At 41.0% G+C, this 243,708-nt stretch overlaps 6 protein-coding genes across 15 annotated transcripts; 3 read left to right on the top strand and 3 right to left on the bottom strand.

Annotated features, from left to right (window-relative positions):
- The first annotated feature begins 3,706 nt into the window (after window positions 1-3,706).
- On the top strand, window positions 3,707-7,597 carry slc35d2 (solute carrier family 35 member D2). The gene is made up of 12 exons (XM_070833556.1): window positions 3,707-3,834; window positions 3,971-4,004; window positions 4,092-4,178; window positions 4,280-4,347; window positions 4,449-4,520; window positions 4,744-4,812; window positions 4,918-5,020; window positions 5,662-5,754; window positions 5,855-5,922; window positions 6,069-6,147; window positions 6,609-6,691; window positions 7,156-7,597. The coding sequence occupies exons 1-12, from the start codon at window positions 3,707-3,709 to the stop codon at window positions 7,283-7,285; spliced, it is 1,014 nt and encodes a 337-aa protein (XP_070689657.1). The 3' UTR covers window positions 7,286-7,597.
- znf367 (zinc finger protein 367) lies at window positions 7,486-13,221 on the bottom strand. Its single transcript, XM_070833557.1, has 5 exons — window positions 12,705-13,221; window positions 11,682-11,832; window positions 11,159-11,278; window positions 9,939-10,077; window positions 7,486-9,778 (listed from the first exon to the last, which is right to left on the bottom strand). Exons 1-5 carry the CDS (start codon window positions 12,981-12,983, stop codon window positions 9,508-9,510), a joined length of 960 nt encoding a protein of 319 aa, XP_070689658.1. The 5' UTR covers window positions 12,984-13,221; the 3' UTR covers window positions 7,486-9,507.
- On the top strand, window positions 11,903-19,504 carry LOC139203710 (intracellular hyaluronan-binding protein 4-like). The gene is made up of 9 exons (XM_070833554.1): window positions 11,903-11,943; window positions 16,831-17,065; window positions 17,674-17,815; window positions 17,921-18,067; window positions 18,187-18,258; window positions 18,346-18,426; window positions 18,514-18,685; window positions 18,925-19,116; window positions 19,257-19,504. Exons 2-9 carry the CDS (start codon window positions 16,837-16,839, stop codon window positions 19,320-19,322), a joined length of 1,101 nt encoding a protein of 366 aa, XP_070689655.1. The 5' UTR covers window positions 11,903-11,943; window positions 16,831-16,836; the 3' UTR covers window positions 19,323-19,504.
- Window positions 19,505-19,909: 405 nt separating this feature from the next.
- Window positions 19,910-32,165, bottom strand: cdc14b (cell division cycle 14B). Of its 10 annotated transcripts, none has more exons than XM_070833271.1 (15): window positions 31,938-32,165; window positions 30,661-30,751; window positions 29,862-29,937; window positions 29,266-29,358; window positions 29,092-29,168; window positions 28,837-28,903; window positions 28,601-28,751; window positions 28,257-28,487; window positions 27,943-28,081; window positions 27,377-27,542; window positions 27,184-27,281; window positions 22,791-22,837; window positions 22,572-22,701; window positions 20,740-20,805; window positions 19,910-20,525 (listed from the first exon to the last, which is right to left on the bottom strand). In XM_070833271.1, exons 1-15 carry the CDS (start codon window positions 32,041-32,043, stop codon window positions 20,486-20,488), a joined length of 1,578 nt encoding a protein of 525 aa, XP_070689372.1. In that variant the 5' UTR covers window positions 32,044-32,165; the 3' UTR covers window positions 19,910-20,485. The 10 variants fall into 10 exon arrangements, 9 of the variants coding, with proteins under 9 accessions (XP_070689372.1, XP_070689373.1, XP_070689369.1 ...); XM_070833272.1 differs by having other exon boundaries at window positions 22,572-22,697; window positions 22,790-22,837; window positions 31,938-32,164; XM_070833268.1 differs by lacking the exon at window positions 20,740-20,805 and adding an exon at window positions 22,026-22,194 and having other exon boundaries at window positions 22,572-22,697; window positions 22,790-22,837; window positions 31,938-32,159.
- A 304-nt stretch (window positions 32,166-32,469) lies between these two features.
- Window positions 32,470-35,083, bottom strand: prxl2c (peroxiredoxin like 2C). Its single transcript, XM_070834109.1, has 6 exons — window positions 34,901-35,083; window positions 34,524-34,592; window positions 33,760-33,813; window positions 33,568-33,673; window positions 33,331-33,465; window positions 32,470-33,225 (listed from the first exon to the last, which is right to left on the bottom strand). Exons 1-6 carry the CDS (start codon window positions 35,081-35,083, stop codon window positions 33,095-33,097), a joined length of 678 nt encoding a protein of 225 aa, XP_070690210.1. The 3' UTR covers window positions 32,470-33,094.
- A 1,146-nt stretch (window positions 35,084-36,229) lies between these two features.
- Window positions 36,230-241,835, top strand: fbxl17 (F-box and leucine-rich repeat protein 17). Its single transcript, XM_070833634.1, has 11 exons — window positions 36,230-36,414; window positions 41,567-42,072; window positions 42,927-43,319; window positions 43,544-43,666; window positions 43,964-44,221; window positions 44,361-44,492; window positions 106,748-106,855; window positions 117,624-117,754; window positions 177,989-178,065; window positions 223,247-223,389; window positions 239,604-241,835. Exons 2-11 carry the CDS (start codon window positions 41,587-41,589, stop codon window positions 239,739-239,741), a joined length of 1,989 nt encoding a protein of 662 aa, XP_070689735.1. The 5' UTR covers window positions 36,230-36,414; window positions 41,567-41,586; the 3' UTR covers window positions 239,742-241,835.
- The last annotated feature ends 1,873 nt before the right edge of the window (window positions 241,836-243,708 follow it).

The following is a 243,708-nucleotide window of genomic DNA, read 5'->3' as shown; positions in this document are numbered from 1 at the left end:
CATTTTGGAATCAACACAGCTGCTGTCATGCCAAAGACCAAAGAGCACAGTGAGGACTTGTGAGCAAAGATTATTGATGCCCAAAAGGAAGGAAAAGGATACAAAAAAATGCCAAGCAATTTAAAGTGCCAGTTTCAACTGTGCAAAGTATTGTCAACACTGAAAACTCTCCAAGGACGGGGTCAGAAGGCAACAGTGTCAACTTGGCTTGCCAGAAAGATTCAGCGACAAGTCCAGATTGATCCAAGAATTACTACAAAGGCTCTTCTGGCAGAACTGAGCTCAGAACTGGTGTGAATATATCAAGGCAGACACTCCAGCGGACATTACATCAAGGTGGCCTCCATGGACCAAGAAAGACTCCTCTCCTTCAACCAAGGCATGTGAAAGCGTGCCTAGCCTATGCAAAGGCTCACATAGATAAAGATGAAAGCTTCTGGTCATCTGTTCTTTGGTCAGATGAAACAAAGATTGAGTTATGTGGGCACAGAGATGTCGTTTTCATGTGGCGCAAGAAAAATGAGGCCTACAAATCAAAGAATACCATTCCTACCGTAAAGCATGGGGGCGCAGCCTAATGTTCTGGGGGTGCTTTGCAGTGGTACTGGCAACTTAGTTAAAGTGGAAGGCATAATGAAAAAAGAGCAGTATCTCAAGATTCTCAAAGAAAACATCAAGCAGTCAGCTGAGAATCTGGACCTGGGGGAGTGTTGGACTTATCAACAGGACGACGACCCAAAACATACGGCCAAAGTGGACAATGATGACAATGATGTGAACATTTTGGAATGGCCAAGTCAAAGTCCTGATCCCCATTGAGAACTTAAGGGTGGTACTCAAGAAAAGGGTTGCAGCAAGGAAGCCTTCCAACCTCAAGGATCTTGAAGCTTTTGCCAAGGAAGAGTGGTTCAAACTTCCTATGGACTTTTGTAATAAACTTGTAAGCAATTACAGGAATCGTTTGGAGGCTGTTATTACAAATAGAGGCTTTGCAATTGATTACTGAAACAGGGTATGAATAATTTTGAACACAATGATTTTTTGTTTTTGCGTTGTTAAAAATGTTTGTTTAAGTTGTAATTCCAAAATAAATTGTGTATGGCTGAAGGCCTTCCAACATTTTCTGTCAATGTTGTTTTTGGGGGTGAAGAGCTACTGTATAAAATAGAAAAATCTAAAACTCCTTAAAATTGACAGGGGTATGAATAATTTTGGGCTTAACTGTAGGCGCACTGTAAAGTACCTTTGAAAATGTAACTCCAGATCTTTATACAAATGAAAGTGAAATCGATTTGAACCTTCCTCGTTTGGTCTTGTTTTGGTCTTGTTTTGTCCTCTGGCTAAACTGACTAATCCTGTGACTGACTAATGTCGTGACAAGTTGCTACTTACTGAGCTCACTGAGCTTTATTTGATTTATTTGGTTTCATTCCAGAAAACAGAGATGGAGAAATTAAGCAACCTAATTACATTTCTTCCTGCAACTGTTAGTTTTGCATTTTTGGATATCTTTTTAAGTGTTGTGTTTAAATGCATTTAAAAAAAAAAACATATTTTAAAGACAAAAAAAAACATTTTGTCAACTCTCCGTTGTACAACAAGGTTTCATTCTAGTTTGAGTTTTAACCTTTCAGCCTTTTAAAGTTGTAAAGAAGGTAACTCTTACTCTTTTTGGGTCACAACTTTTTCTTAGTAAAATATCATAAAAGTATATTGGAAGGCAGCCATGAAATGCTGATATTGATTTTAATATTCTACAGCATGTAAAAAAGGCAATGCAGAAAAGTGAAAAAATCATCATCCGCTCAATTTGTACAGATGTACAGGACTCAAAACAGGCTTTTGGACGGAGCAACACATTTCAAGTTTGGCATTTGACCGCAAGAAGCATCTGATGATGCTGTGGTGTTGCGCAGTCTTCCAGGATTCGTTAACATACAGTCAGTTGCTTTTATATGAATTCCTATTTTGAGTCTTGCTGCTACAAGTTGTACAGCACAGCCATTATGCAGTAATTTGGGTGTTAAGTGATGTCTTATCAAAATCAAAGAAATAAATTCATGTGAAATATATGCTGATGACAAGACAAAATAAACTTAAGATGAACAGTAATCCAACAGTTCATCGCCCCACTAACAGCCATTAACGTCTGGCAATTAATCAGGTCAAGTCCAAAGCCTCCGGGCTTTGGAACGGCACAAAACCACCTCCTGCAAGTTACAGTAATCTGCCTTTTCAGTCAGTCAGGCTTTTAAATAATACGTTCTCATGTATGTCTACTCGAGCAGAGCAGGTTCTTCCGGTGCGAGCAGTGAGACAACCTTTAACGGGAAGAGATTTCAACCTCTTGTGCCATTTAACAAAGAGCTTTTATCTTTTACCAAACCAGTAGAAGTTTAATTTCCTTTATCAAGCACTTGAGGTCACATCCAAATAGTTAGAAAAGTCAGTCAGGCTCCATGACATCAGAAATAGTGTAAGAAAAGATGACTGAGAAAACAAACAAGATGGTGTCAGATGAAAGTTACCGTAACACACACAAGAAACATCTGTTTCGTCTGTTATCACACTTCTCCAGGCACTGATTCATCCGCACTGTCTGAAAAGTTTGGCGGTGGCTCATCTTGCCTCAAAGGGCAATATGCTGAAAGGTTGATCAAAAAGGAAAGAACAAAGAAACTGAGTAGAGAAAATTGATAGCTCGAAGCAAGCAAGAAAATAATAGAGTAGACTTGTAAAGACAAACTGTTGAAGGAGAAAGTTGTGCTTGCCTTTAGTTGCCTCAGTTAAAGATGGTTTCTTTTACACCATGAAGACAACACTGGTCTGATGCAGTAGTACCCTCTAGTGGGAAGACTGATAACAAACAGAGAAGGAAACTGGTTTGCCAGGGAAACAGGGCTACCTCACTCCTCAAGTGATTCTTACATTTTATTCTAAACTCCTGCGGTTGACAATCGTCATTGATATACAGAAAATTGCGGTGAATAATCTGACAGAAGTGGTTCTTTTTCAGAGTTTTAGTTTAGTTTGTGCACTTCTAGTTAGGCCTGTAGTTTTGGATTAATATGTTCAAGCATCAAATATGAATCCTGGTTTCCACATATTTAGAACCATGCTGTGTATGATGAGCGTCAGTCTGGTGAACAATATTTTCACTTTATGTAATTAAGCCTAACAGCAAAACTGAGTAATTAGCCATTACAAATAGCTTTAATAGGTCACAGAGTGTATGATCTTATATGGTTATTCAGGTTAAAGTAAAACGTTTATCATTAATGTAACTCATAGCATGTAAATTAACTATTTATGTGTTGCACATTACTAAACTGAAAAACTTAGCAATAAAGCTCAGGTTATACTTTCCATCTGTAACAGGTGTTATTAGGCGGCTGCAAAATCAAGACTGAAACTTTTAGTTATCCTTCAAATAAGTCAAGGAAGTTAGTTTTATTATAGCTGAGTATGAATAAATATAAATAAATAAAGGAGGTCAGAAATGGTGGCAGGAAAAGTCCTTCTGGCCGCAGTTGTGTTTAGTAGCTTGTTTAAATAAAGTTTTTTAATATAATCAAAGAAAATCAAAACAATGATGTCACGTGACTTCCTGGATACGAGTCGCACGAGCGCTCCGCCTCGGAAACGACTAGTAAAGACTTCCAACAGGTGTTTTTTTGTTTTGTTTTTTTTTCTCCTCAATCTGACCATGTCTGCCAAAGCCTGTCAAGAAAGTGTCGATCACCCTCCGCAGCTCAAGTTCCTCTCTGCTGTGTTTTACGCCGCCTGTTCGTTCCTGATCACGGTGGTGAATAAAACCGTGCTGACGAGCTTCAGGTAGGATCTGCGGCGCTTTGTCGCGCTGTCACCATGTCAGCCATACAGCGGCAACACGGGGGATTATAATACCATTATACCATTATTAGCAGTCATGGAGTCACACTTAGCCCGCTCCTTTGTGCCGGTTCTGCAGGTTTCCCTCCTACCTGTGTCTGGGAGTTGGCCAGGTAAGTTGTCCAGGTGTGGGTGTTTGCTTCCCTCCTTGTCTCTGTGTCTGTCTGTCTCACACAGCTCACTTCGTGGTCACTTTCCAGATGATCACCACTCTTATCGTCCTTTATGCCGCCAAAATGAACAAAGTCATCCAGTTTGAAGATTTTGACAGAAGCATTCCCTCAAAAGTAAGAAAATATTCTTCATCTTTCTTTTTTTTTTTTTTTTTTTTAATATTATTATTATTTAATCGTGTTTTATTTGCCAAAATATTTTATTTTCTTGTCAGATTTTCCCTCTTCCTTTGCTGTATTTTGGAAACCATATAACAGGACTGGCAAGCACCAAAAAACTGAGGTTTACCCAGTTAGTCTGTTGTGTAATTTAGTAGAAATTGGTCGTTAACTTTTACAGCTCCCTTCATGTGGTCTTCCCAAAACATGTTGTTTTTCTTACAGTCTACCCATGTTTACAGTACTACGGAAATTCACCATATTGATGACAATGATCATGGAAGTATATATACTGAGGTAGGATCTATCTCTGTATTTTTATATGGTTGTTAGAGCTTTGAAGCTCTTTGTTGCATTTCTGCTGACTTCATCAGAATTCTAACAGAACTGGTCTGAATGTACTGCGTAATCACGCGCTACTCTTACACAGAGAGATCTGTAATCGGTTTAATACGTAGAAATAAACATGATAAGAGCTTCTTTGTTGTTGATCTGATTGTTTCAGTGTTCCTCTTTTCAGAAAAACGTTTCCAAAACGTCTTGTGTACAGCGTTGCAGCTATAGTACTTGGTGCCATGGTCGCTGCAAGGTATTGATTTTTTTTTTTAATAAATGTAGGTTTTTTTTTTACTGATTAGTCACCAGGTGTAGACAGAACACCCATGCTTTCCCTCCATCTTGTCCTGTCCTCTAGTTCTGACCTTGCCTTCGATGTGGAGGGCTATACTTTCATCCTGCTCAACGATGCCTTCACTGCTGCCAGCAGCGTGTACACCAAGAAGAAACTTGGCGCTGAGGTGAAATCTCCTGCACACCCTGTACAGACAGAAACAGTGTGTGTTTTCCTTTTAGTTTCAGAACAGTCTGTGTAGGAATGGTTACCTGCTTTATTTTATATAGAAAAGGTGACAGACAGATTGTACGATGACAAAAGATTTTACAACTGCAGTAAGTTAAACTTGTTTTCTCTGCGCTAAAATGCTGCAGGATTGATTGATTATATTTGTAGTTTTTTTGACTTTTTCAAAGAAACAACAGCTTTGGACAGTTACTAACAGCCTATATGTTGTCAACACATAAGTTAACATGCTATATATAGAATAGTATCAACATTGTCTAATGAAATTGAATGATTATTTCTAACATACTGTCAATGTATCAAGAAAGGCGGTGACTTTGGTTTTGTTCATCCACCCTTTAAGTAAACAGGATGTTGGACGCACCACAGTCACACCATTTCCACAGTAGCATACACAGCGTGCGTACAAACACATAACTATGTATTTTAAATCCGCCACCTTTTTTGACTATCATGATTTTAGTTACTGACAGCTGTTGACTTGTCCGAGACATCAAATATGAAGATTTATTTTTTGCACTTTCAAATGTTGAAATGCGGTAATACGTTATATCTAACATGTTCCTCTTGTTTGTTAAGGGCCTCGGGAAGTACGGCGTCTTATTTTACAATGCACTTATCATTATCATCCCCACTCTCTTGGCAAGTGCATTTACTGGAGATTTATATCAGGTACGTACAGTAGCTGTGGTCTACTTTATTCTCTCCATGTGTCTCCATGTGTCTTCTGCTACTATTCCTGCTTAACCACCTTGTATGTTTTCACCCACAGGCAGTCACATTTGAAGACTGGATTGAAGCCACATTCATATTTTGTTTCTTCATGTCCTGCCTCATGGGGTATGTCACTATGATCCCATTCAAACAGTTCAATTACTGTCACACCTTTGTTGCAGCTCAAAAAACAAACTGAGATCATACATCCATAGCTCTTACATTATAGCCGCAGCCTACGCAAATTTTAAGACTCAGTTCTCCTTTTTCAGGTTTGTGTTGATGTATTCCATAGTCCTGTGTAGCTATTATAACTCAGCACTTACCACCACAGTGGTGGGGGCAATAAAGGTAAGAAGACTGATAACGATACTATTTTTAGACCAGCAAACACACACACAGTGCATACATCTGCTAAGCTTGCCAAACTCTCCAGATTCAATACTGTGATAATAGAAAATGCTTAAAGTTCTAGCCAACATGTGGATCCAGATTCCATGTCACACTATAGAGTGATAGACACAATCACACAACAGAATACATCATCAAAATGGCCTGTTGCAATGTTAAGAACTCTTTGAAAAGTCCCTGAATCCACATGTGGATCTAAACCTGGGTTAGGGTTAGGGTTAAGGTTAGGGTATCACTTGTGTAACTTTCCACTAACATTTTTGAGATGTTCCGCTTCGTAGCAGATAGAAAACTGTACAGTACTGAAAACGTTTTGGTGGAGTTGTCACATTTTTATCTGTCCAATTTCTGCAAACAAGATCATCACTAACTAAATGTTAACATTTTCTTATGTTCTCAAGAATGTTGCAGTAGCCTATATTGGCATCTTTGTGGGTGGAGACTACCTGTTCTCTTGGACCAACTTCCTAGGCCTCAGCATTTGGTAAGAATACATTTTTTTCTACTTTTGTTCTTTTTACACTTGCTCACCAACAGAGAGTTCGATGCGACCAAACGATGAAACATATGAGGCCACAACACTTGTTAATATTATAATATATACATATATATAAATTTGCATTTGTTAATATGTTTATATTTCACGTTTTATAAGAGCAGCATTGTGAGATTTAATTCCATTCTCAAGCTAAAGTCCCATCCAGAGCAAAACAAGTGTGTACAAACTCATAAATTTCTAGATAGATAAGATTAGCCAGTGTGTTATCGGCGCCTAAAAGAAAAAATATGCCTGTAGTGAACAGAAGATGAAGTATGCCGTTGTTGTTTTTGTTACAACAGGAATATTTGAAATACATTTTATGGTCTTGGTACATTGTTAGCCACCATGAGTAACAGCTAAGTGGCATCAATAATTATGTGCCATTGCTTTTGTGTTTTGTTTTGCAGTATGTCAGGCGGACTAGTGTACTCATTTCACACCTTTCACAAAAACCCATCTGGAAACAATGCAGGAGGAGCACAAGTGCTGAAGCTTCACATTACGGAATATTCAACAAGGAAGTACTCTGTAGTCTAAATAGACAATGTTTTAACATTCACCACTTGGTGGCATCGTTCTGCTCCATATTGGAGCATAATATTGCTTTTACACTTTTTTTAAATCTTCATTTAAACATTAATGAATTGCTTTTCCTTGATACAATATCAATGTCATCTATTTAATTTCACCACTAAATCATGACTGGATAGCTTTACAAGAGACACACGAGTCCTGGGCCAGGTTCAGTGAATGTTTATTGAAGACCAACAATTATTTAACAGTGTGGACAGCCTGTCAGAGAAATCTTACCTTTTGAAACGTGTAATAAAATGTCTACCAAGCAAGCAGGATCACTCTATACATGTCACAAACATGAAAACTGTTGAGAGGATGTTAGCAGAGGGGAAAACTGAAACTAAAATTCAACTTCAAAGCTCTGCAAAAATTGTGCACACTCAATAGTCTAAACAAACACAATGTGTATATATTAAATTGCCATACTCTTCTCAAACCAAAAAATAGACTACGGGTTAGAAATGCTTCAAAATATACTATAATTGGGTACAATAAATCATTTGGTGTTTTGATTATTAACAATTCACTTGCCTTCCAGTTTCACCACAACACAACATGGGTAATTTGTAAATCAAACAGATTCAAACACAGCTAGTGACAGAGTGATGGGATGTTGGTGTTGGTTTCCCTAAAATAACCAGAGGCAGGGCAGTTATGAGAGGCTTCATACAGTGTTGAAGGATGTAGTGTGTCTATAAAAAAAAAAACGAGAAACACCCAGCATTACAAAAAAAATCTGTTTCTGAAAAACAGGTCCCATTTTCCTGGACAAATTTAATCTTCAGTGCATTGCAAGCTTAATCCAAGACTTAATAGGGTGTAAGTGCTTAATAAAAATCATTGGGATGCTTGAAGTTTGTGTGACATATTCTTAATCGATTTTACATTTCTTTTTAAACTCTGCAGATTTATGCTGATGCCAGAATATTTCCCTTCATAAATCAAATGATTACAAGACTATCAAACAGTTGAACAAAATGTACAAAAATATCTCATAATTTAACCTTTGAAATGAGATGACACAGATGCACCACGCACTACTGATGCTATCCCTGTATCATAACTGGCCTTCCACCTTTTAATATAAAAGGTGACTGACTTAATCCTTTGCAAAATATCTCCCGTCTGGTTGGAAAACTGTAGGCCTGCAGGTTTTGTCGTGTTTCTTGTGTCTATGAGGAAAACGGCTGTTGAATGGAAATGTGGCACGTCCTAAAAGGTACTCTGGACCTTTACATACAGAATAAAATGTAAAATATTAGTTGTAGTACTCCAGAGGGCATTATAATTGGCTTGAGATGCCGACTCTGGTAATGTCATGCGGATACAATTATGTGTATATAATGAGACGAGTGGTAAAGCTGTAAAAGATTGGATATTTTGTGTCTGGAAGTCTTGCGTCTAACCAGACCTCTGGATTAGGCTTGCAATGATCACCTCTCATGAGCATATAATGATGACCACGTTACATGCCAGACTGATCCAGCTCCCCTAACTTGTTTTGCCTTTCGTCCACCTGTGCACTCTCGGTGCAGGTGAGGCTAAAACCATCTGAAACCATTCTCAGTCCATTTCTACCACCACTGCTGTCTGCAGTGGCGGTGAAATTGTGCTTACGGTGATGGAGATGAAACCTGGGAGCATGATGAGAGGCCATCTGACATTTGGAATGCAACTTAACATTTCCTATGTTTGACCACACCCTGTATCATTGTCCATCTGAGCTTAATCCATATATACACATCAGTCACACATTCTCTGTTACACTCACAACATACTTAAAAAACTCGTTACCATCAAAGTGCAAACAAAACAAATTAAAACATAATTGGTACTCTTTCTTTGTCTTTAGAAGACAAAAGAAATAAAGACATTCTTCATATTGTCAAAACTACATTTATAGCAGCCTAAAAGGATAAAATGGAAGCTGAATAAGGTGCTTTAGCTTGTGCCTTCCTGGTGCTGTGAAGGGGGGGATAGATGATGCTGTGCATAACACTGATCTCAGGCCAATTCAGCTCTCCCTCAAAGTCTGGTTTCACAACTTGATAGAATAAAACTAAACTAGTCGTTGATCTGCATTTATGAACAATTTCTAGCTACAGCACGTACGGCAGGAAGGCAGGGAATGGAGGTATGAGGGGCAGGGAATGAGAGTCCAGGATCAGGGAGTGGATGGGTGTTCAGGCAGACAGGTTGTTGGCCAGCTCAATGAGTGCCAGAGCGCCGTGGAGACGCTCTCGCTGCTCCTGCAGGCGGCGCTTGGCGGCTCCTCCTCCTCCTCCTCCTTGGCTGCCCTTCTCCTCCTCAGCGGCCTCTTCCTCCTCCCCGTTCTCTTCGTCGGACTGGAGAAACTCCATGGGGTCCTGCTGCTCCTGGTCCTCGTTCCTTGCCTTGCCCTGTGGCTTCACCTTGGTGGTTGTAGGGGCACGCTGCTCACGGGTTTGCCAGTACCTGCAAGGACAGAGAATAGTATATTAACATACGATGTAAACAGGGAAATGAGATTAAATGCACAGTATAAGTTCTACTATGCATGCTTATCCTTTTTATAGGTCGGTCCCAGTATACCTATTGAGAGCACTAGCATGTGCAGTCCCTTGCATTCACTTACTTTGCAAGCCATTCTGCCACAGCCTTGTTATCCACAGACTGGGCCTTCCCCAGGCCCTCCTTTGGTTCCTCTCTCTTCAGACGGGAGAAGGGATGCTTGGGACAGTGACGGTTGGCGTGTGTGAACCGATTGCCACATCCTGCAGAGAAAGCAGCAGGTATGAATAAATGCAGTATGCACTTACAGGCCATTTTTCTGTGTGCTAATAGCCAAGACAGAGCCATAACACGCATTGCAAACTCAATAGAACGGGACTCCACTCATCCACTGAATGAACATCTCGCCCCACTGTCCTCAGGGCGCAGGTACAGAGCTCTGAGGTGCAGGAGAGCCCGCTTTGGGAGGAGCCTGATTCCTGCTGTCATAACAGTCCTGAACAACAGACCCCGCTGAGTGTGACTATGGCTGTTTGCTTTGTTGGTGTTTTTCTATGTGTAAAGGTAGTGGGAAGTGTTGTCTTGTGAAGTATTGTTAAGTCTGCTGTTGTTGTGTTGTGTCAGTTTGTCAAGCAGAATCAGTGCTGTGAAAAAGAATTTCCCCCCTGGGACAATAAAGTCTAATAATAATGTGTAATACATGACCCTTTGTGGTTTACTGTTATTACGAGCAGACAGCAGTATAGCAAGGTAGGTAAGAACCAACGAACAGTTGGTAGTATTTTATCCGTAAGGTGAGTAAATCCTGTTGTTGTTAAAGGGATATTTTGCCGATTTTAAACCAGCTTGGTATCATTAAAATGTAGGTCATAAATGCAAATGAACAATGTTTGATTTTGTTTTGCCTGCATCCAGATCTCCCCGCTCGTCATCAACTTTTACCAACTCAAGGGCTGTTTTTGTTTTTTTTTTTACAGTCAAGTTAGTTATTCAATCAAACTGTGAAGCTATCAGCGCAAGTGAGGTGGACAAAAGTTTGTTTATTTGCATATACTACCCACAATGTGATGATACAAACCAGTTTGAAAATTGGCAAATTGGCACTTTGATCATGTTTAACCAGAAACGCCTGGCAGTGAGTTTCATATAGTCGACAGTTACACTGTCAAGTTATGTGTTTATCAGGTACTTTCCAGTTGAAGCTCTCTTCAGTGTCTGAGCCACATTTGGAAAGAACCGAAAAGTTCCTTCAAGTGAAAGGTTTGACTTTGTTGTTTGGTCACCAATGTAAAACCACCCTGTTCAGCTTAATGGTCTTTCTAAAAATCCACATTTAAAACCTACCTTTCTCCGAGCAGACGAAGGGTTTTTCTCCAGTGTGCAGCCGCTGGTGCGTCTTCAGCTGACCACTTTGGACAAACGCCTTGCCGCAGTTTGGGTAGTCACACAGATAGGGCCTCTCTCCTGGGGGGAAATAGGGACATTGTTGAGGCCTAAATATCATCATTGTTATACAATTCCGTTATTATTACAATGGCCTGCTTATACGATACACAAATACAGTACATTATTTTCAAATGTGAACACTAAGGCCTGAAAATTCAGAACAGGTACTGGGAGGTCAGTTGTTTCCTGCTGTAACAGACCAAGCAAGCTGTGCCTCTTCCTGTTCAGCATGCCGCTGTTACATCTGGTCAGACAGGTGTTTACATGACCTTCCCTGCTTCTAACGGTGTAGGAGTGTAGAGCACTGCAGAATCACAGTACATCCACCTTTTTTCTCAAGGCACTTGTCTTAGTGACAATAAGCCTATACATTATAATGCTTTTTCAAATATTCAGTGCAACATCTCCCTGTCCGTCTCACCTGTGTGTGTCCTCTTGTGAGCCTGAAGAGACTTCTCTCTGGGGAACACTCTGTTGCAGATGTTGCAGCGAATGCGGCTGGACGAGGTTTCCCCCTCACTTATGAGCTCCCTGACAGTGTCGGCCCGTGGACGCCCTCTGCGGATACCATCCTGACAGGAAGAATACGCAGAATTTTTTTTTTTACACTGACTAAAGCAACACCTTAAGAACATCTTTTCCTATGGAACAGCAGCCATAATAAGCATGTGGAGCAAAATTTGGTAAGTTGAGTGCAAAACGTTTCCTACTTTTATGATCTAATAAACGCATGAATCATGTTTAAAGAGCATCATTTAAACGTGTACATCATGTTAATACTACATGAGATGCACACGTGCATATGTATATATGTTATAAAGTAATAGTTTAGCCCACAATACTTTTACCAGTGGTTTATTTAGTGTAGTTCTTATAATGCAACATTATATCAATCATAGTTTCCTCAGCTAAGCTCACATGTTACACTGCAGCACAACGCACGTTAGTCCTTTATAATTCATTCACATCCGGTTACATTTTTGGCGCGCGACTAGACGTCATGTATGAGCAGCTGCTCCAGAATCAGGAAGTGACTGGGGTTTAAAATCCATCATGTCACACCCTAATGCGCGGGCGTTTTTTTTTAAATGACTCCTCATCTCGGCCATATTAAGACTGACTCCAAACATAATTTCACCGTTTTAAGTGGTCCCGTTACAAGAAGTGAAGAGTAAACCAATCGATTGAATTAATCTGATATGGCGACACAGTTTGGAGTAGTTTGTGTCTTAAATAGACGTCGATATGCGCTCTTTTCCGCTCAAAGATGGTGTTATTACAAGTAGTTCCATGTTTTAAGTGTTGTTGTAACATACACACGTTGTTAGAAGTGTTGTCAGCAGCCTCAAATTATACATCCATAGTCTTTATATACTACTCAGCCCGTGCAGCTACATCTGTCAGAGCACGCGTTGTGCTCAGTAACAGGATCCCCTGAACCTACCCTGATCTGGTCAGGTGAAGGCGCCGTGTCCGCTTCCCTGGCCGTCTGGGTCCCGGTGGGCGACGAAGCCCCGCTCACTGAACCCGGGCTCAGGCTCACATTGTGGGCGTTCTCCCCCCATTTCCACGGGTAGACCATGAAGTCGCTGAAACCGGGGCTTGTCGGCGTCAGGGCCTCCGCTTTCCTCGGCTTGATCGGTGTGGTTTTGATGACGGACACCAAAACTCTTTTAGGCGAGTCGTTGCAGAAAATGACATGCGGGTGCTTGTTATCGGCCATTGTGTGGATGTCAAAGCTCCGGTGTCAGTCGCAAGAGAAAGCAAAAAAAGGGCAAAATTTGAAATCCAATTGAATATTTTAACAGCACGTAAAAGTAATAAATATTGCGCCTTTTCAATCTGGAGTGAATATGTCCTTCATGTCCAAAGAGGAACAGGGGGAAGAAAAACTCGGACCCGTTGTTCGCTACAAAGTATCCACAAAGTCAGATATGAAGATGATGGTGAGTTTCCTTCTTGTCGCGGCGGCTCGTCTGAACGGACCTGTGTGCGCCCACAGGAGCGTTGTCCCGCGTTGCAAAATCGCGCCTGAGCAGTCGACTGGCCAATCAGCTGCAGGGATCCGATCCCACATGTCAGATTGGACCAATAGCAGCAGCCACACAGACCCAACTACTGATCCCATGGGCCAATGGGCACGACACAGAGCGCTCTCTGCGCACTGATTGGCTGAGACCTTATTGTCCAATGAGATTTAAACACTTCACGCGCGCTCTTGCACGCTGACATCAAGATTGGCCAATGAGGACGAGCAGAGCGCATGTTCGGCCGGGACGGAGCCAATGGGAGTAAAGGGCGGGTAATTTTACAGTGCAGACGAGCAGATGGCGCTTTTCCCGCGCTGAGGAATCTGTTTATGTTGATACATTTTTGGGCAATTTAAAGGGAAAGGAAACGGTGGCCCAGAGGCGCCAAAGTTACGTAATCATAAAGGGCGGAAATACTTGAACAAAGGATACACTGTGTGTGAGAGAGAACGAAATAGAAACTAAGGGTTATTTGAAATTTTGATTGTGTTAAACTGGTGAGATTTAACTCCAACCTGAGCTTCTCTTCATTCCATGTAAAACCAACCTAAAGCAGTCAATATGTTGTTTTTAAAAAGTTCTAGCATAACTTGAAAGTATACTGTATCTACACACATACAAAGACATGAATATGTGATGCAAGCACTTTTCATCCACTTGCATTGTTGGAGATATTACATCAAAATGAGTTTCATTCAAATCCAGGGGCCAGAATAGCTCAAATTGAGCTCATATAAATAACCGTAGCACAGTGTGCACTCACAGTTTCCTATGAGTTGTTCCAATTATTCACTTTGGTGCAACAGAAACTTTTTTGTTTGTCTACATGAGCTTGTCCCACTGCTGTCAGCCTGTCTGCCTGCATCTTTAACTCCTTCACTGTTACCTAAAAAAGGCAGTCAAATAGTTTCTTCTCCAGGATATGATGTCTTTAAAACATATTTGCCCTGACAGGAAAACTGATTTGCTGTCATATGTAGATTATAGCTATTCCTGGTGATTAATAATCAATTTTGGCTCTCCCTTTTTGAATGTCTTGCTATTACATTGTCCAGCAGCAAATATCAATGACTATCCTGTGCAAGTCAGGGTAGAAATAAATCAGCCCATTAATCATTTACGAAACTTTACTGGAGATTTTCTTTTAATAACAGAGATAATTTCCATCGTGAGTTGGTGCTTAAACTTGTGCACTTCATGCAATCTAACAAATGTAACTGAAACTCTAGGATTTAATCTTTTGGAGGCCATACACCTCACTATAATGTTGAGACGGTAGGTTGACACCACAGACTTGTACTTTCTTCTTTGACCACTAGATGAAGCTAAAATTCACCATGTAAAATATATCCTGACTCATCCTGCTTTTGAGAGTGACATAGCTTAATTGGGTTAGAGGTATGTAGATCTAATTTTATTGCCAGGCTACATGGGTCTTAGTATTACAATACATGTACACTCATAAAATAATTTAATAAATATAAGTAGTTGGATGGTCATTTATCTAATGATCAATGAGGGGAAATGTGGTTGTACCTGAACAGGACTTTAACTTATAATTGTACACAGTTTGGTGCTGGTTCTAACATATATAAAGTGCAGGATATCCTTCAGATTGGGTCATGGCATAACAAAGTCTACTTTATCACTGCATTTCCAAACACAGCTGAGTTAAATACTTGAGCATATATAATCTACAATGTAGGCTACTCATAAAGTAGTCTGATGAATAGGTTTTCATGAAGCTACTCAATAGGACTGCAGTAAGCCTGACTTTATAGCTACTATACTTTAACTATTAACTATAACTTACTATATTATATTTACTAATAATAACATGTTGAAAATAATACAATAACTATTCTCAGAGTAAGAGATTATTTTTGTGATGTCTTAGGAAAACGTTGTTTGACCTGAGCAAGTTAAACTGATATATTCTGGGATCTAACTAGCTAGCTAGCTAAACAAGACTGCTGCCATCTACAGACACCTTAAAATACAAATCAAGGAAAAGATGAGCTAAAAAAAAAAGACTTAACCTGTCAGTATACTAACTCTTGAGTGAACTTACCAGAGGACCAAGCAAGCCAGTAACAATCTAGCTATCTATCTTTAGTTAACTAATTAAGGGCTAACCAACTTAGTTAACTGTATCATAATTAAGTAGCTAGTACACAGAACTAAGCTACCTAACTAACCACTGAACTAGACGATTTTTTAAAAGTTAATAATGCAATTTATGTTTTCGTGAACTGTGTGCTGTAACCAAAGTTTGGTTACTTTTTATTTTAATGATTTTAATGTAAAACCGAAATACCAGCATCACCATGGCAACCCCGGACACCAACTAGCCGTTAGTTTTACTCAAACTAAACTAAACACTCAAACTAATGTTAGCTAACTTTTACTGAAACCTCCGACCAAAGGCTCCCTAAGCCTCAAAACTCCCTGATGTCCTCATAATATTCTTATCTGAATATCATTTTCCAGCGGCACCCAGCATTCCTTGATGGTAGCCTATACTCTTTTTCATGTCTTTTTTTATTTCGGGTTTACTAGTTTTTGTAGGAAGTAAACTAATATTTTCTATTATCTAGCGTTAGCTTAATTGCTAGTGATGCATTTTCCTTTTTATTCATTTAACTACATTTACTAGCTGTTAAGCTAGCTCCAAAATTGGAAATGCACCGTTATGGAATATAATGCGTATTTATATAACCTTTACATATACTTGCAAATTCGGGCTACTTTTACTTTAACATTAGTCGAGTTTTTCCATGTTATGTAACTTGTACTTCTACATTTTAGCTTAACTAGCGTCACTTCTCAGAGGTAAATGTACTTTTTACTCCACTGCACTTGTCTGACAGCTAGTTACGCCAGTTTACAAGCTACCCAAATGTACATAAAACCCTCAAACATCAGCGTAACAGCAGTAAAATGCAACATAAACATTAATACACCGGTAATATTAATCCAAAAAGATTACAATGAAAAACTGAGATGGACCAATCATCTCCATAATGAGCCCTTTTACTACCTCTTTTGCACCATTTTTACTTGTGATGTATTTTCAGTCTGGTATTGCTACGCTTTGTTAACCAAAGGATCATCAGTAGAAATGTTTTTACATGGTTTAATCGTTGAATTGTGTGTATTTATTTTTTTGTAATGTAATACATAAAATTCCCTTCAACTACAGTCCCTGTGCCAATTTGGCCAGCACGACCTGACTAAGCAGAGAATGATCCACCGACGCCGGCAGGAGAACGAGCCAAGTCAGTCTATGCAATGAATATTGATTAGCGGATGGCCTATTGATGAGCACAGGGGCGTGGTGTCGCTCGTCTCCACACGTGCAAACATTTAAAAGTGTGGACAAACTGCTGTGAGCTTTTGTTGGATGTTCACTGAGGCAGCAAAGTACCATCCGCAGCTCGTTTCTGTTTGATTTTTGTTTTTGCTGTTTGCTATTCACACAATCTGTGTTCATTTTGAGGAGGGGAATCGGCCTTTGGACTTCCTCTTCATCATACACAGGTTAAAATGCTGCCGGACGCCTACGGGTGCGCTGTGGCGAACAGGTTCGGGGATCTTCTGGATGACGATGCTGATCCATTCGACCTGATCAGCGAAGTGGAAACAGAGAAGGAGAAGCGGAAAAAGAAGAAGCCAGATGGGGATAAGAAAGCCAAGCAGAAAAAACCCGGTCAGAAGGAATCCCAGAAGGAAAGACGCCTCCCCGTCGCGTCGCTTGGTCAAGAGCAGCTTCCAGGTGAGCTAACCGCTTCTCTGTATTATCTTTGCACACCGCAAATCCAAACGATTCTGGCAGCTCCTAGTATTTCTAGATGGGATAGTCCAGCCAAGAGTGGCCAGTCTGCTCAGGCTTTGTCAGCTGCTGACGGTGCAAGGTCAGCGAGGCTGCACAGCACATGTGCATGCTGTCAGGGTGGGTTTCCTCGCTGCTCTTTGTGAGGGTTATCTGAAGCCAAATGACATTCCCCTTGATTTTATAACAATCCAAAACTGCATTTAAATGGATGATTTTACCCACCAGAACCAGCCATCCACCGATTCAGTTTTTAAAAATCTACAAAAAATGTTCTCCTCTCTTCCTGAAAGTAAATCTGACTGGACTCTTGGTCCCCCCTCTTGTTGGATAGAACTTTAAGAGGATGTGAGCAGGAGATAAGCATATGTTTCTATAATCAGGGTTTGGGCACAAAGGAGTACTGAAACATTAAAATATCTAGCCTACACTTTTGTGGTATGTGGGGTTTATATTACAATTAGACTTTTGTGTCATTTGCAAACAAGTAGTAGAAAGATGATGAAATGCAGCGCAAGTGGATTTTTCACCAACCCACTTTCTGTGTGCAGTCCGTAAGCAGCAGGCACGTCCTGGACCAGTGACGGAGAGTGGTGATGGCAAAGAGGAGGCCCAGAGGGGCACGAAGAGGGCTGCTTTTGGGGAGCGCAGGACCAACCAAGACGCGCACCCACAAGAGTTTTCCATTTCTAAGTATGTGTTTCCATACACGGTGAGGCTAAAATTAAACTCTGCATATTGTGTTTTAAAGTCGGCTCATGTTAGGAATAAATGAGTTTTAATCTGATTGGTCCTCAGGCCTTCCTATATTGCAGACACTGACTCCAGGGGCAGAGGGGGAGTCGGAGGTAGGAGGGGAGCAAGAGGAGGGGGAGGTGGATACACAAGGAATTCGGACAGCTTCAACCTGAGGGGCAAGAGAGAGTATGATCGACACAATGGAACGTAAGCCCTCTTGTTCATGTAGCAGTCCATTTAAAAAAAAATTAAAAAAAACGCATGCTCTTGTTTTTTCTTTCATAGCAGTATACTGACTAACTTCTGTTTTTTAACATTCGCTCCAGTGGTATCTCTCCTGAGGAGAAGAGAGGAGGCAGAGGACCCTGGAACTGGGGCAGTGTTGATGAAGCTGCAAGGTAGGTGAATTTCCATTAACATGGGAATGACCACTTTTATACTTGGGCACAAGTGGAGACAAATTTCTTTTGTTGCTTTTTGTGAAGTGAATTAATGGAAATGACCTCTGATGCTCCGGTTAAATCGGAGGAGCCCCAAACACCTGTGGAGGAAGAGAATCAAAATCGGTGAGTAACTCGCACAAGCATCATTCTTAAAAATGACACCAGTGTCTGCAGTGGATTGACAGATGTGGCTCTCCCCAATTACTTAAGTGCATCGGAAGAGGAGGGAGAGATGGTGGTCCAGGTTGCCATAGAGATGACCCTGGATGAGTGGAAGGCCCTGCAGGAGACGAGTCGTCCCAAGGCTGAGTTTAACATCCGCAAACCAGAGGACAAGATTCCCTCCAAAGCAAAGGTCATCCACCAGTCAAAGCACCTGGAGGTGAGAATGTAAAGCACCTCATCTGGCAGTGTAACATACAGACACGGGGACTTCAGGAATGTAAATTATTCAAAGGGTGAATCTAGCTGTGGTTGTCTGTATAGTGACGGGCACCAAAAAAATTGGAAAACCATAATGAGAATTTCAGTTGAGATTGAGAATGTAGATGGTGGCTAATGGAGGTGTGTGAGGTTCAACTGGTTATCGGAGTGTATTTAGCGTTTGCCTCCAATCTTCAGAACCTCAAGGGGACTCCAGAGGAGATTGAAGACGACAGCAACTTCCTCCGGAAATCTGTGAATGACATCACCTCGCTTCTGGACATCAATTTTGGGAGCCTTGGCCGCCCCAGCCGTGGGGGGAGGGGAAGGGGAGCAAGAGGTGGTCTGACTAGCCGCCCAGAGAGGGCCAAACCCATAACGGAGGAGAGGGTATGTTTTTCACTGAGGTTAATGCAAATCAATCTTGGGACATAAGATAGAAGCAGGGGGCATCGACCAGAATATTGGACAGGTCTCTTGAGTTTTATATAACGTATCATTGAATTTCTAATGCTAGTGTTGTTCATCAGGTGGATGATCTGGCCCCTAACCCAGATGACCCTGAGGACTTCCCAGCACTATCAGCAGGGAGATAATTTGAGTTCACTTATCTCCTGTGGGGAATATTGGTTGCACTTGACACTTGCTAAAAAACACTTTTGATGTTTCTGCTGTTCTTAAGGTTTGGGGTTTTATTGTACTTGATTTATTTTGTTCTATTGCACCAAAGGCACCGTTCAGCATTTGACTCCTGAAGAATAAATGCTTTTGCAAGTTTATCTTGGAGCTGTACTGCTTTTTAAGAAACTCTGGGACTATTTGATCAAAACAAGTTGAAATGCAAAGACGTTTGGCTACATGCATATGGACCTGTGGGGCATTTGTAGGTAGTAATGCAACAGCACTCAGCTGAGTAAGACAAGATGGTGTCTTCCCATTAAACTGCTCAGTTCGTCAAAAACCTGTGTGTGCAGGAGCAGACAACTTTTATATGGTGTGAGTGTATTCAAATATTCACAGCCAGAGACATACTTGGAGTACATTTTATTTAAAAAGTGATTTCTATGTCCTTCAAGCAAATGTCTTGAGTGGATTATGAACATGAGTTAGACAAGGCCCCATTAGAGTCAGACCGCTGGCTGATTTCATAGCATGATTCAAACATAGTACAAAATATTTAAAAAATACAAACTGAGTATATCAAATGTTGACATATTTACAGTCTTGAAATACAGTAGCTGAAAACCTTCACAAGTAAATGAAAATAAAAGACAAGCCAGATATTTAGAATGGAGGTACAAATATGCACAGTAATGATTCTTGTGATTATAGACCATGTTTCAACTACATCCAAGGCAAACTGTTGAGCCATGGAGGGCCAAAGAGGTTTTTATTACAATCTCCAGGCCAGCTCAACCACTTCAATTTTTTTCAAACTGAATGTGAATCTCCTGTCCTATAAACCAGAGTATCTGCAGCACAGTGCTCATCTTAGAGGAACGGATTCACATGTCAGTTCAACAGTTGCGGTCCAGTCTGATGTTTGCTACTGCATGCTTCAATATGTAGGAACAACCAGGCAATGATAAACTGTTTCATAATGTTGTGTTAAAAATATATAAACCAAAGTGCCTTGATGGGTAAAATAAATGGTAATCAAACAATCTAATTTTCTAAAACTTAATCTAAAGAGTAGTACAGCTGTATAGAAGGTGGATGTCATGTAAAATTCCTCCTCAGGATGTCCAGATCCACAGGCTCACCGAAGTAGAGGAGCTCTAGCTTTGGGTATGGAGTGACTAAAGAAAACAAACACAACAACAGGATTAACAGGGAGACTGATTTCACTCATTTACATTACATTTATTATCTGTCAACATTTTTTCATGCATGCGATCAATGTTTATGTATATTAATCAGACATGCCTGCAAAAATGCTTCATTTAAGATAAAAAAAAAAATACTATTTCAAATACAGTAAATGTAGCACAGAAAGTGAAAAGGAGATGATACCATAGCCTGGAAAATCGAACTGATTGCAAAGAGCTGCGAGCTTTACGTCCTCTGGAGACAGTGCGTCTGTTGCGTGTAAGAAATCCAAAACAAAGAAAGAGAAAGGAGGGTACAAACAGTACAGATTAGCACCTGTAAAGGCTTCAGACGTGGCTAATAGAGTAGGGATAAGAGGCCAGAGGCAGAGGACAACAGTGAGCAGCAGAGCCCAGAGAAGCTATAGCCAGTCGTCCTCGGAAATCCCCTTCTGAGAGAACATGCAGGAAAAGCTACAGAAAGAGGCAGCAAGGAGACTCAGGCAGGTGGTGTTTCATTTGGCAACCTAGAGTGGTGATAAGTACGGTCAGATTTACCGAGTGTTAGTCCATCTATAATGTTAGTACATTATCTGAGTAAAAGAGAACTGTGGCTGGGTTGCACCATCATGGTTTATTTCCAGATTCCAGACAACCAGTTTAGGTTACTACTTAAATGCATCTGTGTTGGATGATTTAGATGTAACCCTGGTAAGAATAAAGCATTAACTAACAATGCAAATGAGAATTAATATGGAAAATGGCAAACATAAACAACTTAGAATCTAAATCTGATCATGAAATGTTTCATTGGTTTACTCTACCAGCATAAATCCTAAAATAACAGACTAAATTAACATAGACTTTTGTCAAGTTACTGATTTAGCAGGAAATCAATTTAAAAAAAATCAAACTAACTTGAATCAATTGAGCCTTTAAGTTAATGAGACCAGTTAAGTCTGATTCTTATCTTTAAACAACTGTACTTTTCCTCCTAACCACCTCAGAGACACTGCCCTTCAGACGTTACACATCTTTTACTCTCAGATAAAAATGGTTCACTGTGAGCTCAAAATTGAATTTTGTTCATTCCTAACTACATAAAACATCCAGTTGAAAAGAATCGATGGATAAACCACAATTGGATTTAGTTTTAACAGTGAATCCTTGTTGATGCATCCCAGCCAAACTACATTAACTGATGATGACACAACCACTGTCTTGAGCATTAAGAAGAGAGAGAAGAGCGCTGAGCCTCTGGATTTCGACTGGATTCACACAGACACTAGTGAAATGATCTTAAACAGAGATCTGATCATCCCTATGGCTGCTGCAACAGAGGAGGAATCATTTGAATATGACTTTCCCAGTTTGGACAGCATAGGGAACATCTCTTTATAGAAAACTGATCATTGGTGAAAAATGACTCGGTTTGTGTGCAAATGCAGCCCAAGTCTCCATATGGCTCAGAGTGGGTCTGAGGGAGCTTGCCTGCAGGTGGATCTGTGCCATGTTTAAGTTGATGAGGGTGCCTGTGTTGGCTGTGGCACTGGCTGTGTCTCTATGGCTGCCACGTGGCTCACAACGCACTGGGTCTCTGTCGCCAGCCACTACATGCAAGTTGCCTAGGGACCTGGCCAGTCTGGTGTGGCACAGGGAGCTGGCAGAGAGAAGGGAAGCTGTTAATTAAGTCCACAAGGATCCGTGAGTGGCTATAGCCTCTTGGGCGCTTCTCAACTGTGTTTCACTTTCACATAAACCACATCAACACAGAATCTAATGTATCATTGCAGCAGTGCAGCATAGTCATGGGCAATGAAATGTGCAAAATTTGAAGCAAAGACATGTCCAAATTGAGGGCCTAATAACCGATATACAACTCTTCATCAACAAATGGAGCATACTCAGTGTACCAAAGTTCCATTGGAGTCTGGCTGAATAAAAACTGCCCTCTTATTTCTTGTGCTGCTCTCCTTGACAATCCATCTGGGCTATCATTAGGTGAATGAGTACTCAATGTCAAATCCAGCCACTGACCTTCCTCCTATTCCGTTGGCAGGCAGTGAGGTTCTGGTCCTCTTCCTGCTGTCCGAGTGGTCAGACAGAGCCAAGGGGTTGACGCTGGCCTTACAGCCCTGAACACTGGCCTGCAGGATGACCGTGCTGCGGAGAGGACAAACGCCGTTAATTAGTCTGAGCCACGTTTAATGTCAAGTCAGTGTAGGCACACGTGTGTGTTCGCTTGCAGACTTTACCTCAGGGACTGTGATGATGACCTGGTGTGAATCTTATTCTCTTCTTGTCTGTGAAAACACAAGTAACACAACGGCAAGAAGTGGGATTAAACTCTTAAATGTGATATATAGAGAGATCTGAGAGAAAGGTGAGAGGACAGAGTGGAGGAAGGGGAGGAAAAGACTGTATGGAGATGTGCAAGAAGGGTTTTAAAATCTGACAGCATTAGACTTGTGCATAGGTCATTACTGAAGCTTCAGCAGCCAGGTAGGATTAGTAAAGCCAGGTAATTACCAGAAAAAGCCAGGGGGTGGCACTAAATTTCTTCAGAGGGAACTCATTTGCCCTCTGACAAAGTTGTCATTGTCATCAACATGACATAAGTGTCTAATAGGGATTAATTTTAATAGTTGGCACTGCAGTAAACACACTAACCAGCAAAGCATGATGTTTAAAGATGACATGATTATGGGAACAGAAAGATAAAATCATTATGTGCAAAAAATGGTGACATAGACGAGGCAGGAGCCTCTGACATTTCACACTAGTAAAACTGGCTCTGCTCATCAGCTTTAAGTTTACTGTGCTTGCAGAAAGAATAAAGTAACAAGAAGATGATTTTGAACAAATTTCTGATTTGGGTTGGGAATTAAAAAAAAAGAGACCGGGGGCTCACTTACAGCATTCTCAGTTAGAGCTCCAGAAGGGGGGGCAGGACAGGTTTTTTGGGGGCTGACGGGCGGTAGAACTCATTGAAATCCTAACCCGTCTATACAGAAATGCAGGATGGAAGAAGGGAAGCCATACACAATCCACCACAGGGCAAGGCTACACAGGGAGGAGAGCAGCATGGCTACCAGCCATCTGAAAGGAGGACAAATCCAACAACAAGAGCAAACGGAAAAAAGGAAGGAGAGACAAGAGACGTCCAGGCAGGACACAAAGCCTCTGATGTTCTGCTTTTCCACTGGGACTGGATTAGATGAAATACCTTTCAAAGAGCCTTGCATCCAACAGTGCCAGTCAGCAAGTTTTTGTTCTTCACTTGCTCTGATGTGTGAGCATTTTGTTCAGTGTACTTTGAACCCGACTGATGTGGGAATTTTGAAGTAGAGTTTTCAAAAGCTTATAATATACTAGCTCAAAAATGTAAAAATGGAAACATTTTTATATTTTTGACAGTGGTGATAATTTAGGTATTTAACAGAACAAAACTTTACTTGCTGAAATTAACAGTAGATACAAATAACAAATACAACATACTGTAAATACATTATCAAATAGCAAAACTAAAAATTTAAAAAGCTGTAAAAGCATTTATAGACTGCAGCTTCTGGCCAAAATATACAGATAGCTGCATCTGATGAGAAAATAGTGGTTCACACCAGTCTACCAGCATTGGTCCAGCTCTGATGCTTTGCTGATAAAAGCATTTATAAAAATTGTATTCTTTACTCATTACTGAATTTTGTTGCACTTAAACAGACCATTTAAAAAGAAACTGGCAGAAACCTGAAGGAGTAAACAAAGCTCAGATGATACGTGTACACTGATCCAGTCTCAAAAGCAATGGAAAAACAAAAAGGCAATTGACAATGAACCCGGCCCAACATTAACTGCATGTTAGACAAAAAAAAAAAACACAGATTCAACATAGAGGCATGTCCATGCATGCATGTCAAAGGGTTTCATGCCTGTTGCCATGCATGAAAAGGCAGAAAAGATGAAACGCTTTTATATAATTGTCACTCTAATCGTCACTGAAATTCAGCATGCACTTCAGTAGTATTGCATAATAAAACAAACAGTGGAGCCAGATGGTGAAGTTCAGCTGGAAGTTAGAGGTTTAGCAACGCATACACTGATAAGGCATATGGCCCGAAGTGCAAGCAAATCTCCCTTCTGCCTCAGCTCCCTCCTGAGAACAAATGAGAACCCATTTTCATCCCACTACCTCCTGTGAAGCTCACATGATGATGTTTTTATAATCCTTTAGCATTAGGGTGAGGATCAGGAGGAATTTGCCATCCTGACGATGCCATTTAAATCTAATTAAACGCATGAAACGCCACAGCCAAAGATCGCTCTAACAACAAAGTAATATTGGCAATTTCGAAAACCACCTTAACATCAAGTAGCTGAGAAAGTACATTAGTTACTTTACCAAACAATGAGGAAGTACCTACTGCAGATCAGAACAAAGACAAAGTTTCCCTTGCTAACACTTTTTTTTTTCTTGAGTGCGAAGTCAGTAGTGCAAGCCAAGCACTAAACGTTTAATTCAACTAATCCAGATCTAAGGTAAAATCGTGATTAGTTGAAGAACTGGTGCTGTTGTTAACAAGTACAGCAGTCTCAACATGAGAGCTTTACTGTAACTCGGCGGATATCGCGGATAAGCCTTGATATCAAAGCAGAACAACTCGGTGTGTCCATGAGAGGCAGATAATGAAAAGGCGTGTAAATGTATTGCATCCACTAAGTGCATATTCACTTCACACCATAGTCACCCAAAAGAAGAAAAAAAAAAAAAAAAGAAAAGAAACAAAAGAACAACTTTAAGTCAGCCATACCATTCACTGGCATAGCAACCATTTCTACAGGAAGAGGATGTCAGCTAGAAAGGAAGTGACGTGCACTTACCTCCATCATACAAAACCTCACATCCTCTCTCTGTTTTTCCTCTCCCCCACTCTCTCTCTCTCTCTGCCTCTTTCTGCTATCTTTTGAACGGCAGGCAACACATCGGCCACACCGTACCCATGAGGCTGCAGCAGAACACTACCACCTGCCTGACATGGGACAACAAAAGCCAAAGCCATATGGGTACATTGGCACGGGCAAGTTAACCATCTTAAGCCAACACCCAACCTTCCCCAGCTTGATTTACACGGACACAAATGAAGTGGACTTTATTTAGAGAGGGAACGACGGGGAAGCAAAGAGAGCTGGCTAGTCATGCTACACTTGTCCAGGCTCTAGTGTGTGTTCCACACAAAAATATACTAGAAACGAATATCACCAAATTTACAGAGGTATAACATGTTTGTAACGACATGTCTGTGACTTATTGGTAACTACGCTGGAGTTTAACTTGTGGTACTGTTTAATTTCATGCACATTACTGCTTTGTTTGCCACTTTCCAGATAAACCGGTTACAGATTCAACAACTGGCAAGCTGTGAGAGAGCGCACTTCTATCATCGCAGAGCACCGACTTGCAGAAGATAGAGACACTCCCTTGCTTTATGTTTAACCATTGATTTACACGGTCCCACGGCAGGTGTTCAGCGTCAATGAAGTACAAGTTTCGAGTTGCAGTGACTGCTCAGCCATTTGCTTACTGCCTGTTTCTCCTGCCTGGATTCATCGTCCAGAACTGATTTGACACTGTAGCCAGTTCTCTTCCCTACTGTGACACAATGAATGTGTATTTTTCAAATTCTAATATTTAAGTCTAATGCAACATTTTTCATTATTTGTAATTAGTTTCTGTACAACGCTGATTAGATCATTTAAGAACAGAGCTTTGTACGAGTTGCTATAATCATTATAGTCCATCAAAAAAAAAACAACTAAATAGTATCAAAAGAAATGCTAACCAAAACTAACCATGACTATTGACACTGAGCAATACACATGCAAGATCTAAATAAACCGGCGCACAGCTTTCATATTTATTTCCCTCAGCTGTAACTCTCTTTATCTGTTGACTGAAGAAGATAACTTACAGATTACTACCTGTAAACAAATTCATAGATTACATCTTTCACTTCCACATCTTTTGTGCCTTTCTAAATCCAGCCTTCAGATTGAGTATCAGATAACTCCAGTCGGGTCCACCAAACAACTTCCTCACTCACTCCGTGTCTTAATATTTGACCTCCTTGTCATTGATTATTCATTCTCATCAGTCACTGGTTATAGAAAATGGGTTGACTTAAATTACACTTGATCTGCACGTTTTGATATTCAATTCAAATACTGACTGTTATTGAAATATTACAGGATGCTGCCTGGCTCCTTAACTCGTAAATAAGTTATGATATTAGGATGGAATTGCCATGGTATGGGTAAGGGAGAGCAGCCCTAACAGATTAGCCATGCCTAAAATCTGATACAAAAGCCCAGCTGACTACCCTGAATAAACACTGAGGAAAGGAGAAAGCTCATCAAATGAAATGTTAATGTGACGAAAAAAAGAAAAAAAAACCCTACAAGGTCACTTCCTGGTCATTATGGAATCCTACGTTTTCAAATCACAAATTACTCATGATTTGAAAGAAAAAACCCCAAACCACTGTATGTGCGTAATGACCCGAGGAACTGACGAGGAGAGGCATCGTCCATTCTACAGTACTACAACACGTCAGCGTGATGCATGGTGTGACTTGCAGGCTGCCTGGGTACTTACGAAAGTGAACCTGAGGAGGATCTGGCCTGCCTCTTGCTCTTCAGGGCCCGCAGTTTATCTCCCTGCGTCAGGCCATTTCTCTCCTCTTCATCATTGTACTTCAGAACAAGAAAGCGGTGAAAAGACAAAGCGATAAGTCAAAAAATAATGCAGCTAACTGTAACTGGAAGCATAACAAGACCTCAAACCTCACCAGTTCCATTTCCTCTTTCTTGGACGTCCTGTTCTTGTTGCTCCCGTTGATGGTTATGTCGTCCACTCCGGACAGGATCCTGGTCACAGCCATCTTGCCGTTCTCCCGTTCATTTAGCATCTTCTCCCGGAAAACATCTCCTTCTGCCCACAGACTGTTCTGCTTCCTGATGCACAAAATTTCAATCAACTACAAATACACTTGTTTCTTACCCATCCAGCACCACCGTATGTATCTATGATACAGAAGTCTGCTCTATAATATCTTATGCTGAGTGATCAGGTCCAACATTAAGGCACAATTTTCTATCAAAGTTAATGGATTTGCTAATTTCACATTAGGAGATTTCTACATGTTTCACTGGTTTAGTGTGCAGGCCACAGTCTGGAAAATACAATATCAAATATTTCCCACACGGGTCTGATGAAGGAGACACGCAGAGAGAGTTTTTGACTTTGAAATTCTTGATAAATAATACCTAGGGATGTTATTTAACTCCGGTCATGGATATGTAATATGACAACTAAATGCTCCGGATTTGATATCCTGCTTCAGTGAACACTTACTCTTCCACAAAGTTCTGCTGAGGCCCAATGATAGACCCCGGTCTGCAGATCCTGATCCAGGCAATGGCCTCTGCAGCAGTCAGGTGGTAATGTTTCATCATGTAGCAGCCAATCAGAGTGCCAGTCCTCCCCAGACCAGCTAAAAGAGAAAAGAAAGAGATATAGCATTAGATTCATCTTTTATTCATAGCATTAAATATATTTTTTGGTTTATTTTACAAAGCATGCTGAGCAAAGTTTATACAAACGTCTAGCACCAACCACAGTCGGCCATCAACGTTTCCTGCGGTGTGGACGTGGGTTAGAAATCTGACCTTTGCAGTGGACAGCGATGGCTCCCTCTGTGTTCTCACAGATGTTGAGGAACTTCCTGACGATGGAGTCGGTTGGTGTACTGCCGTCCACAAAGAACAGATCGTGGTGCTCAAAGCCGGAGTCTGTGAAACGCCTGGCATCATACATCTTCTTGTTGAGCCTGACGACGGCGGTGATGTTGTGATTCCTGAAGTATGGGATGTAGGCCTCAGGAGCGTGCAAAGGGTACCCTGAAGTGGGAGAGAAAAAACCTTCTTGTGAGTTTAGGAGGAGTTAAATAGAGGTCAGATGTAGATTTAAGGTACAATACAAACTTGAAGTACATTAAAAGGTACACACATACCATTCTCTATTTTGCTCTTTGGATGAGGCCCACTGAACGCAAGGAACTTTCCTGGAATGATCCAGTTTAAGTCTCCATTTTCTGCTCTCTCATAGTGCTCATATTCTTCCACATCAAAGTTAGAGAAATCGAGCCAGCCGTACTGCAGAGCCTGATAGATGGTTGAGAGGGAGTTAATTTCATTAAGGACGTGACACAGCAAGAAAGAAAAATAAATAGATCTTTAAATGACATACCTTGTGAACAGCACGAAGGCAGTCTAGGATGTTCAGGTTGTACATGCAGGTTCCAAACGAAGCATCTCTGAAATGTAAAATAGTCGTTATCAGCACGACATACAAAAGGATCTTTAGTTTCCTGAAAATATTATTCTGACAGGGAGACACACTGCCAAAAAGATACATGCTATGTGACTAAAGCCTAAACTGGAGTCATTCTTAGCCGTTTGAACAAGTTAACGTGAAATAGAAACGGTAATGGTGAATCGTTACCTGAATGGAATATACGTTGAATTCCTTGACAACAGCAGACTGTAGGCCTCCTCTGGCATCATGTTTAGATTCATTACCTTTAAAGACAAATGTCCAGTCAGCAAAGTGCCTCGGGTGTTATATGCCGATAGGATTTGATATGCTGCATGTGACATATGTTTGTACACCACTTACTGCATATGAGCCGATTAGGTAGGCAGCATTGACTTGTTTCTTTTGATCTCCACAAGTATAAAATATGATCTTCTTCCTTGAGAGTGTAATAGACTGTGTGGAGACATTAATAGCAACAGTATGAATCACATGTGTCACCTTATTTATTCATTTATTTGACTCACAAATACATTGGCTACAAAGAAATGTAAAAAACACACATATTCCTTATAGATAAGAACTTTTAACTTGTAAATGAAATAATAACTTAATTACAAAGTTGCCGCATAAGCAAATGCCAATTATTGGAATTTGTTAGCTGAAAAAAGTTTGAGCAATTACTACGTGAGATCATTACGTACAGGAGCTGGTGGGCAGCTGCATCATTTGTGTCCTAACAGCCCAGAATGCAGATAAACTTCCTCAAAGAGGACCCATGGTGACAAAAACCAGGGATGTTAAGGACATGAATTAAAAATTTAACTACAGCAAAAAAATGGTAACCCTACTTTTCTAGTGCCTACCTACTGCAGGCATAAATAGATACTTATTAACCCGGGTTTTGCTTCCCAGTCTCCCTTCCAGGAAATGCAATTAAGAGCAGAGGTTTACTTTACCTTGAGCTTCTTTGTCAGCTTGCAACAGAAGCGATAAAACATGGCCAGGTTAAGGGGACCAAAGTCTGCATAGAAGCTGAGGGAGGGGGGAGAGGGAGAGAGAAGAAGAAAGAGAGTGTCAGAGTGGCTATTTATGCAACCTGCTACGGCCTCTTGGGAAGTTTCACTAGATAGAATCGGCTACCTCAGACCGAAACAGTAGAAACACTGACATAGTAAAGACTATATTTGGAGGCATTCGATGCTACAGTGGGTCAGTCGGAACGGGACAAAAAGCTGCAGAGACAAGAGGTCTTTTTTGTAACACTGGCACTAAAATGTCTCTGAAAAGGTCAGTCATGTCATCCTCTCCTGAGGCAATCCAACAACAGCCCACTGAAACAGCCATGCCTCCTTCTACAAGCCCTGAAACTACTACTATGTCTGCTGTGTGCTTTTATTTGCCTTTCATTTTTAATGCTGTTGTGGTTATTTGGATATCTGCCAACCCGAGTGCACCAAAACTTCCCAATTTAACATCTTGGTGTACCAATTGAGCTACATAAGATTTAATGATAACAATGACCCATCTGAATATGTTGAATAACTTCATAATGGCGAATTCTGCAATCAAAGCTAGATTCATTGTCATTTAAATCACTTCTTCTAATGGGAAGATCTCTTTTGAATTCAATTACAAGACACGGTGCTGTCGGCCTATTCGTGATGTCTTTTATTGCACTCCATGATGAAAGGGCAAATCACAGAAATAACTCACTAATCAGCAAAATGCAAAGGTGGGATGACACTGGACACTTACTTCTCATATGCCAGCTCTTCATCTATGCAGAAACAGTGTCGCTCCCCTGTGCTCTTGATCTTTTGCTTTAGTATGGCAAAATATAGCTGATCTGGAGGAAAGAGGGAGGAGGGGGTAGGGCGACAAAACGAAGAGGCAGTTACTTGCTTTTGTCATGCATACTTAAGCTACTTCTGTTGTCTCTCGTTTCCCTCAAATCAGCTCCTCTTTGTCCACAATTACTTTTTTTTAAAATGTGTTTTCCAGCAACTCACCCTTGATGAACTCAACACATCTTGACGAAACATCGTCCGCGGTCATCTTGCCCACAGTTTTGAACATGACGTTTTGCAGAGAAATCTACGATGTTGATTTTCTTTTTTTTTTTTTTTTTTCCTCACGACGACTTGCGCATACTGGGTAAAAACGTACACGGATGGTGCGCGCGGAGATTAAAAAAGTAAATTAAAAGCGATAATTTAAAATTGTAACCCGTTTCAGCGCTTGCTTTTCAGCTCTCCAAGGCAAGAAAGTTACGAGAAGGGAAGGAGAGTTTCGTGTGCAAGTGCGCACTCTGCTAAAAATGATATCCGCCCGACTCCTCCCCTGCGCTGTTTCACGGGACGCTATTGGCTGCCAGAGATGAAAGACGTGCTGTAATTGGATGAGAGGCCTGTCAGTCAGCCTCTACCCCGCCCACTCCAGTTTAAAGTTCTCCCAATCAGACACGTGATAGGCCTGGGAACGTTGCCCAAGCGGTTGCTAGGACGATCCCTCAGCCAATCAAATTCCTGATTTCCACTTCGACGGCCCTCCTCCTCTCAGATTAGAGCTGCGCAAGGATGCACAAGAACCAGGAAAACGCCAGAAAATTTACAAAAAATAACACTTGACGAGACTGACAGCGGGCTAACTGTGATATATGCGACATCAATACACCATTCTGCCTTTTTGTGCACATATGTAACTCTTACATAGCCCATGAAACATGATGTTGCAGACAAAGCGAAGTTCTGGTGTAATTTATTGCTCGAAAATAAACACTGAATCGCTAATATTGTGCATTTTAGTCACAGGCTGTAAAAGGTAAGTTCACGCAAATCCAGTGCATTAACGATAAAGGGGCAGGCGGTGTCGCCATATTAGGTCAAAAGCTGGAAAAAAAAAAAAAAATCAAAGTCTTTCACACACCCTGGTTTAAAACGCAGAGCCGTGCATGCGCAGCCTGCTGTGTGTGTCCCTACATATTTGCCAACTAGGCTTGAAGTTGACGGGGTTCATTCTGCAGACCCTCTTACCTGTTATCTCAATGTAAATATCGGAGTTTGGCGCCGCCTCTGAGCTGTGAGCTGCACAGCGCTTTTTCCTCGACTCGGCTCGTCTCCTGTCGCTCTTGCGCTTCATTTTTTTCCCTCCTCAGGGCTGCACGGTGGACATTCCTGAGCTGCTGCAACAGATCTCCTCCGCTTTGCAGTGCGGCGGCGGCGCGTCCCCGTTTTCTTGCTGTGTTATTGTAGCATGTCTTTGCTCCTGCGCCGCTGATGGTCTGTGCATCTGCGTATGAGTGTTGTGGATGTGTTGAAGCGAGGCACAGTTGCCCACTCCAGCCTCTCCGGTGGTGGTGACGTCTATGAACAGGGGCAGGTTTCTGCTTTCTGAATCCCCTGCATGTGACGTATCAGGATTATATGTAGTCCTGGGTGCTCAATAGATCCCATTTGGATATGTCCGTGCAGTGAGCGTGTATGTGGGGCAGCGTGACGCAAAACAGATGCATCCAAGACAGAGCGATTCAACTGTATTTACAGTATAACAACAACACTGTGGCTATGGGTATAAAAAGAAAACTGTGACACAGCAAATCAGTGACATCAGTTGTTATAAAGTGTTCATGAATATTAGTATTGGAATATTAGTATGGGAACAGACTTGCAGGTATGATAGAAAAAGGTAGAAAACAGAGAAAATCAAACTTAACCCCTTTACTCACTCAAGACCACAGACTCACAGTTTTGACAAGAGAAGAAAAAAACATACCTCAGGGACGAAACACAAGCTTTTCCCAGAGCTTTCTCATCAAATATAATGCTCTTCGTTAGCAGAACAGATTTGCACACTTCACAGACAAGCTTTATCTAGAGCTTTCACCCTCGTCGGCCCATGAGATGTGGTAGGAAGCTCTGGAAAAGCTGGTACGGAGACCTTGAGTTAAGATTCCTCTTTTGTCTTTCACGCTCAGCATATGATTCAGACATATTTATGGTTTTGGCATGGCAGTGAAGTCACCATCCAGCAAAGTAATTGTAAAACCAAACTCACACATAATGGGAGACAAATATTTGTTACAGGGAATGATGTTGCTGAAACTGCTTTTGTTGCGTTTTGTTGGCGATGCAACTCAATAAGCGACACATGATGTGTGTGGGACGAAGCGCACTTCCAGGCAGCCAGCTGGCTACACATGGATGATCTTTGGCTTATTGCTGAAGTCCACAGTCTGTTGAACTCCGGCGAGCTGCAGGAGCCAGTTAATGGGCATGTGGTCCAGGCGGTTCGTGTCAAAATGGGAAAAATGAACTTGAGAGCCTGCAGAGAGAAGAAAGAATGAGGGAGAAAAAGAGGAAGATTTAGCACAATGGAGTCTGAGACAGACCAGGTGCAGAGATACGAGCGAGCAGAGAGTGAGGCTACCTGGTCCGACAATGATGGCTCCACCTTGCTGATGTAGGTCACCCTGAAAGTCAAATGCAGGGCTGGTCATGGCCCTCCATATACTCCTCATTTGTCCCATAAAGACCCCAGACTTCACATGGGGACTAGGGTGGGCTAAGCACACAAACACACAGTGCACACACAGATGCAGTTCTTCATTAATCACCATCTCAGAATATATGCTGGGTTTATTCCCTTGTGCTGTTACTGCTTTACCTGAGTCTGTAAATATCTCCTCTCTCTTCATCCCGAGCTTTTGATAAATGCACCTCTCTGGGTCCACATACATTTCACAAGGATACCCCGTCAGTGAGCAGAACGGCTGGATGACATCAAAAACTAAATTAGGATAGTAGGAGCAGTTGTGGCGGACTGAAATGATGCATGAGAATCACAGATTTTGATTACCTCTATATGATGGTGAGCAGACTGACCAATCACAACCAGTCTAATGTCAGCATCCTGCAACAACACACATCACATTTTGGAATTTTCAAGAATCATCCATTTAGATTCACACTCATCCAGGGTATTATCTCTGATTTGCACGTCAAATTAGCAGTGGTGCAAGAAATAACACAACCTGAAAATACTCCTCTTTAACTGGAAGTCACTCAAAACCATAAGTAAAGTAGGCCTATGTAAGTATTGTCAGCGAAGTTTAATTTGTGTTTAAAGTTTAAAAAGAAACGCGATGATGTAGAAAAATAGTCCCTCTCAGTATTATCTTACTATATATGATGCTTTTTTAAAATCTAAATTTACTTCTGCATTAATATTTGTTGTTTAAGTTAGTGCTAATTTGAGCTACTGTATATACTGTTGGGTAGTTTATTCTACAGCAATTCATCATATTATATGAAATCTTCGTGTTTGTGGCATCGCTGTTCTGTGAGAACCACAAATCTCTTAAAAAGGAACACTTAATCCTTCAGTTTGTCAGAAAAAAAAAAAAAAAAATCAGAATTCAAACAACTATAGGTAGTGCAGTAAAAGTACAATATTTCCCTCTGAGATGCAGTGGAGCAGTAGTAGCCCAAAAGTTGCACAAGATGAAAATACTCAAGTAAAAGTAAGTTACTTAAATGCAGCACTTGAGTAAATGTTAGTTACATTCCATCACTGCAAATATGCAACTCGTCCCTACCAGCCTGCAGTGCATCATGACTTACCTCCAGGGCTTCTTGAGGAATTTTGCTCAAGTCATCCACATATTCTTTGCAGCTGTAGCACAAGAAGTTCTGCAGGGAAATACAGTGTATGCTACGTTCATGGGCAATAGTAATGTGAGACATTGCATTACTCTAATAAACTCTAATCTTGCACCTAATCAATGTTCCGCCCTCTGTCGTCACCTATGGATGATCTCTCCATTCTTCCACTTCCACAGCCTGGGAAGCTGTTAGGGCATCTGATGCTGGAGCTCACCTGTTGCCTACTTTGTGATGCCCCCCTTTAAAGGCTCCATCTACTTAACTCGAGCCTCTCATGATTTTAACTCCATGTGACTCAGCAGCAAGGTTAAGCCAAACAAAGTTTTTTTTCCTACCCGCACGAAAATTATGACCGATTTCCTGTCTTGATATAATTTCTTGAACGGAATCGAGGCTCCACGCCGGTCGTAAATTAAACAATCTTCGATGTCTTCAAGACGAAAATCGACACAAGTGTTCCCAAATTCCCGATTTTCTGTAGTTACTTGTCGAGTTATTGGTGAAACTCTTTCAGCCATTTTTCTCTCTCCCTGAGACTTCCCCAAGTCGCACTGCTATTTTAGGAGTTTGAGTTCAGGGTGGAGGAGCTGGTGGCTGGAAATTCACGCCCATATTTTGTGTGTGTGTGTGTGTGTGTGTGTGTGAGAGATAGATAGAGAGAGAGAGAGAGAGAGAGAGAGGAGACAAACAATGTCAAAGTCAAAGTAAAGAGAGAGTAAAATAGATATTAATAGATGATAATCATTTCATCATATCCATCATTTGCAGGTTTGCGCATGGCATGCTGACAAAATAATCCCTCTCTGAGTTATGGATGAGTATTGGGACTGGGTATGAGTGTCAAACCATTAAAGGGATATTCTACAGTTTTACCACAGCACTTCCATAAAGTTTGGGCAGTCACAAGAGACAAATTAAAAAGAAAGAAGGAAAAGAAAGGCGGAAATTGAAAATTGAAGAGTGTGATATTCCTGACTCAGGCGTTTGATAACACTTTCCCATATGAAGATACTTTCCATAATGGCTCCTCAGTCACAGCTGCAGCAAAAAATAGTCCTCAGGGGGACTCAGGTCTCTGTGCATTGTGAATATCATGTGGTTTAAGTCCACACATGGTACAGAGCACATTGTAAACTGCAACAGCAGCTTCATTAGGATATATTTTTTACCAAAACCAACCAGTATTAAAGCTGCAGCTGGAAGACAACTCCTTGTGGGATTAGATGAGTGTTGGTGTGTTTGTGGTAACTTCATTTAGAAATGTGCACAATGTAATAGCAACTTAAAGTGAACAATAATACTGGGGACCTAAATAAGACATGTGCAAAATGCAGTTTAAAGTGTGTTACATTGGTGAATAAGCACATTTTGCACTTAATCCAATAACCACAAACTGAATATTCAGGGTCCTGGGGGAAATTTTACTTGCATTTACCTGTGAAGCGTTAGACAGTTAGATTTAGGACGAGAATGTAATAGTCAGTGCAATAAGTGTAAAATGCACAAACTGGAACTAGGGATAAAGTGTATTTAGGTCTATCACTTCACTATCTACACCCCTAAAGCAGGCAAATTCACCCATACAGCTCCGGTGACGAATTACGAATCGCCCTCGTCGGCTTCCTTCCCGCTGCCCTGTCGGAGCGGAAGTGTTGTGCTCAAGAGCAGCAGCAGCCACAGCAGCAGAGCCAAGAGCTGCCACTGTTTGGATAAACACTACGCTAGTTCAGTAGCAGGCTTTCTTGCCTCCGTGTGTCTTCTGTCGGGACCTGTCAGCGCTCACCTCGGCCGGACAGCATAGCAGTATTATGCGAGCACCGCCCGGAGTGTGGGAGCACCGTGTGAAGTGGTGAGAGATGTTTCATGTTGGGTCTGCAGCTAACTTAGCATCCAGGGATGGAGCAAGCTAGCCTGTCAGAGAGCTGAACTGGGTTAGCACCGAAACCGAAGCTTTTTCTCTAAACTAGGATGTGAATATGTTATTAAGTTGGAATAAAGACTAGACATAAACCTGCTGCGACTTCAGCCAAAACACAACCGTCACCGTAGGACTGCTTTTTGTGTGTGTGTACATGCTAAACAAATGACCACCTGTTCACTGTTTACATTTTTTTCATTCAGACGATGCATCGTTGCTGTTTCCTTGCTAACATATAAAGCGATTCTACAGCTCGCTGCTCTATTGCTGAGTGTGTTACTGCAGGTTTGGGCTTTGAAGCAACACAATCTAGTGGCTTTAAACACATCCAAATTGGAGTATTTCATTGTGACACCAGCTAAGACCTCGCTGTGCTTTCTAGTATTGTGTACTACATGGAGAGTGTAATGACAGTGTTGTCTATTTTCAGCACCATATTTGCGCCCAGCTGTTTCAGTATATATAGATGTATCTCCATCGTCCTTGACAGCTTGAGGGTAGGCTGACATTTTTCCAGGTCTATTTTAAGATAACGTAAGTTATTACCTAATTCATCCTGAGGGAAAATATTGTGTAGCAATTGCAGTGCAAATACACAGAGTGCAAATGGAAGCAAATAAACATTATGAGAAAAAGATAGGGAACATCAGTGTCAAAAGACTTCTTCTTTAGGTAGAGGAGATTGGAGCCAGCTTGCAAGTTATAACAAAGTTTAATCTTACATGTAAGAGGAGCGTTTGACAGTGCAACAACATCATGGAGGTTACAGAGTAAAAGGCTCATCTGGTGAGCATATACAGTTAGGTTTTATAATGGGCGTTGTGGGTGTAGTTCTCACACATTGTGTTATCATCTACTGGCGTGAGAATTTCTTCTTGTCCTTGTAGATATGAGGCTTCCCACCGTTGCAGAGCACACCCTCGATTGCCACTCTGTCTGGCAACGTGTGAGCATGTCCTTGGATGGCGATTCTCATAACATTCCCTCCTGTTTGCACTCACAAGAGTGCAACTTTCCACATAACATATAAGAACTTTACCTTACATGTATATCAAAAGCCCATGGAGTGTAAGAGCGAAAAACCTGTCTGGCAGAACAATCAATCTTTCTGGACAGGAAAATTCTCTTACGGTCCCGCTGCCCCGGCGACCGCACTATGGCACTCCCAGAGGGTCACAATAATGTCAAAAATTAACTGCACACAAACGGTACACAATGAGAAAAATAGCTGTTGTCTACTCTGGAAACTTTGAGTATGGGAACATCCGTAAAAGAACAGAAACTGTCCACCTCCAGGCTGGTCATCCCATCGTACCTGTGAAGTGGACCTGCCCCTACTAACTAATCATTATTTCCCTGATAGACGAAAACAAAGTAAAACATGGATGTGAATATGGGAACATATCTATTATCACCAAACAGTATCTTTTTCCTTCAATTTTTGTTTAGTTCTATGAAATCCATACAGACAATTTGAAAATAGTAGGTTACTTCAGGAAATGTACCTTGTCTTGGAGTAGTTTTGATAACCATAGATTGTAAATGTTTTATTTATCACAGATACCATCCCTCCTGTTGAGACATGTGAAATCCCATGGATCAAAAATAGCTGCAAATCTAAAATGATTCTGCTGACTGATCATTGTCATGTTGCCACTCGTCATCCTCCTCATGATCCTCCTCTGTGTTCTGGCCCTCTGTCCAATGTCCAAATTTGCCACAATTGTAGCATCTGCCGTCCCCTCCGTGTCCTCGTCCCCATCCTCGTCCACCTCCTCCTCTTTGATCATTTCCTCGGTAACAAACATCATAATATTCATCAGTGGGAAATTCATCACAGTCATCAACAATAAAAGTGTCATTACTTTTAGCTTTAAGTTTCTTTTTCTTTACATTCATTTGTTCCTCACCATGTTCTGCATGATCTTTGATGGTTTGAATCCCTGCACTCCTCCACCCTACGAGGTGCTTTTTAATGTTATTGCAGATTTGTTGATGCATTCCAAGCAGGAATGCATTTTTTAGCTGTAGGTTGTAATTACTCGTGTCTGCACAGTCTACAGGTATACCACTGTGAGATGCAAAAATCTGACTCAGCCTATTGAAATAGACTAGCACTGTCTCCTCTGGTCCCTGTTTGCACTCTAACACTTTAGAGTAACAAGCCTGTCCTCTGTAGTGTTGGACTATTCTACCATACAGTGCCTCTGTCCTCTCATTGTATTGCACATGTCCGAACGAGATGGGTGCATTATTTTCGAAGGGGTCCCATGTCCCCTTCACCAAACACCAATCCTGTTTCACAACACATCGCAGGACTCTCTCAGTCTCCACTGTGTCCAGCCTGAAACTGTCACACAGTCTCTTTATCTCTGTTAGGAATTCTTCTGAATTTAATTTGGGATGGACGATGCCAGCAGCAGCTTCTTTTACATCTGCATCAGTCCATGGTCTATACACTCTGACAGTGGGGGGTTGATTACTCTGTCCTGCTCTGGGATTTGGCATTTCTATCATAGGAAACATTTCTGCATCTTTAAGTCCTAGATTAGGTACTGGTGGTGGTGTTGGACTGAGGTAATGTAAAGGATTGTATACATTACCGCTTCGGGTCCGGTGTGGTGTGTCCACCCCGGACAGAGATGGTTGTGCAGTCATGGATGATTGAGGCAAGTGGTGGGAGGCAGATGAGGAGGAGGACGGTCCTGGAGGTGAGGACTTTAAAGTGACTTTCCCCAGGAGAGGCCTAGACAGCAGAGGTGGTTGTTGAGGATCCGAGTATGGCGGTAGACTTGGGAAAGGACCCAGGGGTCTGTATTCGTGGTCCTCTCGCTTATCTCGGGCAGAATACAACACAGGATAAAGGTTAGGAATTTTCATGTCCCTTTCTGCTTCCTTCTCCTTTTCTCTCTGTCTCTGCTTTTCCTCCCCCTCTTTTTTTCTCCCTCTGGCGCTGAAGGCCAGCTTGTTTGAGTGCTTTGTTTAACCACACCTGGGCTTCTGTGAGGCCTTCCTTTCTTGCTTTTATCTTACTCCCCTTTGTATTTGTTTCAATCTTTGCCACTAATTCTCTGCAATCTCCTACTTGCAGTTTTCCCTTAAACTCATATTTATTTTGCCATTTTTTCAAATATTTTACATTATTTTTTTTTCCTGTTTCATGCGCTTCGCATCCCCTTCATACTGGACCTCGTCAGGTCCCTGACTCCGATAACAACTGCTGCAGCAATTACCCTTTTTTTTTTTTTCTTTTTTTTTTTTTTTTCTTTTTCTTTTTATTTCTTTTTTAATTTTTTTTATTTTAATTTTATTTATTTTATTATTATTATTATTTTTTTAATTTTAGGGAAAATTTATTTAATAAAAAAAATTCTCTGTGAGTCCCTGACTCCCTGAAGTCCCTGACTTCCCGACGTCTATTATTGTTAACTCAGGCGCTGAGAGATTAGTTTTTTGTCGTCCTTCTAAAGACGCTTTACCGTAAGTCCCTGACTTACCCTAGGTCCCTGACCTATCAGTCTTTCTGAAGACATTTACCGTAAGTCCCTGACTTACCACAAGTCCCTGACTTGCTATAGGTCCCTGACCTATCCTTTTGTTTAACTCACCCCTGTTGTTGAGTCCCGGACTCAGGGTAGCTGGTTCGTCACTCCTCTGCTACACCCCGTCACCATCCCTCTCTCCAGTGGCCCTGGCCTCCCTGTCCAAAACGGGTTTTTAGGAATCCCGCGGTGGAGGTCTTACCTCTGAGTTTTTTCACTCAGCCTTGCGCAAGGTCTGTGGTTTTCACCGGAGGAAGAGAATGGATATTGGGGCCCCACGTTGGGCGCCAAATTGTCAAAAGACTTCTTCTTTAGGTAGAGGAGATTGGAGCCAGCTTGCAAGTTATAACAAAGTTTAATCTTACATGTAAGAGGAGCGTTTGACAGTGCAACAACATCATGGAGGTTACAGAGTAAAAGGCTCATCTGGTGAGCATATACAGTTAGGTTTTATAATGGGCGTTGTGGGTGTAGTTCTCACACATTGTGTTATCATCTACTGGCGTGAGAATTTCTTCTTGTCCTTGTAGATATGAGGCTTCCCACCGTTGCAGAGCACACCCTCGATTGCCACTCTGTCTGGCAACGTGTGAGCATGTCCTTGGATGGCGATTCTGGTGAAAAAACAAAACAAATGTACAGGTAGAAATGTAACAGGCTTTAATACTCACATGTCATTATGTACATGTAGAGTTATTGATCTCTGTAATTGTTCTCCCTGCAAATTCTGGTTGAGGATGGATCTCGTTAATGGTTCTAATGTTAGTGATGGGGGACAATATCCACACTTTTTGTTTAGTGCCAAAAAGGCATTATGAAGTTTAGCTGAAGGTAATATGAGGCCTCAGCAGTGTGAGCCAGATGAGTCAAGTGGTGTACCCTCTAAAGTTACAGTGTTTTCAGTGTTAGAATCACTCTTTCTCTTCTCATCTCTCCAGATCAACAAAATGACTCAAAGAGAGAATCTACTTTGTTACAAGGACAGCAAGGGAGACTGATGAGAAATAATACTTTTGTTGTGTATTTGCATATACAATTTGTCTGTTTTCTTATTCCAGAGGATATTGTTGGCGGACAATTTGATTGTTTCCCCTACTTGTTGATGCAGGTCTCTACCTATAAAGTGATATTTACTTTTGCCAGAATAAAAAAATAGTTGGTGTGAAAACTATTTAAAAAAAGATGTTTTTGTGATATATGAAAGCTGCACTTTTTTTTCCTACCACACTGCTCAGGGGTTAGATGTTAAACCTCAGTACTTGTTGAGTATTGTCAAGAATTGAAAGTTAATTGAATGCTTTGTCAGGTCTTGTGTCCATATTCTTCTTTTCTGTTTATTTAGAATAGATATTTACTGCCTTAAGACATAAGTTTTATACTATTTAATTTTTGGCGAAGTTCTTGTACGTTGCTTGTTTTCTAGATGTTTGGTTAAATGAACATGAAAGTGGTTGGTATTGACACCAATAATGACCGACAATGATACTATAGAATATTGCAAAATAATATATTTACTAATGAACTGACTCCTGTTGTTCTAGAGTTTCCTTGAATCATCTATATGGGCCATCTTCTCTCGAAAAATGGTTACCGCCTGAAGAAGAGGACACGCAAGTTGCATCACAGGAAGAAGAAGAAGAGGAACTGTTTCCTGCAGCTGCCTTGCATGCTCTGCTTCATCGTCCACAGCAACAGCAGTGGTCTTGACGACAGTGACCATTTGGAGGCCGGCGTCAACGGCAGTGGGTGCCGCCACAACAGCATCACTGGAATCGGTGTCCCTGGTGTGGTTGGAGTTGGCATCGGAGCAGCAGCTGCCTCAAAGCTCGCTGAGCGATACGCAACACTCGCCTCTCCTGAGGACTGCTCAAAGTTCTTATTGTCACCTCGGGACCTTGCTATCTGGGAGGGCCAAGGGAGGAGCCTTTTATCAGCCGTCCCTGCCAAACTGATTCCCCCACCGGCGCTGTTCCGAACCGCTGGGGTGTCTGTGACCGTACCCATACCTGTTCCTGTGCCTGGCTGTACCAGCGACTACTCTGAGATGGTAGGGAGCTGGGGAGGTGCTGCACAAACAATACCAAAGATTGTAGCTGGTGAAGATGCAACATGGACCTACAACTGTATAGATGATTTAAACAGCCTTGATTTATCTGTGCGGCTACTACTGGTTAATAGGTCTGTCTTTACTTGAAGAAATTCTAGGTTCACTAATGAGTTACCATAGAAACGCTAGTTAGTCAGTTTAATAGAAGAATGTGCTCCTCCTCACATGAATGCACTCATGCGGAAGAATCGCTTAAAATGTTGTTATGGACAAAAGAAAATTTCTGAAAAAAATTGTGATGCTTTTTATCACTGATGACCATTTCTGGCAATGACTAACCATCCACGAAAATGTGTTTGTTGACCAAGACTGTCGCTGAATAAGGGCAGCTTACAACGGCTTATAATGCTCTGTAACACAAAAGGGACAAATATGAATCAGCTAAAAGGTTTAAAAATAACAACGTCACAAATGTGCAAATTCAGGCACAATAACCATAGCATCTTAACTAGGACCAGAGAAGGCATCTGTTTACAGGCGCCAAAAAAAAAATACATAGTGTCCATCAAAATTCTTAGGTTAACGTTACACAGTGTCTGTTCTGTGTTCTCAAGATGTAATAACAGAATTGTAGGAGTAACGTGTGAAATTTCACACTGAAAGTAACAACGTTCGATGTATTTTGTTCTCACTGGAGATCCAAGGTCAGGGATGGTGATTTGATTTGATGATTCATAATAAGGGTGGTCTAAGGTTGCAGTTGTATTTAAAGTCTTTACAGCTAAAATCTGTCTTGACTTGCATGAAGGCAATCTGGTCCCACCTGGTTGATCTGTGTGTGTCTCTGGGTGCAGGTGTGTAAGAGGAAGTGCTCAGAGGTGCAGAGGTGCACCCCCTGCAAGCAGCCCCGCTGCGCCTTCGCTGCCCCTGACGGAGGGCTGGAGAACGGAGGAGTGGGAGGAGGTGGGGGAGAGGCCGCCTCGAACTCTGAAACTGGCCACTGCCACCTTCCCCTCTGTCCGCTTCCCTCCTCCTCCGCTTCTTCCTCCTCTTCCTCTTCCTCTGCCTCCTCCTCTTCCTCCTCACCTGCTGATGGCTGCTGTGGGTTGGGTCTTCATGCTGATTTGCCGCACAGTTCGGACTCGTCCCCCTGCTGCCTTCATCATTATGACGACTGCCAGGCGAGAAGTTCTGACGCTGCTGATCACTTAAGTATCAACCACCTGCCTTCCTCCATCCTTCTTAAGGTCAGAGTTCATCAAAGAGTCACATTACTGATGTCTGTGCATTGGAAGATGTTAAAGTACTAAGCTAGAGGTTGTCATTGATAGGAAGCATGCTGTGTACCAAGTTTGTTTGACAAATGAGCCACAGGATCGGACCTGTTGTTGAATGGATTTCACTAGACTGGAAATGTGGATTCTGGAATGATTCAGCTTTCTGCATTATATCTTCTTTTGCCTCCTTACAGATACTCTCCCACTTGACAGTGAAGGAGCGCTGTCTCTGTGCCTCTCTGGTTTGTAAGTACTGGAGGGACCTCTGCTTGGACTTCCAGTTCTGGAAGCAAATTGACCTCAGTGGCCTACAACAAGTAAGCACACAGAGAATTGCAAGACACTATCGTCTTCAGGAATTATTCGTTTTCAGTAGGGTTGTACACTTTCTGCCTTTTCAGCTTTTCACTTTTTATATTTTAGACATTTAGTTGACACTCTTGGCTTGAAGTGAGTAAGCGGGAGAGGTCTTAGGGTCTAACAGGATGGACAACTGCTTCTGGGATCAAACCTCTGACTTGTCATTTGTACATTTTCCTCGACCATTATCATTAACAAAAAGTTCTATTGTTTCTTTTGTCTTTCGTCTCTCTTTGTGTTACCCTGTTCCTCAGGTAAACGATGATCTCCTGGTGAAAATCGCCTCTCGGAGGCAGAATGTGACAGAGATAGCCATCTCAGATTGCAGAGGGGTCCATGACCATGGTGTGTCATCGCTGGCCTCACATTGTCCAGGCCTGCAGAAGTATACCGCCTACCGCTGTAAGCAGCTTGGTGACATGTCCCTGTCGGCCTTGGCTACACACTGCCCTCTGCTGGTTAAGGTGCACGTGGGCAACCAGGACAAACTCACGGATGAAGCACTGAAAAAGGTGTGCATTTTGTGCCACAGTGGAGACATATTCCTCTTTTTTTGCCACTTTGTTTGTCTCATTGGATCTTTTTATTCCCAAATGAAAAGTAAATTATTCTTATACTCAATCTTGTGCTAATTGCTCCTTTTGCCTCCAGCTGGGAGAGCACTGCAGTGAGCTGAAGGACATCCACTTGGGTCAGTGCTACAGTATCACAGATGAGGGCATGGTGGCCTTGGCTAGAGGCTGCCGTAAACTGCAGAGACTCTACTTGCAAGAGAACAAACTGGTCAGTCCCACACATCTGGTCTCATATTTGCGCTTTTTCTCCCTGCTTGCGTTGGTGCTGTGCTTTGTTCTCAGGTTGGCTCTCCACAGGTACCTTTCTCAGCTATACAGCTACTACAAATGTTCTGGGGTTATAAGACTACTCAGCACTATAGCTTTTTTACTGTTGGTTACTGCAGTGTTGGAGTTTATGCATGAATACAGCCCAAAGCTGTACCTGATGCACCCTCTTCTCGTAAGTGCGCGACCAGATTGAAGGTTGGCTAGGCAACATCCACATTACTATACAGATTTATTCATTTCTGTTTAGCCTCTCCGTCTTGGAGAACTGGTCGTTCTTCTTCTGTTCTAATCTTCCTCTTGTCCTCTCAGACAAATGCATGCAACTGCCGCAAAAAAATATTCATCCTCATCCTGTTTTGGCCGACACAAAGTCTCGTTAACATAAAGACTGTGCACAACAGAAACTAAATGCAGTCCTTCATCCAAATTTTAAAAGGTTGCTCCATCACTAAATTCAAAACGCAGCATTATAACCCAGTGTTGGTTGAAGAATTAATTCACTTTATTGGTTTCAATTATAATCGGGGGACCAAAACAGCAGCTGATTTTGATGATTATTACTTATGTGTCCCAATCATATGAATACATCCACAGCTTCTCTGTATGATGATCTGATCCTATCATGGAGAGCCTTATAGTTAGTTCATACATTTGAGGTGCTTCGATGCAGTCTTCACCCTGGGAATCACTACCACTGTTTTGTACAGGGATAGCCAAAATTAAGACAAAATGAAAGTTCCATGTAGCTCCTTTAATGACTGATCTCATTATTAGAGCTGGGTTTGATTTGTACATTATGAGCATGGCATAGACACCTGAAGTACTGTTTTCTTTTAATAAAAGCAGCTGGTGCTGAAGACAGTGTCAGACTATTGTAAACCACCACTAGATGCTACTTTGTTTTCCACTTTCTGAAAACAGCCTGCCAGCTGCTTTTGCAAGCCGCGGCTTGTTGATGCTAATGCTGAGTTGTGTGCTTTTCCACCATATTACAATCACATATTTTACTATATTTGTCATTTAGTATTGGATTATGATCCAGAAAGAGAACGTAAATAGCCATTTGGCGTGTCTGTTTTTCACCCCTTTTTTATTTTGATCTTTCCTCTTCTCACTGACGCTCTTGCTCTTTTACCTGCTAATATTTCTTTGCAGTCCATGAGTGATCGTGACCTTGATGAATTAGTCTGCTTTAAGTTGTTAACAATAGCTCAGTTTGTTAAAACCCCATTCATCAACTTAATAGTATATGAAATTAGCAATTACCACTAGGTGAGAGATTAATATTGCTGCTGATAACATTTCAGCACAGCGGTATCAATTTCAGACAGTCATTTTTCAGACATGAGATCGTTGCAATTATTTTAGCTTCCTGTCATTAGACTTGAGAGAAATGGGGTGAGCTTGTTTGGGAATTGTTATGTCTAGGCGCTCTGGTTGCTTGGCCTAAAATTGTCATTAAGTTTGCCAGGAATTAAGACGACCCAGAAACACTTACATTTTTCCACAGAGGCCATTTATTCTCTCTGACAGCTTGAAAGGCTAACTAAGGTTCTCTCCACCAATCTCTCAGGAAGAAGGAACTGATTTTGTTGCTTTGTGGGAGAATGGTTTACAGTCTTGAGTTTGGCTCAATACGTTTGCTCTGTGAGATCCAAAAACTTGATATTTTGCTTTTCATTTAGACTTATATGTTGTGTTGTAGGTATACAAGCTGTTGGCTTTGATGTAATAATCATAAATATCGTATTACACACGAAGAATTAAAAGGTGACTCAACCAATTGAACTCTGAACTTATTTCACCCTGTTTTAGCTGTTTACTAAACTAAAAAGGTTTGAATCAGTGTGGAAAAAGGCTTTTCTAAAAGCTTAATGCAAAAAATGAATGGCTGAACACTTGTGGGACCATATTGTGGGCTGAACCTTTGCTCTCCACATGGATTGATCCAGGAAACCACATTGAGATGGGCTTTTTGGGTTTTAGTGCGCTATAAATCACACAGTCATGGGGCAGTATTGCGCTCCACGGATTCTGTCTCTGTCTCTCCTAATCAATCACAGATGAGGATGAGCCTTTCACTCACTGTGATCCGCCCTCTCTTTCTCTTCTACAAAATTGAATAATTGAATTGCTGCAGGATGTTTCTGTGTGGTCTTTCACTTGCTCTCAGCATTTTTCTTTGTAACATTCACATGTGTACACCCACATGCATTTTTTTCCCTTTCTTTCCTTCCCTCCTTCTTGTCGTAGTTGTGGTTTTGGTTCCATTCTGGAGGGTCTTTTCTCTGTGTTAAGACCACACATACAACTCTGTACATGGCTAAAGAGGGTTAGATTTAGGGAAATCTTGTGCAGCCTTAAGGAAATATTTGGTCAAAACATGCAAATGTTGTTCTGGTTTTTATTTATGCTTTTATCAGTATTCTATAGATTTTAACCACAAAATTCAAAACGTTGGTTTTTAGATAAGTGAGGCATTGTTGAGGAAGGTTTTGCAGACTTTAAGTTTCTTGGTGTTTTGCACAATTATGTAATTTCTCACTGTTAACAGAGTTAAAGGATAGTGCTTAAGTCCTTGTCCTAATTATCATACTGAAGGGCACACAAGTAAATTTTTTTATTAAATGATTGATATTAAATATTGAATGTTGACAATGACAATGCTAAGAAGGTCTCCAGCAGTGACTCGTGTCTCCAAATTTAGTTTACAGTTGACAAATTGATGCTTTCTCTTTCACTGTGTGTTAGCCGTGGGCCAAATCAGCCTGAGGCTAATGATAACCCTGGGCTAAAAGTCTGTTTTGTGAAAGATAGGTGACACTAAGGTCTCTGTGCCCCAATCCTTTTGACATCTACCCTGCATTCTTTATTGCTGTTCATCCAGTATTTATGCCAGAGTTGGTTATATTGCACCAGTTGCCTTTCAAGGCTTGTTTTCATCTTCTGAAGTGTTTTCTTCTCTCCCCTATTCATATTCTGTTCTCTTCCACCACCTCGAAGGGCAAAGGCTCTGAGAATAGCAAATTCCCCCTTTCCTCATCGCACTTCAATTTGCCGTAGGGGGGAAAGGCAGCCCTGAAAGTTTAACTCTGAGTTCAGTAAGTTTCATAGACCAACTGGTGGACGAACTGCAAGCAGCAAGAGCCTCGTGCCACCCATCTTTCCATGTCGGTAACTTTGCTCCCGCGTTCCTTTCAATTAAGTGCACGTCGCAATCTGCAAACAGTTTTGCTGGAGAAGCACTTTTCTGCTCTCTTCCTCTCTCTGAAGAAAAAAAAAACCTTATCTGCTCTCCTGTCTTGTTAAAATCAAAGAGTGTGCACTTAATTTTCCTGCACCGTGATGGGAAGATTCTTCCACTGGCTCATCTCAAAGACATTGTGTCTGCCCACACACACACACACACCATACACACACAGGCTCTGATTATTTACAGTTTTAATTAGTCCAAAATGTGGAAATGTAAGTGGAATTGGAGATGACCTAACATAGATTACCATGTGCCCTCAATTTAGGTGTAATTACCACTCTGCATGTACAATTAGAGCTTCCCTCCCGCATGTTCACCTACTCTTCCAGCTCTCATTTAGGCGTTTGGGATAGAAGGGATGTGTTTGTCTGTGGAACAGCATGAAATGCTGGAAAAGACGAACTGTCAGGGTGAGTGGTTTTTCTTGGCCATCGGTCAATGAAGGAGGCCTCATCTCCTGCTCTGACTGGCAGTCTGTCCAGCTTGTCAGTAGTCTGGTTTTTGGTGGCAGGGGAAATAAAACAGTGAGGCTCCACCGGACCAATCAAACATAATCACGGATTATATTGTATATTGACATTAGCAGATTTAATTAGCCAGATTAGAAGGAGAGCTAAGATAAAGGAAGTGATAATGATAGCTGTCAGTTATTATGGGATAGACCTTTCGACATAAACACACACACACTAAAACACACAGAAGCCCAGTTAAAACACTGAAAGCGACACACACATGGGAGAGGATGAATTGAATCGCTGCCAGCTGCACTGGATTCTGCTCTGGAAACTCCAGTCCAGTTTTTGACTGTAATTAGAGATAAATAGAACCACACACACACATACACACATACACACACATACTCCCCAATCACCCCTCCAGTCTTTATAGACAGGAGTTTAGACTTTTCAGGATGTTGAATGTCAGATGCTGTATGAAGTGTTTAGTCAGTTTAATTGCTAATGGCACTGGATTATGTCTGTCAGAGTGAGGGAAAAGCTCTGCTCTCATCCAAAATTTCCATGCTTTCATGTCATCAAGAAGTCTCTTTTTTTCTCTCCTTGGTTTTTTGTCTTGTGCTCTCTTTGTCTGTCTTTGTCCCTGTGGATTTGGGAGATAGCCTTATGTAGCCTTACTGTACCAACCTGTGGAGAGACGGGGGTGTCTACTGTGCATCTAATTCGCCTAATCAAGAGTCTTAAAGTGTTTTTCCACCTCTTCACTGCTCCTGCTTAGGGTTAGGGTTAGCCTGTGTAAGCCTGAGTAATTTTTGACCACTCGTAGTGCTACAAAGCTGTGTTTTTAGTTAGGTCCCCATTCATGTTGCCATCATTCAAGCCGGTGTGAGACATGGATGTAACCAATGCACGAACCAAATATTTGCTTTGAAAGTGTTTTATGAAGAGGGAAATGCACTCAACAGGTTTGAACTCGAGGGTAAACAGAAAGCATTTTGTCATCTGAATCCTTCTTAGACTTTTCAGTGTTGGCCAGACAAAACAAGCTATTTGAATACATCACTGTGGGTTTTGGAGAATCGAGATGGGCATTTCGTTTTCACTGATTTTATGAGGTCTTAGAGAAAATAATCAGCAGATTAACTGATAATGAAAATACTCGTTAGTTGCAGTCATGTCTTTGTATGACTCCTTTGGATCAGGTTAGTTTGTAAAGTAATGACCCACTTGAATTAGAATCTTTTAAAACTTGTATTTTCACGATAACCACTGCTTACATTCCCAATATGTAGTCTAAGGTAAGAGCACATTCCTCTCTCTGATATCCTCCTCTTCATTGCTCTTTTGAAGTGCCTCTGTATCGATCTGTGTCCCCAAAAAGCTGCTCTGTGTGTGTGTGTGTGTTTGAAGCGGTTGCTGATTGGTCTTTGCCCGAAGAGCAATCAGATGCATTAATGAGCACTGGCTTAAACTCGGATAGCTGGTTGCACTCAGACACAGACATCGTCGATACGCTCCCTTTCGTGTCTGACCATGAACAAAACAAATTTTAAAGAGGGGAGAAAGAAAGGGAAGGCACTTTTGGAAATGCAGCACTGTGAAGTTTGCCTCTAAAGTCAGATTTCACCTTGCTTTAATGTTTTTTTTTTTTTTCCAACATTAGTTGCCCCGGGAAAAGAGTCATTGTCAACATTGGGCATCTTTTACCTGACTCTGTCAATACCAGGTGAAATTCCTTTTTGAAAAAGTAGAAAAAGGCCGTGGGGTGGCAGGTAGCTCTTTTGGATTCCCTGAGTGGCTCATAGAAATGTTAAAAGTATTAAACTGGTGGAAAGAAAACAAAGTCAAGTGAATGACAGACATTATAATTGAGAAGTGGGACAGCCAATACAGCTGGCACTCTATTATTGGACAGTGACGGAAGGCCAAAAATGACAAGGGTTATGCCAGAGTCAAGTATCTTTGTTTGGCAGGATGCAAACGGAGAGCAGTTGAAGTAACGAGGGAGACTTCTGCTGGTGCCTTCATTTCTCTAAGCTGAGAGAACCAGAATTCTTACTTTGCTGTCCTCTTAGACTGACATCAGTGGGAAAAACATGTATAAAGAAAAAGAAAAAGTTAGAGGATCAAGGGAGTAAGGGCTTTAGAGTGGAGCTGTTCAACAGCTTTATAGCCTGGGGGGAAAGTTGGTAGCGGGAACACACATATAAATAGTTTCGTCAATCGTAGTAGCAGTAGTATATTATGGTATTTTCACAGTCAGCCCTGATGTGATGGTGTTTTAAAATCAACTCTTTTGGAGTAGATTAGAGAATATTTATCCAGCTGTCTACCTCCTTTCTCGAAAGTACTTAAATTTTTTGTTTATTTGCTGGTTTGTATGCCTAATTTGGAATCACCGGAACCGAATTTAATGCGTTGTTCACCTCAGCTCTATAATTACTTGCAAAACACAGATCACTCTTGCATAATTTAATATCGAAGTCCTAAAAAGACACTCATGATTATCAAAGCAAACAGAAGGAATATTGGTTTAATTCCAGAAGCCGTGAGATAACGAGATTTACCTTGTGCATACCTTGTCGGAAAGTATTAGAAATGACCTTTTGACATGTACACTTACAAATTTTGCATTTGACATAATGTGCACTTTCATACTTTACATCAAAGTTTGTGTGAATTATTTGTTTTGGGAGCTTTTTGTGTTTGTTTTTTCTTGAGGGAGAAATAATGCACTTAAGTAAAGTAAGTAAAGGCCAGTAACTCTGGGTCACGGCTCAAGTCAAATCGCAGTAATGACCTCCACAATGACTCAGGTTGCACCCGGGCCTCATATCAACATTGTTTTCTGAAGCACTAAATGTATAGAGCATCTGAAATGTGTGCCTGTGTATTTGTACTAGTTCAGGCGCTCTTGGCTGATGTGCTCGGTTTCCACCTGCAGAGGGTGTAGCAGGACTGGATAAGAGCAGTAATACAGCAGAGGGCGAGTGAGAGGGTGAACAGGCGGGCGCATGTGTTCCTCTTCTACTTTGACTGTGCCAGCGACAGGTTGTAGAAAGAAACATCCATAAGAAGTCCCTTTAAAGTTACTTTCATTTGAAAAAGAATGATACTTTATAATCTGTTGATACTACGGCTCTAATATTTTCCTCCAAATATATAAGTGTGTAAAATGGATGGTTGCTGTTTGCACTTTTCATGTCCTCTTGAACGGCATGTAATTTATGTAGGAATTTGAATACTATTGAAATGAAAATCAGCATTTTCTCACCTGTAGCCAGAAACTCTGAATGGCCTTTGCAGTGGTAATACATAATCTCTTAGCAGTGTAGATGTTGTAGCAGCACTCATCTCCATGACGTTATCAAGCATCCGCCCGCAGATATCAGAGTACCAGGAAAAGCACTGAGGAATGTTAATGTGAATGTGACTTCCATTTCCATTCCTTTTCTGTTCAGTTCTTACTCTGGCTGAGCGACTGCAGCCTGAAAAGGGAGATGGAGATTTTTTTTCTCCACTTGAAACATGTTTTACTAGGTGACTAGTGTGCAGGATGTGCAGAATGTTTCCTTCCTTATGGCAAACAATTTGTAAATAAGGAAAAGGGATATTTATGTTGGGTCAAGCTAAATAGATTGATATGAGGGAGTTAAGTAGAGCTCAGGTGGTTAGTTGATTAATCCATTTATTGGATGACAAAATGTATTTATTTTTGTAGCAGGAATGCCAACCATTTGTTGTTCTTCTCAAAGGAAGGATTTGATGTTTTTCTTTGACATATATGACCGTAACCTTAATATCTTTGGGTTTTGGACTGTTTGCCAGATAAATCAAGCAATCTAAATTTGGAAAAATCAATTTTTCCCAATTTCCTACAGATAGAACATTTGATAAGTGATAAATTGTTGTTGAAGTAATTTTTCAAGCATTTATGCCAAACATTGAATGTTCTCAGATGTAAGAATTGCTTTTCCTCGGTCTTATGCTATTGAAAGACATTTAATAGCATTACCTTGTGCTGTGCAATATTATGATTAGCATTTTTCACTGTGTTTTGATGTTTTCTAGACCAATCTCTTCTATTGAGGAAATAATTGTTAGATTTACGATCAATGAAAGTAATCGTCAATTGCAGTCCAAGAGCCTGCGCCTGCTTGCGTACATTTGAAAACCACTGATTTTGCTTTCATATAAAATACAATGACAGCAACTCTGAAATTGATATTTTGCTTGTTGGTCCAACTCTGCCGGCCAGAAGCAAGTTGGAAAAGTTTTGGCAACACAGCAGCCAGTAACTTTTTGATCAATTTAGGTGAAAAGAATTTGGCACTCATTTCAATTCTCCTGAGGGGCCAGTGCCAGGCTCCGACCTGGCCAGTGTTTAAAGAGCATTGCCTTAGAGGCCCTCTGTTTATCCAGCTCCAGACAGCAGTAGCTCCTGACATCCAGCCAGGGATGTCACCATGATTCATGGGCCTTTCCGACACCTCGCTCACGCCTTTACTCTTCTTAATCTCTACGCGTTCTTTCCCTTCCTCTCCCTCTCCCTCTCCCTCTCCCTCTCTCTGATGATGAGTTTTCCTTTTGTTTGCAATGGGCAGAAATGATGTCATCATTTAAAGCAGGGGCCTGAAGCCAGGATGGAGGCCTTTAGCCCAGTGGACTAGTTTGTGTGTGTCATGATGAATGGCCCTCCTTGGGGATTCACATCCGTCCCGGTCTGTGGAGACAGAAATGTTTAACAGGAGCGGAGAAGACTGAGACAGAGATTCTACCTGGCTTTTTCAGCTGATGTGAAACTTTTTTCTTTTTTCTTTTTTTAATCCTCTTTTTATTCTCATGGTCCCGCTACTCGTCCCATCACTCTCCTCCTCTCTCAAACAAGCCATACCCCCCCCCTTGATTCCTTTCTCCCCGTTTGTCACCCTCTCCCCCCCTTGTCTCTGTCTCTTTGTGATTGAGAGGCCAAAGCAGCTCTAATCACTGACCTCATTAGAGATGATTGATAAGAGGCAGAAAGATGTGTGTGTCCGTGTGAACGTCTATAGACGTTGTGTGCCCGTTTGTGCCCGCGACCCATCCCCTCGTCAACGTTTCCCCCAGTCTGCTATCTCACCCACCACCAGACGTCACCCTTCTGCCTCCCCCTGTGATGCATTCGAGGCCGGTGATAGCAGCAGCGGTTCAATACTTGGGGTAATGAATGTGTTTAATAAGCACAGTGGGTCGATGGGCCTAATGAAGGTGTGACAGAGGATGGGCCTGGAGAATGCTGCTGTAACGACACTCTAATGAGCCTCTGGGGTTAACGAGGTCATGATATAATTGGGATTCCCTCGCCTGTACAGTTTCTGCCTGTCTGTGTTTTTGTCCTCTGGTCCAGCTCTCATGCTTGGCCTCTGCCTTCTCTCCAGTGCATTTGTTTGTCCCTCTAAAGGTTTGTCACTTGTCTTTAGGGTGTTTTTTATTCCTGTCCATCTCCTGTTCTGCCTCTATTTGCTCGCTCTACAGCGCATTCCTCTGTCTTCTCATTACATTGTCTTTTTATTTCTGTCCGTCTCTCACATTCGGCTGCCTGTTATATGTTTCGCCGCAGCTTGTCCATCTTTTCAAGGACGACTTGGCTTAGGAATGCTGGCTGGAATGCTCTGGAGTGGTGTGAGCCCTTTTCTCCCTTATAAGAAGCAGTGTTCAAAGAGGCCCGTCCAGCTATTTCTGGAGCCTTGGCGGCTTTATAGCAGCAGGTTCTGATGTCAGGAAAAACGCCTCTGAGACTCACAGCTGCAAATCACTCTTCTCCACTTATGCTGTCTTTCATAAAAGTTTGAATATTGCACATCTTTGTGAGCTAAGTGCAACAACGTTTTTTGTTGACTTTAGTGATTTGCTGCTGTTTGGAAGTGCTGATTGTTTGAATATAAAATGGAAATTTTGCAAATTGACTTGGTTCGTGGTTGACTCATGCCATCTCTAAATATCACACTGTAAAATGTAGAGTTTGCTTTGGGGTTTGTTGCCAATTAGTATATGGGGAATGTTGAGTTCTTATTTAATGTACATTACCATTATGTATGAAGAGGAACGTATAAAACACGTGGAAGTAGAGCAGCTGCAATGTGTAAAACAAAATAAAAAACACTATGTCCATTTTTTTTGTGAGAATGCTGATATCTTTAAGGATATACCCTTAAACAAAGTTCAGTAAACTCAATTTTGTTGGTTTTCCAGTGTGAAATTGGAGCGTGGTCAAAATTGGTCAAAATAGTGGGTAAGTGTGTATGTACATCAAACAACATTTTGCTTTATTTAATATTTTTCAGGTGCTTTTAATAGTAAGGGCATAATTATGTTCTATATCTTCAAGACTAGAAATAACTTGACTGGATTTCTCAGGGAAGTCACAGGAGACGGGATGTGATTTGTTTGTGCTTCCTTCTCAGGTTGCTACAGTTGCTGCCTATAGCACAGAGGGAGGGAGAGAGGGAGGGAGAGAGGGAGGGAGAGAGGGAGGGAGAGAGGGAGGGAGGGAGGGAGGGAGGGAGGGAGAGAGGGAGAGAGAGTTGCTTGTTTGTGCGCTTCTGGTTTTGGTCTGGGAAGAGTTTTATTTTCAGTACAAATTTAACATTAGACTAGCTTGTACCTTTCTTCATTCCTGATGGGTTTACTCCCCTGTTCTGCTGATGGACTTGGAGAAGAGTTGGTTGGGCTGGGAGTGAATTAAGGATTCCTCATCTCTGAAACTGCATGATGTTGTTTCTTCCTACTTCACACTACTGAAGTATATTGAAGGTGGTTTTCAGAAGATTCAGGGTTCTACTTCTCAGTGAGATTGGAAATACATTCTGGCTATTTAAGACATGTTTTCAGTTGATAACTGACTGGTTCTCCATTGTTTAATCAGTTCAGGATATCATTTAGAGCTGCAATGAATCATTTTCTTTATTTTTTTTCATCTTCAAATAGTTTTTCAATTAATCAGTTAATATGATCAGTTATTTACTTCATAACCATTGCCCATGACATATTTCTACATTTTTCTTGCTTACTATTACCAGCGGCTTAAACAAAGGCTTTGTATTCATTCTATGATTTTGAAATGAAAAGGATTACAGGAAGCAAAGGGTCGCCTTTGAGAAGCTGTAACCATGAAAAAAAGAGTTAATTTTGTGTGGCTGTATTTTGTCTTGGCAAATTTAAAGAGCAATGCCCTTCTTAGAATTTTGAAAGCTATTTTTCACAGCCTTGATTTATAATTTAAATGCAAAATGTATCATCTGCAAAAACAAACAAAGAACTTTAAAGCTGTCCGGGATTTTTTGAATATTTTCGTCGCAGCCACATTCATCTTTTTGAATACAAATACAAATACAACACACAAACATGGTGGTAAAATTGATTATTATCGCATCTTTGTCATTATCACATCTTTAGTATGATTCTTGTCAGCGTTTGCACGTGTGTCTACACCGCATTAGCTTGGACAGAAGGTCACCAGTCATATAAAGAGCTAAGTTCATTTTTAATAGGTGAGCAGCATGTCTGTCATATGTTGCCATGTTACCTGATTTGCACCAACAGGAGTTTTTTTCCTTTGTCCAAACACATTTTTAAACCTTCTACTCAAGTCTACCTTTACTTTTATGTTCTCAGACTTTACTTACAATGTTACTGACTCGTCTCTTTAGATTTGATGAATCCATGGGAGATAATGTCATGTGTTTTGGGACTTTTTAATCAGTCATGTCATTAATATGAGAATTCCTAACGCACATAAACCGCAGCGGTACACACTGTTGCAAAGAGACATTTAAGTTCAGCTTAAAAGTCTGTGTTTCTTTGACTGACATAGTTGTGACTTTTAACATATTGGTTCCAGCTAATTTGCAAATTTGTGTTGCTTGTCCAAATTCCATTACTTGTCCTGAGTGTTAATCATCAATTTCAATAAAAAAGTGCAGTGGTTTTCCTCCTCAGTTGCCATTAGTACATCGCACACTCCTGACTTTGAGAAGCAGCCATTAGTCTCTGCTTCCTCTCCCTCCAGCACCAGTATTTCACCAGTGGAAAAGTGTGACTTCTTGAACCTCACATTTCTTCGCCTGGCTTTGCCAGAGTGCAACCGTTATGAGATATAGCATTGAGACAAGCAATCGATTAATGGTGCACTTAGCTGGGCTAATTAACAGCTATGTAGAAATGGAGAAAGCATCAACCAGCATCAAGGAGGTTGTTTCCCAATCGCTGAGACCCCGGATAACCTTTTGAAGCATAGATCACCTTACAGAATGGTTTACATCACGGGTTGCAGGTCCTAGCAGCTTCATAGACACCTTGCCCATTGCTCTGGGTCAACTTTATCACTGGGAGGCACAGCACAGGTCATTGAGGCGAACCGAAGTTCGATTGACATTACTGTTACTATAGTGAAAACGCATTCTGTCTGTGCCTGTTTAGGCTTTTTGTAGTACAATATCAAGTGAACTTTTTCACATTATACAAGATTTATAATTGTTCTTAAGTCTACTTGCTAGCAAATCAATCATATTTCCACCTTGTTTTCCCCACAATTGTTCCCACCTCTCCCTCTCCCCCCTGTCATTCAAGCTATTCCTCTCCTCTGAGAGTGAGAATGACACGAACAGCAGATTTTATTGTCACCTGCCACTCCAAATCCTGCTCTCCCTCTTCTCTCCTTGAATCTTCCTCTCTCCCTCTCTCCTCTTCTCCCCTCGCTCCCATCCTCAGCTCCTAACCGATCTACCTCCAGTGTGAATTTGGCTTAGCTAAATTAGCTCTCAATTAAAAGTGAATTTGGTGAAAATGAGCACACTCCAGAGGGCACAGATAAAAGGGAAGGCAGAGCCGAAGGGCCGCCTGGCTGTCTGTACCCGGCTGCATCGTGTACTTTGGGGCATGCAAAGTAAATTATGTGTGTGTTGTTGAGTGAAGGCAGCTGATTTGCATTTAGATAAATCCCTGTGGATGTGTGGTTGTCATTGAGATTCAGGGGGCTGAATCCAGTGGCCCCCTACCCAGGCACTACTGTCTGCAGGGGAGGATGTGTGTGTGTATGTATGTGTGTGTGTGTGTGTGTGTGTGTGAGAGAGAGAGCTCTTAGTATGCAGTACTACCTGGAGCGTTTGCCCCACTTTTCTAGACATCCGTGAAGGGATGAAAATATAAGCCATTACTGGAAACATAGGTGTTCACATGTGTGTGTGTCTGCACAAAATGAATTTGTAGTTGACCTCTCTATACCTGCACAGGACTAAAATTATGACTAATAAAAACTGACTGCACACAACTGGCAGCCACTGCATCGCATTAGACATACTGTTGATACAGTATGTTAGAAAGCAAAGACCTGCTGAAGGTGGGCTGCTCACTTGTGATATCTGTCCTTCATCACTTGCAATTAAGGGAGACATGTTATGCTAATTTTCTTACTTACTGAAGAGGGCCCTGTTAGAATGTTTTTACATGAGGAATTGTTAAAAAAAACAAACAAATTTTTTTCATATATTGTGCATACGGCATACTGTTCTTTTCACCCTCTTTCTGAATGTTTTAGCTCCTGTCCATTTAAGGTCTCCCTCCTGAAAAGCCCAACATGCACCACCCACCAGCTCCCACGTGAACTAAAACCCACATGATAAATAGAACTGGAAACAGAGTTGGAGGTGGGGCCCTGTTCATTCCTATGAAAGTTGCTCAGTGGCGCATGAAGCCAAAAAAAGTTTGCCTTCCGGGGTATAAAATGACCAGGATGCTCTGCACATGCACGCCCACGCTTCCGCACTGTGAGACTCAAGGAGCATGTGCACTAGCATCTCTGGCAAACCAAGTCAGCCACCTTCTGTTTGGCCCTTTGCTAAATTGATTGAGGAAAAAATTATTCAATCGTGTGGTTCTCCGAGACTTTCCAAATGTTATTGGGCCGAAAGGACTAAATTAGTGACACAAGTCATTTTGCGGGGATTTTGATGCTCTAAAAAGTTTACAGTTGCTTCTTTTCCCATGATTGTGTGACAGTAAAGTGCCTTCTGTGTCCAATGGCATCACATGATGGCCGCAACTGCCACTGTTGTATTGATTGCCCATGATTTTGCCCTTATGTAAAATTTTCTTCAAAGCCCTGTGTCGGTGGGGGCTTGCATTAGCTCAGCCCGTGTTTCTGAAAGGCCAAACCAACATGCTAACACTAAGTTCAACAGACTAGCCTGCTAAATAAACAGTAAAACAACAAAACACGGCGAAACTTACAGCTTCTAAGTCTGAAGTTGGGTCATGGGCAGCTGGTACAGATGCATCCTCTAGCTTGTGCTGTTACTGGCCCTCATTAAGAAAGCTGTCCCTAGTAAAATAATGTTACACACACTTTGCAGTTTTCCATTTGTCACATTTCCACCCAAAATAAAGTAAATCTGCTTGGTCCTCACTTCTTCAGCTGGTAGGAGGCCGTGAAGACTGTTGTGTAGGTTTTTGCAGGCAGCAACCACCTCAGTCTTCGTGCTACGCTCGTAACTTCAACATCTTCATTTTACCAGAGCCAACCTTAGCGACAATGGAGGACAGCGATGTGGATTCAGGTTTTCAGTGGATTGAACATTCAGCCTGCTGAAGAGCTGAAGGAGGTCACTTGTTCAACAGGCCCTGCACTCGACCTCAAATGGGCTGTTTTCACATACGTTTAATGAAAGATGGAGCAGCAGAAAAAGGGAGAGAATAGTTTAAAGGCTGTCTAGTCACACTAGGAAACACATATTTATGTTGAAAAGACATGAAAAAGTGTATTTTGCATAATGCTCCCCCTTTAAAGAAAGACTCTTAATTGCATGGAATTAAACATTAGCCCGTGTAATGTATGCATGGGTGGTATGCAGGAACTGACAGTTTTCAGTAGTTCTTTTTGATTACGTAGCAGCAGCCTATCTGCTATCCAGCTACCTCTATCTCTACAGTTCAGTTAATGTTAAATGCATTTCCATTACTTACTCCTAAATGGTGATGCATGAGGACCAGTTCTGCACTGAGAGTCAGTTTTTACATTGATGGTGATTAGGGTATAGAAATAAGATAGATCAAAAATGGTTAAAACCTAGTTAAAAAGATTTAGGTTCCAAATCATCAAGTTAGTTTTGCATTTGCTGGAAAGCACTTTGTAGGATAAAGTTTGTTCAAACTACTGATCAATACCTTAAGTTTGAGTTTGGTATTAGTTGGGTAAAAAAAAGTAGCATCAAACCATCAAGTGCTGGATCACATTGTCGATGTTGTTGTTGATGTCAGTGTTTGTGCCAGTGGTGTGGTTCAATGCTTTAGGCTTGTTGATGGATTGGCTGAGGGGGAGGCGGCTTGCTGCTGATTGACAGTGTGGCCTGAGTGTGGGCAGATGGGCTGTAGTGGCTGTAAATATGAAGCCTGTGTGACAGGTGAAGGTCAGTGTGGTGGGAGGTAGAGGGGCAGCTGAGCCTGGTAGGATGTCAATGTGCTCTGTTTGTGTATGAGAGTGAGCGATGGAGCAAACTAGCTACCACAAGACTGTGAGTCTTGGTTTTTGTTTGTGTGTTTTCTCCTGCGTGCCACTTATTTCATCTCACATTATTAAAGCTGTTGGCTGCAGCACATTTCAAAACAGAACGTTTTTTTTCTCTGGCCTTGTTCTGCCACCGTGGTCCAATTCAAGGCCTCCGGCTGTGATTGGATTACAGTGCTGTCTCTGCCCCAACCTTCACAGTGTACACTGGAGGTGTAAGCATATGCAAAAATCAAAGTTCAGCATGTACATCATATGTACTGCAGCTAGGTCAGCAGTTACAGGTCAAGATGTGCTTTCTATTCATTTTGAAAAACATTAGTACTAAACTGTTTCATATTGATCACACTTGCTGTGAAGATTAAGATACTTAAACATTTGCACATGATACGATCAGCAATGGAGCCTGACTGATATTTGATTTTTGAGATAATGATAATCATTTTTGATACTTAGAAATATTATTATTTAAGATTTGTGCTAAGCTGGAAATATTCTCCAGTTGTCTCTGGTAGACAAATGGAATATTTATTACTAAGTAATCTAGAAGAAAACAAAAAGTTGCCTACTTGGTTTCAACTTAATAACAAAATCAGCCGTCTTGTCCTGTCTTGTCCTTATGGCTGATTATTGCATATTGACAATATTTGACACTCCTACAGCATTTATTTCTGCTTTTACCTGGTCTGAATCTGCAACAGGGGGTTGCTTGGACCCTGGTGGAGAAGGACTTTTGAGGCATTAAGGGCTACACTGTTTAATGGGTCCTTAATGGGATCAGGTGTGCACAAGAAAAGCTGGTCCTAAACCGTGGGGAACTGATAAGCCATGAAAACTCAACAAAAGTATTAGATTATTAAAATAAAACCACACTAAACCTTTTTCTTCCAATGGAAATGGCCCATTTTTGGTATATAAGAAGTCTCTCAAAATGATACATTACCTTTTTCAAGTAAAGCTCGATTTCACCAAAAAATGTTATAGCTATTTTTTGAACTTTGCATTTTTTAAGATTTACTTTTACTTATAATTTATAGGACGTGGGGTTTTATTCCCTTATTGAGAGCAACTTATGCTAGTGGCTACAGTTTTTCTTTTCTAAAACTGCCGAGCTGTACTGTTCTACTCTGGCCTTATCTGAACTGTATTGATAGAAATGGTAATCGTAAACTGATTACCCCTCTTTAACTTTGTCTATGCAGATACAGGCAAATGGTATTCAGGAAACTCTTTGCTCTTCCTCCCCTTTTCCTGTACCTTCCTCCATTGATCTCTTTCTGTTCCTCTGTAAATTCCTCTCCTCCATGAGTAATCCATTGTGGTGTTCTCATGCCTGCTGGAGCCGTGCCAGAGTAGCATGGGATTACTACGACTGGAGACACACACAAGCACACACACGCACATAAGCACACACAGCCACAGTCCATACGCACACTTCCACTTCCACACTTTCTCCCTTCACTATGTGGGGTGCCACAGGAACGTCCATGTTGACTTTATAGGGCCTCGGGGGACTTCTGTATGGCACTAGGTCAGGGAAGCCTTCTTTCCTCCTCCTACAGGATTGTCTCAAGGGAAGATGATTTAGTGAGAATCCTTGGCCTTCCTAGTCACTTTCTCACACTCCCATTTAAGAGTCTGGCAGCTCTTGCAGAAGAAATAAAGGGATTGTTAAGTCAGGTGAATCAGTTTGGTTTGGAATAAGAAGAAAGGTGGAAGAGTAGAAAACAGCAGAAGGAAGAGAGTTGGGAGTACCTGCTGTTAATGGCAGCGCCTCGGGATGATATTTAGATGTTCTTTCTATATAAACAATTTTGAAAGGTTTATATGTTGCTAGTGTCTTTCAGATAGAAGTCTTTCAAAGATTGCGGATTTATTAGAATCAGCCATTATTAATTGCATGAGTGCCTAATTTCTGCCCCACAGAAGTGCCAGAGTTTTTAAAAATGATCTTGTCCCCACTTTTTTGTGCGGATGAATACATTGCACTGTGGTCCTTGTCACTAACCTGGTTACGCATTATTTAGCCATGTGCATCCTCTCATAACCACGGCGTTGTGCTGTTTTACATGTGCCGAGGGACATGTTGTCCTCTTGATCCTGACAGATCCTATATCCTTTACTTCATTGAAGGCACTTCCATATTATCAACTGCCAAGTCCAATATATTGCGCTTTTAGAAAATATTGATTTCCCTATTCAAAATTGAGACTCATGACAGTGAGGTAAAAGCTACTTACAAGATGGAAACTGGTAATATTTCCAACTTGGTAAACACACTGATGTAGCAAGAACATGGCATAAGTGCTATTCATGGCGCTTTAACACCTGAGAATCAGGCTGAGGAACTAAATAAAGCTTTATTTTAAAGAGCCTCTGAGAGGATTTGTTTGCCCAAATCACCAAAAAAGCATCTTACCAACATAAGTTTGCAGTGGCAACAATTTCTACCAAAAGTAAAATGACAAAATTAACTTTTCCTGAAAGCGTTGACTCCGTAGCCCTCTAACCCCTCACGCCATACAGTAGTGTTATTGTTCAGATCAAAAACAACAATGATCTAACATGACAAAACTATAGCTCTGATATTGCCTGCAGGAAGTAATTATTTCATTTCTTGTAATTCACCTTGTATAATGCATTACATGACTACTGGGCAATATTAAATTGGTAAGCTAAAATGAATGTATGAATGTTAATTATATGTGCCCTGTGGAGTTTTTATTGTAAACAAACACAACTTATTCTCTTCTTGGCACCCATTTACACACTACTTGTATTCTTGATTGGAGCAGCAGAATAAGCAGATCTTTGCCTCATAATGTGAGAGGTATTTGTATGTAGCCATGGGTTGTATATTGTCATACTATAATATTATTTAGTGAGCAGAGGCTCTCTTTCTACTTTGCCAGCTGACAGTATATGAGAAGACAGAGGTGAGGGAGGTTTGCTGACTGTGGGAATTAAAGAGTTCTCTTCTGCTATATGGGATTCAGCAAGATCAGGTAGAGCCAGTCATGGCTCTGTGTGTGTGTGTGAGTGTGTGCAGTCTCATCCTGCCTCCCTATTTTACTTTTTCCTCCTCCCCTCGTCTCTCCTCTCTGTCTTTCTCTCAGTAATAAAGCAGAGTATTTATTTCCCCCTCTTCGGCTCTCAGGTCTCTTAAAGGGAGTCAGGGACTGAGCTGATATTAGACTGTGTGTGTGTGTGTGTACATGCGACAGTGTGTGTGTGTGTGTGTGTGTGTGTGTGTGTGTGTGTGTGTGTGTGTACGGGCGCCGCTGTTCTCGCACTCTCATGCTGTGCTGTCTGCTTGTCTCATCACCCATCCCAAACGTACAGTTGCGTCTTCTTGCGTGCTAACACACCGAGATTGAAAGTTGCTGATTCTGAGCCGCGGGGACTCATAGAGAAGAGGCCTCTGGCGGGGACTGATTGAGCTGTGCTGAGCTGAGGTAGAAAAGTTACAGTAGCATGCTATTACCTGCCAGCACTGATGGAGTTTATTAGCATTGCAGATACACTCTAGCAGAACTCAGTGTAGCCAAGCAAATAATTTTATGACTCTAGTCCACGAGGGAGTTAAAGACTAAAAAGGTTTGTCTCATTCGTGTCAACGAGACTTCAACTTGGGCTGTCTTTGGGTTCATGCCTGCCAGTTTACAAAGAGATGAAAACAGCTTTATATTTTTCTGGTGTATAAATATGCAAGACCCCTTTAATTGTAGATACTTTGGAATCAATGATTCTGACTTACAGTAGCTACAGTTATTAACTCCTGACATACAGCTGAGTGGCTGTGTTGCCGAACTGTTTGACAAACTAATTAGGATGATAATAATGATGATAACTGTAATAGTAGTAAAGGTCTTGTTAGATTAGTGCTGGTTGGGACACTCAATGTACATGAGCCCAAAAAGAACAGTTTTTTGCCGTTCTTTCTCACATGCTAAGGCAGCAGAGCAGAGATCAGCTCGGAGCGTTTCGCTGGTGAATTAGCTCTTCACGGCTTTGGGACTGAGCCTGACAGTTGGCACAGTGAAGATGATTTATGACTGGCCAGGAGAGTCAGAGATGGATGAGGAGAAATAACTTTGATCAAAGTTGTTCTCTAACAACAGAAGAAACCTCCTTCTTAGTCCCTGTTTAATTCTGGCAGTGGCCTGACTTTATTTTCCAGAGGGAAGCAGCAAGAAGCTGTCAGCCTGTTTTATAGGTGTGCAATTGTGCATTACAGAGAGGGCAAATAGTGTACATACAGATACGGGGGGGCACATTTATATGCACAGTCTGAATAAATTAATGAACAAGCTTCCTCACTGACGGGTGGATATTATTACCCAATAACAATTACTGATACCATGTGATCCATAAAAACAGTTATTGCTCACTCCATGCTTATATTAGCTCACTTTGTTACCTCGCTGATATCTGTGTTTTTTTTTAGCTTTAGTTTTTGTATGTGTGCTATCGTACACACATATGCTGTCCCGAATCGTTTTCAGCTCGCACCTTTCTATGGACTACCAATAAGCCTAGTGGAGCCAAGGAATGATGATCATAATAATCAGCAGTTCTGTTGAACTGGTTGTGAATTATTGACACAATATGCTTTGAACTACCTTGAATGTTAAATTAAAAAAATTTGTTCTTCTTGGTAATTTTTCTTCCAGGAGCAGAATTAATTTCCTGTTGGGTCCTAAACTCATATTCAAGCTTTGATAGGTGACAAAGTGGACAGATGCAAATTTCTGAGCAATTAATAGCCGAAATGAGTACTAAAATCTTGAATAAGGGTGTGTCCTAAAAGCTTTGAAATTCAAGGCTCCGATGAATGAACCGCAGCATCCCTGATTCAAGTCCATCTGAGGGCCTTTGTTCTCCCCCCCAGCTCTCTGTCCTCTCATTTCAGTCATTTCACGACTGTCAGTTCTGAAATAAAGTCATAAAATGAGCAAAAAAAGCTGGAGGATAACAGGTGGCATAGCCCACCCTCTTACAAACAGGAGAAAAACACAGCTTAGTAATTGGACACATGCATAGACTCAGATATGTTGGCTTGTGTTGTGGGCTCTTTCAGGGCTTAGATGTTCTGTTGCCAAGACTCCTGTGGCTTTCCAGCTCAGTGTGTGTCCATCCCTGCTCATCTGCTGTCTTTCTACAGGTCTAACCCTAATCCTGTGAAGGGGTTTGGGGCCAGTTGCCCTCAGGAAGGGGTTTACCGTACTTGTCTCATAGAGACTAATCAAGACCAGCTATCTGTTACTGGGGTTCCTATGTCACGAACGTTCGGACGGCAGGTAGAGGTAAAAAAGAAAAAATGAAAGTTTCATGTTGGGAGGCTTCATGACGTCCATTAAAGGCAGATTGAGAAGAAGACCTCCAGCATGGATGGACGAAACACACAGAGACGCAAGTGCATGTACACGCAGAAACAAGCACACACAGTTGAACTAGTGTTTAAATATTTCATTGTGTGTATCCTTGTTTCATCTTTCCCTTTATGCTGCCTGATATTAAAGACATGTTTGGCTGACAAGCTGTCTGTTAGCCATTGTTTTTTTTTTTTTTTTTTTTTTTTTTTTACGTTTGCTGCTTTGCAACGCCCGTGTGACGTTACTCACTAATTCTTCTTTCATTGTTGTAGCAACGGCATTGAAAAAGGTATCGCTCACCTCGATGATACCCTTGATATTTGGAGGATTCATTCCTGCTCAAAATGCAGCTGCCCCACCTCATGAAGGCAGGGTGTAAAACCTCTTTTCAGAACTGTCAGATACCAAATGTTGGCACTGAATGCTTTATCGCGTCTTGTTTATGCTACGTTCTTTAATCTTATTTTGTCACACTTCTTGTATGCCAGCTTATGTTCAGACAACATTGATCTTTGCTGTTGTTTTTTCTCACCAAAACTTGAGCCCAAAAGTTTCTATAAATTCTACATGTCTGGCCTTAATATTAACTCTGTATACTTCTCTTAAATGTCTGTTCCAAACCATTATGTTGAAATATTGGAGAATGTCAGAAAGCGTGTTCAAGATCAGTTTGGAAATAACAAAACATTCAAAGTTAATGTGTAGAGCAGCTGACTGAATGCTTTTGCTAACTTCTCTATCTATCTCTCCCTGTCTCTTTCTCTTCCTGTCTTCCTCCAGACACACTGCTAACCCCTTGAGTGTGTCTGAGCTCTGTGAGAGCCAGTGTTTGATTCTCCCCTCTCTGTTTTTCCTGAGCACAGCCAGCTTCCCAAAAGCCCCAACCATCAAGGTCTCTCTCTCATATCCCATCTTCCCTCTGCCATAAGACCCTGGCTGACCTGGCACGTAGGCACACACTCACCCACAGCTCCCATCCGTCTCCCCAAATCCCCTATTTCCCCCACCCCTCCGAGTCTCCTCTCTCAGCAAGGCCTTGAATCCACCATCCAGCCACCTCTGTTGTCTGGACCTGCAGCACAAGCAGGTCCCTTTGTTCTGACTGATAAAAGGAAGAAAGCAGGGTGAGGGAGGAGGATTAATTTAAGCGCAGGCCAGACGACACATCTGCTTGTTGTGTTCGTGTCTTTCCATTCCCTCCCGTGGTTTCCCTTGCTTTCGTTCTATTATCTTTGGTGAGAGCAGAGGATATTGGGTTGAAATGCATGGTGAACTCTCAGGGCCGTGACACTCCTCTAATCCGCTCTCTGTTCTGTCTTTTGCCCTTTCTGTTTTCCTGCTGTCTCCATCCAGCATTGCCTTCCCTCCCTCCCTGCTTCCTCCTTCCTTTCTTCCTTTCCCCTGGCCTTCAATTCGCCATACTCTCCATCTCTTCTTCCTTGAAGAGGCCATTTTTTACAGGGAGGAAATCATAATTGGAGGAAAGGATGTACCATTATTGGTTATGATTTTATTTCTCACGCAGCCAGTAAAAGTCTTCACACATTTATTAACAAATACCACAGCCAGGTAGACATAATCCATCCCTGTTAGAGTAGCATGCGCCACTCGCTTCCTGTCTTTTAACTTGCATTCTTGCATTTCTCTGTCTTTCCTCTAGACAAAAACTGGGCCACTTTCTTTTTCTGCTTGTGTGCGATTCACCTTGGCTTCCAAGGCATCTCTGTCCTCTGACCAGTTCATTGTCCTGAGGCCTGGGTCATGGTTACTGGTTCTTGTCAGCTTTCTCAGTGGGCGTGTTTGACGGCCTTTCTGCTCTTCTGACAGCTCTCTGGGCCGGCGGAGACAAAGGCGAGGGACGGGAAGGGATTAGTCCTTTATTTATGGTCCGGCTTTTATTCTGCATGCTTGTAGGGAAATTTGCAAACATACAATTATGTTTTAATATGCATGAAAGCATAGTTTTGGGTAATTTTCCCCTGCTGTTCATGTGAACCCGGTGAACCTGTGTTACTTGTATATTCATAAACGTATGTCGGTCAATATGGGAATGCAAAGGGAGTGACCTTTAGCCTTGACAGCGATCTTTGGCACTTAAGGTCGGTCGTGGGCAGTTGGAACAGATCTAAAATGTCTCTGATCAGACAGGACAGGAACTCAGGCCAGCGGGTGAGTCTGCCCATTTCCTTGGCCTCCTGCCCCATCCATTGTCATCCTGCTGGCCCCTGCTCCCCTTTTCTTCCCAGCTTACACTCAACATTCCACGCCTGCCTGGCCAATAGGGAATTACTGTAGGAACAAGAACAAGAGCAAGTCGGAGGAGGCGGACGGGGGCTGTCTTGCTCTGCTCTGTCACTTCATGCTGACACGGTGTGAGGTGGAGTGACACTGAGCTCAACCATAGTGTCTGGAAGCAGTCTGGCCCAGGAAGTCTGACCTCCGTGACCCTTTCCCAGACCAGTGGGATAGACACGGGCTGTCTTTTGTTTGTGTTGTGTAAATGTGTGTGTGCATGTAAGAGAGAAAGCGGGAGAGGAAGGCAGAAAAACTGGGGCTGGGGTCCCTGAGGAGGGACTTCCATCTCCAAAAGGTACAGATCAGCAAAGCTCTGCTGTTTATACAATAGAAGAAAAGTTTTTTTGATGAAATTGCCTGTAAAATGCTGGCTCAGGCATTGCGGTGAATAGTTCACAGTTCTGCCCACTGCTTCTTTTGGGGTCTAGGGCTAAAGCCAAACTGTGGCCATTGCTGAATGTGAAAGAAAAAAACCCTTCAAACTCTAGTTCAAAATGTCCTTGGCTAACGGGGGATATGATACTGGACATATTTAATTTCATCGTCTGTGCGTGGTTCAAATACCGGCTTATGTACTTATTTGTACAATCCTGGTATAGTTACTTTTAGGGCTGGAGTCATTCTGGAGTCACAGCTATTGACTACAATGCCAATAAAAAATTATGACTCAAACACAGGTTAAGACACAAGATATGTTCAGAAGTTACCTTGAGTTGAAGCATAATGCATTTGCTCCACTTAGTGAATGGTCAGATGATAGTGGAAAAAGTGGAAAGTCTGTCCAGTCACTTGTAGTGTACCCATGCTTCAGAGCACCCAGTTCATAAAAACAAAAAGTCAGAGTGACAGAAGTTGTGCAGCTAATTAGGAGAAGCTGAATGCAAACATCATCAAAAATAAAGGATTTCCTTTATAAAGGATTTCCTTTATTTTTTGATGATGTTTGCATTATGGTTATGTGGAAAACAAGAGCATTTTGATTTGGTGAATGCAAATGCTGGATTTGAAAGTGTGGATATGGATCACATCATTCACACACAGACCCACCTTGCAGTAGTTATACAGTATCTCTTGTTGATGATCCCTCAGCCAGGGCCTGGGTGAACCTTTGAATTGTCATTCAAATGGCACATGCATCCCAGCGTATAGAAAACTATTGTATGGCTTATTGTGTAGGGGTACAGTGCCATAATTACTGCACCCAACAATTTGTATCTGGCATTTTTTACCCCTGAAATGTTAAAAAAAAACAAAAACGGTGAGACACTCTTGGAGGGAATGACCTCTCCTAGTCCTCAGGCGAGACTTGGATTGGATTTTCTGCATTGGCCTGAAACCGGCTGCAGCTGGACACTTTTGGACCCCCTGCTGTGGCCCTCCGGGGGACATTTACTGGACTGTGACAACCTTCAGACATCCAGAGAGAACTCACCCTCCAGCGTGCAGGCTGGCCATAACAATGCAATTATCATGCAGCATATACATTCTCGTTGGCACTTTTGTTGCGGCCAACGTAACTCAGACGCTATTGTTGCCCTCTCACCTTTGTCTGAAATTCATTGTCAAACGGCGGTTTCTGTGGAAGCTGCACTGCACTGAAAGCTTGAAATTCAGGGGCACAATGACACTGACACTCAAGTGGCTTTTCCTAACTGTAGCCATTTTGCTCCAGTGAATTAGAAGCTAAAAAAAAGAATCTGATAGGAAGGGTTGTTAGACATGTGAGAAAATGTAAAATGGTTCACGGGAAGAATTGGAAATCTCAAGTCCCTCAAGAAATGCTCCAAAAACTCTTGTTCAGCTTTAAAAGACTTAAATCACATTAAAGTTAAGTACTGTAGAAACAGTGAGACTGACTCAGTTTTTAGGTTTTCCTACTTCCTCTCGTTCCTTTGCCTCCCAGCTCTCACAAGAGCTGCGATTCTTTCTGAAGAGAGCATGGGCATGCTCCAGCTCCATCCATTTCACAAATATACAAGCCTAGTTAGACCACTACACTTACTGTTCTGTGTATAATGATGTGTCCTGCTTCGGCACAAGGTAAGATAAATGGAATATCTCCTCTGTACTTGTTTATGTAAGTCCCTCAGACGATGTAGTGACATTGGAGTTCCAATTACCTGTGCAATATCAATGTGGTGCTTAGAACGGAGACTTGACTCCACTTACAGCTGATAGCTCTGTCTCTAAGGGTCTTTACTCTAGCTCCACATATGTAGTGCAATATAATAGATGAGTTGAGATTCTTAGAGTCTTGGCTTACATGATGCGGGAGCAGACAACAATGCAGCATGGCAGTGCAGAGATGTGATGAGTGCTGCTGTTGTGTGTGTGCTCATGCCCGCAATCTGCTTTGTGATTTAATGACGATTGCTCTACTGCACTGTGGGACTGTCAGCTACCATTAAAAGGACATTTATCCAGATTGGCTTTAGCCTTTAATCTAATCTTTTGATTTTAACATTGAAAACTGCAGTATTGGCTGCTTGAGTTATGGCGTTGTCAGTCATGTAATTCTGACTCGCATGCAATTTTCCTGTTATTCAATTTCTTGGAAGATTTGATTTTCTGATTTTGGCCTTTCAGTAGTAATTTCCTTGTCAGGTACGCTGTTCTCTGCTATTACACAAAAAGCACTGGCGTTCAAAAAAATAACAAAAGGAACTGTGGCATTCAGCAAGAATGTGTGCTCTAATTAGTTGTTGTTTTTTTTGTTGACATTTTCTTGTTCTGATATCTGTAGCATACTGGCAATGTGGTCTTTTCTTCATTGTGCTACTTTCCTTTCTTTCTCCTATCACCATCTACATACACTCGTGTTCCAGTGTACAGAAGTATACTCTTGTCTACCCTCGAGACTGCTGGTATATTCATCTAGTGCTTATTTTCTCCCATCAGAAGAACTAATTTTCTGCCATTCAGTCTTGTACAGTATGAAAACAATTTACACAGACTTGAAAATTGCTTTAGCCAGGTAATCCATCACAGTAAATACGAAACCTTAATTTGTTTTGGTTTCCCAAGTTGTTGCCCAGGATGAGTGTTTTCTTGTCAGTGTGGGTATTATATACTGACAGTCTCATTGTCAATCACCTGACACCCACTGGAAGATATTGAAATCTGTGCGAGGAAATAAGCACTGGTGTCGGATTTAAAGCTAATTTGGGAAATCTTTGGTAGCAGGGGCTGCATGTTTATTTCCAGTCAGGATTAACACAGTAAAGACTGTATTTTAACAGCAATGAAAACTAACATTTTAAAAATGTAATTACTTGTGGAGTTATTGCTGTTAATTCTTGGGGCCTTTGTAACTGGTGACGATGCAGGTGCAATAATTTAACGGTCAAAATACGTACACTCTTTTGTGTAGTTTTCAAAAAAGAGACCTAAACAGCATACATGGCAGCCTTATTGGGGGCTGTGTAAACTGCTTGAAGATGTTACTAAATGGGCTGTAAGTAGAAGCAGTTCTGTGTTCCTTCGGAGTTGAACAAAAGTCAACTGGACTTGTTGAAGGCACTTGAAGACGTTTCGCCTCCCATCCAAGAGGCTTCCTGGCCTCTTGGCCTGGTTCAGGGGACTGCACACTTGTGTACTTTGCTGTGCACGTGCGTGTTTTAGATCCATCTTAAACGCACTCTAGTGTAGCAGTGGAGCACACTCTGCAGTGTGCCATGTTCAGGGTCTGAGTACTCAGTCAGAATGGACAACAGGCCCGGTGCCTCCGCCAGACCAATTAGGCAGCAAAGCAAGACTAATGACTGTGGTTAACTTGGCCTCTGAAGAATGGAGCTGTCCCCGTCGGACTGCCTCGTTATGTGATTGAGTACGGTGTGTATGTGCTTGCGTGTGCCCATGTTTGTTTGTTAATGTGAGCTGGGGTCTAAATGATGACAAGCAGATGCCTGCAGTGGGCGCGTCCACCCATAGCTTGGCCTCTCTTCCTCCTGAGATTACGACACAACACCTCCGTGCCACCTCGCAGGCCCACACCTGGTTACACTGAGGGGGTGTGAGGGAAAATGAATTTCTACGGTTCCCTCCCTTTTTAACAAGCTAATTAAGCACTGTGTGTTGCATCCTTAGGCGATACTGAAATGACTCAGTCACAGTTCAGTAATGTCTCTAATAGATGGAGGAAGAAAGGGAGCTCAGGAGGGAGGGACGATGAAGGAGGGAACTAGAGAGAGATGTGGAATGGCAAAGGGACAAATTGGACAGAGCTGAAACAGTTGTGGGTAACAAGATCCCCACTGTATTCTTCTTAGACAGAAAAAGCTGAGGAGGTGCACAGGCAGACAGGCTGGTCTGGCCTGTACATAGCTGTGGAGCTGCAGATACCATCAGTTTATGTAGCGTCATGGCACCACCAGGGGGCGACGTCCTCAGAATTACAGTGAAATCTTTTGTTTTGTCGCTGCTCTCCCTCGTCTGGACTTCTGGTACAGTTTGGCACATGTCACTAACATATGTTGATGTTTCCTCTCTTTTTTTGTAAACAGTCAAAATCTGTAACAGTCATATTGCTATTTGTCAAAGCTATTTCAGGTTCAATGAAAGCCAGACTCTTCTCCAGAGCAGACCACAGAGTGAAACATGTCTGACTGTAGTTTTTAAAAGCTGAAACAGAACATTGTCCTCATTTAATCAGATATGAAGATAAGCTTTCTACCAAGACGTGAGAATACTGTAGACCAGTCTGTGATTGTGGAGGATTTGTTCTGCTGACAGGCCTTAATATATTTGGATGTTTGCATACATTTTTGTGTGTGTGTTGTGTGCAATGTGTCTATCATTATATGACCAGTCTAGCAGTATTGCAAACCTCTGTTTTCGCTTTTCTCAGCTGTAGATTTCTCCAGAATATCCTGAACTTGGCTCTCTTGGAGACATTAAAACGATACCTGATCCGCCACAGGTTCTTTTAAGCCAGTCACGCATTTCCTATATGTGGCAGATCATTAGCATGCAGGTCTTAAAACGGCAGAGGGAGGATTTTTCAACTGGACACAGATAGATGGATGATAATCATATAATGATAAAAATAATGTACTTTTAAGGAAAAGTCAAAAAATGCAGGTTCTTTTCTAACGGAAAATAGAAAAAGTAGCACACAACGGGGATTAAAAAAAAATGACACTAAGTATGACAGCATAGTTTTATCCAGTTTCAAAGGGAGTGAAGCTGTGCTTTCCAGGGTTTGAATGATAATTATATTCTACCAATAGCTAACATGTTATTGCTATTGCTATGCTATTTATGTATGTAATATTATTATAGTATTTAACCATTTAACCATTCCAAAAACATTTTTTTCCGAACGGGTAGTCTAATTATATTTTATTTTTCATAAAGAATATTTTACTTTTGCTCAAATTATTGTATATTCTTTGTCCTGTCCTGTTTTTTTTATATTTAAGCAACTTTATGTTAACTGTAACATCACAAATTTAATTCTCAATGCATGTTGCTTAAAAAAAAGAAAAACTAATTCACTCTATTGATTTTGCTATATGAATAAAGGTACTGCTAAGTTATTAAATGTACACAAGCATTTATTTGTATATACAGAGATAAAAAAAATTGCCTGGGCCAAAAAATACTTTCATGTCATTTGTCTTGCCTGAAGTTTACTCCTTTGTGGAAGAGGCTTTCTGTTTTCTTTTTCTTCATGTCATGTGAGTCTGATGTCCTGCAGGGGTTTCTTTCCTGACTTCAGTAGAGTGCAGCAGGCGTGCTGCAGCCTCTCTTTCTGTCATAATTGACAAGAGGAAATGCTCAAAATAGAATTGACGAATGCGTTACACAGCACAGAAATCAAAATATGGATACTATCACATGAATAAGCTGTTGCAAATGAAAGGTAGTTTTGTTTGTTTAGAAAAAGAACACATGCATTGTTCACAGCACAATCAAAATGGTTTCCTCTGTACAAATTAAAATTGAAAGTTGTGCAGCTATTTTTGAGTGGGAATTGTTTGCTCTCCAATATTGTTTTGACTTTCTCTGTCTGGCTCGATGAGTCTGTGGGTTGCTTAGGACAAGTTGGCTTGGCACGACCGACAGTCTGTGTTATTGGCCTCAAAACGCCAGACTCGCTTTCTTCTTCCTGGAGAAATATTTTACTGAACCAAAGTGCATATCATTAAAGTGTCAGTAATTAGACACCTTTGTGTTCAGATCCAAATATGAGCGCTTGGGACCTGGTCTGATCCTAATGTAGATTGAGTGTTTTGGTATGTGTTGAAAAGCTGTTCTGGTTTATTTGAGACTCCTCACAGTGAGTGCATTCAGGCTGTAGGAGACTGGCCATGATGTACTACTTTTGGTGTGTTTGGTTTTAGACTCCAACTCCAGCAGGTCTTGATTGCTTGCTGCTGCTCGGATGAATCAAATATGCCACTGACAGAGGTAGAGGTAGTGCAGTAACGGGCTGAGTGGAACTGTCAGCTACCTGCTGTTTATATTTAGTCAAAACAGGCGGAGACCTAATTTCTCTAGGGAGTCACAAATTGGATCGGCCAACTTGTTGCCCTGACCCCTTGCTGATATTTCTACTCACTTTTAGAGGAAGAGTGATGAAAATCCGTGCAGGAAGAAGAAAAAAAAAACTTCAATAGAATTTTAATTTGCTCTATTAATTTATGTAAATGACGCAGAGCAGCTGTTTGAATTGGAGTGTTAAATTGCTTACCCAAGCATCGCCATGTAGGCTGTATGTAAATGCAGGTGTGTGCTAATTGAAATTCAATATCCTTCTCGTCAGCAAGGGTTGCTGGCCGTCTCAACTGAGCTGCCCTCCTCCCCCTCCCCCTGCTCCTCTTCCTCCTCCTCTCTTCCTTTCCTACCACACTTGTTTGCCCTCCAACCTTACCTAAGTGGGTCTTTAATTTAAAAGTAAGAGCATTAACTTTTTCAAACGCGGGCTAGATAAAGTACCTGATGCCAACAAATGAATAAACAGTGACATAAATAACACTGTCTCTCCCTCTCACACACAGACATGCACGCACAAACACACACACACGCGGGAGATCGATAAACAGCGGTATTGAGGCATCTCTTGAGGTCTGTGTCTGGCTCAGTGTGATGGTTGATTTATTTGTTCTTTGCAAGAGGCGGTAAATCAGTGCTTACCCTCAGGCCAGCTTGGCTCTACACAGCCAGGCAACCTACTTAGTGTCAGTCCTCTGGTTCGGGTTTCTGCCCATTCTCTTTGTGTTTATTTTTGCATTTTTGTGTCGGCAACAAAAAATTATGTTTTCAATGTCACTTTTCCTCGCTTTGTTGTGCACTAAAATGCCATTCCAGGCATTCTATTCAAGCAAGATACGTCAAGTTGCAGTATATTGAATGCAGTGACAATGCTTTCTGTTAATATGCATAGATAGCAAGGTGAGGAGCCCGGCTGCCGGCTAACTTCTGCTCAAAGATGAAGAAAGGTGGAGGGGAAGAGGAACTGAGAGGAGGGCTAACCTTCCCCCAGGGCTCTTTCAGGGGTTGACGCTGTGTGTCGCTCTCCTCAGCTCCTCTGCTCCCCTTTGCTCTCATCTGCCCTTCTTCTCTTGCTGTTGCCCTAAGACAGGAAGCCAAGCTGTCCTCGGCATACCGCGGCTCCCACCGTTGAGACAGAAGCCAGCACTACAAAAAAACCTTTGAATTATCTAAGCTTTGTTTCATTTCATCTCACACTTTTTCTTTGTTTATCGACAATAATATATATGACCAGGGGCCAGGTGATAGAGGGCGAACTTGTTTGTTTTGCTTTGTCACACGTTCAAATAGAACTTTTCTTTTGTTGGAAGCTTCTATTAAGATTTAGTGTTTTGACGGATTGCATTCAAAGAAAGGTGATTGGGGACTGGAAGTTAGTTTGTGTAACTTTGTGTAGCTCTTAATAATGGCGAAGCTGCCAAACCGCTAGCCAGGCAAGCAAATTGTCTTTGGCTCCAGCATCATTTGGCTTGAACTTCACGCCTACTGTGAGTACACACAGTAGCAGCTGGTGTCCACATTGCTCATCAGGGGTGCGACATAGCTAAGAGGCATCAACAAACTTGACCTGCTCTTTGCAGAATGCTCTGATTCAGAAGACATTAAGTTTTCGTTAATGTAGTCTTTGTCAAGCTTTAGCACGATGTCATTGTTATGACCAAGCCTTTTAACCACTGCCACCACTGGTGTCAGCATGAAATCTGAGCGTAAGCAGCTGACTGTGTAATGCCTTAAAAGCAATTGGAAGGATTCAGTACTGTTGAAACATTGAAATTCAATATCAAATTTGACAGGAAAGCAGTGTAATGAAGCCAGCACTCAGTTAAGATGGGAATGTTTTGGAGGCTTTGTTAGAAATAGTGTGTCGATGTGTTACGGTGTCTTGGCTTAAACAAGAATACAGAGCATTAAGATGCAAGGAGACAGTCGTATCGGCAAATGTCCAATAACGAATTGCGGCTTTTGTCTGTTGGTAGCAAAAGAGGATATAGTAATGTTGTTATGGAGCCATGATGATAAACATTAATAAAGTATCTCATTGTAACTGAGACTGAGATTATGACGCTACGTTTCCCCAATCATAACCTAGAAATTATTGATCTGTTCCTTTCCCTTGTGCCGAAACCTAACAAAACCTGAACCATATCAGTGGCATATGAGAAAAAAAGTTTTATTTTTGCAACAATGATTTGAAACAATTTTGCCAGGCACTGACAGATAATACGATACAGACGCTGTACATTCTCAAATAGTGGCCTTTATATAACTCCGCAGTGGAAAGCAGTATGAGTATAATGTCCTTTTCCTCAACACTAATTAATTTGTCGCGTTCCACTTTGCCTTTTTCCCCCAAAATGACATTAAGCTACCATGAAAGAACTCAATACTTCCTCCAAAATTTTCACATTAAAGGTCTTGCAGACTTCTTTGTGTTGGTAGGCTTTTAATGTGACATACAACATATTTTTCTGTTTTCAATAGAGAAACTTAGAGCAGCAGAGTGTCTCCATAAAGAAAAAAAACAGAAAGAAAAGGAACTATCCAGCTCATCACCATGCTCCGTTAATATAGTGTTTATTTTATGGGTAAGGATTTGACTTTTTAAGTGTCTTCTAAATTAGAGGCCTAGTTTAACGCCGATTTAATATTCTGTTTAGATGCTCAATTAGATTTGTAATTGCTCCTCAGGCATGATTGCGTTTATATTGGCTAAGTTCATTAATACTGTGGGACCCAGGTCTGTGGTCAGCAACGCAGTAAAAGTGAAATTAAATCCTCAACATGGGGCTAAGGCAGGGTTGGAACAGCATCAGCAGAGCACAAAGATGTGTGACTCCAATGACAGATTTGAGGCTGCTCAAGTGCTGCATTTGGTGGTTAACTTTTTTTAATACAAACTGAAATTGTCGCTATCAGAATTCACAAGGGTTCATCCAGAGTTTTAAACAGATTAAATGTTAACGCTTGCTGAAGTGTGCTGCCTACATATGGTTTAAATTATGTTGGGGGTGATGTGACGAAGCCTATAGGGTTTTTGAAAAGTAGTTTATTATGAGTTTGAGAGGCAAAAGAAAGACTGCATTGACAAGCAGAAGATAGACAGATATAAAAAAAAACAAAAAGATAATACATAGTTCTGCCTGTAGAGGTCCAAATCGGTCTTTCCTTCTTACTTTCCATTCCTTTCCCCTTTGCTTTTCCTCTGTCTGTCACTTTCGTTATTTTTGTCTTTCATCATTGCTTTTTGCCTTACAGTGTGCTTTTACAAAGATGGCTGCTTTCTCTTGAGGCTTAGACCCACAGAGTCCAGTCTGAAAGTCCAAGAAGAGACCCAGATGTCTAGACTGCTCCCTGTATAAATGTAGTCATGCATTCCTTTAAGGTGTTAGACAAACACCTGCATCTGGTGCTCTCACTTTCGTCTGTCATTCACTCCCTGAATCTCTCTTTTCCTCTGGCAGCATGTGCCTCTCTCAGTGTATGGAAGCCCATGTGGTTCAGTCTTACTATTACTGTGTTAATGCACTTTAGCACTCAGAAAGCCTCACGAAAGTAAAAAGGCTTTGTTCACTTCCACTGCTAGATGGATCCAAAAAGAAATTAGAGTAATTGGTGAGCCTGCCAATTCAGTCACACCACCTGAGTGGAATAATGGACACGTTTGGTGTGAAAACCTCAAAGCATTAAACAAAGGAATACATTTATAGCTCACGATTAGTCTTACATTTGCCTGGATCCAAAATGCCTTTCCATCAAGCCATTTAGCCCTCGTTCTTGTGTTTTACTGTGTGTTACTTTACTCTCTCTGGTGGTCGGAGCAACAATGGAGAACCTTTTCATCACTCATACTTGGTTTTTTTCCAAGTTCACTTTGTATTGCGTCTGTCAACATTTTGTTTTCTTGAACTGGCATTTTACCAGACAATGACCTGCTAAACTGTATTGAAGTTTCGAAGTGTGTGTGAGCGCTCCGTATCCTCTATAGCATGCCAAACCTGCGATGACTGCAGAAAATCTCTCTAATAACACAGGCTTTTCTGGCCCCGCCAGATGATTATAGAGCAAGTATAAACAAATAAATTGTATTGAGTAATTCTTTGAAATTTTCTCTTCATCTGTTTGGCTGCCAAGTGCTGTGTGATGCCAGATAGCTTTTGCTCTCTCTCTCTCTCTCTCTCTCTCTCCCAGAAGGGACAAACTGTATGAACTGATGAAGCCACAGTCTACTTCTGATATACGTTTCATGCTGAGTGGGGGGGGAAAGTGGCCTCTTGAACTCTTGTCCTCTTAGTGCTTTAAACTATTACATCAAAAACACATTTGTTTCACGCTTTGATCGCTAGGGGCACATCAGTGCAGAAAAGGGAAAATGACATTTCAAAGTTTAGCCTGATTGTTCTAATATTGTTGATTAGGTTTACATTCTGCTAAGCTTGGAGAAATTGTTGTGGAATTATGTCCTGTACGTCTGTGGTGGAGGAGATCATTTACGTCAAATGCTCTGCTATTGATGTTATTTCTTGGGGCTGAGCCCTCTTTAATATGCATTGTGCTGTTGTGATGGTTTGAACTACATATAAAATCCATTCTTCAGCAGATGCTTTTTTAATGTGTTTAAGATCAGCACAGGGTGCATGCTATAATGAATGCTGTTTTTGAAGTTATGGACAAAAACATTTTTATCAGCTTAGGTCCCATATAGCGTGGACAAGCAACTGTGATGTTTGAATACTTAACTTTCTGATTCCATCTGATGCATATAACGTGCCCTAATGTATGGCAATAAGTGAAGAAATTATTTTGTTAAGATTGAAAAAGGCAAAACCTGAGAGAGAAGTTCTAACCCAGCTTACTTTATCACCTCCACATATGTGGCCAGGCGGCTGTGAGGTGAGGAGTGAGGAGGTTTCAGACACTGTTCAAGTAACTGAAAAGCACTCAGTTTTATGCATACCGCCGCCTTTACTTTCCCTGTTGGTTTTCCTAAAGTCCTGTATTGTAGAAACCTAAACAAAGTGGTCTACAGCTGCTCTTCATAGAGACTCATGTAAGTACGGTATGTAAGTATGAGAAAGCGATGAAAAGTCGAGTAGACACACTTGGCACAAAATAAAGCGAGTGTCACTGTAATAATAATAGGAAAGTCCTGACTTAAAACTTGCAAAATACCAAACAGAACAGTTCTAAGAGGAATGTTTGCTTGAATTGCCGTCAGTGCCAGCTAGGTTGGTCTCCAACTTAGCCCCTGATGTACTGGCACCATGAAAAAAATAATAGTTTCTGAGTGGTGAATGCTTTCTGCTAGAATTCTCAAGAAGGAATTACTGTGTCACCAGTTTGTTGTCATAGTTTATAAAGTGTTTTGCCACAACCCTAAGCCCAGAAAATACCTTATCAAGCCCATTCATGGAAATATTTCTCCAAGAATAAGACACACAGACTGCAGTAATGCCTTCCTGTATTTATTGGGTCTATTTCTGACAGTGCTTGGTGGGATATTACTTTCCAGCTCTCAACATGCTGATGGCTTCCATATTGCTGCTCTGTCAACTGTTTTGCCTACATGAAATGGATTTCATGCGTTGCTCAGATACCAGGGGTCATTGTGTGAACGTTTTTGTGTACATGGCTTTAATTGACTGGGGCTTGTCTGACTCCTGGAGATCTTTGCATGTATTGCTGTTTGAAATAAATAGCCATTTGGAAGTTAATTGGCAGAGGCAAAAAGGTCTCCTTTCTGTCAGAGAAAAGGAAATCATTCAGCCTTTGTGAAGAACCTTTTTACTTGCAGGAGAGAGATATATTATGTTTCCTGATTGACAGACAACTAAATGAAGTCTCCTCATCTCTCACCCAACTCCAGGTCTGTTCTATAAACGTTTCCTTTTATGATTGAGCTCTTATGATGGCCGCAAGCACACACATGCATGCTGACTCTTACATGCATGCATGCATACAGACTCCTTTTTCTTTGAGATTAGATATTGACTTTCCCCTTCGGAGCTTGTTTGCCAAGAAACTTCACTGTCTAAAAGTAGCCTCAAGAAAAGTCAAAAAGCAAGTCACAATTTTAAGATTTTTACAAGCTTTTGGTTGGTGGAAATGATTTCCTAAATGCATTGAATCGAACACCCTGCCAATTTGATGTAGTTCAAGTACAGTCTCTGCCGGACACATTTTGTCTGTTTAATCCAGTGGTTACTAGTAACATCTGCATGTCATCACCTTGTGTGTCTCCCACCACAGTCAACTGTTTATTAACAATTTCTTTGACAATAAAATGCTTGTTCTGAGAAACAGAAACAGAAACAGTGTCTGTAAGAACAGCAGTCCGGAGCTGAAGAAGCAAAATATCTGCTTCAATGTGATGTTTGATGTTGTTACCTGTCAAGCGTTATGAGTTAAATGTCTAGATCAGAGGCTATAAAACAACAAATTTACAGCAGGAAAATGGTTCACTGTAATATGACAGCCACCACATCATAAATCTTACAAGTACAGGCTTATATAGTGTAAAACATTTTTACAGGCTAACTCAACAGATTTTGGCCAGCCCACTTGTCCAGAATTTTCACTGTAAAGGATTGTGTTTTGCTTCTGTTTCTGCACTTATCTATGATTCTACAAGTATATACACAGTGTTTCTCCACACAGAGAGCTACATTTGCAGGGTGGTCAGAGCCCAATGTCAGCACACGGAGTACATTTTAATGCAGCTCAGTTCAGAATGGTTTTATCAAAGCAGAGAGGCCGGTAAACGGTGCACTATTCATCTTACAACAAGATTCCTCCTGCCAAATTTTCTACATTTATACTCTTCTACTCTCTTTCTGTCGAAGGTGGTAGTAAACACGACCCGAACTGTTCAAGCTAAAAAAAAAGCACCAGAAGGCAGAAGGTAGCACTTACAGTACTTAACTTGAAAAAGAAAAGGAGAAAAATACCTTAATTACACCAGATTTTATTTTACCAAAGTAAACAAACCACATTTCAGTCTAGTTTGCTTCCCTCGGGCCTCGACAAATAAGCAGTGTGGTGATTTTAAAGGGCTTCATGTGGTGACTGATTGAGCCATATGGTAAATAGGAGTGACGTGAAGTTTTTGTGCTTTCATGACAATGTTACAGGTGGCTCCCATTTATCATAATGAAACAAGCTGTGTTCTTATATCCATACATGTGATCTTGTGCACTTCTATGATGTTCACACGTCACTGAGTATGTGTGCCCCACATCCCAAAATGCCTATATTCAGTACATTTAACCCACACGCTATGCACCCTTAAGGCTCAATTATACTTCGTACGGTCTCAGTGGCATCTACGGTATTTTCGGTGTCCAGGCTGCGACTGCAGGGTTTGTGTATTTATAGGTTCCCATCCTTTCTGGAATCACCTCCTTGACCTTTTGTGACGACAGTTGCAATCGTGGGATTTCTTGGTCTCCATGGTTTTTTCAGCCAAATTTCCAATTGGGGCTGTCGTGCAGAAGCCAGAGCAGATTCTTTATGAAACCTTTGGGAAACTTTGTTTCATCAAAACAGATCTCAGATCTGCCACATCGTAGATTCTGTGGTGCTGCTGGAACATTATGTAATCTTTACCTTATTTCCACTTCAGGGTGCTGTTTACCACCTCTGTCCTATAAATCATCACTCCTGCAGCAGTAATGTACCTGTAACTTGGTTAGACAACTGGCACAAAATAAGTGAGAAATCACCATTTTAATTCAAAATCGGTGTTAAATCTTGAGTGACCGAGAGCGATGGCATGGTGTCATCAACCGTAGGTGTTCCAAAAGGCTCAGAAAAACACACAAAGAAAATAATTTCATCATCGATTAAAAACATGAAAAACAAGCAGGCACCTGGCTAAATCAATATTCCGTGTTTCCACCACATGATACAGCTGATATTTTTAGCTGATCTTTAATATCTTGACATTTGACCAACACCCAAAAAAGCATAGTTTCTAAATTACTGTGCCTGTTAATTAAAAAAAGAATCTAATAAATAAATATATGAGTAAATAATGGTGATAATATGTATAGTGATAAAACCTGTAGCTGTTAGTGGATTATATTAATATCTTAAGCCTTAATAATATAGTTGGTTAATATTAGCCTTAACCTTTGTATAAATATTTATGTTTCTTATGATGATTAGACTTCAGCACTGTTGAAATATCTGTATTGTTTGGCTGACAGCTTCACTTAGATTCAGGTTCAACCTTGCTGCTCAGGTTCACTTGCCCTCAGAAATCACATCGCAACTATTCTAGTAAACACATTGTTAATGTTAATAATGTTTTCAGTCTTTGTTAATTGTGTGAGATCAGGTTTAAGGTCATGCTCCCACTGTTAAATTACAATTGTTGCTGTCTTCATTTTAATTCAATTTTTTAGAGTTTGGAAAAACACATTGCACAAACACACAGACACAGTGAGACTTTAACAGCTCCTCTAATATCATCCTTAATGCTGAGCCCGTATGCGCTCCTCTCCTCCTCCGCTGTCCTTGCTTTTCAAGCTCTTCTCCATTCCCCTCAGAGTAATTGATTTGGGGATGGAGTTTGCATGGGGAATAAAGGGAATAACACATCGTCTGGTCTCACGCTTTTAATCTAAGCTCCATTTCTCTTCCTTTTCATGTCTATAATTTGGTTGATGTTGAAAAGAAAGAAGAATCTAATTCCGTCGAGGCATCCTCCTTTGCTCTTTGCAGAAGTAGGGACTTGAATGGAGTCTATCTGTTTGCATATTTGCCTTTGCTCTGGTTTGTTTTGGTGTAAATTGCAGGTGCGTGGTTTGAGAAACGTGGCATGGTAAAAAGTTACCTAACTCACCTTTGGATTTTCTGTTTTTACTTGTTTTTTTTCCATCACACCTACCTTCATCTGTTTATTATTCTTCTGTCAAAAACTGACAATCAAGGGTAGAGGATTTTTTTCTGGTGCATCTTTTCACCTCACTCTTCCTCACTCACACTTTCACCACCCCTCCAGCTAGCAGCATTCATTCTCTTACTCTAGCAGTGAAGTTGTGCATGTTATGAAAAAAGTTTTACGAGTGAGGAAAAGACTGCACTCTGTTGCCACGTTAAACTTTAATGTCGCCCATGGCCACGTATACAGCAAGTCGTCTCAATATTTAATACAGCAATTACAAAGGTTATGAGATGCTACTGAGAGCATTTATTACATGCGCATAGTCTTTGTTTTTATTTATCTTGTTTTATGCCCCCTTGCTGTCATCTTTTACATTTTCAATCTATTGCTTTCTAGCAGTTTCTAGCAGTCTTGCTTTCTGATATTTTCAGAGATAATCCGTGATTGTTTCTCATGCTTCAGCTGCTTTCAACACTTTAAAACCACCTCTTTTTTCACGTGTTTTATAAAGTGGTGTTTTAGCTACCTGCATGCCAGCAGAAGTACACACTCAACTGCATTTCCATCTTTATGCTAAAATTGTCTGACCACTAGACTGCACCTACACAGCAGCCCCCAACAGCCTCCCACAACACACACGTACACAGCCAAAAAGGCCTTCCAAGCTGTTTCAAGTTCTATTTGCCCATTCCCCTCAAAATGGGTGGAAAATGGAGGAGCTGGCGCCAAATAGGCCGTTTGCCAAATCACCAAAAACCCCCAAATGGTCTCCATTAAAGTTTCCGGGCTCTTGGCAGAGTGAGGCCACAGTGTTTTGGAGGTCATTTTTAAAAGCCCTGTGGAAAGACCCCCCTTTCAGACATCTCAGGCCATCACCGAGCGTGTGTTTGTTCGTGTGTGTGTAAGTGACTGAGTTCAGGCTTTATTAGGCTTCAGTGGTGTTTGGACAGCCGGAAGAGTAGTACTAATAGGACAGAATGATGCAGAAATGGACAGAAAGCCCCCTTGGAGTTCTTGAAGCTCATTTTCTCTCTCCCTCACTTTTACCCTCTCACTCTATTTCAATCACTCACTCATTTTTCCCCCTTCTCCTCCTCTTTCCGCTCTTCTCTTCATCAGCATCGCTCTGCTTTCTCAGCCTTGGCTGTCATACGGGCCCGGTGTTGCTCCACTAATTTTTCACATCCCTTTATTCCTGCTATTCAGCCTTTTCCCAAAAGCACTTTGAGTCAGCGGGGGGAAGCTTTTAACCACTGATTACTTCTACACGGTAATTTCTCCTTGTTTTGCTCCTCTTTTGGTTTCTTTTCCAAGACTTTCATTCTGTCTTTCAATTTCACTTTTGTTTTTCCCTGGCTGTTTCTTGCTTCTCGCTACTTTTGTTTGTCCTTTGTACTTCTCTGCATCTCTCCCACACTGTCCTTGGTCAGTTTTGCATTTTGTTGTCTCTCCTCTCTTTTATCTATTTAAAAACAACCAAAAATATTGCAACGTGCTGGTCCATTCCTTGTTAAATATGATATACAACATGTGGCTCCAGCTATAGAGCGGGGTGAGATAAAGGATAATTTCAACCATGGTCCATTTCCCTGAGTGCCAAGGCTCCCTCATGACATTCCTATATATTTTTATTTTATTTTTTTGGGTAACCTGTAGCTAGAGGGACCTCAGTAATGGCCTACATTTTACCTATATTTTCTACAAGGTGAAACGTGTCTTTACAGGACAAAAAAAAAAGGAATTTTTTGTTAAGATTAAACTGAAATTATCTTGTGTACCTGTTTAGGCCCCAAAAAACACCTGTAGCTTCCAAAAAGTATTACAACAGTTGCCCCTGTTGTCTATATAAGCCCAGTGAATATGCCAATGTCCTATTTTCTAGCACTGACCGGCGGTCATTGCTCCAAAAAAAGCTGGATTTTTCTTTTTCAGACTTGTTTCCTTGATTAGCACTTCCCGGCTATTGTACATTGACTTCTTCCCACAGGACCCACAGTCCCAGCTTGATAAAGATAATATTGAAGAATATATTTCCTGATATAGCTGGAGAAATTAAGTAGAGCACAGAAAAGACAAAAGAATTGCAAGCAGCTTTCCAAAATCATTTTGCTTTCTGTTACTAATTTTAGTCACCACTATATGTCTGATGTGGGCTAAGCCCATCAAATAATGTACGGCGGCAGTGGTGCGTTTTTAGACTTTATTGAAACTAGTTTCATAAACACAGAAACACCGATCTGATTATGATACCTTAAATTGGCAATTTGCTGATTCTGCTGGTGGACAGCTTGTCTCCGTAATGACCGTGTTACATGTGACTAAGTCCTAACCGCTCTTTTGGGGGAATTCATGGGTTGCTTGGCTTGCGTCCTCCGCCACGGCAGGATACCCAGTGTCTCCCAGTGACTGTGACTCCCTGTTCTGCCTTACTACACCCGTCCTTTACCGCTGTGTGGGAGCGTTGAGGGGTTGAGCGGCCACACCCTTGCCCTCTGCAACAAAACCATTGATCAAGGACATCAAGTCAGATGAGACAACCTGCTGAATTTAAGGACATTAGAGGAGGAGGAAAGTAGAGGACAACAAACTGACCAGCATTGCCACAGTAGTGGCGGATCTCTCTCTGATGGGAAGATGTGGCCAAAAGTGTGGAAGACCGCTTGCCTGGTGTCAATTAGGGTCCTGAGTCCTTCTGATCAAGGCCTGTTATCAGTTGAAGTGAGGTGAAAACCAGTCACTTTTTATCCAGAGGCCTGAAATGGCACACTTCTGTCCCAGGTCACTATTCTGGTGACCTCCCTTTACTCCCTTTGTCTTTGAGTCTTGAGTCTTTGTTTTTCTTTTCTCTCTCTCCTCCTCTCACCCTCTCTTTTTTAGTGCGGTACAAACAGTTTGTGGCTGTTTTTTGTTATTGTCTCTTTTCTGTCCCCCTCTCATCAGTCTCTCTTGTTTTCTCTTTCTTTCTTTTGTCTCTCTCCCTGTCCTCGATAACAATATAGCACACTCCAATTTGCTCTACTGGCAATAAAGACGGATGAAAACACGAGTGAGGAATTGGCTTGTTGGTGCTTCGTCTGCTTCACAACCCTCAACCCTCCCCTGACACTTTTTTTTCTTTTTCTTCCGTATCGCAGACTGTTACCTGGCAATCTGCTCAGCAGAGATGTGATTGTGGAAGCAACTTGAGCAGAAGTAACTCTAAAAGGCTTTTAATCTGTATAAAATCATCCCTTTATCATTTGAACTTGTTTTTTGTAAAAGGAAATTGAACATCCATTATCAGAGAACAGGTTTTTGGTTTTTTTTGTTTGGTAGAGAGCACATGAGGGTGGTGTGTGGATTGTGTTCCTGCATGTATTTTGCATGTGTGTGTGTGTCACAGAGACATTTTGAGTTATGCTTTGCTCTCAGCAATGTCTGTAATTAGCAGTAAAAACCCCAGTGATATGGCCTGGGCTGCTTTTCAAGGTTACTCATTCGGTCTACTAAACTCAACACGCTTTTCTGCCCCAATAAGTCTTGTGTTCAGCAGTCTGAATAAAGTTGTTTTCAGCTTAAGTTTCTTTAGATTGATTGCAAGTATTTGTACATTATGAATTTTGTATTCTTTTTAGATAAACGTTTTAATAATCTGTCCTTCTGCTTGCAGATGTTGCATCCTTGTGTCCGTCTTTGAATGACCTGTGACCTTTCTTCATATTCCCTCTCTCAAATCACCTCAACCACCAGTTGTATTCCATTCATCAAATATTCATCCCTTCAAGAAAATTAATAATTGATTATTACAAATCAGAATCCGACATCAGACAATCACCATGAAATAATAATTTTCCATTTGCTCCTGACACATTGATAATTCATATTTTTTCCACACACTCTTCACTCTCTCCTCTCATTTCCGTACTTCTCCCTGTTTTTGGGTTGTTTTTTTTTTATTCCTGTGATCAGCTCAACACCTGGTGAGGGACCGAGGCTGTGTCGCTGTCTGTCCTGTTACCATGGTGATTAGGAGGTTAGGAGCCCCAGAAGGGCCCCTAATAAGGAGGAAACAGGGTGTGAAATTAAGGTTGTAGGACAAATATCGCATCTGTTTTGTAAGCAAGGCTGTGAGGATGGTGGTTTCATGTAAATTGATAGAAAAAAAAAAAGTAGCAGGTGTTTGTACAGTAGTTGCCCTCAGGTCGACAACATTTGAGTTTGAATGTTTTTTTTCCTATATGTGCAACAACCTAAACAATGCGAAAACGTTATTTTACATTTTCTTACTTTGCTTTAAGTTTCCCCTTAAGCAACTATAAGAGAGACTGGAATACAGATAAGCCCTAATGACTGCTCTTTGTTATTCTCATTGGTGATGGGATAGAATTACAACCTGTATTGTTTTCATGTCTTGGGTCAAAGATTTCATCCCTTAAGAGGCTTGTTGTAGCAACCCCCCCTCAGGATAGGGACATACTTTAGTGTCTCACTAGGAACATTAGTAGCAGACTGAATGTAAATGTCTGTATCAGTGTCACGCTTGATTCTGCTCACAGTGTTCCCCTCAAGGTGAAGAACCACCACAGAAACCTTTTTTTTCTCCTGTAGGACCTCTAATGCACCACTTCGAAAGCCTGTTGCCTCATCTCTGCCTTCTTCCTCTTCTTAATTTTCTATTCTGGACTTTTTCTTTCTACACGTCTTGTCGGCGGCGACTCCTGAGGGACCTCTCTTAACACAGTCATTCTTGTTCAGTTAAAGTACACTGCACCTCTTATCAGGTAACTCGAACCTAATAATGCAATAACATGATTTCAATTTACTCAAAAATATATTCATAAAAGTAATAGGTTTTATGCATTTTAATACAGGCTTTTACTTGATTTAAGCTTCTATTGTGCGGATAGATACAGAAGCTATAAGAGCTCAATGTGATCTCACAAAACACATTTTTGGCCATAACTCAAGAATTCTTACGCTAATTATGACAATTTAATACAAATGTCTAATAAGATAAAATGTTGAACTGATGACATTTTACATCCACACAGTGGAAGGTCAACTTCACTGTGACATCGCAATGTTGTGCAAAGGCACATCATTGGACTGGCCATCATTAAACGCAATTTCATGTTTGGTTTGATACTGAAATCGGTGACACTTATCTTCTGGTCTGGACAGTCATGGATGTAAACTGCAACTTGACAGGATGGCGGACGCATATTTTTGTTTTTCAATTGTAAATTGGCCTGCTGGGCACATATCTTGATTTTTTTAATAATCAAATTTAAGGGATCCCTTAATTTTTTTTTAATGTAATGTATTTATTAAAATAAACAAAAAACATACATTTCTCAGTGTTTGTCCTGTTTATGAGTGAAAGATGCAGGAATTATCAACAGGTGAGAGGATGTTTTCAATGGAGCAATACTAACATTTGTGTTTATTGTGTGCATTATTTGTTTTTTCTTGTTGAGAATAAGCCAGTATGCTTCAGTGCCTTGTATGTTTCAGTCAGAATTGTGGCCAAGGACTTACTGTTGTTTTGGCTGTTTTTGTTCAATGTTTCTTTTTCTTCTTTTTTTTTCTTTTAGAATATCATTATAAATATTGTATCATGGGCTTTTTATTGTGGAGTTACTATACTGGGAGTTTTTAGTATCGTTGCATCCCCAATTTGTTAGACATAAAAAATCAATGAGATGTGCTGATTTAGAGAAAATTCTCATCTAAAGTGAAAACTGCCACTGAGTGTAGCTGCTGTCAGAATTTCCCTTCCACAGGCTTTAATGGTGCTGGACAAGTAAGGGATTGTTAATCATTGGCCTCTGGAGGAAACTGACCCCTGCTGTCTATTTGCTCATCACTGGGTGCTCTGATTCATTTGCTCAATTCCTGGATATCTGTCTTTCCCTGAGGGCAACACCCAGCATGTCCAAGCTCTTTGGCTCGCAAAGGGATTGCCTCAGAACAACAGTCGTTGGGGGAGACGAGGGAAGCAGACCACATGCGTGTGACCGTTTGATGTTTCAGAACTCGGTGTTATGCTGTACGGACAGCTACATTAAGCTCCCTGCACATGTAAAAGACAAACTTTATCTTCTGTGAGTTTGTGTGTGTGTGTGTGTGTGTGTGTGTGTGTGTATTGATATTCGTGTTCGCGTGCTTCTGCTGGTGTGGATTGTTTGAGGATGCTCACAGCAAAATGTGCAGGAGAACGATGGGGGGTATCAAAGTCTTAACCTCACTGCATTAATCATAACCTGCTTATAATCCAAGCCCACTGAGCCACAAACACTGCCTCTTCGGTGTGTGTGTGTGTGTGTGTGTGTGTGTGTGCGTGTGTTTGTGCATGTGTGTTTGTGTGTGTCTGTGTGTTGCACATGTTGATACCATAATCAGCAGGGAGTGCTTGTTAATAATATATGTGCAGCTTTCTATCTGTGGTCTCTTGTTAGTTACTTCTTTCTGGCCTTGAATACTTCACTCACTTTTAGTATCTCTCTTGTTCTTTCTCCCTCCATCATTCAGTCTCTCATTTTTCTCCCCCTCCCTTCCTCCCTCCCTCCTCCCCTGTTCTGCTCTGTTTTGCCTGGAAATGGTCGTAATTGTTGATGGTCAATGGGATGAATTAGCACAGCTTGAATTTTCACAGGTCTGCAGTGCTGCTGCTGTTGTTTTCTTTGATTGAGGCTAAAGATTATTTTTATCATTGTTTAGTCAGACGATTATGTCCTCTATTAACTGTTGTCTGTAACATATCAGAAAATGCTGAATGCCCAGCGTCCGAGGTGATGCCATTCAGGTTGCTTGTTTTGTTCAACTAACAGTCCAACACCTAAAGATAATATATGAAACAGTGAAAAAACAAACTTGTGGAAAGTGGAACCACTACATTTTTGTTAAACGATCGTCAAAATTGTTGTTGATGAAACAGCTAATCATTTTAGCCCTAATTGTGTATATAATTGTGTATATTTGTTAATGTGATACTGTGTTTATGTGTGCTTAATACTGTATATGTCTGAGTGCGCTGCTAATGCACCAAGGACTCGCTGTGCCTCCTACCGTATCACAAAGATTGCCTAAGATAGCAGATCTCTCTGTCAACCCCTGCTGAGCTGACTCTGCAGCAAGCCATACCATAATATCAGATCTTTATGCATCCCTCTGATGCCGCTTGTAAATGTGCCACTCTTTTATCCTTCCCTCTGCTTGCATTTATCACTAGCAGTCCCTAATAGGTGGTAGCCTGGGAAGTAGGCTGCAATAGTTGTGTTTGCTCTTGTGTACATGTGATGATGATTATTGTTCAGTTCCTGATCAAATACTGAAAATAGAAAATACTTACTTTCAATTGATAGAATTGGTAAAATCATCAAGTGTAATCCAGTGTGATTGATTCATTGATGTCTTATAAAGAGTTAATGTAGTCAACATTAATCGAAGACCATCTCTCCGGCTCCACTCACTGCTATAGTGGACTTATTAGGCTGAGGATCCACTGGAGGTGGTTGAAACCACATTTTGTCCACCTCAGCGTTTTAAGAGGAAATCATAACTACACTGCTCAGTGATCTGTGTGAGATGTTTTCAGATCCAGACCTAACCATACATAAATGATCAAATATGTTTGATATGTTTGAAATTACATCTATAGCAACCATGTTGGGATCAGAAACAAATTCCAACAGTCACTGAAGGCAACTGCCATTGCTACTGTGTGGCTGAATTGAGTATAGATGTCTTTTGATGGTTGGACTTCCATGTGAGTTCACATGATTTGAAGTACTGCATCTGCAGTAAGAGCAATGTGTTTTTATTAAAGGAATAATTCATCTTTTTGGGAAACATGCTTATTCACTTTCTGGTGTCAGATGAGAAGATTGTTACCATTTTTATTTAGCAAGTCAAGTCACTGCTCCTGGCCAAGAAAAGTGTGGAACAAAACACAGAGTTTTCAGTTTTTGTGTGCGATCATGCAAAATATGTGTTATTTGGTGAGGTTTAGAGGTGCTGGTAGGTGGATTTTGTTTCCTTTTAACACAACCAGGCCTGCCATTTAAGCTAAGCTAACTGGCTACTGGCAGTAGCTTGATACTTACTTACATACATACACATTCTTTAAATGACTACCATCACCTGAAAAAACAACAGCAAATGCTAGCGTCAACACTACTCTAGTGCTGCTTTATTTATGTTTCCTTTCACAGCATTCTCATTTTTATTTGTCTGTTCATTACTTCAGTCCCCACAAGCTGTTTGTAAGCCAGTGAGTGTGTTAGAACAGAGTGTTGTCCCCAGTGGAGATGTCCTGACTTTTATTTCTTGGATTTACAACGAAACCCCAGGGAGCCACACTGGTATTTTCATACTGGGCTCCAAACAACACACAACCGCTGTTTGGTTTCAAGAGTTCGAGGCCAGTGTAGGTTTTCTCTGCTCTAATGCTCACTTGCCAATTACATTTGCTGCAGTGATTTACTGGATATGTGAGTTTGAGTGTGTGTGGATAATTGCTCATACATGTGGGTGAAATGGTCCAACATACATTGCTCCATGTATCAGAGATGACAGCATGCACTTTGCCTGTAGAAGTTTGCTAGAAACACTATCATATGTTCCTGTCTAGGCAGGTCAGTGGCTCTACTGTCTCTCTCGTTGCTGTTCTTTGTCTATTTTTCTTTTTCTATTTTGATTTCATTCATGCTCTCTTGTGCCGTCACTCCGTCCTTCTCTCCCGTTGCACCTCATGGCACCCAGGGGTACAATGGTTCCCTAACAACCTTTGCAGAAAGCCTGTGGACCTGATGATTGAGCAATGTAAGCCCGGAAAACAACACAAAAGGTCAGTTTTCCATTTCTCTACTGGTCAGCCTCAGGCCTTGTCATAGGCGCATTTATTATGCAAGCCATTCTCCGTGTGACCTGGCTCCTGTAGAATTAGCATTGACGTGGGTAATATGGTCGCGAAGAAAGGTTTAAAAGTGAACCCTTAGACATCTGCAATAGTGTTGAACTAATTAGCTTACCACCGATGTCTCGCCCTCTGTCTGTGACTCTTTTTTTTTCTCTCTGTCTCTCTCTCAGTGTCAGTCATTGTCAGTCAGTCTCACATGCACAAGCACAAACACAGAGTGAACTTCAATAGCTATTAGCCTTTTTAATGGGTCGAGTCGCCGTTAAACTCCTGGACATAAATTGCAAAGTTGAACAGTAATGGGAAAGATAATGGTCTACTTGTCTACAGCTTATTATGTACAGAATAAAGGGAGTGAGAGGCCATGCAGCTGTCATGGTCACTGCTGCTTTTTTTTTTTTTTTATACAAGAGATTGTTGTTTGCAGATATCACACTTCCTCATCTTTATTTTCATTTTGCCTGCTCCTTCCTTTTGTCACTTTTTGTTTTTAGGTTCTGATGCATCCAGTTTTGAATTTAACCGATGGCAACCCTTTCAAATCGACATACTAGAAAGCCAATCTTAATCTGGCCAGTGGAGACATCCCATATCGCCTGAAATAAAGATCACCTCGCCAACATAGCAAGACATTTTTACATGTTATATTTTGAATATATACATTTTAAATATATTAGGCTTATTAAGCTTCAGGGAAAACAAGCAAGGGCTCTCTAACCACACATAAAAAAGTCGGTTTCTAGACAGAACTCTACAGGGATAAATTGCCACAGGACAAGAGGATTTCTTTACATTCAGCTTCTGTGGAGGACGCTTTGTTAGAGGCTGCTCTACTCATAAAATGTATGGAAAAAGTCTTTCCTTTTCCCCTTTGCTCTTATTTGAATCATACCTCCGTCCCTCTGACAGCAGATATCTGTCTTTGCCACGACTCTAGCCATCAGCATGACTACTGCCCTGTGAATGAGCTGCGCGCGGACCAGTAACATGTTACAACCTTCTAATTTCTCTGCCCTGGGCACTGTCACCTACCTGGCCATCATCTGCATAACAGAACACCCTGAACGCTATCGTGTATGTGGCACTGTCTGCACCTCCAGAGTATTCAGGATGTCAACTGTCCCCATAGCGCACCTCCAGCTCTTATCATAAAGCCCAAGCAGGCAGAGGCTACATGCCCAGGGGCCATGAGGGCAGAGGTGGCCGCTACCCTCAGGCCAGCTCCAGGTATCTCTGGCCTACCATGACACTGACAAGGTGGAGAGAATAAAGTATGGAGCTTCGCTGTATAAGGGTTGTGGATGACGAAGGCTTTAGTGAGAGCCTACTGTACTATAGACGGTCTTAGAAACAGTTCAAATCAGGCAATGGTGCCTGAAAATGTTCAACTCCTGGAATATGTTTATGCTCCTACTGAAAAACAAAACTACATCAGCTGTAATGATTTTTTTTTTAGCAAATTTTCATGCAAATGGTTTGAACCGAGAAAGACTACAATTTTTAAATTACTTTTAAATTATTTATTTTATTAAAGTTACATACTCTTCTCCAAAAAGCAAATGCATTCTACGCACCAGGCAGTTTGCTGTCCATCTAGTAAGCCCACTGTGTTCAGGAAACATGTTTCTTTTTAGTCTCTTTCTCTCTCCCCTCGTGTCTCAGCTCCTCTGTCTTCGCGTGCCTGAACTTACTGTGATCACAATGTTAATCTGGACGCTTTCACTTGTGACTAAGAGCTCCGCAGGCAAAGTTGCACCTGTGTCTGACATCCATGCTTTTTTAGGGGGTATGACTTGCAGAAAGTGTATTAAGAGGCCAGTTTAGTTTAGACCAATGCAGCTGGAGCAGCGTAGGTGTTGCAGACAGTGCAGGAGGGCGGCTTTTGTACACGGTGAAATGAAGGGAGAGAAGACAAACAAGCTTACTCGGAAAAAACTAAAGGAACAGCCTGCAGGAGGCCCAGACAGATGAATGAGCTGGATTGTGTTTCAATAAAACCAGCAATGAAACATTTCTCAAAGTACTGAGAGACTGATCTCTGGAATCAATAAAAGGCCACTCCTACACATATTATCAGCTCAACGTTTGTGAGAAATTCTGTAAATTAGCTTTCACTAACGAGGATTATACACTGCATTTAGTCTACAGTGCTTCAACTTGATGAGGTCATTTTCTTCAAGGAGTTAACAGGATCACCTTGGCGCTGGAGAGACATAGTACATTTGAATAAACTATACTCTGTTTTTTGCTGTAACCTGATTTCTTTAGTATTATTTAAATGAGAAACCAGGTTTCCTTCCTTCGTTTTCTTTTCTTCTTTGCTGTGTAAGTGCTTAAATAGATTACAAGTAATTAACCGAGAAGGGAAAGGTGAGGTCCATAGTCAGGAGATCAGAGGTGGGCCATAAACAACTGAAGGAGATAAATGAGCAGGACATTTTTGGGGATTATGCTGTTTTCAGTGTTTTCAGTCGCCCTAAATATTTTGCTGAATTGCTTTGGCACCGGCACTAAGCAGAACACTTGGTGCTTATTTAATTTGTATGGTCTGGTTTTACTGATAACTCAGTGACTAGTTTATTGTTAATTCTACAATACACTTGAATTGGTTATCTTTGAAATTTGAGAAGTAATGGACACCCAGAGTTACAGACGCAAATTATGTCATATTTAGACAGAAGTGGTAGAGAACCTACAGCAAGGCCATGTTGAGATTAAAGATGAAGATTGAGATTAGAAATGTAATAGACAAGAGCTCAGTGCTTGGTCTTCCTATTCTTTGCATAGTTGCATATTTTGTCTTCACAAATTCTTTCTCACATTCACAAACACCACTTGGGCTTCATCATATTTGCTGAATAGCTTATTTAGTGGAGGATTAACATCAAAGAACCACCAACAAGATCAATGTCATCTCAAAGAAACATAAAGGTTCTGAAAACCGCTGTTTTCTCTGAGAGAGGGAGAGGGAGAGGGGGAGAGAGAGGGAGAGAGAGGGAGAGAGAGGGAGAGGGAGGGAGAGGGAGAGAGGGAGAGAGAGAGAGAGAGAGGGGAGAGCAGTGAAGCGTTTTTTTTTTTTTTTTTAGTCCTGTGATTCTCTCAGCTGGTGCCAGCTCCTGCTCCATACCTTTAGTATTGTGTCGATAAGAAGAAGAGGTGGTGGTGCCCTCCATAGACTGCTGAACAGGACAATCCAATATGGGCCATAGCTGTAACGCCAGCCATTGATAGGTACGTCACCACAGCAGCCTGTCATAGTGGCAGAGGTCCATGGTCAAAATGGCCTCTTTAAGTCCCATTTTTCATCATTAGCATGAGACATAAAACTGATCTCTAAGTAAAACTCAAAGTGTTAAAAGCCAATTTCAGGTACACCCTGACAAATTGTCCTGGGCAGTTACCATGGGAACAGTGAAGGGTTAAGAGGTTCAGAGTTGTTCAGACCAAAGTCTCTCGAGGTGGTTTCCAGTTCTTTGTGAAAGGGAGAGACCACCTGGCTGCCGATACTTTAAGGATGGCGATTAAACACAAAACAGTATGTAGTGTACATGTTTTTATCATCGAGTATCGAGTTTGCTTACATTTTATGATCAGGTTGTGTTTTGCGCATGTAAACTACGTATCCTGCTATAAACTTGGATACGCCATCTGGAGTACTCTGGTAGAAACCACAATACTATGGCACGTATAAACACCTTATGCTTATAGGTCAGACCTCAGGTTATTGCATGTTTGTCAGTAAAATTATGAAGACTAACAGCATGGTCTAAATGCTGAAATAAAGAGGAAAGTAGCAGTGGTAAGGTTACTATTAGGCTACTATTGTGCAAAACACATTCAAGCCTTATATAGTTGCAATTTCCACAACAGTGCTAAAAACACAAGTTCAACATCTTCAAAAGTCAGTGCTGGCTTTGAACAGTTGATGCGTGCAGATGTGTGCGCTCGTGTGCGTGTTGTGCTGTTTAGAAACATAAGCTGAAGGGCAAGCTGGAAAATTGATGGCTTGCTGTAGGCAGAGTGAATGGGTTTAGAAGTAGCATTTCCAATAATGTATTTTCTCTGGCTTCCCTGGAAAAGGGTAACGAGAATAGGGAGTTGTTTGTTTTTGTTATGAAATGGTATCTTTTGTGCTTTTTTTTTTGCAAAATAATTATCGAGTTCAAGCTGTTTGTGCTTCTTTTAAATGCTGCATTCTTACTGTACTCTACATACCGATGGACTTTTTTCCTTTCTGAGATGTTTCATTACAACCATCACAGCAACAAAACTAGCTCGCACTTTCTTTCACAGAGCTATAGAACTAATATAGAAAGTTGACATTGAGGATGAGCCCCTCAGTGAATATGTGCTTGGCAAAAAAAAAAAAAACACACTGGGATTTGAAAACTCAAAAGATGTATTCGGGAGCTTTGACAGTGTGGTGTAATGACAGTTACCACTTTGCATTTAAAGGAGTAAAATGTCACTTTTAACTTCCTCCGTAGTACCTTCAGATTTCCGCCTGACATGCGACAGAGAACTATGTTTCTGGGGAAAAGAACACACTGGGATTTGAAACCTCAAGAGAGTTTTGACAATGTGGTGTAATGACTTTCCTTTTAAAGGAGTACGGTATGTCTTTTGGCTTCCTCCGAAGTAGCTTCTGATTCCCATTTGACATGTAACAAAGCATTATCGATCCTTAGGGAAACAGGCCGAACAAAACCTCCTCTGGAGCTCAAGGAAACTGCTATGTAGGGGCAGTAGGGGAAGCCAACACTCACCCACTGCCTGCGCACATGTATGTCCAATTACACACAGCCACCTTGTGATAGAAGACGGCATGTGAAACTCAGGAGGGAACTGAGGGCTTAAGCCACTGAATAAATGACAGGTCATTTTCAGCTGAGACTGGAGCGTACAGACGAGTGAGGCGATCAATCACTTTGGCGATCACCCATGCAGATTTCAGTCCTCGCTGGCATCATCAAGGCCGATGACTACGATAGAGCGAGACAAGATTGCTTGACAAGTGTGGGTGAGAGAGAAGAGAGACAGCCCATTAATTGATTTCCGTTAAAAAAGCATAAAATACCGCTTTTGTTCAGGCTATGGAATCATTCCTGTGAAGTAGGTAGCAGTTACTTTTTTTTTTGAGATATGTGAAAATGATAGGGCAAGTTTTTCATGGATTTTTTTTTTTTTTTTTTCCCAAGTGTGACTGAGATGGCCACAGCTGGAGAAAAGTGGAGCTATTGATCCTGGGAGTTTCATTTTTCAAACATAGTCATCTTTCAGAGCCACCTTCGATTTTTGAAAAATATACAGTGTGCTTTTCAGATAATTTTATGGCATTTTCGTCACAGTGTATGGTGGAGAGATGTGAAGAATCTCTGGGTAGGTAGGAAGTGGTGAAAGTGGATGTCCATACTTTTTTTTTTAACTTGATCTCTTTACTTTCCTTGAATATATGTTTAAATATGGGCAGCAAATATTGGCTATGTGTTTTTTGTTATTTATTATTATTTGATTAGATGTGTTAATTAGTATTTGGATTTATTGTGTAGCTTGTGCAACGTAAGAACATAGTGGATGGTTCTAAGAAGTTCCCAGAGCCCAAGGAGACGCCTCCAAATAGCTTAGCTTGTCCCATTAACAGTCCAAAAGCCAAAGATTTTTCAGTCACAGTCATATAAAAACAAAGAAAAGCAACAAATTCTCTATTTTCAGAAGTTGAAAACAACAAATATTTGGTATTATGCTTGAACATTCAAATATTATTAATATATTATCAAAATTGCCTCACCCATTAAGCGACTAATCTTTTGAGCAACAGTTTAAACCAAATCTGAACTCGCCACTCGTACTCACAGATGGCGACATTGATCCAACAAGGAGAAATACTAAATAAAACCCTTTGTACGCTATAAGGGTATAAAGGTAAAATTAATAAATGAATGTATTTATTTATTTATTTAATCACATTTATAAATGTATTTATTCAAATTAATGTATTCATTGATTGAATACAATTCAATAAATATATTAATGAACCGAAATTATTTAATTTATTTATTTGCAATTCAATAAATCAATTAAGAAATACATGTTACACATTTAAATTTAAACTACTTGATTTGTCAGTCCTTTGATCAACAGATCGAAGCCTTTTTTTTTTTTTAAAGCTTTAAGCAATAAAACAAAAAAACATTTGTTGCTTCTGGGTTATTGGCTAAATTAAACAATTTGAATACTTTGCTGTGGGAAATTTTCCAAATTCCTGGCATTTAACAGAGAAAACAATTAATCAGTTAATGATGAAAATTATCTACAGATTAATTGACAATGATAATAATAATTAGTTGTAGCCCTAGTAAAATTACTACACTCTTTAAATGTACTTGCTTGAGAAGCTGTTTTTTTAAAGACTTGAATCATTGTCACTAAATACCAATTACTTGGTTTGCCTCTGGCTTGCCCTCAGTTAGATGTTTTTCTCCTTAATATTGTGACTTTGTTTTACACACTGGCCTCTACACAGCTGTGCTTTCTTCTACAATACTTCACAGCTCAAAATAATGAGCAGGGAAAAGTTAAGAAAGACAAAAACATGGTGAAAGAGACATTGAGACAGTTTCAGATGTATTGGTTGCTCACAATAAAACCCCAGAGAGAGAGAGAGAGAAAAGTAAAAAGGAACAGACATTTTTACATTTACACAAACAAAATGCCGGCTGCCCACAGCATGGCATCGTGGGTGGTCAAGTGGTCAGGGAGTGGCTGTGCCATCACTGACAGTTGCTGCCCAGCAGCAGGTCACGGTAACACCACAGACACATGCAGACCCCCGCTGGTGGTTAAAAGTCTGCTTGGTGTGAACACTTGACAACACACACAACCACACATGCAAACAGGCACTATGCTACTGCCTATCCCTCTGTTGTGACCTGTTTCGACTTCCACACTAGGACTCTTCTGTGAGGGCATGGGAGGGCGTCAAAGAGCAGCTCCGTCTGTCTCACCCTTAAGTGTGAGTGTAAACAAAAATGACCTCAGACTGTTTTCTGTCTTCTGTTGAGGTTTTTTTTTTGTCATATCCATCCTACCATGTCTGTATATCAAATTACATTGCTGAAAAAGCCCTACACACATGTAACACAGTCAAATTATTACACCAATGGCACTGAGTCACTTTGAGAACTTTATGCTTCATTAAATACAAATGAATTCTTGAGAATAGTATTTCATTCACTTTTAAGACTTGATGGAGACAGAAGAACCTCTAATACGTTTCAGAGGATTTCCTGCAACTGGCAATGAAGCGACTTCGTATGCAAAGCCGCTAGATAGGCATGAAGATGGATTGTTAATAGAATGTGTTGCAGTGTATTCAGTAATCATTATTAATCTGTGTGTCGGCGGATTCTCTCTCAGCTCTGCCCAGTGTTCATAAAGCTCGGTTAATTAGACTGATTGATTAGATGGTAGTGAGCTCTCATCACAGCTCCTCATCCCGTCAGGCCTCTAATAAGATCAGATTGCTCTCATATTCATGTACTCCCCTGCACACACACACACACACACACACACACACACACACACACACACACACACACACACACACACACACACACACACACACACACATGGCTTGTTTGGCCTGTCATACCAACTCTCCATCTTTCTTACTGGCTGTCTGTCCCATCCATATTCAGACAGGATTTACAGGCATGAAAGAAGCAGCCAAGCTTGCCAAAGCAGTACTCTGAAGACTAGAGGTTACATTATGTTAACATGAAAAGATTGCAAATCTCTCATTCCCCCTCTTCCCCTCCTCTCCCTCTTCTTTGTCTCTCACTGCGATCCATCCCGCGTTCCTGTCTCATCACGTCTAATAAATGTGACTTAATAAATGTGTCCCTCTGTTTAGCCAAGGAAAATATCACACCGTATACCTGGAGACCGCAGCCCTCACATCTGTCTAGACTCAACTTTAAACTTGGACTGTGTGTGTGTGCTGCATGTGTCCCTCTGTATGCCTGTGTATTCATTTTTTTTTTTATATATATATGTCTGTATGTGAGAAAGCGTGCCCACATCACATAGCTTTTGTTTTTCTGCAGAGTCAAATGTGAATAAAGCTTTAGTTGCTCATCTCTATGATGCTTTTCTGATCAATGCACATGCACAACTCCAATCAAACCACCCTGCACTTTGCACACAGTGCCTGCTCATCAGCACAGAGAAGGCACAGTAAAGAGACTCTCCCTCACTGTAGTAAAACTTTATGACTTTCCGTGTTGCTTCTGTCTCCAGGCATTGGATATTAGAGGATAAGTATTCATTTAGATTTTTGCCAGATCGCCAGTCCTTCCCGTCAATACAGCCCATCTGAGCTCTTTAAAACGAGACAAAGTTGGGCGGGGGGTGTATGGGTTTATGAGTGTGCACCTGAGCTTGTTTGTGCGTGTGTGTGTGTATTTCAAGGCTGTGATGAACCCACTGCAGAATCACCCCTAAGAGAGTATTTATGGAGAAAATGATTACCTTGGAAAGAACAGAACTTTGATGAAAATCATCCCACTTCAATATGCACCTCGAAGCCCTGCAGTTCGCATCCTTGTTTATGGGTAATATTGGAAATCTGTAAAATTGCACAAAGCACTTCAGTAACAGAGCTTTCATAAATACATCATGATATTCAGCGGGCTTTTGATTGAGGATTTTTGCTGAGTTTAAGCATCTTTGCCACTGAAATAATAAAGTTTTGTACTTCTTTTTGGACTCTGCAACTTGGGTGTTGTTGTGATGGCAAGGTTTTTGTTTTCCTCATTGCAGTAGATCTTAAAGTTACACTTTGAGGCATGTGGGCACAACATATATTTATCAATACAATATCATAGCCACTACCTGCATTTTGTCATAACTCATTTGTTTTTCTCCTGTGCAGTGTACACCTCCAGTGCACTACACACATATATATTGTATGATGGATATATTTCTTATATTATTTACTTCTGTTAGTGACACTTTTTTTCTGCATCTTTTCTGTCTCTGGACTCTCTGCTGTAACAAGTGAATTTCCCCTGTGTGGGATAATGCTGGGTGAGCCTTCTTTTGGAAGCCAAAACTATTAATGTTTCACGATGTTTTGGCCAATCATAACACTCTTCAGTGAGTATCAGGCTGTGCTGTCATAAAGCTACTGAGATGTGACACCATATTCAAAGCCTGACCTAACGTACCTTTTAAACATCCTTTGGAGTTTTGCAGCATCACTCTTATTTCCACTAGTCTTACAAATAAACGCTTATTCGCAACATCTCTTTTTACATGTATGAAACTTTTACATGTATGAATCATGTCACCCTGTTGACTACTGTCAGAAAAGAAAAAAAAGTTTTAATGAACCTGAGTGTTCTTGCAAACAGTGCTCTGTGGAAAAAAAAAATGCAGCCCCATCATTCATTTGAACACAGCTGTGTTGGCTCAACAGGGTTGCTGATAAGCTTTCTAACTCATGCATCTGTTACCCAAACTGGACCTCCTGGATCATATTTAATTGTCTCACCAGCACCTGAAACAACACAACCCTATCATCGCAGCCATGTAAGAAATACAGTGCAAGTGTAAGACTTCAGGAAACCCACCCAAGAACTGCGTTTCGTTGAGTTTGGTCCTGACACTGAGAATGCTTAATACTATGTTTCAGTGTCCAAATAAATGGGACACTGCAATAACTAAAAAATCTTTTAAAATCTAAAAAACATAACTTGACTATGACTTTTGCAGTCCATGCTTGAGTTGCTCATGGTTGCACCCTTGTTGTCTTTGGTCCAGATAACAAAATCGTCCTTGTTGTTGAACGCTGGCAAACTCCTGAGGCATAGCAACGTAACAATGCTGCCTAGTCTTGTTTGAGTGACAAACTGTTGCTGGCAACCAAAGAAATGCAGCTCTCATGGGCTGAGTGCACTCTGAATGAGGTACATTTCTTTCTCTCTCTGGGTTTTTGGCCAGTCACTCGTCAGGCACAGCTGGATGGGAGGTCTAGCAAGGATCGACTACTTCCAATTGGCAATTAGATAAAAGAGTTTAAAGTTCTGCAGTGTTTTACTGTTTTTTGGGACAAGAAAGCATTATTTTTTTCATGCACATGTGTGGGATGAATCATTTCTTGTGTGGGTGTGTTTATGTGATTGTGTATCATTATCAGCATTTCAAACATAGACAAATGACAATGTGCCTGCCCTCCACACACTCCCTGCTATCTCCCTCTCTGATGAAACCGGCTTAACTTGTGTGTGTGCGTTTGTGCGTGCGTGAGGGTAAAATATGTACAAAGAAATAAAAGACAGAAAGAACACAGTTAATGATGTGAAGGAGGGCGTATTCTTGCTGTGTTGTTTTTGTTGGTGAGAATCGGCCAGTTGATGCACTGTTTGGAAACCCTCCTGCATTATGACTAATTCCAAGGGAGGGATGTAAAACTTTAGTGGGAGGGAGGGAGAAAACGATGAACAGCAATCTACTGTGGTCTTTTTTTCTATTTACATCTCTTTTGCCTTTGCACTTGTGAGTCAAATGAGTCGTATGATAGACAATATTGACAACCTTAAATGCCCTTATTGGATGAGAAGTGGCCCCCGGGTGCTGCCCCAGCGTTTCCTAAGAACGGACAGCCAGACAAAAACCACACACTCGCATACAGCATTACCCCTTTTTGCTACCACAGCACTCTCAACAATTACCTTCCAGCTCTTTAAAACACACACACACACAAAAGCTATCTTTATGACTGCAGCATTTCCACCATTCCAGCCCACTTTTTTTTCTTGCTTTCCCTACCTCCTTCACCCAGAGACCATTAAACCAGATCCCTTCTAAAAGGCTTTAAGGCCTCTCTTGGCTAGCCACTTCTTCTCCAAAGCCCTGCCATGGCTCTTTTCGTGTTTTTAAATCAAAGTCCATGAAAGGTTGAGGGGGAGGAGGGGGTAGCAAAGAGAAATTTGGGATGGGTTTTTTGTGTTTGTGGGCTGGAGACAAATCTTAGCTACAAACCCATATGGTCTTACACACCCCCACACACACAGACATGCTCACACTTTATACACAGGCTTAATCTGATACGGTACATGCCCTCTTGGCCTGTTCTGCTCTGGTGGGATTTTATTTTTTTTTCTCCTCTGTCTCCCCTCTCACCTGCTGAGAGTTACCGTAGATGTGTAACCTGCTCTTTCTTTTTGTCTCCTCCACTTTCGCACACAAAAGTATACACTCACAAACACACACGAACTGCACCCACACACTCTTGCAGCACAAACACTGGTCTAAAAGACAGTCTGGTGGTGGCCTCTGCTGTGATTCGTTTGCTTCTCTTGCAGACGGTTCTGATTTAAGGATCTCGGCAGTGTGTAGCTTTTTGATTTTGCTGGTAGTCAACCTGAAAATGTTTTCCTTGATGGTTTTTTGGCAGAGGCCATGTAGGGGGAGCTCCGGCCAGCTCACTTCACCTGCCAGCTGCTCTGCTCAGCCTGGTCCTTCTGGAGCCTTTTTTTCACCCCAAGTTTTATACTCAAAAAGACAACTCCGCTCTACTCTCCCCCCCCCATCTCCACCTGGCCCTGCAGATCAGGTTCCATATGCATCAGTGTCTCAGAGTGGGAACTCTGACTCACCTTCAGTTAATCTTTTCTGACTACAGTGAGTGTTGATGGGTGGTGTGGTAGTCCAAACCGGAGGTGTAGAATTTTAAGGTGCATCCAGTTATTGATTACCCTGGAAAACTGCTCTGTACAAATCTAGCAAGTACAGTGAGCTGTTACAGATTGTACAGACAACTGTGTCCAGGATGAACAGTTCTGTTTTGTGTGATATGTTTTATTCCCTTTTGTTGAAGGCTTAAAATACAGATACTGGAGGGAGGAAGGATAGAGTGCAACTATACACAGCTCCCTCTCAACCTGCTCTTTCCTCAACATGATCCCATTTTAGTTGACTGCCCACACAGCACTACTTTTTTGATATTTAATTCTGATGAACAAGCTAAAATGTTGAAGGCTAATGTCAATTAGGGCAGACAGATACACCACATCATTTGTCAGTTTTGCGATTTACAAAAAACAAAGTACAACTGAGGCTGATGGGAATGCTATTAGTTTGGTAGATATTTGGTCATAAACCAGAATATTGTACAAATTAAAACTTTGACCTGATGGTCTGCTTTTGAACTGCTGATGGTGCTCGAAAAAAGGTAAGGTAGTCATCAAAATCAGTAAGGTTCGTCCTCTTGGGATTATGAAAGCCTGTAAAGAATTTCACGACAGTCCCTCCAATTGTTTTTAAGATATTTCAGTGGAAGACCAACCTCCTAACGCTGCAATCCATAAAGCTGGGCATAGCTAAAACATGGTTCAAAGCCTCATTGCACACCTTTTTTCTTTCAATTCAACTTTTGTTCCTGGTCAGAGGCAGAATTGTAGTACTAACCTAAAACACCTTGCTCATTGCTAAATTATACCTCAAAAGTTTTTGCCACTGCCTCATCTGGGACTGGAAACTCTTTCCTTTGGCTCCTTTCTGATAAGGTGAAAAACCTACCTTTGAGCTTTACTTGAGTTATACGAGGTGTTCTGACCAGATAAGCCATACTGTATGTGGCTTGGTGAAAGATAAATGGACACCTTGTTCTTTCTTTTCGTGACTTCTCTCTTTCCCCTCACTGTCTCTCTGGGTTTTCCATCTCCCTCTGCCTCAACTCAGTAATCTTTAAGGTAGACCTGAAGGCGGGTCCAGGGCAGTGAGACAGGCAGAAAAAGAGAGATGGAGAGGCAACATTAGGGTGTCTGTATATAACATCAAGAAAATGAAGGGTATATGGATAAGTATAGTGATCAGTAAAGAGGAAGACTTACAAGTAGTAGTTTAATCAGCGTTACTAGGTAGGGTGTCAAATGGATCTATGAACACACCAGGCTATGACTCAACAGAAGTGAGGCAGGGGGAATGACTCTGTGTTCCTGGCTGTCTGGTCACAGTGGGACATTGACTGCAGTGACAGTGCGACTCTGTTGCTTGCACCACAAAAGCAGAAACATTTCAACCCGAATATGTAGCTCAAAACAGGGCCAGACTAAAGCATAGCACAATGTAGCTAAATGATATTACATTATGGAATATTGTATCAGTCATTAAGGTGTGCTTAAAAATACAGTACAGTGTTGGTCCTGTAATCATAGTTTTGTAAAGTTTAGACACATTTATTCATGACATGTTGACGTGTTCCTTTGTAAAGATTGGTAGTGAGCAAACAAAATCTCCCCACGCCCATTCCCCAAGTACAAACTAAAATGTAAAGTAGTGATATCATAGATTAGAAAACTATAAAACCCATAAAATGACAGTCTAGCAGCAATTACACTTGTAGGGTTATATCTTGCTCTAATTGCCTGCTATCTGAACATTTCTGTTGTACAGCTGAACTCTACAACTCCATTGGCAAATCACCCCTTTCTGCAGTCTAACTAGCTAATTCATTATGGTGTCAACATGCAATGAAGACAGTGCTTCAGAAGCAGCAGTAGTTGATGCACTCTTTGGAAACCTTTGCACATTATCACTAACACCGACTAATTATCAGACTATGGGAAAACGTTCTTTTCCTCGACATGACATTCCTAGAAGATAATGGCAAGGCCATTGGTTATGCCAAAATAGTTTCTAATTCATTTTAATGTTATTCTCATAAATAGAATAAATAAACATTGCTACGTACCTTTGAAAATCCGCTATTGACCGTCAGTGTTGAGGTAAAGTAGTTGCGTCGTGCAGTATGCATCCTTTACCATGGTGCTGACTGTTTCCTCCAAACTTCACTCCTTTTAGAATTGCACATTGAATGTCTGGCGTACTTTCAATTTAGTTTTGAAAAGATGTCAGACTTGTCAATGGAAGTGCTCTTCGAGAGACTTTTTTCAAATACATTTAAGTTAATAAGGAAAAGTTTGTGTTTGTCTGGATCCATCACTAGTTCACGTGCTTTTTGCATGCATTCAAATGGACTTTTTACCTGACTTGCTTTTTGGTGATTTCAAAACGAAAGATTGCTGATTTTGACAGTGATGCCTAGAAAAGGCGATTTTTGCTCTCTAATGTTCTTTGATGTTTGTTTTTCTTTGTTTTCCCAGTTAATCACAGTGAAGAGTCAATTCTCTCTCTTCTCTCTCTTCTTCTCATCTTATTTTGTCTTTGTGATTGATGAAGAGTTTGAAGAAGCACCGCCGAAGCCCACAGAGAGAACAAACAATCTCCCACATATTGTTGCAGTGTTGAGTGTGATGAGGGAGGTGAAGTAGTTATCAATACCCGTATTGATGACTACAGTGGAAGCTGGTGGAAATGCTCTGCTTCCCTATTGATCTCTGATCCATTATGAGCTGTTAGTAGACGGCTGGGTGAATGATGGGGAATGGTCCATCCATCATAAGTCGACGCTTTTGCTGCTTGGCAGCTATGCTGTTTTAGCTGTTTAGCTTGCCCATTATCCTCCTCCTGCTGCTCTCCTTCTGTGAACCACCTTCTCTCACTCCTTTTCTCTGCTGTTCATCAAACACGAACCAACCCGAAGCGCAGATGGAGTAGGAGTTTAGGCGTAAATCTGACTGCACCTGTGTGCACACACTAGTACTGAAAAATACTCTTAATAGGATTCCCTAACACTTCTGGCAAATTCAGCTTTCCTCTCTACAAACTATCCAATAGAGAAAAACAACGTCTTTCAGATGTCTTTTAACCATGGATATCATATGTTAATCCTCAAAAATGTGAAGAAAAGAAACCTACTCAACTTAGTATAGAGTGAATGAATGTAATAAAATTGGTATGATCAAGAGAAATCATTAACCATTTGAATGAAATAACTATTTTGGCAATGACGTGCAGTGGTTTCTTACCAGAGATACTAATTTAAACCCTCTCTTCTCTTCTCCCTGCTATCCTATTCTGTTCTATTGTCCAGGTCACTGATCGGTCCGTGCGAGCGGTTGCAGAGCATTGTCCTGAGCTGCAGTTTGTTGGCTTCATGGGATGCCCGGTGACCTCTCAGGGAGTCATCCATCTGACTGCAGTAAGTGTCACACACACGTTTGACTTGCACTATCATAGTGGACTGCATTTCGACCCTCCTTGGACCCTCTCAGTTGTGACCTATTCAAGAGCTCGAGTCGTGTGTGTACGTTTGGTGAAAGTGAAGATACCGTAGTCCCTGCTGCGCAGTTAAAAGACGGCTAATTTTTGTCATCGGTTCCACATTTTTGAGGTAATTACTTGTATCAGGAAATACCAACAGAAGTTTTGGCGTGACTAAGTTTTTCGTCTAATCCTGTTACCGTAGGCCAGCTCTCCATGCTGCCGCAGGCCATGCATCGTCTCCAGGGGGGAAAATTAACTTTTGGCGAGTAAACTCAGGACCACACTGTGTGTTTTTATCTAAGACTTAGTTCTGAAGTTATTTCGTGTTAACTTTTAAATCTCATGAAAGCCTAATGAGATGAATCCTAATAATACGCTGCTGTTCTGACTACACCCTGCTGTTTGGATATTACCATGCTAATGAGGAGCGCTCCATGGTTAAAGATGTGCCATGCCATATAAACATGGACACACATGCATTCACAAGGTGATTGCTTGAGTGGAATTTGCCAGGAAATACTGCACCTTGCTTTTCTTTTCATTTATTTCCTTTCCTCAACATAACGTCCGCCCAGAAAGTGTGTGTGCACCTATGTGTGAGTGTGTACGATACCCACGTGTGCTTGTAGAATACAATTCGATTTGTGTTTGATTTACTTGGGTGTACATGCAAGCGTGAACGTACCCTTGGGGGTAGCGTTGGTCCATTCCTCCTCAAATGCAATTACAGTTGTGTTAATAGGACTGAGACACCCGATGCCACGCTGCATTATTAGATTAAACAGCAGATTAATTTGTGCTCACGGTTTTGGCCCCCTATCATCTCTGCAGCCTCCACTGACCTTGGCCAGTGTGTTGTAGACAGACAGTAATGAAGCCAGCCAGTCATAACAGCATTAGCATACCTGGAGGTGGACGCATACACATCCGCCCACACTCACAATCAAGCACACTTCATTATTATTTATTATAGTATTAACCAAGGTGAGGTTTATTCAGAGTTAATAAGTCTGGGAATAGTGATATTTTTGAGAGATGTAGACTTGTCTCAGAAAAAGAACTTTTTCTGTTTTTCTTTACACCAGGAAGTTATGAGCTCTAACAAGACAGATGCCAGAGATGTATATTGTGCAACAATAACACACACACACACAAAATGCAATGACACTACTACACACGCCTAAATATGTGTTGAAATTTGTGTGTGAAGTTTAGGCCAGTGTCTCCAAAGATAAAGTGTCCGTTTTATTAGGTACACATTTACTGTGTACCTGTGCCATAAGGTCTAATTTTATGATGTAGACTTGAATGAAAAATAAGAATCTGTTGTGTTTTTTTAAAGTTAAAGTGCCCCCATCAGTAGAAAAAATTGGTCACAGTTCTTTCAAAAACAAATTTAGAGGGTAACTTCGCATCGGGCTGAAAAAGTTTCACTTCAGCACATACTGAGAATTGCTCACAGTGAGCCACAGTGATGTCACAGTGTACTAGCACACATTGTAGTACACTTCCATGTCACTGCAGGATAGTGGAAAATGGTTAGGTTACTCTTTGAAGGATCAAAAATATTCATGCTGTGTGCATATGTAAATAAATGATGGAGGGCGATATCTCAAATATCAAAATCAGTACTGGCCTCCTTTACTGAGGGAGCATCTTTAAAAATCCTACATTTAATGATAGCATCTTGCTTTTTTTTCTTCTATTGTTCACTTCAGCTGCTAAAGTACAGTGATGGCATGAGAAGTCTACATCAGATCCAATCACCCACCTAAATAGTTTTTTGAAGATGGTCTCTTGCGTAGGTATTGATTGTAATTTATGCATCATGACAGAAACGTTGAGTCAAATCACAGCTCTTTGTTTCTGTCACTTTGACCATCATTTCCGAGTCATCTCGCTCCGTCTCTGTCTCCCTACCTCTCCCTCTGTTCTTCCCTCTATAATCTCTGGCAGTAATTATCTCGTTTAGCAGTTGATTCCTCCTCTCATTCATTCCCACTTGGTCCCATCCAGTGTCAATTGAAAATCATATTCTCGCGTTTAGAATCGTTGCATTTCTGATGACTCCGTGGACCAGCATACGATTCCAGGACTGCAGCACTCTTCTTTTGTTCGATTATCACACACTCCCTCCCACATCTTTTCTTCCTCAATTGCTCTCCCTCTCTGATAATCTTCCCAGCCTCCTCACTTGCTATCCAGCTATCACCAGAAAAAAAAGGGAAGAAAATCCATTACTTTTATTAACTTCTCTCATATGACACACTCGTTTCAGATTGATATATTTTTTCATACGGACTTCTCACAAATTAGGAGGGATGAGCAAATCGATTGAAATCGTATTTTATTAATCAAGTGAGCTGATGGTTGAAAGAGGCCACCCACAGTGCACAGTTCGATGCAAATGGTCTGTAGAGTAACTGCAAAGCTGTGGCATTTATGATCCTCTAATGGTTTTTCAGTGTTTTGGTCCTACTGGAGCTGTGCGGTTCCTCGGTGATGTGTAACAGAACTCAATATTTGTAGCCAGACACTATTTGATAAATCATCTTGTTAGTGACTAAAAAGCAAGATCAAGATTTCTGCTGGCTGTAAGAGTGAAGTCTGCTAATCGAAAACAAGCTTCCAAACGCTTTCCTTACTGGGTAATCAAACATAACGAACAGCTTCAAATGTCAGAACAAAAACTGTGATGATTTTAAAACCAGGCACGTGTCTGATGTGGTCTTTTTGTGTCTCAGTGCCAGGGGTATACTGTAAATTTATATTTATGGTCGGTTTTGAGATCGAAGCTCAAAGCAAACTCTAAGTTCTTGATATTAATAATCGTTTAATTAATGAGGCTTGTCACATACCGTGGCTGTGTAATGGTTACAAAACATCTTGGGATGGAGGCTTTGTGGGTGTCCCAGAGTTTCTCCCTCAGCAACTCATTTGAGAACTTTATATGCGTTTTTTGTGGACCTGCATCAGATTAATCATTCTCCTAATTTAGTTTTAGGGGGTCCAGCCTTTAGTGAAGCCTGTTACAAGCCACAGAGGTGGAAGCACATTATATTTTGTGTGTGTGTATAGGCGTAGGGAGGCATCACTCTGCCAGCTTGAGCGTAACCCCTGCTCTTCAGCTATGTTTGTGTATTTGTCTTTGAGGGAATGGATTTGTGTGATAACATACTGTATTTTCTGTGCTCTGCCTCTGCTTCTCAGGCAGCCTCAGCTACTCTTTGCTGATTTAAAAAAACAAAAAAACAAAAACGCCAACAGAGTCATTATCCGTCGCTTTGAACAGTGTTGTTACCTGTTTGTGTCTCTTCTGCTGTCCAATTTCTCTCTCTGCATTTCATCATTGTCACCCCCTGTATGTATCTCTTTTTTTCTCTCTTTTACTCCAGCACTTTGTGTGTTTTTGTCTGCCTTTCTTTCTCTCTCTCTCTCTCTCTCTCTCACACACACACACACGCTCTCCCACCGTCTCTCCATCTTCCTGTCAAGCGGTGCTCTTTTCTTCTGGTAGTGATTAAGTCCAAGGTCGGCTCTATCAGAGAGCCAGTGTTTGAGAGCAGCTCCGGGTGCCAGAGAGTCTTCATTCCCTGATCCTTAGATGTTCCACTGATGGCTTCCCTTTGCTTGTCATGCCTACCCACAATGCCCCTCCTCATACATCAGCCTATCACTGCCCTAAGTCACTGTGGGCCTCAAAATGCCTCTTTTTGTGTGTGAAAGTTCCCACCCTCAGGAAAGACAGAGGAGGCCAAAGACATAACAAATGGAGAGACTGTTGAAGAATGTGTCAGAGATGAAAAGAGGTATATTTAGAGTCTGTAATAGCTGTGCATTGTCTCTCTGATGTGCAGAAGTTGGATGTTTCTGGTCTTAATTTTGGACCTTGTAGATTAATTCAGCCGTGCCGCACTAGTGGCTTTGTTGTTCTTCTCCAGAGAAAGTTAGTTCTTTTGATAAATGCTCTCTAAATTTGACAGAATTGGACCGTGAGCAATACCTCATTCCCTCTGTGTGTTTATGAGCAAATAAAACAGTCTGGTTTATGACAGGGAAGCTATTTAATTTCATAACCAGAATCATATGTTCTATCCATCCTGGCGGCTTAGCGGAGCTGTATGTACTTGCAACATCCTGAGTTCAAATTTGGCTCACAACCTTTTGAAAAAAAGGAAAAAAACAAGAGAGAATATAAAAGTGAACTTCTTTTCTCAATTTTGTCCAAATTGCCATGAGCACAGGTTGGAAGGGAGGTTTTAAAGTGGTGAAACACAAAAGGTTAAGATACAGGTCTTCACCCACTGTCACCCTCACTTCACCACTCCCTCCCCCCTTATAGGATGAGTGGTGTCGGGGTTTGCTGTAGTCTGCTGGCCCCTTATCTCCTCGCTCTGACTGGAGCACAGAAAATACATAATGACAGTGCCCTGTGTCAAACTGATAACCCCCAACACAAACCAGAGAAGTGCGTGTGTGTGTGTGTGTGTGTGTATCTATGTGCACCTATTGCTGTACACAAATGTGTGTGCGGTTGTGTATTTGTACATGTGCATTGTGTCTCAGGGGTGGTAGAGAGGATAAAGGGGAAAAGAAGCAGCAGAGGGGATTTGGAGGAAGAAAGGTAATTGGGTTGTGGGGGTCGCACAATGAGTCAAAATTGTAATAATAATTTTCTTCACTGCTGTATGGAGGAGATTGGGGGATTTATGAATATAATGAGCGCAGAAGAGCCTAAGGATGATGTGTGTCACTTGCAAGAGTAATTGAAGAATAATTCATTTGGCTCTGAGACTTTTAACCCGGAGACAGACAGAGATAGAGAGGTTTTTGACCTCTGGAGGGGGGATATCATGTCTCATTATTGCCCAAACTAGTGTCACTTTGCTGTGACTGTCATCCCGTGCTGTCGCTGTGGCTCGTGCTTGTGTATGTGCGTGCCTACGTGGTCATTTGGCTTAGTGCGCCGAAGAGAAACCAACACTCTCTATCTCCTCGAGCCTTTCCTCGCCACTGAGTTTGTTATCAACACCAACACATGCAGGATTAGCGACTGAAAGGGAGAAAGAGAGAGAGAAGAAGGGGGAAGGAGAGGGAAAATAAGTGATAGACAGTAGATGGGCACAAGACAGATAAAGAGAGAAGTTAACAACACATATACACACACTGGGATCAGCTCACTCATCCATGACTGATGCAGACAACCTATTTGTGATAGCAGATCCACGGCCTTTCCAGTTTTTGCCGTACTTCTTTTTCAAATATTCATAACACTCTGTCTGCCCCGGCTTTCATGCATTTGTGTGTGTGTGTGTGTGTGTGTGTGTGTTTTTCTGAGAGCGTCTGGAGGGGGGGGGGTTGCGTGTGATTTAGGCTAACCGCAGTGGGATTGTCTCGACACAGCTTTCTCCTGTCTGACAGAACTGTCTGGGATGCTACGATATGGGAAAAAAAAACAGAGTGTGTATGCATGAGTGCGCACTTGTATTCACCTAGTGACACTGCTGCCGTTTGTCTCACCTTTCCGCCCCCACCTCATCCTGTCTCACACAGTCCCCAACACATGCGGACAGCCGAACAAAAATGTGTCAGGGACACAATGCCACCTCCACAACACCCTGTGACTTTGACTTCTTGCTCAGGACTTTGAATATTACTTCAAAGTGACTGTTCAAACTTCTGCCTGTGTTGTTTAGAGGATTTAAACTCGTTTCTTCTTTCCATTGTTAATTTTACTCCTTTTTCTTATACAGTGCATGCACACGTGGTTTTTTGCAAATCTACATGCGTTTCCCACAGTAAGACCATTTTTTCATCGACTAAACTCACATACTAAATCTTGAGGCGGCTATAAATTAACTACAGCAATGAAATAGCAGCTCATATTTTCCAAATCCAACATGTTCGCTATTTATGACTAAAACAATGTGCGCTCTGTCCGTGCTTTTTAAATGTCATCTAGCTGCTTGTCAGCTGGGACACTGAGGTTGATGGACAGTAACAGCCATGAACTCACGCTGCCGTGTGCCAGCGTTCAAACCATGACATCACATCCTCTGCATGGGGTGCACCAGTCTTCAGCTTCCTGCTTGGCATCATGATGCTTGACGTTGTGTAAATAAATTAAGTAATAGCACCAGTAGTTATAGTTCTGCAGTCTGGCAGAGCATACACAGGTACACACACACCCACTGTGCGCCAGTCTGTGACAGACACTAATGTAATAAAGTGTCAAATCAACATCTCCAAATAATGAACTCCAGCAGGATAACGTACCTTTGAAACAACAGTTATTTTTCTTTCATTTAAAGTGGCGTTTTGTGTTTGACCTCTGACTCAGGCTCTCATTTTTCCTGTTTGAGAGAGGTTTTTAATAGAAGCAGGTGGGATCCAAGTTGCCTGGAGCTCACACGTCTCCTCTGGTCATGTGGACTGAATTAAACAACCTCTTTAATACAGAAATGTGGTGCTGCACCGGCTTCTCAGACGAGTGCTGTTTGCTCATCCAGCTCTTGTAAAATCTGAAGTGATTGCTTTTCTCTTATCTTTGCGTAAGGCATTATGTGGTCTATATTTGAATTGATTTGGAGTTGGTCTATAAACTGAGATTCACGTTCAATTTTGTGATTCTGTGAAACTTAATTGGAGTCTGTCATTTTCTGCTCTGGGGTGTTTTTTTTTTTTTAGACAGAATTGAACGCTCAATTTAAGAGATTGATTCTAAGAATTTATAATAGGATAGGTTAATTAATTTACTGTTGGTTTAGAAGTTTTTTAAATTTCACAACTTTTATTTTTATGATTGATTTATCTTACTAGCCAAATTACCACACTGCTTCTCTTACTAGAATTGCTTTCAGTTTTGCTAATAATTTTTTTTTCGTAATGGAAGAAGCATCCAGATAATGTACTTAAGTAAAAGTAACAGTAAAACAGAGTGATAAGACTTGAAAAGTGCAGCATTCGAAATTTTGCTTAACATTACATGTTAAGTATTGACAGCAAAATATACTTAAATTATAAAAAATAGAGAGAATTAGTGTATTAAGATATTTGATTATTATTATTATTGATGCATTTACATGCAAGCGGTATTTGAATATTTTTGGCTGGTCCAAATAGAGCCCTTTATCTGATTCATATACTATGGGGTAGTTAAATTCATAATAAGGCATCATATTTCATAAACTAATTATATGCTTTGTATGTAAACTCTTAATTTGAAGAGCAATAATTATAGCTGTGAAATGAATATTGTGGAGTAAAAAGCAAAATATTCTGACACGTAGTTGAGTCAAGGTATAAACAAGCATAAAATGGAAATACTGAAGTACAGTACAGTACAGTGAAGCACAAGATCCCGAAAAATTGTACTTAAGTTCACCTCTTGGGTTAATGTACACTGACACTTTTCACCAGTTTTTTGTGCATGTGAGCATGTGTGTGTGAAGTCGTTGGAATATTCATATAATTATTGTGCACCTTAATTTCTGTGCCATGAATGTGTGTTCATTGGGCGGGGACGGCACGCTGGCTTCGGAGCAGCTGGATTCTGCAGGTTTCAGTGTTTTTATGAACAGAGTGAATAATTATCCAGGTGTAGCTGCCAACTCAGGAGACGACACAAACTCTGCCTGGCTACAGACTTCAGCCAACGAGGAGAAAAACCTGCCGAACCCCTCACCAAATCCCCCGCTCTCTATTGTGTTGCCTCTCACTTGCTCTCCTCACTCAATTTTTTTTCCCTCTCTCTCTCTTTTCCATCTCTCTTTTTCTCTCTCTGTGCCGCGTGAATCACTTTCTTTGTCTTCCTCTCTGTCACAGGCTTTCATGCTCCCTCCATTTATTTGTCTTTCTTTTATCTCCGTTCGTTCTTGGATCACAAAATTACATGAGCAGAAAATAAGCTATATTATGAGTGGAAGTGATTAAATAAGATTGGAAGCATTAAAACCTGTCACCTATGAGTCACATTATAATAATCTGTCGACTATGTGAAAACAAATATTGGCACTGTGGCCTGTCACATTGTTGAGGTATGACTAATTACTGAGAGTTTTTTTTTTTTATGTGACTTTTCATTTTGTGGGATTTGAAGGATATTTCTCATTTGCCAGATGTCTGCTAAAGTGTGGAATTTATTTTCCTGCGGTGGTTTTTCACAGATGGATTAGCAAAGTTACAGTCTCAGCCGTGACTCTGCCTCTCCCCTTTCATGCAGACATCTGCTAAATTTTCAGATTTTCTTCAACCTAGCTACACAGTCAGCCAATCAAAACTCACACTGGTTGGCCTGATTTCTCATTGGTTATCCACATCAATGAAACAGTTACTATTGGTTATAGTAGAATTTCTATTTAGCAGACATAAGCAGTTTTGAATATTTTGAGAACAAATACTACTTTTGATGTTGGGGGGTTTAAATTTTACTCCGGGCAATAACCATAAATACTGAATGCAAGTAACTGTGTCTGTGTCTGTCTGTGTTTGTGTCTGTCTGTGTGTCTGTCTCTGTCTGTCTGTCTGTCTGTGTGTGTGTCTGTCTGTGTGTCTGTCTGTCTGTCTGTCTGTCTGTCTGTCTGTCTGTCTGTCTGTCTGTCTGTCTGTCTGTCTGTCTGTCTGTCTGTCTGTCTGTCTGTCTGTCTGTGTCTGGGCGGGGGGGTGTGTGTGTGTGTGCTGTTGATGGGAGTTGAATATAACTGGTAGTGGTCATCTTCGTCCACGTTTTATTTTTGCAATGCTGGCACAATGCCACCACACACACACACACACACACACACACACACACACACACACACACACACACACACACACACACACACACACACACACACACACAGAGATCAGCCTTATTCTGCATGAATTATTTAGCACTTCGATCCAACACTGGCCACAGGGGCACATGGCAGTTTTGTGTGTGTCTGTGTATGTGTGTGTGTTCGCGTGTGTTTTTCCGTGCAAGTGTGTGAGCATCTGCTTGTACATTATGCGTGCATACACAGTTAAGGGTTTTCCCTTTCATTAAATACCATTGTTTATCATGTCAGTTTAGCTGTCCCTGGTGATCACTGCTGCATTCTTGACCCGTCTTTGCTCACACAAGCTGTGTAATGTTTATTTCATTAGTATATCTAAGCGCATCTTCACAGTATAGGTGCTGATATGCCACAAACAAAATCTGTTTCATGTTTATTTCATGCCTAAGCAGACCTTTTATCACAAAAGGTGTGGAACCAATTTTCTTTTGGAGGAGTGACAAAAAAAGCCACAGGCTGCATAAGAACAGAAAGACAAATGGAGCAGCTAGAGAGAGGTAAAGGTTTTGAAAGCCTTTTTTTATTACCTTCAGCGCATTGCAGCATCACACTCTCACCGTGTTTGTTTGCGGTGGGTGTGTGTTTTTGATTCTCAGTATGTGGGGACAGGGAAGAGTGTTTACATGAGCACCTACTTCACCCAGAGTGCCTTGGTCCTTATCCATTCCCCCCGTGTGTCTTCACGCTGGTAGGTATATGTCATGCCTATGGAGCCGACAATAGTGCTCAGTGATCTTAACACCAACTGTAAGCTTGTTTTCTCTTTAGCCTTGGCCATGACATTTACCTCCATGCCTCCCTGGCGGCTGGCCGGAATATCATACCTCTATTATCCTTCATCCCTGGTGTGTGTATGAGTGTGTGCACCTGTGCTTTAAATAGTTTTGTCTACATATCAGAGAAAATACACCTGTGCTGTGACTTGAAAAGCATTTGGTAATTGTCAACTAGCAGGAACGCTTGTTGAACAGTGTGTCAGTGTGAGTTTCCGAGAGTGTGTCAGGAAGTAGAGATTTTGACTTGGGGATTCATCTAAACCCCCTCTTATAAGGTATTCAGATCGGAAAGAAGGATTATTGAAAGTCGAAAAGATGAAAGGAAGAGGGAAAGTGAATGCTCATATTCCCTCATAACCCCTCACACCAGGCATGCAGGCACAGAATGATAAACACTAACAGCGTGCAATTTTGTATCATTTATCTGCCTTGTTAGGTTTTATTCTTCATTCATGCTATTTTTTCAGTACATGAAACAGTATACAAGTTCCCACATGCCTTGAGGATATATCAAAACCATCCTTGTAATTCTAGCAGGCCTGTGTACCATCCAGGCCTTCACCAATATTTCTCTTCATGTCGCTTCCATTTTTTTTTTTTGCACTGCTCATAGTAACACATCAATTGCTGGTTCCTCCATGAACAGACAGGAAATTGTATACCTGTTTGTGTGATGGAGATAAAGAGTAAGGGCTGGATTTTCACGAAAAGTCCAACTGAAATTAAATCAAATTTCTAATGCCTGCTACAGCAAACATATACTCTGTAAATCACGTCGTGTTTGTTCTTTTAGACCTTTTTAGACAAAAGGGAGAAACTGATTTTATATTTTTTTGTTTCATGATGGATTCACATTAATACCACTGAACACTGTTACATATCCAACTGCATAGATGGGGACCTTATTTTGATATAATATAACATAACAACATAACAGCCTGCCAGCTGCTGACCGGGATGAAATGGAAACAGCATTTCTGATATTTAATCTATTCTTTTTTCCTTTTATTATATAAAAAAAAATCCTATCAACAATACTGACATTTAGCTGTTTGTGTGAATTCTGACATGATTAAATCATTCAAATGTTTTTCTGTGTTTCCTCTTGTAGCTTCGAAACTTGAATGTCTTGGACCTGCGGCACATCTCAGAGCTCAACAATGAGACGGTGATGGAGGTGGTGAGGAAATGTCGCAACCTCAGTTCCCTAAACCTCTGCCTCAACTGGAGCATCAATGACAGGTATGTCAAGTCAAGAATATTTGTATAGACCAGCACCATGTGGTGTGACAATCAGTGGCTGTCTGGACCCCTGCGCAACAGTCACGAGATGTTGACAAGACAAGAGATGACAGAAAAAAATGTCATCATATGTGTCTAATAGTCTAATAATAAAAGTAATTTGCAGAGAGACTCCCTTCTTGGACAACCACATTTGCAATAGGAGCTTTAGTTAGTAAACAGACAATGACAAAAAACTGTTTGTAAAACTTTGAAGTTTTATAATCCAACAGTGGCACTATGGTGCTAATTTCCACACTAATATTCAAAATAAATCACATAAAAGAAGTCCAGTGCGTTGTGGGACCACCCCATTTCATCTGATAATTTGACTAATGGCTCTGTAAGGTCTAAGTTGGCAAAGAAATCTTTCATTTTCATTTTTTATGGTCTTCTAATGGGGACCGAGCTGTAAATTACTAATGACAAGAAATTGTTGCTTCTCTGAAATCGCAATATTATTCACAAGTATGCCCTTGTCTTTAGGAGCACTAGATTTTGAGATCCATCTGCATTTTTTTTTTTTTTTTACCACCAGCAGCACTGTGGAGCTAGGTCTTTATGACTGTGTCCTTGTTCTGTCTGTAAACACACAAGGATGCTGAAGATGATGATGAAGTGATACACATTACACAATACACACACGATACACAAGAAGAAGACTGCCAACTGATCTCAACATGGATGTAAACAATGGAGGTTTCAAAATATTCTACATTTTTTATGTTGAGGGAAAAGAATTCAACGTTGTTAGGGCTCAAGAATGCACACAATGTGCTTTGGTGAGCAACTGAAATGTGTTTTGGTGAGAGAATATACATAACCTTTTTTGTTCACAAGAAAACTCCACAGGGTACCTCTGATCTGTGTAGGATCGGGAACAATGGGGAACCAGTTTGGATGATTTTTCAATTAAATCAACTAATTGCACAGGTGTTTCAATACTTGAATTTACACACAATGCACACATCCAAATACAAGCATGCAAACACTGGCACAGGGGAAGATGGACATAAGAATTAAGTTGTAAGTTAAAAGCACAACAATAACTTTTTTTTTCTGTCTCTCTGGTCATTTTTCTTGCTGCTCCCTTCTGTTTCCCCCTTTTCTCTCTCAAATGGGAGAGTACCTGTGCAGTATGTGATGGCAAAAGTAAACCATCCCCTCTTTTATTTATTATCTTGTGTTTTATTCATATATATCTATTTAATCTATTGATTTACAGCTAAGGCTGTGGCATCTCTGCTGACTGTACTCCCACTCTGGCTCTGGAGTGTGAATATTGAATTTACCATGGTGCATAGCAACAATGGGTGTGTGTGTGTGTGTATACGTACGTGCATGTGTGTGTGCATGTGTGAAATCATTCTTGCATTATTGAGTTAACAGCAGACATGTGGTGGGAAGGTTATGGTAATACCTTACCCGTCTCCTTTCAATCAAAAAACATGGAGTTTGGTGAAATCCTCACAGGAGCACATGGTGTTATCAGCTTCGTCCCTTTATCTCTCACACACACACACACACACACACACGCACACATGCACACAGGCACTGCCTCGATTGATTCAAGGCTGCATTGATTCCATAATGATATTTACTGCATTGGTTCAGGGGCTGAAGGTGTATGTGTGTCTGACTGGATTTGTCTGGATCACCTGTGGGAATATTGGAATTTAAAATGGTGCACGCTTGTGTGTGTTGGTGACAGTCTGTGTGGGAGATAACACATACAGTAGGTGTAGTGTTGGCTTATAAATGAAGCAGAGACAGTAGTGAGGGGCTGAGGTGGACAGCCATAGCTGAGGAGTCTTACATGCTTGCTGCTCTGATGCTGCATTGCTCCACCCCCAACCCCCAGGGGAGGGGTTTTAAAAATCCAGCAGAAGTAACACTGGGCAGATTGCTCTGTCCTGCCTCCTGGACCTGCAGACCTGTGGGTATACGTGTGTTTCTACATATTGTGTACATGTTTAATGCTGCTGCTCAAGCAAATAAAAGCCTCAAGTCGTAAGCAGCTTTATTATTACATTTTACAGTCGCACAAGAGAGGAGGGGCAGTGGGGGGTTTGGTTAAAGTGAGAAACTGGCTGGGTGGTCATCACAAGATGACGGGGGTGTTTATGTGTGTTTTAAGCTTTTTTCACGGGCCTGGGTCGGTCCGATTTAGCCGCGCCATGCCGGGCCGTGTTGTGATGACATGTGTTTCCACTACAGCCTCACAGCAGGGGGTAGCCGCACTGCAGTGTGGCACTAGCAAGCACACCCACCCCCTAACTCGACAGAGCCATGTCGTCACAGCCAACGGATTGGCTCAAGTGCTGTGTGATCACAGTCACTGGACTAGTCCAAAAAATGTGTTGTCATATATGCTACAAGTGACTAGAGACAGGGGCATTTGAAGAGATGCAACATCACCATATTTGGCAGAAATATACTGTAAATAAATGCCTGCTGTACTTATAGTAGATACCAGATTGAGCTTGTGTTAAAAAAATGTGGCTAAGTGTCAAAAAAAGAAGTAACACAGCAAAATGTAATCTCTGCAAAAATTCATGAACCATTTGCTGCAGCATGAAAAATGCAGCTGTTTTGATGCCCTCAGTTGTGCTCATAATGTCTTGAAAAAACATTACACACATTACACTAGTCACATTATACTTTACAGATGACTGTTTATGAAAAAAATACCAAGAATCTTTTTTGGGTTTTTTTTGCTGTTTCATTCTTTTTACCTGTTTCTTTGGCACTCCAATAATATGACAATAATTAAGATGATCATTTGATAAGACAGAGTCAAGGAGCAGAATCAGAATCAGAACTGATAAAATCTAAATAATAGTTAGCAACTTACATAAACACACACACACCAATGTAAACACCGACAGACATGCATATAACTTTGCAGACATGTGCAGCAGAAGACGCCTGTGGAGTCTAATAGACTGTTTGAAAGTGAGATTTTATTAATGATGCTTTTCTGTTATGTTGGTCTATATTTCCACGGCGACTGAGATAGTTTATTTGACTCAAAGGTCAATGAGTCAGAGGTCATCCGGGTCACTGCTGTTGGGGAAGACAGTACACACACACACACACACACACACACACACACACTAGTTCCTTGCATGTTGTCACAGGGAAGACCAGAATGACTCCCTCACATTTGCTCTGTGAGGGTACAGCAGGGTCATCTTCTGTGTGTGTGTGTTTCGAACTGATGACAGTGTAGTGTGAACAAGTAAACGGGCAGAGGAAATGACCCTTTATTTCCAGGATCAATTTGTCCCCCGACAAGGGGCCACTGGAGAGATAGAGCTCTGTGGGAGGTAAAGTATTTTTCCGTCCCTTCTTCTCTAAATTCTTGTCTCTCATCTTTAAAAAAATAAACACAGTGTCCTCCGGCTCCCCCAATCTTCCTCAGTAATAGCCGAAAACAGCGCCTCAGTGTAAAAAAGCAGAAAATGATGACCAAATATGTACTTCCCGTCGTCACAGTGGACGGCAGATTGTGACCGTAGGACGCCTATTTTTTGGTCTCTGTCATTTCTTGGGGAGAGAGGATGTGATGTGCTGCAGGTGGGCACGGTTGGCCCTGTTATTTCGCTGTATCCTCTATCCAGCGATGATGGGAGACCAAAGTGGGATTGTGTTTTTCAAATGTCACAGCGTTTGAAAAGGGGGAGCGAGTCATGATCAAAGTGGAACGGCAGAGCAAATGGCAGCGCTCACTTTTTAGAACCAAGTTGAGAACACAGTGTCAAAGTTAAACGGTTTTCTTTCATTTTTTGGTGCTTGGTGTCTGGGTTTTTTTTCATCTTGCAGAAACTCCAGGGAGCTTATGTGTTGTGAGCTTAGTGTTGTTGCCTTTTTTAAAATTTTTTTTTTAAACAATTGTGTGTTTGTTTTTGTTGTGTTCGTGTGTGAAGATTCCCTTATATCTACAGAGCCGCTTTTTCCCAGGGGAGACTGTGTTGAAGATAATTTGCCAGTTCTATAATTAGTTTTTATCATACTTTACTTTTTCTGCCAAAAGTGAGGGGATTAACCATGTAATATGTGTGAGTATTTGTGTATGTAATGTTTCTGTTTGTGGGAATGTTGTGCAAGTTTGTGGTGAAGCCTCCTCACTGGTTTTGGTCAAAACAAAGAGTCAGCATCTATTCGGCTAACATTAACCCTGCTGCTGGACACATGGCCTGTGTTGACATTCACACTTATATGTGTCCCCCACTGTGTCCATCTATGCGTGTGTGTGTGTGTGTGCGTGCGTAAGTGTGTGCATGTGCGTTTGTGAGCAGTCTCTGGTCAGTTGGCCAGCAGTTGTTGCTGAAAGCAGATGCATGGAGTAAGTTAGTCATTTCTTTTATGAGATCTGTATTGTCAGAAGTTGGGCATTTCCCAAAAGCCCTAGCATTATTTTCCCTCTCTTTCTCACTCTTTCTTCATCTGTCATACTTTCGGACAGCTTCATTTAAACTGGGGAATCAATATTCATCCCTTTTTCTTTCTTTGCTTTTTTCTTGAGGCCAACATTCTCTGCATATCTCCGTCATTTATGAGCATCACAAATCACAGCCCAAATTGGCTTTTTTACATTTTTGTCCCCTCTCACCGAAATCGGACTATATGAGAGATGACCGGGGGCCCTCTTTGACTTTCAGGAGCTTATTAAGCAGGAAATAATTGGAGAAGCATTCTCCCAGAAACGCACCTTCTCTCGTGCGCTTGTGGATTTGGAGGCATTTGCACTGGAAGCTCATTCCAAATAGCCTCTGTTGCAGCCAGCTGGCAAATCTTACAGTGCCTGGAGAAGTGTTAAACCCCAAAATCGAATGAGTATATGATACATCAGTGTGATCAATGACGTGTCAAATCACAGGTGGTTGCTCCACTTTGCTTGGCCACAGTGAAGGGGACCACCGCCTCCATTTGTCAGAGTTCTGAGAGTTTCAGAGAGCCAACTTAGGAGTCAAAGAAAAGGAAATTCAGAACATTTGCTTTATGATTTGCTCCTTACAGCAAATTCAAGGAGAACCCTTTAGGATCATGCAATAACATGTACATAAATACTTACCCATGAGCCTTAGTCTCTGTTGCCATGGAGAAAAGGCTAGTCAGAGGGGATAATCAGAATGGTAGTGATCAAAATGCTTCGTTGTTACATTGTTTTTTTAAGTTCAGTGATTGGATATTTCCGGCAAAGCAAAGTATTACTACTGAAAAAACTAAAACAACAAACTTTTGGTTTGTGCTGGGTGCAAATTCTCAGACTGACCACTAGCTGCTGAGTTCAGCCATTGAGGTTTGTCTCTGTTAAAGAAAGCCGGAGACTGTGGAAATGTGAGCAAATCCCTCGGATAAGAGGTAATTTGAAGACTGTACATCTATTGTATAACCTTGCTGTGCATAGGTTTCCTCTAGCCAACTATTTTTAGGTTTTCACCTTTTTTCGTTTTCTTTGGATTTTGTTGGATGTTTTCTAAATGCCAGGGAAAATGTCAGCAGAGCCCGAACCAGTGACCGACAGACATTTGTCCTTGTCTTGTTTCTCCACCACCTGTCTCTCCAGATTTGAGGGAAGGTGCTGAGGGGCCTTCCCTTGTCCTTGTCGCTTCGTTTTTTCAGCTCTTATTTTCACACATAAAGCACAAGGATCTACAATTCAACTCTGCTACTACTAAGAATTTCATGCTTCTTATTTGTCTCCTTGCAGCGGGGAACTGGACCTTGCACTACACTCACATGATTTGTAAATTAAAAGCCCAGGCTCTTTTTTTTTATTTGCCCAGGCCTGCCTTGTTGGAGCAGATTGGCTGTCAGCGGAGATTAGAGTCCTGCTTAGCAGAGTGAATACACAAGGAGAGCTAGTGTTGCCCTGTTGTCAGACATGATGGTTAGAAAAGGTGCGGGAAAAACCAACGAGGTGTATTGGAGGCAGAGTGATTAGGCACGGCAGATGCACACGTGTGCATGTAGCAGATTTTCTCCTCGTTTCTCTCTCAGTTATGTCTTTCATCCCATGCTCTTATTGTCTTTGTTGTGTCTCTTTTTCATACTTCATCTCTCCTCAAGTTGTCTGCCTGTGTTTCATCCACTGTCTCTTTCTTACTTCCTTTCTCTCTGTCACGCACACAAACACCGAGGTGATTATTTCTGGCAGGTTGGGTGTGAAAGTGTGCTATGATAAACATGCTGCCGTGGTTATTAATTTTGAGTAATGGCAGCGTCAAACTCCAGTGCCTTGATAAGTATCGGAGATGGAGGAACATTTGTGGCGCGGCACAGAGACACGATGAAGGCAAGCAGCTGGAGCTTATAGGCTGCAACTGTGTGAGAGCTGCTGTTATATTCAGGCACAGATCCAAGGCCAGCAGCGTCCTGCATCTCTCTGTGTAGGCTCTGAAAAGTCAAACCCTTAACTAAGATATGTAACATAAAATATGAAAATAATAAGGTAATTTCTTTGACGTTGTACTGCTCAGAGGGGTTTGAGCCTGACCTCTTCAGATGTCTTCCTGCTCGCCATGCCACCCTGCTGCTCCAGGGTCTTTAGTTTGATTGGATTGCTCTCATTTCTGGAAGTCATAAGATTTGATTTGTGATGCACTGTGAGTGACAACTAAACAGCTGCTGAATTTAAAGAGGCTTTAAGTAATCTTTGACTTTTATCACCCTCTTTCTGTGAGGAGTCACAGCAGGACCAACAGGATTGTGGGGTTGGTCATGGTGGCATAATACATTACAAAAAAGTCAAATTTCCATATTAGAGATGAGCAAAGTAGCAAAAAAGAGAGAAATCAACAGAAATGTCTAGCGAGGAGGCAGTATGTAACAGTTAAAAAATCAAGTCAGGTACTTTTTTTGTTTAAGAATGTTTTTTCACTTTGTGTCTTTCTGCTAAAATGATATTTTAGGTACATTTGTACTGTCAAACACCCTTTTAGGTTATGACGGCATTAATTCTTTGGGTATTGCAAGTTGAAATTGAAGTGAAGTGCCATTTTTAATGCCAGATTACAGTATCACAATAAATCCTGAACAAAAATGTATGTCAGCAGCGTTTAAATTGTCCAATTGTAATCATTATATGGGAAACCCTGCATCTCACAGCCGTGGAACTACATTAGACACAGGCGTTGAAGTGCTATTATCTCACAAAATGAGTCATGAGCCTGACACTGACATTCAGCTAAAATCCATGTTAACCAAATTATTGACCCTTGACAGCAAAGTCATTGGTTCCATTTTGACCAAATAATTTTTTCCTGTAATTTAATTTTTTTTCCTCGTACAGGTTTACCCTCTGCTCTGTCAGGCTGGGAAAAAAAGCGTTACTTTAGCCTATTACCAGACCAGGAGAGAAGAGAAGAGGTCAATAGAGAATACATTCAAAAACATGGCATTCCATTTTGCACAGTGATATGAATTTAATGCATACTAGGCTGTGGATCTCCGAACAATGTCTCTGCTTAGAGAGAACATTTGATTTTCCTTTTTCCTACAGATTTCATTCTATGTTGTTTTGAAAGTTGATCTCATTTTTAAGCTCATATCCAATTCCCTATGTCTTTGGGTTAATGTGTTCTCTGTGTAGGATCATTTTTGTGCTTGATTTTTCTGCTTTATCAGAAAAAAAAAGAAAAATTCCAAATAACATAGTTTTTTGACTTGTTCAACTTTGAATCAATATCAGTCAGTTTGTCAGAAAGGGAAAGGGCATTTTTCTTCGTATTTTCTGACTTTTTCTACAAGACCTTTCTTGTTTGAACACAATTATTATGTATTTCCTTTTATTCAAGATTTAATACACTCTCAGGCAGTCCTACATATTTGCACTTTCACTTTACCACCCAAAAACAGCAGTGCATATCTTTCTATACACGTCTTTGTGCATATGCATGGATACGTCGGTCTGTGGTCAGACCTTAGTGGTCATCTATGCATATTGCTGATGCTTGCCCGTAAATGAGTGCTGAAGCGCGCATGGCCTTAAGGCTCCATGTGTAACTCTAACACAGGGAGCCTCACTGGTTCTCCTCCCCTGAGAGAGTCCTGTGCGGCGGGCTGCGTTAGTTCAGCCTGCAGCTGGATGTGTGGGTCGTGTTTAAGTGATTTGAGTCACGCAGAATCAGCATGTCAACCGAGCAAGTGGGTAATGTAATCACACAGAAATGTGCTCATGAAGTGCTCCGTTGGCCACGAACCAAAGCAGTGGACTGAGGATGGTGACACTTGCTCCGTGGGAATGCGTGTCTTTCACCCAACCCTCAAAGCCTTCAATTTACATTCAGAAAGAGGGAATTCTTTCCTTTTATTCCTCATTTCCTCACCTCTCCTAAATGTCTATTTAACAGTAGAAATTAATTGTACTCCCAGCAAGTGCTTTATTAAATTGGGCACAAAATACAAAGCACAAATGAAAGGCAGCGGCTTTGAATTTAGTCTGCTGAAGCTATGCAGAGGCAAGAGTTCTTAAGAGTAGTTCTTGTTTTGAGTAAGTTGGTTTCGCGCTTGTGGATACTTTTGTGGCCTGGATTTCTGAGCACAAGTTGAGTATTTTTTTTTTCTTGTGAATATGTTTGGCTTACAGGTGGTACACAGTGGGGGGTGTGGCTTATTATGGTTATCCATACTGTGGGGTCAGAAAGTTTCCAGTATAATCTAAATGGTAAAGAGACCACGGGGCTCAGCTGCCCTTGTTTCACCATGCTGGAGACCTGGCATTTGGCCTGTGTTTGAGGACCAAAGCTGTAATTTTCTCTGTTTTCTTCTGTTCTGTGTGGCTTTTGGAAGACTGGGTCAGATGAATAAAACAAAAGCCATATTCAAAATTACTCTTTTATATGCTCATCCTTTTATGCCTTATTTCTTTATCATCAAATGAGCACATGTCCTCATGCCCTTGTTCCATCCCACCAGCACTTTCGTAATATTGTTCTGTTCTTTTTTTGTATTGCTTTGCTGCTTTATTGATACCATCCTTTCCATTCTTTCCTTCCTCCCCTCACTTCCCTTCTTCTTATTGCTGTGCTCTGTATATCTCCCTCCATCTCTACCTCCCTCTCTTCCCTCCTTTCCTCCCTACAGCGTTCCCCCATTCCCTCTGCACTGCACTCATTTGTGTGATCGCCTTCTTCTTACCCACAGCACATCCGCTGCCCCACAAATGAGAGCAGGGAGAGTGGGAGAGCAAAGGGGAGAGCATGATGCAGGGCCCAAGGAGCAGGGTTTAATGAAGCCAGCCTAAATGAATTTACTGCTTTCCATTGAGCCGCTCTGTCCCATGTGGCGGACTAGCACCTCAGCCATTGTGTTGCAGGCCCCCTCTCTGTTCTGCTACCTGTTTGTCTGACACCTCTGTAATTAGCCGCCACCATTGAGGAGAGTAATTGCGTATTAGAGCCGTGTTCTGTTAGGGGAGCCTCAAAAGTGAACATTTTTATGCAAATGCTCAGAATTAAGAAAATTACCCAGGGTTTTGACCATGGGAGGAATAGAGTAAGGCCATTTTCTACCAAAGAAGAAGAAAGGAAATTGTGGGTATCGCAGCATGCTAAATGGATGGAGGGGACTGTGTGTCGGCTTGTTTGGTGGGATATTTGTGTGTGTATTAGTCTCCAGGGATAAACGTTTTTGCTGCGTGGCTGATTTACTATTTCAAATTGGTGTTTTAAACAGTACTCTGTGATGGGACTTGAATAACAAAGTAAATTGGAGTTCTTAACTGCTATTGTTGCTCACCTGGTTTGTATTAGAAGCTCCTGGGGACAAATACTGTGCTGATTGTTATTCCTCTTCTTTGTTTTGGTATGCATGTGATTGTGTGTGCATAGCCTCTGGAAAGCATGCACATGGCAGCTGCTAGCTTGCAACTTCTCTAGTTAGGAACAGAACTGCAGCCTGAGGAACTCGGATTGTGTTGCACTAACTTTTTCTTAATCCAATACTAAGTTAGGCCATGGTTAAGTTCTTAGTATTTACTAGCTAGTTTCAAACTAGTTCTTTACTAAACAGCAATTTTATTTATTAGCATTTATTAACATTTTGTCAACTGAAACATATGGACATATGGACACTCATTACTCTTTTACTCTTTAATCAAAATGGGTCACATATCAACAAGGTAATATTAGATTTCTCAGTTCAGTTACACCTGATAACCACTGGGTATAAATATGGAGTAAAAACTAATCTCTGTGGAAGCTGTAGTTTGTGTGGTGCAATGTGTTTCAATTCGGTAATGCATAAACCTCCATGTAGTAAACATTTACGTTATAAATAAATACAGTTAATAGAGCTAGAGAAACTCGTTCCTGGAACATAATGTGATCTGATAAATACACATATTATGCACATATTATTAATACTTGGCACGTGACCTCACCAGCCAGGGACTTTGTAAGCACACATGCAGACGCACCCACACTCAAATTTATCTCCCCCATCTTTCAGCCAACCCAAACCTGCCCAAACCGTGACATATGGCCTGTCGGTTTTGATCAGACTGTCAAATTCTGACCCTCAAATTTAATGTTCAGCTGGAGCAAATGATGCATAAACACTCTCCAGACACCCCCAGGAAGTCTGGGAAATCTGCCCTCCTCCTGGAAACTTTAACTTTCTAATTTCATTGCAGTCACAACTTGTTTGAAACTCCCTCCTCTGTCATTGAGCACATGAACAAAACCCAGTGAAAACTGTGTACTGTGTACTGTATGTGGTGTGTTAGCCTGCATTATTTTGTGAATGTGTGTGTATGCTTGCGTGTATTTTATTGTTTCTTTAGTGTCTGTCAAGTGTTTCATACTGTTTCAGGTTTTTTCTTCTTTCAGAGACGAGCTCAAGGTCAACTTCTCTGGGCGTAACCTTTGCATTCAACCTGTGCAGTTTGTATAAGGATCAAGCATTCATGTTCCTTGTTTGGGTTACCAGGGGCTGAACCCCCTGTCAGCAGGTTAAATTTGTCTTTTCAATTGTGCCTCCTCACGGTGAGGTCAAATCACAACGTCAATGACACGACAGCATCTCAGCAGCTGGGAGAGATTTAGTGTTTTCTTGCTATTTTGAGCAGCTTGTCTAGAGGCCTTTCCGCAGAACAGTACATTCTTTAAACAGTCCCAAATCTGTATGTTGTCCTCCACTTTAAATGGCTATCATTTAGTCCATGGTTGTGGCTTTAATTTCAGGTCTTCCTGTTAAAGTTCACATTTGACAAATCATGAGCAGTAAACATGTCTGATGTTTAAATGTTTACTTTGTTGGACCTGAAGAGGGGTTAGACTTATCTGATGCTCAGCTCTTATAGCATGCTAAAGCTCCTGTGTTTTTTTTGCTGTCGGAGGTCTGCTTCCATTACCTACTAAGCCTTTGTCAGATTGCAGGGCTGTGAAGCGGTCCCCTATCACCACAGGTAACGGTGGTTTCCAAGTCCCAGTCTATTCAGCTCACGCCGCCACCCTTCAGAGACTGGTAATAACTATTTGCTCAGGCTTATACATTCTCACCCCCTGACTTAGATTTTTTTTGGCGTGTTTTTTTTTTCCCCCCTCCATTCATCCTCCACCATTTACTGGATCCATATTTTCTTCCCTCTCTCTATCCGTCCCTCCTTCTCTGGCGTCATCTTTCCCTTTCATCAAAGCAATCACTATTTAAACTCTCCTTTGCTCCAAGGTCCTGTCAGATCCCCTAGAATCCAAACACTATTAAAAGAGGTCTCTAGAGCTTAGCCAATGTGAGTATGTGGGTGTGTATATACACACAGATATATATATATATATACAGTAAGTGTGAATTTTGCGGGCATATTTCAGCAGTGTGAAGGCATAACTGTGTTGGTAGTATGTGAATGTATCCACATTGGTGTTGAGTATATCTCTCTTTTTGATCCTCTGAATCCTCAATAAGAGGGTGAACTCTGGTGGGAAATCTATTGGCTGCAGATTCAGAAGATTACGGAAATTCGGCCAGTGGGAGGCAATAAAAGGGTGGTTGTGGTGGGGGTTGAGAGGGGTTGGAAGAGCTTGCCATAACCCAGAGAGAGTAAAAATATGAATAGAGTGTGGCGTCGATGACCTTGTGGTGTGAGGTTTTTCTTCTCTTGCTGGCTCTGCTTAGCCAAATGGGAAAACAATTCAAGCATTTGCAGAAACACACACACACACACACAAATATGCACATACAGTACACCCAAAAGCAGGGAAGGCTTGTACTCATACAGTTACATCCATATAAATCCACACACTTTGAAACAACCTGCTCATAAATAGTATCGACCACTCGATTATTGAACTAATCACCACCACTTTTTCCTTCTACTTGACTCATTTTGAACAGTGGAGTTTGGGAAGTTCCCTCCCAGTCTAAACATACAAATACAAGCAGCAGAGCCGCCTGATAGTTATGAATACTGTACATATAATAAACAGATGTGGAGCACTGCTTGTATTCATGTTTCACTTCTGAATCTGAGTGAGGCAGCTCACATGCTTCTTTTGTCATCAATGAACTTCTTTGTATACACAGATCTGATGAGATTGTTTATATGTCTCATATGATATACTAATATACAAACCAGAATTTTCTTCATTATTTCACCCTGTATGCCAGTGTAGTGTAGCTGTGTGTCTATAACGTTAAGATCATTAGTATGATTTAGCACTGATGAGACAAAGAGAGAGACAGAGAGAGAGACAGAGAGAGACAGAGAGAAAGAGAGAGTGACCTGTTTCATTAGCAGATTGAAGGAGCTGTAATATGATGGCTGGTTGAGATGGCTACTTAAATGTGATAGGCCATTAGCTATTCATCTGTACTGCACTATTAATGCAAGGTATGGAAAATGCAATCATGCAAATCACTCTTCGATCAGATCCTTTCATAGAGGAATAAATGCTGACGGCGTGGAGGGGAGGTAGTGTTAAGAATGAGGTGGGTAGAGGATAATTCCTCCATCGAAAGAGACGGGAATGAGGTACTATTTTCTCCTTTTCCTCCTCTTTACAGTGTCAAATGTGTCTTTGTCCTCCCTTATTTATCAGGTCCTTGCCTGTCTTAATTGAAAGATGTCATGGGTTGTGGGTGACATGTCACAGCATAAGACAGTGACAGTGAAGCTTGTTCGGCGCTCCGTCTCTCTCTGCTCTTCTTGTCTTAAGTGCACAGCCACATTATCATAACTTAGTCTTGGTATTCAGCGTAGCTAAGGAGTAGTACATATTGTATTAAGATTTTCTCCAGCGGTTGATAACATTGAAGACTTTTGAATAATTAATAATAATTATTTTGTTCAAATTTGTGTAATGTTAAGTAATAGATGGAGGTGGAAGTTAGTTTGTTCAGTGTGGGTAATTTTTTATCGTTTGCACACAAAATCAAACTGAAAGCAAAATCCCTTGGATCTGACTTAAGTGTTTCATACTGTTTCATCCTGTTTGATTCTGCCCCCTAACTTCATTTCAGTGTGGCCCATCACCTCAGTTGTTTATCTAAAATAACTAAACAGTGAAAAATAAATGGAAAAATGTACAGAATGTAATTATTTTTATCAATTTACAAAAAGGAAAGTCAGCGAACAGAAGAAAAATCTAAATCAAACCAATATCTGGTGTGACCAACCTTTGCCTTCAAAACGGCATCAATTCTTCTTGTCTGTGAAGATTCCCAGTCATCCAGTTCATAGTTATTCCTTACAAGTTCAACTGGACTTGTTAAAGGTACTTGAAGACGTTTCACCTCCCATCCAAGAGGCTTCGTCAGTCCTGTACTGAAGTTTTTAACGTAAAAACTTGATTTCTATGTATTATTCAGGGGTCTACATTTGATGAAAACCTGTCGCTGATAACTCATTTGTTAGTGTGGTGCCACAAATCTGCCACTTAAATCTTGCTCAGTTTTTCAACTTACTCTTTTATACTGGGTGAGATATGGTTCTCCTTGCATAGTCACTTTGAGCAATTGAACTCAACAGTGAATTTCGCAAAAATACTTTTACAGCCTCTTGTAAAATACTTCATCAGGCCTCAAAATTGTTGATTAGCATATTCATCTAGGGTAGGCTGATGCAGTACACTTTAGATTAATACGCCACTAACTGTACAACATTTCATGAGAGAGAGAGAGAGAGAGAGAGAGAGATGGTAAGGCAGAGAGATGGATGCCTTTTTTGCCACCTTGTGAAATATGTAATACATCTTCATTTTAACGGGTGTTGTAAATGTCAGGGCACAGATCTTCTCTTAATGAAAAGATCACCCTGTGTCCAAACTTTGACAAATGCATCTGGTTTCAGCTTCAAACTGGGGAGTCTTCTCCCAGTTCCAACAGTTTGGATGAGTGTTAACAAACTCAAGCTGTTACTTCCTCCTGTGCAACTCTCGAATTGATCATTTTTAGATTAAATCCTGCTGCATCATCTGTTGTCATTGCTGTCCTGCTGTCTAATGTGGTCAGTGGTGACATGCTGGATGGTGATTAACCTTAGTCTCAATAAAGTTCTTCAGTTAATCCATAATTAAATTACTTAATCAAACAGATCAGCTTTAGGAGAGGTCAGTGGCTGAAGAGATTTTGATGGGCTCTGAGCTTGAACTAAAATTCTTTTACATCACCCACAGTTGTTCATGAAATGTGAATTTTTAGCTGGGATGTTTCTCTGTATTGATTCATTGTGCATTTTAGAAAATGCATGGCCTCTAAGCAACACAACAGATTATAGTCAACCTCCCATCTGTCCCAGAATCTCAAGTTTGATAGATGTTGCATCACACATTGATGTTGCACCCCATTGTGCTGTAAGTGGTCTGGCCCTAAACTTAGAAAATCATGCAACGAGTCAAGGTTCTTCATTGATTTTTTGGCTCTATGTTATTTTTCATCTATTGCTTTTCATCCTGCAAGATAAAAAGACCTGGCAAAGCTCTAATCCAAACTCATTTGATTCATGCAGAGTTGCTGATAATTTGCATAGTTGGTTTAGGAAGATATTGTATGTATTCAGTAATCTCAAAAATTGGTAAGTGTCAAAAGATTTTTTTTTTTTCAGGTTTCAAAAGCTTTACTTTGCAGAGGTATGAGCACATGGTGTGGTGTGTTCACTGCCTGGAGCTGGTAGTTTGAGCTGCTTCATAGCTCTATCCACCATGCTGGACTCCGATTGCACAAAGGTTAGCATGGGTTTGAGGATCTGAAAAGCGTTAGATAGCGTAGGCTGCTGTCAATTTGCTCTCAAACCCGCCAGCAAAACTTTTTCTCCTGCTCTTCTTCCCACGGTTTTATGCAAACTTACAACAGTGTCACTGACATCAATTTACCCCGAAAAGTTGTACGGCACTGGGCCATTATGGAGCGAACGCTATCATAGAACGTCCTCAGGGAAAGTGAGAACAGGGAGAAAATGAAGAATCAGCATATAGATGGAGCTTTGTTTTTTTTTTTCTCCTCTTCATTTTACAGTGTGCATGTGCCGTGGTTTTGTCATAATGAGCAGCAACAGTGATTTAGAATATATTATAGTAACATGTTTTCATACTCCAAAGGCTGTGAACACTATCTATACATTATATGGGGTTCCTGTCTTTTCTTTCATTTTCTTATCTCTCTCTCTCTCTCTCTCTCTTTGTATATGTTTCATAATGTAACTTCATAACATGCCTGCCCTCTATAGCTGGGGAAATTAACAGGATGTGAATAATAAATGAGGACTTAATTGATCAAGCTTCTGCTCCGCACAGATTGTATAGCTGCGCCCTTGATATTAATACTGTGAGTCAACAAAATCAATATTCTCAACTATGAGAAACCAACAGCAAGAGAAACTGTGTTTTCACTGTATTGATCCGAATGTTTTATCTTGTCATTTTAGGAAAATTTAAACAGTTAATACAACAGTTTTCATACTTAAGTGGAGCAAAGCAGATTAGTGTCCATCTTCTTGTCACTAGCTGAACAAATACATACTTAGATTATTGTTTCTGGGAAAACAGGGATCTGCCTATTCATTTTTTGGCAGTGTTATGGCCCACCATTGCTACAGAGAGGACACTGGAAACTTAAAAATAGTAATGGCTGATTATGGACACATCCGGAGACTGAGGGCACAGAAGGACTCGAGTGGTGACGTGCTGTTGTTGTTTTTCATGACCCTGGTCTACTTTGTTGTGGCAGGCCTGTCTTTATTTTCAATTTGGAGTGCTTTACTGTTTTTGCCTAAAAGCTATACTGCATTACAGCTGCTTTCAAGCAGGTTCATCTATCACAGAAAGGGAGAGAGACTGAAGGAAGCAAAGGGAAAGGAGAGAGAGAGACAGTGAGAGAGAGAGAGAGAGAGAGAGAGAGAGAGAGAGAGAGAGAGAATGAACAAATGTAGTGACTGCTAATGGCTTTATTGGAATGATACCAGTTATTAATTATTGTGCCCCCTCTTAAAAAAGACAGAATGAAAAAGAAAGGTTGAGTTAAGGGAGAGGAGCAGCCGCAATCTGTAACGTGCTGTCTCAACTAATAGCTGGAAGTCAGCTTTTACTGATCACAGGATGGCTCTTTCCTAATTGACGGGATGTGAGTGTGTGTCGGTCATTGTGCGTCTCCTTGTCTGTTTCCATTTTCAGATGGTGCATGTCGATGTTAGAATGTGAGTGTCTCTTTCCAGTGCGCATGTGTTCATAAGTGGCATGTGTGCATGCTGTAAATCTGATCACTGTTAGTGTGAGGTAATGTGAGTGGAAGGCTAATATTGTCCATGTCACCAGTCCTTCTCAGGCATGTCAGGAGACAAGCTGTCCTCTATCTGTTCCTCTGTTCTTGCTCTCTCCACAGGCCTAGCATCTTTTCTTCTCCAGTGAAGCAACTTTTGACAGAATCAGAAATCAAGGCAGCACAGCATTTGTCTTCTTGTTTTCTAGCTAATGTGTCATTTGGAAGCCATCGTTGTGGTTCTAAGAAAGCCCTCTAAGGTTTTGTTGGACGAGGATAGTATATCAGCCTTTTCCACCTCTGCTTCACAGTGTAGTTTTAAGTACATACGGACACCTGCCAACACACAGTAAGAGTGCAGATGTAATCCTTACTAACTCATTTTATCATCTAAAATATATATACAGTGGGGCAAAAAAGTATTTAGTCAGCCACCAATTGTGCAAGTTCTCCCACTTAAAAAGATGAGAGAGGCCTGTAATTTTCATCATAGGTACACTTCAACTATGAGAGACAAAGAAAAAAAAAATCCAGAAAATCATATTGTCTGATTTTTAAAGAATTTATTTGCAAATTATGGTGGAAAATAAGTATTTGGTCAATAACAAAAGTTCATCTCAATACTTTGTTATATACCCTTTGTTGGCAATGACAGAGGTCAAACGTTTTCTGTAAGTCTTCACAAGGTTTTCACACACTGTTGCTGGTATTTTGGCCCATTCCTCCATGCAGATCTCCTCTAGAGCAGTGATGTTTTGGGGCTGTCGCTGGGCAACACGGACTTTCAACTCCCTCCAAAGATTTTCTATGGGGTTGAGATCTGTAGACTGGCTAGGCCACTCCAGGACCTTGAAATGCTTCTTACGAAGCCACTCCTTTGTTGCCCGTGCGGTGTGTTTGGGATCATTGTCATGCTGAAAGACCCAGCCACGTTTCATCTTCAATGCCCTTGCTGATGGAAGGAGGTTTTCACTCAAAATCTCACGATACATGGCCCCATTCATTCTTTCCTTTACACGGATCAGTCGTCCTGGTCCCTCTACAGCCCCAAAGCATGATGTTTCCACCCCCATGCTTCACAGTAGGTATGGTGTTCTTTGGATGCAACTCAGCATTCTTTCTCTTCCAAACACAACAAGTTGAGTTTTTACCAAAAAGTTCTATTTTGGTTTCATCTGACCATATGACATTCTCCCAATCCTCTTCTGGATCATCCAAATGCTCTCTAGCAAACTTCAGACGGGCCTGGACATGTACTGGCTTAAGCAGGGGGACACGCCTGGCACTGCAGGATTTGAGTCCCTGGCGGCGTAGTGTGTTACTGATGGTAGCCTTTGTTACTTTGGTCCCAGCTCTCTGCAGGTCATTCACTAGGTCCCCCCGTGTGGTTCTGTGATTTTTGCTCACCGTTCTTGTGATCATTTTGACCCCACGGGGTGAGATCTTGCGTGGAGCCCCAGATCGAGGGAGATTATCAGTGGCCTTGTATGTCTTCCACTTTCTAATAATTGCTCCCACAGTTGATTTCTTCACACCAAGCTGCTTACCTATTGCAGATTCAGTCTTCCCAGCCTGGTGCAGGTCTACAATTTTGTTTCTGGTGTCCTTTGACAGCTCTTTGGTCTTGGCCATAGTGGAGTTTGGAGTGTGACTGTTTGAGGTTGTGGACAGCTGTCTTTTATACTAATAACGAGTTCAAACAGGTGCCATTAATAAAGGGAATGAGTGGAGAACAGAGGAGCCTCTTAAAGAAGAAGTTACAGGTCTGTGAGAGCCAGAAATCTTGCTTGTTTGTAGGTGACCAAATACTTATTTTACAGAGGAATTTACCAATTAATTCATTAAAAATCCTACAATGTGATTTCCTGGATTCTTTCCCCCCATTCTGTCTCTCATAGTTGAAGTGTACCTATGATGAAAATTACAGGCCTCTCTCATCTTTTTAAGTGGGAGAACTTGCACAATTGGTGGCTGACTAAATACTTTTTTGCCCCACTGTACAGTATGACCACTAATGGGATACTTCTCATGTTTTTGCTCGGCTACTTTAGTAGCACTGACGGCCTTTGCGGAGCACCACTCAAGAGAGGGTGAGAGTATCCAGAGGGAATGCAATGATTATCACGTCCCTGGATATAGCTACTTTCACTCTGTGATTAACCTCTGGTGGTGTGTGGGGTGTTTTATTAAGGTGTGCTTGAGTGTGTGTATGTGTGTGTGCAGGCATTTGGGCCCGGGGTGTAGCTCTAATGGAGCCAAAGGGATGATTACACTGAAAAGGTCAGATTTGTCTTCAGTTCCTGCAATTAACACACCGAGAAAGAGAGACATTGGATAAGTAATGCAGACACAGGAGGAGGAAGATCGAGAGGAAAATAAGGAAAAAGATTAAAAGGTAGAGTTGAGGGAATTAACACAAAGGTAAAACGAAGATGGGTGGAGAGCAGGAAGTCAGGTCAACGAGAGATGCCCATCTTTGTCAGGTATCAACACCAGCATTAAGCATCCCTGTGAAAGCACATTTCTACCAATGTTCCCTCAGCTCTAGGTCTTTATTTTTAGGCCCTTATACTGGTGCACTATTTTAAGCACTATGATGTACTGTGTCATAACAGGCAGTTTTCCGCCCACCAATGTAAATCATGTATCAGATCAACTTTTAAGATTATCATCATTTCAGTGTACCTGTATATAGTAAGAGAACTCAGATAATCCATAACCACTACCACGTCGCAACAAAGGCTTTTACCCATCAAAATGAAAAACTTAAGGTAAAGCTGGGTGTCATCAGCAAAGCAGTGAAAGTGGTGGGTTATTCTGAAAAAAAATGACACACAATTGAAAGAAAATGAGTAGAGGTGTGGGACTCAAATATAACCCAGTTAGGTCCAACATGGAGCTGAGGATTAACCTGACACTGTTAAAAAAAAAAAAAAAAAATGCTGCCTGTCAAGAACGTACACTAACAATAATGATGACAATATCTGTTTGATACAGTTTTGCAAGGCCTTGCAAGCCCTTTGAGATCTGTTAAATCTCAAAAATGATGCTGATCTGCAGACAAGGGGATGAAAGCCAGCGGTCCGGATCTTTGACTCGTCTCTCAGGCACAGATGATATTTATCTCATTGTATGTATGTTTGTGACAATGTATTTGTACTCGAGTGTATATGTACTGCTGTGCCTCTGTGTGAGTGCAGTTAATGTGGTTTTCTATACCCTCTTGTGCTGGATATCTGTATAAGGGAATGTGCACGTGTGTGACTTGTGTGCACATTTTTTTGCGAGCTCCTCAGAGTGTTTTTTAAGTTATTATTCATTTAAACAGCATGTATTTGTTCCCAAGATCCCAGCCTGTATAAATTTTAAACAGGCTGTGTTTCTAATGATGGCCTTTGGCTCAAGTTTTTTAATCGTATTTGAGAACAAAGGAGTATTGTTTTGTACTTTTTCGTCTCTTCAGTGGATTGTGACAGATTGTTTTAGGAGTGACACCACTCCGCTGAAAGATTGCAACAGTTCTGACAGGCACCGTGTTTGGAGTCAGGATACTGATGCCTCAGTGACTGAAGCAAGAATAAATTGGACTAGATGGAAGAGAGTGCTGAACTTCAAACCACTGAGTTGCACTTTAAAGCTCCCTCTTCAAATCCTCTGCACAAAGTCATCATTGACATTGTGTTTAGTCTGTGCATGAGGGATGTCGGAATTGGTTTCTCTTTGTCAAGGGGTGTTCTTGACTGGAAGGTTATCATTGCGTTTAATATGAATTTTCCTAGGCTTGTGCTCGTCTGGCCTAACTTGAAGTACAACTTATGCAACTTGAAATCCAAAAAACGATATGAAAATCAACTATTTTCAGACAGAAAGAGATCAGGTGGTTTGAGATCAAAATGTGTGATAGAATGGGAATTTAAGGCGCTGACCATGTAAAATGAATGAACAACATTAAGTAAACCTGCTGTTTCAATGCAAAACTGGACAAATATTTTGTAAAAATTGTATATTAGGCTGCACAGAGTTTCCCACAGTGTTTTATGGGAAAATTAAATTATTTTATTTATGAAATAAGATGAAATAAAACCTCAGCCACCAGGGGAAAAGTGCTGTGGTGCCATTTAACACACCATATGATATATTCTTAATGAGTTTGAGTGTTGTTTAGGCCTTCATCTACTTACTGAATTGATCATAAGAGAAGACGCTTCGGGTCGTGCACTACATCAGGGATGCCTCGGGGAATAACCTGCTTTATATGAATTTTTTCTTTGATCCACAGGTGTCATTGAAGTCCATATTCTGGAGAGCAATGGCAATAGCATCACCCAGGGTATAACTAGTAATCCTCAAGTTTAAAACACCAGCTTGTTGAACATTATATGGCTTAATTGTTGCTCAACACAGCACTGTCTGGTAAATTATTTTAGCGTGTTGGTGTGTGGCTGATTGTTGGCGTGGACAGGTAGCACTGTGCTGCACAGCTGAGGGATTTGTGTTGTCTTCCTACTCCATCCTGACAGCGACTAGCTCATTATTTCCTACCAGTTCTTCTGGGAGCATGTTACAATTTCTTCTCATGCGCGCGCACACACGCACTAACAGCTTTAGACCACTTGACCTTGGTTGCTATGACAGCAGCAGTAAAGGCTGCACTGAAGTTGTCAGTGTGTCTCTTTGACGAGTCCCGCAGGCGCACCAACCCCCGGCCCACCCGTGTTCTGCGTTTGTGTGTATGTGTGTAATGATGATTAATACCTTTGTTTTGAAAGCCAACTGAGAGTTGTTGTGTGTTTGCGTGTGTGTGTTTGCCTCTGTGTGTCAGTGATCATGTGCTTGCCTCCGTCTGGCTGTGCGAGCGTGTTTGTGTGCATCAGTAGTTTCCACGCCTCGCACCCTCCTGGCTGTCACCACCGTGATTGTTGTTTATAGTTCTGACATCTTGCACCTTGTCCCGTTGTTCATCAACCTCTTTCTGTGCTTGTGGGAAGTTTTTGATTTAGTCTGGTCTCACAGGTCACATTGGCCGTCAACATGTTCTGGTTTTAAAATGTTTTGAAAAGTAGAGAAGTGGTGTGCTTCGTCTTTACCAAACATCAATTAGAGTGATACTGTGAACCTCCTCTAATGAGTTGTTTATCTCCCAACCTTTCAAGTTCACTGTACCTGTAGGAATTTCTCATAAATATGTTCTTGTGAAATTAGTCATCATGACACTTTGAAAACAAAGAAAAATAACAGTCCATGGAGTTTTGTCAACAGTCTTGTCCACCTTTTGGGATTTATCTTTGGGTGATTTCATTTCTATATCACAGAAACACAATGTTAATTAGTAATTATTGATTTTCAAAACCCTTATTAACTTTCTTATTATTTCGCCCAATCTTCATTCTGTGCAACTACAATGATCCATTTTCCTCCTTTGACTTAACAATCAGCATCATCCTGTCAAGTGAAGAAAAGTTAGATGTCAAATTCAGTTTTAAGAAGTCACAGCTTCTACAATGTCAGAGATGTTTCATTTGACATAATCACACAGTTTAATTTATACACTATTTTACTGCAAATAGAATAATCTGTTTAGTAGTGTCTCATTATTACGCACATTTTTGGTTTATTCATTATGCTTATAATCTGTTGTCATCAGTATAAAGCTTCAGAGAGACTGTACATAAAATGCACCAACACATAAAGTGGTGACTGCTGGAAATGTTCATATTTCTTCTCCAAATAATGTGTTTGTACTGACTCACTTGTAGGAAACAAGCATTCCTGTACTGTTCAACACAATAATGTTCTCAAAATATTTACCTCTGTTGCTCTGTTATCGTGAATAAGTCTGATTGTGAATCACCAGCTTTGATACAGACTTCAAATCAGGGCGGTTTTCATGATCATGTTTACACAAGGCAACATGGAACAAATATTCCCAATGGACAGACAGTCAGACGAGGAGGCTGGAAACACACATGGACACAGCACGTGCCCCTATGAATATTTATATTATCTGTATGAACATTTAACCAACCCCTTTCTCTCTCTTTCTTTTTCATGTTGCTGCTGATGTTGATGCCACAAATGCAGGTAAAAAGACCAGTCATTTCTGTTCTTGCTTTTCAGATTCTCACACTCATTATTTCCACCACTTTATCTCGGTTCTTTCCCTCAAAACATGCTCATTTCATCTTTGATCATTCAGGTATTTTCTGGTGCTCTGCACAACAACAGCTTTAAATTTGTCTAAGATAATGAATAGTAAAAGTGATGCGGGGAAGTTTTGTTCTAAAAGATATGTGGGAAACATTCCGTTGTTGTTATGGGAAGAGGAACTCAGCCCACTTTCTTTTTCATTTTTCAATTCTTTCTTTGTTTTTCTTTTAAATGCTCCTTACTTTCTGAGCCTGGTCAGATATTGTTCATATTTATGACCTCATTTATGTTTGTTAGCTGCACTTGCAGAACATTTTTAGTAGCTTTTGGACGCCACCCACTCTTCTCTCCCAGCTTTGGCGTAATAGCTCTTCCTCTCTTTCTCTCCCTCTGCCACTTCTCCTTTCTTTCTATGCTTTCAGGTCTTTCTTTTTTATATGCACTGAGGTGTGCATTCACAGTAAAGACCTGCGGAGAAATCAATGTTTTTTCCCCAGATCTGGACTGTTTTGGCTCACTCAAAGGTAGTGAGGTCATACACTGCTGTAGTCAGGTGTGATGCTGCTTCTGTTTCCAGGTTGGAGCCTGAACCAACTGTGACTGCCCTTTGCCATCACAGTATTAGTCAGTTGCTCTGGCAAGAGGCAAGTTGGCGTGTTTTTCTGTTCTTTGAGCGTGCGTGCCAGTATTTGTTTGTATGTGTCTTAGAGGGAGTTAAGTGTGTGACTGTGTACATGTATGTTTTTCTGGCAGTCAGTACTGGGTCATGATGGAGTAGTTTGCTGGCACTGGTGAGGTCCAGTTACCCAGAGCGCACTACACCTTAGGAGGTAATGCGATTAGGAGGGCAGGGACAGGGGATTTGTTCAGAGAGCATACAGAGGAACATCAAACACAAAAAAGATGGGATTATCAAAAGATGAAGTGAAAAAAGAGCCCATATTCCTGTCTGTCTTTTAGCCAGTTCTCGTGGGAGTAAAGAAGAGGAGGGATGATGACGCAGAGGCTAGGCGTAAGGTCTCTCTGTCTTTCTTTCTCTCACTCATGAGCTCTGTTATGTTCACTCTCACGCCTCCTTTGTGGCAGGATCCCATTCAGGCAATTTCAGTACCATCAGTCCTCAGGGAATCCCCATCAAGACTGAATGTTGTCTCTCGTCATGAAGTGTTGGCCCAGTCTGTAAATTATGCAGGTCAGGTTCACCACTGTGCGCCCTCAGAGCAAGCGAAGTGAAACCCAAATATCACCCACAATGCTTTTGTGTTCCTTTGTGTTGCCCTTCCACATTGGTATGTGCAGTGGCATATAAACAGAAAGGCATGTTAGCTTGAGGTAACCAAACTGTTTTCTGTAATTTGAATTCTCCATGTAACAGAGGCAACAAATTCAACAGGCAGAGTAGAATACCTGTGTTACTAACATATGTTAGCAGGAGCTAGTGCACTTGTCTGTCATGGAGTGTACACATGGAGTGTGTGCTACAGCTCACTGTCAGTCTGATATATAAAATTACCAGAGGCTCAGCATACTCTGTCTCCTGTTTTCTGTGGTCTCAACACAGTATGAGAACAAAGTATGAGTTTTGTTGGAGTATTTTTAACTAACATGTACGCATCTTTTCTTTAATATGCCCGTAGCAATTCACTGCCCCTAAAATTAGCTTTGCTTTCTGTCTAAGCACACCTTATGTCTTTCATACAGTTTGCTCCTGTGTCTGTATATTTTTTGCCTTTCGATTGACCTTCTCCTGCTGTTCTAATCTTATGAGATTTTATAAGTTTGCGCAGAGGAAAAAAGACACAGTGGGCGAGAGCTAATGTTCTCTGTGATGTGTGTTCGCTCTCAGTTCGCATTCCAACCATAACACTCTGAATCATCAGTTAAAAGGCTGCTTTGGTGTGTGTTTCCAAAAAAGATTTTGCATTTTACCCAGAAATGTGGCAAGGAGGAGACGCTCAACTTGTAAAACTCTGTAACTCCACCATCAGCATGGGAAAATATGTGCGGTCTGGGCCAGTGCTGTTCCATTGTGTTTGCGTGTGTGTGTGTATATGTGCACGTTTACATTTAGTGTATCTTCTCCCTGTTGAAGTGTATGTGTGTGTGTGTCTGCATGTGTACTTTCAGCTGGGTCTTTGGGCTGTACCTCCATGAGGTTAGAGTACCATGGTTTCTCACGCTGGTCAGAGGAGCTCGTAAAACAGTCAATGAGAGGTTGATGTCATTCACCCAACCGCAGTTGGGCTATTTGTGACTCCGTTAACGAAAGAACGGCTGGATGGACAGATGAACTTGGTTTGGGGTTTCACAGAAAAGTCATATGGATCATCTAGCTGAAGACAGATCCGTTGACCTGTATTAGTGCTCACACAAACCCGCTCTCTTCCTGTCTGTTTTGATGTGTCCCCCTTTCCCCAGAGTTAGGCCAAAAGCAACATCTTGGCAGCTATTAAAGCGGGTTTGGGCTCTTTATGAGCAGCTGTAATGTTTTTAGTGAGCTGTTATTACACAGTGTCCAGTTTCAGTCGCACCACTGATGTATCCTCTAAAAACCTGCGCTGCACCGGGCTTATTGATGTGGCTTCACTTCTAGCAGCATGAAACAGGCAAGCTCAGTCTTTCCTGTCTCCTATCATCCTTCTCTTATCTGCTGGCTCTTTTTTCTTTTAGTCCATATCTCTTTTCTTGTCTCCAGACATTTTCTCACTCCTTTTTCATTATTTCTGTATATAGAATTTCCTTATTTTGTTCATTCATCCCACTTTTCCAACTTCATCCTGACAGTTTTTCGTGCTAAAGCGTTGTGTGTGTGTATTTATATGTGTGTGTGTGTGTGTGTGTGCGTGCGTGCGTGCGCGCATGCATACAAAATCTGCAAAGTCTTCACTCTCAGTATCTCAAGGGGCATATGATGGTATGGAAATTTGTTCAGCATAGCCCCTAATAGTTCTGCAGTAATCGTAGTCTGTGGCAGCTCTGGAGAAGACTGGGAGAGTGAAGTGGAGGAAGATAGGAGAGGCTGGAAAGAAAGAGAGAGAAGAATATGGAAAACTGCATCACAAATGGCATAATGCTTAGCATTTAGATGTGAGGGCAGATCCATAATTCATGTTGCTAATGAAAGCAAGGAGGTAGCCAGTGAGTGAGTGTGGAGGGGACCATGCTGATCAGATGGGAGGTAATAGCATTACCATACAGATAAGAGTTAATGTGCTTCCTGTGCCACACCCTCTCCTCTCCTCTCCTCTCCTCTCCTCTCCTCTCCTCTCCTCTCCTCTCCTCTTGTTTCATGGTGCCAGCAGCTCTTATTCCATTGCCTCCACAGGCCTAGTTTGCCTTGGCCTCTCCACACACAATATAGACTCAATGATTTGCTCCTGCTCAGTTAAAAAGAGCTGATATTGGCAGGAAAGGATGTCGAAAGAATGCGTGCCATCCACAGGAGGCTGGAAAAGCAAAGCGAGTGTGTGTGTGTGTGTCAGTGTTCAGGGTAGCAGGTGTGTATTTGTCACTCTGTCTGTGTCCTTCTGTAAAAGTATGTACATGTGTGTTCCTGTGGTCAGCGACTGGGACAGACATGGGGCCCCAGCAGGTAACTGGGCCCAGACTTCTGTGAGTCATTTGGCTTTGGAGACAGATGTGTGGCTGCAGGCCCTTCTGTGGCTGTGTCAGAAGCTCGGCCAGAGTCGTTTCTCGCTGCAGAGAAGGACCTGAGAGAATGGATTCCTTTTTTAAGATTAATTTTTGCTGTACTGGGAAAGAAGGAGTGGTTAGAGACTGGAAAGATGGCAGGACAAGGATAGAAGAGGGAGCTGGATTCTAACTCACGATAACCATGGCGAGGTTATGGCCAAAGCACAGTACTCAATCCCAGAACTTATAGTGTTACTCACAGCACAGTTTGTGTAAACTGTCTGTACATTAATCTTCAAAGAAAAGTTCAAAAGGCTACTGAGGGTGAAACCTGCACTCTGCTGTTCTACAGATAAGACCGGTTTTGAATTCTCGTTGGCAAAGTGTCAGAGGGAAGAAAAAGTAATTTCAGAGAGAGGATATTGCAGGTGTTTAGGCCCCTGATCTGAGTGTGAAGTAGAAAGGCCTGGCCAGCACTTACGACTTGGCCTTCATTTTCAACAGATGCACTCACAAACAGAGCAGTGAGGAAAGTGTCGCCCAAGGGCACATCAGCCAAGCAGGGAGGAAGTCAGAGATGCGGTTATCATTTCTTTTGATGAAGCCACAGAAGGCTAAAGGGCCCATAGTCGAATAAGCTGCCCTCTCCCGCCTTTTGTCTGTTCAGACTCTGACTCGAGACTTCCAACTTCAAACTGCCTGCATTTCAAAGGGTCCATTCAGACAGTCACTCCATCAGTCTGTCAGTCAGTCTGTCAGTTAGTCCATCACTTAGTCAATATAATGATTCTCTCCGTCTCTCTGAGGTCCTTATGCCCATTGGTTATCTCTCCAGGCTTTCTCATACATTAATTTATGAGCTCAGCCCATTCCATACGGGGAGGGGTCTGATTGGATTGTCAGATCTCAGTTTTCCTCTATAACTGTTCATCTCATCTCCACATTTCACTTGTGCTTTCTCTCCTGGTCCTCAAACTATGACTCTCCAAACAGTTAAGAGCTGTTCACCTTCTATCTGCTCGTTTGTCGACCTGATTAACAATGGATGAGAAGGTTATAGATGCGCGCAAGGGCCTCTGTGTACTCGTGTGTATACATACGGACATACGTGTGTTGTCAAGACCCTATGGCCTATTTCACTGGAGCCAATCTAAGTAATGAAAGGAGTGAGAAGGGGATAGGGTTCGCGTTTGTGGGAGGCAGCGAGAGAGAGAGAGAAGGAGCACTGGGTCCAAATTATAATACAAATCATATCAAGTCAATCATAAAAGCAGTTGAGATTTACTAGTTTCATTTCACTTCCCGAGATTCTTCAGTTTAATAGGGCAGCTGGGAGACGAGAGCGCAGGATTGCATGGGTGAAATGGGAAGTGTGTGCATGCATGCATATATGTGTGTGAGTGTGTGCACACAATCTATGAATAACCCTTCACAAGCCATCTCAACCACTGGCTCACAGGCCCCCAGCTGGAGACAGAACACTAACATCTTACAGGCATCTATTATTGAAGAAGCTGAGCTGGTAGGAAGGCTACCAAACCCCTGTCCAACTGTAAACACTGGAAGTAAAACAAAAAAAGAAAAAGAAATATATAAATAACACCCCTGCAGATACCTGTCCTGTGAAAGAATACAACATTTCAAGATTAAAAGACCATGATACATTTACAGTGCTCATGAATAACCTGTTATATTCAATATTCTACCTGCAGATTCATCTAATGAGTGTTTGGGGTCCCAGCCAAGTTGTGGAAGTCTTAGACAAACCATTGTCACCATGAGGTCCATTTGGTAGCTGTTGTAGAGCTTTTGATTATATCACATGATCTTCCCCAGCAGATGGACTTGCTCAGTTTTCATGGAATTAAGAACTTTTTGTTCATTTTGGTTTAAAAGTTGAGATTGAAAGTCGATCCTTGGTCTCGAAAACAGTATTTGACAAAAAATTCTCACCACAAGGTCCATTTAATAGCTGTTCTGGAGCATTTGTGCAATCGCATGATCTTTCTCAGCAGATGGAGTTTGGAGTGCTCAGAAAAAACTTTCAATATCTACAATCTATAATTTAATGACAACTGGACATTGTGCGATAAGTGGACCTTGTGATGAAATAGCTTTGTCAACTCCTGGTATCTTAACTTGTACTGTAACTAGCTATGTGTGCCCAAATTAACTTGCACAAAATAATGCACTTTGTGATTAATAGCCATCTTTCGTGTGGACAGAAAGCAAGCAAACCCATTTCACAGTAACAGAGAACAATCAAATGGCTGATGGCATTACAGTAAGCTCATTGAGTCTGTGCAAGGGGAAACGAAAGCTTGCTAGGCTGTAATGTGATTGAGTAAAAACGGTGTTCTCTGTGTGGAAACACCAGAGCTTTATGAGACAGTAGATTGCCATTTGTGAAAGCGAGTTCTCACAACAAAGTAGGATAGGGAGCTTTTTTATTTAGCTTTGTGTCTGAATGTTTAACTCAACTAGTAGTGTTTTTAAGTCTCAGGACTTGGAGTGTTGGAAACTGGTGCTGGAAAACTTTGCATGCTCCAGTTCAAGCAGGGTTACCTTTCATATCCTGTAGCTGTCTAATGTGTGAAACAGAATAGATTCAAATGACTAATCTGTCTGTGTATGAGATTATTTGTGTTAGTGTTTACCCATGCATGGCTGGCTGTTTGCCTATCTCATCGCTCTCGATCACTGTGTTGTTATTGTGTATGTGTGCATGTATACAGGCGAGCCTCATGTTCGGACATTGAGACGTTCATTGTTAAGATGTCAGAATTGTCTATGCGGGTAGAGATGGACATCAGTCTTTGTGACAGCCAACGATCTAACTGTCATACCTCTCCATAGACATCCCTGCTCCATCACCCTGCCATAGAGGGAAGCGGTAAAAGAGAGCAGAGAGGGAGGACAGACTGATCGAGAGGAGTAGAAACTTAAAAGTTTGCTAGGCTTGTTTATGAATATTGTCGTACAGCCCAATGACGTTCCTGGGGGCTTGTAGTGGTACCATAGCCTTCCTGTATACTAAAACTGACGTTGGCAGGACAGATACATCAGTCACTACTGATTGGTTAGGGCAAAACAAAACAACCCACATTCCCCAACAAGAAATTGGCTAAAATTAACACAATGTCTGACTGAATGTTTAAAATGAAATGAAGTAGTGATTCCCTCCGATTGTAAGGCTACAGTAAACATTGCCTAGTCCTTTGATATAACTGACATGTGCACAACTTGTCATTATATAGGCAGGTTCAGCTGGTTGCCCAATGTCTAACATCTTCTTCACACTGAAGGAATAGGCTGCGAGCTGTCCAAGTCTGCCAGTGGATGGCTGATGATTCTGTCCCTTTTTGCTCCACATCCATTGGTTCCTTTGTGCCATGCTGAGGTTCAGCCTCTCCTCAACCATTAACTACGTCACATCTCCTTATGATCAAACACACCATCCTCAATGTGCTTGGCACCTCTTTTCATCTGTTTTGATCTGCAGGATGATGAAACCACATTCACACACTTGCATTGATTCGTCAGCCACCTGCTCTATCAGCCCTTGGGGGTTATCAATTAGCATTTTCACCGTCCTTTTTTCACTCCTGTCACACGTGCAAGTAGAGGCGCAAGGTGTAGGAATATCCTATATTGAATAATTCTGAAGAACCAGATGACACTTTGACCCAAAGCAGAGAGGTGCCCAGCAATCAAATAAGTGGGAGATGAGCGTGCGGGCGACAGCACATCAGACTGCTTTAATTAAGGTCCTGTAGTGTATCGTATGTGTAGATGAGTCTAGTTTCATGCTTTTTAGTTGTAACGGGAGTAGAGTAGCAGGTTGGTCCTTGGTCGGCCCTCAGTTTGTGTATTTTTGTACATGTTATTCTTGATTCAGCTATTATCTTTCTTCTTTTCACGGGTCCAGCTTGAGGAGACAGGCTGAGTTTTTTTTTTTTAGTGTTGACATTGGCCAGTGGACTTGAATGCTAGTCCAGCTCAAGTATGTCAAGATTATTTTCTTCTTAACCTTTTTTGATGTTTCAATAAAAGCAGTTTGTCTTGGCTCCATCAAAAGGAACACAGGTGTCAGCAGTGGACCCTTGGCTTTGGAAAAAAAAGCCTTTTTTTCTCCAAGGTAACCTTATTGCTGTGTTGCCAGTTTACTGCCTTCCATTTTAAAGAGAGGGACTTTAGTTATGGTGTGGCATGTTATATAGATGTTGGAACACTTTTGCCACATATGAAAATTATGCATCTTCAACACTGTGAGGCAGTGGAAAATTTGTGAATCACGATTTACTAGATAGTAACTGACAATTAATAGATGTATCAGTCAACTAATATTTTTACCTTTTTATTTTAAATTTTTTTTTACTTCTGCCACCACCATGGCACTTGTATTACTGATAGTTCTTTAACATCTTAAATAAGATTTGCATTTGTGTGGTGGGACATTTCTTCAGTGCCAGAAATCTTGATTTCTCTGAGGTATGGAGCCAAGGGTGTAAATCTACGGTGCACTACAGGTCCCCGTAAAGTTTCACTGATGTTTAAATCAAGTGATTTGTGTTAATGACAACGCTCTTAAATTTGTTTAGCAGTGTGCACAGGATGGGAGTGTTACTATCTGGGAAACATTATGAGGAAATGGTGTTAACACCACTGGGTGTGCTTAATTCTGCCAAATGGCCTCATATTCCTCTGCTGTAATATGATTTTGCAGAGCAATCATCAGAGGTAGTTACACCTACAAGATGACTTCCCATGAAACTGCACACCCACAACCAAAGCACAGAAAATAATACATTAAAATTAAGACTATAAACTCTATGTGTTTACCCTTGTCAGGTATAGCCAAAACATGTGAAGGAATGGTTAGTTTACTTGTGTCAGCAACACAGCACTTGAAAATGTAATTATATTATCTTAGGAATAAATGGAGAACAATTTATCCACTTTACAATAAGAGGCTGAGATGTAAAATATTGCTAGTCAGTTGTAGAAATCAAAGCTATCCAACAGAGTCTCGTTCGGTAGCTTGGTGGTGTTTGAGAGAATGTTTTGCTTGCACTTAAATGATTGGCAGTATTGACCTTGTGAATTAGCTCTAATAGCAGATGCAGTCATGTGTATTAGTTCATAGTGAAGGCATCAGTCTCTAGTAGGAAGTCATACTTGATCACTCAAGCATATGAAACACTGACCTTTCTCTGTGATTTGACATGACTCCATTTTCCATGCAGACACACACACACACACACACACACACACACACACACACACACATATACACTCCACTAACACATACTGACCTTTGTTTGATATGTAACAGTGTGCTCATTTTCCATAAAAGCCTGTAGCAGCAACAGTCTGGAACAGGAGAATAGTTGAATTCAAGGGAAATGGAGGGTAAGAGAGGGGGAGGACCAAAAAAAAAAACATAAAAGAGAAAGGTCATATGAGGCTCAGAGAGTTAAGATCTCTGCCCTCGGCTGAGGCCTTATACAGTAGGTTAGCCGTGTTCTCCCAGGTAATACCTCTTTCTGTGGGCTTTTGAGAACCATTATTATTAAAAGAACAGCTTGAAGCTCTAAATCTGGAAGAAGAAGAACTGTATGGTGTTCATCATTAATGGCTCCATGCCTTTTTGCTCTCCTCAAAGTGCTAGTACATCCGTGATCCCATACTGTTATAGTTTGTGCTCATTCATTTCTGATTTAGACCAAGGAGCCACATCTGTGATTAAGTGCCCTTAAGTGCATTTTCTTCTTCCCTTGTGCTGTGTTTTTCCATTTTAAATTCACTCAACAAGGGTTTATGGCGCATGTGTTGGCCAGAGTAATGTGCTGGTCCCCTGGCTGAAGAGGACCTCTTAGATGGATCATATGCTGTGCTGAAATGGCCCCGTCCACAGTGGGCCGTGCCAATTTGACTCCAGCTGATATGTTAGCGTTATTTGCAAATAGTTTAATATAGATAAATAATAGAGATACATTGATACTGCCTGTTGGCAGATATTATATTTGATTAACTATTATTATTTCTTATTTAATCTTAAATAATAGATAATGATATAGTAACAGGTTTAGGATTTGAAAATCAAAATTCTCATGTCCCATATACATTCATACTACATATGTATAAAATTACATGAGAATTTTCAATTAAAGGTTTTGTATTTTGTCCCCACAACATTTCTTTGTTGGCTTTTGTTTTTAACAGTTGTTCCTTTTCAAAACAGAAATAATACAGCAGCAGCCAAATTATACAAAATAACAAATTAACAAAAAGTGTATACGTATATGTCTTTGGAATTGAATGAAAGCTACCTCTGTAGACATCAAGGTTAGCATTTGCCTTTTGAACAAAAGAAATTGAGTGAAAGACAGCTGGACCTTTGTCTGGTGTATAACATGTAATTTTGGTGAGCGTTTAGTTGTAAATGGTGCACTGTTCCTCTTCCTGCTTTGTTGGCATTGGAATACTTTGCGCTGAAAGACCAACTCTTAACTTGTCATTGATTGTAAGTGATATGTTAACATTTTTTGTCAAATTTTGTAAATTTGATTTCCATCGTCTTGAACAACCCTGTGGTCATTCTTTGCATATCCAAAGTGGTCCCATACTGACGACTTAAGGCTTCTTTTTTTTCTTCCTTCCTTTGTAGTGTTGGGTCCCTCAGCAATGGATTGACTAATGTAGCCCCCCTTAAACACAAATTACGGGAATTGCCCTTGTGACTGAACTTGTTAACCCCCTGCATTCTAAGCAGCATTTTCACTTCTCCTGCAGCCTGCCGGTTGTGTCGGCACTTGTATGTATATAATTGTCTTCACTGTACGTTGTTCATTGAAAAATAATGTACAATAGTATCCCTTTTTTGAGAGTGAAAACAAAAACACTGAAGCTCAGTGTCTAGGTTACAAAACTGTGATTTTTTTAAAATGCATTCAACAGTGAAATTGGTTAATCGCTGCATGTCTGCTTCAGTGTTGATCAGAAAGGTAGCAATTTAGAGAAATATTTTCAGTAAAATAATGACTTATTGTACAGAAAACTGGTGTAGACACTGTCTCAGTAGCATACTGTATTCTACTCAAGCCTGCATAGTCATCTGACCGTTGTTAAAAGAGTGGCGTTGCGTTATTCTTCTCCCTATTTTATCTGTATTTACATTTATTTGATCCCTTCTCTATCAGTTTGATTTCCTATTACAGAAAAGTGGTAAATGGAATTGGAGAGACGATGAGAGACATTGAGGGGTGAGCCTGGTAGAGGAGTGAACAACCGAGAGAGGCTGTGGGTGTCATTTGCTCCCACCTGAAGCGTAAGAAAAACACTTGTTTTCACTCCTGCCAAATGACTGTCAGGCTCTGTGAGAGAATCTCATCGTCCTGTTCCATCCTTGTCATTAGTTCACCTGCCTCTTCAGCCTGCCCGGTGATTGTCTCTGATTGGCCATATTTATCTCTGACTACCGTGGCAACCATTAGCGTTGGTGGTGTGGAGAGGTGGCAGTTTGGCTAATCAGTTGTATCTGCACTAGCTAATGCTTGGTGTGTTTCTCAGTGTGTATGAGTACAACCACGTAACAACACTTTTGATTATGTGTGTGCCTTTGTGTTACTGGTGCCAAGTGGCGAAAAGGGCATGGAATTGAGCAATCAGGAGGATAGAAAAGATGGAAATTTACAGCAAAAAGGACTGAAGAACTGTGCAAAAGGCAAATGGATATGCTAGTTTTGCAGTGGGAGAGCCAAGCTGCTTATCAATCCAATTGTGCATGCCAGGCCCACTCTTTTGCTGATTCTCACTACCTCACATTTCAAACTGGCAAGTCACTGGGGTTGTGGGGTTCACCCACAAACCTACACCGAATTGGCATAAATTCACAAAAGCAACAGCTCAAGTATAGAAAAAAAGTATGGAATTAATTAAATATAATACATATTCTTTCAGACTTCTTTCCAAAGGGGAAGGCATTGAAATAATGTCGCCATTGTGCTTTCCTATTCTTCCCACATACCATATGACTCAGAATCATCATAGAGTAGATGGCCGAGGGTAACAAAAGAGCAAAAGAAAAGCAGATATTGATAGAGGGGAAGGGGAGTGAGAAAGAAGGAGCAGGAAAAATGTGGAACTTGATAAAGAAGGCAAAAAGGTGTCTGTGGTGGGTAGTAATAAGAAAGATAGTGAGAGAGAAGGCATCTTTATTCTAACACGCACTGTCTGTGCCTCTGTACAGCATCCTGAAAAGATGAATTTGCTGCTGTTATTTATATTTATGAATTCATGCCATTTGGCCCAGTGTGAAATGATGGGTCATTCCTGCGCAACAAGAAGAGCTGGTGCTGAATTTACAATCACTCACACCAACCCACCCTCCTTCCTGTCTCCACCCTCCACTCCCAATCCTCTTCCCTCCTTATTGCACATGCCTGGATCTGCTGAATATGGATGGAGGTGAAGGGATGGGAGAAGGAAAGAGAGATGGCGATGTAGAGAGAGAGAGAGAGAGAGAGAGAGAGAATGTCTCTCCGACTGAGGTTGCTTCTGTCACCAGTTTCTCACCTAAGGAGATGTGGCACAAGAATTAATGGCATTCAGCAGCATGGTGAAATAGCTGCTGGCAGTGTGTGTCTGAGTGTGTGTGCAAACTACATGTGTGCAGCGTGTGAGGTTCAGGATTCAATCCCTTGAGATTCTCAATCAGTGAACATGCACATACACTCACTGACACACTCACAGAGGATAGCCAGTGATTGACCAAGCCTGTTTTCCCTCAAAAGGAATAATGAATAAGCTTGGTTGTGGACACAGAAGAGACCTTGAAAGAGTCGTAATTACCACCTGAGCCCTGCTAATTTTTGCTTCATTTAAAACTGCATGATTGGCATGCAGCTGGCATAACCAAGCTTAAACCTTCTTTCATATAAATGTATTTACTTGTACATTGTAAGTAAAATCCATTATATTACAATAAAAAACAACAGGGAAATGGGGATAGTGAAGAAGACACGCACACCCCCGGATTTAATGGTGACATATTGATGCCTCTGTAGAACATTGAATACATGCCGCCACAGTTAGAGATGTTTGGTTAATTGGAAAATGTTGTTTCAGTACATGATGCCTGCCCTTGGAATAAAGTGACAGAATAAAATTAGAAGTTATTTTTGAAAGATGAGAAGCTCAGGAACGTGACATTTTGTGGAGATACTGAATGACGAATTTAGATTATTTTCAGAGATGGATTGCTAACTATATGGCATTAGATGATACAGTTTATGTAGCAGTTTGAAACATCACTTTTCAGTTACAGTAGCAGTCTTGTGGTACATGGTACATGCAGAATAGTTTCTTTTACCTTAAAGGCTGGTAAAGGGGAAACCAAATGGGCTGTTAAAGTCCAAAATGTAACAAAAAAAAAATGTAGTAAAAGTCATAAAAGCTGTTGTATCATGATTCAAATATGCATGTGTTTCTTAAGGGGTAGTATTTTACCGCAGTGCAAGCCAGTTGGAAGTAAGTCAACTGCTTTAGTTTCCACACAGTGACATGTTACTTCAGCGTCTAGCTAGCTCAGCTAATTCTGTCATGCCAGGGGTTGGCAAGGGGTGATATTTTATAGGTATGACTTGTCTGTTCTACCCACCCAACCATACCCTGTCTGCTGACAAGACCTGCAAAACTGTACAATGCCCACTGCCGCTACAGTGGCTCAGAGAAAAAGTGAGGAAGGACTGTTTGTTTATTGTTGAAATGTTGCCATGTCCATGTTGAATAAAAAAAGAATTATGAATGAGATTAGCAGTGTGTGGGGGATTTTTTTCATCTTTTTGTGTAGATGATTGTAACCCACCACCTGCAAAACAATTATGGTTGATTGTTCAGTGAAAAAAAGCGTACAAAATGTTGAATTACTGGTTTGGACAACTGTGCCATGCTGAAGTGGTTTTCCACATGTTGGAGGCTTGTTACCCATACTCTGTTGTTGAGCTGTCACTTGACGCTTTTTATGTATTCATGTAGGTTATTTCACATCCAGTTCCTTGTGGGCATTGTCCTAACCATTCTTCTCTTACGTTCATAAAAAAGAAAAAAGTCCATCTCTTGCTGTGTACTGTAGAACTATTGGAAATACTACAGTAAGTGTAGCAGTCTCACAATAGAATTGTTCAATAGTTTGTGATTAAACAGTATTTACATTATTTTATCTGAAGTAGCGGGAAATGTTCATTTTGCATTGGTAGTTGACATTTAAATTACAGCATCGATACGGCTGCTGGGGAGCCAGGGAGCAATTCACAAAAACAATGAGGCACCTATATGTTAAATGAAAGTGAGAACTAAGAAGAGAAAAGGAGGCAAACTAACTAAAAAAATTCCAGACCCACAGCAACTCCGGTGTTACATAGGAGTAACTCATATATCTCATAATGACGGCCCCAGCTTACCTCTGCATGTGTGTTATTATGATGTTGGAGAAGTATCTACATTTCCGCCTCAGGTATGTACTGTATCTGTGTGTTTTTATGAGCATGCATTGTTATCCACACAAGGTAAAAGTCCTCTTTGGAAATTCATTTTATTGGTTATGCTGTACATTTGCTCCATGTAGACAAAATATTCTGCCCCTGGAGAGATAACAGGAAACTAATGGATGCTACAACCTTTCTTAGCCGGAGGCAGCGCGGTTAATGTGAACACACAGTCTTTATGGTTGGGAAAGGCCTATCAAGCGTTGGCTGCTGTGATGATGCTGATTTTGTTGAAGTTATTGATTGTTCCTGAGTCCTCTCAGCACTGTCTTTGTTTGTTCTCATAATTATACTTTCCCCAAAAGTTTTATATTAAAAAGTATTTATGCAAAGGCATTCTGTAAGCTGTCTACAATGAAATGGACCTAGTCAGAGCAGCAACAGTTGAAATTGCTACTGTTCTTAATTGGCTCAAACACGTGCAATTAACAATGATTGCAATCAACAGAGGGAGCCTAGAGTTGAGTAGCCCAGTGTTAAGGTATGTTATTATAGTCATTAGGGGCTGCAATTACTATTATACTGCTCTGCACCCTGTATCTTAACCACAGTTTTGCATGTGCTGCTTTCTCCTGGGAGCTTGTTGTCGTGCCTGTAACTTCTGTGTTCTTTATTCATCGTTTTCATGTGCGGAATTTCATTTCTATGGCTGTTATTGTCAAAGGATAAACTTTTCAGACTTTTACTCTCAATTTGAATGTGTGTTTGTTTGTTTGTTTGTTTGTTATGGTCTAATGACAGTTGGTATGAGGCTCCCTGGCTTATTCACGCCGACTGGAAAATAGTGAGAATAATCACTGGGTTTATGGAGATTTACTTTGCTGTAATGTGCAGCGAAAATGTGTATACACAGACAGTCTTACAGTGGTACATGCATACACAGGCCTCTTTGCACCACTGTGGATAGGCATTTCTTAAAGCATGACTTTTATTATTTTAATATACACTATTTATTTTTTCCTAGAGGAAGTATCCCAGTCTGTATAACAGATCAGCAGAGACAGAAAGATGGAAAGGGGGTGAGCAAGACCGAGTTTGTACATATCATTTCCCTTTTCTCTTTTATGGTGCGAGGAGTGCAAACAACAAAACAAGATACCTGAATGCATTAAAACAAAACATTGGCCAACACCATGCCCTCCCCCTCCTCCCTTTCTGCCCACCAGCATCATAATGTAAAACAAATTTGAACAAAGCCTTGTGAAATTGAAATAAGCCTCTCTCGGCATCGGCCTTGGAATTAGTTTATTAGGATCTAAAAGGAGCCACAAAAGACTTAAAACCCCATTTTCACAGGGAAATTAGTTTTCAGGGAAAGATACATTGTTCACATTTGGAGATGATGAGTTGGTTTTGCACAAAGGGGAATCTTTTTGGCGGGGACTTTTATGAGATCAAGTCGCCACAGGTAGTGGGATGTTTGGTGCTTTTTTGTTTGTCTAGATTAGTTTGCAGATAAAGCTGAGAATAAACAGCTATTTGTCTGTTTAGACTAATTCCCTTCTCTATAGAAACTTGATATTGCGTTTGTGTGTGAATATGTGCATTTATTATACAAGGTTAAACTAGCACTCTTTTGGGGTTGTCAGAAAATGTAAATGGCCCATATTTTTTCTCTCCTGAAACTGATACAGGTGAGTTAAAAATGCTTACTTGTGCAGTTAGTTTCCTTAGTTTAGAGTCAATTAGTCAGTGAGTGAAATCGAGTGGTTGATAGCGATTTCACTCTATCAACTACTTCCTTATTGCCAAGTTAATTAACTGTAACTGCAGAAACATCATGTAGTTTCAAATGGGTTTTTTAATGGTTCTGCCTGTGGATTTGCAGGAGAACTTTCAGCATTAAAGTTAGTGTCGGCAGTTTATCTTGGGTGTTACTGGGCAAAAAATCCATAATAACCTTTCAGCATATTGTGATTCAAGCGTTCTGAGAGAAAACTAGATCTCTGCACCTCCTCCTGGCTCCATTTTCAGGCTTTTGAAAATCTAGCCCATGATGGGAGACTTTGACCAATCACAGGTCCCCTCAGAGAAAAAATGGTCCTATTGGCTGTTTTACAAATGCAGACACACGTGCACGTCCCTTCCATCTATGGTCCCTTCAGGTGCTGGTGAAAACCTGATTCAATGGCAGAAAGTCTATTCTATTCTATTTTATTCGAAATCTACCTCTATTTCTATTCCAGCATCATCCACAACTGCCTAAAATGCAAAGCAACCCAAATAAAGGAAAGCAGACTCGTCAAAAAGAGAGGCTGACAATAAATATGGTAAAACGCGAGTCATTATCAGCAAAGTCTTTCAGAGATCAAGAGATCTTTGCGATGAAGCTGCTAACATTTTCCTGTATTACCTAATGTGTTGCAGTGGATTGTTGGGTAGTGTCATGGCAGGTCCAAAACTTTGCAAAGGAAACAGGCCGGTAATTCTCATAAAATTGCTATATAATGGCGTTGGGATCACAATCACTATTGAAATAATTTAAGCTACTAACTTCATTTTCTTGCACCTAAGAAGCCTGTGCCCGTGCTTTTGTGGTGGGAGGGACAGAGAGGGGAGAGCTGCGGGAAGAGAGCTGTATTTTTTCAAAATCCGTCTTTTTTCTGGCGCTTTCCAGAGAACTGCTGACCTCAGTTTTAAGGCTTTGTGAATTAGGAGTTCATTCATGTCAACAAAAGTGGCGGCACTTTTATTCCAACACTAGAGAATTCATATATTCTTACATGCTCCAGTTTCTGTTGTATTTATTTAAGAAGATGGATGGATGGTCACAAATATGACAGAGGAGGGATTGGAAATTGGGAGAGTAATGAGCAGTGATGGACAGATGGAGCGATGAGGATGGAAGGAGATACAGTCCTGCTTTTTAGATTGATAGACAGACGGATGGATGGATGGCAGGATGGAAAAATGGAAGAATGCAAATTAATGCTTTTCCGAGACTTTTAAGGGAGCAAGACTTTGTTAAAGGTAGAAGTACTGATAGAAAGTGTTATGTCGAGCATTTAATATGGTAGCGCGTGTTGTCCACTATATATAGTATGGCTTTTAGTACACCCTTTCTAGTTGTCCTTAATTGGCCGACTGCTGCTTCAGTTATTAACAAGAAAATTTCCTTTTTCTTTTCTTGTACTTGTCAATTAAAGTGCCTCAGAGTCTGGTGATGATTCTGATAAGAATGGTGAGAGAGCGAGAGTGAGGTACCTGAAGATGAATTACTGATGGGTAGATTTTGAACGTGATTGAAAGGAGGAGACTGAGTGAATTAAAGCTGCAGGCTACGTGATGCACACTGCGAGTTGTGATTGTGTGGCATTAATTCACACATTACCATGCCTGCCACACGTATCACACATGGGAGGACATCTGTCCACAGCAGATAAGTGCAAGCCAGAAGTGTATGCAAACATACAGCCACACAGAAGTGTGAACTACCTGTATCACACTCCTCTTTACTTCTCAAACAGTTGACTCACTCCTTGAAAGACAAGTGGTATTGACAGAAGTATGCAGTCAGGGAAGTACACCGTAGCAGCAGCAGCAGCAGCAGTGTGTGTTTGTGTGTGCTTGTATTCGGCGTACAAGAAAGGGATGTGTCTGCTAGTGATGGGGTCCACACTCACAGCTGTCATTTTATAACAGCTTGTAGACAAACTCATTACATCCACCACCTATTCCTGGCACATACTGCGCACTGGAGGTGTGAAGGTGTGTGTGTGTGTGTGTGTGTGTGTGTGTGTGTGTGTGTGTGTGTGTGTGTGTGTGTGTGTGTGTGTGTGTGTGTGTGTGTGTGTGTGTGTGTGTGTGTGTGTGTGTGTGTGTGTGTGTGTGTGTGTGTGTGTGTGTTGGGAGGCATGCATGCAAGTCAAGAGTATAAATTCACCATAATTTAGCCACTAGTGAGGAAAACTAGAGCTATTGTGTATTTGTGTTCTAGAGAGATTATTGATGTTTGAACATGTAGATTTTAGGAGGAAGGAGCATCCCTTTTCTTTTGTCCTTTGGAATTTTCTCTGTGGGTATGTGAGTCACAAATGAGGAGCAGCAACTCAGTCAGTGATAGTCTTTTTCCCAGGGGAAGGCACCTAAGAGGGCCCAGGCTCCAGTATTTGTTGTCAGCTTAAGAAGAAGGCGGTCAGACTGCCAGCCTCTGACAGCCCACAGCCTTGGAACATGTCTAAAAGGTGACACCCAACTCCACTACGTCTCAGTTCTCAGGCCATGGACCTCTTTCTTGCCTTTGTGTTTGGGACACTGGCGTAGAGATGTCCTCATTCAGAGAGACATCTCAGACATGGGGTTGTGTTGCTGTAATGAAGGAAGTTGTTCTTACATGCATATATGTGCACAGTCTCCTCTTTGAGTTCTTGTAGCTGCTACAGAGTCAGTCAGAGGTTATTCACAAATAAGTAGTATCTGCTTTCTGGCCTGTATAATCTGTAGCCTGACATTTAGAATTGATTCTTTATAGGACGTGGCAGTGATCGCTGTAATGGATGAATACTCCTAGACCCTGAGCCATGATGCAGTAGACTGCAGAAGAAACTACTATTGTAATTAATTTTACATATTTACCTTTTCTGTCATCACTACCACATTGTATACATCTCTGTGCAAGAACGGAAAGCTTTCACAAAGACAGAGCATCAAAATATTTCTACTGTATATAGTAAATTATTAAATATAAAAAATGTATTGCATTTAAGTTCTCACAAGAGAATGGCGCAGCTTTTAGTTTCAACGTGCAACTGAATGGTGCCTTGACATGATCATAATTTAGTCAAACCAGTGAAATTTGCTAATATATTTTCTAATGAACTGTTTTCTGGACAGGAGGAGATTGTGTGTGTGACTGTGCATGAAAAGGAGGAAGAAAGAGGAGAGGGGAGTGATCGTGAGGCTCTCTTCAGCATAACAAAGTGTTTATTACTTCGGTTGCTTTTGTCAGTTTTGATCAGTGCTCACCTCTTCATTCTGTTAAGTCATAAGTAACAATTAAAAGATGGGTATTTATTCTTCAAAGAAAGACACTGGTACTGCAACAATCTGATGAGGAGTGTTTGTTTTGAGTCAGCTGCATGCTATCCCAAGAGAAAGGTAAAGGCTGATCATTCACATGGTCCGAATGACTGGGAAAAGCCACGTATTATAGGTAATGCACTTATCTTTAAGTTTATTGCTCTTCATACCTAATTAAAAGCACTGGCAAGGCATCCTTGTTGCCAGTAGTGTCCAGCTGAGGACATTTGGCATTTGTTGCATGCCATCTCTCTGTTAGAAATGCTCCCCAAAAAGTATTTAAAAAATCCACAAACATAGAAATTCACATGACATTATAGAATATCACAAAAATGTAATCTCTGTTTTATCTCGTCAGCACACAAAAAATAAAGCATCCTCTTTTGTATTTATTGTATTTGATTTGTCAGCCCTGTAATGTTAATAGGTTGAGATGTGGTAGATTAAATTAGTCAACACAAAACAAGAAGAGTAAAAATTCTAGAAAAAAGGAACCTCTCAGACAAAGCTCGGGATGTGGAAAAAAGAGAACCAGAGGAGTGAGAGGGGTAGAGAAAGAAAGAGAAGCAGGTTCCTACTGTACTCTTAATGTATCAGAAGCTGAGCCTCCCCCCTATAATGGGACGGGGGGATTAGGGGGATAATCCACCATGTCTTTTCTTTTCCTCCCATCCTCGCTCCTTTTACCTTTCCACTAATTTTCTCCCTCTTACTGTTCTGTCGCCGCGAGACGCAGACAAGACAGTGCTAAAGAGAGAATCAGCACAACAATTAGTGGGCGTGCGTGTGTGTGTGTGTGTGTGTGTGTGTGTGTGTGCGCGTCCGTGCACGCTCATGTCAGACAACTCCAATGGGAGAGGCTGAGGATAATTAGCTCCAGTCTAATGCCAGGTCAGCCTTTTCTGGCATCAGTCTGCATAGCAAGGTTTGTGTATATCTGTAAGTGCGTTCGTGTGCGTTTCATTTATGGAATTTCTTGGTGTGTTTCTCATCGTGTGTTTGCCTTTGCATGATCATGCCCTATTCCAAACTGTTTACGTTGCTGCCACACAGCATTGCTGTTATAGAGTTTATTCTTTCCCACTGCCCTTGACCAGTCTCTTAACACAGAGAGCAGGCAGATAAGAGAGGATTTACACACAATACTAAAGCCATTAGCGTCTGGCTTTTTCTCCCTCTCTCTCTCTAGGGTTTGTTTAGTGTTATCAGATCCACTGGGATGTGTGGATGGCAGATTGAATGTCCGCAGCCATGGAAAAGGCCAAGGATGTCTAACCTCCTATTCACACGCTGCTAGCCTCATCAACAGAGGGCCCTTTGTCCCACACCAGTCAAGTAGATGGACAGTACAAGATAATTGCATTCGGACAATAACTGTCTCCTCTGTTTGTTTGAATGTGTACAGTCTCTTTGGGATGAAATGCTAGATGAGTGTGTCTGTGTAGGAGGGAGGGAGGGAGACTGGAGGGGTGAGTGATTCTGTTTGTGTGTCTTTTTGTGTCTCTGAATATCTCTATCTGTATGCACGTATGAATGAATGGCCTTGATAAAAGATTTTTGGAGCTGTATCCAGTAGTGAGCTGTCATCGACTACCTCAGAGGTTGAATGCTCACTGGTGAGGACTAGACAGTGAAGTCATAACTCGACTGATAAGATTCTTCAGGAATGGATACGAAACCCCGAAAACCAGCGGGAACGACCGCAGGGAAGCCAAATGGATGTGAATGACAGGGAGTGGAGCTGAATGGCAGAATGGGAAGTATTAGCTACCATAGACGCTCACTCATTTCCTCCCATGATGTCATTTCTCTTTGGGTCCAGGTGCATTCTGTTAAAATACAAGAGAACACTACCCCATGTTGGGAAAATGCGTGTGATGACGTGTGTGTGAGCATGTGTTCATAGATTTTATTTGTTGAAGTGTTGCGTTATTTTTGTTCCATAAAATGCCGTGTTGCAGTATATTATGTCAAACTGTAAACTTTATGCATAGTACCTTGAGGCAGTGAGGTCACCCAAATATTTAATTAGGGACATTTTGATGGCTTGAACTGGGTTAATTGCCTGTGTCTTTGTTTGGAGCAGGAAATCCCAAATTTGGGCAATGTGGTGGAGCTTGGATTGCATTGAGGGTGATGTCAACACTACAAGAGATGATTGGTTGACACACAAGAAAACACACCCCTAAATGTATCCCTTTTTAAAACTAATAATAATAATAATCAGGTAATACGCACTCAATGGCCACATTATTAGGTACACCTGCACAATCTAATGCAATTCAATACATCAATCCAGCCATAACATGTGTCTTTATGAAGCAATGTTCAGTTAAGTTGGTAATAATGTCAGAAATGTGTAAAATCAACTTTATATTTATAGTTGAGGTCAAAGTGATCTAACTGTGATCTCAATGCCAAAACACATAAATAGATTTTTAAAACAAAGGCATCATGATTGTAGACTGCAGAAAGGTTGCATTGGATTGCGTTTGATAGTACAGGTGTACCTAATAAAGCCACTTAGTAATAAAGCACTCAGGAATAATACACGCAGATATATTTGTAACTTTTTATTTTTTCCAGTCAATTACACATTTTTTTTTTTCATTTGTCTATGCGTGCCAAATCTAAATCATGCAATGTAAAAAAAAAAATGACTGTATTCTACTTGGGTCCGATGTCTAAAAATTTTTTTGAAAGCACATTTCACTGGCAAATTTATTGAATTTGATTTGAAACCGCTGGATTCCACTTTTGACCCAAAGCACATTTCCTAATCTAGTCCCTCCACATTGCTCCCATTTGTACAGCATAACATTTAATACAGGACATTCTGTATTAGATCCACTTGACAGACACAGATATGCAGCGCAGTTGCTTAATGTACTTCTAAAGGCATAGTAGATGGGAGTTGGGTAGATTGTTTTGGTTTTGTAATGAATAGAGTGGTCCGGTGAAAAACGTCAGCCACTGCTGTCAATTATCACTACTCTCTATGAGCCGTGCTTGACAGAGAAGAATCACAGCCGGCGCCTGGATCACTTTCTCACTCACTCCGCCTTTCCTTCTTCAGCTTTTCTCCCATTCATTCTCCGGAGTCCCATTGTGCCTCTGTCTCTTGGCATTCCCTACGCCTTTCCTGCAGACGTTCACCCACTCCATTTAAATCTTGTTTATTCTTGGCTGCACCTTTTTTTAGTTACATTGTCAGTATATAAATATATTTATCTTCATTCTAGTATTTTTCCTCCTCTCCTCTCCTCTCCTCTCCTCTCCTCTCCTCTCCTCTCCTCTCCTCTCCTCTCCTCTCTTTCTGTCATATCTTTTTCTCCGCAGAGGGTGTAGTGGGGTTGACAGGCAGTGAGCTCACAGTTGTAACCTCACTGCCACCATGCCAGGCGAGGCGCCACTTGAGGGTTTGGCTGCAGATTGAATAGCTCCCAGAGATGTCATATTCAGACAGCCTCCCTGAATTACATTTCCTGGTCTTCCTGCCTGGCTGCCTGCATGCCTCCACCAATCAAATAGCCCGGAGTTGCCATGTGGCTGCCCACTCCACTCTCCCCGTGTTTCCCCTCTCTTGCTTCTCTTCTCTCTTACTTCAACCTCTCGCTCCCCCACTTACCATCTCCGGGCTGTGTCCCTCACAGAAGCGATTCCTTCACCACTTGCCGGACTATCCAACCACTGCAAGGCAGACCAGCAGATGGGCGATCTGATTGGCTGTCAGCTTATGTTTATTTCCTTGTTGTCGGGATGTCAGATGAGATAAAACATTGTTCTGCTGCATTTATCATGTCCCCTCTGTGGGGCTCATGAGAAATAAGAAAAAGTTTAGGCTATAGGACATGCGGTCGAACAGATTGGCCCACGGCTGTCAGAGGTGTCCCACTGCATGATTTTTAAATACATTTTTTTTTTTTTACTTTTATTTTTGAACATCTATCATTGGTACACATTTTATAGCCACTGTTTCTCAATTCTGCCAGGAATCAACCGTGTTAATTGAACCCAAGAATCCAGAATTTTGGAAAAGGTACTATGAATTATGTAATTTGGCAGCAACTTATTGCTTAGTTCAATGCAGACATTAGGTCACTCTCACAAACCGTACTGTAAAAGAAAACCTGGCAAAGGAAATTGTGATCTTAACAATAGTGTATTGAAGGGAATAAACTGTATATATGCACAGGACTTCAACTGAAAAATTGAATAATCATAACATGTGTTTGGCCCAGGCCAGTAATCCTCATTGTGGTTTTCTTGTGACTGTGTATGACCCGATCTGGCCAGAAGGTGGGTTATGTGAGCTGGAGGAGGAAAGAAGCCCAGGGAGGTTTTATTGTGAAGGAGTGGAAGAGAGCCTCGGCTCATATAGCTGTCCCACCATAAATTGATTAATGAGGAACAGCTTCATGTGGAAAACAGAATGGATCACACACCACAGGTACACACTCACATGCAGGACGTGCACGTAAACGCACACAAACAATCATGTGCACACGCTCACATGCATCCAAGTGCACCCCCTGGAAGTGGATGGAGTTTGGCTCTCTATACTAACAAACAGGTGGTGGACACGCACGTATACAGACACACACATGAACACACACACACACACACCTCAGGTGGTGGAGTGAGCTCCCATGCTGTGTGGATTTGTTTCAAAGCCGAGACATAAAACTGAACTGGCAGACTGGGAGCCGTACCACTCCAGCCCTCCAGTCTGCTGCTTTCAGTAGACTTTCTGTACATGTGTGTGTGTGTTCACGGTTGTTTAAGCATGTGAGAAAATAATGTATGCAAGGAAGTGATTTTTGCTCGCATGTTAGTGTGTGTCATTGTGCCCAAAATTTCTTTTTGTTTTTCAGATTTTTGCTTCTGTTTTGTAGATCAGCCCTCCAGCTTTTGGCACGGCTCTTTCTCCGCCTGTCCTTGAATGTAAGCTGGATACTGGAGGGTGCTGAAAAGTTGTTGGATTACAGGGAGAATTATTGTCAGTTGAAATATGTTAGTCTTTATGCGGGGACATTATCACCCTGCACAATTAGGATTGTCTGAATTTACTCTGGATGACCTCACCTCGCATGACGGAGGAGGAATGAAGCATGGTCAGGTTTTTTTTTTTTAGCCTTTACTGTGGTAATGAGGTAAAAAGGAGACATGCACATACACACTTGGGCTCTCACACGCATGGTGAAACACACAAGGACATACTTACACATCCACACTAGCATATGAATGTCATGTACACAGACTCGATGTATCACAGTATGCTGATTGTTACGCAGACATACAAGCATGCTCACATGTCAGTGTGATGCTTATTATGGTTGTTTATGGCGGTGGAAATTAACATTCTCTATGGTTTTGTCTCTTATGGGAGGGGATGATGGGGACTATAAATCTACTTGATCTTCGTACAGTGTCATGGCGTATTACACACCCTTTTACTGTGGCTTAGTCATGCAGTGATAGCGATACCACATCGTTGCGTCTACGCACACGCTAACTCACACATAGTTGGCGTACAAATCCCAGCCGCATAGCTCCCTGTGTTGCCTGTCTCCGGCCCATGCTGAGTGTGTAATGAGCGGAGCTTGAGTAAGATTAAGGCAGATATTGTATGGCGTTGGAGGATTGGTTTCACTTTGAGCCTCAGTGTTGTGGTGGAGCGCACTCCAGTGCTTCTGCTGGCTGGCTGAATGACCAGCAGGATCCCCACTGTTAGTTTCCTGTCATTTGTCATAGCGTTTCGCTCGGCACTGCTAATGTGTTTCGAGGCAAACACGTACCACCCATTGGGCAGTATTTTTTCTTTGGAAATGTGAACACTGTCGTAAACTGCAAGGAGGCGCACTGGGATGATGGCCATGAAAGGATGAGAAGCAGTGGTAAAGAGAAAAAGATAGTAGGGGTTGAAGAGGGGTTGTTTGGGAGGAGAAAGGGGGCGCCTTAGACATGTGATGTGGTTTGTTGGCTCCCTGTGAAGCACATGAGGAGGGTAGAGGGGAAGTGATTGTAAGAAGAATATGGTGTTATGGGGAGGAGGGAATTAAAGACAGTGCACCGGGTTTAGGGAGCAGAGAGAGGGAAGAACAGAGAGAAAGAACAAGGCCTCAGAGAGAAAAGGGGGATAAAGAGAAACAGAAAGGCTGAGAAGACAGGAGAAGAAGACGGGATGTTCAGATGAAGGGGCGAAAAGCACAGGATAAGAGAAAAATATTCAGAGGGATGAAGGGAGAAGAAGAACAAGAGGGTCCAAGGACTGTTATCATCTGGAATCTATAGAGAACGGATGGGTAGCATGAAGAGGCTATAATCATATCCATCAACAACACTGTCTTTAAAAGCCTGTTCTTCTTCTACTCTGTCTTCCTCCCTCTGTCTCTCCAAACCACCAGCCGTGGTCCATTGCGCCAGCACACTAAATAGAAGATCTTTGTAAGGATGATGACTGCAATATCAATAGTTATAGAAAGGAAATGGAACAAAGGCTATACATCTGGTTCCCTATTCTCATTCCTCATCTTCTTTCTCATGTTTTCAGGTGAAAGTACAGCCTATTGACGGTCACTCTTTTACAAAGACAAAGGCGGACACAGACAAAACATGTGACAAAAGAGAAACTGATTAACCTCTACAGTAATGTTTGGCAGTCTTTAAAGTAGGGTGAGAGAGTGACGATTTATAGAATTATTTTACTTTTGCAATCTTCCTATACAGTACGTAGAATAGAAGAGAATCCAACTTTATCGAGAAAAATAGTCATAGTCAGTATCCATTTGCCAGCAACTAACACTGACAATAAAATTACTCTATATGGAATAATATGCAAAATGAAGACAAAGAGACTCTTTTCCATTTGGAGGCTTTACCAAAAATATGAAAATTAGAAGCAGATTAGTTTAAAGATTTACTTTTTTTTCCTTTTGATGTCCCCATCCAGTTTGACACACTGTAAGTAGACACTGGCCACAATAGTTGACAGTAAAGCTGGTTCTCTTTTCATAATAGCACTTCAGAAAATGCTTCCAGTTATACAAAATGGTGTTGACTATTCACCAGAATCTAAGAAGGAGAATAAAAAAACAAAACATATGTAATAAACAGAATTATTTATTTATTTTGTATTATGTGAAGAGCAAAATTAACTGCTAAATTTCCAGATTATTGGCGGGGGGGGGGGCGTCTCTCTCTTTGTCCCCCCTCCCTCTGTCTCCTCACCCATTCTCCTGTCCTTCTCTTGCCTAAGCTCTGTCTGCTTAGCCAGTGATAAGCCACTGGAGCGTCGCCTGGTTGAGACTGCTTCAACAGATTCACTTTGCTATCAAGCTAATAGGATTTTGTTTCTTAGCCTATGCTAAAGATGGCATCTTTGGACATATGAGGTTTGATGTTGGAGGGGCGTTATGAGAGAAGACAGCAACTTCAAGGGGGATAAACCACACTTCTCTCTCTCCCTTTCTTTCTTACCCCGTCTCGTCTTCCCTCCCTCCTCCTCTCCCCCCTTCTCCTGCGATCTCTCCCCCTCTCCTATAGCATGAAAATCTCCGCACTTTTTCTTGGCATGGGATCAAACGGCGCGTTCCGTTGGGAAATTCATTTAGGATTCTGGCTTTTTCAAGGGGTGTTTGGGCCAATGAGGTTGCGAGCAAAGCAACATCTGTTTTCATGAATACCTAATGGCTGTGTATCACCAGAGTCAAACTCCTGCTCTGAGAGACGCTCCCACTGTTATTACCATCATGGTTATTTAGCCACCAGTTTCTCATTAGGATCTCTCTCTGTCCTGTCCCCACGGAGGGAACAATTGGATTAGCAGATAGTTTTCACAGTATATGCTAGAGCTGTCTCCATGTACTACAGATTATTCTTTTTTATGTGGGGGTTTTATTTGTAGTGTGCCTTGTGTGTTTCATTGGTAAGGTGTGATACTTACAATGATAACACCACTGAGGAATTAGGTAGGCATTGCTGCATGCGCTGTAAATCAACAATTCAGCGATAATATCCAGAAGGAGAAAGTGTTAGGCTATAGAAATGAGGTGAGAGGAATGCTAGGACTACTTCCATTAAACCTTGTGTTTGTACTGTTAGCAAGTTGGCTCCAGAAACGTATAACCTAATATTTTCTGTAATAATAGTGTCGTAGACAGTGCTACTATTTTGCTGTGTTAGTGCAGGTTCATTCAGGCTGTAAAAAGGTTTTATTACATTTGAAAATATGTATTTTTACACACATTTCACACACTTCTTACCTTAAGGTTGCACGTTCCATGTAACCTCACCTTGGGCTTTGTTTGAAGCTCTGTTCTCCTGAACAACATTTTCCCACTTAACAATTGTTTTTGCCGTATGTGTATGCATGTGTGGTTTTGTGGTATTGATGATTGTTATACTAGACATGTTGAACTAGTTTCATGGACGACCTAACGTCTCGTAAAACGATGAGACAGACTGTGACAACGTGATCTGGCATAGCTGTGGTTGTAATGCGGTTGCCGTGCTCCATCCCTTTAATGCTCTCTTTCCTTTCACACTCCATCTTTTTTCTGTTTTTTTTTTTTAATGTTCTGGTCTCCCTTCGCTCTTTCTTGCTCTTTATGGACATTCTGTGAAGCACACTTCTTGGTCAAGGACTGTCTAATCATGTTTCGGTCTCGGGAGAAAAATGTAAGGTATTGTAACTTTTGAGGAAAAGATGCAGTGCAGTGACAGATGCTCCAACATGTGGAAAGGAAAATAAAGGATGTAGGAAGCCACACTGGAAAGCACACATTTTCACCATCGATCAGCAACCCTGTCCAGTTCAGTATCTACTGTCTCTGCTCTCCCAGAGTCTTTAGAACAGTGTGAGTCCATTGATTAGGCTTTGTCATCCTGGTGTGTGTGCTGGTAGACCAGTGATCTTAATGAAGCTGAGTCCATCCAGCCGAGCTGCAGGAGCAAAAATGCAACAGCTCATTCATTCTCAACAGGGGCCGACATATGAGGCAAATTCAGCGTAATTAAAGCCAGTTTGTGTAACTGAAGTATCTCTCTTTCTATCGCAGTAGCATGGAGATTACACACTGCAATATGACTTGTTGGGCCATTGTACAGAATTTGTTGTGGTATAATTCAGTGGCCTCCCACCCTCCCATCCCTACTCCCTCCTGTCCTTCCCCCGTTCTATCTTCATCCCCCTTCTCCTTTCCTCTTCATATCCATTAGCCTAATGAACACCCTCCAATTTCCTGCCACCGGGACAAACACGGTTCATAGTATTGTTCTCTTCTCTTTTCTGTGTGTGCGTCCAAATGGCATGCACACACTCCTGCATGTATGTACCGTGTTTGCATGTGTGATTGACTGAGAAAGTGGGCAGGAGAGAATGCTTTGGTAAGCTCTCATTAAAATAGATGGTGGTAATCAAAGTGCAGAGCAATTAGCCATGGCTGAGTGGGCGGAGGGTGTACACTGTGTGTTACCGTGTGCCACTGTGTCAGGCCTATTGGTAAACATCGTGATAGTTCACCTCTTTCTGCATGTGGACATGTGGGATATGCAGCCCTGAGGGGCATGCTCACCTCAATTTATCACAGTCAGAGTGGCTGTTTTCTTGAGTGCCTGAAACAAGATTCTGTTATTAGCTGGTAGTTACTGGTTGTGTTATCTGCTCCGGAAAAAAATCACATTTAATTATGCTGCAGGAATGCCATAGCATATTTTTGGACTGGATTTTGGAGAGCTAGAGACCTGTTTCAATGTCCTAAAAGCAAAAAGGGAAAATTCATTTTCTCGTAAATTAATTTATGTCAATGAGAATTGAGCCCTGAAAATCTGCCAGTAAAGTAAGAAGGTTTTAATAGTTTCAAGCACAAATTAACTTCTTTCAACTGTTTTTTTTTTTAAATTAGTATCTCGATCAATTTAAAGGTATTGTATTTCACAATTTAGAACATACTGCGCTGTGGCATCCGGGTGGCCTTGTGGTTAGCATCCAAACCATCATCTTAAAAAAAAAAGAAAATCCTTAATTATGTGGTTTTTCATTGGAACAAGATTGAAGTATGTGTACTGCATTGGCATGTGTTTTCTCATGTTAGACAAAAATAAGAATTTCAAGATGAAATTATAGACAAAAGAAACTTCATAAGAAGATTGCTTTATGCTGAAACCAAAATCGGGGTCCTTGTCCGTGTGCTCTTTTGGTTACAAACCGAAGATCTAAGTGGTTAGTTTTCTGCAAAATCAAGAAACACAGGCCGAATTTAAGCTGTGGATGCCATAATCAAACACAGTGCACTGAGGGGTTTGCTCTACCTGACCACATGTTTCAGAAATAAGAGAGGCACTAAGAAAGCAAATGCATCTACTGCTTTTATTCCCCACAGTGACATCTATCATGGGCAACCATCTCTAACCTAACAGTTAGTCGCACATGGGCTGAGCTCCACTAACTTTTTCTCCGACACACACACACAGAGGCACAAACACCACTGTGTCAAGTCAGACCTGAGGCTGTAAGTGTTATCGCCATCTGCCACGGGGCAGTGCTCATTTTCTCCTGAGTTATTTATTGTGTTATGGCTGCAGTGGGGTGACCGTGGAGGCAGATAGGGGCATGGCACTGCTTTACAGAACCCAGTTCTTCATTTCCAGGTGAGTCTCTCACTTGCATGTCCTCGGGGAAACTGCTTAGGTGCAACAGAGGAAGGAAGCCGCCGAGGCACTGTGAAGAGTTATCAGAAATCCATGTTGTGTGAGCAATGTCAGGCCAGTTTGGTTACCGCTGGCAACCGAGAAGCTGCTTTCAAATGCTGTTTATGCATGTGCATCACGGAGTCCCGTCAGCGTTGGCAAGGGAACAGGCTGTCCATTTGGATATGCTTTACGTGAATAACTGCCACTTAACCTCACAAAGTGCTTAGTTGGCTTTTCCCTCTGGTTTGTGATGGGAAAATCAACTGGTTTGTGAGTGACACTTGTTTTTGGGAGATGGTGAATTTGTTGGCTGATGTGTGTAATAAAAGCCATGACTTTACAGGTGAATTTATATCAAAATATCTCCAGAAATCAGATGCACCTTTGACCTCAATATTGTATTTATGGTATACCTCTTTAAATGCTAAGTGACAATTTGCTCATTTGTAAAATACAGGAAATGTTTTACTCTGCAATTACTGAATACCAACAGCTGAAGAAAATGCGTCAAGCATTTAAAGAACCCAACTTTCAATGGAGATGAGAGGAGACAGCGGCACATATAAGGACCTTGGCATTTCTGCTTTCCGTTGGCTGCGGTGGCCTGAAAAGTGCGCTCATTCTGTGCTCGCTTTTCCATTCCCAGACAAACAAAACAGCACAGGTTGGACAGGAAAGCCGAGGATGATGGGCGTTTATGGCTCCAGTTATGACCCCGTCGGCACATTTTTGAGCAGGCCGATGACAAGCTGCTGGAATGCCTTGTCGTTTTGCAGAGTCGTTTGAAAACATGATTAACGGTGGTGGAACACAATAGGAATGTGATTCTCATTTGAGCGGTGGGTACGGCAGGCTAGCCTGGGAAATCATCCAGGCCCTAATTGCTGAAGCAGACCCTGATTCAGACGGCTGGAACTCACACACATACACTAAAGACACACAAATACACACGCTCAAACAGATAGGGATAAAAAGTGTATCTGACAGCCTTGGCAAAAGGGTGCATAATTCTTATCAGAACAATAAATAAATATGGGAAATGTTCATGAAGGCTATGTCATTACATTAGGCTACATCTATTGTGCATTGTATGCATTTACGCACTTTTCATCATTTTCTTACATATTTGTGTATATGCAGTTACATCTATGTACAATTCTCAATATATTCACTTCACTTCAGTTTAAGTTGTTCCCCTTCCTGTATTTTCAAATAATTTTTGCCAGCAAATAAGAAAATAACATCTGATACTGAACAGTCCCTTATTTTGTTGAGAGCACAGTTTTGGTTATATCCCAAATCAGCAACATGACAATAGTCCAGCTCTACACAGATTATCAGAGGGTCAGCAATTTCAGAAGCAATGAACATGTTCCTTCTCATTCAATAAAATCCGTATTGCTTCATTCCAAGATTGTTGCTTTTCTTCAGTATGAAGTATTTGCTTACTGAAGGGCTCTTTTCAGGTATTGGATATTTTTATGTCCATTTATATTAGCCCAATGAAAAAAGTCTTAAAGTTTTTTTGTCCAGAGGATTCCAGAAACTCAGTGTTGCTCATCGTCTGAGGAAGCAGAACTCCGCTTCCTCACACTTGTGTATGGATTTATGGGTGATATAAAGAAAATTTACAGCAAGAATCATTTTGCAAAAGCGTTCTCCTCAGAAGTATAAACCCCCGTCTTGCCTTGCTCGCCTCCTCTTTGCTGCTCCGCCCTTCCATTTCATTAAGTCTAAAGACAGCCATGGAAGTCTGAAGTCTCGTCTGTCACCGCTTCTGCCTCCTCCTCCTCCTCCTCTTTTATGTTTTCAACCTCTCCCTAGACCTTCAACCGCTTTTCTTTATACATTTCATGCTTACTTTTTCTGTTTTTCGCCCTCTTCTCTCGAAAATCATCTATTTCTATTTCTCTGCTTCTTTTGTGTGGCTAGACAGCCGTGTAATTGTGGGCCGTGTGAGGAGCGGGATGAGCACCATGGTAGTGTACCTACCTACAGCCATTCTCCCAGCAGCGTCTTTGTTCCTGTTTCATTGTGATCGGCTAGCTAAAGAGAAGCGCTACACATGTTGTTTGGCTAGAAGACTGTCTGCAGTCTTTGTGATAAATATGGACCTCAGTTTCTCTCAAGTATTGTCACTATTCTTCCCCTTTATGGCTGTCTGTTTGGATACCTCTGGCTTTGCTGCATAAAAGATTAGCCTCACCTCTGAGAGACACATGCACACATTCACACAAGCACAAACTGCACTCTCTCTGTAATGAAATGCACACAAACATTAGGTTGTCCCTTACTCCCTTTGTCCCTCCTTTCTTGTCCCACATCTCCTTGTTGAGGCTTACTGTAGACTCTTTCCAGCTTGCACCATGTGGACATTGTTCAGTAAGGTGGCTGGAAGTGCAACAGAGAGCATTTTTATAAGAAAAATGAACTAATTCTACACCAGTGGATGCTGGACACAATCAAAATGTTCATTTATACAATATAATAGAAACTAACTGTGGAGAGAGGTCTGACTATGGGAGCGTTAGAATAATGAACATGTTAAAAAAAATTAAAAAATCCACAATAATTTATAGTTTATTGCGATTAATGTCTGTAGATGGTAATGCTAACAGCTGATTTGATACTGAAAACACTTCTATTTACGCTAGAGGTTTGATTACAACATTTTTATTAACATGGTAGTCAAAAATACTAAATAACCAAATACAGAAAACATGTAAAATAACAAGTAGAATACAGTGCACAATATCAATCTCAACTAACCATTAAAGGCTTCTAATTTTAACTATGGCAACAATCTCATAGAAGAGATTAAGTTTGATCAAACAGTGAGCTGGGATTAAGGGCTGATCACTAGGCTTTGTCAAGGTTTAACCTCTGGTTATACAACAAAACACACACACACACACACACACAAATGCACACACTTGAGGACCAGTTGTCCTATTAGGGAGTGCAGAGCACAGTATAGACCTCAGATAGAGCAGGTTCTCAGCTGGTTGCTTGATGAGTTTGTAAGTGATAATCCTTTCCTTTCATGTATCAAACACCGGTCAAGGCCATGTTACAGAAAATGTACACAGTGATTATTAGAAAGCTTTGCTATGTCTTGATGATTCACTAGAGCTCTGCGCTGGAAGGATGAAGGTGAAGAGGGACTTGAATCCCTACCTCGACCATTACTTGAAAATCAATTTTCTTAATGTTCAGTATTGCACAGATATTATTTACTTCCTGTGGTAATGCTGGTCAATCATTTTCCTTTTATTATTCAAAAGTTTCAAGAGTTCTTAAAAGATTTTTACAGAGAGGCTCTTCAGTGCATATAAATATAATTTTAATGAGATGAATTGTGTTCATTTTATTTGCAGTTTTCCAGAAATGAGTAGTAATGAGGCCACAGTGGTTCCTAAAATTTAAAAATTATTTTCATTTGGCTAATGCATTATATGAAGCACTGCAATGGCAGTGAGCAGAGGTTGGACAAATAAGGCCCAAGAGCAAATTTAATTTTTGGGAAATAAAGGATATTTAAAAAAAAGCATTAAGGCTCCTCAGTGAGTGGCATTTCCACCTTAATCTACACTACTTAGCTCGTCATACCTTTGGGTCTCATTTATATGTAAAGACCCTGGAAAATGCTTTCGTTAATAACAAGATCAATTTGCAGGGATGTAGTTGCCATGGTTTCAAAGTACCAAAATTAAGTTTTCTGCTTAAAAACTCCATGGGAAGAACAATTATGTATCAGCAATTCAAATTGCTTTATTTAGTTTTCTCGCTTTGCTGTGAAAATATATAGCTGCATCTGCACCTCTTTTGGGTGTTTCAGAACAATTAACTTGTTATGTCCTGTTACAAGTACTCTACTGAATGTTACCTTGGTAACTGAGTAATAAACGTGGTACATCTTTTCTATCTTTCAGGGAGAACATATTAGGAGAATTAGGATCAACTCTTTTGTGCTGTAATTCTACCTCTCATCCTTAAGCATGTCAAGCAGTCTAACAAAGGCTATATTCTTTGGCAGGCACCATTAGCTGGCTAGCAAGAAAACAAGATTTAATAAAAAAGATGTTTTTGGGTTAAGCAAAGTCCTCAAGGTCCAGTTGTGTGTGTCTGGTAATTCAATTTAGATGGAAAATGTGTGTATGACTTTGTGTTTAAGGAAGAGAAATTGCCCCAAATCCCAGACATGCCAAGAACCAAACTTTGATTTTGTTTGTATGCGACTGTAAGAATGAGATGGAAGTAGGAGTGACAGTTTTATTGTTTACCTCTAGCTGTTTTTGCCGACAGCGAGGTGACAGTGAGCCAAACACACACTGACCCCTGATGAGTCTCGCTCCCTTGGTCCTTTCTCTCTCCCCTGCCTGCTGGTAACACTAATCGCTTAAACATGCAGTCCCTTAGTTGTCATGGAAACTATTTTAATGTCATTTTATTGGAAAATGTGGCCTTGAGCTGTATATTATCTCACAACACAAAACAAAATCCTTTCTCTGGACTTTTTTATGCAACTGTAATATTTGTGAGAGCATCTTTTGCCCTCTGTGGTAGCAGTGACAACTTGACTTTTTTGCCTTATTCAATTGTCATCATCATTTACATGTCATCTTTACTCATTTTTCTGTTATTGCTCTAAATCATCCTAATTAACCTTCCCCTCAACTTACCCTTTATTTTCGTTACTGTGTGCCGTCTAGCTCCTTTCCCCCTCCACTCATCCTCTTTTCTCTTCACTTCTTTTATCACTTTCCCGAGTCTTTACTCTCACATTTTCTGACACTTCTTTCAATCGCCTCAGCCTTATTCCCACTCCTGTATCACACATTGTATCCTCATCATCATCACCCTACACAGTTTCTCTCCGTCACTTCATCAGTTCCTCTTCTTATCCTCTTTTCCTAATCCTACTTCCCACAACCTGCATCAGCTGCATCGTCCCTCTTTTTGTCCGCCGTTTCCATTTTCAGCTCTCCTCTTTTTCAAAACAGTTTTTTTCTTTCCACAAAGTCTCTTAAAACTGTCACCCCCCCCCATTCTTCTCTTCATCCTACATTTCACTGCTTATTCCTCCTTTTTTTTTTAGCATCACCAGCAGCCTCTCCAGCTCAACCACCTTGCCGTTGACTTGCTTTCTCTACTGTGCATCCTAATGTTCTCCTCTCAGCGTTATCTCCAGCGGCCTCGCCTATCTAAATGTTCAGTATGCACACCGTGTCCAATTGGGGCTTTTGTCACAGGCTCTGTACATTATTGAAAGCGAGCAGATCACTAATTCATGTCAGCTGAGCCTTCTGGGGTTTGATTGGAGGTGGGTGGGAGCTTGTTGCTCCTTGAAGGCCTTTCATGTGGCGTGAACCATTCCTCAGCCATCACATCCCACACCTTTAGTCCATCTTCCCTCGTCTCCTCTGCTGTCTCCGCAATCCTCTCATTTCACCTCACCCCGGTCATATTAATGGCCTCTTACTCTTTCTTCTTTTTCTCCCTTGCTTGCTTACCTCTGTCAGTCTCCCACGATGTAACCCCCGTCGTTGTTCAACCTCTAGCCACTGTATAGAGATCTCGACTCACTCTGTTTTCCACTGTACTCGTGTTCCATCTCCTCTCACTCCCTCCCTCATCCATTGATGTCTGATCTAATTGCTTTTGCTCTGACCCTAGGCACAGTGTAACAAGCTCCCAGAGGATTCACTACGCCTCGGCCTCTGCCACTGCATCCCCGAATCGCTACTTTCTTTTTTTTCTGTTTCCTCACCGACTCTTCCCAGCGCATTCATTCATTAGCAGCACTAATGCCATAGCCCCAAGACACACACCATGATAGTGTGATCCCGCTGACTTAACTGAATCTAATCTAAGACTAGCCACAGCACAAGGATCAGGAATGACCAACTTCAACAGGTATTTTTCTATTTTCAAGAGTGGACTTCTTCTTATCCACATCTTCGAATGGTAGAAAAAAGATTGGAAGATAGAAAAAGAAGAAGAAGACAAGTGGGATAAGATAAGAGGCTGGGAGAAAAATAACCAGGGAGCGGTGGGGGGACAATGAAAACGTAGGAAAACTACAACTTGATAGCTCGGAGAGGCTTGCAGGGCAACAAAACTTAATAGAAAATGTGAAATATGAAGATGCAGTCCAGTGAACTAAAGCAGACAAGCCGATGCACATTTTAACAGCTTTGGCTCCACTCAGAAATAAGATTTTAGAAATATGACACACATTTTAACTTTTCTCTTTTCCTCCTTGATCCTACAGTGTGACATGTCGCACGTCAAGTGAAATCCATGAATTGTGTCACCTTAAATGAATCCTGGAGAAAAAAAAACCCACAAGCTTACAAGTAATGTTTTGTTCAGGAGGAAATTTCACCGTACTGAATTCCTTGTTGATCTGCTTTCTATTGTCACTCCTGCTTGCTTGACAGTGAGCATGTGGGGGGAAAAAACAACGTGAAAGGAAAGAAGCCCGGATTGTCTCAACAAGTCCTCACATATCACGCTTGGCTTATGGCAAGATAAGCCAGTGGATAGTGAGAGAATATGAGAAATGCGTTTCAGAACCTCAGTTGTCAGTCATATTGCAGGAAAGTGTATGAGCACAGTGCTCGTTCTTAGCAAGTATCAGAACTCAATATTGTCCCCCCATTTCATTTTGACGTGAGGCTCAGTGATAGAAGACAGCTCAACACCACGTTTTTTTTTTTCTTTTTCCACATAAACACGAGAGCCATATAGTGTGTGTGTGTGTGTGTGTGTCTGTTTGTATAATTGTCTTTTTTGTCTCATAAATATTCACGATGGAACACAGGCACAAAGATCAAAACATTTTCTCCTCAAGGTTAATAGGTCAAATGCGTTGATCAAAATCTGGTTGTTGCACACACTCCTCTCATTAGAGGCATTTAAAGAGAATTATTTGATACAGATACTCTGATCTTCCCCTTAGCTCTCCCTAGTGTATACTCTCTCTCTCTCTTTCTCACACACACACACACACACACTGTAGGTCCTTTGGGCTGACGCACAGGGTTGAATGCAGATATCCCTCTTTGAAGTAAGCAAGCTTACTATGTGTGTGTGTGTGTGCACACACGCATGTGCACAAATACACATGCATACTCCCGCTGTGTTAGTGCATGCTTTTTTAATCAGATCAGGTGTTTGATTATTAATGTGTGTGTTAAAAGAAAGCAGAGGCAGGATATGTGAACAGTTGTGACCCTGAAGCTGTACTGTTTAACCTTTACTGAGGAACCTGTGTGTGTGTGTGTGTGTGTAATAGAGGGAGTTTAAGAGAAAGAAAGCCGCTGCATGTGCGCACTCATTACAGTGTTTTCGAGACAGGTCAGAATTGACTTCAAGCTAAAGTGAAACACAATGTACAGAACACAGATATCTCGTGTGACACTTCAAACATTTGTTCTCCCTCTGTGTCTCTCTGTAGGTGTGTGGAAATCATCGCCAAGGAGGGGAGAAGTCTGAAGGAGCTCTACCTTGTGTCTTGTAAAATCACAGACCACGGTAGGATCACTTTCCATCACTGTCCCTTTGTTGCAGTCAACCTCCAACTGTATTATCATACTCGTTATTACCCACAGTCACTACCATGATTCAGGACTCATTTGATTTTATGATTTGCCCCTAACGAGACTTGCAACCAGTAAAAATGTTATTGAAAAGTTTCACGCAGAATGAAGTAATGTTGGTGGGATCTCCTTGGTGCAGTACATATTGTAGTATGACGTTAAGTAGATATTTTCCAAGCTGAACCAAGTCAGCAGCAAAATATTTCACACTGTGTTTTTCAGAATATGAGTCTTTTATCCACTACACTACAATACACAGTAGGAATACTTCAGTGCTGAAGCATCAAGAGTGGAACGCTGTCCATCGCTGTACTTCTTTCCTTGTCTTTGTGTCTTTAGTTGTTGCAATGCGGTTTTATGTGTGTGTGTTTGTGCATGCTTGTACCGTGTAAGCTCCACAAATGACAGCTTGAAGCTAGCTGCTGCTTTCAAGCGGCTACTTTTTTCAAGAGGTACTCATTACAGCACAATCTGAGGTTCTTTTTGTCAAATATTTCATTTATTATTTTCTATTTCCAATCATCTTTTCAAATCACAATTCTCACAATCCGGATTGTGCTTAAAATGATGATCTAACTGGGATGAAACTGCTGAATGACTTAAAGTAAATTTCAAAATTGCCTATTCAAAATTGCTCAAAAGGAATCAATGAGTTAACGGTTTTCCCGCTTGTTTGTCCCGTGGAGTTTTGTTAAGTTGAGCACTTCAGATGAGTTTATTTTACTTTTAAACTCGAATGCACATAGCCTGTGCTTTTTACAGACTTAATTTCTGTTTTTTGTCACATAATATTGCTCCAGTTGTGTGTTTTTTAACTTGCTGCTGTCTGAATGATTAGGCTATTGAAAACTGCACAAAGCGATTACTGAGATAAAGGAAAACAAGCCTCCTGCTTGTAAGTCCCATGCTGTTTTTGTGTGGCCTGTAAAGCCCATTGAGACACTGTATGTGTTATTGGGATATATAGATGAGCTTGACTTGTGTAATGCTTTATCATACCCTTTCCATACAGGGACCAATGTATGATGTGGGCCACTGACCCACACATTGGCCTGCTTGAACAAATGTGCATTCATATTCATAGAGACTTTTGCTTGGCCAATTCATGCACCTTCTCTGGATCTCTCCAGAATTTAATGCATAAAAGTCTAGGCCAGTCTCTCGTACCACTAATGTGTGTGGAGAACAAACAGGTAGTCAGCTGACCAAGCCAGAGGAAGTCTCTGACGTGTGTGTTCTCAACTGGCTCGGCTGGAGAAGCCCGAAAATTGGTTTTGATGTACGCAGCCAGTGAGCAACTGTCAAAAAAAAAAAAAAGTGATTCAGGGGACATCTTGGAGTGTGTTTTTCTAGTGCTGACACATTCAGATATATCAACAAGCCACTATAGCCATTATATTTTTCCAAACTGGGTATTAGACAGTAAGCAATTTACAGCTCCAACTATTGGCTACTTTTCTGAAGTAGTTGACAAGTATAAACGCTGGAGGACTCTAGAATACCCCTCATCTTTTTTCCCTCCATGTGCCACCACCACTTCTTTGGCCATCCAGTAGTGGTTTTAAAAAGTAGTGACTGATATAGAAAATGGTTTAATGCCAGGCCCTAACTGTCCCCAACGAAGACATAATTATGGCATGTGAGTTGCCACAGGGTGTAGACTGAAGTGATTACTCTCCAACACGAGCTGCACATTGCTTTGAATTACAGTGACAATAATCACCTTGACCTCTCTCAACCTTAACCTTAACCGTGTGTGAGCGGTGTGTGAAACGTTTTGTGGCCGTGTGTCTACTTGTTTTTGATTAATGACTCCAAGATCACAATAGTACATTAAACCAGGAATGCACACAACCGCCCCCCTATATATTCCCCTCTCTCTCTCTCTGTCTCTCTAATCATTTTGACCAAGATGAATTGGTGATATCTGATCTTCTTCCTTCACTAATGACCCCTCTGGCCCCCTTTGGCTGATGATGGGAGCTGGGTGTATTTGTGTGTGTGTGTGTGTGTGTGTGTGTGTGTGTGCGTGTATGTCCTTCTAGGATAGAGATGCCTGTTGTAGGAGTTCTGTGCTGTAACAAAATGATTGGTGGATTTCCTGCTTTAGTCTCTGATAAATTAAATAACAGAAATGAGATTTTACATCAGCCAAGCCGGCCCCCGTTTTTTCCGCCCATCTCCTGTGCTAATTATTTTTATTAATGGCCTCTCTGAGTGCATTTGAGATGCTCACAAACCTCTTATGTTTGAGTGTTCTGTTTTTTCCTCCCAGCTTTTGCTTCCTGTGTGATTTTATAGGAGCTTTGACGGCAGACAAAGAGAGAGACATAAAGACAGGTTTAGATGACAGAAAGAGAGGTAGGCAACATGTAATTTTACTCCCAGAGCAGATGGTTTTGGAGATTATTTTGAGGAAGAGGAAACAAATGGAAAAAGCGAGGATGGAGCTTTTTTGGCGTAATGATCTTACTGAAAGCCCTATTAGTGCAGTGGGGAGTGAGAGAGAGAAAAAAAACTTCCTAGACTTCTCTCTCATTCATCAATGAACATGAAAACTAATTAGCTTGAATAACATTATGGTTTTATTCAAGGCAGAGACTTGTTCAACACCTGGATTCTTGTTAGATTCACATATTTCACAAGATTTATGCAGTTCGGTAGCCGGTTTTTCACACCTCTAAATAATGACTGATGATGAATAACGGTGACAATACTGAAAGTATTTTTGGTAAATCTCTAAAAGCATCCCATTCAGATTTCTTCTGGCTGTCATTCCACACTGTGTTTTCTTTGTGCTACCTAATCTTTTTAAGGCATTTTTGTTTATCTTCTTCCACAACACACACAAGTTTACATGTACACACATATCAACACTGAGGCAAAAAATATAAGTGCAGAAGGCACAGGACATTCTTACCGAGAAAAGAAGAAAGGAATAAGAAAAGCAAACAAACACTAATTTAGAATTTTTTTTTAAAAGACCTTAAACTGCAATGTTGGTTTGTTTTAAGGCATGGCTCATTTGATTAATTTCACTTTTGACATTTTATATCAGTTTCATATCATATAGTTAGTGATATTTGAAGTGTGGTCCAGGGTATATAGAAACAGTGTATTAAGTGCACCCGTAGTTCATCAGACACCAGAAGTGTTCTGTACTTCTTGGACTCTAAAAATATGGAATCCATATGGAATACATTAGTATTACCCTGGGAACCAAGGTTATTTAGATAATACCACTCATATTTTCATGAAGGGACCCTCCAGCTGCTGGCCTTTGAGCAATTTCAAGTCCTGACCCTTTGTGTAAGAACCCATAATCTATAGAGTGCCCACTTATCAATGCCGCTTCCAGGGCTGAAAAGACACTTTCCAACGCATTCAATAATTATATATTTAAATGTCCCCTTGCAGAAGTTAAAGTGGCAATATTCTGAGATGGAGATGTTGGGGTCCTGAAATAGAGTGACCATGTCATTGATTTAGAAAAAAATCCCATGTGACATGCTTATCTCTTTTTGAAAAACTTAAAATTAACTAAAAACAGACCTCTCCACATCTCATGACTTAGTGGGGTCTGCGGAAATAGTTTGAGATAATGTTAAGGAAGTCTTGATAAAGGAAATGCCATTTAAAAACAATATATCTCTGCCCTCTCTTCCAGTACCTGAGAGGATACCATGACTCCATTGCCCCTTTTTGAACTATTCACACATGGTATAATAAAATAAAAAGGTGGAGCACCTAAGTTCCCTATTCTCATAGACATAGCGTAGTCTCAGTTTGCCAATCTCCCCTGCAGAAATAAAAGTGCCCTTATAACATTGGTTTGAAAGCTGATCCTGATGAGAAACCCTACTGAGCCTCGCTCCCAGCACTAATCAGATCTCTACACCACCACTGTCATCCTCACTGACCGACCCATACACAGGTGGTGGCCTGCACTGTATCTTCAACACACCTGGATAGACGGTGATGCCTCCACGTCTCCGCTCACTTCTCGCACTCATTGTCGCTGTGCGTCTTTTGTTTTTGCATGTGTGAGTTTTGCAGTCGCATGCATCCATCTGTGTGTCTGCACTCTGAGTGTGTATCTACCCGCACTCATCTTGTCCCTTGTAGCCGACCTGCTTTATCCAGAGACAAAAAGAGAGACCTTGGCACCTCCGTTCTTTACATATGGTAATACTCCGCTTTCACCCACACGCCGCCCCGCGATCCCTTACCTTGTCAGTCACGGCCTCCTGTGTACATCTGTGTGAATACAAGATTGAGTGAGACACCTGAGGGACACTTTGTATGAGTGAGAGGAAAGAAAAGGATCAGCTTTGGTCTGCTTTTAAAGGTCCTCAAGCAGAGCTGCTATAGAGTTGCAAAGTGGGAGAGATTATTTCAGACTTCCAGACTGACGGAATTCAAAGTCCTAAACATTTTAGCATAGACAGTGTTAGGTGAAGATGGACATTAGATGGACAGTCTGCTTCGGACTAGCTCCATAGCAATGCCAGCTGAAGCGAATGGGTATTGTAGTATTCAGAACCATCAGCCAAACGTACTGAAAATAGAAACAAAATTAATAAATATTAATAATCATAATCATTAAAATTAATAGCTGTAGCATAATCCTATTGCATAGTTAAATAATCCAGGTAACTCTTGTGGTTTAATGTTGTGGGATATTTAGGATATATTCTATGGGAACATGGGAATTAAAAGTGAAAAAAGAAAGTTCTCCTCCTGCTTTGCAACTATATTTCACCTAATAAATCTTGACAATGACAGCCCATCTTCCAGACTGTTGTGATTGTGTTGAGTTGTTGTATAAGAAGGACTGAGCTTCTCAGATTGTGCATTTCATTGTTGTGTCCATCTGTATTTACCCATGTGTCAGCTTGTGAGATTATTGTTGTCATTCAATCTTTTGTGTCTTATTCTCTTATTTGATCACCCCCTTCATAGCTCTCACATAGTTAACACACATCTACACACACGATTACATTTTTCTCCCCTATTCCTCTTTTTTTTTCCCTGCCATGAGCCCCGTTCCAACACCAAACCCCTTCTTCCTCTCTTTTCCCCTCTCATCCCTCTTTCCATTCATCTTTCAGCTCTCGCTTTCATCAGAGGCGCTTTACTCTAAATATACTGAACATTGATAGATGGGGCTTCCCTGCCCCTCCCCTTGAGCAAAACCTCAAGAATGAAGTATGGCTGGATGCGTCTTTACTGATGTCTGTGTATTTGTGTGATTGTGTGCTTGTTTACATGCCTTTGTGTGAGCTTTTGTGTACTTAAACAGGTTTCCCTTACCGCTGGGGACATTTTGATACACACTCACTCCCCAGAGTATCATAGTGCTTTTTACAAGGTGAGGTTACTTAGCATAAAAGCAGCTGAAAATGCACAGTAACTATCTTATCGACAATGAAAATGACCTGTGATTGTTATGCTCCCATATATAGAATGACGGGGCCATTGGGGTGTACTCAAAGCTCAAGAATTACTGTGCTAGCTTTTAACCTTAAGTCAGTATACACTTTTTATTATTTTGCACTATTTGGGGGATTGATGTGCATGTCAAACCTTTCAGCACAATATCCATCTAGTGCAAGCCATGGTGGATGCCATTTTTAAGATGTCACACAATGTTTGAATCGCTGCCATAAAGAAAAGGGAGACTTCAATTACATGATCAGTTATTGTATTTACATGTGGCATGATCAAACCTCACGGTGATGTGTGTAAAATGCTGTAGCTTTGTTGTGCTGGCCGTTCTCATACATCAACTTCTATCTCTGTCTGCCATTTTCACTTTCACATCTTTATTTCTATTTGACGTCTTGTGTGTTTTCCCTCCATCTTGTTTGTTTACTAAGCATTTATTCACCACCAACAGTCTAAGTGCTGTGAAACATAATGTGATGTAAACTTAGATAGTGTAATAGCTTGTTTGCTCCTCTCTGTTTGGCATTCAGTAGGCAAATAATGTGACTCTTAAAGCAGTCGATTAAAATGCACAGAGCAGTACAGCAGATTTATGTGGGCTGCAAAGGGGAGCAACTCAGTAGAATATCTTTGTCTGCCTCGCCACTGTAACCGTGGTTGTGTGTGAATACATGTGCGTGAGAATTGAGTAGGAAAAAGAATATGGTTTCTTGGTTTGCAGTTGAATATGGGTGAGTCTGGCAATGTTCATGGACACTAGTATACCAAAGTCTTTTTAAACCCACAAATATTTTTTAATAACTTGGTGCTATTGAAAGACTAAGAGACAGTTTACCTAAACCTTTTATGTTTGTTTGAATCAAGTTTAAGGGACACTTCTTTTAAGAGCTATATTTTAGGGGCTAAAAGATACATCTCTGAGTATGTTTAAGAATGATTTTTCTTGAGAGTTAAAAAAATCAGTACTATTACTCAATAGTGACTGAGTATCCGCATGTTATTTTATTAAATCTTTGAGGACCTTGGAGAGCCAAATATTTTTTTATTCACCCGACGACTTAAATGTTGAAGGGTGTAACCATCACAACACAACTTGACAGTAGAGCTACCCAGGCGCAATCCTGCTGACATCAGTTCCATTAAGCATAAAACAATGGAACCGGAGGAAGCCGAGCCCGTAGGCCAAATCCCATGACCCTTTTCCATATCACGCCAAGACCCTAAAAACCAATGGAGCAGTAGTACACAGAAATAGCACCTCTCAGGAGTGTTTTCTCCTTGAGGGGTAGGAGAGACGGTGGGGCGGAGAGAGCAACATATGTTGCAGAGTGCTACTGGACATGGTGAGGGCAAAGACTCATAAAGTGGGTTATTATCTCTGCAAATCAATGAGAGTGCCTAAGCCGCAGGGAAAACAACCAGCACTACACCGAGCCCAGACTAGTACTGCAAAACCACCTGGATGCTGAAGCACAGGGTGCTCATATTCACTCTGCGTTAGCAAGGGCTGCAACTAAAAATTAATTTCAATATGAATAATTTAACTGTTATTTTCTTCATCCATCAGTTAATCAGATCATTTACTCAACAGATTGCTGAGAAAATGGCCACCACAGTATCCTGAGGTGATGTCTCTCAGATAACTTGTTTTTTTCCAACCAACAGTCCAAAACCCAAAGATGTTCAATTTACAAGCAGTGAATCACACCTTCTGCAGAAGTGAAAATGCAGAATTTGGCATGTTTGCTTAACATGACTACAACAACTAAAACACACTTGTTTTTAAATCGCAATAAGTAAAACCTTAAAAGTAAGTGAAGAATGTTTCTATCAGGAAAAAGGATTGGCTCTGGCTTTAGCCGTGGAAACTGCAAAGCAAGCCCCTCTGTAGAGAATAAGAAGGATGACCGTTTTCCCACCATTTGCAAGTTTGGAAAGTTCATTAGGTGATACAGTATACAGGAAAATTGAGAGGGTGACGGGTAAGGAGGGAGAAGAAACTGCTCAAGAGGCTGGACTTGAACCTCCACAGAGGGAAGGCATTTAACTAGATGACCGCTGCTCAAGTGCATAAGTACACTTCCATAGGGTTCCAATACACAGATTCTTCATTGTGTGAAGTTGAGTATATAAATCGAGATTTCCATTTCCTTACATCAGCCTGTAGTGGTATTTGCAGATTGGGGAGCAGCGCAAAGAGGTTGAAATTGAATTAGTTTCCATATATTGTCCTCTCCTCCTCGTTCTCCAGCTAAGCCCTGTGGTCTATCCACTGTTTGCCTTATGGGGGAGAAAAGTGAGGGGGGCTTAAGCTGTGAAGGCTGAGGCTTACGCTGTCTACCGTCTTACTGGTCACACACAGACACACTCACACACTTACTCTCTCCCCCTCACCCACTAACACACACACACACACACACACATACATTCATACCCTTGCTTCGGGGATTATAGCCCCGTTTTCATTTACACACACAGCCACAAACACAATCACACAGGCAGTACACACATATTAAAGTTGCACTGTTGAGCTCATGTTAATATCTGCCTTCACACACACTATCAAATTTCAGCGCACACACACACACACACACACACACAGTTACTTTGCTGTAACTTTTGGAAAAAAATGTTTAAGCCTCTGCTATTTTAGGCTTAAGTCTATGGAGAAGACAGATTGAAATGACTTCGGTGTGTGTGTTTAGATACAGATTTATATGTAAATGTGTGTTTGTCTCTGTGTACACAGATATATGTGTCCCAGTGTAAGACAGTGTGTGTGTGTGTACATGGTGCCAAAGGATGTAATCATGTATCTATGAGCTGCTGGAGGCCGATAATGTTTCTGTTCTAGATAGAGGAAGCTTTAGCAACAAGAGGCCCCATGTGTGTTTTATGAAGCTTTGATATAAATGGTCCATTTGTTCTATCTCTCTTCTCTCTATCTCTTCATCTTTCTCTCTCTCTCTCTCCCTCACCATCATCTCAGCCCTGTAGTTCCCAATAACAGTTTTCTTTAAGCGTGCCCGTGGGACTCAATAACACCAAGCTGTGTAGTTGTAGATGTCCCTGTTATTGCTGGCTATAAGGTTTTTGTTTATAGAACTGAGACATTGTATTTTCTTATTTTTCTTATTAGTTCAATTTTGTGTGTGTGTGTGTGTGTGTGTGTGTCTAGATATGACAAGTATTTCTCTAGAGGCAGCATCACATCCATTGTGCTTTTGCCTCCGAGTAGCTCTGATACAGCCTGTGGACAGGTGTAAAATGTTCAGTATTGCTATAATGACGCTGTTCTGTCTCTCTGCGGTTACCTCCTTTTATTTTCTTGTGTATTGCCGCCCTCCTTCCTCCCTTCCTTTCTTCCTCTCCATCATGCGCTCTTCCTTTGTCCCTCTCTTCCTCATCTCTCAGGTGTGAATGGAGCTGTCCTGTGGGTTACATGTGTGTTGATGTGTGTTGGTGCCCACATTTGGGAGTGTTTAATAGTTAAAGCACCCTGATGTGCGTTCTATAGTTAGCTATGTCTCTCTCTGGTAATGTTTACTAGAGCTCTTTTGGGAGATTTCTAAATCACTGTGTGTGAGAGCTCTTTATTTCTTTTGCATCCTTTTGTTCCCGTGTTACCACTGCTACTGTCTACTTTTCTTAGTTTCTTCGTTTGTTCTCTTAACGTTTTTGTTTGATATTTGTGTGACTTCATTTCTGCTGAATTTCAATCTCAGAAACAATGGCATTGTCTAAAAGTTGATACAGTAACATGACAATTAGGTGAAGTTTATTCAAATGAAATGTGTATCCAGGTGAGGGCTTTTTTAAGATCTCAAAACAAGGATATTTTACATGAACATTGTTTAATGATTTACCATATGAGACAAATACATCACAATACCTGGATGCCACAAACAAGAAATCGTAGTGTATTACACCTGAGCTAAACTATTCTAGTCAAACTTTATTGTCCTTCGTTTAATAATTAATCAAACCATAAACCCAAGTCTCCCAAGGCAAAGTGATCAATACATTGATGTTGGAAAGCCCACCTAAATGACCCAGCTATCCAAATGAAAGAGCCATGACCGTTTACCGTATAATTACATATACATATGGTATTACAAATACATATGGTATCAAACGTTCAGTCAAAAAGCTTACTAGTTTACTAAATATTCACTGTAGCTGTTTTAGTAAGGTACTATAATTTAGATTTTTAAAAAGAAACCAAGCAGCAGCAACATGTGATAGTATTAGAATTAGTACTTGACTGCCAGGGGCCATTTTTGCTGTGGGCATGCTTCTGAATTGAGATTTCTTCTTTACTGATGAGACATAAAGAGCGCTTTATTTTTTAAGCTTGGCCCGCAGTCGCATTTTTGTTATAATCTCTGCGAGAAAAACCACTGCATGTAACTACTTGAATTTAAAAGAGCTGCTTCTTTTCATCAGTGTTTCTTTCTCTGTGTTGTTTTGTTAATGTCTTTGTACAAAGGTTACAACTATATTCTCTAATGATTATTAAGCTAATGTTAACCACACACTCAAGGTTAATATGAGAGTGTCAAAGTGAAAGCACATTAAGTTAGCTAGTAATACGCCTACTTTATTGTAGCAGGTGTTTGCAATGACATGTCTTAACAAAATCAGAATGTATCCTTTTTCTTGTCAAAATTAGACAGTGACCCTCAAAACAAGTAGACCTTAAAGTCAAAGCAATTGTAAACATGTAAATCCTAGATCATCTCAATAATAGTAATTACTACTAGTTTGGTAGTGTTTTGTGCATCTACATAAAAGATTTGAAAAAACCTTCATTAACTTTATGCAATATTTGTAGCTTAGAATATCACTTTAATAATCAAAATGCCATCATCATCATGCACATCTTTTTTTTTTTCCAGTTTTAACAATTAGATTTAAAATTGGCAATAAAATAGCAATTAAGATGCTATCATTTAGATTATGTGTCTACCTTTTAGTTAAGCATAAACCTTGAAATTGCAAACTTTCTTTTTGGAAGGTCATCCCCTTGCTCATTTTTCTACATCTGTATATTTGAGAGATAATGCTGCTGCTAATCCCTTGCAAGGTCAGTGCTTGTATTAGATGATTGTTCCCCACTGTTTATTCATACTTCCTGCTGATGTCATTTCCTCCTGCTGGCTGTGACCTTTGACCTGTCATTTACCTCCTATCGTGGCCATGGCTTAGTCCACCTTGGTGGCCGCTGTCCAAGAGAACACCCCACTCTTTATCTCTGTGTGATTCCTCTGCTTACAGGAAGGTTACTAGAGTATCTAAATGCAAAATCTATTTGTACTTAAGGTCACTTTTCATTTGGATTCCTAATATCGTCTTTCATTTTATTTTCTCACTCCTCACTTTTCATTGGCTCCTGAGGTCTGTTTCTTTGACTTCTACACTCTCAATCCCTTTCCCCTCTCTTCGTCCACATAATGTCTTTTCCTGCTGTTACTCCATTGTTTGACAAAAGTCCTGTACATCATTCAGTTGACAGGGAATGGCTATAATACATAAAGCACAGGCCATGTTTAAATTGCTTAGCTCATGACTCTTAAACGTGTTTCAGTATCAACTCTGGCAAATTGCCACAGTGTCACACAAGGTGCTGGCTATTCCCCCTCATCATTTGATCAATGGCACTAAAATAACAGAGCAAAACCTTTGTCATTACACTTAGTCTGTGTGTTTTTGTCTGTATGTACATGATTAGATGACAAAAGGAATGTGTAAATCACTGCTCTTTCAACATAAAACGCTGCAGGCGGTTGCTGTCTTGGCACAACCGTGACTCACTGCAACACCGCATATGCACCTCATTCAGCATGTGTCTGTTTTGTATAATGTGGAGGATCTGCATGGGATCGTTCGGTTGGCAGTAAGGTTGTTACCCCCACCTTGAAGCCATAGCTGTTTGTAGTAAAAGAAGTAGTTATTTGGGAGCACTTGTAAAACGGCATCCAGTATTAATTTTACTAATTTGACACATTTTCCATACATTTTGTGGTCTACATAAAAGCTGTCGATTTTAGAATGAGGCCAGGTTATAAAAAATGAAATCTGCAAAGGGTGGACTTCTTGTATTTACTTGTAACTATTTAACAAATGCTTATTGCATTTTAAGAAGTAATGCATTTTCGGTAAACTAGGTCATGACGGTGAATCAGTTTTGATTAAGGATTGTAGAAGCTTATCCAACCAGCACTATTTCATGACCTCATTATAAACATACAGTAAAATTAACAATGATTGTATGAGGTTCGGCTCCAAAAAGCAGTGTCATAAGTTGAGTATGTGTACTTTAGCTGCCAGTTTCCCACCACCAGACGAATGCTTTTCTGGAAACAAGGCTGGGTTTTGTTTGAAATCTAACTACCTGTATATATATTTATATATAGAAGTTCTACAATCCTTTTGCTATTAACTTTAACATGGCATGGCACTTTTTTTTTTGTGGAAAACATCTCAAGGCATTTACATTTTTATAGAATATATTAATATTGCTTTCAACTGCTTGCCCAAAACAAATTAAATGGACTACTTGAAATGACTCAAGGCTACCAGTTGAGTAGCCTTTGCTTATGAGTTCAGGTTAATGAATGAAAAAACAGGTGAAAAGTTATTAATTAAAATCCTAGGGTGATATGAAATAGATGATTAACTTCATTCAAAGTTAATGGAAATTTTTTAAATGCTCTATCAGAATGAAATATTGCTTCAAGATGTGGCATATGTCTTCAACATGCAGACTGTACTTAAGCTTTATTAAGGAGCTCAGATATTGTGATTGGCCACGGCAATTTTAAACTGAAGTAAAAATGATTGTAAAACATTACGGGGCCAATTATGAAATCTCAAGTGGCCACAGAAAATGGTCACAGAATAGAGGTGAAAGGAGAAACGTCTCTTCCTTTTTTTTTTGCCGCACTTGTCCCCGCCTTGGTGTTCTCGTTTGGTACTCAAGTCTGTCCACGTCTCGCCTCCTCTTTACATATTGTAATCTTTCTTTTCTCTCTTCTCCTCCTGTCCTCTCCCCTTCTGTTATCGGCCTGTCCTGTAAAGTTTCATTTACAGAGGAGGCCTAATCAGATATGTACCAGTGGAGGGCAGTTTGTGAGAGCAGTGTGTGGCCTGATAGATAGCAAAGCTTAGCAGAAGGGGAGCACATTATAAGCCCTCAATTATATGCCCAACACCCACACGCAGGAAAGAGACACTTGGGAGGCCTGTTTTTGCTTTTGCTCATGTGTCATCATCAAGTGTCTTTAGTTGTGTGTGATGTGTTTATATGCTTATTCTTAGTGTTGCATAGAGTGTGGAGTGCAAGGGGAATAGAGAAAAGCTGATTGTAGAGCTGATTAAGGAGTGAGTGAGCACATACTTTAAACAGAACTGTATATTAAGTTTTAGCCAAGGACTTTTTGACTGGTTATGAAACAGTCTCAATACTTATGCCTCAATGCTACTTACATAAGCAAACAAGACCATCAGCGAGAAGACTGGCTCTTTCTATTCTGTTTTTCTAAATGCCTTTCTCTGGGTCTGATTCCTTGCAAAATCAGACAGAAGTGATTTACAGCATGCAAACCAGAAGATCCTAGGTTTACATTTTCCAAAGTTAGTTCCAAAGCAGCAGAGGATATTTTTCCTTATTTTTGGTGTTTTATTTTGTGGTTATGGCTGATTTGGGGGTAGGATCAGCATAGAGACAAAGAGAAGGATTGACAGAAGAGCAAAGTAAAAAAAGCAAAGGAAAAAGAGTTCTTCTTAGATCTAGGGATGTTTATTCATGAAATACATTGTGCTAGCTGCATTTGTCCAGCAAATCAAGCCAGGTCAGGATCTTTATGACACCTCATTTAGGGAAACCCTACCACCTCTGTCCACAGCGGCGCCCAAATCAACACTAAATGAAAGTTCATTGTAATTGCGATTGTTTTCTTGTACAAGATACATCTATAGTATTAAGCATTTTGGGAAGAATGAGTGCTTATTAAAAGGTTGAGAGCACCTGCCTTATTTTAAGATGGATGGGTGCTTGGATCGTCTTGTTCTTGTGTGTGTAGTGTGTTACAACATGTGCCTGACTGCCAGACTAAGAGACTACTGGTGATGCACCTTATATTTGTGGATCCATTTTGTTGTTTAATGTCTTCCTCAATCATGTGAGAGCTGGACAAATATATGTCTACAGTAGACATTCCCATTGCTATTACAGTGGAAATTAAAGCGTCAGCTAAAACATCAGCAATCCCATAAAAATTAAAAAAAAAAAAAGCGCATTACAATATTTGTAAATGTTTCTGCAAACTACATCTTCTGCTGTACTCTAAATGTGAGATGTAACCAATAAAAGTGCATCTAGACTATGTAGGTTGAGTGTTCGTTAGAAGTAGATAAGTTCTGCAATACAATGCATTCACATCAAAAATGATATAAAATGATATAATATAACAGTTGGTATCTGAAAGTTGAATATTTCCAAAACCTTCACCCACAAGTTTTAACTTAACCAGTGCAATGCAGAGGCCATGCAGGGGCTACGTAGATCCAATCCTTTTCCATTCTACTTTCACGGCCATTCAAAGCTCATGTTTAGGCTCTGTGGCGTTGGGCCCACAGAGACACCAGGATGGAATCAGATGAAGAATGAAAAGGTGAGCTTGGGAGAGCAAACACTGAATAGTGTTTGAAAATTTCTGGTGCCGTAGTTCACTGCTTCAAGGCTGCCTACCTCTGCAGATAGAGTATTCGTCTATTGTAGTGTCCCATAGAAGTGTGTAACCTTTAGCGAAAAATCACAGTGCAACTCGACCTTGCTTTTCTGCTTCGTTTTCATGCAGCCTCCAGTACAAACAGCAAAGCCTTATTTGATGCTAATAATATTAGAGTTTTTTTTGTCTTGACATGTATCATCTGACCATTCCTCGAATTCTTTTACTGCTAGAAATTACTAGTATATAACATATGGTGATGTCTTGTCTTAATACAGAGTTGATTACTCTTACTTACTACCCAGGCATCTGCCACACAGGTCTTCAAGCTCCAAGATGATGTTTCTATTTAGTAGAATATCATAGAGTTTATTGCTGTTTGCACAAGTGAGAACAGGTACATTGGAATTCTTTGAGCGTTTCTCAGAGTCAGCTTTGTAAACGAGATACAGGGTAAAAGTAAGAGCCGCAAAAAAAAAAAAAAATGGAAGCGATATACAAAGATATATATAAGAATGAAATAAAATAAGTACAACAAAAAATAAGAAAACAGAAGTAAAAGCACTCTATATAAGAACATGAAACATAGCAATGCCCTGAGTAGGTATTGCATTTAGTACCAAAAATGGATCGTTATCTACCTGCTTTTGCCTATACTACCATTAGTGGCTAATGGTAGTGATCAAGTATAGTCAACCCCAATGATTCCAGAGTGCCAGATGGTGTTTTTATGACACAAGAGTGATGCAATATGACCACTATCAGCTGTTGACATGAAAGAAACCAACTCCCCTGAGATTAAAGATATTTACTGCTTATTTTGCTGTTTAATTTGAAAAAGTAACTATTAGAATACCACCTCACAATATCCAATATGAGATGTATTTTATAAAACTCTGTTCTCTGTGTCTCATTTGAGCGAGAGAATGGTGTTAATAATTATTATAAACACCATTCATTAGCAGAAACATTGAATTGCTGTATGAAATTGCTAATAAAAGACAACATGAGAAACGCAGTACTAATTCACCATTTGTGTTCTCGAGAGAAACCAGGAGATGCCTCACTGCTGCTCTGCTCTTACCATAGTAGCCTTGCAAGTGAGAGGCACAAGTGACTAGTAATAGTGCTTGCCATTACCAGGCATTAATATTCACAACTGTCAAGTTTGTTCCACCAGCCTGCAGCGTTGTTGTGGTCTGTCATTGCACCCTACTGTTGACACAACAGTGTAAGCAAGTGCTAAGTATAATGTATGGATTCTATATCAGTGTTAGCAGTGACGTGGAATAAAGGAATAACTGTCTGTTGTTCCTCAACATATGTTTACAGTTTCAAAGAGGGTGGTCTTAAACAATTTCTCAACTTTTCTTTCTATTTTTGTTTTTCTGTAATTGCATGGCTTTATATTTGTAATTTTTTAGTCTGATGATGTAACATTCACATTGAAATGGTGTATATTGATGATATGATGGCATGACACTCAAACATAGTACAAGCCTTAAAAAGAGTTTATAAACTTTTTTCATTACAAATGGTCACTACTACACACTTATCCACACACCAGATGTGACCAAAACATTGTAGCACGTTTGACTGATTGTGTGATTGACATGCCAGTCACTAAAGCATGCCATTTTGTGTTTGTGTGTTTCATTCTAAAATTATGTCTGACTGCTTTGATACAGAAAGGTCTTCTTTGGCCTTGGTTTAGTTAACCCTGCAAGTGATCTGCCTAAACAGCACCCTGTATCACACAAAGACAGCCTTTCAGGCTCTCGAGTTTGGCAGGAAACCAGCTATTACAAGGTCAATATTACCTTTATTACTTCTTATTAGCCTGCATTATACCTCATGGGAGATTTTACATAAACACACCCACACAGATACACAGGCTTACAGAGCTATAAGCTCACTGAAATGGCAGTTGGGATCCTGCCTCATGCCAATAGACATTCCCTTGGGAGCTCAGGTAAATACTGGCTCTGTGTTTTTCTGTTTATTGTTTGGTTATAGGCTATGACATAGTCGATTTTTTTCCATCTGCAGTCTCAACACAGTTTATTAGATGGAAATTGTAGCTCTTGTGTGAAAACACTGTCATGTGTTTTCATGCATGGAGCATTTGAGGGACAGACATGAACATGCCGGCACATGCAGTCTCTCAACCGCACACAAGCACACAGTGTATTTCTAGCACTAATGAGAATGAAGCTCATTTCTTAACTGTAATTGTGGATGTGTATTTTCCTCCTTTGTCTCCAAAGATTAGGTTTGTGAGACCCAGGGGTCTGCTGATTGTTTTGAGTACCTCTCTACTCTGTATGACTGCGCTGCGCCCCAGGTGCTCAACAAAGCAGTGCCATCGGAATGCAGCAAGCACATTTCCATTGTGGCATACGACACATTTTATCGATACCTATTTCTCCGCTCCTTTGAGTACAATCAGAGGTATGAGTGGCCTTGGTTTCCGGCTTACATGCTGAATATGGCAAACATACTCACAATTGCACAGGGTCTTTCTTTCTTCAACACCCTTAAATGTAGCTATATAAAAGACTTTATGTTGTGTTGGACTGGAGTGAGGCTTACTATTTTGTGTATTGAGAGAATGCATAACAGAAGTACGTTCTGTTTGTGCCTCCATTGTCAAGTCAAAAAGACTGTAATGGAGTTTTGTAGTGTCTGCCTCCATTTCCCCCCGCTATTCAATCAGTTATAAAGTAGGCCTGTGTAGACAACATCCATTAATATCAGTCCTTGGGGTTTCCAAAGAAATATTCCCAGTACATGCATCAATACAGCAAAATTAGGGGAAATAGGCTCAGAAATATGAAATGCTCAATAGAATATGGCATTTACATTGACAGTCAAGCCATGAAATACGTCTCTTTCTTGCTCTCACTCCTACTCTGTTTCCCCCTCTCCTGTTTTTTACTCTTGCTTCCCACTTATTATTCACAGACCATAGTCCATTGCTAAGTGCAGGTGAAAAAAGCCATTAAGTCACTGGCTGGGAGGCTTGTGTGTGTGTGCGTGTGTGTGTGTGGGAGAGAGTGACAGGAAGACAGATTGCTGCCCATTCTGAAACATGACATTCTAATCGGTGTGCATGTTAATTAAGAGACTTTATTGAAATGTTTCTTGTGACCGGAGAAATTGGAGGCATAATGAATAGAACGTTCGTGTTTTATGCATGCAAGGAGACGTGTGAGTATATGTACAACACGTGTGTGCAGAGAGGTGCCTAGAAATAAGGGGGAAAAAAAACCCTCCAAGGTTCCACTTGATTCACATTTGTTGTTCATATCAACATTTCCCTCTACACTTTTTTCCCACCTCGCAGACTTGTTTCCCTTAAATAGTCTCCTCAAATGGTGAGGGTGAAAGTGGTTTAGTATCTGAGTGAGATCTGCATTTGGTTTCATTTGGCTCACTCCTTTTTTAAAATCCCAGCAGGGATTTGGTGGTGACACTTGTGAACAGGCTTCACTGACATTAGGAAAATATATTAAATATCCACCATATGTTCTGAGTAGAGGCAGCATGGCAAGTTCTGTGTGTGTGTGTGTGTGTGTGTGTGTGTGTGTGTGTGTGTGTGTGTGTGTGTGTGTGTGTATGTGTATGTATGTATATCTTTTGAGTGTTTGCACATGTACTCTGTGATAGAAACACTAATACTGAAATGAGTCAGATGATTCAGTTTTGCAAGTACCCAAAGTCACATTTCAATGAACACTTCCCCACAGTTCTCACAGTTTTTCTGTCTTCAGAGCTCAGTTCCATAAAACCTTTGTACAAATTCATAAAACGTGTATGACAGTCTCATGTGGCTCTTATGTAATAGCGGGGGTTAAGGGTTATGATTTAAGACACTTGCAAGCAGCTGTGTGTTTTTGATATAAGTGAAATCCACTCTAACACCAAATGTTTTATAGTCATGTCCCTTCTGTCAGAGCCAGGCGCTCACTCGTAAAATTATCAACTGACCTAATATCTCAGTTTGATTTCACAAAAGCCTTGCCATCTATTGAGGCTCTGTATGTTTTTCCACTCATCCCACTCATTTCAACAAATCATGGGTAGGCCTTAAGTGGCTCATTGGAGGCCGCTCCAAAATGTGCCCTCAGAGGTGACGTGTTGCATACCAAGTCAGTGGACAGACATGAGTGGCCGCGAATAGATGTGAATGAAACATCTGTGTTTATTCTGATGCTTTTCATTCATAAACATCGAGAAATTATTTTTTTTTAAAAAGAGAAATTTGAGGGAAATCCTGGTGAGTTCTGAGGTCAGTCAGAGGCTGAGCTGCCATACAAAGACACACACACACACACACACACACAGACAGACAGACAAACACACTTTAGTACAAGTGGTCGGTGTGTCAGTGTCTGCCTAGCTTACAGTTAACATCTGTACAGTTTGCACAGTGACTGGGGCCAAGTAACACAAACTGCACAATCCTCAGGTCCACAGAATGTGTTCGTATGGCTGGGTTGACCTTCAGTAGTCCCAAAAGAGCATATTCCAACACTCACACCACCATTTTCCCTCAGCCTTTGTCTCCGTTGTGAGAGCCACAGTGGACTCAACCACTATTGACTTCCTCGATCAATCCCTAAAAATCAAGGTTCTCAGGTGAACTGTGTTATATGCGCACTGCTTTACCTGGGGCAGCTCCTCAAGGCTTGAACCCTGAGAGGTACTGGCAGGTGCATCAAGGATAGTCCCCCACTCAGTTAATCCAAGGCAAGTGAATGCAGCACTGCCTACAGAGAGGTTTCAGTGGTTCCAGAAGGAAAGAAACCTTGATTCCATTGGATCTGTGCTCTCCTTGGTGCAGTTTTTTATTAAAGAGCAGTCTGTCAAGTTCTACTATCAATTGCATGTGCCAGAAATCTGTTCTAATGTTGGCTTCAAAGAAAGATTGGTTTTCAACCACCCTGTGCTGAACCATTTCCTGAGGTGCCAGCATCCAGTGATAAGTGGAGTTGCTGGTGGTTCTTGACACCCTTTCAAATGAGCTGTTAAAGCTGTTGGACAGTGTCTTTTTTTTAGTTTTTACCAATTCTTCAAAAGTGCCTGCAGCCACCTCCAAATACCTCTGAGCACCAGTGACTTTTCTTAGCAGCCCGCCGTTCTTCATCTCATGACACTTTAGGTTAAAAGTGCTACACTTGTCAACGTCTTCTGTCTTTATATAGATGAATTTCACTCACTTTTCTCAAGTCTCAAAAAGAGACTGCTTTATTTCTACCATTGAATCTGCCTGGTAACTTTTTGTTTGTACAGGTTTTCAGATTTGTATTTTTCTCTCTGGTAAGAATGTTGGTTACACAACATGCTGGCCAAAGCTGGTGCATTTTACAGAGCTCCTGTGAACACCATCTGTGGGTTTAGGATGTGTGTTTTGGTAGAGACCTGCCATGTTGGTGTGTTATATAACCATCACACAAAGAGCCCTGTAATGACTTGAATGAGGTTATAGTAAATAACCATGTTTTTGTCGGATGAACAAAATTAATGGAATTTTCAGATTGTCTGTATTTACAGGTTTATAGTATTGATTTTAAAATTTTGATGTTTGTATACAAGATGTACACACCCTCTTACATCGCTGAACTCTTGTCCTCATATCATCCTGTCAGAGTTCATCTGACCAAGGACTTCTGTCTGTTCCAAGATGCTGGACTTAATGTTATGGGGACAGTGCTCTTTCTATTGCACTCCCAAAAATCTGGAATTCTCTTACTGCCTTCATGTGATCCCCCCCACTAGTTAAATGTTCAAGAGTCATCTTAAAACACACTTTTGACTGTATCTAACCAAACCATTGGTTAGTCATTTTGGTGATTGATTAAGGTAGATGCAACCTTTTTCTTAAACGATTTCAGGGCACAGTAATGCTAACAATACCCCATAATGACACTCGGCAACTGTTCGTATGCAATCAATATGTAAGTGTCAGCTGAGTGCATAGTGACACCTCTCTGCCCCCCTGAGGCTGCAGACTCACCAGCAGCTTCTTCTCTGCTGTAGCTGCTGATTTGGCATCTTTCTTCTGCTCTATTCTCACTTGGTTTATCATGAATTTTTTATGTGACTTCTGTTTTTACTCCATCTTTACTCTGTAAGGGATTTAAAATGTAACAAAATGCTGCACTTAAGATGAAAATTACCAGTACAAGTACAAAAGAACAAGTAAAATCACTGATGTAATTAAAAAAGTACAAGTATACAAAGTTACAGTAACAAGACTAAATGTAATTCGTTACTTCCATCCCTGGCATTAGCATCCTAATTTCCACCGGAAAGGATCTGACATTATATCGTTCCAAGGGCTCTTTCATGGAAAGTTCATCAGCCAGGTTACATGGCTGCAGCAGATGGAGGACATGGAGGATGGTGACTGACAGACCAGGGACAGGGTGACAAACAAGCTCAATCCTCTGCACCGGCTATTGATTTCAGCTCAGAGGTCTCTGCCCGATATGGCAGCAGTCAGGGTCGGCCAGGCACCAAAGCTAGAGCTAGCAAGCTATTAGCCTGGAAAGGGAGATGTGGGAGAAGACAATATTATTGTCATGGCCAGTCAGAATCAGGGATATGATACGTGCACTGCAAGTTTAGGATATCTTGACCACAGGAAACAGTGCAAAAAGCACAGAGGAATCATACTGTGTTGTAGCCACGTTTCTTACTCGCTGCTATTCCGTGTCCTCAGGCAACTTTTTTATGGAGCACTTTGAACTCGAATAGAAACTTGACTATACTGCTTCACATAAAGAAAATACGGCTTACAATAATGTGATTAGAAGGCTTACATTGTTGGAATTTAGTCCATGATTGTTCTTGCACGATTAATGAAGAGCAACCGTACCCGTTTACCAAGACAGTGTCACAACATGGGCTGCACACAACCTAGCTGATTAACTAATTATTTGTTTTAAAAAAACAATAATAAATAAATAAAACTTCAACTAACAGTGGCATGGGCAATCAGTGAGATCAGCAGTGTAAGTGGGTACATGAGTGGAAAAGTGCGTGAGTGCAATGTTGTATGATGCAGCAACACAAACCAAGCGTCAACCAAAAGCCAAATGGGTGTCTCAGGGAGGAGAGAGTCAGCAACTGAGCACTAAGAGGGCTTTTAAAAGGAGCACTGGCACACAGGGCCCAGGTGTTACCAGTGTTCCTGATGAGTCCATTTGGCTGATCACCCTCTGCCCTCCCCGATAAGACGGGGGTCCCACAGGGTCCTCATCACCACAACAAAAATTACTAACAAAGACAAAGATAAAACCTAAACAGTAAACCAAATATCACAACTTAACCACTCAAAAAACCTGCCAGTCCATAAGCCATATTGTACACCTTAGCCAAAACCCATGCACCTGTGAATAAAAGCCCTCCGTCAATAAAGGCACCACACAACGGTCTCAAACAAATCAAATTTGGACAGATGAGCCCACTTGTCACAAATCAGGCGGCACAGCCTTTACAAAAGAAGGAGATGCACACAATCAAGCCACAATGGCAGCAATTATTTTCCTTATTTTCCTTCCATTACTCTTTTTTGCATTTTTAATACAGTTTTCATGAAAATTGTGAGCTAAGTGCCAAAGGGCAGAGCTGAGACAGACTGTTAAAACCAGAGGGGTTAGCTGCCCCTCTGTATGATAAGGCCTCTTTCTTTTTTCCTGCCCCACCAGGTACTTTATTTGGCTTGCAGTCACTACTTTAGCAAGGTGATAAAGCCTTACCCCGGTTAACTACAACAAACAAGATGTGGTTTGTGTAACAGGGTATAAACCTGTGCCTGATGTCGGTGTGGTGGTGATTTATACCTCACAGCAAAACCCCGAATATCAAACAGTGAGGCTTTCTTTTGTGTTTTGGCTCTAGTCGAGAAAGAAATTTTGACAAGAAATGTATATACATTTATACATGCATATATGATGTTTGCATGGATCCATGACAGTGCCGTCTCGCTCGATTTGGCTCTTCCTTGTGCCCCTAATGACTAATGGCGAGTGAGTTCCAATGTAAACATAAAGAGGCCAGGCTGTGCAGAAACACCAATCTAGCCTGTTATGTCAATTAGCCTGGGGTCTGTATAAGCCGCAGTCACGCTGGCTGTCTGCAGTCTAAGGTGTATGGCATTACAGGACTTATTTTCCTCTACCTGGCAAGACAACTAGGGCTATACAGCTTCAAAGACAACACTGGTGCCCTTCGTGTTTTCATCTGTTTTGTAGAACTCATTACGGTGCCTTGTGTTTTTTAACATGCAGCCCTCTCATTACCTTCAGTTGGCCATTGCTGCTTTGATCTGTGACAATGTACCGTTACTGCTCTGTGCTGCTGCTGCTGCTGCACATTTTTTAAATAGGCATATTAGAGCAGAAAGTACATCTGTAGTTTTGATTAAGGTGGATATGGTTGAAATGTCCTCCACTCAAAGCCAGGCCAACCCCTTACTCACCTTGTTAGTGGGTGGATGCTTGGTGCACAGCATCTCCAGTGGATGTTTCTATGTTGTATCTTAAACCCGCCAGAAATGCTGTTGAATAAACCCAGAACTTGGGCAATAGTGCAGACAGCACTCATTTATGGAAGTGACCAGTGAGCTAATGAGATGCAATTGGATTGCATATCTGAAACACTGCTGGTAGCATTATTTTATGGAAGCTGTTTTTACTGTGCCTTGGAACTTTTCCAGATTGGTGTCTTAATGTAGGGAGTTACAGTCCTCTGGACTCAAGTTATATGTCCTTGTTCAAAGGAGTAGGAGAGGTCAGCTGTTTATGTACTTTAATTATGAACGGATGAAAAAAAGTGAAATAAAGTGAATTCTTATACTCTTTGATGTATGGGGTTGTTTGTGATGCACAAAGTCCAATTTAATCAAACATGGTTGTGTCTTGCATTAAAAGCTGACATGGATCGGCTGGTTTTTAAACAAATTAGATACCAGGCTCATCTGAAATGTGTGCTGGACAGTCTAGGAAATGTGCTCTCCGCTGGCACAAGCATCTACTGCATAAATTAATGGGCCTTGAATGTTTCCCCTCCAAGAGTAAATGAATTACCAGTTAGGCATAGCTTTGTCATACAGGCCACACAAGCTCTGTGGAAGAAATAGATTCCAATTACGAAAGTACAGCAAGGTGGTTTTCATAGTTGCCTGAAGTTGTACAACTGGAAATCTTACCATATCACCTATCTTATTAAAATGTGTGAAATACATGCATGTGTACTGTAAAATACACTGTACCAAAAAAGGGGTACACGTCTAAATAAAGGGCAGAACATGTTGGAAGTGCAGTATTTTAACAACCGTGTTAGCTGACCTTCGTTAGCACGTTAAATGAGGAGTCTGTGGGTTACTAAGGCTAAAATGATGAGTAGGGTGATGCCATCTCTCTGACCATGCACCCCACTTCTCTGATTGCAAACCATTTTTTATTGCCCCCTTGTTCTTTTGCCCCCGCTAGGTTAATATGCTATCCCTACTTACATTATGACACAGATCTCACTAAAGACAGGCTTGCCACTGTGTCACACACATAAATACCCACATGAATGTGCTCACGTACAGCTACACACCAGACACTCTGCCATATATGACCTTGACCATGACATAGTCCATGGGCGTCTTGACTTATGCTCACTGTGCCTGATTGTTTGTCAGGTTAATTAAATTAGCCCTGTGGATATTTTCTTACTTGAAAAGCCCATTGTTTCTTATTCTTTTTTGTGTTGTCACACCTTTTCTGAGCTAGAGAATAGGAAGACAGCAATAGATAGCCTAGATGAGCTGAAAGCAAAACTGGTGGGTTGCACCTGAGTATAAGATTTGAAAAAAAAAACCAGTATGACAGCATGTGATGTTGATGAAAATAGGGGCTAGAAAATCCTGACATCAAGACAATGGTTTTCTGCTGCTGTGATATGGAGGGAGAGAGAAAGAACCCAAGTTGGCCAGATTCTAGACAGCAGCATAGTGGAGATTTGAAATAAACAGAGGCTGGGCTGGGAGGGTTTTATATGACAAGTTACAGTAGCAGCACAGCGCCAGGGCCTCATGCTTTTACGATGGAGTCACAGCTTTCAATGAGCCAGTCCATTTTTCACAGGGACGAATTGCTCCTGACAGTCCAATGGCTAGGCCAACATTTCGCAAAATGTAAAAGGTCTGGCGCAAATGAGGTCTGACCTTATCAATAGCCTGGACCCATCCATCTAAAGGCAGACCCCCTGTCGCCTCGTGCAACAAGGTTGCTTACATCCCCCCCCCCCCCCCCCCCCCCTTCACTGCTGCCTTCCATCTCTGAATTGCTCACTCGCTGCTGTAAGGCTCACTGTGCCTATGCACATTCTCTGTATCTGTGGCAAATGGCCCTTTCTGTCTTGAATCGGTCTCCATCTTGTTGTTTGTTTATCCAGCCGTCACTTGCAATATCTCAGACACTACTCACTGGATTTTGATCAAACGTGGCGGAATGATGCATGTCTCCACTTTAATCTGGCAGTTTCACAATTATTGCTGAAAACGAGGGTGTGGACCATATTATTATTATGTCCACAGGTAGCAAGCAGTATCTTAAGAGCACTTTGTCTAACTTGTGACAAAAATTTTGGGAATAAATACCTCTTACCCGTGACATTTTCAAATTTGCTCAGCAGACTGAGCAAGCCCTGTGTTATCCTGTTAAAAACATTTAAGAATTATAATTCAAAATTTGGTTTTTGCAGGCTTAATCAGTCTTCAATCATGGCCATCCTGGTCTTACTTGGCTAACTTGTCTTTCACTGTATTTGTCCTGTTAATGTCAGCCCTGCTTTTTGTCCCTCATTTCATTTAATCATTCTTTTCCTCCTTTCTTTTTCACCATCATTTCTTCCACAGTGGTCCTGTGTGATCTACTTTAACATCACATCCATCATGCACAATCACATTGGAGCGTGGCAGTACTTACACCTGTGAGCATGCAAGCGCACGTATACTGTAAATGTTCTATGTGTGTGTGCGTGTGTGTTTGCAGGAGGTGCTCTGCATTCTTGATGAATTATGCATGATAGTCTGGGGACAAACAACAATGGTATCTGGATCTCTTTGTAGCTAGATACTGAAGCATAAAAGTCACTGCATTATATTGCCATTAATAAAACCAGCTCAGAAACACTGTAATGAGCCAGGTCATTGTAGAGGCAATATCTTTGAAAAGATGAAAAACAAAACAGGACAAAACTAAAGGATCTAAAGATCAAGTTTTGAAGCCTCAAATAAGCCACTGAGGTTATTGAGTAACAATAAAGCTCCTGACCAACTCTTTATGAAATAGCATTTTATGTAAACACGTTAAATGACATTGAATGGCACTTTTTTATGGGGAAATATTTAACACAGTATTTGTGACGTTACTGGCCAGGAAATTCAGATGTTGGATGGAAATTACAAGAAGGGGATATCGTGAGCAAAATGTAGCTTTTTAACTGTTGAGCTAATAAAGATGAATTTTTTTTCAAATTACAGTTGACAAGAGGGTTGTAGGGGAACATTTTTTATTCTTGGGTTCTCTTACACTGTTCTGTATCAAGAGTCTGAGACGATAGATGCATTCCAGCAGTTGTTTTATGACAGTGTTGGAATTTAAGGTTTTGTTGTATCCAACAATTTCCTACATTTCCCAGATTGTCTGTAGACAACGCCCCCTCCCCCATACATACTCACTTTTCCACCACTGATAACTTATTTAAGCTTTATTAACTCAAATTTCTTATATTATAGAATTGTTTAAGGGAATCAAGTAAAGTTCTTACAAATAATGCCATGGTTGTGACAGAGCAATAGGTCCTCCAGATGTGTTGACAGTGGAAATGACCCACTGTGAAATGAACTTGCTCCATGTCCATATATGCTGTAGTCAGCACTGTTGGTATGTTGTAGCAGTAACTGTATGCTGAACAGAACAGAACTGAACTGAGCTGAGCTTGGCTGGGACTTTCGGCCCTCCCAGAGGAAAGCCAACCAGCTCACACAGTCAGATCTGCACCAACTAGAGGAGACACTTTGGACAAGTTAAACAGTGATAAATCTGCATGTCAGTATGATTTAAACCACGGCCGCTATTTTCTGTCGACGTTGTGTCATATTGCCGCCCCCGCAGGGCTCATATTGTCCGCCACTTGGCGCTTTAAGAAGCAAGGGATGATGAAAGAGTGAGAGGTAAGTGTGACAGGCTTAACTCGTAGAAGAAAAAGAACAAGCTTTGATTAATTGCAGTGGAGGTGATTGTGAAGGGAGATGCTGAGGGTGAACAGGTTCTTCAGTAGGTGTGTATGTGTAGGTGGTATTAGCTGTTGGCACCCTTGTGTTTGTGTTTATATGCGAGCAAGTATCAGCTGTGAGAGTGTACATGTATAAACAACATGTGGGTGGAGGCGTCAATGAAAAGAATAGATAATAGCTATATTCAGTCTTTGTGCTGCTTCTACCAAAATATATCAACGACAAGCATCAAGACTTTACCTTTACAATTTTGAAACATTTCACGAATTCAAAGAGATTAATCTAGTAGTTCAAAATAATACTCTATATAATATGGTTTCTTCTTTAAATATGCTACATCTATGTTACGGAAAAAGCAGAACTCAACCTGGAGTGTGTCAAGTGTTGGTGATTTTTTCACCAAAAGAATCATCAAAATCCCCAAATGAAAGCAAGAGCAGTAATATCCTGCATCATTTTCCTGTCTTCATACCTTCCAGTAAGCCCGTAACATGCTTACATCGACTGTCAAGTGTGTCCCACAATGTGTAACATGGGGTCACACCAGGAAGATATCACAGTAAGTTAATGTCCTAATATTGCATTACATTACATTAATTTGGCGGAACCAAATGCAGCCTACCTGCATAACTATGATGACCTTAAGGAGGAACAAAATCGTACTGCAGTAATACAGGGTGGTTATACTCTTGTGTCACTCCATTGCATATGAAACATAAAAGGGACTTGTGCAGTCTCGGTAATTGTAGTCATGCTAATGCTAACTGGTGCAGCAGTTAGTGGCAGTCTTGCACAGACAAAACTAGCAACTTCATTCAATTGAGAGTTGATTTTCAGTTGACAGCCAGTTAGTGTCTCAAGAATAAAATCACTTTGTAAAAATTCTCTAATTTTTCCACTCCTACTCTGAAGCAAAAAACATCAACAGTAACTAAAGAATAAGAACAGAAAGACATTACGAGAGGGCAGCATGCTGATTGGAGATTGAGCGAGATTTCAGCACAGCAAACAACAGCAAAATATTTCTCCTGTGTGTTGGAGCTCAGAGACATGATGCTGCTAAATGGGAACAGACCTTTTAAATATCTGCAACTCTAGTTTGACGGATGATTCAACCTTACCTCAAACCTTACCAAAACTTCCTATGTATGAGCAATGCAACTCCAGATGGGTAGAAAACATTGTTTTACTAAATAATCCACTTCCCACTCCCATATTTCAGCAGGCTAATGTGGGCCATTAGCGTACATGCAGGATAATTGGCCATTATGTTCTATTGAGCAGCAGTCCATCCAACATGGTCCAGAGTGCACATTCCATTAGCTAAGCTTTTTTTTCTGAGCTTCAGGACTCAAAAGAGTTAAGAGTAGTTAATTGGAGGGTGGGAGTAGTGAGCAAGGTTGTATTCATTAAATACAAGATTTATCTCCTTTATAATTTACAAAATGTTTGGGGTTAGACCATCAAATTCAGTGGTGCATTGTCTGACTATATGTGTACTGCTTGTTGTATCACCAGCTAAACTATAGAGGTGCTTTAGAAGCATGGGGCAGATTTCAGTATAAAAAGGACAAAAGACTGATGGAAGTAGTTGAAACAAGCTCAAAGACCTTTTGCATTTGGTTTTTAAAGGTTTGTGTGTACATGCTGGGTGCCTACAATTTGTCTACAACTTTCATTTTTTTGTTGGTTGCACAAATTTCTTAGTGAGGTATTGTAGTTGTGTAGGTAGCTGTTTTTTTGTTTCTTTTATCCACAGGCACAGAAACACATTTCACACATACTGTACACACGAGTGGTCTCTAAATCATTCATGGGTATGGAAGATTTGCCTCTCCTCTGTTTCTCCATAATAAATGAAGGGTTTGATCAGCTGCTTGGATCAATACGTTGCACACTCTCACAGTTTGTAGCTACTTGACACCTAACCTCCAAATGTTCTCATATATTTAACATGTAGCTGTTCATTCTTGCCTGTTGGGATCTCCTCAGGGGCAAATGGAGGTTACACTGTGCCTGTGGAACTGAGATTTTGGTCTACTGTGCATTTACATACAGTGTTTTGGGACAAAAAGCTGCCGCCATGTATTCATTATGTGTTGTTTGTGCAGTTTTTCTAATTCAGAACATAATAATAATAATAACAATAGTTGTTTTTCCACCGCAGATGCAGGTTAAGCTTTCAAGGGAAAGGGAAATAAAGTGCATACTACATTCTGAAGTGTAGTGTAGCATTGAAAAGAATGGTTGTCTAATACAATAGACTGCTTTGTCCCCACCTCTTGCCTGAAGTGGCTATAAAATACAGTGATGGGCCTCTTTTTCCTCACCTGACCCCTACCTCAGTAAAATATGCGCTAAATAATAGCTTTTCTTTCTCACAAAATAATGTGCTCTTATGAGAGAGAGGGGGTTGGGGAGTGTGTTTGAGTGTGTTAGTGACACAGAAAGAAGTTGGGGGGGGGGGGGTGAAGTCTGGGTTCATTTGAACTTCACCTCCACATTTAATTCCATTAATTGATAGCAAAAGTAGATGTACATATAACGTGTTGTCCGATTTCATTTTAGAAGAAAAAATTTGCCAAAATCTCTCAAGTGAAGTGAGGATACTTTTAAGTCCCTTTATAATGCATTTGATGATTTAAAGCACCAAACATGGCTTTTTGGTTACTGTAATAGACCTACTGGTCACTTTATCCAGCACATGTACATCTACTCAAATGCATATCGCCAAACTAACCTAGTGAATGAAGTTCAAGGGGCACTCTAATTTTTTTAAGATAATTAAAAGTAATATAATTTGTCATCTTTGAAACTTTGTTCATTTCAAACGAAATTAGAAGGCACTGATCTGGTAACCTGATGGCCAAGATCTTAGGGTTTCTTCATACTATACCACATTTATCTGGTCACATCTCATCCTTAATCACGTTTCTTTGCCTGTTAAAGATAATCAAACAAATACAAGGAAGACAAGGATGAAACCTTTTACAATTTTCTCTGCTCACAGATGTTTTAATATGATGGGGACAATGAGGCATGAAAGCACAGTGTACTAGTTTTAAACGTTGGTAACAACTCTTTTAAGTGTAGTGTACCTGCAGAGAATGTATCATATTTCAAGAAAAAGTTATTGGAGATTGATGATCAATAAAAAGATGGAATGACAGACAAAGGAAGACAGAGGTGCAGAGGAGGAGACGTTCCTTCCCACAGTAGAATCTTTGTGAGTTTTCTGAGGTCAATTTTCTCTCTTTCTGTACTTTTCACTCTGTCTTCAAAACGCTTCCCGGACCACAGTTACTCTATTCTTTTCTCCTGTTAACCCTCCTCCATTCCTGAGGTAGTTCGAGGACATGCCTTACTAGGCAGAATTAGTACACTTTCTGAAAAGTGTGGCGGAGGCAGATGCCTAAATGGCCGCCCACTGTTGGCAAGCAGGTAGAATAGCAATGGATTGTGGGGGGTCTTAGACGAAAAGCTTCAGTTTTCTGTGTTCACAGTGCTGACTGTTTTTTCTGGCTCCCAGGCAGAGGGAATCGGTGTGAGACACAAGCTATTGCTAATTGAACGCAGAGCCCGACTCGCTAACATGAATGATTGTCTCACACCCAACCATAAATCCTTCCTCTGTTACTCCTGAGGTGCAAATGGAACTCCACTCTCCACCCTCAGCCATCTTCACTCTCATCTATAATGATTGTGTACTGCTTTTCTTGTGCTATTTTTGTAAGTTATATAGACAGCAGACAGAGTTTGGAGGAAACTCTTACTTTCTACATATACTGTATATTTTTGCGAAGGCCATTTTAAGTGCCAGGTGTCATTACATTCTTAATAACCGTACATTTTGTTGTTGTTTGGTGTGTCAGTTACAGCCTGAAATCAGCTAGCAGATCTGACAGTAAAAATTACAAAATGTGCTTTGGGGGATTATTTCTTTGTGGAGACGGACATTTCCTTCTGATTGGCAGTAAGCTGAGCATGCCACGCTGCTCATGTATAATGTAGTAACAGACGAAACCTAATACCTGAACCTAAAACCAAAGACTTCATGTTAACTGTGACGGAATAGCTAGAGTGGGTAATTTTAAAGTCTGTGGAAGACTTGAAAAATAAAAAGCAGCAGATGGCTTTTCCTAAAAGTAGGCTGCAACCAACAATGCTTTCTGTGTGTTGATAACCCCTGAGCATAATGTGAATGACAGCAGGAACTTGCCACAAACTTGAAAAAGAACTCAAAAGAAGCCAACATCACCATATAAAGGTGGGGTAAAAGAAGCAGCAAGCACTAGAGGGCACTCTCCATCTCCCTACCCCTCAGTATTGCTCTCTGTTGCACACACACACACACACACACACACTCTCACACTCTCTCACACGCCCTCATGCACACAGAGAACATGCTGAACATTCAAATATGAAAGTCAAAATGAGATGTTCTCACAGCTACTAGGAGACAATCAATTTGAATTGTATTAATCAGTGCTTGCACTCAGGCCCTCTCTAGTTCACTATTCAATTACAACTGTTACATCTCATCCCATTCTCTCTCTTTCCCTCCTCCTCCCTTTCTCTCCTCCACTCTCATTCTGTCCGGATCTATATCTCTGTCTCTTACTGTAGCCACTATCTATATTAATATTTCCCCATTGTTTTTTTTCCTGCAGCAGCATAGATGATAGATTTTAACCTAATGAAAAGCACTTCTGTTGAGATTGAAAAGCTCCTTAAACACATCAAGCCTTTTGTCTTCCTCTCCTGTTTCACTCCCTCGCGCTCTTCTCTTCCCTGCCTTATCACCCCCCCTGTCGTCACCCCATTTTCTTTCTTGACATTTATGCTGCACCCTGTATGAATCCTGCTACTCCCAAACACTTCTTCTCTGCAGTCCTTTCTTACATGTCTCCCGTTCTCTTCCCCCCTCTTCTTATGCTAAATGGGCTGCATTACTGTAATGAGCTGGTAATTTATGGAAGAGGAGTTCAGGACTTGTATCATTTGCCCACTAGTGTTTGGCCAAGCTCACCCACTCCCACTGGAAAACACATGCATACACTCCCAGAGCCAAGCTCACATAGACACCCCACAAAAGTAAGTAGGGACACACGCAAACACTGTGAGAAGTGCAGAAGTGCACGTGATGACACAATGGAGGAACACCTTGTGTTCACCGGTTATTCTCAGTCAGCATACACTGTACCCACAGTAGCTGACACCCACATCCCATTACAATTATATACTCGCATTGCAAAAATGGAAAGAAAAACTTTTTTTTTTCTTAATTATGTGAGGAAAAGCAATGGTTTTGAGTGCTGTATCCAGCTGCACTGATCAAAATTGAACGATACCTCTGCTGTCTGCCGGTGGCGTCACACAGACAACACGAAAATGTGTTTAAAACCAAAACAAATGACCCACCTGAAGGATGATTTTATTAAGTAGACAAAATCTAGGCGAGCATTTTGCTTACAAATTAAGAATAAAAAGTTTCTTTGAATTTAAAAGTTATAAACTGAAGTTCATGTGTATGATAAATATGTTTGTTAAGGTGACAGACTTTGCTTTGCAATTTGTGCTAAATTCTTTATTAGATTCCACATGTACATATATTAGAAAATGGAAATGCATCGAAACATTACCCTTAGGAGGCAAGAGACCTGAAAAACCTGAACTTGTTTACTTTATGCTGCCACTGAGCTCTTCGTTTCAGCAGGGAGAGCAGTTTTCATAAATGTCCCTCTTTGGTTCCCAGGCACAGGTTACAGCCATTGCTACACAGGGTAATTGTCATTGTGGGATGTCTTTCTGTTGGAGTTGTGTAACTCAATAGCCTGCAGTTGAAAGTCACTTAGACACGAACATCCAAAGAGAAGGAGACCTGTTTAGACCACAGGGAGGAAGAGGGGGAGGGAAACAATAGAGGAAGAACAAAAATGAAATGTTCATGAAGGGAGTTTGGAGTTTGGATCAAAGATGGAGTAAAACAAGTTGAAGCAAACAGTGGGAGAGGTTTTTCTCTGGCCTGGCTCGTAATCTGAGTGGAAGATTAAAGTGAATGTGAAAGGTCAACATCGCATGCCTCTGACATTATAAATAATGTGTATGTGCTTGTTTGAATTGTACACTATACCCAATGCACATGGATGGCCTCCCACGGGGATGTTAAACACCATGGCGACAGGCGCTGACCCTAGTCGTAAAGAGGTTAAAGGTCAACAGAGCTACTGAGGGACTGACAGTGACCCTGAACACAGGAACATCCTTTAGAGAGGATCAGGAGAAGGAGAAGACAGAGTGGGGGAAGGGAAAGAGGATGAGGGTAAAGCAAACATTAGGGTTAGACAGGAAGAAAAAGGGGCAGAAGTAAGAGAGGAAGGGGGTTACGGGATGAGATAAAGGAGGATAGGCTTGCCGACATATTGTTAGAGAAAGCAATGAAAGCCACATTGGCAGAAATATGGGCCCTGGTCTGTTTGTTGAGGCAGTATTTCATTTAAAAAGGTTTTCCCAAACAAGATTCTTGGCTGTTTGTATATAAGCTAAATTAAAATACCCTTGTTGCAGTTGTCAGTGGGGTCCTAAAATTTTCAGGCACATTTTGAAGTATTATGGCAGATGAAATATTATAATGCAAAACAAACTCATCTATTGCTTGAATTCTACATATAATGAAAAATATGAGAGGGAAAATAGTTTCCCAAAGCACTGTTTCCCTTGATACATTTGGACAAATAAAGCTTTAAAGAAGAACTCTCTTGAAGTTTCAAGTGTTTAGCCGCTCATTTGGTCTGCTGTGTACTTCTCTCTGGCACTGAATATGAAGTTACCTCCTGGAAAGAAGTGCTTTGTATTTTTATGAGACATTCTGACTACACTGCGGTACAAAAACAAGGTTCTTAAACTGTCATTTTGCATTTAAGAGCACTTATCAATTTCATAGACGCAGTCAAAGCAGCAGTCTCAAGTAAGACATGAGTTATTCTGTGTGCGTCTGAAATGAGCCTTGGGAAAGGTTAGCCATAAACTGCAAAAGGTGTTTGATCTATAGCCAGGTATTGATCAAAAACACTGTCTAAGCTCATGAAAATGTACATGTGTGTACGTGTGCGCGTCAGTGCACTTTGGTTGAGAGTGTGCAGTGTATACAGTAATGGCACTTGACGTGTGATTTGAGTTACGGCCAGGTATCGATCAGAAAACATCACAGGAGCTTTAAACTTTGCTAAAGAGCTTTTGGTGAGACCTCCCTAAGTGCTGTTACAGACTCATGAGCCATTAGGAGTTTGTGTAAAAGAGACCAAAGCGGGACAAACAGAGAATGATAAGACAGAGAAACAGCATGTAGAATCTCAGAAGTTTTCTTTTCAGACACAAATGCCATTTTTAATGGTGGTGCAACTTTTCTCTGAAGTTCTTTGTCATTGTTTTAAACATACGACTGCAAGTATTTCTTTTTTCATTCTGAACTCTGTAAACCCTGCTTAATGTTCAGCATTGTGATTGTTTTAAATTGATACTCTCCAATGCTGATTTATGTTCTCCCAAATACCACTGTTTTAAGATCTTTAACTAACTTCCATATTGAGATCTTTGGCTTATCTTTATTTGATGTTCCTGTTCCAATATTATCAAATCAGTGTTTAATGTAGATGATCTTTATTTGAGCAGACCATCTTTTTTTTTTTTTACCTTTTGACCTCAATATTTCATTCTGGTCACATGTCATCTTGCCCACTCAGAAAACAGAGACTTTCTTGTCATGTCTTCATCCATCTTTTCTTGTCTTTTTCCCCAAAGTTTGAATTCCCAGGACCAATGCAGCCTTTAAATTTCAGTTAACATGGGCACAATGGAAATGTCACAGTAATTATGAACTTCAAATTAAAGAACAGTCTCTATTAATGATGCACTTTTTTTGTTTCTGTCTAATAAGAGCTGAGACAAGAATCAGTTTGCTGAAATGCAGGAAGGACTTACTTTACATGGCATGTTCAGTTTATTGTTGCTATTTCCTTTAACACATACATGACAACATTTTAACTAGTCCCAGTGCTGGTCACACTATACATTTCTGTCCAAAATGTCAAGGTTACATTGTCTGTTGTTATTCTTAGTTTTAAGATCAGGGAAGAAATGGGCATAACTTTCCTTAGCTGGGTCTGCCTGTCATTAACGGTCTACTAACCTAATTGTTGCGAAACTAATTGGTATTGGGTCATTTGTTTTAGGGTTGTTTCAAGGGGTTAAGTAGACCCCTAATTCACACTCAGGCGAAACCACACACAGACACACACTGTCTTGTGATCACAACGATTTGGAGGGTTTTGTCAGGGGCAGTGGAAGAGGAAGTGTGTGTCTTGTTAATGATTCCCGCTGGGTTAAAGCGGACAGAGTGGACTATTAAAGACTCAAGATAAGGCATGGAAACAGACTTAGTGGCACTTGGAACGCTGACTGTGTGTATTAGACAAAGTCAGAGGGCTATTTTTAGGAGGAAAGGGTAAAAAAAACAAAAGTCTGTGCATTGCAAATGACTAAAATGTAAAGAAAAAAACTGTACAGTGTGACCATATTCCCGTCTGTCAGTGTTGGTAATATTCTCTGACCTGAGAATAGAGTTGTGCTGCTAATCATCTAATTACTCAGTGTGGGTAAACAGCTCACTACTTTGTTTTGTTTATGAAAATAACAAAACTAATTCCTATTCACAGTGATCACAGGCACAAACAAAGCATTGTTTCTATTCTAAGGCCATGGTTTTCCTCTTCCCATCACAAAATTAAGAAAACAGCTGAGATCTCAGCTACAATGCTCTTTTAACATGCAGACAAGTTCAAATAGTATTAAGATTGGCAGAGAATGCCATGGTGCGTTAACCTGTACTCTGTCTAAGCAGTTTGTAAGAACAGCCAGTTTTTTCCTTTTGGATCTTAATAAGCGTGATGTAAGAGAGGCCCATTTCTGGGCTCTGGATCCAATAGTAGCGTGTAATTACCTTTAAGACCTGCTCCCTATGCTAAAGGATTAACCGTAATCCATAACCAAAGCCATAACTATTGCTACGCTACATTAATTCCAGTCAGACGCATGCAACATGCAGTTCAGTGACTAGGATGCCGTCTGTCTTCATCTTCGTCCTCTTTCTTCCTCTCCACTTCCTCTCTGCTCTGCTGCCACCTTCTCATTTGAAACTGAAGTTGTTAAGCTTTATGCCCCTCCATCTGTGATGTTAGAATTGGAGAGTAGTTTTCCTGTTGTACACAATCCAAGAGAGAGAGAGAGAGGGAGAGAAAGAGAGAGAGAGAGAGAGAAAGAAAAGGTAGGGAGGATTAATATCCACAAAGGACAGGTGCATAGGAGCAGAGGTGCTGTTGGTTTGAAATAGAGCTTAATATCCTACTTTTACTGCTGATGGCAAACCTCAGTTTGTGTGTGTGTGTGTGTGTGGAAAACACACTATTTCCACAAAGATTAGACACGTACACACAGAAAATTACTTATACATCTTTGAGTATGTTATTATTAGCATTTAATGGGCCCTTTTATAGGATTTTTTCTGTGTTCATATTCCTGTACATCAGAGCTTCCTGGCTAATTGTATTAAAATCAAGATTTTGATTCTTAGCTCTATGCAATCTCATTCTTACATGACCATAATTCTTCTCCCTTTTCATAAGTAGGGTGATCTTTTTGATAATCAAAGCACTCCCAGTTTCTCCCTGAACTGTGTCGACAAAACGACATAAATCCACATCACAGGCTGAACTATGCACAAATATACTTGGACTGAACGGTGGAAAAAAATAAGTCGGAATCTAAAAAACCCTTTTGTAGAACATTAAATTTTCCCATTTTCGTTGTGACAAAAATGTTGTACCTCTACTGAAAAAAAGGGTCCCTTTGTGTTGTGTGGAACATATTTGGCTTCAAAGACAATAATGACGGTAGGGTGGTATAACAGCACAAATTTCCACAATTACCTCAAACATCCCTGGTAAACCTTGATGTACTTTAATTTGTCCACAATACTCTTTCCCAGGAATGTGCTGTTCACACACATTCACTCTTGGAAGCTGCTCAGACTCAACTGGAGTCTGAGCAGAGAATGGATTGGCATGCAGTCTGATGCATTTCAGTCTTTAATACAAGTGCACTGTAAACAACCAAACAACCAAATTTGTACTCACAAATACATTATGTGAGAGACAAATAAAGAGTGTACTAGGGATTATCTAGTTACACAAAAACCCCAAACAGGTGTAGTGTGCAGATCTGTAATGTATAGAGCCATGATATTGTGGAATAAGTTACCACCTTTGATCATTGTTTCACCCAGTAAGAAAAGTTTTAAAATACTACAAAAAGCACATTCACATAACCCCAAGGTTAATTACCCGACCTGAACGACTACAATGCAGTTTCACGTAGTGTGATTTTTTTTTTTATTACCTGATTTAGACTTGTCTTAAACATTAAACCAGTCTTTTTACAGGTGTTGTCTTGTTCTGCATCCCTTTAGTGTGTGTGGACCTCAGAAAGAGTAGCTGCTACCCTAGTGTCAGCTAATGGGGATTAAATAAAGAATCTCTTGTCCACTGAGCAGGAAAGTGGTTACGGGCCTTGCAGAAGTGGCACTGAGGGAAGGGCAAACGCTGCTCTCTCACTTTCTCCACTCAGATTTATTCTTTCAACCTAGTGACAACCAGCAACCAAAAGCCATCTTCTCTAACCTGCCGTACTCCACTGCCCCCACTCTTAAGAGAAAATCAGACCAGAGTTCCTAATAAGTAAATGTTTATGCAGCATCAATCCTGTTGCCAGCCATCCATATTGAGCAATTCAGCAAAACACGGGATTATATTCAGCAACAACATTTTTCGACATCCTGTGCCAATCCTTTTCCCCCTTGCTACACATAGGCCGTGATCCGGCCTGTTTTGGCATTGAATGTTGACATTGGACGGAAATCATGAGGTGCCCGAATAATCCAATATGGACATATGGATACTAGGCTGCCAAAACTGTGCAGCCCTGATATCCTGATATACTTATAATAATAAATGGCTGGATTATTTATAATGCTTAAGAGTATTTAAATTTAAATTCTCTTTTAATTGAGCAAATTTTATGTATGTTCAAACTGAGTGAGTCCTTATGAATAATGACCTGTTAAGCGTCCTGTTGACCTGTGCATATGTGTGTGAATCGGTGACGAGTGCTTGTTCTCGGTGGTGAAGGAAATCCTGTTGTAGGTCACCTCTGTGATAGCTCCATCTCTCCTTATCACCCCTTCGCTCTGTCTATCTGTCCTTGCCCATCACTCTTCCTCTATCTCCCCCTCTCTCGCTGTCACTCACTCACCTTTCCAGTCTTTTCCCCTTCCAAACTTCACATCCCCTCCACAAGGTTATCGCACATCAACCACTAAAACAGTCTGTGTGTGTATGTGTGCGTTTAAGTGTAGACGCTATTTTCTAGACGCTAGACCACCATATAAACCATCAAAGTCACTTTTTTCGTTGTACTGTCTCTACACTGTCTCTACATCACCGCTTAAACATTTCAGGGTCTGCTGATTGCCTCTGTTTTTCTCTCTCTCACACACACACACACACACACACACACACACACACAAACCCAAAAAGCACATACAAGAACACACAATGGTGTGTGTCAGCTGGTTTGCATCAGATCAGAGTTTGATTGGGAAAATGCACATGTCCTTAGTGGTCACACACACAAGAAGCCACACTGCCTTCTCCCTGCCCTCTGGCTAATTAATTTCCCAGATCGAGCATGTCCCACCATAAAGTGCTCTCCCTCCTTCTTGTGTCACTCTCAATCTGTTCCTCCTCTCTCCTGTGTCTCTCTACCAAGCCTGGCTCATTTCAGTTCCCTTGGTTTTTGATTGCGTTCGCCCAAAATGTCAGGGCAAAAAGCGTCACCTCATGGCGCCTCTTCCTCTCTCATTTTCTTCCTCCTCTTTCCTATTCCCTTCCCTGTCTTTCTCCTTATATCTAAATATTTTTTATCTGGCTTGGAAGGTGCAACTGAGCTTTTGTCACATCATGTTCATGTTCATGTCTACAGCCCAGCAGGGTTTTTTCCCCTCTAAATAGACAGATTGTCTGCGTGCCTTCTCCAATTCCCTCTAGTTCTCACACTTTTAATTTGTTAATTCTCTGCTCGCCATGGGCCAAAGCAACAGTCCCTCTCTTCTTCTGCCCCCTCCTGTGCGTGTGTGTTTCAAGTGTTTTATTTGGTATGTTGTTTACAGCATAACTGGCACTCTGTGTGACCCCAGTCATTTTGACTGGGTACTTTGAAGACGAGCATGGTGTGTTAATCAATCAGACTGTGAGGTCAATGAATGGTCAGGTCAGACAGGCATCAAAGGAGTTAAGTGACATCCACATGGTGCCCATTGAGGTCTCCTTACACAGCTTTTACACTCTTGTATGAGGCATGCGTGCTCATGCATGTATATTTACACGCATGTAAACACACTCCTGCAAGAGCGTTTTCCCATTTCTGTCCATGGTGACACACAATAAACAAATCATTTTGACACATGCGCATATGTCTGTAGCACCACTAGTCCTAACCAGTGATAGAAATAGCAACACCAACATCTACCATATAAAGAATGATATAAAAATAGAGCTCTTTAACAATTAAAGTAGGAGAACCAAAGTGTGTGTGTGTGTGTGTGTGTGTGTGTGTGTGTGTGTGTGTGTGTGTGTGTGTGTGTGTGTGTGTGTGTGTGTGTGTGTGTGTGTGTGTGTGTGTGTGTGTGTGTGTGTGTCTGTGTGTGTCTGTGTGTCTGTGTGTCTGTGTGTCTGTGTGTGTATTGGATGCGCTACTACTACAACTACTTATCAGAGTTGAGCTAATAGTGTACACAGGGTCTTATCTGGTGTCTTAATGAACAAATTGAGCTAGTGAGATGTCTTCTGCGGACAGATGCTACGATAGGCCACACAATTTCTACAGCCGTGCACAGTCTCACCGGTCTGGGCTCGCCATCGCAGCAGATTCTACCGCTCATTCAAAAAATCAACCAGAGTTTCAAACATTTGTAGCCATACTGAAACTGCCTTCCTTACGTTCACAGCTGAGATTCAGATTAAAGAACTTAGAGTTTATCAGTATTGACCTATGGAAATAATAAACATTTTAGGACTGTTCTGAGGTGTTTCATACCGAGAAATGTTTAGTCAGTTCGCAGCACATTTATAGGAAGAGACCTCCAGCGGAAAAGAAATGTTGAACACATACAGCGCTCTGTAAAACTAGATGTATAGACCTTGTATTGTGCTCCCCTTTGGGAAGAACATGCAACTATACCTCGAAATTCCATATTGGGTTTTAGTAGACCTATATTTCATGCGTTACATACACATACTGTATATGCTCAGAGACCAGACCTCACGAAGATACACAGCCATCAAAAGTTTTCACTTTTATCCATGCAAAATAAACTTTGATGTGGTTATGGTTAGAAGTAGTTGATATGGAAAAAAATTACAGTACATGTACTTTTTATGGGTGAAAGCCAATTAAGAAACATTTTATGCATAATACAATCAGACAAGGATGTCTGTTTTTGGCTAATCTAACATTTTAAGTACTTGACACATCAAGGGACCTCATCACATTAATACCGGAACTGTATAAAAATCTGATAGCAGTCCTTCTAATTGATTTGCAACATTGACCAAGCAGAGAATATCAAATCAAGAGATATTAAAAGGGATAGAAATCATACTTTGAGTAACTTCTTTTTAAGAGTGTTACAGAAACAGCAGCACTGAAACTAACTCGGCCTCTCTCTTGCAAAAATGGATATCAGTATTCACAAGAGTGTTGTCTAAAATGGGAAGGAAAAAAACTCAGATTGTGGGACCTGCTTAAACATAACTTTTGCATCTCGTGGAACTTCAACAACTTAAAAGGATGAGAAGTGAAAAGAGGTTTTCTTTTGGTTTGGGGCGTACAGCAGCACAGTGGAGAGGGCAAAGCTGAGGCCAAGTTTTTAAACGCAACACAAAGAACCAAGTGAATGTCTTTCACATTAGACATGACAGTTGTGCTCTCTGGAATACATCAGCCTTAATAAGCTGTTTTTTGTTGTCAGTGCCTCCACATGTGTGCACGCACGCACGCACGCACGCACGCACGCGCGCGCTGCATCACAGTAAATCTGCACCATATACCATCACTTCTTTCCTAAGCATTCTGTCTTCATCAGCAGCTAAAATATGGTGTATAGGGTTACAGCAGACAGGCGTGGGGATGGCTTCAGAGCAGGATGATGGCAGTAATGGCACACCATCATTTAAGAGAATGTAATAAGTGAATATCTAATAAGCCTGTAAAAGATGCTTAACCCATGAAGCTCTGAGGTCAGGTATAGAGATAGGAGAGTAAGCTGATTAAGGAAGGTTTCTTCTCACGTTGCGGTCATCACAGGATTGACCAGCTCCTGACCCTGCTGTTAGGAGTGCAGTTACCTTGGCCCAGAACTGCTCCTATGTTTGGATAAATCAGCTATTTATGGTGTTTGATAACAGCTTGTGCCTGATATGGGAAAGTAATAGGTTATGAATCTCTGTCTGGAGATAATGTAGGAGTTAATGGAGCACCAACGATTTAGGGTTTTACTCGGTTATTCACCTTTGCTACAAATTTGTCACCCTTGTTCTTGATTGAAAGCTTTGCGCAGTGGCTTACACTACCATAAAGTTTGATCTGGTTTTGACACAGGAATACCATTCCTAAAGGCACCGAATATTCCACTCTTTATATTGATCTGTTGATTGTTTTTTGATTGATTGACAAGAGGATAGATTGGCCCAAATCCCATGAGATGCTTAAATAAACTGAGGCAGTTGGTTTTGTGATCCCCACCCGTTTCTCGTACGATGACATAGTTTTATCCCCACATGACAGACTTGGTAAAAGACACATGAAATGTGCCATGCTCAAAATGAATGATATCCAGGATTTAAGGTCAATCTCTGTCTCTCTGTGCTTCGTTTCCCACTAAAGGGGAAGTGTGTATAGACACACACACACACACACACACACACACACACACACACACAGCCAGATCCTAAAGCCATTTTCAGGCAGGGCAGCAGAGTGTGCCCTCATTACCGTCTGTGAGTGTGTAGTCACCACTCAGTCACAGCTCCTGCTGCCAGAATGGGATTTTCCCCTCTTTTCTCCTCTGATTCTTCCACCTCTTTTTCACCTTAACTTCTCTTGCATATCGCTTCATCTGTTTCTCAGACGGAAAATCATTATCAGTCAGGAAAGACAATTTCCTGCTTCTATGGTCCCTTATACACTGCCAGTCAAAAGTTTTTGAAAAGCCTATATAGTAACATTTTTGGTTACATATCAAGCAATGTAATTGTCAGTTAATAGCAGTTATCCAAAAAATGATTTGAATAATTTGTTGCACCTGTAGCTGTCAGCATGCTGTTTATCTGACTTACAACTGATGTGATCTTTGAGCAGCAAAGTTAGCATACGTAGACTTCATATCTATACAAAGACTGCAATAAGACAAAGTCAACAGTCAACAGAGGAGGCAAATGTCACCTCACCAAGGTCAAGAGGCACGATAATATACTACAACAAATGAATGATTAACTTGCAGAGAATATGGACATTTTGTATCTGCTGTAATATCATTAGCGCCGTGTAATCTGCTATCAAAACGCATCAAGAAAAAAACCTTTTAAAAAAAACATCTGGCAGATGTTTTCCAAAAAGTAAAAGCACACTTTTTTCTCATTTCTGTGATGCCAAGCTCTGCTTATACTTAATATTTTATATTTTTTCAAGTAAATTTGCAGTTGCATTACTTAAGATTTAACTTGACTAGCAATAAATGTAATTATGCGTGCAAGTATTTAGTCTTTCTCTCAAAGTTTCTCTGTTACGTACCGAGAATTCAATTGCTTTGTATTTTCACGCAAACAAAATTGAATTATGATTATTGTTTTCAGCTTAATGAAATGCCTCTTTACACATTTTTGTATGTACATTTTTATCCGTGCTTCTCCACTATGTTGCAAAACAAAGGCACTGAGGTCCAATCGCACTTTCTGTCTGTGACAAGGAGAACAAAACTGTTCGACTACAGTTAAAAGGTTTCGCAGAAAGCTCTTCTCCTTTGCTGGTAGCCAACGATTTCCTTTTGCCACTGTGAGTAGCTGGAGTTTACAGTCCGCTGATAGAGGATCAAAGGAAGAGGGAGAGAGGCAGAACCCACACAGGGATATTAGACTGTGATGGCAACCAGATGAACTTGTTGATAGAGGACTAAACAAGTCCAAACAGCCTAACACTTGGCTTGTCCTGACAAAGGCTTTATCTGACTCTCCAGTTAACCAACAAGAGAGCTTGACAAAATGATGTTTAGAGTTATTTGCAGTTCTCTTTGCCCTTGCAGCTATCTAAAATGGCCATGTGTTTTCTTTGTAAAGCCTGGACTCTGTAACTCAGTAATTCAGATCAGGAAGGATGTGTGCTTAGGTGAGTGCAGCACAGTAATCAGGAAATGCATGGACAATGTATTCACTTGCACTTCTTATAAATTCACTGTGGTAGGCACCTGTCTGCTTCCATCCTCTCACTTTGTCAGGCTGAAAGAAGTTAAGTTGAAGGGGAAGAAACAGACTGGGAGTTGGTGAAGGGGAAGTAGAGGGAGTTCTGTTGTTTGGTTCAGTTAACTATGACTCTCCTCTTTTATTTGATCTACTTGTTCTTCAGAAAACTCAACAGATCTCTGCAAGGGGGTTGTAACAGCAGCAATATCTGTGTCAGAACATCAGACCAGAGGTCTGAGCCCAGGTAATCGAATTCAGGATCATGTGATTGGACATGACAAGGGGAGTAGGACGGGGAGCCATTCACCCACTTCACGTCTTCCCAGTCTCACACACACTAAAGCACGCTTGCACATGAAAAAACACAAGTGTCTCCATTTTTAGAATACTTTGCCAGGTCAACATGGCTACTCTGTGCGCTGCGCACCCATCTGGTCTGATGGAGCCTCTTCCCCATGGTGCCGTTTTACATGAAACATTCTGTAGCTTCAAAGCCATGTTACTGCCTGTTTAGCTATAATGTCCTATTATACATGGCATCCAAGAGCATGCTGGAGCACAAAAGGAACCACATGTGGAGCGCTCGGAGGGCCCAAAGCTATATATTACATACGTTACATACTGCACACAAGATCGTTCGTGTATGTGTGGAAGAGACTCTACATTACACAGCTCCAGCTGGAGAGGAGAAAAGGGGGTTAAAAACATGCAGTTGATTCAAAAAGCATAAGATTATTCATTTCCCCTCTCCTATGGGAATAAGCTCCCGCTCCACATGTAAGCACACACTTGTATACATGTACACACACACACTTGGACAGCGAGTCTTAGTCAGTGCACAGTAACATCAACAATCTGCTGATTGCATGTCGTAAAATACAGTAATATGTAGAGATATTTTGACAAGTGCTGGTGATTTTCCCCTCCTTCTTGAAGTGGAGACATTTGAGTCTCAAGCTTGTTTGTACAAAAGTTTGAAGTGAAATGGATTTCTGCAAATGAGAAAACAACATCAGGGCTAAGTAACTATTTGAAGGTGCTGTCAAAGGCTTTCTCTGTCTTTACCCTCTTCCTTTCATCTTTCTCTCATCCCTCGCTCCTCCTCCTCCCTTCCCACTCTCATTAGTGATGGCTGTGAGAGAGTGGAGAACAAAGCTCAGGCCCTGCCAATCGATCACCGAGCAGCACTATCAATCGACTGGTGGAGCACAGGTCTCCTCCATCTGCCCAACAATTGACGGGGCAAAGATTGATGAGGAAGATTGTTGTGTGTCTGTGTTTGTTTGTGTGTTAATGCAACAGAGTATATCTTTATTTTAGATAGATTACGGAAGATTTAATCTCATCTTGTTTCTCAGATGCGCCTTTTAATTTGTACTCTGCTGAAAACTAAATTAAGACGGTATCAAATGAACAACAAAGGTATGGTGTGTATTTCTATGTGAAGTTATGTTTGCACACATGCTCTGAGGTGTAACACAGCCCCCAGACACTGACAGATATTTGTTTTGGTGGCTACTCTTTACCCTGGCACTATGTTTCTGCCCTGGCAGTGGTTAACACACACACACACACACACACGCACACAAGTAGAATTAAATCATACACTGGCATAGAGTCACACTTTACCCTGGCACGGTGTCATTGCCTTTCAGTGCTGTGACTCATGCCAACGCTCTAATGGATGAATCCTGTAGCAGTCTGAACAAGCATGGGTGTGTGCGAGATTCATGCATGTGTGTGTTTCAGCGTATTGCCCTGTTTGTGTGTGTCTGTGTGTGTATGTCTGTGTGTATGTTCAAGGTGTTGTGTAAACATTGGAATTATGTGTCACAGCTGGCCAGATGACTTGCCCTGGTTTCATCTCGAATTTCTGTAAGTCTCTGTGGGAGGACGATGCTGCCACATTTGCATGAGAAAGGTTGTCAGACTAACACCTTTTCTTGTTTCTCTCCCTCCCTCCATCACCACCTCCCTGTTCCCCCCTTCTCTGTCTTTCTCCTGTGTCCCCAGCTCTGATAGCCATAGGCCAGTACAGCAGTACCATAGAGACCGTGGATGCCGGCTGGTGTAAGGACATCACAGACCAGGGAGCCACACAGATCGCTCAGAGCAGCAAGTCCCTCCGCTACCTTGGCCTCATGAGATGTGACAAGGTAACAAAGCTCAGCATGTAATGTCTCCTGCTGTTTGATTTCCGCAGCACACTCTGAAAAGCCGCTTCTGGAGATGTTTTTAGATGTAGAAAATCAGATATTTTCTTAATTATCATTATTATTATTGTGTTTTTTGATGTTTACTGCAAAAAAGTTTGGGGAAAATTGCAGTATGAGATTTCTCTTTCAACATATAAAATTAAAGAGCGTCCCTAAAGCTTTTTTTGGCCTTTTATCTGCCTTATATCACAGTGAATCGAATGTCTTTGGGTATTTGGAGTCTTACTCACACAAAATAAGCATTTTGAAGATGTCGCCTCGAACTCTTGGAAATTGCAATGGTCATTGGGACATCTTATAGACTAAACAATAGAGACAAATAATTACCGGATTAATGATAATTATTATTGGTTGCAGTTGTGCTTGATGCTCTGAACGTGTGTATGTTGGTGTGTTTATGGATGCCTCCACACGGCTGGTTGTGCACCTGTTGCTGTGTTAAGTAGAAATGGGCAATTAACAATATTTTTGTCATTTGAAAAAAATTCTTGTATTACTAATAATACATATTAGAATATTAGATATTTAGTTGGCCCACTATGGCCCAATTCTAGTGCACAAGCATAAACACATAGACATAATCAAACACATACTCTTGAACCCACAATACCCCTAGGTAAGGGCAACTGGCCAATTAAAAAGTATCCAGAGGAGAGCATGTGGAGTAGCTAAGCCACAGCCACCTGTGCCCAGTATGTCTATGTGATGCATGTGAGTCAGCCTGTTGGGTGATAACAGACGTCAAGTGACATAATGACCCCTCTCAAACCCACTTTGAGATGCCTCTGGGTCTGAGGGACAGTCTTTCCAAAGTCACCTTTAAACTCTCATTTGGCCTCTTACCCGTCCAATCACTAACCTGATGGATGCACAGTTAGTTGTACTGCCATGGTAACAAATCCACCTACCTCTCCAATGGCTTCAGTGGTGCTGCTACCACACAGATGCATCCACTTAGTGTGGGATCACTCAGTGTGACATGAGTGGGATGAGGGCAGACAAGGAAGGGAAAGTGAACAGCTGGCTTAACCTAGAAACTTTAGCCTGTACTGATATTGTACAGCCTGGTGCCTTGTCCTGTAGTCTGGAACACAACACAGGCCATAATCCCAATGCTGGCGGGCCTCCATATGGCGAGTCTAACAGTATGATTTAATAAGCCTTTTGTTTTCACATTTAGGCAAAATTTTACATTTGGGTTTTGGGCTGAACAAAAAAAAAAAAAAGCCTCTGCTGTGTAGTAAAAATTGCAAGAAGAAGTTGGCAGAGGAGAAAGGGAGGAAGGAGAGATTTTGACTTATGTTCGAGGCCTTTCACCAGGTTGGGAACTCATCATTTTTATTTCTTCATTATAAAATCAGTGATATCTGCGTGTCGCGGCCTCAAGGTTGACCCTATGGATTTCTCTGATAAAAATGCCTACCTGGAGATCGTTAAGTGCGACAAGAGCATCAGTGTATCATATTTATCTATTTATACAGCAATAAAATTAAAACATATGAGGGTTTGTCAGTGACCCCATATGTAAGGTCTCAGTGATGAAGCGGTGTGTTCAATTCACGTTATTGCAGACATGAATGTGTATCTATCATATTTATCTAGGAGTAATAAAGAGTAACTGCATTACATAGCAGGTGATCACTTAGATTCCATTTTCATTTAGTTCCCTTCTGCCTCGCCGACTCAGTGACCTAACAATCGATATCTACAGCCATGCTAATAAAAATCTGTTCTGGAATGACCTACATCTTTACTGGAATAACAATTTTTCTTAGTTTCTCTCCACCGTACGTCTTCATGCTCCTGCCCTCCCAACGAACAAATTCACCGTCCCACTGCCCTTATTTATCCATCCATCTCTCTCTTCAGATGTGGCATTCATACTCGTAATTTAGCCTTGAGGATGGAAAGATACATAATTAGTCTCCCCCTGTTCTGAAAGGGGAATTTGGGGGATGACATAGCTAAATAAAGCTGTAATTGGTGCTATTAGACTTGTAATGGAGTGTGAATCGAGCAGAGTGAAGATTTTGACAGTTTCCAAGGTCGGGTACATTAGCAGCTCTGAATCACAGAATTAATTCGCTGCATGCTTGCCCCCTTCACCCATTTCTCTGTCTTCTCTCTTTTGCATCCTAAAATAGTGTTTGCATTGCAAATGAGCCTGGAGTACTGGTGAGGATTGACTAGGCTTGTGTGGGAAAAAGACCAGCCCACGGCAGCTACTTTCTTTGTTGCTGTTGATGTTGTTGTTGTTTTTTATTATGTCAGGCAGGAGGAGAAAGGGAGTTACAGTAGATAAGGTCAGGTTTCAGCAGGAGACAGAGAGAGGAATAGAGGTAATACGAAGTTCGCTCAGAGGGAAACAAACAAACAGAAATAGGTTGTTATTACCGAGGTCACTGTGAAAATGAGAGCTACAGAGCGAGTTAAAGAGGTAAAAAGGTGAGAGGCATAGACAGACCAGGGGAATTGTGGTTATCTACAAGTCAGCCCAGGGGCAGCAATGACCATGCTCTGCCTTCTCCTCACCTCCCACTCTCCTCCCTTTCCTTCCCTCCATCCTTCAAACCTCCTGCCCCTCCTGCTCTCCTCTCGAGATTTTTCAATCGCCTCAACTAAAGATCAGTGCCTCTATTTTTCTGTTTGACGTTTAATTAGATTATTTACGTATTTTACCTTTAGGTATTTACTGTAGCGAACACTCCTCTCCAAAACAACTTGTAGTTAGGGGCTGTTCGATGTTTCCATCAAGGTCACTTTGACAGGGTAGTTATTGGCTGTTGTCTGATTTGAGCTTGTGACTTTTCTATTGTAGAACTGGCACTTCAACCCTTTGGCCACAATGAGCTTCAATTCTTCTCATCGCTTGAGGAAGTCAAGTGACGTCTAACTTTTTACATAAAAAAATACAGTTTCACAATAATTGTTGCACCAATTTTAGGTGCTTTGACCACTGCTCGGTGAAACAGGTTCCACAACCCTGTGGAACCTGTTTCACAGACCCTGTAAACCATCTTACATGCTGTGTCTCTCAAGTTAATCAATCAGTGTTTTAAAGTACTTTGCAAAATAGTTTTTAGTATTTGCAGTGCATTCAATTTGGTCTTTTTTTTTTTTCTGGTTTGCATTTGACATCTCAGCCTGTAGCAGTGTTGTATCATGCTTTATTTGTGTATCACAGCAGTAAAATCCAGAGGCATGTCCAATTCAATCTCAGGGCAAACTAATCTCATCTCTGCACTTAATGCAGTTCTGGGAAAACGCAGAAGCAGGGGGATAACTCTCAATTCCACAAGGTTCCCACATAATGAAAGTCTTGTGCAAATTACTTAACTTTAGATTTCTCTCAGCCACAGCTTCTTTATGTTGACAAATCCATTTGAATTTTTTTCCACATGCCTCATTTTATTAAATTCTCCATTGTTTAAAATGAAGCTGTGCTTTCCCCATGCATCCGTTTGTCTTTATCTGTCTTCAGCCTAGTGTTGACAGCATGAATGACCAGCATATAAGGTCAGCAGTATTTCTTTGGTGAAGTACATGTTTCTTCTGTGCTGTTACATTGTACAAGAGCTATATTGAAGGTTACATCTAGTGCATTCCAGGCAAAACTACTAAACTGCAGGATGTGTCCTGTATTAGATTTGGTGTTTTCATGATTGAGCTTGATGGATTTTAATTGGTCTAACACTCTGAGGTTGACCCACAGCGATCTTCATTTGTTTAGCTCAATCCCAGGATCTCCACACTTGAGATACAATCTCAATATTTACCCATCAACCAACTCCTGTCCAAGCCAACATTCTGTAGCTAAGGGTGTAATCGACAGTGGCCCCAACCTGAAATCATGTTGCTTTGCGTACCAACCATGTATGTTTGCATTTGGAAAATAAATTGTTATATACACTTGCACACACTGGCCCTCGTTGGCAAGTCATTATTTCTCATGAGAGCTATGTTGATAGTGTTTTGGACATATTGCAAATACCTCAGAGTTAATATTTCCCTTACAAGGGCTTTGCTTGGTTTCCATTCAGGATGTGTATGTTGCAGGAATTTGGTACAAGTAACAGCAACACAGAGCTAGAAAAGGCTGGCTGGGATTAGGAGTGACAATATCACAGAAACAACCATTCATGGTCTAATCACCATTAAGGCTAGCATAAGCCCGTCTGTCTCACAGATGTTCAGGTAACTTCTGCAGCCAACATTTGGCTATTCAAAATAAATCACGGTTTGCTTCCTCCCACTCTAACTGATGCAGGGTTAGGTTTCAGAGTAGGTCCTGTCAGTTTTAGACAAATACTGTCTTGTGATAACCTTGACACGCAGTGCGGACAGCGTAGTCAGTTCACCGCCTCAGCAGCACAGCTCAGCCTGTGTAAATTTGTTTGGAATTGTCAAAACGCTGGGAATTTTAATGTAACAGCTTCCCTGAATGTCACAGGACTTAGAAAGTGTAGAATTCATTTAAGAACTGTTAACAGGATCCATCTGGCTCTCCTCATGTGGAGCAGTGTGAAGGATCGATTTCCTCCGTCACAGTTTATACAAACGTGCTTCCGTACTGTATACATTCTACTGCCAGGCAGCCAGGATTTTGTGACCACCGCCATTTGGACTGATGTGAAGAATTTTATTTTTTTAACTCTGTACAAACACAGACCCAGCACAAGCACAGATCTGAGTGAAGTTTATGTAATTGTCAGAGTATTTTCTTATTTAGACTCTCATTTTAGTAGCTGGCAGATATACGTTTGTAATAGTATGGAATATGTACGATTGTCCCGCTGACTTTTTCTTTCCTCTCTCTTTCCCTACCCGTCTGTCTAAAGGATTTCCTTTGCGTCTCAGCGTGTTTATACGTGCTGAAATGCAACGCATCTGTGTGTAAGTGTGTGTGTTCTCCAGGAGGAATTTATGTTATTTGCTGTTAACACAGCTCATAATGGAGCATTGAAATCAGAACCCCTCCAGGCCTGGGCAAATGGCGTGCTTCGCCTGCCGCAAATGATTACACCCGTCTGCCCTCAGGGCCGAATGACCCTGTTCTGAAGAGGGGAAAAAATGCAATTGATCCAGACTCGCCCCAAAAATAATCAAATCAATTCATTTTGTCCTCTTTCAGTTATGACTCTATGCCAGAGTTTTTGAAATATTCAGAAAGACTGAAGGAAAAAGTGCTTTAATCTTCTGAAAAACGGATCCTCTTTGCTTTGCAGTGTGTGTGTGTGTGTGTGTGTGTGTGTGTGTGTGTGTGTGTGTGTGTGTGTGTGTGTGTGTGTCTCAGAAAAGTCGGGTTCCCCAGTGAGTCTACTGTTAACTGTAAGGTCGTCTCTGTGGGCGGAATCCATACCTCTACACTTCCACAATTACAATGGAACATCATGTATTAATTCAGGCTATGCTTTAGAGCGGTGAGACACGGTGCATTGGCACTACAGGTAATTTTCAGCTAAAATCATAGCAATGTATTAAGCATTTTCTGCTCTTTGGACCTGGCAGACACAGAAACGCAAACACACATAAGCATGCCAAACTCACACACATTCACCAAATGCTAATGTTGTAATGCTGTAACTGTAATTTATGGCTTTTTTGGCTAAGCAAAGTGTCCAAACACAGGGAAGGAGATCCAGGGGGTAAGTTTTACTGATTTATGCAGAAATACATTGTACTGCCTAGCACTTAACGGTGTAACTCATTGCACTCCTTATCTTGACACTGTTTTCATATGTCTCCTATATGCATTAAGTTGCTGTTTTCTATAATGGACCCTCCTGGCCAATCTGTGAACATTTAGAGCCGTCACTCTCTCTTGATGTATCACTTTGGGGATTTTGATCTTATTCACGCTCAGTGGAATGTTTTCTTTAGAGGAGTTTTCACAGCTTGCTCAAATGTGCCTCTTTTTTCCCTCTCATCCTCTTTCTTCTCCTGTCCATTCCCTCTCCTTTCCTCTTCCCTCTCTTTTTCTTTCTCATTTCCCTCCTTTCTTCTCTTCTCATCTAACTACTTTCTTCCCCTGCTTCTTTTCCACAACTTCATTAGAGTGAAAACAAATGGGCAGTACAGTTTGTGAAACAGAGAGGGGACCAAAGTCACATAGTCAGCACGAACCTGGACTAGGAAAATAATGACACTGACTGCTACTGGCCCCTTCAGGGACAGCTAGTGGAGAGACTAAGAGTTATCATAGTAATGGAGGAGATGAGGGAGGAGAGTAGAAAGTAAAAGGGAGAGTAAGTAATGAAAAAAATTATTTAGCAAATGACAGAAACCATGAGAAATAGAAGTAAAATTAGATTTTAAAAAAATGCTGGCTATTCCCTTGTTTTTTTACAAATGGCCCCCAAAAAAACGTTTTGTGTAAGCAGTTTTGAAGTGCGCTCCCATTACCTGAACTGAGGTGGAGCGGCGTTTTGGGAGCAGGTATGAACGCTGCTGCACCCCCAGATAGAGCAACCAGACAGACCTTGTTAAAAGAACAGACATCCCAATCAATATGGCCGTTCCACTGGTGCATCCAGCTGCCGGGGACTATACACAGATAGGCACGGCACAGCAATTTGCAGACATAAACAAGGGCTTAATTGTTCAGGGCCTGGAGGTTTGGAGTGAGGAAAACAAAGATGAAGTATGGTGAGGAGTTAAGAGGCATTTTAAGACTCGTTTAGGAAATGAGAGTTTGGGAGTTCAGCAAAACTTTCTTTGATGAGTGTTGTTATTGTGAACTGCGGGGATCCTCAGTTTAAGGGCTTCTAAAGTGAAGGGGAATTAAGATAAAGGTACCGCATGCACAGCGACAAGTGCAAGATAGGCAGGTTCTCTGGTTCCCATTTTCCCGGCTTTGGTCGGACTTGAATGTTGAAAGTCGAGAAAGTAGTTTGATAGAGTCATTTGCTATTTGTGATTTTCAGTGTAATCTTGGAGTCTCATCCCACACAGAAGAGCTGTATTGATTGGCGGTCTTAACTGAAGCCGCCTCCTGATCATCCCTTCATCTTGTTTCTAAAGGGCAGGAGCAAGGGACAGTGAAGGAGAGGGTGAAATAAAGTGAGACACCGGCAGAGTTCACTGGGTATCTGAAGGGAATCTCAGAATTGCCCTTCAACAAAAATCTACCACATACACGCACATAAACCTGACCTCACATACACTTGTACACACATTTCTTTGCCTTCTCTCCACCATATCCTCACCTTATTTCTTCACCCCTCTTCCCTCTTTTTGTCTCTGTTTCTCCGTCCCTCACCCTCCTCGAAGCAAGGACAGCCAAGGTTGTTAAAATTTTGGATGCCGCTCACATCTTTTGTTCATTCAATTAGTTCATTCAAGTTGCCCCCCCTGTCTTGTCTTTCAGCCTTCCCTCTTTTTCTCTCCCTCCTCCTCTTCCTTCTTGATCCAGTGCCGTTTACTCATCACAATGGAGGTCAACATAATCTCATGGAGTCATGGGCAGACAGTCGACAAGACTCAGTTTGGCCTGGATACTCAGACTTGCCAATCCTGATATGATTTTGGGCAATAACTAACATTTGGCTCAATAAGTTTTTTCTTTCTCCTGAACATAGAGAAAGACAGCAGGTGCTTGCAGCCCATTTTTATCCTGAAGGCAGAGTGTCTGACTGTGTTGGTGATGAATTAGCTATTTAATGCTAATGACAATGTAGGTTCCCTTGCTGAACACAATGGCTGTACAAATTTAATACATGCAAACAAGCATGGGAATTTCTTTTGGTTTGAATAAGTTTAGCTGTTTTCATAGGAAAATGTGTAGCCAGAAATAGTGTTACTGTGACCTGTGGCTGCTCAGTGAACATTTGAGAAAAACAACAGTTTTCACCCAAGAGCTACATTTTAGAAAACAAAGACACAGATTTATCATGCTGTCAAGATTTGTGCTTGTACTCACAGTGAAATAGAACACAGGCTGAAATCTGGACACACACTGTTTTTCATTGAGGTTGTAAATATAAAATAGCTTTAATTGCAGTGTTCTCATTTGATAATTCAGAGTTAATCCATAATTCAGAATAATCACTCTACAGAAGCTGGTGCTCACATGTTAGATGAAATCACTGAGTATTGCTCACTGCCTTGTTTGTAACTATGACCAATGCACAAATCTAGTCCAAGCTCTCCTCGCTGTGAAGAGTCACAGTGAATTTTGTATCATGGTGTGTCTTTAAAAGGACAGGGTCAAGCTGTCCTTGTTCTCTATTTGTTCTAAAAAAAAAAAAAAAAAGGAGTCATGCGAAGCAAATAATTAATCACAGTAGCTGCGATTATCTTTAAGGAATTTATGTGTGTGTGTGTGTCTGACCTCCAGTAAGCTGCTCTGGAATTTGTTCCTATAGTTTCTTAAGGTGTGTGTGTGTGCCCACCTCACTACATTGCAGTTTTCCATTTGAAGGGAAATAAGTGGTCTTAGTTTACAGGTTCAACTGGTTCACTATGATCTTACAGTATTCCCCTCAGTGACAACAATATAAGAGCACATCTAGTCTGTGTAGCAGGAACATGAACCCTCACCATCTCTGTCTATATCTCTGCTTTTCCATCTGTGTTTCTCACTTTGTCGCAGCACCTGTCGCTTTCTTTCCCTTGTGCTCTTTCTGTTTCTGCGTTTTTAACAATGCCATCAGTTTAAATGATGTGCATTAAAAGTTAAAAGTGCTGCTTAAATTTCAAACAATTGAATGTATTTTTATAAGTTTTTACTACAATTTGACATCTATTTGTCAGAATCAATCTGTGTGGCAAAAGTGCTCAGAGTAGAGGGTCTTCTGAAACAGAGACCGTGGAAAACCCATCTGAACCCAAAGGATTAAATTAGATTAATGTTAATAGTTCTAAATATTAAACAATAGTTGATTTACAAAGAAAGCTCATCTGAAAGGGACTTGAGGACAGTCACACCATGTCCACAACTGATCAAGGATAATTGGACCACTCTCAAATGTCAAATAAGTAGGAGCTATTAACTGGAGTGCTTCTGTGTTGGAGGACTTTATCCTTTATTTTACTGGATGATATTATGTGTTAGATGTATATAGTAAAGAGATGAATAAATCATGTGACAATATAATATAATGTAACTTACTGTATCTTACTCGTAAGGCAAATGTTTGTTTGTTTTTCTTTGCTCCAGATAAGAAAAGCATCATTTCATGCTATGGTTTGGTCTGTTGTACTTTTATAACACTTAATCTGAGGTATTAAATGCACAGTTACGAGAATGATCGCCACCGAAACTTCAGATCAAACTCAAAGGCTTGTATGTCCACCGTGCCACCACAACACCTCTTGTTTTAATTTGCTTTATTTTACTTTGACCTAATGGATGTAGCTTTGATAGTGTTTTACCATGTTTTCTTCTCTAAGACTAACAAATAATTTGTGGAGCCTCCTGAGTTATGGAATGTTTTCTTCCTGCCTGCAGAGATAAGGAGGCCAGCGTAGAGAGGGGGATTGAGCTGAGCATCGTACACATTCCTTTAGTTACCTTTGTCACGCGTGATGGAGTGTGGGGTTTACAAACCTGGCCTCCAGAACCTCTTTTTCTGACCCTGTTCAGTTGAGCCCCCTTTCCTTCGTGTGTGTGTGTTTGTATGTGTATGTGTATGTGTATGTGTATGTGTGTATGTGTGTGTGTGTGTGTGTGTGTGTGTGTGTGTGTGTGTGTGTGTGTGTGTGTGTGTGTGTGTGTGTGTGTGTGTGTGTGTGTAGGTGTGTGTGTGTAGGTGTGTGTGTGTAGGTGTGTGTGTGTGTGTGTGTGTGTGTGCGTGTGTGTATGTGAGCGTATGCACCGACACCCTGCTTTTCAGTTCTGCTGCTGTCTGATATTGTGCAGGAATGAGGGTGTGTGAGCGGGACCAGACCTTCGTTGTCGCAAGCAGTGCCTGACCTGGTTTTTAAAAGCACATTCGGAGCCATGCACTGCAGGGTCGTGCTGCTTTCTGAGACTAAATCAAAATGTTTGAGCTCAGGCTTTCCTCAGTAAAGAGCAGTCTATTCCTTAAGCTTCCAAACCATTGCATCAATAGTTCATTTAGAAATATTGAATCCTTCAGAATAAGTTTGTGGCAACCTCTTCTCTATGTCTAAAATCCTCTGCTTTGTTACTTTCTTTCTTTTCCATTCATTCCTCCTCCTCTTATCAGAGATGGAGAGCTATCTTTCAGTTGTCCAGTCACTCGTTTGGAAACTTTACAACTGGGGCTTTTCCTCTGAGCAGTTTAAAGAAGGCTATAAATCTGGCCTGTATAAATCCAGACTTGTTTAAGCTGCCTTTTACTAAGACCTGATGCACTGCATTGTTCTGCTGCCTAAACAGGCTTTTTAAACATTTACCCCAAATGTATTTACTGGTTGACTGATACACTCTCTACATGAGAGTAGACAGGGATCTCGGGGTATTTGTCTCTCTTTATGGGCCCGGGACTAGCAATGGCTGCCACATGGCCAAAGAAAATGGGGAAAGTGGGGGAAAAAAGAGCCCTGCAGACCTGTGCCGAATTCAATGAAAACACAAGGAAATTAAAAAGAAATAGGGTAACTTTTATTGGGAAAAAAAATCATTTTTAGCCATATCAGGAGGACCACAGAACATATCTTTTTTTTATATATATATATATATATATATATATATATATATGCATTCACATTCATTTAAATTCAAATCGTCCAAAATCAAGTCAGTGTTTTATTGCTTTTTTCAGGGTCATTGTTTCTACGTCCAACATCACCCTCAGTTGGTTTGATATATTCAGAAGGAGCGGAGGCCACTTTTTTTTTTTACCGTCAATTTCCTAAATTCTCTCCCTCTGTCTTTATTCTATTTCCCTCCCGTGATTGCCAGGAGCACTCAGAGGATGTTCTCACCACGCCGGTCTAATATGATATGCATCTTCATGTTTGTGTATCTGATTATCGATTTACGAGCCTGTTCTTCTTTTTCCCACTGAGAATGTGAACTGCTGCTGCATTACTCATCTTTACGACGTATTTTACGGCGCTTCTTACCAGGGGAAGGCCCGGCGCTTGCCGTAAATGTATATTTTTACATGGTGATAGAGTGCATTTGCATCAGAGGATAAGTCTTAAAAAAAGAACTCACTGTTAGGAAAGAGAGGACATAAGAGCACTCCAAGAGAGAGCAGAGGTCAGCTCGGGAACTTGCCGTCATTTCCCTTCAGCCATCACATGTAAAAGTAGAGGAGCAGTTGTCAACAGGCGCTCACACGCACAACCCTATAAGCCATTCACGTTTACTGTACAGCATGTTCAAATAAAAGGTGCTTTCTGCTGAACAGCATATCAGACATACATCTTTTTGTTTTTCCCTCATCTCTCTCTCGCCCGCTTGTAAACCCTGACAATAGCACATTACCCGTCAGCATGCATTACACCGCACTTAGATCTACAGGACAGCATCTTTGAAGTTAAAATGGGGGAAAATATCATAAGTATAGGCCTCGCTCCAGATAGCTGTGGCTGCGCTCCCAGATGCTTCTCAAAGATTAGAATCATCAGTGAGTAGCGATCTGTTCTATCATATGGCTCTCCTACAGACTTGGCAGCAGGTTTGGAGGAGGAGTTTTACAGTACAGTGCACTGGATCAGGACTGTATGGGCTGAGAGAAAGAAAAACTCCCTGCCTGAGCGATATATCTAAAGCACCATTCCAGTCATCAGAGGCCCCAGCTCTTTGTGATATCATTTTTAAGCCTATGTTGCCTAGCAACAAAATATCGTTAAGCACAGTTTTGCCCAGTAACAAAATTTCACTCTAGGAAGAAACAGCTGAATCACTGGTTTTAAGAAGTCAGTGGCACAATTGTTGTAACCAGAGGACTCCCCTTTCTGGCAGCCAGTTACCCACAGCATTTGGTCTGACCTTCATGTCTAACATGAGCACTGAGCCGCAAATACCAAGCAGGTGTGGTGATGTCATCACATCTCATTCAACATACCACAGAGCCATGCAAAGGGCACACAGCCTTGTTCTGGAGAGAGGGGGATTGTAGCTGAGAACTTGCTTCGAGACGTGTTCTTTCTCAGAAGGCTGTTGTTTTAGGCCTGAAAAGACTTACAATTACTCGTCATGGTTGTGCAATGGAGGAGAGTTAATGGGTGCTATGATGTATAAATGCCTCTCTCAAATGATTTTCTCTCCACAAGATTTTCTATCCACTGGCAATAAGTTGTTTTAAAAAAAATTAACAAGATCATATTTCGTTCCAAGATGCCATTTAATTACAGTAAATCTCAAACCAGTTACAAGGAGTTTCTGAACTGTGTTGTAACTATAGAAAATGTGTTCAGGCTTGAATTTAATAGATAGTCAAATCATTTTTTTTTCTTTAATCTTGATTGGCTTTTGCCTCTGCAATAATAAGATGTTTGAATTCCAATCATTTGATGCCTGTTGTATGTGACAGTAATTACATTTCCAAACTAAGAAAACAACATAAAAAAACTGATGTTCTGCAAGTGTTTGTTCTGGACACACAATATTATCAACAAGAGCAGCATGGGTCAGTGCAATAGTTAGTCTTTTCATGATTTCCATCAAAGTATTCTTGTTGCAACTCAAACATTTAGCCTTGACGCAACCAGCAATTAGAAAATGATTCAGCGTTTTGATTGGGAGCCGTTTTGTGTGTGCCGTGTTTGCTCAGCAAGTGGAGCTTCACTAAATTAGCATTAATGAATGTTATGGCCTCCCATCAGTTTGACAGGTCTATTCTTTAGATCTGTTTTAATTGTAATTATGCCCTGATTAACGAGCTGGGGGATGTTTCATTCTGTTTTCAAGAATATAGCATAATATGTTATGAAGGCAATCAGGGGTTTGTCATTTTATCTGTTAATGAGGCTCAGCCATATGTCATAACAAACTTTACTTCTCTCGGTAGCAGCAGCATTCGGGAGCTTCGGTTAAGCTCCTCCGTCCCTGCTTTGGTCCTCTGTGAAGGCAACATGTCGCCGTCTTTGTAGGTAAACTGCAGGTGTTTGTCTGGGAAAAACAGATGTGGAGTCGCCCTTGTGCCTGAGGGATTAAGATGCTGACTATGCACCTCAATGTCTGGTCAAATCTGACCAGACCTCTTTGTTGCATCACTTTCTCCCTCGTTTCCTGACATCTCTCCACCACGGCTATTTAATAAAGCCATTTAATGTTCCCCAAAAATCATTTAGAAAAAAGGAAAAAAGCGAGGAAAAAAGTGTGAAGGTGATCCGACATCACATCAAAGCTAATGATCACTCTTTGGAGCCAGTTGCTAAATTTGTTGAAAAGGATCCAAGAGTCGACAGACCAGACAGTCCAGTCAATGAAAAGCTCTCAATTCATGATTTAAGTAATGTGACCAGATATCCAGGTCAAAACCCCAAAAAGACTGCATTAATCTCTGCTTCTGAAAAACCACTGCTATTATTAAAATCCACCAGATTTGCTGCTTTTGACAGGATTTACAGGATGAATATGAAAAAAGCGCATCAACCTTAGAAATTGCAGAAATTACATCCTGAAAGAGTAAGAGCATGTAGCCTTATGTCAAATAACAAAAATATCCATTGGTTTCCTACAAGTTGAAGCAGATTTTCAAAATTTCATGTCATTGGTCAAACTTCTGTCCAAATTTAACAAAATATTTTTATTTTAATTTAATTATCAGAAAATTGCTTGCATCCATTACTGTTATGTGATTATTTGGAGCTAAACAACTGTAGAAGAGGAGAGCTCAACGAAGTGACTTTATTAACAGCCAACAGCCTCAAACGGGTGAAAATTATATGGAAAATAACAAATTTTGCATTTATGTTTGTTTCATGCATTCATTTGAGGAAGGTTACAGCCTCCTCATCGGTCCAGATGAAAAATACACAATGTAAAGAACATCACATTACAGAAGTAAGTCATGAGTGATTTGCCAAGTCTGTTTCCGCTAGCTTTTATTGATACACCCACTTTCTTTCTACTTCAGCCAAGCATAAAAAACTTGTTTTTTTTTTTTTACTCTTCTCCCTAATTTCCACTCACACACACTGTTTTTATGTGCTAATTGAAAATGCACAAAAGACAGAGGGCAGGAACTTACTGCAATTGTAAAATATACTCCACAGGTGACTTGTTGCTCATCCAGTGGATCTCATGAAGTCATGTAGAAAAAGGCACAGAAATTTGCCAGTAGGGTCAACATTTCCCCCTCACTTGAGTTTGAGCTGTTCAGGACAAAAGAGAATGTGGTAGTTTGTTTGGTAAAACTGTAGTTGGAATACTCACATTATCTCATATTAATAATAATAATAATAATGTTGTGAATTCTTTAAGGAAATATCCTGAGACATGTTTTTATTAATGCATCAGCTTTACTATTTAATCATTGATCACAGCAACAGTGAAAATGGACTTGGAATTTTCTCATTTCCACTCTTACCCCACTGATGTAATGCATGGAGGATGTTTTATTTCAAATTTGAAAGCCCTCTGCTGTCTTTCTCTTCAACACTGGAGAGAGAACTAAGGCAGGACTGTCTTTTGCCTCTTATTCTCAGAATTTTCTCCTATTATGTGATCAGAAAAACAAAAAACAGATGAGAGAAGGACTCTTTGACCCTTTGGTCGTGATTTGTATTTTATTTTTCCTGTATTGACAGCCTGTGTGTTGGCGTCAAGAACCCGAACTCCAGCTTGCTGTTTCTGTCTTAGCAATCAAAGGGGAAGCTAACAGACTGCTGTTGCCTTTTAGTCTTATTGAATTCACTTTCGCTGTGCAGAGTTTCTGTCTTCCTTTTGTGACCCGAAAGGCATCGGTGCTCCGTTCGCTCGAGCACGCTTATTTCTCTCTCTGATTCTGCTGGTTTTATCTTGGCTGTTTGTCTTATTGTCCATTTGCCTGCTCATTTGTTTTCTCAATTTCTCTCCTTGACAAGGAATTTCTGATAGCCACCACTTAAAGAAATGTGTGTTCAATGAAGAGAAAGAAGGAATTAGACAGAAAACAACTACCAAAACAGATCATTACCATAGCACGAGCCCGGGAACTCTTACCATACAAGACTTTTCTTCCAGAAAACACAGAAACCAAAGGGCTCTTGGGCATTGAGCTCAGGGAAAAGTGTGAAACACTTTGTCACTGCTTTGGCAACAACGGATGACTGTGTGCTCAACATGTGTGTGAGTGTTTATACATCATTTCCCCTGGAAAGTGTCATGCTCGCGGGTGGGCGGGGGTTGGTTCTGGGTGGGTTGTGGTTAACCCCTCAAGGTCTCCAGGGTTACTCTGCCTCTGCTCTTTGTCAGATTCTCAGGCTCTCTCACTCTTGGCTCTCAGTGATGGTCTGACAGAGTGTTAGACTGGCAAAGAAGTGCAGGAGTGGCCATTAGTTGCTTGTCTTTCTAGTCCTCTGAGAACATGAAGGCCTCATTAGCCTGGTGAGCTCAGCTGTCCACTGGTGCTAAACCTATTGCCATAGTCCATTTTGTGTGTGTGTGTGTGTGTGTGTGTGTGTGAGCGTGCATACACTGTACGCTCTGAAGAAATTGCCTATCCTTTATATTAGTCTGGTAAACGGCCATTTTGACAGGGCACTAACAGTTCAATCTGTGTTTTTGATTATCTTAATAAGGCTTCATGGGGCGATGCAGAGACTGGAGACTGATTTTTAAATAACTTCATTTAAAAGAAGTCATGTAAAAACCTGTATTCAGTCATGTAAATCTGTAATTAGTATATCTGCCCAGGACTCCCCAGAAATCTGTTCTGATACTGAGTAATAGATTCTGGAATGATTCTTAAGTGATTAATCAGTTTATTTACACAAATCATTATATGCTCAGTGTGTTAATGTAGGACTGGACAGTGGATCTATTTTAATTAGCAACATTATGAATCTTGCAATCCTAAATTTACTAGTATCGCTATTTTAATAAATGCCGATCAAGTAAAAATATCTAACAACCAATAACATGCTGTTGAAAACCATCTGAAGTGGTCAAAAGTCTGGAAAAAAGTAAATAAGAGGACCTTGTTGTAAGATTGATTTGCCAATATCACTAATGTTTTTCAATCATTGTTACATTTATTGTCATTGAGGTACATGTGATCATTGTGCGTGTCTTTGTGTGTGTGTTTTCTCAGGTGAACGAGGAGACGGTGGAGAGGCTTGTGGTCCAGTACCCTCACATTGTTTTCAGCACAGTGATGCAGGACTGCAAGAGAACCCTGGAGAGAGCTTATCAAATGGGCTGGAGCCCCAACACATCGAACACTTCGTAGCTACAGCTGAATCACACGCACACACACACACACACACACATAAACACAAAAACCACACAGGGGCCCTTTTTGTGTACAGATACACACACAATATTTGCAGCTCAGTCATGTTTGCTTCTCATCCACTGTTCAAACATGCATGTGAACATGTAGCTACACATTCACAGACAAAGATCCAGTCCATCAACTGTTTCATTTGAGGCAAATCTCCCATTTTAATTATTTAAGGAATATGGGCATCCTGGTGTTTTACAATTGACTGAAGCTCATACACATACCAATCATAGGTTATAGTCAACAACTTGACTGAATCGTACTCATCATCACCGGCTTTAAGTTAGATTACACGTAACAATATAGTGTACTTTCTTTGACCAGGACATTGAGTGACTAGTTTGTTTCGGTGCAAAGTAGTGCACTAACAAGTGTTTGACATTTGACATCCACTTTAAGTGAGCATCACTCAGTTGATAGAGTATTAAACCTCATACATTTTAAGTCTTCTGCGTCACCTTTGATGGAGTGATGCAGGCTGGTCTTGAACATGTGAAAAAGATCCCAACTGCCGCATCGTTAAATTAAAGACATTCAGCGATGGTCGGACCAGAACTGTTTTTAATGAGGATAGATTAAAGATTGTTTGTCGCCCCGAGCGGAACCAATGTTCCTGAGTACTGCGCCCATGTCAACCCTCCGCAGTGATGACTTCCTTCAAACTGAACTCAACTGCTGCAATGAGATCGCACAAAAAAGAGCAGAGACTTGGAGATCAGGAGGTGACATCCCACAAGTTCAGTCCGGGAGAAAACTGAACTGCCAGGGCTTCAGACCTCACTTGAGGCATTTTGAGAAATCTGTGATGTTTATTTTGTTCAATTAGAGGATTTTTCCTTTCTTGGATGTTCAGTACAGTGTTAAAGGCGTTTGTGGACTCCTACATGTTGAGATTGTTGACAAGGATCTATTTGAAGGACAGAGGTTTTTTGCTGTGACTTAATATGCACACTGTCATGGTACAAAAGAAAGATTCAGGCCAGAATCGGACAAACCCCTGACAAACGCATGGCAGGAAAACAGCATTGATAATTTCTCAAAAATCTGCATGTTTACATCAAGATCCTCATCTTATTTTTTCAGCGAAAGAGATATTGTCTCCAGGCGGTCTGACGTTGAAAGCAGCCTCTGTGTGACTTGGGAATGATGCTGTTTTTTTGACACCATGCACAGACTTGGGGTTGACTGAGCATTACCTTGACTCAGAAAAGAATGAAATCAAACCTTGAAATAGAAGTTGCCTTTACCTAAAAACCCTGGGTCATGTTAACAGAATATTAACCACAACCATTGTGATGACAGGTAAGAAGAAACATTGCCTTAAGTGGTTAGTAGGTAATTGCCATCTGATTAGCAACTTGAAACCGACCCAGAATTTACTAAAGAAATGTTTATCTGCTATGAGTTTATCTAATACTATATTTCCATTATTTGATCTGATATATACATATAAAGAAATACTGTGTGGGATTTACTTAGCATATTATTGGTTTTGAGCATATACTTGTAACATTATCTATGTAGCAATGCAATGAGGGATTTATCTTTCTTAGTGGTGTAGGATGTTAAGAAAAAACTGGCTTGGGCCTATAACCAGGGCCAGTAGAAGTTGGTAGGTAAGAGTCATGAATCATTTTTCATCTATTCTATAGAGACTCAGTAGTGTACAGTTAAAAATGCAAATAACCAGGGTATTTTTCTATGGTGTGAACCAGCTCTGGGCTCAGCCTCCACACACTGTCACTCTGATATGAACAATAGCTTACTGAGCTTAGGGTTTGAGTAGAACTGTAAACTTTCTACAGCATATAGAGATTTCAGACAATTAAAAACATGTCCATTTTACCCTTGTCAGGATTTGTAGACTTTAATCGACGGAGAGGTTCTCCCTTGGCCTGTTTTTGTTCTGTTTCTGTTCTTTTGTAATCCCCATATGCACTTTCTTTTCTGCTAGATGTTGACACACTTGATTCCTGATTTGTTAAGGCAACCGTAAATGACTGGATTTACATAAAGATGAATAAAACACTACTACTTCAAGCTTTTTTTCTCTTTTCCTTTTGTATGTGTGGATTTGAGGCAGAAGAAGAATATTCAGAATGACAGTGGAATATTTTTACGCTCATTTTACATCATCTGTGGACTGCTTAAACATTTTCCCCTGTAGGTTTTTCCAAACTTTTTATGACATCAATTATATTTCAGCGCAAAGACCACCATAACTATAATGGAAGACATTGTGAAATTTAAATTTACCTCAGATTGCATCTGTATTCTCAGGTAAAATACTAATAAGTGCAAATAAGGATACCAGCATGTTTTCCATTACAAACAAAGGCCTTGGAATGTGCAAGCATGACACACCGAAGCCTCTGTATTGTTAGAAGTGTTTTTTGCAGATACCCATGCATTGCTAACGTCTTTTCTATAGAGCACCATGACAGAATCAACCTGCATTTCCATTACGGTACACCTGTGAAGTCAAGGTCAGAACTATTGTCACAATCACAGGAGCTTCATATCTGAAACAAAGTTTGGAGACATCAGCTTGCTGCCCAGCAAGAGAGCAGAGGCCTCAAAGAGCTAAAAGGCTGTCACTCAATACATCTCCAGTCTTTGACAATATTGTCCCTTTCAAGTGCCTGTTTTACTGTTCAGTGTGTTTGTGTTGTTTCATGTTTGGCGATCAAACACGGGGGATGGCATCAAACGGGATGCGAAGGTTGGTTCTTCCCAGATAGATTCTTTGTCTTGTCAACACAATTTGTGTCAACTCGAGGCACAATTCACTTGAGTCACTGCTAAAGGATTTTTTTTTTCTAATCTTAACAACAGCATAGGGAGCTCTGTTTTTATCTTCAATTGTTTTTTTAGTTTTTTTTTATCAAATATAGATGCACAAATACACAGAGTAAACTCTGATATACATGCAAATACACACAACACACCTTTAAGCTGTATAATTAAAAACCTGCTGTGTATACAGTACTGTGCAAAAGTCTCAGGCAGGTGTGAGGAAATGCTGGTTTGAAGGCAAAGGGTGGTCACACCAAATATTGATTAGAATTGACTTTTACTTACTTACTTACTTACTTACTTTGCATTTTGTAAATTGATAAGAAATACTTTGGTGTGTTTTTGGTTTTGTTTCAGACTGCATTATAAAGGTGTCAGTTGTATTTTTCCCAGTCCCCCTTTGGAACAGTCTCATATTGTAGTCTTCACAATGTAGTATTTGTGACAGGAATGGGCTATTGTGTTGAACTGCAATAGATTTCACAGGTGTTCATCGTATTGTGTCCACCCTCTGTAACTGTTTGAACAACCCTCAATAAAAACATTACAGCTGCTTGAAACTGAGTAGATGGTGAATACAAAACAAAATTGAAAAGTTGTGTCATTTACAATTTTCCCACAGAGAGCTGCTGCTTGGGTCACAAAAACTCTCATGTTTGCACTGGAAAAATATTAAAGCACCAAAGTCCTACTTCTGTGGCTGCACAATAGATCCTGGTGAGGTTTTCTGCTGTTTTCCCCTCCCCAGCCAATGTCTGGTAGATCTGACCTGGAAGTCTGTAATGGACTCACAGGGTAATTTCCTGCAAGTTGTCTGCGTTAACAGCCACACTTCAACAATTCACCCTCCTCTGCGTTCACTTCTGATTTCACTTCCTCTGCAAACGCTTAGAAGATAAAAAGAGTGACAAGAAAGTACGATTATTATTGTGAGAGGAGTCAATGTCTTGCCCTCCATGCCCTCTTTCATCAACAGTCCATAATACGAAAGAGTGAAACATTCACCTGTTCTCTCTGGTGTGATTGCAGTTGCATTGTTACATGTTTCTTCTTGTGTGTTTGGATATTTAGCTAATACTGTATGTCAGCATAACAAAGGTTGGTAAAGAGAAGAGGT

The sequence above is a fragment of the Pempheris klunzingeri genome, chromosome 7 (genome assembly GCF_042242105.1).
Source record: "Pempheris klunzingeri isolate RE-2024b chromosome 7, fPemKlu1.hap1, whole genome shotgun sequence".
In the NCBI taxonomy this organism is placed as follows: domain Eukaryota; kingdom Metazoa; phylum Chordata; class Actinopteri; order Acropomatiformes; family Pempheridae; genus Pempheris; species Pempheris klunzingeri.
The sequence above is the reverse complement of the archived record's forward strand: the minus strand, read 5'-3'. Positions and strand labels throughout refer to the sequence as shown.

Coding starts and splice junctions, on each gene's coding strand:
- prxl2c (XM_070834109.1), bottom strand. CDS start 35,083: ATGGCTGAAAGAGTTTCACCAATAACTCGACAAGTAACTACAGAAAAT. Junction 33,814..34,523: donor TTCCTCAAGAAGCCCTGGAG/GTAAGTCATGAT, acceptor GTGTTGTTGCAG/GATGCTGACATTAGACTGGT. Junction 33,466..33,567: donor GGAGATATTTACAGACTCAG/GTAAAGCAGTAA, acceptor TTGTGTGCTTAG/CCCACCCTAGTCCCCATGTG.
- LOC139203710 (XM_070833554.1), top strand. CDS start 16,837: ATGCTGCCGGACGCCTACGGGTGCGCTGTGGCGAACAGGTTCGGGGAT. Junction 18,068..18,186: donor TATGATCGACACAATGGAAC/GTAAGCCCTCTT, acceptor CATTCGCTCCAG/TGGTATCTCTCCTGAGGAGA. Junction 18,427..18,513: donor GAGGAAGAGAATCAAAATCG/GTGAGTAACTCG, acceptor CAATTACTTAAG/TGCATCGGAAGAGGAGGGAG.
- fbxl17 (XM_070833634.1), top strand. CDS start 41,587: ATGGGCCATCTTCTCTCGAAAAATGGTTACCGCCTGAAGAAGAGGACA. Junction 44,493..106,747: donor ACTTGCAAGAGAACAAACTG/GTCAGTCCCACA, acceptor TCTATTGTCCAG/GTCACTGATCGGTCCGTGCG. Junction 106,856..117,623: donor GAGTCATCCATCTGACTGCA/GTAAGTGTCACA, acceptor TTCCTCTTGTAG/CTTCGAAACTTGAATGTCTT.
- znf367 (XM_070833557.1), bottom strand. CDS start 12,983: ATGGCCGATAACAAGCACCCGCATGTCATTTTCTGCAACGACTCGCCT. Junction 11,833..12,704: donor CTTCACCTGACCAGATCAGG/GTAGGTTCAGGG, acceptor TCTTCCTGTCAG/GATGGTATCCGCAGAGGGCG. Junction 9,779..9,938: donor GTGGCAGAATGGCTTGCAAA/GTAAGTGAATGC, acceptor CTGTCCTTGCAG/GTACTGGCAAACCCGTGAGC.
- slc35d2 (XM_070833556.1), top strand. CDS start 3,707: ATGTCTGCCAAAGCCTGTCAAGAAAGTGTCGATCACCCTCCGCAGCTC. Junction 4,005..4,091: donor TGTGTCTGGGAGTTGGCCAG/GTAAGTTGTCCA, acceptor GTCACTTTCCAG/ATGATCACCACTCTTATCGT. Junction 4,179..4,279: donor ACAGAAGCATTCCCTCAAAA/GTAAGAAAATAT, acceptor TTTTCTTGTCAG/ATTTTCCCTCTTCCTTTGCT.
- cdc14b (XM_070833267.1), bottom strand. CDS start 32,043: ATGAAGCGCAAGAGCGACAGGAGACGAGCCGAGTCGAGGAAAAAGCGC. Junction 28,904..29,091: donor TCAACGTATATTCCATTCAG/GTAACGATTCAC, acceptor TTTACATTTCAG/AGATGCTTCGTTTGGAACCT. Junction 28,082..28,256: donor CATCGCTGTCCACTGCAAAG/GTCAGATTTCTA, acceptor TTTCTCTTTTAG/CTGGTCTGGGGAGGACTGGC.